Below are 268697 nucleotides of genomic sequence, written 5' to 3' on the forward strand. Positions count from 1 at the left end.
ACCAGAAGGAGATTCGGGTTAAAAGGCGCAGACTCAGTTGCGGGGGCTTTTTCACATAGGGCGCACCGCATTATTGGGCACATGCAAAAAATAAAAATAAAAAATAAACGCAATGCAGTGAGTTCGGTTGTATGAGTTCAGTTGTACTTTATTCTACTATTAAATCATGTACTTTAGTGTACTCACATTATTGTTGATGGATATTTATTTGCAAATCCACCAAAGTCCTCATCTTGTGTATCAGATGTAAACAGTTGGGGAGTTTGCAATTAATCATGCCAAGTTCCCTCTCGTCATTGTCTCGTCGTTGTCACGTTGCTCTTCGGCAATGATTCGGACTTTCCAGAAAGCCTTGGAAGCGTGTTTCTTTGTCGATGCCATTTAAGAGCGTCCTCATGCTGTTTGCTTTGCACAAACAATTAGTATTAATTTATCAATGGCGGCGGAGGGGCGTACTCTATATTACTCCAGTCCTCTGATTGGTTTACGTAAGACGCATTGTGCTCTGATTGGTTCATCGCGACTACATATTACGTCTTCTATTTTTGAGAAAATTAAAGGCTTTTAATTGCACTAATGATGCGGAAATACGGCGATATTCGTTAGAATTATGTGCAAGCACATTGGATGACTGTGTTTGGAAACTTTGGATCATAACACAATTTATTGTAACAGGGATTGATCATGTGACCCGGCATAATCACATGTCAAACGGCGAATTAAAAAAAACGACAAAAATCTGGATCATCCGTAAGAAGTATTTTATTCACAGATACTGTAAAAGTAAAACACAAGCTGCCATATCATACATTTTTACACAGGGTTTGAAAATCCTATACAAAAACAAAGATATTCGAAAATATGGGTTTCGATATGAAATATGACCTTACATAAAATAATTTCTTGGAAAAAGGTCTTGGTTTGGTATTATAGGTTTTTCATTCACAAGCCTAAACCCACATTAGTGAAAAGTGAAGTTACTGTAAAAAATTTGAATGGTAAAAATGGAGTAGAAATCATTACTTAAAAAAATGATTAAAAAATATCATGCAGCATCTTCAGAGAGGGCCTGAGAGAGAACATCTTTGTCAAAGAAAGTAAACAAAGTCCTATTATTACAGATATTAAAAAAAATGCAACAAAATACCCCAAAAAGTTGTTCGCAATCATTTCCAGTGATCATCTCCAATGACATACAGATTGCTAACTAATACCATCGTAATTTGTATTAAGATGCATAATATCACTGGAAACCATAAAAAACGTGGAGCCGTTTTATGTCGTTTTTTTCAAACTTGCCAGAATAAAACAAATAAATAAAATAATCCAGAACAAAGAGTCCAATGTGCTGTTGCACTTAAAGTCAGTACTGTCAGTAAAAAGTGGAATGCATAGAGCTGAGGCTCAGCTGTAACAAATTCAAAACAATAAAACTAAAACACAGGCTTACTTGTGCTTTCTCCTCTGTGCCACTTTTTTTTTTTTTTTACATTGTAAAGATCCCCATTTGCTGTCAGTGTAACTATTCATCATCCTTTTCTTATTGTAGGCTTGTATAGAAAACCATTCCATGGGCATGTGTGGAGGCACCAACGAGCACCTAACGCTAACTGTCCATCACAGTGGCTCTCTGATTGATATGTTTTGGCTTACGACCTCCTTTCGGACACACATCGATGAACTGTACATAACTGCTGCTCGACCTTTGCGCATCCACTGAGACTCATTGCGATCAAGGCAACTGGAGGGACCAAAAAAAAAACATTCACTCAACCTTGCGGAGGTTGATGGGAGATGAGATCATTCATCAGAAAACACAGTCCAACTTGAAGATCTAGAAAACTACAAAAGTGAACATAAGGCGCAAGAGGCTGAATGAAAATGCCGAAAATGCTGACTGAGGTTTCAAACAAGACAAAAGGCAAAATCTGGGAGCGCAATAACATTAGCTTATTGCTTTTTTTCTTTTTTTTACCCCCTTTTTTTATTTCTACCCTTCCGATGAGATTTTTTTTACACACCACATAATCATAAATACACTTTACAATGCAATATAAAATATTTGTTCTTAAAAGCAATATGTTCAGGGTTTGCTTAGGTATGCCGGCGGCACCAAATGAAAAAGAATGACATGAAACAATTTTTAAAAAAGGCACTTCCAGGTGTTCATTGACTCCTCTAATGGCCACTGTTATGCATTTGTGCTCACGTTTCGTTTCACTGCCTTCAAACATGTCCCCGGACAACGAGGCACTCTCGCAAAGTGGTTTACGATTTCCTGTTCTCATGCAAAGACGCCTTCTTGCCTTCTTCAATGCAGTGGCTACTACATTTCACCATCCTTTCACTTCCTCACTACTCCTTTCCTAATCGACTTCCATCTGGCTTCACACTTCAACTTCCCGTGGTTCCTCGTGAGCGCCGGCTGGCTGTGTGCTGATATCAAAGCAGGTCACCATCATAACACGCGACTTGCACAAGTTGACGCAAAACTCCAGCTCGTCTGTGACTCGCTCCAAGATGTCCAGGTACTCCGGAGACTCTTTATCCAAATTCGGGTCCACTTCAACTGTTCACACAAAAACAAGATTGGTCATTCAGATGATGATATAGCAATAAAAGACAAAAATAAATAAAATAAATACTGACACTCTCCGGTCCACTTGCTGGGATCCATCATGAGCCGAGCCTTGGTGTCCTCTAGCTCCTCCATCAAAACCTCATGCTTGGATTTCAATTCTCTTACTTGCTGTTGCCTTCTCTCCAACATCTTCAACTTATTATTAAAATACAACAGGCCCTGGGGGATCATGAGAACTGTTAAAACACCCGTATTGACATAAAATCTCAATTTAAAGTGGATATTTGTGGACAGCCAAAGGTTTCCTCACCTTGTCAACATCATGAAATGGTTGCTGAAAATGACAAGAAAAAAAAGTTACAATGTGGAACATGATTAATCCGAATATATTTAGCTAAAGTGTGCTAATCATTTTTTTTTACTATCGAAATGTGTCCTCCAATTAAAAGCAAATCAAACGTAAGAAGTTAAGCATGGCTGTGCTAAAGCTATGCGAGCAGTCAATGAGCCACAGAAGAGGAGCTATAAAAGGCAATCAACGATGAGCGCTGAGCAGATTGAGCCTCGTCTTCATTTCAAATTCTTTCGCCGTTCCTCACAATTTCATTATCCTCACTCTTGCCCTCAAGAACAGTCCATATATCATTTAAAGCCTGTCGGTAATTGCCTCCAGAACTGTTAACATTCCCGAGAAGTCAAAATTCTCAGCAAGTAGGCTCTCTACGCTGACATTTCCAATCGGGGATTTGCCACTCAGCTGACTGAAGGTCAGACGTCTGAGTCATGTTATTCTTGTCATGGTCTTTAAAAAGAAACTGGGAAGAAGTGAGCTAAGACATTCCCACAACTTGTTGTAGATGCAAACTCCTGCTAAGGCTTAGCAAGTGAGAGCCAGACGTTACATGATCCATGACAAGGTCAGCAAGATGTCGGGAAAGTTCCGCCACGCACCTCTGAAACTTGTTCCTGACGTCCTCTCTGAAGGCGTTCCACATCGTCAATCTCATAGACCTTGATTTCAAAAGGTTCTTTCAACGTTGGGGGCAAGTCCACCCACTGGCCTGCTGTGCTTACTTTCTTCCCCAGGGAAGAGGTATCTGGCAGGGCCGCTGGAATTAGCCGTCTTCTCTGGAAACCTGCAAAACGTGCATTTAGTATTTACTGGAGTCTGGGGGTAAATATGTATGAGTCGCAAATGATGCAAAGCTGGGCTAGTGCTGCTGGATGCATATTTATAAGATTTTCCCGAGTTACCATGCTGCAGGTTCACATACAGGAAAATATCTTAGAGGGTTTTGCTTAAGTCCTGTTTAGGCCCTGAATTCCAATTTTATATTTATAAAAAAGAAATAGAGCTAGGTCCTCTGCTCTCATGTTCAATTCATCTAACTTAATCATAACACAGTTTGAGACGTCTTCTTGTGATACATTTATCACCGATTTCCCGTACATGCATGAATAATTCATGGAATTCTAGCAAAGGGAAAGAAAATACGATGAAATACCAATTTGCTAAGAAAGGATAATGGAAAAGAAAGCCTTTCTTGATAATGGAGCAAGACTGCCAGGCGGCATTGCTAAATTAAAATGTTGCAAGTGGACTTTTCTGAAAATGAGTAAAACTGTCATTCATTCAATCTTACCAGTTGCTCTCTTTTTGGGATATTTGGAGCTCCTGGTTCTGCCCGAAGATGACATCCCACTCTCGCTCATTGAGTCATGGGCAGAGGAAGCGCTCCCCGTCGCTTCGCTGTCACGGATCATACTCTCGTATCCGCTGCTGCCACCGCTATGATAGAAGAGAGCTGTGCGGCCCATAGCGGGAGGCAACTCGCCACTCAGCACGCTGCTGTTGTCACTACCATGTCCGCTGCTATAGCGCTGAGGTCGTCTAGGTGCTGTGATTTTGCTATACGGAGAAGGTAGCATAGCTGTCGGGGATTTGTCATCCCCCACGTTCAGGCCACTGTCGTTACCGCTGTCGGAATCTCCGGAAACTCTCACGTGTTTGCCGGATATTCCACCTGTTGCCAGTTCGCTCACACGGCTATTGGCGGCTCGTACGGCCTGCTTTGTCCCCATGATAGTCCCTCTCCCTGGTTTGCTGCTGACAGCAGCGGTGGTCCGAGGAGCTGATGTTCTGCCTGATGGCGGAAGGTTGGCATTGGTAGTTCTAGTCACAGCAGTGGCCAAAGATTTGGTGGAGGAACTTAAGCCTTTGGAATTGTTGGCGGACAATGAGCGTGCCTTACTGTTATTAAGTGATCCTAATGTTCGAGGGTTTCCTGATGCTTTGACCTGGCCCGTTTTGCTTATGGTTCCTGGAGATGACGGGCAGGTAGCGATCGGAGAACTTGATGAATTAGGAATGCCAAATCTTGGGATGGATTTACCAACTTTGCCACTGCCGCTACCGAGACTTGCTCCACTATTTTCCCGACTAAGCCCGGCTCGGGGGCTGGACAGAGACAAACTGTCACACCTCTCTAAGGATATCTGACTCCCATAGTGATGCCCGGCTTCACCTCTCGTTCCTCTTGCCTTCAGGCTAGAAGTAACTTTGACATGGTCAGATCTTAGGCTGGAGGTTTTGAAATGAATGGAGTCCGCTCTGTGACGAACCTCAAGCTCATCCTCTGACACGCCTGCCCTTGCCCCAATGCTCCTTCCTGCCTCCCCATATGCTGACTTTAAGGCACTTTGGGGTAGAAGAATCTTGGTCTTTTGGTCCAGGCTGGACTTTCTTACCGGTGGTGGAGGAGGGGATATGCAACCAGGTCTGGGTAGATAACTTGACTTCTGTGAGTTAGCCTTGTTGTTTTTCCCGAGAGAGGAGAATTTAAGGCTTGTTGCTGCTGCAGCATCTTGGGTTCCCTTGTAGTCCATTGAGGAATGGATGACGGGCACTGTTCCTAGAGTGGTGGCACCTCTTCTTAGTTGAGGCATTCTGCTGGGGGGTTCGGATTTCTTACAGGCAGACTTCTCGCACCCATCAACCACCCTTTGGGATGAGGTAGACCCCTGTACCTTGGATGGTCGAGATGTACTGTTACAGTTGTTGGATACTTTGCTCGTGGAGATACCACTGGGAGGGGTTCTGACAAACCTGCTGGCGGAGACAATGGGTTGCGCTTGTGAGAGGTTGTCTGTGCGCTGCCAGGGATTTTCCTGCCTCAGTGGATCTCTGCTGCTACTGCTACTACTACTACTGGGGATGGATGAGGTAGGTTTGACCTTCCTTGGAAGACTGGAGTGAACCATAGAGGAGCTCTGTGCGGAGCTAAGTGAGTGAGCTTTTGTTATTTTAGAAGGTAATCTATGGAGTGCTTTGGTTGGATCTGGAGATGGGGGGCACTTGGTCAAGGACAGCTTGCTTGAGGCGACACTGTCACTGTCCTGTTCTGAAAAACTAAACCCACTGTCATTCAAGGAATTCTTGGCTTCTCTAGTTGATGGTCCAGGATGGAACATGTCAAGGGATTCAAAATGAAAAGTGGCTTCTGGTCCAATACTCTTGTCTGGAGGAAGAAAGACATCAGAAGATTGTGCCCCTTCACTCTCCAGGGTGCAGACACTCACTTCACTAAGCCAAGAGCTGACAGATGAACCTCTACTATGTACACACTCCATTATTCCTTCCTGCAGCGGTGTGACCATTTCAACATTTACCTCAGCTCCACCAACAGATGATGTGTAGGCATCAAATTCATCGTTGATGCTGCTAATAATGCTAACAGGTCTGGAACCGGAGGCAAGAGCCTGCAGAGAACAATCACTGTTAAAGCTGATGATGCTGGATGGCCGGCCCTTATCTCCAAAACCGCCAATAGACAGTTCTTCAACCACAGTGAATACCAGCTCATCTTCTCCATTCAGCTCCACAGGCTGCTGCAAGGTGACGGTAGCTCTGAGGATGTCCCGATCAAAACATCTTTCCTGCAAGGCGGAGCTGATCTGGCAAACCTCCATCGGAGACCGATGACTTGGAGAAGCACAAGGATCCCTCCGTTTGACTGCTTGGTGGCTCATTCCAACCGGGGGCATTCTGGTGGTAGATCGTTCTGTTTTTTCTGAATTTTCCTTGTGAGATGCTTTCTTGTTGAAGTAGATCTTCTCCCTTACAACTGGTTCAGGATGAACCGTTGCAGCGATTGGCAATTGATCAGTATCGACACTGTTTTCTGAAACCAAGTTCCTCTCACCATCAGCGCTGGTTCTGCATACATTGGGAACACATTCCGGTTGTTTGCTTTCTGAAATGTCCACTTTCGTTTTAGTGCCAGGACTGCAAAATGGCTGTACAGCAACAGATTTAGGAGATTGTTTGGGTGACGTGCCATCTTGGTTGCAAGTCATACTTGCAACAGTCTTTGGTGAAACAGAGCTTCCGCTCTCCTTGGATTTATCCATCTTGGGGCTCGCTTGGTTTCGCTTACCCTCACCAACAAATGCTGTAGGTTCTTCACTACCGTCTATACAATCCAGCCTCTCTTGAAGCTCAGCAAACGTGTTGCATTTAAAGAATTGGTCTCTGTCTAAGGGACCTTCCTTGACTGCCCTCTTCTTGTTCAGGGAAGGGATGATGGGAACAAAAGCAGGTGGACCTTCATTGTCACTCAGCTCTCTGTCTGAGATCGCAGCTCCACCCGGGCCCACGTAAATGACAGTATCGCACGAGTGCTCACTACTGGAGGAGTAGTCTGGGTCACTGAGCAGAGAGGGTAGATCCGGGTCTAGGGCTACTGTCCGAGGATGGAAAGGCCTGAGGTGGGGTGGTCGACGGATCCTCCCTTCCTCACAGGAACTTTCCCCTCCAGATGAACTGGATGCATACTGGAAAAAAACACAAGTGAATTAAACTGACTTTTGAAGGATCTACGAAAACTTTTAATATTAATATTAAGTCAGCAATATGATCTATACAACCAGTTTATACCTACTGCATATTAATTGCCACAATTCAATCTTAAAGCAAGATTGAGGCAAAATTAATTCCTGGGAAATTATCCGTCAATTTTTATACCAAGGTTAAAAGTGCACATCAATAGTCACGCAGAAATTAATGTCAATAAAATAAATTGCCATGTCTGGACTACATTGTAATCATGCTTGGAACCGTAACGGAATAAATGTATGCTGTCATTGCGCCTAATTATCTGGAGCATATATTTCCCTAATACAAAGAAATGCATTACACAATGCCTTAGGGAGTGGTATTGATTACACGATAATATGTTGAGGAGCTGAGAAATACTAGTTACTGCACTGATAATCTTTCATTTGCAGGGGTAATTACACATTAATTTGCTTTATCACTCCAGAATTACAGGTTGAAGACCTGTTTAAAGGATCAAGTCGTGGCATGGAACATGGAAGATATAATTTCAATATGCTGTATGTCAAATGCTGTATGTCAGCAACACTCATATAATATTTGATAATTAATCTGCACTGCTTAGTTAATAGTGATTTGTTAAATAATGTAAATGGTTTCAAAACGCTCTTGAAAAATGCACCATGGTAATAAAATGATCTTGGTACCTTTGATTTCTTTTTCCTCATTCGATGAATCCGGGATGCCAACTGGATGGTGGTGAGTGAGTCGGCGTAGTTAACCGGGGAATCAGAAATGTGGGCAATCATGGTGGTTCGGCAGTTGATGTTGCCAAGGGACTCTCTCAGCAACATGGTCAATTTGCTGTCCCTAACGGGGATCATTATTATCAGTAAATCCTGTCATAAATATGGTCATAGAAATAAAGTGAGCTTATTTTAAAACTCTGTCCAAGAGGACAAATCATTTGAACTTGCTGCAGCAGCAGTGAAGACAAACTAAGCTCAACTTGCAAGGACTTGCTCGATACAATGACAGATGGACTAAACGGTGAGTAATAGGCGAGCCTTACCTGTAAGGTACGTGCTTCGCTCCATTCGCCAAAGCCATGATGACGGTTCCCAATGCATTCAGTGAAAGACATGCACCTCCTCCTCCGTCTCGACTTTTACTCAAGACTTTTTCACAGCTCCCCAGGTCAATGAGGTGTAGCCTGCTCCGCCCACCTGACACTAAAGGGAAAATGGCCGAGGGAGAAAAGCGGTGAGTAAAACACACATAAAGTTTCTCACACAATGTTAATTGATTTGAAAAGTTACACAGACCTGACTAGACTGGTTGACTAAAATTGTGAAGTGATTCAAGCTTATTCCAGATGTGCAAATCATTTAAAAAAAAATTGTGTAACACAGTGATTGCACACACAGACAAACAGATGTGAATAAAAAGAATTCAAGGAGTTGTTTAAATTATTTAAAAAATTAAGTGACTGGATAGAAATTGCTGCTAAAGTTTGACAAATTGTAAACGAAGAGTTTTCATATTTAAGGTATTTTCTTTTTCAATCAGACATAACATTAGTTGCCTTAGGGCTTTTTTTTTTAACATAAATGTATGCAACTATATATATGTTATGATCATTTTTGTATGACATTTTTATTGATGTTTACACTTAAAATAATTGGAACCTCTGTGCCAGTGAATTGTAGCATAGCCCCAATTAAAATGACACTAACTTCCTCCCTTGCTGCTCTTCTCCATACGATACTGGTAGATGTGTAGCGTGAACAGCATATGCGAGTTGCGTCGCTCCTCCTCATCCGCATCGGGCCGGCTGGTGCTGCGGGCCGACATGGCAGCATCCAGAAAGAAGGCTGCCTTCTCAGCTGTCGGGGCATGAAGCTCGCTCTGATTCTGAAGCTGTAAATGGGTTTGATGTGGGGGGGGGGGGGGGGGGGTGAGGGTTTTGTAGAAAAGGCAATGGTGAGCAAAAGAATCCACATGGTGCTTTGAGAAGAAGACCAGATCTGGAAAGGAAGGCTTAATTGGACACCAGCACATATTTCTGCCCATAAGATTGGGTCTTGGGGGCAATTAAAACAGCAGATATGTGCACAGAGGGAGAAAGATTAGCAGATGTAATATAGTAGGAAGCAGGTCTTCAAAGTCTGGTCTGAAGTTGGACAAGACAGAAAAAGAAATCTGAAAGCAACCTCCATGTGGCTGCGAAGCAGAAGAAGAGCCGACTTTGAAGTGAGGGCAGATCCACATTCACCAAACATCTGACAGCAACACCTGTGAGTGGCTTTTCAAAGCGACACCATCCCCCAATAATACCTCCATTGTGCTTAGAAGTGCTCACACACACACATAATAGACGCTGATGGATGCTGACAAGAGAGTCAATGCAACGGTAAGGTGAAAGCCATCAATAGTACTGATGGCAAGAGAGTACAACTGGCAGCAATAGCTGGGAGGAAAAACAATTAGATACGCCATTTTTTTAATATTGTTAGCATTTCCCGACAGAGATGCTGTAAAAAAAATGTTGGCTGGTTCTTACTTGAGTGCCGCAAATGGGATCCTCTCTGAGATGGATGCCTGGCGACTGGCCCTCCTGCTGGCTACCCGTCGATATGTCAGACAGCAGGTCCTTAAGTTCCTCATCTTGGCCAAAGATTTCTACCGCAGACACCCGGACGGAGAAGCGTGCACCCGTCTTCTCCTTGCGTTCATTGATGAGCTTGAAGAGCCAGGAGATGGCGCAGGGCACAACACCTAAGGTCTGAGTGGAGCCGTCGTTTCCAATCATCGTGTACGTCTTGCCTGAGGGAAAATTTGATCAATTAGAATCTTTGATTGACATATTGAGAGGAGAAAACGAAACATTTCAAAATCATTCAGCCTTACCAAGCTTAACCTGTCCGAAGCAGAAGATGCATCCATCGGCGCCATTCGCCACTGACTGGATGACCTCTGCCACCGTACCTGAGCACACCTCCACCTGTGGGTAATCATCAGGCACTCAAATCATTTCACACCCACAATACATTTTTAAATAAACATTTACTTGGCATCGCCAAATCTTGCTCAATATTTTTCATTGCTCTGTCGTGTATGCATGCGTTAATGCCTTCCTCATTTTTTCAATTTGTTTTAGTATAGGCCCTCTGGGGTCGGGTAGCAGAATCCCCCCGCCCCTCGCCCCTCCCATACATCATACAGCAAACAAGGCTTCTAACAGCACAGCAGCTTGCTGATACAGTTAGCCACAAGCAGTGCAGTCCCAGCGGCACAATCGAAGCATGTTGGCCTCAGCTCTGCAGTAAAAAACCTTTTAGGGTTAAACTATCAGCAGCTTACTTAGGCAAACACTTATTCCAAGTAGCGTAAATTATGAAGGAGATGATGACTTGCATTTATTAAACGTTCCCTGAGACACAGCAAATTTTAAGAGCGTAGAGTATTTTGTAAACATGTACCCGACCTTTTGTCTTTCATGTCAGTGGACTGCTTCCCGAGGGCTGAGATTATATTCTAGCAGTGAGGTTAGCTATAACTGGAGTGGATTCAAATCATTCCCCAGAGGGCTTAAAAGGCCCAGCTGTTAGGCCCACCCTGCTAAGGGTGCCCCCTGACCCGAGAGCGGCACTTTTTTTAAGCCCCTGGCCACTCCCTATCAGCTTTAAGACGTTCCTTTACCCTTGAAAGAATGAAGCACCATATGCAACCTATAAAAACATTTCAAACACACAATGTCTGTGTACTTACTTGTGAGGCGTCTTGGGTAAATACAGCATCAAAAGCAAATATCTTTGGGACAGCAACAGTGGCGGAGCGTCTGTGTCCTGAACTTGAGTGTGGCGGGCTGGATGCGGGATCGTAAAGGGTGACCTGCTTTTTCCTGCTGTCCACTTTCAGGAAGGATTGAGACTCGGACGAGTCTGTCGCTTCCAAAGACGGGCAAATACGCATCATTACTTTGACCTGCAGACCAGAGTGAAATAAAGAGAAGAGACAAAAAGACATGTTCAATTATAAAGCAAATAATAAAGCATGAAAAATGGCCAGACACGACAGAAGGACATTTTCGGATTTGCCACAAAGGGATAAAAATTACAGGCCTGTTTTTTTTTGCTTCGAGTACTGACAAAAGAGAATAAATTACATAGGCATTCTGAATATAGCTCAGCCTCCCAAAGGAAAGCTCAGTGCCACATTGTGCATTAACATCACGTCATCTGTATCAGAGTTGATGGACACCAAAGGTTTCCATGGAAACGCACAATCCAACATTGACTGGCAAACTCGGCAGGTCATCCTAATGCCTAATGGTGTCAGCGAGAGGCGGCAAGGTGTGCATTGAAAGTCAAGGCGGAGAGTGGTGCAGATGAATGTGTGAAGCAAGTGTCATGCGAGAGGATTAGCGCTCTGCCGGGGTGTTTTTCTGCACGGAGGGAAGCTCGCCCGCATGGGAGTGCACAAGCATAACCCCCCCCCCATAGCACCTACTCACTCTTCCTACTTCTCACCTCTATGATTGGAAAATGGAAAATCAGGTGCCGAACAACAAATGTAACATTTGCGCAGTCCGTAGGTCACCGTCATGCCTGACCATATTACGACGAGGGATGTTGTCCATCTAATCGCCATGGTAACCGAGTATGAGGGAGTGCCACTTTAGTCTAACATGCAGTCAGTCAGTGCTGCACGATTGAAGAGTTTATCGTGTCTATGGGTGTGGTCCCCATTTGTGCAAAGGAAAAAAAAAACTGCATTTATCATAAGGAACTGCAAGATCTACACTCGCAAGATGATTTGCTACCAGGGCTCCAAAAACATTGTGGCTGGAAAGCCATTTCTTGCAAAGTGCATGCTTTCCACTCAACAGGAGAGCTTTTGCCATGACTGACATGTGCATATAATATTACATTTGCTGTGACATTTAGAGGGCTTCCACATAACTGCAGCTTCTCACACAGAGGCTACCAGCCAAGCAAATGCCTTAGTTATATTTATGTTGGCAAAGAAGCCATACTTGAGCCCACAGAGAATTGACTCCAGTACTTTCACACCTCAGACTGCTGTGCTAATGGATCCTGGTTCGCTGCCCCGAGATGCCTCAACAAGTCCATTAGTGTGATTTGGGCCCTCCCCAAATCAGTCAAAAGTAGACGCGACCCACTTTTGCCATGACACATCGTGGAACAATTTAAGAGTATTACGACATAGTCACTCAACAATTTCAAGACAGATGGGCACAAAGACAGAAAAGAAACAAATGCAATGGCTTTAGAATTATAACCGAGCTTTACACACTCGTAACAATGCCATAAATGTTAATCACCTCTTTGGAAACAAGCCCTTTGGGTGCACAGATGCACAGTTTACCTCAGTTTTGGGCTTGTTTACAACGCAGACTTAGTGTGTCTCACTGGGAAGTTCACAATAAATGGCCTGACTGTCTGGATACCTGGCACAAAAAAAGCAAGCGCTTCCTACCCAGGTGGGACCGAATCTTGTTCAGGGACTTCTGTTTTATAAATACAGGACACCAGCTCAGACAAACAATAGTCAATAAACCACAGAGGAAGAGTGATGTGTTTACAGGGATTTTTTTAATGACTGCCCCATCGCTACCAGTTTGGCTTACGTCGGTGCGCAGTGCGGCAATCATGGAAATCCGAAACCTGTTGTTGATAGAAGAAGAGATTTGCAATTTGTGATTGTCTCTTGCCACCCTCTCAGCCTATTCAGTGAGAGGAATACCGGTCTCACAAATAAGAGAATTCATGACATTCCTGCAGGCTTATCAGAATGAGACTGTTTGAGCCACAGCAAACTGCCTTCAGTATGTTGTCCAGTGTGTCTCCACCCAGCTTTCACCCTCTCTTGTGTCTTGTGTATATTTACCTCTGTCAAAGTGCAGCGATGAGGTCATGTTTTTACAACTGTGGATTTGGTTTCACTGCCATGCTACTTCCTTGTGTGTTTGCACACAGGATTACAAGTCATAATTTTGCTGTATACATACAATGGAAAATAAAGTAATTTAATTTAATTTAATTTAATTTAATTTTATTAGTTGGGTGCACGTGATCGTGGTGGTAGTGTCTCACCTTTCCCATCCCTGGATTCTCTTTGACTTTGGAGCTGGCACGGAGCAGGCATGGTGGGGCAGGAGGGGGCGACACCTGCAGGATACCACTGAAGTTGGTGGGGTAGATGGAAGGCTCATGTGGGTGAAGCAGGGAAGGCTGCTGCTTCTTCCGTTTGGAGGACAGGTTGAGCTTCTGAGCTGCCCTGCAATGAAACGACACCAAACATATTGCGTAAGAACCAGAAGGCCACCACCAGTTATTTCATCTTCCCATGAGAACAAATTCTCAAGAATCCATTCCAATGAAAGATGCTGTCATGCATCTTCTTCACAGCCATTTTGCCTCCCCCAGGGGACTATCTTTTTGTACTATTGACATAGCTGTGAAGAGCATTGATTTTATCTGCATCAAACAAACACAGAGCTCCTAGATGTGGAACAATAACAACAATCGGGAGTTTCTCCTCTAGGGCAATTACAACACACGATATTCTCCTGTTTTAGAATTCAAAGCGAAACATGCAGTGCTTTTTTTTTTTTTTTTTTACCAAACCAAGTAGGCTATATGCTGCTGAGCGCTTAAAACTGATGTAACAAAAGCCACACTTTGGAAAGTCCTTCAAATTGTTATCCACCATATGGAGAAAATCAGACAGGGTCAGCTGAGTCTGGCCCATCGACTTCTTTTTGTCTTGCTATATCTCTGCAGGGTCTGCAGGGAATTTGCTGGGATCAACTAATACCCAATCTGACAATGCAAGGTCGCAGAAAGTGCAATACTTCCACAACTCGCTGAAATTGTCTAGTTGTTGCTGGGATGTCACATGGGAGAAGCAACAGAAGTGAACAAGCAACCCCCATTAGTCCATTTCAGGGCTCTTCCGGACAGGACTGCCAAAAACACACACCTCCCTCCCTTTGTCCTGGAGTGACAACTCCCCCCCCCCCACCCCACCCAGCTAGCACTCCCCTCATCCCTCACCTCTCCACTGTACGCCCCCCCCTGCAGCGACAACCCTCGAGCATAATCAGAGAACACGCTGCCGGCTGATGGAATAATTATTGCATCCAAGAGGGCTACAGGAGAAGGTTGTCCCAGGGGAGTGGCTGATGTGTGAGAGCATGCCGGCTGGATTGTGCGGATGAAAAAATGATGATGGTGGAGGTGAATGGGAGGTGAAGCTACATTGGAGAGAGGTACTGTTTTTGCAGCTCATTGATTCAAGACACCTCATCTTACGCTCTTTATTCTGCATCAAGAAGCAACAGGAAATACAAAAATATGGTTATTGATTCCCAACTGTTGTGACCACTGTGGTCAAAATTTGCCTCGCGCATCAAAACTGCTGCCCTTGTAGTTGTAAGGAAGAAGAAAAAAAAAAATTGGATTTATGGCTAGTTTTTTCTTCCTAAAAATAACAAATACGCAGGAAATGCAAAAGGAAATGAATGACTGGTCGCTTCCTCTCTCGCTAACACTCCCCTCATCTCTCCTACTTGGCCGCAATCAGTCAATGGAAATAAGCTTTGAGGAGAGGCTCAGGCAGCTTGTCCACCTGTTCACTGCCAGCAGTGACGCTGGTTCATGTGCAGTTTAGAATAAATGAAGTCAAGAAGAAGTGACAGACTGAAATCTGCTCGCATCCACTGCAAATAAAATAAAGTTAGAGCGATTGCTGTGATGGATACTTACAGCTCTTTCCAATCCATTATCTAGCTGATAGTCAGCAAACAGACAACTGATAGAGTCCAACTTTGCAGTCCATGTTTGACTTGTCAGCATTCTCCATTACTTGAACATTTGATATGCCGCCACAATCTGGCGAGAACGGAGCAAGGCGGGGCCACTCGCCAGCCAGGGCGCCGGGGTCCTTTTTACTCCGATGGCAATCATAGAGGGTCCACCTGATTTCACAGAGCGAAGATGATGCAGAGTAGGAGGAGGAGGTGTGGGCGACGTCGGAACTGAATGGGGGGGCAGGAAAAGAGTACCCAATGTGCGAGGGGGGGCAGGTAGTCCGCAGGGCTTCTTGGAAAGAGGAAATGAGGGGTCAGGAGGAGACCGAGCATCCCCTCATTTCACGCGCCACTAAAGCACTTCTAAAGCTTTCCATCCTTCTGCTCTCGAAAAACTTCATCCGCCGTCCAAAGATTCAGCAATCCAGCAAGAGTCCACACAGTTTTGCTCTCCGCCCCTTCATTCACATTCATTCTGCATTCACATCACAGGCTGCATGCTTAATCCCCCTGTGGTGGTGGCTGCTCATTCTGAGGATCACGTCCTTCCCACTGCTCACATGCAGGAATCAGCATGCCGGACTAGGATGCACTCCACTGGCTGGCTGAGAAGGGAGAGAATTCCTAGTCTGCCTCTCGCTCCTTCTACTCGCAGAGAAATTCTGGCAGCTGTCCTGCTATGCCTCCTCTCTCTCTCTTGCTTTCTCTCTCTCTCTCTTGCTTTCTCTCTCTCTCTCTCTCTCTCTCTCTCTCTCTCTCTCTCTCTCTCTCTCTCTCTCTCTCTCTCTCTCTCTCTCTCTCTCTCTCTCTCTCTCTCTCTCTCTTTTTTTTCCCCCAGCCCATCCCCTTTTCCTTTCGACAGCCCAACGGAGTGTCAGCTCACTCGATTGCTGGCTGCTTGCGGCGCAATTTGGGAGTACTGTTTTTCCCTACATGCACATACGGGCACGCACACACACACACAGGCTCTTCTAACCCCAACTCGTGCACATGCATGCAGTGCACCCCACTGCACGTCAGATGAATACTTAATGCCCACAGGAGCCCTCTCTTCTTTTAGGGTCCCACACTTCAAACAGATTTGGTTAGTATGCCTCCATGTGAGCATGTTGGTGTGGTTACTCATGACATTATATGCACATTTGTATTTTGTCTTTGTTGCAGGATGTAATTAACTAGGTGCTATTAATCCAAAATGATGTACAGATAAGGAAGGATAGCATAAATAAGCAATGTTGCAACTAAATCAGCAAGGTGGCAAAGACATTGGAGTGACAGATTGATGCTGGACGGTGAGATTGAGTGCAGTCAGTCAACGGTCAAGGGTAGAAAGAGGAGAATGAAAGCCTGCGCGTGGGCGAGCATCAGGGCAAGAGCGCTCCGTATTCCCCGGGCTGCCAATTTAGCACGGAGCTCCCTGGGCCGCCGACCAACCCGGTCTTGTTGGATAGCGTCCGACAGAGCGAGTGCGAGCGCTGCCAGATGAAAGAACATTCAGCGCAAATATACACACGCTCTCTGTGCACTTCTCCGCTTCTGACACAGTGCCCCTTTTATGAACTTGGATGGATTGACTATGGAAGCAGAGAAAGAAAAAAAAAAATCCAGACCCCTTGCCTACCTATTTGCCGAGCACAGAATTGTAATGAAGCGGTTTGATGTATCACGTAACCTTTAGCTTCCTCCGAGCCTCGGCGCGCTTCCCCGTGCTGTTTTGTAGCGTGTCCAACTTAATTTGCCTCAGGAGCTTATTTCAAAGCGCAGGAGGCGTTGCTCCAAGCTTTGCCACATGCTTCCAATTCCGCTGCTGGGTCCTGATTGCCAAGCATCCACATGGAAGACAATGTGAACATTGGTCACACTGACAGGCTAACTAGTCATTATTGGACTAATGCGTCTCCCCTTTCGTGAGTGTTATATGTCAAGATGACGTCATAATTGTAAACGGTCACCATTGGAAGTGCCCTGATAGCGTTTCAGCTTCATCACTGTCTTCTACTGAACAGACCTGGAGGACAGATAATGATTGCTGCATATTGAAATGACCCAAAAGAAAATCTCTTTGTTCAGTATCAGAGAGAGAGCGAGAGAGAAATTCCTCATTTCCGAAAAATCATTTGTTGCTTGCACCTTGTTTGTGCAAATTTGTCATGCCAGCTGCAGAGATCTTTAGGTAGGCCTTTTCTGAAGCTAATTACCCCGCTGGCCACATTTACTATCCTTGACATTTCCTTTCAGTGAGTTTCTTTTTTATTTTTGTCCCTTTGTAGACATGCAGGGATCAGATGAGTGAGAGCGATATCAGACTGTGCACAACAAACGCTCACAGCGCAGCTGATTAGCTGTCCAGAATGGCTCTTCATGAATGGAGACGGGAATGTTGAGCTGCAGCCAAGCTCACCACCAGGCAGCGATAATGACTACAGCACAATGCTTCAGACTGGCTCACATTTGGAGAAGCTCCGAATTTGTCTTGGATTTATGAAAGGAACGCTCACAAAACCATGTTGTTAGCTGGATAGGCTGCCAGAAATCCCGTATCAGCACGTGCTCGGGATTGACTGACAAGGAAGTCGTTCAGGTGAGGTGCTGGCTTTTGGAGAATCAATAAGAGGAAACCACCCTGGGCTAGAATCACTAGACACCGTCTTATTGATGGGCTGCCCTGGACACCATCAAACACCCTTTTGACCCAGAGATGAGCAAGGGGGAATAAAATAAATGTATTACCAACAAAAAGGTGAGCCACACTCAAACAATGCAGCCCATATGGCTCTTCTCCAAATATATGCCAAATCTGCATATCCGTGCAAGCCGACAAATGTCCATGATGCCAAAACACGAGTGGACCGATGCTACGCTTCGGTGGTGATTGAGCAATCATGACCTCATGTTCCCAAATGCATAAAGTATATACAGCCAAAAATGTGTAAAAGCAAGAAAGGTCAAGCAGAAATAGTCAGATGGAGCAAATAATTGAGGTTAATCACACAAGTTGATATATATATATATTATTTTCTCACTTCCTCTTCCTTTTCTTAATTCACTAAAAACAATCAAGAGTACCCAGTCTGAAATTCTGGCTGCTGTCCCGCTTTGCCCCCCCCCCATCATAAACAGTGATTCATCCTTGGAGTGTTGAGCAAAGCGGCAAGAGTCCATTATTTCACATTCACAATCCAATGTTTCACAAATCAAGAAACCATTTTGAAATCCTGAAACTAACACTCTTATCTTGCTGAGTGAATCTTATCACTCGCAAGTATTGAAGATTCTAACTGACTGGCTGGCTGTTTTCCTCCAGCCTGTGCATAGTCTACCATCTCTCAGTATATGCAAGAAAAAAAAGCCCAACCCCTCCAGGCTAAGATTTATTGGATATAGATAAATGAATCCTAGTTAAAGTGGACAGTGAATGATGTGACTTTCAATTGGCTGGGCAATATCCTGCACAGCACGTGCCAAACATGTTGCACCAAGACCTTTAAAATATGTTTGTTCCATAAACTGCTGTTTTGTTTCTGTCTCACCTCGGACGTCAAATACCAAATGGGGAATCGTATGCATGAAAGTGAAAGGATTAATAAATCAGAGATTATGATGATGGAATGGGAGAAACAGTTCAAAGACACTGACATTTCCAGTAAGATGAAGAAGAAAAGAGCAGCTGAGTCTTCTCATGTAATGGCTCAGTGCTACTGAGGCTCCACCAATGCGGCACCAAATAATTTTATGCCTGAGAAGGAAAAATTGATCATTGAGGCTTTGACACAGACACCTTGGAATCTTATTTTCCCCCTCAAAAATGGTATTCCCCAGTTGGCCAAGAATAAATTGAACAGTTGGTGCAAAACCTCATCAATATTCAGGAAAACCTGGTTTGGTGTTTAATGGCAGATAAGGAATGTGTAACCAGTCGGATTAACACAAGCTTTTTTTTTTTTTTGCATTAAGAATTGAATAATTACACAAAGACAAAAGGACACAAAAGTGGGGGATGATTTGAGTACTTGAATGCACCATGTGTCCTTGCTGTAACTTTTTGGCTTTTGTAGGTGTTTGCTCCTCTCCTCGTAAAGCCACAAAGCTCTCTTGACTAGACAAGCATCTTAACGAGGGCTTAAGACCTATAAATGAGGGACATTTGAGGGCAAAAGTCAGAGGCTATAGTTCTATTTACAGTTCATTTTATTGTTTTTGGCTAATATGGCTTTAAATGGGATGAACATTAGGTCATGGAGGAGGAGGAGACAAAGAAAAGGGCACCGTTGGACCCAATTGTCAGTCGATGAGATGGAGGAGCCAATTAGAAGCCCCGGAGGAAAGAATTGGAAATGAGAGTCAAAGCTAAATCCTTAGCTTTTGACCTCCTTTTGTTTGAGAGTGGCTAAATTGTAGCTATATGTTGTTCTATGGCAAACCTGATTCAACATGCAAGGCGAAGGGGGTGGGGGGGAAACCTCAGCACAAAAATTCACTTTTTCATCTGATAGGTGACAGATGAAGACATATTCTCCTTGGGTTGTGCAGACTGCCGTTTATCCCACCCACCTCACCCCCTAGCCGCCCTGGCACCACTGACAAAGATTAACAGCCGCTTTCATCCCTTCCTGTGTATTCACACCCTGCACAGTCTGCAACAGCGACGTATTTGGGCTGTGCTGATGTGTGCGGCTGCAGAGAATCAACTGGAATGACATCACACGCTCGCTACACATGTTGAACTCGGATTCAACCGCCGTTCCCACCCACACCTTCCCCTTGAAACTCTCAGGATGTGCTGCACTGCTCACCATAACATTTACCGTCTAGGGACAAAAAGAAAAAGCATTTTTTGGACATATATATGTTTATCTTGGGACATGATGACTGAGGAAGTGACAGCTTCTGCCCCACTTTGCTTTTTCATTAATCACTTGCAACCAAGGAGAGACACCCAGCGGTTATTTATTTGAACGTCCACTTAAAGGCTATCACAACAAAGTGGCCTGTGGGCTGCTAAACATCATTTCGGTGCTTAATCACCCATTCCCGAAGGCTACAAAGCAGCAAGGGCAGGGGAGTTTGAACATGTGTTTACTCATCTTTTATGTATATCTGAGTTAATAGGTAACTTAATAAACGCCGCAGGCGTTCGAGTCTGCTACGTGGTCGCAGATTAGAAAGGTGAAAAAAGTGGACTGTAGCATAGCATGCAGATAAAACATTCAACCAATGGAAGAATAGCCGTGCTACAAGGATATTATTAAGTCAAGATGATCCTGTATCACTCACGCAGTAGCACAGGCCACGCCGCATAATGTAGATGAGGATAATAGGATTTTTTTTTTTTGCATCTGCAGCCAACTCTCACGTATCCGGTCGTGAGCAGATTACAGAATAATCCTGCGTTCGGTAAAGGAGAGAGGATAAAAGCTTTACTGCAACTTTTGGCTTGACACTGCACATATCAAAAAAGCTTTGAAATATCTGAATGTTAGAATCAGAGTCTTTTTCCTAAAAGTACTATGAAGATGGTGACGAGTTTCTCTTCTGAATCTAGAAAATCTGTCATGAGTCATGGTGCGATTTGGGTATCAGAGGCCACTGGGAGCTATTTTGCATGTGCACATAATAGGTCATACAAATCCTCAAACACATATCCCCTTGCATCAGCTAAAGCACTTAAGCGCAACCTTATCCTGAAACACTCTTGCATTGTATGATAACAGTGTGCATTTGCATGACACCTGTCACTGACTGAGACGAAAACAGTGCGGATTGTAACCCCGAGCCCACAAGGCGTGAGATTGGCTCGCCATTCAGAGTAACAACTCAACCTAAACAGGGAGCTAACGATTTTTTTTTTTTAGAGAGGAGTGCATTTTTTTATTATCAGGGAAAAAAAGGCTTGACATCCACTGACATTATTTATTGTACATTCCTGTTCAATTGAGTTCTATGTGGGCTGACAACGGAATGGTATGAAAGCTTTGACCTTTTCTTCCAACGTCCATATTTTTATCACCTCTACCAATAGAATGAAACAAAGGCAGCCCTATGTAAGGTGACAAGTAACAACAGAAGTCTTCTCATGACTCTACATGAGAAAGGAATCTCTCAGAAGCGCCGTGCTTCTTCCACTCCCCGCGGGGTTTAGTCCACACGGACCAGGGGTGAGCACATAGCCTCACGTCAGCATTTCAGCTCTTTTGTTTGTCAGACATCCACCCTCTGCAGGCTATGTGAGTGGGCCAGACAGACTTACTGACTCAGAGCTTTATCTGGGGGAACAAGGGAGAGGGAGAGAGCAGAAGCTGCACCAAACACTCCGTTTTGGTTCTCACTAGCAGGTTGGTGATGACAAGCGCAAGTGATACTGCTGGCTGTCATAATGGCGTGCATCAGCCTACTTCTGCAGGGCATGATACTATCACTTGTTCCAAGCAAGAAGGTAGACTCGTAGAAAGTAGACACCGTAGAAATGAAATCGGAATTAAGCATGCAATGAACGGTCTATTGCTCCCATAGCAACTGTTCGGTGAGAAATACGAAGAGCTGCGGGCAGATTCGCAAACCACATGAGGGTGGTTGGAGGATTTGTCCTTGACACAACAAGGCTGGATCTCCGTCAACACGTCAGCCTTGGTGGAGCTCAGCCGGGCTTGGATGGAATCACACCAAGGTGTATTTGGATGAGCCGCAACAGCCTCAGTTAGTGCAGCCGTTTGTGTTTGGCACTGCACGTTTCGCAGCCATTAATTCCACTATGTTGATTTTAGTGGTAAAATAGCAATCAGTGTTTGAGCCTACGGTTAAAAAAAAAAAAAGATAAATAAAGCAAACCATCTCAAATTCCACCCACTCCATACTTGTGATTGCACCATTTGCTGCCCTGGGAATACGTGCTTTCCTTCGACAGATTGATATGAATCATTTCTCGTTTATCAGAAGGTGTTAACATTACACTGGCGCCTCAAAAGAGAGCCAGCATTTCAGCGGTGTCTTTTTCTGCTATGCTATACATTCTGCTCACACTCCTGCCCCAGTGGAGGAATCCATCTTGCGGTGGCTTGACAACACAACCATTACCCTCTCACCTCCAGGGAGCAGACAGTCTAGTCTCAACTATGCAAAAACTGCACAGGAGAAAAGGACAGAACAGATAGAAACATACTTTGGAAAGATCAAACGAGTGGCCTGCAGAAACGAAGAACCCGCAAACATAACAGAGGCATTAAACATAGAAAGAATCTGGATATCGTGTGGGAACAGATCTTACGTGACTCCCATTGTGGTCAATCTAATATTCTTCCCCACAGTTGCACATCTCCGGTTCCTGATGCAGTTAGAATCGAACCCGAGCTGGCTTTCCGAAAGCCATCATTTACAAGCACATTTGGTCTTGTCCTGCTATTCCTGCCATGTGGCTCCACACTCACTCAGTGGACCTCTGTACTCCACATATTAAGCCCCGCCCACTTATCAGGCATCATGATCTCTACTGTCATACCCACTGCAACCAACCAAACGGCACCGTTCGAAGCGTGAGTCTGCGGGAATTGTCTATTCATCCAGATGAGTGTTTATAAGGTCAAAGGTCGCCGATACTGAACTCAATTTCTGCAGTGTACTCAAAGCAGTTCAAAGGGAAGCGGCACGAGAGCACAAACGTGAGCGAGCACGAGAACGACGGCTGCCAACAATTACGGGAAGATTCCTTGTGTGAAATCATAGTCTTTAGCAAACAAGGCTCACCTGGGCAGCAGCTGCAGTGCAGGTACAATAAACCCGGGCCACTTCCTCCTGACACTCCTCCGAGGCTCACATTCCAGTAAACAGCTGTCCCAACCGTGCCCCCGCAACACTGATGTCACCTCTGCAGTCAGCACAGCCCATCAATATTTGCGCAATATTTGTAGAACTCTCTTGCGCTAAGGTACAGGTGTCAAACTCAAGGCCCGGGGACTAGATACGTCGTTTTATGTGGCCCACAAAGACAAATTGTGCATCAAATTCGTGTCATTACTTAAATTGCAAATTGTCTTCACTTTTAATAATATCTTCTTTTTTTTTAAATATTTGACCAGTTTTTACTCGTCTGATTTGAAAACGAGTTATATGTCAGTTTGTTTTGTAGCTTTTACTGTATATAATATGAGGTGCTCATACATTTAATTGGGTCATAATGGCCCTCTGAAAGAAGCTATGACTACAATGCGGCCCGTGAAAAAAATGAGTTTGAAACCCCTGCGCTAAGGTACACTAATTAAACAATGCGTATTTTTTTTCCACACATTTTCACACTCTTTATTGAAAATTAGCAGACCAAGCTGAATATATTGAAAATTGCGCAATCTGTAGCTTCCCCACGGAGAAATCCTGCGGGCCTTCTGGGTAATAATAACCCCACCTTTACAATCAGCAGGTGTTAATGGAAGAGGAATATTGGAATAGAGGAAGCAGTTCTTTCCAGTTTTGCTCCTGCTGTGAGCTCCACCTGCTTTCATTACGCAGCATTGTGTCAATATACTAATCATATGCTCCGTCACAAGGCAATCAGTGCTCGTCGGCTAAACACGAGGTTCTAAATTCATGAGCGCAAATACACGTACACACTCACATACACACGCACACAAACAATATGCGCAGCAGCCAGTCAGTGTTTGACCCCTGACTCTTCTTGTCTCCATGCAACTGTCGAGTCAGTCTAATTGGTCATTACTGACCCTGTCTTCTTGGCTTTCCATCCTCATTTCAAGCATTTTATCTCTCTAAAATATAATTCAACCAACATCAATGTTAAATAAGGACATAAATGATGATTGCCCCCTTGATGGTGATCACATTCCGAGTAAATACTACTTTAAAATATTTCATCATGAAGAGTTAAATTGTTTATATAAAGAGCAAAAGCAAGAATGTTAATTGTTTGTTCCTCACGATATATACAAAAGCAAGAGATGCCCAACAGAAGCAAATTGTTTTCTGATTAAAAATTCATTTGCAAGTGAAATGTTGTCGGTGAATGTCAAACAAATGTCTAAGGAGCCAGCAACTATTTGATTATTCCGCTTTCACCATCCCAGCGCTGCGGATTTACGCACAAATCCCACTAATTGTATCCTTCCAGAACAAACCAGAATACTAATCAGATGTGGGTTTTTCAATCAAGTCTCAAACCGAAAGGACACGGATTTCTTCTAATGTTTTTTTTTCTCATCATGAAAACACAGAAAAGTACAATTTTAATCAGCGTTTAGGATGTTGCGACAATTCGGAGGAGATAATGATTACAATAATATTTTGCTAGGTAGCAACAGCTGCAGCAGTTCCAGGAAGTCTCAAATCAGCCACAATGCATCTCCAACACCCTTTTCTACACGTGTGGAATGTTGTTCGTAGCATCGTCACACTTCTCCGCGCCAAGATAAACATTAGATTCCTGCCAAGCAAATTATCTTTAGAATCAAATGAAAGGTGGGACTTCCATCGCTACCTCCTGTAACCCACCAGGACCTGCTGCAGCGGAAAAAACAGATTCACCTCACCCTCTTTTTTTCCCCCCCCCTGTCTGGCCGGTACTTGATCATAATCTTTTCGTGGTCCGCTCTAACGAAAACATGACAACATATAAATCAGTGTCAGGAATCGTCACACCTCGCTATTGTCTCGGCCGTAGAACAGAAAGCAGAGGAAGTTGGTGGTGCTGGAATTCCCCTGCAAATTGAAATCCTCATAATCCCCTCTGGAGAAAAAGGTAATCCCCCCTCGGTGATGTCCCAAGGGCTTCTTGTCACAGTTTCTTCCTTGCTTTCCTCTCCCTCATGCCGTGCAGACCTTCAATAGTCCCCATGCATCATTCCCAGCAGGTTTGGACATTTCCAACATACTTTGAGACTTGATTAAAAAGCTTCAGTGAGCAGCTAAAACTCCAATTCTAATAGCAAGCTGGCAAATGTTTGTCTCTTTTCAAAATACAAATTAAACATGAAATACTTCAGGACAATAAACAGCTTAACCTAAGCCCCTTCGTGAGACTCTCCCTACTTATATTAAATGATGTAATTCTATTATGCATTCATAGGCACTGGCGCCTGTAAAGTGAAGGTTCATTTAAATTTGTGATGGAGCGTATCCTATCGCATGCCGTCATTCAACCATGGCCACAACATCACCCTGCAAATCGTGCACCTACGTTTAAGTGAACGCCATGAACCGCCAAGGGCGAGTCTCCTCACACACCGGCCGTTTGCATGCATGTGTGTCCTTCATGCACATTTTCCTTCAACAACTGCTTAATCTAGTCAGTCAACCTTTGGATGACAGCCTGGGGGAGGTGCTCACCTGATAAAGAAAGAGGCTGCTGTAGATGAGGAGGGTGTGATGGAGCTGGATGCACTGGTGATGGGGGTAGGGAGGCCCGTTTGCATGGGGCCTCGGAGGCGACAGGGCGTCAAGGTGCTGCTTTTGGTCGAGCCGCTGCTGGTTATGGTGGCGAGCGGGGATGCGGAGGTCGTGACATCTCTGCCGGCGTCAACCATCAAGCTCTGGATCTGTTGGCACATAGACACTGAGCAAAGACCACAATCTGCACCTCCTTCCACTCCATTTATTCCCCCCCTCCGCTACAGATGGACGGACAGATGCTGCAGCCAGTGTCGCTTAGCTGGAGTCAGCAGCCTTGACTGGTGCAAGCCAACGGCAACGTTGGTGCCATTCATCGTTCCTGGCCACTCTATCGAGTTGGTTGTGGCTAGTCGAGTGTCATTAAGTAATGACACACATTTATTCTTGATGACAGCAACAATAATTAACTTCACTAAGCTTCCCTACCTGGTATTGTACTCATCAGCATTGATTAAGTGTAAACCAATCCTGTCCTTTAGAGGTTATTAGCAACATGGTTTTGGAGGTGAGAAATTTTTCAAATTTAAACTTCAGTCTGCAAGAAGGCAGAAACAAATTAAATGAGCCATCTCCTCACTACCGCCATGCTGGTTAGTACCTGGGCCCACGCCAGGGAAGTAGGCCCATCATACATTGGCATGAAAGGCCGCAGCACTTCAAATTCAGCCGTGCAGGAAGCGGACCTGTATGGCTCATCAAATCGTTCACAGATTGAGCCTATTAGATATCAGTTTTACAAATCATCAGGCCAAAATTTCACAAGCACACAGGGACAGCTGGTTACAAGTGGAGTGCATCAGAGTATTCCCCCTGGTGTTGAGAATGAGGACTTAAGCCCCTCAACCCAAGCTGCTCGTTGCAGCCTTGGACCCGGAATGGCTCCTTATTCCTGATGAAAAGTCCAATTTATCCCCTTGTCAGGTAATTAGGCTGTGTCAGTGTAGCTTTTTCGAGTCAGTAATGAGCTGGCCTTCCACCCTTTAGCCCATGTCTGATGTCCTTCCAATGAATAGCTCAAGACATTGAGCAAGGTGGGAGACACATTTTCCACTGATGGAGAGTGTGAAGTAAGCAAGGCTGCTGTTCTGCTGTCGGGATTGTGGCAGAAGTCTCCTGTGACCGAAGATCTGACTGGTTAACAGATCTAGTGGCCAAGTGAAAGAGGTCCACTTAATCTGGGTGGTCACACTCCCATGATTCCATGGCTAATGGAAACGAATGGAGGTGAGACTTTAAAATTGCGATAAGAAAGGCTTGCTTGCACGGAGGTGAGGTTGAACTAAAACAGAAAATCTTTAAAGGGGAACCAAACCCATCAAAACCATCCAATGATAAAATGAGTCAACATTTTTTCATGAGTGAGTGAGATGCAGGCAATTATGACAGCAATTCAATTTCTGAATCATCAAGTTATTTTTTATAATTATAAGAAAAAATGGGGGGCGTTTTTTTCTTTCTGGCTTGAAAGTAAAAATAATAAACAAATTCTAAGAAATCAATGCCAGGAATGTCAATTCAAGAGACGCCCAGATAATTCCAATTCCAAGCACTACAATAATTATTCCAGGTACAAGGAGCGCTTTTTCCCAACAGGGAATGGCAATAGATCCAAGAAGCACTAAAATGGGACTGCTCTGGCCTCCCTGGCTTACACACACTCAAGAATTTTTCTACACGCACAATTCAAACACTGCGACTCTATACTTCTTTGTCTCCACAACAGTGCATGCCCTCCTCACCAAAGGAGCCAAGTGGGGATCATGAATTCAAGCTCTTGCCTTCAGGCGCAGTGGACCACGAGAGCTTCTGTGGCTTTCTGAAATATCTGGTTTTAATGAATCGCAGCCACCAGAGCAAAGAACAGAAATGTCCTTGCCCAATTGAATTCATAAAAAATCAATTTATGTTTACAAATATGATTAAAATATATAACCTGATTAACTAAGTTAGACTATTGGAATGAAGCCATCAGCTCTGGTTTGACTGTGAAATTGATGAGATGACAATGATGGGGTTGTTCTTCAACTTGACATTAGCAGCCAGCAAAATTCTGGCTTATTTTGATCGAAAAACGTTCAGTTGAATTATTCTCACTCATAAAGGAAGTACAACGTGAGGGGAGTCTGACCACCCTGACGTCAAAGATCCATCCAGCACTTATTCAATGTGACATTTGAAATGGCCTTGAGTCATAAGACAAGCGTGACGGCCTCTAACGTAGAAAAACGTTGTCTCTGAATACTGAGGAATGAGAGGTAATTATTCCTGGAGGCAATTAAATTCTTATTTATTTAACACTCATGTTCTCAAGAGGGAAAAAAAAACTGATGCCTCAGAAATTTATGGTTAAGGTTTATGCCCTTCAAGACTGCTGGAAAATTCCCCTAGTGTGGCTTTACTCTCTACGTGTGATGAGCTTGTGACCCAAAAGCACAAAGGAACCTATAAGTGCTCAGACTTACATTAGCAGATTTTATATTAACTGCCACTGAGGAATTAAACCTTCTTTAAAAAGTCATTAAGTCATCAAAAAAAAATGCTGTGGTATTTAGAAAGACACCTAAATGACATACCGGTTTAGTTTGAGGGAGGAAGTTGTTGACCCTGGAGATGCTCCAAACCCCCTCGAGGTACTGCTGTGCTTGGATGGTGACAGAGCTCAGAGATCCGCTAAATTGCCCTCCTGCCACTGTCACCTGGACACTGGACTTTGGACCTGACAGGTTCCCCTTCTCCGAGATGGAATGTGGAGCAGTTTGGCCTTTGGACAGTTGATTCGCATGAACATTGGATGCAAATCTGGAAGGCTGCGGGAGAAAGGAAGAGGCGGGCAAGGCCGGCATGTCGGAGCCAAGGGCGAGGACGGGAGCATTGAGAGTCTGGAAAGCCTCCTGCTTCAGTTGATGGAGAGGCGTGAAGCACACCTGACAGCAGGTGACGGCACCTTCCTTGCTGCCGGATGTGTGGAGTTGCTCGAACAGAAATGATGCATAGCCCGTGTCCTGCAGCGAGAAGAAAAGACACATTAAAATCTTTGTTGTAACTCTTTGCACACAAATGTTTTCTGGGAACGTCAGCTGTTTTATTCCGTCTGGGAGCAGACGTTCATTATGTATTCTGAGGAGACGATCAAGATCAAAACAATCAAAAAACAAAGAAGATAAGACTCGAGTGGATTAGCACAACATCCCACAGACAATCCTCATTAAAATTCCGCAGTATCTTAATGCATTTTGCTTTGTTTGAAATTGAAAGTGTCGCATCCTTCTCCATCTTCTCCAGGCAGTGTCCAGTGAAGTTTTGTCCTTATAACTTCAACCGCAAAAAGGCTTCCCTAGGGTGTTCCTCTCAGCTTGGGAGGAATGCTGAAGGAAAACAACAGCTGAAGAGAAGCTGCCACCAAAAGCTATACAATTTACATATGATAAGTGCCTCTGCGTGAAAAACAGATGAGAAACCAGCAAATGTGAAAATAAGCACCTTCTGAAGCTGGAGGCAGCCAACTATTCAAATTCGACCAGAGACTACAGAATACATTTTAATACAAACAAACACACACACAGTCTCTTAAGAGGCATAAAGGGGCATCGAGCTCTAGCCCAGTGGAGTCACGGCCTAAGACAGAAGCCCACAGACCAAACATCAATGTTTATGAGGCCTTTGCTCTGCGGACCCTCGGAGGTGATCACGAGGAGTGAGAGGGGAAACAATAATCCAGTGCCCTAATGCAATGCTACTTAATACATCAAACCCAGTAGACACCTAATCCATCGGACCCAAAAGATGTCTAAAAATGAGTACAAACTCCAAATTAAATCAGCTGTCACTTTCTGCAATCCAAACGTGGTCTCGGGAGACGTGAGTGAAAGTCCCATCACAACTGCCTCGTTGCTTCCCAGACAGGAAATTGAAGCCACGTCAAAACCGGTTAACTCCGTCCATCCATCCTCGCTCACCCTTTACCCTTCGGCAAACCCACCTCGGGGCACGGGTAGATGGAAGAAATCAATTCCCCTGCCGCTCTGCGTGCATTGTTAAGTGTTGATTTAAGGGAGCTAATAAAAAGACACACAAAGCTGAGCCCATCTGCTATTCAGTGAGGTTTTGGGAGGTTAGAGAGCAGGCTCGTCCTGTAAAACTGTCTGCAAGCTTTATGCCGAGCCCAGTGAACGGAGGGTCACGGCCACAAGTGTGTTTGGGATGATGACACAGATGATGTGCGAATGATAAAAGTGAAGGATGTACCGACGAAGAGCGGAGAAGGCAATCCCAGCACTCAAAAGCGAGAATCTGAATCTTCAAAAGTGGGAGATGGTTTTTAAGCCAGTGTGTAGATAAGAGGACAGACAGACAGGAAGGGCGGATGGAGGAGGTAGACCAGGGTTGTGGCCATTTGCTTGGAGGCTTGTGGGTGGTTATGTTGCTTTACTGTCTGTCAGCACTGATCTTTATCAAACTCTGGGGACAAACGTAGTCAGATGCCGCCGCCTTATTATGGAGGAGCTTGGTTGACCGCTGTGGGGGGACAAAGCAAACCTGCTTCTGCAGAGCTCTCCTAAGTTTGTCAGTGTCTTTGATGAAAACCAGGGCAGAGCATCTAACTGGATGTATCTCTGCGGGATTGATGGCGTGTCATTATACACGCTGATGATAACAAGCTCAACCTTTTGTGAATGATTGGACAGGCAGATAGACTTTTAACAAAATCACATCATAAGCAATTACCGCATCTTTTCTTGAAGAAGAAATCAAGTGAAAATGCATCTATTCATTTGAAAGGTGGTATTTAACGTCAGTCCGATGTGGAGTTGACTTAAATCACCAGAAGGTCACGACGATTTTAAATGCATGAGTTCCCTCACTCAGTGAAGGGCACGCTTCGTTGAGGCTAAAAGCGCTCTGTGAGAAAAAAAAAATAAAATCCAGTTGAGGCTATTTCCTTCTATTTCCCATGGTGGCAGAAAGAAAAATGAAGAAAAATTGTACCTATGTGCATTTGTCTTTTCTAAAAAAAAAAAAGAAATGGAAGTCAAACAGCACACCCTGCAGATATTTTTGGAGACTTGCCCTGTGCATGATTTATTTTGTGAGTCTAAATCGCACTTTGGCTCGAATTCCATTTCCAATTTCATTTGACCACGATTGTCCTCCATTGCATGACTCAAGACCACACAGTGCTCCTCAAGTCCTTGTTTTGTTCTTCTTTCTATATTAAAAGAACAAGACTTGAGCCATCTTTATTTACTTAGCTCAAGACTCTGTTGACCAGCACCACACACCAAGTCCATAAGACTCAAAAGGAATTGACCCCCAATAAACATGCGGGGGCCCAATCCGGGTCTTCGGCTGAGGACGAGGGATGATCAGCGTTCCCACAGGTAAGCCGGGTTGCCCCCTGAAAGCCAAGTGGGAGATGGAGGAGCACAGCTGCTGGTCTTGCCCCAGGTGGGCGCAAAGCATTAGGGCAGATTACATCCCCAGGATAAAAGAAACACATCCCTCCTTGCTCCCACCGCTTCCTCAACTCTCTCCGCCACCTGAAAAGAGACGACTGTGCCGAGATCCCCTGGAGGAAAGCAGCGGGTTTGAAGGCCTGCAAGCGCGGACTCTGATTAGATATCAGGTGAAGCTTTTAGTGGCACAGCAGTTGTGTGGGATACACACCATTAAATTTAACCACCGCTTGCTCGGAGGCACGCAACACAATGACTCAGGATGTCACACTCGTGTGTGATTCTGCCAACTGTGGGAACGCCTTGAGTGGAACACAAAGCCGGACAGCTCTGCAAATCACTTCAAACACATGTTGGCGCCTTACTTGTGACTGGATGAGATTACACAAATCAGTCATAAAAACGGATTTAATATGACCACACTTTTTTTTTTCTTTTCATGTTTCATTTCAATCTGAGCTATGTTGTGTAAATTAACATTAAGCATGGAAAAATATTTATCATGCAGTTGCTTATATGCAATCTTGTAATTGTGGAATATTCCATCAAGAATCAACAAAAGAATTCAAGAATATTTTTTAAAAATATGTTTTATTATTAATATCCTAAATTGTAGTTCAGCACTGGTGACAGATGTTTGACCTTAAGTAACCTCCTATTCTTTGTTGCTCTCCTCACAAAATCTAATAGTTTTTGGTGAGATTCTGTCAAATATTGATGAGGCTGCAACACACATTTTGTCAAATTATCTGTTTCAGCATTTGTGACACATAAGGCTGCGGAATCGATTCAGTGCGTGACTGCATGCTAACGTGCAAAAAAAAAAAAAACATCCATCCAAACAGAAATGACAACATGCAGGCATAGCAGTTTGAACACAAACAACCTAATACTCACAGCTTGCAGTCAGCAAAATTTTCCGAGACAAAGCAGAAGAAGTTTGGAGGAGAGCGCCAGATATCTGCGTGAGTATTCCCTTAAATGAGCAACCCCATCTGAGAGCTTCTGGCATCTGTTCCCTCGCGAGGAACTTACAGAGACAGATGTCAGACTGCGTGCCTGCGTGATTTAGGCCTCTCCTCCCTTTGACCGTCGAGAAACTGCTGACTAAAAATGCAAATCGGCTTTCCCCTTTTGTGACACTTTCAACACGTGATACAACCACCTGTCCGGCAATGGTATGCTGTCAAGGCCTTCAAAGCTTCTTCTCTCTTTAAAACCGTGCATAGTTATATCACAGTTTTGACCTTTTCTTAAGTATCTTCAGTAATTAGCCTTTTAATTGCAACATCAAAAATAAAGCTCTCACTTGCGTTGATTAAACCATGATAGCGTTCGAATGCGACAATCAAGAACTTCATTGTGTGGCCAGCGTGTCCATCTGCAGTGGGCGAGGGGGGCACTTGTAGCTGACCTTACTGTTGAAACGTACATAAAAAAATGACAGGACAAAGCTTTAGTGCGCGTGAGTGTGTTGTTGTCCCCCCCCCCATGTGCTTTCTGCACCGCTCCAATCCATCACTCCAACCTTTCGCCACTTGGCCAGTTAATTACGCTTTCCTGTTCACTCACGCACATAAAGAAAACAAGCCCCTTCCACATTGTTTGGACAGACTTCCATTCTCCCTCGCTCCCCCTTGCCCGACCTCTTTCGCTGCCCTCGGCAGAGCTGAAGCAGGATTTACTGTCTCTTTCATCGACTTTAAAAAGGGTAATCGTACTCTGAGGACTGGCCACTCAAATGGCATCTGCTTAGTCGTGCAACTCATTGATGGCTTAGAAAAAATATCAACTGTTTGTTTTGGTTAAAAAAGTCATTGTGTGTACATCACTTTTACCAAAACACACGCTGGTCCATTTGGAATGGCTGCTTCTTGCCTTGATGTCTCTCGAGGTAAATTATTCTACCCCACCAGTGAGCTCCCAAAAACAAATCAAGATGGTAAATTATAACAAATAAAATATTCAACAGGCAAGCTGGAGAGACGGACACCAGGGGGCCTATTTTCATGCTCAAGGCAAGTCCAGCACAAAGTGTAGTCTTTCTTTCGGGTGTTTGCGCCGATGTGGAAGTGAACCTGGCCGACTTTATTCCCAGCCAATTGAAGTGGCCTCTCTCAAAACCTTTAAATTCAGCACTGGTGAGCGGACTGGAGTCCATGCAATAGGTCTGCATGCCTAAACTATTTTTATAAGGAACTGCAATGTCCACAATGACATCCACCGCACATCTGCGCCACAACGTAGACCTGCTTTTAGTTGCTCTAAGGTCGAGTCTACTTTCTGCCCAGCCTGGTGTAGTGCAGTCTGACAAATTGCCCAACACAGTAAACTGTCTGCAGAAATAAATCCTAAATGTTGCTGTAAATTGCAGGTAAAAGCAAGAACTTTAAAAAAATCTCATAACACACACATGATGAACGACAGGCGTTCACATGAATGTCTTTCACACTGACAATCAAACACACACTATACTTTCCAAGCATTTGGAAAGCCCTCCGAGGCAGTTTCCAAAGTAAACCGGGATTCTGTATTCTAAACCATCCACTGGAGCTTGTTGAAAGGCCTGTTTGAATTGAAGAGCCCACTTTAAAACACTCACCACAAAAGTACAGAAACCAGCCTCAAGAGTTTCCTCCAAACCAGTGAACCCCCCTTCTGTGATGACAGCCACCTGCCTCTCCTCTGTCTCAACTGTCACACCAGAGGGTGAGAGAGAGATGGAGTTTGTTTTGAAGGGGGTTGTTCCGACTCAGACGGAGCACTCACACTTTTCTACAACTTATTTAGAGAGAAAACAAACTGCTACTAGTGCAATGAATCTCCACTGGAGGCTCTCTCCCCCATATAGAAGCGAAACGGAACCCAGACCAAAAACATTTACCGTGCTAATGTAATGATACATGATTAATGTTTCATTTAGATCACAGGTGTCCAACTCAAGGCCCGGGGGCCAGATACGGCCCGCCACATCATTTTATGTGGCCCGCGAAGACAAATTGTGCATCAGATTCGTGTGTCATGACTAGAATTGCAAATTGTCTTCACTTTTAATTATATCTTCTTTTTTTTTTATATATATATATTTGGCCAATTTGTACTCGTCTGATTTGAAAATGAGTTATTTGTTTTGTAGCTTCGACTGTATATAATATGAGGTGCTCATACATTTATTTATTTTTGGTTGACAGTCATAATGGTCCTCCGAAAGAAGCTATGACTACAAAATGAGTTTGACACCCCTGATTTAGATTGATTGAAAGAGGAAAGGCCAAATATTTTAATAAATTTGGTCCAACATTTGATAATTCTGACACAAAATACGCAAAAAAATTGGTTAACTCGGTTCATTCTATACCAAGGTGAGCTGTGCAAGCACGTTTCTAGAAGTCATTATCTCACTAAGTGACATTCTTTGTGCGTGACAAAGCCGCTTGCCTGTCCACAAGGACAATGGAACAGCAGAGTTGCAAAAGACTGAATCAATCTGGTGCACCAGCCAACTGCTGGAGGTTCAAGGAATATTCATTCAGAATGAAAGATGTCCATGTTCGAGATTACCATGACATTGATCTCTCAGTCAACACAATTTTCACTAATAATAGGGATTTCGGATTCAGTCCGAGTCTTTAAGCCAGGGGGGTGCGGAAGAGTAATGCAAAAGTGTTTTCTCTTTATAAAAAGTACACCCTGGTGAGAATTGAAGAGATAGAAAACAACACAAAGCGATAACGCTAACCAGCTCTTATTTCTTGCTAATTGAGATGTCTAGACACATTCAATTGAGACTCGGGAGATAAGGAAGTGGGTGGAACTATCATGATGGAGAATAATGTGCACTAATCCACTTAGCGAATGGGAATTTTCATTCTGCATCAAAATGCATTGCTTATCAATCTTGTTCCACATGCACATTTTGTTACTTTTGTCGAATGGGAACAATAGCATCCTGCTAAAATCTTTTATTCGAAATATTTCCCCAAGGTTACTAAACCTTTTCTCTCACACCGCAATTGCTATTCTATGATTAAAATATTAATTCTATAACATTAAAAATAAATGAAAATCTTGGTTTTGTGTCAGCTCTGGCTTTCTTGTATCAGAAGACAAGTGTAGTTCAAGAAAATTCATGAAAACAAGTTTGAATTGTGCACTTAAAAGTGGACAAATAAATATTAAATATTTTTACATAACATGAATTGAAAGTGCAATTGACATTCTGTGTGTGGATGACAATGTTTAAGTAAGCTAAGATGAAAATGGGGCTGCATATCTTGACCCCTCCCTCTTTGTTTTGTTCTTTTCAGGGCTGATGTCACATTTTGGACGTGTATACACACACACACACACACACACACACACACACACACACACACACACACACACACACGCATCTGTATGTAAAGCAAGTTTGGGGATGCGCAAGCATGCCTCCGTCCGTGCTTGTTGCTTGATTGTCACACTGAGAGGTCAAAGGGTAACTAATAGTGCAACTCATAGAGGTCAGCGTCAGTGCGGCCTCCTGCCAGAGCGCTGGAACATCACCAAAACGACTGCCAAGAAAAGACAAATGAACCATCCCCTCCCGTATCTTGAGCTTTTCAGTTTCCTAACATATTGCCTCACTCAATTCCACAGACATTATTGTGTAAAACGCAAACGCTCTGGTCAATCGAACAATAACATTCTTGTGTAAGCAGCAGGCTCTTTTTTGGAAACTTCGTAAAAGAGCTAAAAGTAGCACGGCTGTCTGCCTCTCGGAATTCCACAGTCGAATCGAGTGAATTGTGACTCGAGGCAGAATGCGAGATGGTTTTTATTTTCACCTGTCAATAATTAGCCAACTCGCTAATGAGCCAGCTACACACTGTGTTAGCGAATTCTCTTTTCGCCACATCACAGCAGACGTTTAGCCTTTTACCTGCTCCACCATCAGCCCTTAATACACTGCCTGAGGTGCAATGATAGCAGACTGGAATGTTCTCCAAATTCTCTCCGGGTGTGTTTTTCATAAATGTGAATGACGAAAAGCACAAGACAGACGAAGTCCAACGAAGGACTGCTTGGAGGTCCATCCAGAGAAAAGCAACGTCTCATTTTCATGATTATCAAAAAGTCAAAAAGGATGTCCTTTTTTAAACAGAGACCTCAATCATACGAGGTCAGGTTGGAGATCTCCGTCACTCCTGTAGTATTTTAGTAGATAAAAATGACCCAGACTTTTGTCAGCAGTTGGGGAAAAGCAATGAAGCATCCCTCGTGAGGCTTTCTGAAAGTGCTCCAAAATAACACCATGGCTACGGGTTACACCCCGGACCTGAACTGTTTTTCCCCATCAGGAGGGTCACTATCAGGCGGGGCCTGAGCTCAAGCCAGCACAGATGAAGGGCAGCACTTTCCTAGGCTCCATTTTCACCCCTGACGTTTCCTGTTTTGACAGGAAGCAGGCAATGATAACACAGCCGCACAAACAAGCAGTGATTGCCTGCAAACATGCTGCATGGGGCATCTATTTTCTTTAAAGGGCCTGAAGCAGGAAGAAAACCGGCAAGATGACGGAATTCTAATTTGGATCAGCACCAGAACCGCTCCCATTTATACTGACCGATATCCTGCATGTTGGCATTTTGCTGCTTTTGAAGTTCCACATTTCTGTATGTGCAAAACGGTTTGTAAAAGTTGAAGCATATTGATTGAAAACAAAAACACAACATAGAAGTGGAACCGTCTAGAATTGAAGTGGACTGACGATGACCTCAAATCCAAACAAATGTCACGAGTGTGGTTTTTAACAAAGGCATCATAAGAACCAACTTGGAAGAGTACATACCAATTTTTTTTTTTTAAATTGTGAGTAAGCAACAATTGGAGCCAGAAAATTAAAAACAAAACAAGTCTCGGGACAAACCTATAATAAAGAAAACTTTACCTCTTTTTGGTTGAGGTAATAACAAATACGGGGCACTGAGCTACTGTGGCTCATAGACACACGCTGGCTCGGTCTTGTGCCAGTCAAAAACGGTGACGCACAAAGGAAGTCAATAAAAACAGACCACCAAAGTCACAAAAACATGAAAGCTAGCACAGCCACCACAGGGAACCAAATATTCAGCGGTGCAGACGTGGGCCGAGAAGCGATGTCACTATCCAGCAGCAAGAGGAAGGGGGCCCGTGCTTTGAAGGCCAAGGGAGGTGTGTATGTTGACAGTCTTCTGTCCGAGGCCCTTTTTTTGGAATTTGGGCCTTTTATCTAAGGCAGGAAGAGCACTGTAGTGAAACACAACAAGGATGGAGGAACAGGGCTATTAGAGAAGCTTTGTTGATGGCCAGAGCACCTCAAACGAACAAACCACTTTGATTGCCCTCTCTGATCCCCCCGCTCGCTTTTGTTTATGAGCTAATTAAGCATTGAGCAGGGACTGCGGGAGTCTCCATCTACTATTGTACCATCGTGACTTTCAATAGCTACTGTAGGGCTTTTACAGCACCTTCCATAACTTAACGACTATCAAGATCTAGCAAGGGATCGCTAAATTGGCTTTGGATGTGTGAAAGGCTGATTGTGTGTGAGGAAACAGCGTGGTCCAGAAGGTCAAATCCAGTTCAAACGTAGTCTCCGGCGTCCATTTCTGGGGGAGTTCAAGTGTGCCTTGTATTCACCTCTCCAATGAACTCACAAAGAGTCCAAGACAAAATGCCCAGCGTGGGACGAATAGAGGCTGAGGGGGTCAGCGGATGGTCAGAAAGTAGGAGGGGGCGAGGTCTCGCTAGACGCATGTGACAATGACCGTGTGAAAGTAGTGAACACTGTGGAATGCAGACGAGGGAGGAAAATTTCGGATAAAATTGACTCTTTGAGCAATCATACAATTTGAAGTTCAGGCCAAAGCTCAGAGGTTTGTTGTGGAACTTGCCCTGGAAACTAAGGCGCTGCTTCAAAGTCACACGAAAGTGCAAGTCGTAAAACGCTGCGTGCAAATAAAACCACACATTCAAGTTTGTCCACATAATATACTTTTACACCCCTTGGCTGTCTGAACTTGCAGTGAGAATGCCCTTTTGCAGCTTTGGCCTCTGAAGTTGCATCTGTAGAGGTCATGGAGGGAGGTGACCTGGGTCAAAATGGCTCCAAACAGTGTAGCCATGACACATTTACCACATGCACAGGTAAGCTCACCGTGCTTTGCTCTTCTTCATGGATCGTTTGATTCTTGAAAGCATTTCCGTGTTGCAAAAACATGTTCAAAGACATACCAGCCATGATTCTGCGGGATGGGTTCATTTGGAGCAGTAAATAGCTCAACTTATTTAGATGTTTCCCAGCTAAGCATCAGCACTGAACTCGTTCCAAATAGCCCGAGGTGTGGGGGCTGGCCAAAAACTGCACTCAAGTAAGATTACTGTTACTTTAGATCAGTGCTTTAAATATGTCCCGGAACTCCCCTTATTTAAGGTGGCGGGTAAAAGCAGCTCATTAAGTTAATAAATAAATAAATAAATTCGTTTATTTTATTTATTTTTTCAAACATGTGAAAAAAATAAGATTACTGTACACAAATGAAAAGACAAAAAATATATATATATATATATATATATATATAAACTAAAAGAGTAGCAAGCAAGATATAACCGGAAAAGAATAAATAAATAAATAATAGATTTTAGATGAGAAATAAAATAATAATAACAATAATATAATAAATACAGAGCTACACATTTACGCAAATATATTGCCGCGTTCGTCGGACATCGCTCGGTTTATGCCGTACGCCGCAAGTTTCCACAACAAGTGCTTTTATAGGCGATGCTGTAGTCATGGTAAGCCACAAATGGTGAGGATGGAGCAGCAGATTGGGGCTCATAAACAGAGAGGTTTAAGTTTAAGTGCCTGACACACACCAAGGAGATAAAGTGGCCCAGAGCTCTCCGGTAGCGGAGAGTGACATCATAAAATAGAGCAGCAGCAACAAGATGGGAAACATAAAGGATAGATATATTAATAGGAGGCAGTTCATGGAAGGTTTATTGGGTGAGGTTCCGCCGAGAGTGTCGACTAGTTTTGGGTGGCAGCAATTCTCAAGGATTATCATTTGTTTAATGCTAAATGAATCACATTAGTTTGTTCACTGTAGTATCAAACATGGTTTTTGCTGTCTGATAATGTCCAAGACAAATTCAAAGTCAAAATCAGCAGGATCATGTCATAGACACACCATCCAGGTTTTGCAAGCCAATTGACTTTTTTTTTTTTGAGAAATAAATCGTTTGTGAAAATCCATACAGATGAGGGTGACCTTTTCAGCAAAGGAGAAATTCACTGTTTTTGCAGCAGAATAAAAATGACTTTGCTGTCATTTTGTGGAATGCATTGCTATGCTATTTCCTCTCAAATGTCAGCATGCAAATTGCAAAGCAATAGAAATCAAATCACACGAGTAGTGAAACAAAACAGCAGAGTGGGGCACGTTCTTCCTGCACTCTATATGTAGAAGCTTACAAATAAGGCCTTCATAAATATTTTCTTCCACCAAATAGGTTACAGGTTCATAATGGATTTGACCCTTAAACATTCTGGATACATTCAACTTGTCTTGTTTGTATGTAGATGGATTGGTATTCCTTAACGGTTGTTCTGGTTGTCCCAAAAAAAATGTAAATATAAAATGTATTCAATATTCATGGTCAGAAGCATTAAGGTCAATCCAGACCAGATACAAACAGCATATAATAATAATAATAATAATAATAATAATAATAAATAACCTCAGATTTATTTAGACATTTTTAGAAAGCATTTTAAAACTCTACATTTTAGCCTGTAAATGATGACCCAGCTCTGTGTCTCCTTATTCTTTCATGATACTTGTGAAAGCTTGGTCTTACAACAGATAATGATATAAATGAGTCACTCTAAACAGTTCATGCAATGTCTAATGTCAATTTTCCCCTGAAGCTATAAGCACACTACGGTATCAGAGAGCAAATGATTCCCATTCCCATTAAGCAGACCCCCGTAAGCCCCATGTGCTGGGGATGAGGATATAACAATGACTGCAATAATGCAATCATAAATTGGTTGGCAGTTAAGCTGAGAAAGATGGATGACATCTTAGGCAGACTGGAAAGGATGATGGGAAAATGTGCTTGGTCTCTTTCTCTTTCCTCAGGTACTTACACGTACGTTCGCACGCCATCAATACGCACACTCATCTTCACTCACAGAGGAGGACAGTCAAGCATGAAATGAACATGAGCGGCGTGAACTTTGACTGGCATTTTCACACCATGCCAGGATTTATGGAGCCCTGTTTATGTCGCTGAAAAGAATATCTAGACTAATTTTGCTCAAAAATATATTATATTCCCAATTATCTACTGTAGTACATCAAAAGTGAAACAATGTCCTCCACCATAATTCACACGTGTCATGTCATCATCATTGACCACAAATGCTTTGGATGTGATTAAAGAATGACATCAGTAAGTTGGAAATGAATTCCGGATCCCAGTCAACCAGAGCAAAAGAGGCCCTCAATACGGAACCAGAACATGCCAACTCATGTGTCCTGGATGACGGAACCAGCTATTCCCCACCAGAACATCCCCTCATTATAAAAACTAAAAAAATATATATAAATTAATTTATTTGTGTATTTATTTATTCTTTTATGTATTTATTTATGTATTTATTTATTTGTTATTATTGTTATTAATTTTTTTCTTTATCACTTCGTGAACAAATGATGAGCAAATATAGAACATGCATCCTTTTGCAGCTCCAAAGCAAAATAAAAAAAAAAAGGAATTCCTTCTGTATTTTGTTGGGTCTAAAAGGACTTGGTTTTTTTTCTTTGTCGCTCATTTTGTTTATTGCCCTATTTGTGCTGCAGGGTGGCATTGGCACAGAAAGTGCCCATTGTGGTGTACACTAGCAAGCTCCTTAAACGACTTTGGATGTGTGATGTGCAAGCAATTCAAAACAATTGACAGAATAAATTAGCTTTTACCAATCCCTAGTGTGTGTTAAATTTGCTACTGGATTAATTCTGTTCTGCCATTGGAATATATCTGCATTCTTCTGCTTTCAGATTTATTGATTTAAAAAAAAGAACCGTTGCTACTGTCTCTAAAACGCCAGAGGACACCAAACAATGCATGGCAACCCTCCGAAGTGGTGAGCAAGAGCTCCCATTCACATCTGCCAAAGACAAAAACAAACATCGCAATTTCAAGGGCACGTTAGGCATCATACGCCCGATCGACTATTTGCCTTGAGCGAGGGAACCACGCCCGGAAAGCCCAGTTTGCCGTCTGCATATCCATCTTGTCAGGCGTAAACAAAACTGGCGTTCTCTTTCAACGCTTCACTATTCGCCGGGTGATTTGTCAGCTACCACAAGGCCTGCTTTCAATGCAGTACGTTTTATGGAGCCAGCAAGAGATTACCTCCTGCACCGTGCTCCTTCAGTGTATATGAAGCACCATGAAAATTTATCACAACGATGTTTCTTCAATACCCAGAATCAGACTAAATAATGGACTGTCCTCCTTCATTGTACACATCCCACTTGACTTATGGAGCTGAGCTGAAAAAGCAAACAAATCGGCAAACAAATCGTTGCATTCACCCAATATGTAAAAGTCATCCTGATGAATTCACTTGTTGCACTTCTTGTCGTGTTTGTGCACTTTCCTCGCTTTGGGCTTTTGTTGTATTCACGCATCGACACTGTAACGTATCACCTTGTCAGCCCAGACCGCCATTGGCGCCATTGTTTGGGTCCAGTCTGGCTCTTTTGTTACGCATGATCCTGCACCCAACACCAGCAAACACAAGCGTTATTATGCAGGGCTTGCCTTCCCCTAGCACGTAAGCAATGACAAAAAGGTCAAATATACACTGCAATGTCCATGTTAGTTGGTGTTTATATAAAACCACTGTTGTCAAACAACACATGCAGGCTATTTTTTTTACAGATTTAATGACTTTCCAGAGGATGGACTATCTATTTTCTAAGATAACAGAGACACCAGATCGAGTAGATGGCGCTGTAATGTGTAAGATCTGTCGTCTTGTTTATTAAGATTTTTTTCTTTCATCACAAAATCTTTTTTTAGGTTAATATTTAAAAATTTGCATATTCCCACTCAAGCATGAAGTTGCACGGCGTGACGGTTGCTTGGCGCCTTCCCAGCTCATTACAGGTAATGATACAGTTGCCCGATCCCAAGTCACACACCTTGATTGAACGGCTTGCTGAATAGCTGTAAGGATAATAGAACGGCTTAACATGTTTGTTGTCAATGAATAAATAAGGCAAGACAGCCTTGACAATTACAGGAATGCAGCAGAGCAAAATGGTAAGAATAGCTCAGCTTACCTGCACAGGTACCACCATTTCAATTACAAAGGATTCTAATGCCGAGAAATGTGGAATATTTAAGCATCCCCCCCCCGGAGAACCTCAACCACCTGCTTTACTCAATAAAACGGGTGTTCACTCCAGTGAGCCTTTAATTTCATGCTACTCTACCACTGCAGAGCACAGTTAGTGAAGCCAACCATTTGACATTTTTAATGCTACATTACCTTAGGTTTGCCACCATTACCAACAAGACCTTTAAGAAAGGCCTATTCTTATGCACACTATAAAAAACAAACATTTTAACTGACAAAAATAAAAAAATATATACACATACACTAAAGCATCCAAAAAAATGGACCGCGTGAAAATGTGGCGGGCAGCTGCAGAAAGAGTAAACAATCGAATTTGAGTGGAGAGGTAAATTGGCAGTGAGCAGCTGCGGGAGTTCACAAATACAACACGGCAGAGCAGTGGAGAGCCATGAGTGATGTCTGAGGTCTGCGCTCCACTTGACACCACATTATCACTCCACGCTCCCGCAAAGACACATGCCGTAAAACACAAGTCACACACGAAGGGATTCGACTCATCTCTCATCTTCTCGCACACACGTCGACCCACATTCAGAACCACGGGGGCAGACCATATTCTGTTATAAATCTGCTCAAGTTTTATCACCGGAGGTGTTTTGAAAACTTTTTCTGACCCCCTACTCTTCCATCGAGCTGCCAATCACTTGGTCCTTTTGTTTGCCAACCTGGCAGCCTACACCTGTTCCAGGCAATGAAAGTCGAAGGCAATCAAAATCTGAGGTTGCTGGACTAAGGAGAGTTGTATAACTCGCCCTCCTCCTCCTGAGAGGTGGAGAAGTCGTTTCTTTGCAACACTGCTTGTAAACACTTGTGCATGAACAACAATATAACGTCCTTGTTGGATTCTCAACCATGGCAACCAGACAGTGTTGAGTGACAGCTATTGAAATCTGTGTATGGGAAGCGAGGCATTGATTGGGTAATTACACTCGTGAAATTACACTCGTACATTCAGGGAAGTGAAATTACAATTGTCACATGTGAAAATGAGACTCGGGTCATTTTTCTTTTAGCCCGTGATGAATTTGGACACATTGTGCACACATCGGCTTCTCTCTACAATTGTTACGCGCTTTCTTTGCTTGTACCCAACTCACATTCTGATTCAAATGAGTTTCCTGTGGATCAGCTCCACCTAATTCACATTTGAAAGACCTAAAGGAATTCTGCAGGAAGGTCTCTATTAATGAATTAGTGCGCTGGTTCAACTCGCAAGATTCAACACTGCATTTATATTCATGAAGCTCAGTTTATGAGAGGGTGTTAAACACTGCTGACTCCATCATTGACCTGCAGTGTCTGCAACCACCAAATGTTCACGAGGCTAAAACCCTTACACAAGCACATTTTCACAAAGCAATCACTCAACATTTTGGGAAATAAACACTTGCCTTGGGGCTAATATACAAAAAACTTTTAAATATAAGTTCCTGATGTTTCTAGAGTGCTTTGTGAAAGGCATCGATAATGCCTGAGAATGATCATAATTGCCTATAATAATAACTTAAATTATAATTATCCCACAAATGATAATTACATAACACTTAAAAAATCAATTCAGTTCATTCTCCTCTGACTTTGCACTTCAATTAATTAATTGGCTTACAGAGTATTGGATTTTTAAAAAATACACCAGAAGTGCATTAATTGAGTGCAATGATTGTGAATTTTTGTACAAGTGAAGCCCTTTGAGACTTGTCTGTGATTTAGGGCTATATAAATTAAATAAACTTGACTTGACTTGAATTGACTTGACTGTGGCCGAGGAGTTTATGCCGTTCAAGCCTGGCCATGGGCATCGAATTAGTCCACGCTACAAAAAACCCTAATCATCTTTGGTGGTCACGGACACTCTCCTGAGTTTATTTTATGGGCTAGCTGAGGACAGACACACAAAAACAGGAATGAAAGCCAGAATTGGCATGTGAGGATTTTATCCGTCCAACCACAAGGTCCTCTCTGCAGAGTCTGTGATTACTGCAAGGCGCTAATTTGCTACTTTGAAGTTGGAGTTTTACAGTATATGTCCCTGTTTTGTTTTTTTTCCCGTAATTCCTGGTGACCGTGTCCTGCCACATTAAGCTTAGGCCACATTTAGCGAATGCGCTTCTCTCTATTGAAATTTTACCCGTAGGTTTTAATTATGCAAATACAAGAGGATGAATTTCCGTTTGATCGGGTTGGGCGGGGGGGGTGGAGGTGTCCTCAACAATTTCTGCACATTTTCAATCATCTGGTGGTGGGTTCAGTCTCAAAACAAAGATATAAAAACAATTGTAAAAACGCTCAAATTTGCATAACATTAAATGAACTCAAAGGCCCCAGTGGTTGTATTAACTGGGTCGCTCCCTGCAGGTACCCATCGAGTGGAAGCCAATAAATAATTGGGGACACAGGCTCACAACAAAGAAGATACGTTAGTGTGGTTTTCCCCTCTGGGTCAAACTAAATTGTTTTTGCATTTAGCGCATCTACATCAGAGCTGTGTTCCAACACAGAGGAAACCTCATACTCAAATGGTCTGGAGGCCATACAATTTGCTATTCAACACGAAAGTTAAATCAGCATCTAAGGTATCAACGCCACAATAATTTAATGGAATATAACAAAGTAATATACACGTCTTTGCTCGATGTGGCTAAAACAAACTGCTTTGGTTTTAAAGAGATTCACCAGCGCATTCAGCAATCCGCCCAAGTTTGTTATGACTTGTCATGAATTATTATTTTTACATTAATTTGCCTTTATAACATACTAAAAAAAACACTCTTCCCTGAATGTTCTGCGACACGGCACTACTTCTATATTCAAACAATAAGGCTACAACTGGGGGGGGGCGGTTTGTCTGGGGACCAAGCCGACTTCCTCTTCACAATAACGGGTCAGCCAGCGGATGAAGAGGAAGGGGGGAGGCATGACTTTGGAAAACAGTCTCCATTCTAGTTTAGTCGTGACAACCGCAGACACAACACTGGCAAATCCAGCAGGTAAAAACCTTGCAAATGTCGTCCCCCAAGTTCCCCTCGTGACCTTATTTCTGCCACGTTGGAAGCAATTTGGAGTAACCATCCAGAACTGTGTCCTCACTGTGAGGGTCAACAGGTGAGCAGCTTAAACTCACATAGACAATGGCTTCATTATACATTAAGGATCCTATGAGCGTACTCAACTTTAAGCACCCTGCCATCACCATTGACCACCCCCGGAATTAAGGTCCAATTTAGCTATCAACAAGAGTAAATGGGGATCTTCCAGTGGTGAAGGCCACAAAGTGCTGTTGAAGGGGGCTGCACTAAAAGGGGGGGGTCAGTTCCCATGGGAGAATAGCACTCAAATGTGTCGTACCTGATACCCAAATATAGATCTGATATGCACCTTACAGGGACCACACATGTAGATGTCTGGAACTTAAGTCCAGGTGCCCCTTGTATACCTGCCCCTTTATGAACATCAGCTGCTATGAGGGAGAACCTTGGAGGGCTGTAACCCAATCTAACTTTTGAGACTGCCTCCCAAAAATGGGACAACAAAAGACGGACCGTGCCGAGGGGCAATAGCAGCCCGTCACAACAACAGTGGTCTCGGAGCCTATATTTAACAGTGGTGGGAACTCTGCTAGCAGCCGCACAGGAACACTTTCAATGCACAGTGAAGGTCGACTGGGACATAACTTCCTCCTCGGTCTACAAAGTAAGTGGCTGGTTTAGTTCAAACCCCCCTTCTGCCCCCTTCCTTGGACCCAACAGCAAAATGAAAAGATAAGCATTGTTTGGCACAAACAATGGCTCACTTTCAAAATCTACAATCTTTTCTGGCACCCGTGGCCCGTTTTGAAGTTAAGCGTGGCAATAAACAACTCAATAAACAAAGGTATGATTTTTATACATTTGACTTTTACAACGTGGGAGCATAGAGAACACTGCTCGCAAAAAGTTGGGAATTTAGGCAGAAATTTCAGGATGATGCAAAAACTTGAACTTTTACAGGTGCTTAATATCTTTGAATTTGCATGTTTCGCTGCTTTTTGCACAATTTGCTGTTCTGTAAAGAGGAGCTGGATGGATAATTCAAGAATCCTATTCAAAACACCTGTTGTGAATTTTGCCATTCAGCTTTTTGTGAGAGAGCAGTTGTGCAAAAAGTCCTGCATTCAAAGGTTTAGAGAAGGTCGAATTAAATTCACCTATATAGGGCATTATTTTTATGAATCATGGATGACCTACCTTGAATGAGGTTTGATCAGCCAGGGCTAACGCTAGTTTCCTCAACTCGGACACTTTCTTCTGACAAGTGTCACAAAAGCCTCCCTTCTCCTCCGTCTCGGGTAGAGAAACAGAGCCGGCGCCCTCTGGGGCAGGCCGGAGGCTGCAGCGCGTGTCCTCCGCAGAGAGGAGCCTCTTCCTGGGGGTGGCTGGAGACTCTCCAGTCGGACATCCCTCCAACTTCAGCGCGGAGAAAAAGTTTTGTTAGTTTCACCTGTCTTTGAAAGTGACACAACTTTTGCATGGATAATAAATGAGCAGGTGTTTGAAAGGAAGCGTGATTTAGAATGAATGCAATGGAACCCCGTATTTGAACACTTACTTTTGGATGCTCCCCTCCGTCAAGCGCAAGTTGACCGTCCCCATAAGCATTCATTATAAAATATTAAGCAATACACCTTAACGACTTAAAATAAGCCGATTCAAAGGTTGTGATCAAGACGTGGTCCAATCATATTGGTGACCTGTCATCTGTTGGTGTCTACTTGAAGGTGTCCCGAGGAGTTTGGAAGCAATGCGCTGCAGGGGCCAGGAGCGTGCGTGCGTGCGTGCGTGCTCGGTGGTGCGCGAGAGGCGGTATTATTGTCTCGGAATGGGAGGGCTAAAAGTAGCCTACAATATCAATGTAAACTCAGGGCACGAAAATGGCATTAAACATGTCATTTATCTTTCAATGAAATTAAATGCGTGGTATTGGAAATCTTTTGAATAAATTGCATGTATTTTCCCCTAATTTGGTTCTAAAACCAAGATCTCCAAAATACAAAAAAATAAAACGATACCACATTAATCAATTGAATGTAATACATTTGTCGTGATATAGTTCCACGTTTATTGTTGCAAAAGTTATCCAATGACGCCCAAAATGCGCACTTGAGTGTTGCCCTGCAAGCATCCGTGCGCCTAAATGCATTACTCTGGCGCCACCATCTGGCAACGGGCAGTAACATCTCTTTAGCCGGAGAGCAGCGGCGATGAAGTGAGGTCTGAGCTGTTTAAATATTTTATTAGTAAACTTTGAATATTTCATGGTGGGATGACGTTAGGAAAGACGGCCTCATGAAACATCGAAGAACTCCACGGTGCCCTCGAATGGCTCCCGTAAAGTGGCGACATTATTTTATTATTTTTTTGCCCTTTTTATATAATGTTTATCAAAAATTTGATTTGCAGTGATTGGTTGCGTTCTTTAAAATAACCGAATTTTTCGGTACTGTGTAATAATATGCAATCATCCGAATTGAACGCGTCCAATGCACTTGTTTCTAATTGGTCCAATATTCCGCACGTCTTACTAATATAGTTTATACATGCATAAGTTTAAAAGACAAATATTTTATACGTGAAATAATGCTAATTACACAACGAAACCCCAAAAGTTAAGTTTGCTATCTTGAAAACAAGAAAAGTGAAGTAAATCAGTGATAGGCGTTCGGATTTTCAAGTATTGAGCACCACTTGCTGAGCGCAACACGGCGACGCCTAGTCTGAGTGACTCGGGGCGTTCTTACCTTCTTTTTTCTTTTCAGCAAGTGACTGGTAAATCCAAAGATGATGTCAGAGTCAACGAAGATGGTACCCAGGTCGATGACGCTGGGCTCGGGTTTGCCCCCTCCGGAGGATCCCGGTGAGTTCGGTAAAGCCATGCCGGGGTTGCAAATGTCACCTACAATTATATCCCACTCGTCCTATCGAATCCCTAGCGCCATCTAACCCATATGTTTGGATCACGCCAAAAAGAAGAAAAAAACTCCACATGCTATTTTTAATCCGGGAATCCACACGTGATAATCTCTCAGGATTCCATGAAGTGACGCCATACAATCCAAATGAGACGCTCCCCATCCACTGGGATACTTCTAGGACATCATCTGAGGAGGACCCTCTGCTCCTCTCTGCTCTCTTGCCTCCCCATCACCCTCCCCTTTAACTCTCTCTCTCTCTTGCTCTCGCTCTCTCTCTCTCTCTCTCTCCCCCCTTCTCTTTCTCCTCCCCTCTTCACTATACATGCAGGACTCCCAGTGCCAAGATGTATAACCATGACATTCCAAGCAATAATCACTAACGACACATCCCATAACATTCTGTGGAAAACCCGCAGTGAATCTATGTGCAACCAAATGATCTCATCTGGACTTATTTCATGGTGCCATTTCTCTTTTAATAGTCCTACAAGATGCACTGTACATATATATCCTGCCTGGCTAGCATCGATGACTTTTCTTCATGATGCATATAAACTGTCGTGATAAACTCAAAGTGATTGGATTCAGATTGATTTGGATCTTGAGCTGTGCAATGTATTCAACCTCATCAGCGTTACTGACTCCGAGTGTCCGCTTTCAGTCATAAAACTTCAGTGCGACCTCTGTTCATCTTTAATATCGTCACTGAGAAGCCGATAAGACTTCATGATTGTGGATCAATATTCAATGAACAGCCTTCACTTCTGCATTTCCAGCTGAGTCTTGTTTTCAGATTGAACGGTTGAGGCTGCTGGGGAGTGTGGAAATATTAGTCCTTGTCCATTTTCGTTAGGTCGACCTGTGTGAATTCAAAAATATCAGGGTAAGAAACAAACAGCATTTGTCAAAAGTGTTGTTTTTGGAGAAATTCTTTGCCGTAAAGACTTTTGAGGGACTAAACGTGAATTAAATCTCCCCAATTTTTGCATAAACATTAGGCGCACTCGTTTATATTACAGTAGAGGATGCTTTAATGTTCTCCCTCAGGGGGAATTTAATTCACTTTATAGTTTTTTACGTGACAATATTTCATCACGTGCACACAAATTTACACTCCAAGCAATTGCCAGGTCACCTCAGACAGTGAATGGGAAGCATAAATGAAATAACTCCATCAACCAGTCTCATTTTCATCTCAATTCCGTTTTCACTTTGGTCCCCAGCAGGATTGTTGTTTTAATTTCTCGCCTATCTCAAACGTTCCTACTCCTCGGTTCCTCAAGGCAAGTCCTTATGAATTGAATTACTCATTATGCATTTTCCATTTTCCAGCAAATAACAAAGCATAGGTAAAAAAAAAAAGCAAATTTGGGAATGCCAAACTGCAATTATGCAGGGATTCACTGAAGTACCAATCACCATGTTTTGTTCTGTGTCGAGTCTCAAATATGGAACCCCAGGCCGAACCACTTATTCTCGCATAAGCAATTTGAAAGTAAATTACTCACCAAAGTTTGTACTCCATTGTCATAGTAAAAGATGATTACATGAAGATTCATATTCTCACGCAACGTCGACAAGGAGGTTGAATAATTGACATTTTAGGGTGGAATCAATTAGCGCAGCAACAAACAACATGTTTATGTGTGTCAGCCAGAAAGTACACACTTATTTGTGTGGGAGTGGAGGCGGGGCTTGTCACAAGGCAGATAATTACAATCCATAGTAAAGATGATTTACCACGTCCGTCACTCAGCTCCACACCCCTCAGTGGAGGAGGTCTGGGTTGGGTCTTGGCTGATGAAATTCCATGGATGGAACCCCACGGGATTTGAGCTGCTACATCTGCTGCATTGTGCACACACGGGGAAATGGCTCAGGGCATCTCATTAAGGCCTCTCTTATGTCTTCGACATGCTTGTGAGACCTGCGGCTTTGGCACGGCGGCGTATGCATGGACAAGGCTTTGTGAGAACCGTTTAGCAAATATTGATAGTCCTGCCGCATGGAGGGCATCAAAGGGAGAAGAGACAAGGAGGGATCATCGGTTCACGGTGCATTCATGAATGATTTATGTCGTAGTCTTTGGGAAAAGGGCGTTTGGATTTTGTGGCAAGATTGTCTGATTTGGGTTTTCCCATCACAGAGGTAAGGATGTCAAGAGCCACATGCGGCTTGAAGTGTCTTTTAATAAAGAGGGCCTTTGCACTTTTTTTTTTCCTGCAATATAAATCCTGTCATCATTTTAACTAAATTTTGCTCAAGATGAGAAGATAGCAGTTCATAAAACTTTATTAGACCCCCAATTCTGTTTAATACAGCTTTATTGCTCGGAAAGTGATTCTGAATTTATATGCACATTTTAAATGAAGCAAACGGTGATAAAACTACTTGTGGATTAGCAGGTGGCCAGATGAGGGTGCTGTTTTTAAAATAAAATAAAAAAAACTGCAAACTCCACGCAAGAAGTGCAGAGATTTGAAACTGAAATGGTTTTGTGTAATGAAAAACGAATTTCTTCTGCAGAGCCATCAATGAAGAACAAAAGCGATTTGGATCCAGATTTGAATTTGAATTGAATTTGTTAGTGACTCTCATAGGATAAAATTAGATGATTTGAATAAAAACTCTTTTAGAGGTTCCATCCTCAGTGGTTTTCACTGAGAATGGACACCATGTTATGTTTCCGCAGTAATGATTGGCCACACGGGTTGACCTCCACAGTGACTCAACAGAGACCCATTATTTTGAATGACTTGTTTTAATCAGGACCTTTAATCACAGCAACAATAAACAGAGACAATACGAGCAAAGCCAGGAGAGTGATCATACTGAACCTGGTGCTGTGTTGTTTTTTTTAGGAGCCATCTGAGTTCTCTTTGAGGCACAAAACAAATGAAGGCAAAAAAAAATAATGTAATCAAGAAATGTGACCCTTGAGACTTCTTGTCTTGCCCTGCGGTTCCAACGAAAAGGCAGACGGATGAAAGCTGCAAATGTCTGACTGGTCAAGTGGTCCTAAACATTTCACAATTTTTACAAAGAACTGTTGAACTGTCGAGAACCACTCAATCAGGGAGACCACATTCATGTTCAAAATCCTGGATTCGCTTTCTGAAAACGATTCACTACAAGAAGAAATTTGACGTACCGCCAAAAGTCATTACCTTGTAGAAGATGAGTTCCTTCCATGAATTGTTCTTCCTTACCTTGCTGTCACCTGCGCTCACAATGTCTCAACTGAAGTCCCGCTCAGCTTTATATGTGATGATTTGGGGCTCGGTTTAAACAAGTTGTATTCAGGCAGGAATGAGGCCCATGCTGGTCCGACCGGATGAGCTGGGTTCCAAGACGTAGGCACGACTACCGGGCAGACGCCCTAACAAAGTAAATCAGATTGATGACAGACTATTCATCTTCATCTTCATCATCATCATCATCGGTTTAAAGTCCGCTTTCCAGGCGCCGCTGGGTTGGACTGGGTTCTCGATATGGCTTTCTTCCACCGGGAACGGTCCATGGCCATCTCGTGGTTGATGCCGAGTGCCAACTATTAACGTTGTTTAGTTCGTTTAATTGTTCTTTTAAGGAACAATGTTTGTGCACTTAACCGCCGAGAGGCAAACACATGTCAATCATGGGATCCCTTCCATGCATTCCCCTTTTTGGGGATTTATCACAAGGAAAAATCATTATTTTAAAAATATATGTGGTTATGATTTTACTAAATCCCAAAGCCGCCTTTTTGAAAGATTGTTTTTTTTTAAGGGTCCAGTAAACGTCACATTAATCGACAATATTGCAAAAATAAAACAATAAAATTAATCATAGCTCCAAAATTAATTATTATATCATGGTACTGTAAAATTTTAAAAGAAAGGAAGACTAGAAAATAATATATTCTGTATTTATTTTGAAAAATAAAATGTATTTGAACAAGCACTGCCCTGTGTACACATTTCTGGGACAACATGGAAATTAATACATTAATTTGTTCAGCATCAAACCCAAAGTGATTCATTCTTGTGACAAGGTTTGAGTTCAAGTACATTTTTATTGGCTGGCAATGTGGCAAAAATAAGTTTTATTGGACTTTATTCCGTTTCATGTCGTGTATTGCTCTTATGAGTTCCCTTTAGCTTTTTACATTATGATGGCATTTATGTGGACAGCAAAGAATTTTATGACAGAGATGGGAGCTTTTGGTAAAGATTTCCCACCCATCTATACAAATGTAAATAAGCATTTTTCCTCTTTAAAATAATTATGTTTTGTTTAAAATTAGTCCCAAAAAATCATTACTTTCTACTTTCTTTCAAGATACTATTTCATCAAATAAAAATTCATTTAAACTTTGAGGTTATATGTGTGTGTGTGTGTGTGTGTGTGTGTGTGGTGGGTTAATAACAGAATGATTTTTGATTGATCACATTTATTGGTTTCGCTTTTTCAAACAGAGACTATCACAAAACAACAGCCATGTCAAAAAGACATTCATTGGTGAAACAGTAGGACAATTTTTTTTTCATTACAATCCCGACACAAAAAAAACAAACAGCAGAAGTGAAAGGAAAACACTCTAAACATGAACAAACTCTCTTAAAAAGATTGCATGCAGAAACCATCCACGTTGTAACCGAAATTGCCAGTTCCGTTTCAGCGAGAGAGCTATGCCACTCTTCCGGCTTGACGACTTCCGGCTGAGAAACAGGCTGGATGGGTGTGCAGAGTCACTTCACAGTTTTGTAACACGTGTTCCAGCAGCAGGACACTCATGGAGGTATTTGACCAAAGCCGACGATGCAAATCTCCTTTTCTTAAGTGTCTTTGTTACTATCTTACTAGAAAAATAAAGTATAAAAATAAAAAGCCCTGAACTTGATTGTATTGTGTCACAGTAATTACACTGTATCAGCCTGGCAGTTTTTAAGTTACAGCAGCATTTGGTTTACCCTCAAAAATAAAATCATGGATACCCTCATATAGATTAATACCAACATCAAATACTTATAAGCAATTTGTGCTAACATTCCAACGTGCATTTAAACTTGTGCTTAGAACGTGATTGGACGGGAAGGTTGTAATTTTTGGTGGCTGCAAACAAGCTTTAGTGCTTTAGTGTGTACTTGGGGACGGAGCGGGAGGAAGTGAAAGCAACTTGTAGACTGGACCAAGTGGCCGAAGCTCACATTCCAGCAGGAGAAGCTGTGAACTCAATCACGCCGTTCTGGATGCAAGAAGATACAAAAATAAAATTAGGATCAACAAGACTAAACACACATCATTTGAAACCCCATTTTAAAAATCTTACAAATTCCAATTCTTCTCCCACTTACTTAAAAACCCTTCTAGTGAATTTTAGTGTGCAATGTTCTTGATTACTCAACACTTTGTGTACCTCCACCTGATGGATCATTTGGGAGAACAGAATACCGACTAAAGGATCTACACACAGATGCCAAACAGGCATGGGGTGATGTTTAGAAAGTAAAATTCAAATCAAAAGTCATGCTTAATGGGATTGCATGCTGAAAGGATGAGGAATATTCACACGGGGGATTCACACAATTTCTTTTACCTCCTCCTCATCATCATCATCATCATATTCATTCAATTCTGCAAATGCTGTCTGGAATTAGGCAGACAAAAGAGTTGGATAATAGACATGTATTGGATGGTCAACAGTAGATTTGAGTTTTTAAAACAGTGTTTACCTTCATTGTTTTGTTTAGGAGGCTTATTATGAAGGTTGCCATTTCTGGTTTACCAGCAGCGTTGGCCTGGACAAAAGAAAAATGCATACCAAGTCAAAAAGTATTATTTCAGTGCTATATAATATATTCAAAGCACCCACCAGTTCAATTGCTGTCTGCCCATCATAGCCTGGTTTACTCAGATCAGCTCCAGCGAGACTCCATATTTCCAGGCCCTCCAGATCGCCGCTGACAACCAGGCTGACAAATGCCAACAAAAAAAACACTAATGAGAACAATTGTTTCCAAAACTTGTCTTGTAGCGTTTTAGTAAATGAGGTCAGCATATTTGAGATGCTTAATCAGCACCTGCAATGTGTGTGGGTTGTTGTTTTTTTAAACCACCCATGCTCCGAGCTCACAAGATGTGTATGTAAAAGTTGAGCATGCAAACATCTACGACAACAGGGGCTCCAGATATGGGGGTGATCCAACGCTATGCAGTCAGGGAGCATTCCTCTTGTATATGTAAGTGCCAGCAAACTGGTTGGGCTTGTGTTAGCTATGCTACTGTAGGATAGGTTAGTGTGTGTGCGTTTATGGGGGTGTGTGAGACCTGCACAGCTCCGATCCCGCCTCATCCAACTCGTCTCGGGAAAAGTGGGCTCCCGTCTTCCTCAGGAGCTTGACGACATCCTTGTGCCTAGGTCAAATGATGTCAGCATTGTACGCTAAAAATAGTGTCGCCATTACAAAACTGACAAGTAGGGACACGAGCCCTGTCACCTGCATACACTCCAACCGTTCAAAGTGCAACGGTGCCATTCAGAAAATCAACAACCCAAACAAAAAGATTTCATCACAGGTAAATGCTAGCACATTGATAGTTAATCTTTCAGACTATGTATGTACAATCAGTGAAACTGACATCAAGCTGCAGGACAGGTTCCGAGGCCACACCCGCATTTCCACACCCGTCTCTTTCAAAGACTTTGACATTTTAATTTAAAAGGACTCAGCTAACTGAGTATTGACAAACGTGCTGTCACAATTAGTAGCAGTAGAGGAAGGCATGGAATGTGCAGCAAAGGAAGTGAAGGCATGCTTGCGAGGCCTCCCTCAACCAACGAAGCAAACGTGTCGCTGCTTGCCGTGCCAACCGTTAAAATACGACAACGGTCATTTGGCACAGCTCCAACATACGTTTTCTCCCTCAGGCCGATATGAATTAAAGAAAACACATAGCTGAATATTTAGGGCAATGTCACGGAATGACGATATTAATAAGCAATGGACAAACCAATTAGCCTCAATAGCTTGAATCGTGTATTAACCTCTGTTATTCCCCTAGCTTCTTTATTCCCATCCTGTCACCCATCCCTCGTACGAACTCCTTCAGTGACAACAAAAGGAAGCATTTAAATGACAGCTTGGCTTACCTGAAGCGTACAGCATTGCACAGGGGTGTGTCACCATAGCGATCTCTTGCATAAACGGTGGCGCCAACTGTCAGCAGGTACTGCACCACTTTCAGGTTTCCTTCGCAGGCAGCAATATGCAGAGGGGTCCGTCCATCATAGTCGCTCAGACATAAATTACTGCCCTGAGATGGGGGAAAAAAAGGACATCACAGCAATCAATTGACTGTGGAAGAACGCCAACGGGTAATGGCGCTTGACAACGTGAACGCGTGACTTGCCATTTCTTTTAGAGTTTCTAAGGCCTCAATGTCACCGATTTTTGTGGCTGCACAGGCCAGCGAGGGTGTCAGAGCATCACGGATGGCTTCCAGCTCCTGTGGACAGCATAAACTTAAACTGCCGCATGGACCGCATAGGCATAGAAAGAGTCTTTTTTTTTTTTTTTTTTTTTTTATATCGCTGTTTAAAGTTTAGGAATCTATTTTAGTGGTATCAGCTCAAACAGTATCAATCCCTTTTGCTCGTCCAGCAGGCGTAATGGCCATCTTGTTATTTTGACAGCACACTTAATGCTCCTTTTGTTGTCTTAGTGTGTGATAAGAGTTTTTTCCTCACTCTACCTTTGATTCAAGAATTACACAAGAGACAGTTTGGCCATTTTATGCTTGCAAGTGGGTAGAGCCAGCATCATTTTGTGAAAAACTTGGCAGAAACTCCAAACTCCCGCAGCAATTGTATTTATTCTCAACAAGGAAGGTCGGGTGTGCAGAACATGTCTTTATCTTATGAAAGCTTCTGCTGGGGTCGTCTCTGCAAACTGATTCCAGCAAGTTGCAGAGGTGGTCTTATCTCTTTGTTTTCACAATGGTCAGCTAACAAATGTTTACACTCCCGGGTGGAGCACAACTCAAGTTTACAGCAAGCACAGACAGAATTCACAGTTCGAAGTCAGCAGTTCAAAATAATCATAAGAACAAAATAATTTGTCAACCCTATCAGTGTATCTACACTAAATGTGTCTACATTAGATCTCAAATGCAAACACATTCAAAATCAACTCCCAATTAAGACAAGCAGTGTTAGGCATCTGAGCAGTACTGATTTCTTAAAATTCTATTATTGAGCATGTTAGGGACATTAAGACCAATGGGCATTATTTACCTCTTTGCAGCTAATGCTCAAAGCCTTAGCGATGACCTGGATGAATCGACTATCACTCAGACTAAACTTGGCTCCTGCCAAATCAGCCGTCATCTCACCACGCAAGTTCTGGCCCATCATCTATGTGCAAACACACGCATATTTGCAAGCAGTTTTTATTTTAGCGTGACCTCCCGTTGATGTACACACTAACCTTTTTCTTAGCGTCAAGACTTAGGTCTGTCTTTGCCAAGACATAAGACAGCTTTGATAAGGCGGCCTCTGGAGTCATGTCAAAACCAGTTATCAGCCCGGCGTCAGTCAATACCTAAATTGCATTTAAGTTTTAATGAATGCCCAAAATATGAAATAAATATTTAGTAAGTCATAATAATAGGGGGACAACCTTGCCAGTGGCATAGGACGTAGACACCGTACCCCTCAAACACTGCGTGCAGTTTATAATGATGACGCCAAAGTCAGTGGCCTTCTTCAACTCCTCCAACAAGTCAGGGCGGTTATCTGGCCCGTTGCCACTGCCATACGTCTCCAGTACCACTCCCTCCATAGGAGGCTGCAGAAAAGCCCTCACCTAAGAATAAAGTGCATTATAAATACTCAGAATGTATGGAAGATTAGTAGAAAGCAGGTTATTTTTTGTATCTCTCTCATGTCCAAACCCATCCATGCTCCTAAAAGCCCATCTGCTGGAGACCAGGTGCCACGTCATTAGCCATGGCATATGACTAGAACAGCAGATGATGGCGGTGTCCGCAAGGACAGCAATTAATCTGAAGGTGTTAGCAAGCGTAAAGTCATTTGGCAACTGTGGGGAAGTTAGCACAAAATATGAGATTGAGGCTGGGCAGTAAAACGGTCTATTTTTTGATGCCATAAGCACTTTGACAAGAAATGCTTGACGCGGATTAGCAATGACGCTCTCATAGCGCCGACACGCACGCATGAGTCTGGTGCCCCATCAAAACGGCGCCTCATAAAAACAGTTAAGCGCTATAAGAAAGCCTTGATGGTCGTACTGGGCTGCCGGAGCAGATTGAGATAGTAAAGTCACCGTCCTGGTGGTCTCGGAAACGCGAGCTGCAACTAAACGCTTCGCTGTCAATGCCAAGCCTTCCTCTTTACTAGGCGATTGGTCATGGCCCATAACGTCAACCTATCTGTTTCTGAGCTGAGCTCTGGTTGGAGTTACACGAGCGGGAAAGTAAGAAGTGGGATAATTGCACAATTAAACCGAAGTTAACATTATTTTATCACAGTTAGCGCAAACAAGAGTGTCTGGACAGTTTGTCCACAACATTTTTGATCTGGAAATTCTTCTAGGAATAAACCGTTCATTCAAAATGCTTTAGTTAGTAGCATTCCTCATGATAAAATAAATGTAAAAAATAGTTTCAGAGGACCACATACAGTAGCAGCAGTTATTCCCGGGAAGAGCCTTAGCAGGCCGACATTCCTGTTGAGCTCAGTGGAGACCTGAAACTTAACTGTCGTGTTTGCCCTCCACACTGTGTCCCAGTTTACTGCAGGGAAAGATGACAGACAAATAAATAGACTAGGACAAAAAATTTTTTTGACACACGACACCAATCCATTGTGCTTACAAACTTACTTGCAATATCAACCTCTGCAGTGGCAAGCGGAGCCAAATTAGGTGACGTGAATGCATTAAAACTCCCGGCATCCACTTTGGTCACACGATTTCCTCGATAGAGCTTGTTGTAGAAGTACAAGCACACCTGAGGAGAAACAAGTGACGTTTTAATCGATGCACTACTTTTTTCCGTAGCAAGCAAGCAAACAACAAATAATCATTTATGATGCAAACTATAGTTTTGTTTTGTTAGTGGTTGTGGACAAATGATGGCATTTGTTGCATTTGAATCGTGCACTTGAAGAGAAGCTTCAGCGTTTATCCTGTTCCTGATCATTGCTGTTAAATGTTGCAAAACACAAAGAAGCAGTCTCATTAGCAGTCCTCTGAATGCCGCCAAAGATCACACCTAATGCAATATCTCACCGTAGTCATAAAGTAGTTGATGTAATTACGGTAAGTGAGATTATGGAATTATTCTTTCATCTGGTTTAACTTTGACTATTTTATTTCCGCACTTATCACACCATAGCTCACCTCAGGAATGACAAACTGGCCGGCAATCAACAGTGCCCCCAACAGGTTGTCTCTGCCATCATTCCTCATCTCATAAATAGGCACCTGGAGGTCAAAGAGTAAGTGAGGCAGGTATTTGGACTCAAAATGTTTCTATTTCTTTTTTTTTTTTTTTTTGCTTTTACTTGTGAGCCGGTGAGGACGATGGGCTTGCCCAAATGTTCACACATGAAGGAGAGCGCTGAGGCCGTGTAAGCCATGGTGTCTGTGCCATGAAGGATCACGAAGCCATCGTAGTTTTCATAATTTTTCTGGAAAAATAAAATACTTTCAGATTGCCTTGTTTTAAAAATATGTAAATAGGTGGTGATTTTCAGGTACCTCAATGTCCTTTCCTATTCTAACCCAGTCGTCTGTGGTCATATTGGCCGAGTCCAATAAAGGATTGTACTCTATAATGGTGTATATTATCCTCTTTTTGTTTTTACTCATACTGAAACAGAAAAAAAAAACATGATTACACGACCATCATTAATCAACATCCATCAAAAACAACAAAATTCCAGATAAACATTGTTAGTGTCACCAAAAGTGCAGAAGTTCACTCCAAGCCACATAAAACATGTTAATAAAAGTTGATTGGCTTCACTGTGAAAATGATTATTCTTTGTCACGCACGTTGGATTAAGCGCTTGTTACATTTTTTTTCTTCTGCAGTAGCTTTATGAAGCGGGAGAAACTATTTAGCAGAACCCGTGCGGTGGGGAAGTGAAACTTAAATTAAGGAGTGTAAAAAGGAGGATCACATTGTGAGGCAATGGCATCAAATTAGCCATTTTTCTCTTCAGTGAAAGCTTAACACCCTGTGAGACTAGCGCAACATAAAGTAGATGATTGGCTATGTCGTGTGGGTTATTTGGCGAATCATTTGAGTTGCATTGCTGGGGGGTGAGAGGTGGATGTACAGTACGCATATTAATGTTGCCTTTTTCAAGTCGAGTTAACTCCAGCAGCGGGTGGTCCCCACCTGTGACGCAGAATTTAAACTCTGCATGTTAGGCTCATTTTCCGTATAATCTCCCTTTTTAAGAAACAGGGCAGGCACACACAGCGGATTAGCATGGGCCAGCCTATTATGGGACATGAAGATGATCTGAATGGAACAGCAGGGGGATGAAGAAGCGAGTCCCAGTCGACCAAAGCAAGGTTCTTCTAATCAGTCTCAAACGTACACCACCCTAGAACATATGTCGCTGATAATCTTTGCCATGAGAAGAACGCCCTTTATGACATGACACATTGACTGTACCTGCTAAAGCGTGGCCTGAGGTGCAGCCCCATTGAATCAGAATAATCAATCCTGATTATTACGACAACAACACATGTGCCTTTTTTTCTTTTGTTGTTGTTGGACGCCACCATTAGGACCGTTAAATTGTCACTTGTGTGAAGGTATCAGTAGCATCAGCGCCAAACATCAGCTGACACAATGAAATCAGTTTATAAAAAAACAATCACATTATTTTTCTTACCTAGAGGTAAGAGTTCCAAGGCACTTGCATTAGACTTGCATATGAGCTAACAGTTAGTGCAAACACTATTAATGCCTGGATATTCATGTCAATGTTTACTAAAATGTTACTAGGTGCAAGAGCATGCAAGATATAAGAAAATCGGATTGCTACAAGTTATCACCTCTGAAAAGTTTGAAGAGGTTTTGTTGACTGTACTGGACAGCAACAAATCATGCAAAATAATAAGTGTAAACAGGAATATATGGTTGTACTTTGACTGCAAGTCATCTTGGGAAAATGCGGACAAGTGGAGATTCATATAACTGTGTGTCAGGCAAGCAGGTGATGTTTGGATGTTTGACATAGAGCATAGCCACCCACCCAACCACTCGCAAGGGCAGTGCAGGCAAAACACAAGGCTACCAGATATACTCCACCTGTGGATTAAATGGTCAGAATGAGCGCTCGGCATCCTGCAAAAGTCATTATTCACGTTAAAACCCGACCCAGTCACAAAATATACACATCACTGTGATCATAAACAACTTGGAGAAATTGTTAGACAACAGACAAAATGCAGATATTAGGATATTTACTGATCAAATTTCCATTGCTGTTAAAATTCATTTAGTTCTTATAAATGTACCTAATATAATGTTTGCACATTTTTAACATTTTGGTTGTAATTGCTTGTTGTAGGATTGTAACAATGTTAGTTTTCGTGGAGTTGGATCTTGTGACTTTAGAACCTCATGTGAGTTGAATCAACTGAGTGATTGACTCAGCGTGATCTGAGTACACGTAAAATTATTTTTGTCTGCCACTACTATGACTAAGTACCACAAACGTTCCAGAGAACGACATACAGCAATGATGGTTGTCTTTAAGGATTTTAACATACGATTGTGCCATCCCTGGTTGGATTACAATGGAAACTGCACTTTGTCCTCCTGTATGGAATAGTGGGTCCACTTACGGCAGGACTAAGGTGCGTTCGGATCCATAGTACTCATACATGCAGGTCTGCTGTGCATACATCTCATCGTGGAGGATGGGTAGCTTGCGCAAAATCTGCACAAATGCATTTGCCTTTGGTGAAAGAACTGTGAGGGAGAAACACAATTACTGCATGTTATTTCACAATAGAGGCTTTTGGGCTTTTCTGCAATTGCACTCCTATTTACAGTACATACAAGTGTCATACTGCACTCTAGTGGTTCACGTGACATTACAATCAGACCATATTTAATTCCATCATCCGTCCATGATGTAATGAAGAACAAATACCTTTTATTTGTATTATACTATTTACATTTCCAAGTGTCATTTGTTTTTAGAATATTACAATCTAAAATCAACAATTACTATTCAGATACAACTTCCTGTGTGAGTGGAGTAAATTTGTTATGCTGTCTGTCATGTCAGAGCATAATAGTGTTGTGCTTTCTTGATTTTGATCTGTCCTTTCTTGTGTCCGTCCACTTACAAAATTCATTCTGCAAATTACATTTCTAATAAATATGGAAATAAGATGAAGTCCTGAATATCAAGATCACCTGTTCCGTTATAAGCATGACCTGCATTTGGTGAGGCTGTCTCGTATTCGGCATGACATGAATAAAAATGGCTATCAAATAGCTAGCAGCTTGACCTTGGCCGCACAGACGCAAACAGTTGCAATCAATAGTTGTGTAATCAGTATACGATAGCTACCGTTATCGGTAAGCGTCATTCCGATGGTTCCTCCTGTGTTGATGACCAGGACGCGCGCTTCGGCCACGCTGGGAGATCTGGCAAGTTCATTTCCATCGAACGATCCGCAGCTTGTTAACTGCCTCCTTCGGCACGGATGGACCTGGGAAGTTCGAGGCGAGACCACCTCGTTTGAAGCGACCGCGTCCAGATTATGGTGGGACAGAGCCCTGGCAAGTGGCGTCAAGGTGTCCGGAGGAGTCTGCGCCATAACTAGTGAAGTCAATGCTGCTTCTTCAAATGTGTAAACCCACGGTGGTCTTTAAACGTCACCCCCAAAAACTGAAATGAAACCTCTATTATAATAGCGACAGGTCTAAAGGCGATGTTAGTAGTGCAATCGACGTACCTTATGATTATTGATCTGCTTCCTCTGCCCCAATGTGTCAGTTTTTTATATGTTTACTTTGTGGGGGGATTAGTTCCTGTGACATCATTCATAGGGGCGTGTCTACCTTCGGACCGAAGCGACTCTATGGCAAGCCATAAAGACCTTTTTACTTATTAACTAATAAAGAGAATAATTGTGTTGCTCAAACTCTTTCTGTGATACAGATTTGTCGAGTAAAACACGTTTAAGATATTCGTAAATTTGTAACTATATTATTTCTTCCGAGGCATAAAGTACATTTCAGAACATCAACGTCATTTTCCCCATCTTTGTGACAAGAGATGTTTCTTAGGAGTTACTTGTAAGCATAATATTAAGAACTCCGTGTAAATTCGATGGATTTTTGTACTACATTGGTTTATTTTCAATAATAAAAAAGGTTTGTCTCAACAGATTTCTAAAATTCATTTGCAGATATCTGCTATATGAATTACAAATATCTATAATGAAATCATTATCTAACTCCAGTGCGTTAACCCATATTTGACTCACAAGTATGTATCTTTCTTTATATACATACAGTTTGTCATGATGAATAAAACCCTTGATCATTGCGGTTCATCCGCAAATAATCACATTTTGGGGTGGAGTTGAATATTGCAGCAGTGGCAGTAAAATTCCCCTCGTGTGATTAATAATCTATTTAAATTCTTTCCATTTCAGTCGTTTCATTTGCTACAAAGGCACATCAACTGAGTATTCATAACTCATGTAGTTACGTCTGTGCACCACAGGGTGGCAATGTTGCTCTTTCTGTTGAAGTAATAACGTTGTTGTAATTAATCGAACATAAGGTTTAAGTTTTCCAAAGTGTTTTTTTCTGCCAGAATATCCAGAACCACCGATTAAATACATTTTTGGAAATATTAATATATCTGTAACAGCCCTTTGATGTCTCAGGTCTTGGAGTGAGTTTGAAGTACTCTTTGGTCGAAAAATGTTTGCCTGTTTGCTTTGATGTCTTTGAAATGCAGAAGTCTTGCGGTGAAGAAGTCTTGGAAAGTTTTATTTGCATCACTTTGTCGTCCTGATCGCCAGAAAGCTCCATCCGCAAGTGAATGAAGAAGTCAAGGGCAGGAAGTGGCAGCGAAGGCAGCTCCACACCTTTCCGGTATATCGGCGCCGCGACCAGCTCGGCTTAAAGGAGAAAGGCTACTACCGGGGGAAATTAATCGAAAGTTGGGGGAAGAACTGAGGTAAATTGCTTATATTCCACAAAATATCTTTGGCTAGAGTCTCTTGATGTTCGTATTGTTATATTGTGCCGCTTATTTTGCAACAATATCCGGGTGGTTTCTTACCGCTAACTGTTAGCGAGCTAGCCTGCTAGGCTAGTTAGTTAGCTAGCCGTCATTAGCGGACATGGGCTAATTTGGGTTGCCTGACACTCCTATGTAATCTTCACAGGGGGGCGAGACGTGAACTTTCCTGGTTGATTGCACATGTCGCTGAGTCACCGAGGACTTGCTTGTCGAGGACCTCCGCAACCTGGAAGGTGAAGTTAAGCTTTGGCTGGATTTGCGTTAGCCGCAGAAAGCTGCTTTTCTTAGCCGGTAGTGGTGACAGAGAGCCGGGGTGCAACCGGTCAAGAGGCGCGTCAGACGTTGCCCGAAGGGACTTCACCGCGGCGTTTAGTGATCCAATTTCCCCGTTTAATACATCGTAGCCTGGAAACTCTCCTGTTGGCTGATTTCGTGTTCAAGAATGCCCATTGCGAAACAGCTGCTACCAAGTTTGTAGAGGAAACGAGGCATGGTGTGAAAAGGCCCCACTCGCACACTGTCCTACTTTGAATGTACACGTCCATGCGCCTCACTGCATAGTTTGACTCACCATGAGAGTGTATTTGTAAAATCGTTCTTGGGAGTCATGCTTTCACCAGTAAGCCTGTAATTGAACCAAAGCTCCTCTAGAATAAGCAAGAGTGCTCCTGCCTGATTTTCTCATTACCAGCAAGGTATTTATGCATAAGAGTTGAAAATGGGGAAGATGCTCTCAAAGATATTTGGGAACAAGGAGATGAGAATATTAATGCTTGGACTTGATGCCGCCGGAAAGACAACAATCCTCTACAAACTGAAACTGGGACAGTCCGTCACCACGATCCCCACCGTGGGCTTCAACGTGGAGACGGTCACCTACAAAAACGTCAAGTTCAACGTGTGGGATGTCGGCGGCCAGGATAAGATTCGCCCCCTGTGGCGACACTACTACACAGGCACCCAGGGGCTCATTTTTGTGGTGGATTGCGCTGACCGGGATCGCATCGACGAGGCGCGGCAGGAACTCCACCGTATCATCAATGACAGGGAGATGAGGGATGCCATCATCTTGATATTCGCCAATAAGCAAGACCTTCCCGACGCCATGAAGCCGCACGAAATCCAAGAGAAGCTCGGATTGACACGCATCCGAGATAGAAATTGGTATGTTCAACCCTCGTGCGCGACCACAGGTGATGGACTCTATGAAGGCCTGACTTGGCTAACCTCTAATTACAAATCTTAATGATTGAGTGCTGACTGTTTTAGGTCAAAACTATCATAAAGTTGCAAAGAACCTCTCCAATGAGTATGGTTAAGTATAAATTGATTAGCCTCATTTATTTTTTAATACTGCAATTACCCCATTACTAATTGCTTTGGGATGTTGGTTTAAAAGAAATGCTTGTCCTGTGTAGCAGACATTTATCACGACGTTTTAGGGCTTGCTTATTGATTATTCAACAAATTGGTTCTTTTGTAGAAGCAACAAACACTTCACCATCTTTGCCTGTCTTTTTTTTTTTTTTTCCTGTTTTATATAATTTTTCCAATGATGCTCAATTTCTCTGCATTCTTAGGCTGGGCTTTAATTTTTGCTTGTTTTCAGTTAAAGGGGATCTTAAACGTTTGATGGACTTTGACCCAGTACTATGTTGAATAGTACTTGTTGGAAAGATATTAATTGCTGCAAAATGAGAGATTAACGCCATTGCCATCTGTCTTGACTTGAGAGAAGAAATACTTCACATTTCATTAGCCCTCGCGCTCAATTTCCCTTATATGGGCTGTATAGTAAACCGAAGTGTCATGTCTTGATACCTACATGTGCTATTCAACAAATGGGCCTCCAATAACATGCTTGTTTGGAACTTGGGATGCATTTTCTTTCCCCAATTTTGAGGGAGGAATCGTACGCTCTCCAAAGGAATGTCCTTCAACTCCCAAGTTCTCGCAATCTGATATTGATTAGTCCCAGTATTGGGACATGATCATGAAAGCCTGTATCTGTAGCATGAAGTGCAGCAAACCTCCACCAGGGACCTTCTGTCATTCGGTCAAAAGTGTTGCAGCTCCTGTTTTGATCAGGGTGGGGTGCGGGATCTATGTACAGACCTTGTCATTGTAATGTCTTATTAAAAAAGTGATTTGAAATCTATGGCTTTGTTTGTAATTTTATTTTATATATACCAAGACAGATTTAGCCAAAGCATGTTGGTGAAAGCTCTTTGAATCAAATCCACAGGATGTCTTTGTGCAGGCTGCAAATACTAACTTCCCTGCCCAGAGAGACTTCATAGAAACCTCAAATTGAATGTTTCTACCCACCATGCCCTTGCCCGTCAATGGGAGAATGTGCAAAACAGGAAGTTAAACCGTTGGTCTCTCTGGAGGAACAGCATAGCCTCATGATTGTTTGCGTGAGAATGGGCTGCTGCATTGCGTACATTAATGTTGGGTGTGGAATAAAGATCACTTGACTGAAACAAAGTGGTTTTATTTTAGCATGTGCCCTTTGGCACAACGATGGTTGCATAAATTACTGATTTAGGAAGTTGCACATTTTAGTTCACTTTTCTATTCTGAAAATTGCAATCAACTAGATTAAAAAAAGTCTACACACCCCTCTTCAGGTGTCAGTTAGAAATATATATAAAGTAAAAAAAAATTCTATTCATTTAAAGGGAAGTGAAACATTTGAAAGAGCAAATAAAAATACCCAAGATAATGTAAAACTGAGATCTTGTGTGAATTCACCATGAAACTTTTTTTTTTTTTTCCCTTGTTCAGAAATGAACCAAAATCACATAGTTTGTCTCAATTTTTTACTAAAAGTGTGTTGTGTAAACAGCTCATGCTTCAGAGCGAATCTCACTGAACGCCTGGTCCAGGCCGATGGCACTTTAATTGGACTGTAATGGCCACTTCTGGTCACACAACTTAATTACAACTGTATGATTTTTGCTACTTCATTGGGCAACACCACCATGTGTCCCCCTGCGACGACCACATCTCTGTAAAAACTAGTCCTGGCATTTTTGCTTTCCACATCCCAAGAGAACTGGTTAGCCATTATTAAATAAGTTGAATACATTTTATGCCAGCAAAATATGCTATGTTCTAAATGTGATCTGTTTTCATAATTGATACTCCATCCACCCAATTTAACTGCTCTAATGTTTTCAATTTTCAATCCGGGTTTGGCCTAACCACAATGCATGGGTATCGGTTTGAATTGCTATGACGATGACCTTTCACTGCCACCAAAAAGTTTCCAGTGAGTTCCTCAATACTACTTAAAGGAAAGAGGAAGCGCTGATGACGGCCACCTCCCGTCTCCTGAGTAAGATTCTGTACTTATTGAGTACATTCACGTACAAGAAAACTCCTCAATTATACTCAAAATAGCATGCTATGTAATCCCCAAAATAAATTGAGCAAAGCAAAATACTTTCGAATTTTTCTCTGTAATTGCGAGTGTTACAACTGACCAGTCTTACAACTGTCCAATGTCTCCCCAACAGTTATTTCTAACGATGTACAACTGTAATGATCAAGCGCAGAGGCAAAGCATATTATTACAGTGGAGCATTTATGTCAAGATGTCAACGGGGAACGCCCACCCTCCTACAATTTACGAAGGCAATTCAGCCAGAGCTTCTCTTCAAGGACAGTAAAAGTAGTTCTTTGATTTGGTTAGCAAACGTGAGCATTTACCATCTAACAACATCTGGCAGCTCCAGAAGCAGCTGAAAGTTGTTTCAGGTGTCCTGGTGTGGTTTCGTTGTTCAATGTCATGGTTAAATTATAGACATGGTCCAGTTTTTCTCTCTATTTGCTGAACATGCAATTTGATTGGTTTATTTGACTTTTTAACCAGTGTGACAGGATGCACCTTGGGCAATGGACCTAAATGCATTCTTGTCATATTTGTTTAAAATTGTAGACTTTTTTTTTTTCTCATCAAAAGCAGTCATGTTGCATTACAGATTGTATTTATGTAAAAAAAACAAAAAAAAAAACATTTGTAAACATTCGTTCAAATAGTTTCAAACTGTTTGGTCCCTAAACTGTTTATTCAGCTGTAAAACACACACATACTGAGTCAAGGACGTCACAAAACGGCAGCATTGTCAGTCTTGCTTTGAAAGAAAAGCCACACCACAGTACAGTCAATTCAGTGGATTAAAAAAAAAAAAAAAAAAAAGCACGTCTATCTCTAAAAAGAAGTGATTTTTTTGTTTGTTCGGTATATTTGAGCGAGAGGTTACGCAAACAGAACAAAGTGCAAATAGAATCTGCTTAGAGAATCTCTTTTTAGCTTCCTAAAATGCTTCGCTTATGGATGAGAAAAGATTTTCTTCCCAAACTATATAATAGTATGTATGTAAAACTGTCCAAAATGTCTTGCAGGATAAATAATATTTTCTAATATTCGTGGCAACTAAGAGACTTAGTGCAATCCAAATTCCCAATTGATTATACAAGCAGTGTTTTGTCAATACTTCTAAGAGAGCACAAATGTGCATGTTTGTGTTACAGTGTGCTTCTTTGTACCCACTCGGCTGCAGTGCAGCTGTCTTTGCAGCCCCTCTCCCCTCCTTTGGGTCCACAATGTGTGTGTGTGTGGTGGGGGGGTATAACCATTATGTTTGGTCTGTCAGGCTTGCTTGCACCATACATCGCTCGAAGCCAAGAAATGATACATGTCATTATGTAATCTATGAGAGCACTAATCAAATGAGTTCCGGCTCGCCTCTGACTGTGTCTATGAGGCATTGATGAGAGCATTTATTTGAGTTGAGTCATTGTTGGCAAGTGAAAATGGATGACCCATGATGCTGCAGGACAGCCTTTTCTGTCTTTAACCCTCCCAGTTAGATTTGGAAGGCACACCTTAATATGGAGAAAATGAGTCTTCTTTCTCTTGGCACCAGTGAACATGATGATAATGATGACACAATGGCTGCTTCCTCTGTGTCACTTGACTGTGATGTAGCGGATTGAGCACGTGTGTGGTTTTCTCTGTAAAATCATCAGAGGAAGGTGTGTGTGTTGTGCACAGGAACGGTTCCATTGTTTTCTTTTTCGTCTCCCGAGGCTGACCCATACAAAGAAGTGTCGGAGGGAATAATTCATAAATACATGGAAGACTTTGTTGTACAGATTTGTTCGTTTTTGCGGCACGGTATAACAATAATCATATAAGGGTTAGTTTCATTTCATTTGTTCAGTAACAGTTGTCATCAAAAACTGTGGTCGACCATTGGCTGCCTTGGCCGTTGCACCAGAATGCTGAAGTGCAAACAGCGGAGCATGAAAAGCTGCAAAGAGGCCCCCGCATGCCTGTGGGAGACTTGAGTTGGGTGTACTTCATGGTTTCTTTTTCTTGTAAAAGAGCCACCCACAATCTTGCGCTTCATCTGGGCCTTTGGCTGGAATTCCCCTCACATAGACACAAAACATACTAGATGGATACTTGTAGTACATATTTTAGTTTATGACTGTAGCCTGTGCATGATGTCAGTCATGTGACTGATTAAAATGAAATTAAGGGGAAAAAATAACCACCATCCTTAGATTCAGAATGAAACTGCAGCTTTATTTCAGATTCCAACTGAACCACATTTTCTCTATGGCAACTATTGCCCCCTGGTGTTACAACAAGGCAATGCTTTTGCTCCACTGCAAACTCATGACATTTACACATGGATTCGTGTCAGACATATACTGTAAATGCATAAACACAGTACCCAAATATAGGCAACTTTTGTGTTTTTTGAGTGTTCCACCATCTTAAAGTTAAAATTTTGTTTATTAATCATTATTTCAATATCTATCAAAATAATCATGATTATTATTTTTCCATGGTTACCCAGCCCAAGTGTAAACAATTCTTTGTCTCTGTGTCCAGGAATGTATTCCACCAAAGAAATCATTTATTAACACAAATAATATCTAACAAGATTAAACTTTTTTCCTAACATGCAGGATGTGAATGTCTGGACTCCTAAACTCGCTATCGTGTTTGCTCAGAGGGATTTCTTCACAGTTGAAGCTCTCTTGCAGCAACTAAAGGATGAAATATTAAAGGACATGACATGACCCATTAAGTGGCAAGACCAAATTCTGCATTACTTACATGTTCATGCATTTACATTTCCAACTAGAAGAGATGGCTCTTACCTTAAAAAACTGCTTCTCCACTTTTGGGTTGATGCCCTCAGTGCGTTGCTCATAGCAACAAATGATGCAGGTCTCTGGTCCACTGAGCAGCTTCAAGGTCTCCACCAGCGGGGTAATTGACTGTGCACAAGTAAATGGAAGCATTTAAGGGAAAATGTATTAGAATGTCATTAATGGAAATGAAGAAAACATGCAAAATTGCCTCTGACTTAAATACCTGCTCGTAATAAATGCAATCCGCCATAAGTACATAGTGTGGAGGTGGAAGGAAACCAGATACATCTTCACCCCTGAACAAAAACATAGCTCAAACTATAAATGTGACTACCCATCCAGGGGACAATCAACAACAATCAAGCATATTACATAACAAATAGTACAAACCATTTCAGTACCTTGGCAGTTATGGATCCGGTACTGATGAGAGTCTGATTGTCTTGAATGTTCACTTTCAGGAGGGTCTGTAGATCTTCCAAGTCTGTCACACTAACATCAGCACTATGGGAACCAACACAAGGAAACATAATTTAATGCATATAATACTAAGATGAATGAATGAATAAATAACCGACAATAGCTGTGTTTATGATAGTATATGGGTGTTCCATTCGTAGGGCAAATGTACCCGATTTGTACATAAATGAAACATTTGTATGGAAAACACAAATTTGAACTCACCCTATGGTCGCTGCCATCATACCAACGACCCCAGTCCCAGCTCCTAACTCCACCACTCTTCGGCCAGCCCATAAATTCACTCCCGAGGTCGGATCGTAAAATTGTTGGGTTTCTAAATATTTGGCAAGAACGATGGCTGCATCCCACACCACGCAACCCACGTCCCCCATGTAACATTGACTCACTGTTAAGACAGAACCGTCGTTTTTCTCAATTTCTCTCACGAAATAATTGTTGTGCTCTCCCTGCGCCGCCATGTTGGCTAAGCCAAAGCGGAAACGGAAGTTAGCCCGTTGGTATTTCCCGCCACCAAAAATATAAAATAAAAAATTCCTTTCATATTATTAAAGTTTGCTGTTATGAAGGAATGTTGTTTTCAATAAGGTATTTGATAGTAAATCGATCCACGCTCATTTAAAACCAAATTGGGACGCCATTTCACCCCCCCCCCCCCCTCCCGTCCCCCAAATGGCTTCTGTTAGCTTCGATAACTTATTCTCGATACCATTGTTGGTTTATTAACCCTTTCAGTTTATGTAATACTGAAGCGGCACCACTGAATCAGGAAAGTCTTTATAAACTGTCCATTTTATAGCGTTTGGCAATGTTTCGTAGTAGTACAGAAGAGATTGCAACTAGTGATACCTCTGACAGTGGAAATACTTCTGAGGTATCTCCATTAGAAAGAAGCCTTGGCAATGGAACTACCTCTCGTAATCCAGTATCAGCTTCCCCTGCTTCGTCCTCTCAAAGTTTGGAAGAAGGAAGTTCTCACTCTAGCACCGGTCCATCACCTCCTCGCCCCTCCATAGGTAACTGTAGGCATACCTTTTCAGTTTAAGCTCAGACACCATGTTAGGTTGCATTCTATCTGATATTTCTACTATAATGTATTATATTTTGCTCAAAAGGTCGATTCCCCTCGAGTCTTCAGTTAGGAAGAACCATTTCACCCCACATTGCTCATACCTCGGACAGCTCCTCCCTTGGAGGAACACCGAGCCTCAGGAAGACCCCGGGTTCTGCTCGGGTCACACACCCTGCACGGACGCCGTTGACGGATACTGGTACTCTGGTCCAAAGCAGTACTTTGACTTTGTGTACTTGATGTTATATATTTCTCTTTTATTGCAGCTGCAAGTTGCTCCTCTTCTACCACAGCTTCTGGTGCAACTGTGATTGTAGCCCTGGTTGAAGGGCGCGGTTTGGCCAGGGGGGAGATTGGAATGGCCAGTCTTAACGTGAAATATCCAGAACTTGTACTCTCTCAGTTTGCGGACACTGGAACATATGCTAAGGTAACCTAAGCACGTTATGGTTGTGATTGCTAACCGACCTTTTACATTTCTCAAGGTCATAACCAAGGTTCATATCTTGTTACCGATGGAAATACTGATGCCAGACACTGCTTGTGATAAGGGAAAAGGGACAAAACTCTTTAACCTTATCACAGAGAACTTCCAGGTATCAATGCAAGAATACACGCAGTATAACAACAGTCAAATATTGATGCAAATATTTTGTGTATCAGGGTGCTGCTTTCACCGCAATCCAAAGGAAATATTTCAATGAAAAGAAAGGACTGGAGTACATCCAGCAGCTCTGTGCTCCAGAATTTAGCACTGTCCTGATGGAAGTTCAAGCTAAGTATGCCATTGAGTACCATTAGGTGAAAAAAAATAGACCTAAACTATGTCAACCATTTTATTACCGACTGTCCCCATTTGTGCAGATATTATTGCCTAGCGGCTGCGGCTGCTTTACTGAAATACTTGGAGTTCATTCAGAACTCTGTGTATGCTGCCAAGTCACTCAAAGTGAGCTTTAAAGGAAGCGAACAGACAGCTATGATCGACTCGGCGTCTGCCAGTAACATGGAGCTTGTAATCAACAACAGAAACCACAGGTACAGCAAATTGACCAAATTTGTATGGTCCCATGTTTACTGTACATTCCACACAGGAGCGACCATACCCTTCTAGGCGTCCTCAACTACACAAAAACTCCCGGCGGCGCCAGAAGGTTACGCTCCAATATTCTGGAGCCTCTGATAGATGTGGATACCATCGACATACGCTTGGACGCCATACAAGAAATGCTACAGAATGAGGAGCTGTTCTTTGGATTGAAGAATGGTACCATAGAAATTATTTTGAATCCATCTTGAGTCTTGTACAAATATGCCTGTATATTTTTCCTCAGCTATAGGTCACTTCCTTGACATTGACCAGCTGCTCTCTGTCCTGGTCCAGGTCCCAAAACAGCAGACAGTATGTGAAGTACTTTTATTAGTTATTATGCACTCCTACTGTTTCTAAATTATCATCAGTGTGTGCATCCTGAAACAGCATGTCTGCCTCACAGTTTAGAGGTGCAGGGTTTGATCCCGGCTCCGTCTTTCCTGTGTGGGATATTCATATTCTCCCGGTGAGAATTTAATCGGTCATATTATGTAATTTTTGTAGGTTCAGGTTGCTGAAGCGAAGATTACACATGTCATTCAGCTGAAACACACTTTGGATTTGGTGCCACAGTTGAGGGTTGGTGTCACACACAATATTTTCAAAGTTAGAAATTAAATGGTTCCTAAAAAAAAAGGTCATTTTCTAAACAGGTGGTGTTAAAGAACTGCAACACATCTCTTCTTAAAGCATACAGCATTTCACTAGAGGACGACAGGTTTGTAAATCTTGTGACGGCTGTCATTTTGTTTTTCGGCATTTTTTACTTTTACTGTGGTTTGTGTACACCTTCAGATTTGACATGATCTCGAAGCAGATCCTCACCGTCATTAATGACGAAATCACCTACCTGAAGGGGAACTTTAACATGCGCACGCAGAAGTGCTATGCCGTGCGACCCAACATCAACGAGTTCCTGGACATTGCCCGACGAGCTTATACAGAAATAGTGGACGACATTTCAGGTAGAGACATCAGTTATTTGTTCGCTATTTCTAGTCTAGAGTTTTTGATGAGTCTTTTTTTAATTTATTTTAATATATTCTTTCTTTCTCAATACAGGTATATATAATGTTGATGTTGTTTATAATACCAGATTCTTTTTAGGGCTGGAAAAATAGATAAACATTTTTAGTGGTACAACTAACCGTACTTTCCCATAATTCTTTTTCTTCTTGGAGAAAATGTATCTTATTTTGGAAGTGTTCATAGTATGTCATTTGTGTTTTTTCAGTACTAGTAAACCAGATGGCGGAAAAATATGCCTTTCCCATGCGCACAAGCTTCAGCACCGCTCGAGGGTTCTTCATCCAGATGAAACTGAACGGAATATTGCTACCTGAGGGAAAGCTTCCTCCCGAGTTCATCAAGGTCTCTTCAGTGGGAATGACAATACAAATTCCAGTTTTATCTTTATTGAAGTAAAAAAATGTTTCTTAGTGAAAACAAATTCCTGGGATCACATTTAAGTGTCATTTGCTTTGTTTGTACTTTGTACTGTTGACATCATGCACATTATTTGTGATTTCACAGTTTGTTTACTAGCTGCAATTTGCTGCCTTTAACAATGCCATTAATTTCAGACAACATAAACACAATTGATTGTCCAAGCATAATTGTTGGTGTTCGGCATTTGTCCCTTTAGGTCGTCAAACACAAGAACAACGTTGGCTTTACCACCGCAGATCTGGTGAAGTTGAACGACCGCTGCGATGAAGCCCTGAGGGAGATCGTTCACATGTCCTACGTGTGAGTAGAGCATCACGCTCATCCTCAGAACAAGCACACGTCCGTATTGCGGGTTCTGTATATATTGACAATATCTGACAAAATTTGTTTCCTTCCAAGGGTGGTATGTCAACTGCTCAGCACTATCCGTGAACACATTCATTGCCTCTACAAACTCTCTGATGCTGTATCAATGCTGGATATGCTGCTGTCCCTGGCAAACGCATGCACCCTCTCCGACTATGGTGAGTGGGATGCGCTATTCGTGTCTTGTCAAAGTGTCACACTTGATCTAATTTCAAGTCGGCACCAAAAGCAACACCCGTCAGTGAGCGGTCACTTCTACTGACATCTTTGCAGGACAGATCACCCCCACTGGAGGGCGCTGTCTCTGTTGCCACTGCTCAACTGTTGAAAGTTTATTTTATGGATGTGACCTCTCACTTAGTGTCTCAGTCACTGCAATGGAACAACCATGAGTCTCTTTTTAACCCCAAATAATTTTTCAATTCTTGGCAACTGGTCTCAAATGCCCCCTTGTGGCTATTTGAAGTATGGGCCATATCTCCATTCCCCTCAATGTGAGAATTAGGTGTAATAAAAACTGCTCATTATTGTGATTATCTAAATGCTTAAAAAAGGATTGTGCTTCTGTAAAGTGATCACTTGAGCATATTAACCCTTGATTTGTTATGCTGCGTCCATACGATGTCATAACGGAACAGTAATATCCTTAGCTGGAATATTTGGGGATCACTTTCGGACACTGTAGTAGCGATATTAATCCACATTATCTATTTATGATTTGCAATTGTAACATATTGTGATATTGTTTTGCTGTCTGCAAGTGCGACCAGAGTTCACGGACACGTTAGCCATCAAACAGGGTCGTCATCCCATCCTGGAGCGAATGCCCGGACAGCAGCTTGTGTCCAACAACTGTTACATCGCCGAGGGCAGCAACTTTGTCATCATCACAGGGCCCAACATGAGCGGGAAATCCACATATCTCAAACAGGTGGCACTGTGTCAGATCATGGCTCAAATAGGTCAGTATGACTCATATTTGAAGCAACACACTGCTGTGATATCAAGTTTGAGTGATTGAACTTTTTTTTTAAGGTTCTTTCGTCCCCGCTGAGTATGCTTCTTTCCGTGTAGCTGATCAGATTTTCACCAGAATTGGCATCGATGATGATTTCGAAACAAACTCTTCCACATTTATGATGGAAATGAAGGAGGTCCTGTACATTCTATCAGTGTTGTGGAAAAGAAACTTGATCATTCACTTTCCTCTCCCCTTAAGGTGTCATACATAATCCACAATGTCAGCGAGCGGTCCCTCATCATCATCGATGAGCTGGGACGGGGCACCAGTGCTGAAGAAGGCATTGGACTATGTCACTCCGTTTGTGAGTTTCTCCTCGGCATCAAGGTAAAGCACACGGACATTTCTTTGTTCCTTAAGCAGCTAAATGAGCTCTAACGCCGTCTCGATTACACACACTTACTTGCTTACAGTGGAAAATCTATTTTGTTTTGTCATGTTCATAGGCCTTCACGCTATTTGCCACGCACTACCTTGAGCTTTGCCAACTAGCATCTCTGTATCCCTGTGTGGACAATCAGCACATGAAGGTTCAACACACACGCACTCATGATACTGGCACTGAGACAATAGTGTACACACACCTACTGAGTCAAGGATTCTCTGAAGAAAAACATTACGGTAAACATCCTGCTGAATCACCTTGATGAAATATTTGTCAGAAGGGTGCCAATAAATCGTACTATTGCTCTCTTAGGCCTCAGAGCGGCAGAATTGACCTCACTTCCTTCGAGCATAATCCAGGAAGCAAAGACAATCGCTTCTAAAGTCACCAAGCAGCTTTTGGTAGGCTTCATTCAATGTGTGCAAAAGTTAAACCGTGCAATATGTCCCTAGTGACCTTAATTAACAACGTCACACATTTCTTTCAAATGTTTCTGAAGAAGTAAAATGTGTTTTGGACATTCATCCCAAGGCCAAGCGTAAGCGTGATCCAGAAACAGAGAGGCAGCGCGCTTTACACTGTTTGGGCACCCGCCTGCTGCAGGCTGCCAGAAACTCCAGACTTGACCCGAACAGCCTACGCATGTATCTGAAATGGCTAAGGACGCAGTACGAGACAGAGCTGGAGGCTACAAGGCTGCCGGCAACCTCTGACACCTAAAAGAGGAATCCAATCTTAAAGAGGAATGGCTGTCCCAGATGCACATTAAGTGACAAAGTAAATTAATTTAGACAATAATTTGCATTTTATGTTCCACAAATGCATTAAAAAATCCAAAGCACAGAGAAATTTCCAAATTCTGAAATATTGTTACACAGAAAGACAAGAAGAAAGAAAATCAAATGTAAGTATTCTTTTATATATCTATTTGGATCTATTACATGTACTATTGTTGTTGCAGTTTATATAATTTGGTACACTTTATTTGTATTTTTTTTCATCGTCCACATTTGTCATTGCATAAAAAAGAATTTGATGGTCGTATTTTTTTTGTTTTACAAAAACTTACAAAGTAGTCACAAAACGGCCAAGACAATAGAAGAGGCTGTCTCAAACATTTTGGCATTAGTTCATATTTAAAGAAAATGGTATAGCTAAATAAATTAACTGAATTAAATGTGTTCTTTCTTACTAATCACACTACTCACAAAAAGTATACATTTTAAAGGTGAACCTAAATTGATCATGTCTAAATTTTTGAATGCACATTTATATGTTCACTGTTTAAGTATTATTAAACTCCACTTGAATAAAATAATGTATTTTATAGTTGACATGACGCATGTAGGTATCCAAAATATAATTTTTGATTTGGCAAAATTAGTTAGATAATCTGTAACGGGTTTGGACATTACATAGGGTGGTGAGGAAAGAATATATACTTTTTTGTCAAATTAAATGGGATCTTAACAGGAGCGACACCGATTTCTGACGAGACTATAGCCTGGTCACCGAATCAGTCACGCTGTCATCAACAGGTTGCTGGTTGTTTCTCGTTTGAATAGATTATCAGGGACCTTTATTGTTTGTTTTTAACCCTGGCGTAGACGTCATAAGGATGCCGCGGTGCCTGGTGACATCATGTAACCCCTTCTCGGACTTTGATAGTCGGACGATCGATTGAAACGACGAGGAGACTTATCGTTCCTGTCATGTATACGCAGCAGTGCGGTTCGGTGTGTCTCGGGATGAAAAACAAGCGTACCCTCAATAGTTTGACCTGCCCAGTGAACGGAAGACGGTCGTGTGGTGAGGGCATCTAAAGCCAGGCTGAGCTAGGAAGTGAAGAGGAGGAGGGTACCCGAATCCACCAAGAAAAACACCGTTTGTCAAATAAAGAAACAGTCCGTTGAAACCACAGGTAAGTTTCGACGAATTCGTTTATATTCGTGCTTTTATTTTGTTGTCTGTGAGCCGCGTGTAAGTGGAAGGATTTGGCTGCAGCAAAGCTTAGGCCTCGGCACGGCCCTCAGTACCGAAGCGGCAGAAGGGAACAGCACCGGGTTAGAAATTTCAGGACAGGCGGACGAGGCAGGGTCACTGGCCGAGACGAGCCTGATGTCCACGCCTCCAGCCCGGCGAAACTCTTCGTCTTTGTCAACGCCACTTTGATAGCCCAAGACCTAACTCGAGTTATGAATAAGCCGGGTAGTGCGCGTGGCTAGCATGTTAGCCTCTACCGCTATCTGAGCTTTAACACTGCGGTCTTTGCGTATGGGCTTTAAAAAGTGTGAAAGTGGGCGTCGAACTATTTGGTCTCTGGTTGAGGTGAGGGCCTTCATGGCTCGTTTGGTCACGGCATACCTGTCAAACGTGCTTGGCAAAAATTAGCTCGCGAGATTGCATCAGTTCGGATCTAAAAACGGCCCTAGTCTGTGGTGGAACAGCTGCGATTCACTTGTCTTATCTCTTAAGGTAAAATCAAAGTCGTGGGTGCAATCCTCGGGTCACAACTTGCCATTTCCTATGGCTGACATGTTGGACGTCATTCTTATAAACACATGAGATGTTGTAAGACAGTTTGTGATAAGAACTAAATCAGGGCCAACCCTGACCAAATGATTAGGGCCCCATGTTAAATTTGATTTGGACTCCCCACCCGGCATGTCCCATCAAAGATGTGTCATAAAACTTTTAGTAACAGTTAACAACTGTAATAAAAAATGTGAATTTTCTTAAAATTAAATAAAGATAACAAAACTGATTTAACTCACGTTTATTAATTTTTATTTAATTGTGTCATGGTTTGTTCAAGGTAGCAAATAATCATTTATCAGATGTTCGCCAACACTTTTATGAAGCTCTTATGTCTGCCTTTTCCCCCATTTTTATGTAGAATGGCGCTGGATATCTACGACTCTCAGTACCTACTCATCCTGGTCCCATTACTGGTTGTTGCCCTCCTCTTCCTCTTCTTCATACTCTTCACAAAGGAAACCTCCTATGATGAGGTGCTGGCCCGGCAGAAACGTGACCTCAAGTTACCACCATCCAAGCCAGATGTCCGCAAGAAGACAGAGAAAAAGAAGAGTAAGAAGAAGGAGAGTGCAACTGCGGCAGGTGGAGGAGGCGGCGGAGGTGAGTCTGAGGAGGACCAGGGGGACTTTGAGGCAGCTGCTGTTGCCCACAGCTACACGCTGGAGTTGGTTGAGGAGCCAGTGCCAGTGGCTAGAGCAGATCCTGCTCCACCACCACCTTCAATGCCAGTTCCAGCTTCAACAGAGGCTTCTGCTGGTTTGAGGGAAAGAAAGAAGAAGGAGAAAAAAGCTGCAAAGGCTGCCGCTGTAGCGACAGCAGCTGCAGCAGCAGCAACAGCAGCCGCAGCAGCTGCAGCAACATCTCCTCCACTCGAGGAGCTAGAAGTGAATAGCTCCAAACTGATGGGGTACAAAGCAGAGCCGCTTCTAGTTTCCAGCAAAAAACCCAGACCACCTTCTCCAAAGCTTGAGGTCCAGGTTCAAGTTACCCAGACATCTGCTGTGGGTCAGACTCCCCCACAGGCATCTAAGAAGAAGGAGAAGAAGAAGCAAAAGATTGAGGCAGGTTGGTGAAAAAAAAAAAATGTAGAAACGGTTCCAAAGCTGTTGAAACGACCTGGATTTCCAATCATGTGCTTTTACTCAAACATTTTACATCTGAATGTCTTCAAGTCCATTCTCTCACTTTTCAGTGAATGACCAACAGCCAGCACCCATTAAAGATGAGCAGGCACCAGTTAAGCAGGAAGCTCCTCTTGTGGCCGAAACCAAAGTTCTCTCTAATGCAGCTCCGAGTGCTCCCAGTGGAAAGAAGGGCGGCAAGAAACAGAAGACTGAGCCGGGTATTGATGATACACCTCTAATGCACACAGTTGTCATGTGGGTAAATTCTAAAATGTATTGTCAATGTCTTTCCCTCAGTCAATCCAGTTGAGGAGTCCCACGTTCTGACTGACTCGGCAGCTTCTGTCAACCACCAGACGGCCCAAAACAATGACGTACCTTCTAAAGGAAAGAAACAGAAGAATGAGACAGACAAAGGTTGGAGCTGACAAAACAAACTTGACAAGCTTGTTTGTACAAATATTTAAATTTGATGGATTTGCAGAGAACAAGGAGGTGAAGCTCAAGGAGCTGCTCTCAGGTCTGTCCTCCATCACCCTGTCTGAAGCTGAGGCTGTCCGATTGATTACTGTCCTCCGGGAGAAGAGCCCAAGCGCTGCCGATGCCTGGCAGAAAGTGAGAGAATAAACAAGTGCTGGTTTTGAAGTATGAAAATGGGAGGGAAATTTTACACTTGGTTCTTTTCATGCCATCTTCCACAACCAGTCTGCTGCTAAATCTGATCCGGCTGCTCAGGAACAAGGGCGGCTCCTAACCACGCTTCAAGAGGAGGCATCCATTGCCAAGGATAAAGTCAAACAACTCAGCCAGGTTCACTTGCTCTGTCTCATTGATGATAGTTGATAGCTGTGCGCAAGACCCGTGATGTACCAATAACAAAGCGAATTTTAGCTGGCAAAAATGAGCTGGTGTACGTAAAAATGGGCAACAAATTTTTCGCTGCCTTGCTTCAGGAGCTCCAAGTTTCGAAGCAGAAGACAGGCCGGGTGGAGGCCATGATGCGAGAGCAATGTTCAGCAATGCAGAAAGAGCTGGGCAACATGCAGGCCAAAGCACAAGGAAGCTACCAGGAGCTCCAGACCATGCAGCTCAAGGTTGGTTGTTATTTAAAAAAAATTCAAACATCTATAAACTGTCTAATTATTGAGTGGTTTTGTGCATTCATTGAGATGATTTTAGAAAATTCATTTAGAGTATCAGACATAGGTTTTAAGACATTTGAACCTACTTGTCTTTTTGTCACTGTGTGCAGTTCCAGCAGGTGAGGGAGCAACTGGAGAGTCAGATCACTCGGCTGCAGCAGGAGAATGGCATCCTGCGAGATGCAGTCAGCACAGCCACCAACCAGATGGAGAGCAAGTGAGTGCTGCAGCAGTCATTCAGCTCTTCATCCATAGCATTGCCACTACAACATCCCTCCATACCACAACTATATTTACTAATTTATTATTTGCTCGACAGGAATACCACCGAGATGAACAAACTGCGTTCTGATTACGCAGCGCTGATGATCGAGTTGGCGGACAAAAACGCCAAGCTGCAGCAGGAGGAACACCAGAGGAAGTCGCTGGAAGTCAACTACAAGCAGAACGTGTCTCAGCTGGAGGTAAGCTGAACCCGTTTTGCGCCTTGTTTATGTATATTTATTTAGGATTTTTTCTCATCCGTCTCACAAAAGCACAAAGCTCCTGAGCATAGCGCCAAGCTTTGTGTGTCTTTTATGGGCGTGGCATGATTGCCAGGGGAATGGGAGGAGGCGGTAGTGGAATTCCAGAGCTGGGGTGTGGGAACCGGAACACATTTAGGGAGAGTCGTGTTGCCTTTGGACGCTGGGATGTAGAAGGCTTTTGTCCATGTAATAACACCAGCATCCTGTTTGACACTTAAATTAGTCTTTCCTGTGCTTTTATTAACGCAATCAAAGATTGTGCTACCTATGTCTCGGCTAAGAAACTTGACGTCATTGTCTGTTTGAACTATGGAGCATTTATGTTTGTTTAATCACCAGGCTCAACTACAAGATGCTAAGCGACGCTGGGAGGAACTGCAAAACTTCCTTCATAGTGTCAATGCTGACCGAGAAAAACTTCAGGCCTCTAAGCAAGGTGATAAGTCATCTTCACGTCCATAATCTGTGCTTCCAAAAAGTTTAGGCACATTGAATAATAACCAATATGGTTTGTGTGTGTGGGCACAGAACTCCACAGTAAGCTGCTGACAGCAGAGAATGAGATGAACAATAAGAATAAAGAGCTTCAGACCCTCCATAGCAGCCTGACTGAAGCCATGGTCTCGAAGGAGAGACTGGAGCAAAGGGTGAGGGAGCTTCTGGAAGTGTCCCAGCACAGTATGCCGGATGACTCCATGCAAGCTCGTGCGCAGGTGAGGCACCCCAAGTCAAGCTATGAAAGAATAAAACCGAGCCCGGTGAAGGCGATTGATTCCCTTTATACTCAAGGTACAGATGAATTCTGCTGTCTTGATGACATGATGTCGTGCACAACCGCTTTTTGCCTTTTCATAGCAGTGTCTTTAACAGGAGCTCATGAATGAAAACAAAGGTCTTCAGGCCCAAAAGGAAACACTGCAAGCACAAAATGAGAACCTGCATGCCCAGATCTCAACACAGGTATTGGTTCTTCTGGTGCTTTACAAACCGGCTCCTGTGGTAGAGAGTGTAATTAGGCTAATAAGATTTTTGTCTTTTCCTTATTTAGGTCAGCCACGTCTCCCACATTGAGGAGCTACAGAAGCTGTGAGACCATTTTGCAGATGTATATTCAGTGCTTCGCCTCAGCGCAGGCTCATATATTCACGGTACTTATCCGTTTGCATCTAGACTGGCTGACAAGGAGTTGCAGCGAAAGAGCCTGGAGGATTCTTTGAATGCCGAACGGAGCAGCGGCGCCAGTCGAGAAACTAACATGCAGGTCATAGCTGCATCCGCAGAAACGTTGCAGTCGTGTTTGTCATCAGTCAACCGATTTTGTACCGTTTCATTGAAATTCCACAGGCCTTGCACAACGACAACATGTCGATGAAGGCAGAGATTCAGAGTCTGCGGGCACAGATTGCTGATCAGGTGCGTACCTAAATTATCTTTGCTGATTGGATGCGTGCCTAAATTATCTTTATGAATGTTCCTGTTTGACACGCCCTATCTTTGTTTTTAACGTTCCACCCCTGCAGACTGCCTCCCTGCTGGCATTCGACCAGATCCAGAGGAGGTGTGTACAAATCAAAACCTGCCCACGGAAAAACAATCTCCTTGTGAAAAGTTAGCCGTGCTTCGTAACCTGATCAGTTCATAGATATCCTTTCAAAACACCTCTCTTCTCTCCTACCAGTGCACAAGAAAAAGAGGAGAACATGAAAACTGTCGAGAGCCTACTGGAGAAGGGCCTAATCGAAGTGGCCAACAAAGAGGAGGAACTAAAGGTGCCATTTTATTCCCCCCCTCACAAAATCACATTCCTCTGACATCAGCATTTTTGGCTCTGTCAATGAGAACTGCTTTTATTTCTTTTTCCTAATTCAGACTGTGAGAAAGGAGAATGAAGCACTAAAGCAAAAGTTGGTGGCCCTTGAAGGAAAAGTGGCTGATCAGGTTAGTCTTAAATCTGTAACTAATTAAGTATCAAAGGGCAAGCAGTAGTCAGGACATATTATATTATAGGGGGTGCATGAAATTAGGAGACAAGGCGGGGGAGTGACATGAACAAGTCCAAATCATTCCAATGATACATTAATTTCTAGTATGTCTGTAAAAAGTACAACACAATAAACATTTTTATTTGCCTTGTTAGTCTCTTCCTTCCACTTTATTCTAATCTTGTAATGTTCATCTCTCTTAATTGCAGGTATCATCAGAGTCGATTGTGCAAGAACTGCATAGCAAGTAAGACTTTTTTTGTTTGTGTTGTACTTTGTAATGTTTTATTTCACATGGCATATTAAATATAGCGATTACATAGAGGGCAAAGGGTGGGTAGAATGTTTTTGATGGTGAAACAGGCAGCGGGTCACAATGACCCATGTTGTACCAAAGGAACAAATGTCAAGTGTGAGGTTAATTATGCTTCATAGGATCCAAGAGAGAGATTTGAAGCTGAAGTCAATGGAGGACAATCTGGAGGCAGCACAAGAAGGCTACTCAGCCAAAGCACAGGCTGCCGAGGTGTGAATTTTTTTGTCTGCTCTAGATGATAAATGCAATAATTGTTTTGGAGACAATCTAGGCCTGGGGAATAAAAATCTGCAAACTCGTCCAAAAAGTTTCAACCTCGAAACTGTAATAATATTTAAACCAAAATTGCAAAGCTGAACGAGAGACGGAAAAATGATCAGAATAATTAATTCTAAAATGGATTGCTAATGAGAGACCTAATATTTTCCCAGGTAGAGCTCTGTTCTGAAGCCATTTTTGTCTCACAGGCTCTGGAGCAGCAGTTTGCTGTCCTGCAGGTAGCAATGGAGCAGCTAAGACAGAAGGAGCCATCAGAAGAGCTCAGCAGATTATATAACCAGCTCCAAGTACTCCAAGCTCAGTAAGCAAACCTTTCCACACACAGTGACCTTCACATTTGTAGAGCCTCCAAACATGGTCAACATCTTGTCCACAGACTCACTATGAAAGACCACGAGATCCAGCACCTACAGACCGAGATGAGAGAGAAGTTAGAGCAGGCACATCAACAGGTGAGTGTGTCAAGTGTTGATTCCCAGAAAACACAAGTTTGGTATTTCAACTCACCTCTTCTTTCAGCGGATGGTTAGTGCAGTACCAAGCCCCGAACTACTAACAGCGTGAGTTAGATTTTGTGCTCAATCACATTTTTTTTTTTAAAGAAAAATTAAGAAATGCAGTTAAATGCTCATCATCCATGGTCGGTTGCTGTCTCACAGGTTGTCCGAGAAAGAGAAGCAAGTTGCACAACTGGAGAGTGAACTGCGTGAGCTGAAGGAAGCTCTGGAGCTTCACAGAAAGAAGAACAATGTAGGTTTCCCTGCTAAGAGAACTACAAACACCTCATCTGAGGCGTCTGTCCACTGTGGCGTTAGGCACTGCATATATCTGTCGCCCCCTGCTGTCCACCGTCCCTTGGCGTCATTTTGCTTGCTTGTTGTTTTTTCCGTCCACCCCTTCCTTAAACTGGCATCCTTTGGTTGTCTTTACTGGTACGATGGCACACATCAGTGAAGATTGCTTAAACTGCAGATTGCATAACATGGCTTCTAGCCTTCTCTTGTTATGCACACCATAGACCAGGACTGTACTCCCGTGAGCTGATTAAGAGATTGAGGAGGGCCCATAGCTGAAATAATTAAATATCAGAAATGCATCCAGTTTGCCCTTGTATCCACGGTTTGTTTAAAGCTCACGTAATGGCTTTTCCCTGAGGCTGAACTGAACGTAGTATCTCTTTGGAACCGACCAAAACAGGAGCTCCGGCAGAAAAACTGGAGCGCAATGGAAGCTCTGTCAGCCACCGAGTCCATGCTTCAAGGAAAACTCAGCAAAGCTGTCAAGGTTCGACATCCGATCTCAGTCGACTTCACTCTGTAGCGCCAATCTGATGCATTCCCCCAAATTGCTTTTTTTTTTTTTCTTGCCATGAATGATCCAGTGAGATGTTTTCCACCAACCATAACAAAGCTGCATACTCATTCAGCTTGCCTTTTTGCTCTCATTTCATGCTTGGCCTCCAGTCTCCAAATCCTGCTTAATTGAGTTAATTGTCAGATTTTGCTTGTGGGTAGCCCTTTTAACCTACAAAAAAAACCTTAAAATCTATCTTGGTGCTTGCTCATGTCTTTGTCTCATTTCTAGCATGTTCTTGTTCCATCTATCCTGTCCGCATATTCATTGTGATTACCATGCAGTTTTTCTCCCATGGTAGGTTTGAGAGTATTCAATGATCCATTTTGGTGCATGGCAGCTGCTCCACACTTTTGCTTGTATGGTGGTGCAAGGGCCGAGAGTAGTGCATGATGCTGGTTTATGGTTGGATTTCTATTTCTAGTTCAAATGTCCATTTAATAAGAGGTTATCAAAGAATGGTCTTAATCTGACAGTGTAGGTGGGATGAAAGCTCGCCTTGGCTCTGACTCATAATTTTGGTTAGTAGATCACAGCTGGAAATTGTGGTGAATGTGACAATCAGGTTATCAGAAGCTTGATTGGACTATTTGAGGAAATAAACCATGGATTGTTTTCTTTTCATGATGTTGCTTTCAGTGAGCCGAAAGTGAAAAATCCCAATACTTATACTAAATATTTCATTTTATCCAATTCCAATGGCGTAAGTACACTGAGTAGATTCATAAACTTTTTGTGAGTCACAAGATAAGCCATGCTCAAAAACGATTCTACTTTTCTGTCCTATAATCATTTTGTAGGACAACCAGGCGACACTGGCACTGTCTGAGGCGGAGTGCCGCAATTATCTGCACCGACTTTTGCCCCACGTGCCTCTGCCCAACGATCAAGTATGGACCTTAAAGACAGCACACATCTATTCTCCTACTTCTTTTGTGACTGACAGTTCTTTCTCGTTCTAGAATCATCAGGAGTGGCTCTGCAGTTTTGCGAATAATCTCATGGAGAGTTCGCCTCCACAATCCACACATGTTTCAGGGTATTCCGAGGTAGAAGTCTAACAGAATGGTTTGGCGTTACAAAAACATGCACCGGTGTAACAATATTATTTTTTTCTTCTGCCAGGAAATGTCTGAGAAGCTGAAAGAAGCCGAGGAAGCCCAAAGGATTCTACAGGTCGACTGTGAGACATACAAGAAAGTTTTGGCAGAAACGGTAAAACCATATTTTCGCGTTTTACTCAAGTCAGTGCTGCAAAGCTCAAGTGTTGTTCCTGCTATGTCCACAGGAGGGCATCCTACAGCGCCTCCAGAGCAGTGTGGAACAGGAAGAGTCCAGATGGAAGGTGAAGGTGGAGCAATCGCAGGTGGAGCTTAGAGAGGTGTGCATTGACTTGATTCGCTGATTTATCCGGTTTATTTTATTGTGAGCTTTTCTTCCATAACACCACCAATTTTGTCAGCATGTTAAAAACGATTTCTTTCGTTTCCCTTTAGATGAGCCAGAAAGTTACAACTCTGGAGCAGGAGATTGAAAGACTAAGTGATGGAGCCGAGTTGGAAAATGTTAGTCTTTTTGAAGCACTATTAAGACTTTATACTTTTGATGACATCCTCTTGTTAAATCGTTTGCTAATTTCTAGTTGAGAAGAGAAAAGCAGCACTTGGAGTCCGAGTTGGAGAGGGCAGAGCGTGAGAGTGCCATATATGTAACAGAGGTCCGAGAGGTAAGTAATAGCGCCGACCCATTTGGTTGCTAGAGGATGAGCGATGTTATTTCATGTTGATGGGGGGGGGGGGGGGTTCATTTTTCCCTGGCTGTTATTTGAAACCTAGTACAAACTCCTCGTGTCTAAGTATTTTTGAACTGCAAGTCCGGCCAGACTAAGTTTAGAGACCCATTTGACAGTTTCACACCGACTGTGATCCAGTGCACCTTAATGAGTTAGAGGTGCCGTTTTAGGCAGACCTCACCACAACAACTGTCTGGACTGTTTTTAGGGACCAGTAAACGCATCCTCTCAAACTTAATTTCAGCTCAAAGATCTGTTGACTGAATTGCAGACCAGACTTGATGGCTCATATACAGAAGCCATCAGGCAGAATGAGGAGCTGAATTTGGTAAGAGTTACTTGACCGTCTAGCTAGAGATCCTTTTTAAACCTTTCCCTCTCGCATTCGGGATGGGTTTTTCCGGTGATCGTCATTCATAACCTCACTATCTTGCGTACTCTCCACGGTGCTGTTCATTGGGTCAGCATACTGGGGTCTGTTGAAAAGACGTGAACGTTGCTACGCTTCAAAAGAGGGGCTATGAATGGTGACCCACCCTAAAAACTAACTCTTCAAAGCAATCAAGGTGTCTCAGCTTCTACTGGTCTGGTGCCTAATGGATTACTCATGCTCCTTTCACAATTCTTGTTAAGTTGCATACTATCATTCCATCCTCATTTCTCTCATTGGCTTCATTCATTCTGGGTTGCTGTGAACAAACCAAGACACCGTTTACAAATAACTAGCACACGAGAACCTCATTTGGTTTCAGTAGTAGTCATAACAATGGCTTGTTGGTGAATACTATAATCATAATGTCACTCTAGTTTTGGAGACTAGTGAGCATTTTAACATGGAATTGAATGTACGATACACATCATTGTCAGTGCATTTAATTAACTACAAACACAGCATGGTAATGATGTTTTCACCAACACAGCCAGTTGGGGGAAAAAATGTGACCTAGATGGACGTGACATTAAAAGTGCTCCTCCTTGTTGTTCAAGGGAACCATTACATTGGTAACGAGATATGTTTTCTTTTTTACCTACAGCTGAAAATGCAGCTCACAGAGACGCTAACCAAACTGGAGGCAGAAGTGAAGGAGCGGCAGCAGGTTGCACGTGATCTCTATAAGGTAGGAATGATACAACTGTCTTGAAATGAACTGTTAGCTTTTTCGTTGACCTTAGGGCCCTTTTGTTTTGTAAAATAGGCCCAGCAGTCTTTGGACCTGATCCAAGGGGAGCTCTCCAAAGTGACAGACAACTCTGAGGGCCTGATAGAGAACAGCAGTTTGTCCTCACAGAGAGTAAGTTGCTGCTTTCTGTGGGCACTCTGAAACGAGTGTTTTTGTATTCATTTTAATTGTCGCTCAGTGCCTCAATTAACTAACTACTAAAAAAAAATGTCATCGTCTCAAAATAAGTTAACCAATGGTAATAAGTATAAAATATGTTTAAGTATAGACAAATCCATCTACATAGATAGAATACTACTATTACTCATCATTTCTTTGGGAATTGCAATTTCGAATCTAAACTAGCAATTTTGTATTCCTCAGGAAGAGCTTGACAAAAATGAAAAGATGACTGCAGGACTTAACCAAACAGTCTTTGAATTGCAGCAGCAGCTACAAAGTATCAGCCGACAACTCACCAAGGATGCGGTAAGACCCGTTTTGCTTGTATGGATTTGTATTTATGTGTTTACACGGCACATATAAACACTTGCAGTATTCTTAGGTTGCCGACTTGTACGTGAAATTTATATTTGGGCTTTTTTCCAGGAGGCTGACAGAGATGTGTTGAAGGTATAGCACGCATAAAAAAAAAAAAGACGGGCATGGAGCCATCCGGACCGCACGACTACTCAGACGTCACATCCGCTGTCAAACAAGGGAACAGGCAGAGGTTTACTGTTGACACCAAACACCACAACTCCACTCCCACCACATTCCTCTACTACAGCAAAATCACAGCTTTATTTCTTCACTTCATCATAATCTTGTTCCATCGCACATTATCCACTCCCATCTGCATTGTTTAAATTCAGTCTTTTTGAAAAACCGCGTTAGCTAGCTACATGTCACACACAGGAAAACAAGGCACTGATAGCAGAAATCCGAAGGCAACTATACAGGTCTTTATACAGTCTTCTTTTTCTTAAATTAAAAAAAAAAACTTATTGTTTTAATGTACTGAGTTTTGTCACGTTGCCCTGTTTTCTTCCCCGCCGGTTGTGTATCATTAGACCCTTGGGAATACATAAATGCACTTCGATGTGAGTCTTTACTCATTTGGAGGGAAATTGTTGAATATATCAGTCGCTGCAGGGGCATTATGAGAGATGGACGGGCTAATGCGTGAAAAGGTCAACGGTGTTTTAATTCTACTGTCAGGACTCGAAAAGAGAGTATCCCATAGCGTTAATCAACACTTGCTATAATTGTTGGCTAAGTTCATTAACATTGAAAAGTTTGTTCTTTTTGTAACAGGTTATGTTAATAAAAGGAATACTTGATAAATATACTTAGTTATGGTGTCTTTTTCTCATTGTACATCATTTTCCCTGCCACAAGAGGTCAGCACAGTTATAAATGCATTTAAGGGTTAGAAAAAAAAAAAGATTTTTGAGGTCCGTGTCATTCTGAGTGTGAGCTCAGATTCAAACATGGGACCTCTTGACCAAGACTTACTAACCAACCATTAATCCACCCACCCAAATATAAGAACAAAGGATGTTTGGGTGTGGAGGGCAGGAATTCTTACTCAGTACAAATGAGTCACAAGTATGTGCAGTAAATTGACAAGTTTTTTTATATAGAGGCCTTAATCACAGAAATGTCTCAACATGTCCACAGTCGACAAATATTCTTGACACCTTTGAGCCAGCGTTATTTGTTTATTCATTTCTCTTCTGCACTTTATCTTTTCTTTTGAAAAAAATCAAGCCCTTTAAAAAATATTGTTCTAACAACAGTACTGTTGTGTTGACTAGCCCGGGTGGGCAGCCAGGGGCACATGCAACATGGGATCAGCACATTCCTTACATTCTCCCACACTGTCATGCTGCAGTCAGCTGATTGCAGATCTGTCTTTTGCTTTTATGGAAACCTCTCGAAGGAACTGGTACCTCTGGATCTTCACGGAGGGCATTTGAACATCCCACATCCTCACCAAATGAGTTGTTTTCATTACATGTAGTCACAAAAGAGCCATTTAGGTGAGATAATTCTAATTCGATCATATTCTCACAGTTGCGCTACTTAACTCACCCCGACTGGGAGGGAATTTTGCCTGAGGTGTCACTTACTGACTCATGACCTTTGAAAAATCTGACAAGTGATGCCTTCTGAACAGCTTGTTATTGTTACCATGTCATCATTGCTCACACTCACTTACGCAATGTAGCTGGTCATGTTGGGCCTATAGCGGCCATGAGTGCCTGGTAACATTTGGCTGCGCCTCCCTCCTCCTGACTGAGCTCGATTTTTGCACAAGCACTACACCAGCGCAAATTCAGCAAAGCGAGTCCCCTCCCTGCATCTGCTCTCCATCAGTGTGGTATGTGCAAGAGCTTTGATCACCACACACACACACAAGCTATGCCTGTGTGTATGTGGGAGGCCAAGTAGGCAGACAGAAAGAGTCTATAGAACGCTCTCTCACAGACAATGCCCGGTGGATGAAAGAAACAAAAGAGCTGTAAATACTCATTGTAGCCACAGCTTTGTGGTCAGCCCTAAGGTCTAAAAAGCACATTCATCCTTGTACAAGGCACAGAAGCCCCCTTCTTGGTACCATCAATAAACAACTGGACCTAATCTGGATACTACAATGTCAAATGGTTACATTTTGAACATAGAAGTGGATTGACACGGGGAACCTGTGAAAGCCCTTCTATATTTGTAACTGAAAACCAGTTCAAAGGAGAGGCAATAATTGGGGGAAGGGGCTTAGGGGGTTTGAAAGAGCAATGGCACCTCCAGCCATGCGGATTCTTGTGAAAACAAGGTGGGCCCCATAAAGTGTAGATGAGATTTCCAGACAAAGACTTAAGTGGGACATTCATCAGACAGGCGTGACAAAACAAGTCATGAGAGATATTAAAGGGGCCAACGGTGGAGGTCACTCAGAGCGTTTTGTGACGTCATTTTGAATTGTTCAATAAATTCTAATGCGTCTCCCTGACGCTAGGAGGCCCTGACACCCCCTTGCAACTATATAATACAATGAAAAAGACTAAAAAACTTAACAGGTTGCTAAATATGGAAGTAATTACCAAAATGTGCATATCAGTGGACTATGCTGGAAAAGGAACACACTTTTAAGATTTTAAAAACCATTCTGAATATTGAAGATATGACGAGGAAAGTGCGCATATATAAATAAAATGTGGATATTAGATCCTTTCAAGAATCCCCAGATTGTACTCTTTGTTTACATAACAAACTGTGATCCACGTATCATGTGAGGGTGTTTGGAATAGCTACGTGCTTAATATATAATGACAAATTCCCTATAAATTGTTTGATTCGTCTTCATTTCTTAATATCACAATTATTTAAAAATATCAAAAGCAATTTGTTACACATTTTAGTCCAAACAACCGATTAGAAAAAGAATCGATAAGATCTCCAACCCCCCGTGCAAAGTGAAGAACAAGCGAATGGTACATTCCGGCCCAGCTCCTAGCTGTTTTTGTATCCGCTTCAGAGCGCGTTCAACAGCCAACTAAGTTACGCTTTGCCATGTCACCAAAAAGAAGTTAGAGGCTTGCGTTCATTTAAAGAAAAGCGGATGTTCGCTGGCATTTAAACACCCACCGTTGGATTTATGATATGATCTAAGTGTGTGTTCGGGCTTTTCGAAGGTAGAGCCTATTTGCGCTGTTGTTTCTTTCGTGTACACAGTGAGTGAACGCCACACAGCGAAGCTACAAGCCTCATGTTTTCGTCCAGCCAAGAGGAGCACTGCGCCCCATCCAAAGACCCAGTTAAATACGGCGAGCTGGTCGTTTTGGGGTAAGTTCTGCTTTAAATCAAATGAAATAAAATACAATTGTTTTATTACTCGATAGACACCGCGACCTCTTTACACAGAGGAAGTTTCACAAGAGTAGTCATGGCGCTGCTAACGAGAGTAGCTCGACGACTTAACTAAAATTCAAATTTTTAGGAAATAAAACACTCCATTTTTATGGCAGTATTGCTTTTGACACTCCAGAGCACCGTAGAGTCACGTTTCTATTCAACGTGACCCGTGTATATTTCAGGTGTGCACGTTTAAGGTTGTCTTCCGAAATGACGTTTCATTATGTTTTGTGGGTTTCTGGTGTTTTGTGATTGAATAACAAACTGACTACATGTGTTCGGGCCGTTAATAGCACGATTTATTCGGCCTGCATAACTTTGGTTACCCCCTGTAGATGGAATGCCACACTTCCCACCTAGAAGTTGGATTCATGGGCTTTCAGGAATTCGGAAGTGGAGATACCTCCCTCCCCCAATCCTCTTACTTCCCCATTTTAACCCACTTCTCTTCAACTTGCTCGGCCTTTCAGTCTTGTGATGTCTCTGTCTGACCACTAGGGGCAGTATTTAAAAGGAGTACGTACATAGATCAGAGATGAAGAAAAATGAGCCATCCAATCTAGCGTCTGGTCTATAAGTAAATATACAAATGCCACACTGTGTGCTAACTCAAAATAAAATGAGTCAAAATAAATGCACTGCTTCTCGGAAGTTAGAAAAGCTGATTGGACAACTGAAGAGAGTTCATAATCCAGTTTGCAGCGCGTGCTTTGCAAGCGGTTTATAAAGTGTTTTCATCCGTGTTTACATTGAATTGAAACTATCACCACACGGTTGACATAGCTCCTTCTCCACAGAAAGGATATGAGGCTGGTAAAGTAGTATCAGTATGTAGTATCGGATTTTCTAAGCGGGTGGTGTCACTTTCACATGACTGATAGATTTTTGAACAACTGAATCAACAGTGTGTTCTATTGTTCTCAGTTAGACGCGATCAAAAGAAAACTTTGCATCATTTAAGAGATTATTGTGCCCTGAATTCGGACATCCACCTCAACATCAAACCCTGGTGGGGTTAATCAATACTATGTCACAAAAAAGTTATATAACTGTCTGTTGGGACCCAAGTGTAACATGAGTACAAACTCCGTCCTTTTATTTATCTGAGAACTTTTTTTACACCTGCCTACCTCTTTTCTGTATTTGTCAAGGGTTACATGAAATAAGCAAGCAAGTTATTTTTGTAAGTTGCCAAGGGCCACGCAGCACAAAAAGAGGTTGCATCATCACAGATTTGTCTGACCACCAACGTGTCATATTCTTTGTGCTTTGGGCTTGTACAACATTTATATTTAAATGGACTGATATGAAGTTGTGACAGGGTGGCTTTGTCCCTCGCCCTTCCTCCTACACAGCCCCGTCAGACTGCTTCTTGTGCGAGACAAAAAGTACTGTCCCTGGAGGAACGTGGCGTGTTTGGAGTCGACACTGTTTCATCTTTACGGAGACACAAAGACACACATTTGAAGGGTGTATAATCACCTCATGTGACACCTCCTTCCGTCTCATTGATAGCAAAACTGGGGGCAGACAAGCGAGCTGACAACTTGGAACAAAGAACAGCGATTCCCGCGGTGGTTTGTCGCCATGAGTGCCATCCGTGACTAGGTTTGCTTGGCCTCGTCACTTGACTGCACGGAGGACTCAACCGGTGCTGGTCGGCGAGGGCGTGCGGCGGGGTGTGGGGGGGTTGCGTGGGCATCCTGGAAATGAAAGGATGGCTTGATCAGGGCTTAGCTTTTGCTTTGACTCAGCTTCCTCTGTCCATTGTGGCATAGAGACTGGGCCCATTGATTGAACTTAGTACGTTTCTCCCATTAAGAGCTACTCAGTCAAGGAAATGTACAAATCAACTTGGGGACATCTCTGGCACGCGCTAACACGTAATTGTTGAGAATGTCAACTACTTTCGGAGAATATTCAGACTCAATGGTGCATCTCTTGTACAAGGTTATACCGTAGCAGTCAAAGCAGTCAAAGGGTTCTTGAGGTCACAGTAGCTTGAGTTAGTTGATTGTTGTTTATTTCACTTATTTTGCCCCGAGGCTGGATGTGGCTCCTATAAAGCAATGTTATGCCAGCCAGGGAATTTATTTATCTACCACACATTTCATTTTAGCCCTTAATGTTATAGCAATACTTTGCAATTAATCCTGAATTGCCATTTCATTAAAATAAATGTCAAGTAAAAAAATATTTGCAATATGTTCTGTAGGCCTTTACTAGCCTAAACACTGTATTCTGATATTACATTATGCAATATGAATTAAGCAGAACAAAAATGTTAATCACATGGGGCTGCCATTTTGCCCTGTGACCAAACACAGAAAACGCGAGCCGTGACGTTTGCAAGCTTAGCCCATGTGACATCAGTTTAATCAGGGAGAATACACATTTGTTCAATGCGTGGCTTCACCATCGCTACAATATTATTGCAAAGAAAATGTTCGACTTGATTTCCGCTATAAGTGATTGAAAACAATTTGTTGTCATGTTAAATGTACCCTTAGGAGTTTCGACTACTTGCCTAGTGCAAGTCTGGATGGGTGATGGGCAACATTGCAATGTCATTTCTAATCCCCACCGCTAAGTATTGGAAGGTAAATCCTTTGTCTGTCTGGCAGAGGTGAAAAAAAGAAAACAATCGGATAAAGTGAGAAAAGATCTTGGTGTCATTGTTGTTCTCAGTTAAAATAATTAACCCTAGCACTTCCTAGTCATGGTCAAAATGCTCTGTTCGATGGAGAAACAAAAATGAAATCTGCAATTCTCTGTTTTGCTATTCATTGTTAATGAGGCATAAAATGAAATTTGAGTCACAAACTGTGACGTGAAACCGCCGTGAGCCTTGCAATGCGTTAAATAATAAATTCTTTGGAGAGTCGTCTATTGTATCATCCAGTGCCACGCGACCTCAGTGGGTGCCTTGTTCAACAGGCCAGCTTTGTGCTCTTGGCTGACTTGGACTTTGTTGCCCAACCTAACCAGCCATTATTAATTCTCATCTAAGTTCATTATCTATTTGAAGTTGTTGAGATGTGTAGCATGTAATGTATTTATATGTATGTCCCGTACCCTGTAGTCAAATATGTATTGTCCCAATCGAAGGAACCAGCTGGTAAATAGTGGATGGGGGTTGGTAGGCACAGGACGGGTACAGACAAGGGCACGGGAATGTCTAGATATCTCACCCAGCAAAGCTGACGTGCATCCCAAAAGCTGCTCCTATGCGGGCGGGACACAGAGCCAAACACAGCTGCACTTTGCACTGTGCACACCGACTCAAATCACAGAGTGCATTATGTAATAAGCGACAGCATCCAAGCTAATGCTCAGTGTGCTAATGGAATGTGCTACATTTCCAAAGCTCCTTCTGAAACACACTTGTTATATGAGAATTATGCAGAAGTATGCAGGTCTTTATTGTTTCAATGTTTGTGTATTTACTGTCCTTCCCTTTACCCCGCCCGCTTTTCTATGACAGGTACAATGGCTCCCTCCCCAATGGCGATCGCGGTAGACGGAAAAGCAGATTTGCGCTATACAAGAGGACCAAAGCCAACGGTGTTCGGCCGAGTGCTGTGCACATCCTCAACACACCCCAAGACAGCAAGGTACGCGTTTGATGAGTAGAAGAGCGCAATAACATTTTTTTTTTTTTTTATTTAGACAAATGTGTCTGCCTGACATTTGGTGAAATTTTCAGTAGAATAACGCTCATTTTGTTAAGACCTCACGTGTGTTGACTTGTCCTTCACCGAAGAGGCTGCCACAAACCGCCTGGTCCAGTAGAACACGTCTTGCATCCCTGTGTTTGGTCTGTGAGCAATACTGATTAAAACGCCAGAGGAGTTGCTTACCTTTGCATCCCCCAAGGGCCAATCCCCTCACAGTTTCGCGTCCTGGCCATAGGCCCATTGGCTCATGTTACTCTCACCGTGTGGAACCCGACTCTTGATGCCTGTCTGTTTTACTGCAGCTCTTGCTCAATGCAAAGAAAAAGTATTTTTGTGGAGTTAATCTTTTTAAACACCCACTGAGATTTGGTGTTACAAGGGTTAATCTTGCACAAACTGCTTTTGCAACAAAAGGAACAATGTCTGTTAGATTCTGTGTCTTTTGCCTCCCTGCCACACATGGCGTTAACCACCAAGACCAGGATCAGGAGGGCAAACAGTGGATGAAGTTGTCACAGTTGACTGACCCTCGACTCCCAGCTGTGGACACATGGGTCAAAAATAGTCTGAAGCAAAAGAGAAGCGTGCTAAACTTAATTTGAGGGGAGCAGAAAAACGGTCAGAGAAGTAGTCTTTCCTTTTTTAACTTTGCCACTGCATCCCCCCTAGTGACAGTCACACTGATACAGTATATAAAGCAACTCTGGTGGTGCCAACCTAGCAACTCTGTCCTGTCCTCACTGTCCCATGACCTCAAGAAAAAATTCACCCCCTTGGCGTGTTTACCCCTGGAACAGCCAGACATTGTTTCCATAGCTTCTTCTTCCACATGAGCAATGTGTGCTGAAAAGTTGTTCAAAATCCCGCCGAACCTCTCTTAAAAAGCTGCACATGCAGTCACGGAAGACAATCAGTAATGGTGGATGGAATTATTTTATTCAAGGTTGACAGTAGTGTTTGAATTGTTGCAGTTGAGCAGGTGGCGCACCATTTGTTTGTGAGGAAAACCCACGTGCGGTGACAGTTGTCCCAAACCCGAACGCGGCGGCGCCGTTGACCCACTTTCTCCCTCCTTTTCTCTCGCACGTGACAAAGGGAGGAGGTGGCGGGGGTGGGTTTGTTTTGGGGGAGCGGAATTTGCAGATTAGAGAGGCATGTGGTAAAGCGTCTGTGGGAGTTGAGCGGCTCTAACTCGCATTGAGCCAGTCCGGTGAGTCGGCGAGTCGGAGCTAACTCAGGACAATTTCTGGTCACTGCCATGGGAGCGTTATCTTGAACTGTATTTCTACCACAGACGTTGAGATTTCATGAACAGACCTAGATGTGAAGACACATTAGTGCTCCTCGTTCCTAAAGTCTGTAATGATACTGCTGAGACAATACAATGGTTGCAAAAAGGCCATTGTTCTTCTTTGCAAAAGGCCATTGTTCTTCTTTGCACACTTCTAGTACAGCATGCATGGTTATTTCCTGACTTTACATTGAACACACCTCCTTGGTTTTAGTATGTCTCTGTGTTAGCATTTAATGCACATACACACTTGCTTTTTTTTTAATTATTACATTAAACAATTGACTTCTATTTTAGGCTGTCAACTCCAAAGGCCAGCACAGCATCTCGTACACGCTGTCCCGCAACCAGACAGTGGTGGTGGAGTATAGCTATGATAAAGACACCGACATGTTTCAGGTAAAATGCTGTTTGTCTGGAACATTTGTATAGTATGAGCCTCTTTTGCTAATCGTGCGTATTCAGTTTATAGTGACCAAATGTTTGAAAACTGTTTTATGTTTTTTACACTCTTCATTCACTCTATTTGTGTTTTGACAAAATATTTCATTTAAAACAATTCTTATCAGCTTCTACCACAAGTGAGTTTAAATGTTTGCACAGTTGCATGGCTTTTTTTGCTCACCACACAGCCGCATTAATGTGTCTTGGGTTGAAAAGTTCAGAGCACTTCTACTTCTGCTAAAAAAAAAAAAAAAAGATATTGCATTAGCTTAGTGATTTGTTCCATGTCTGAACAACATCTCCCCCCCTCGCACCCGCAAATAGATCGGCCGTTCCACTGAGAGTCCCATTGACTTTGTGGTGACAGACACTATAGCAGGGGGCCACGAGGGCGAGGAGACTCCCATCACACAGAGCACCATCTCACGTTTCGCCTGCCGGGTCGTATGTGAGCGCAACCCTCCCTACACCGCTCGTATCTACGCAGCCGGCTTTGACTCGTCCAAGAATATCTTCCTGGGGGTAATTACTACTTACTGCATATCTTTTGAATAGTACTGCATCTGCTCTTATAGTTAATGCTTAGCAGTCGGTGTGTTCTCTTGAGGATTTAGCGGGACATTTGATGAAAAGTCACTTGACAACACTGATTTTATGCCTTGTTAGTACACTATTTTGACATAATGTAAAAATTGTTCTGTTTCTTAAAATTCCTTTAAAAAAAACAAAGCTTTAGTATCACATAAGTATTAAAAGCATTAAATAAAATATAAAGTTTTAATAAAGGCCAATCTGTCAGCAAACATCATCATCCATGCCTCGGTTTGTCCCAGGAAAAAGCTGCAAAGTGGAAGAACCCAGATGGTCACATGGATGGTCTAACAACCAACGGGGTGCTGGTGATGCACCCCAAAGGTGGATTTACGGAGGAATCCAAGCCCGGCGTATGGCGGGAGATTTCTGTGTGCGGGGATGTATACACCCTGAGAGAGACGCGCTCGGCACAAACTCCAGGCAAACTGGTCAGTGCCTGCTAAACACGCATGCAGTCTTGGTGACTGGCATTCAAGCAAAGCTCACCAATATACTGTTTTCCCTGCAATATATGTGCTGTAATACATAAATATGATACCAATAGCTTTTTTCATCTTCAGGTGGAAAGCGAAAGCAACGTACTCCTCGATGGCTCGCTGGTGGACTTGTGCGGCGCGACCTTGCTGTGGCGCACCGCTGAGGGTCTCTTTCACACTCCCACCCAGAAACATCTGGAGGCCCTTCGGCAGGAGATCAACGCGGCCCGGCCCCAGTGCCCCGTGGGCCTGAACACGCTGGCCTTCCCCAGCATGCAACGCAGCCGCGCCCTCTCCTGTCTGGAGGACAAGCAGCCTTGGGTGTACTTGGCGTGCGGCCACGTGCACGGTTACCACAACTGGGGCCATCGCTCGGAGCAGGAGCCCAACACCCAGCGAGAGTGCCCCATGTGCCGGATGGTGGGCCCCTACGTTCCGCTCTGGCTGGGCTGCGAGCCCGCCTTCTACGTGGACACGGGCGCCCCCACTCACGCCTTTGTGCCGTGCGGACACGTGTGCTCGGAGAAATCTGTTAAGTACTGGTCGGAAATCCCCCTGCCCCATGGCACCCATGCCTTCCATGCCGCGTGCCCCTTCTGTGCCACCCAGCTCAACCTCGCTCAGGGCTGCTCCAAGCTCATTTTCCAGGGCCCCGTGGATTGAGCTGAAAGGGTGAAGGAGGGTGGGGGGGGGGGCGTTCTGCTCTTGGACAAGAGTGACAACATGCTGTGAAACTGTTGAGATTATTTTGTTTCCTTTTCCTCACGTTAGACCCTCTGTGGGAAGCTCAGGTGGTGATAGTTTGGATTCTAAAGGTCTCTCTGGATGCTCTGTGAAGGGCAGATGCCCAGCCCGGCCCTTCCCTTCCTTTCCCGAACCAAATACTGTTTCAGCTATCCTGCCAAGCAACTGCTTTAAAGAAGATAGGCTCCAGCACTGGTGGGCTACACATGATTTACAGTAGCTAGTGGGTTTTATGCTTTAGGTAGAAAGAATTTGTTATTTTTACTCTTTGTACACTTGATAACAATGAACATGTGCGGGCAAGCCCGAAGCAGGAAGAGAGAGGTTTCCAAGAGCCAGACAGCTGGACTGTTGGCTTGGAGAACCTGGAGGGGTTTGGCGCACCTCATGTGCTTTTCATTTGGACCTTAACCCCCTTCGCGGCATCTCCTAACCCTGCGGAGGTGGTGGCTTTCAGATGCGTCATATACACAGTCAGAATTCAGTGCCTCTAATCCCACGTAGCCGTGGGAATATATTTCACAGAAGAGAGAAGAATGTTTAGTTGAAGGCAAGCGGGGAGCTGGCTTTGCATACTGGTGTAAGGAAATGACTGCCCACATCGATCCATCGCCGCATTTCTATCCGACAGAAGAACTATTTTACTACACTGAGGCCCTCGCACTGTTTTCTAAAGCAAATGTTAATATATTTTCCTGCATAAATAATCTATGTGAGAATGTTTTGTGTGCGTGCGTGCGTGCGTGCGTGCGTGCTGGACGCCGTGGGTGCTCTTGGGCTTTATTGTACAGGAAGGCCCTGCATCATTTCACCCCAAAATCCCCCCTTCTGATCTTTCCGCCCACCAGCCAAACGCTCTACGAGAACCTTGCAGGACTTGACAATGATTGTACCGGATTACAGCCTCTTGATAGACTATAAAGATAAAGACCTGAGAGACTATAGCGAGCATACGCATCGCTGATAAGCGTTTCTCAGTCCCACACGTGTACTGTACACCGTCTGCACTGTCGTTTGGCTTCGTCCTGCGCTGGCTTCACTCCAGCGACTGGAGCGCCAAGAAACCTGGGCATCGCCTCAGCAGCGTGCAGAGATTATACCAAATATAAGGCGGAGCTATTTTCTCTCCACACGCAAGAAGCAAAAGTGGTTCTGTAAACAATCCCTAAACCCGGACCGCTGCTGCGGCGGCGCAATGTTGACAGCTTTGGATTCCAGTCGCATGCACCGTCTCCATGGGAATAATGATATTATCTCACATGATGCCAAATTTGTTCTTTTGTGTGCGCGGATGACTCAAAAACAAACTAGCGGATGAAGTGAAACTAAAAAATCGGGGACAAATCTGTGTATTCTTTTTGTGATGTTAGCTTAACAGACTGTGTCCATATGTGGAGAATATTGGCAACGGGCGTCGATTCTGCCTCCTTCGCAAACAATAACTGTGACTTGCTTCCAGTAGCTGCATTCAAGTTGTCTTCCAGAACTATGGATGACTGAGGGGCAAAGCCACCTTGAATTCACCCAAAATGTACTCCTCTCCCTACAAAAAACTTTCTTAAAAAGTTGAAGCAGCTGAGTTTCGAGAAGATGCCATGTTGTCACATTTGACATTAAAGGCGTTGCTGGGTCAACAACTACGCCACGTACCACCGGGCAGTAGCATTCCTCAATGCACTTTGCTTGAAGATGAGCGTCTTCTCAAACAGCTGCCTCAAACATTCCTCCTTGGTAAACATGGGTGGGGCCCTCAAGGGCTTGTTCACGATTTGATCTTCTACAGGAAGTGTGTACACAAGCCATAGGACGCACTGATATAGTACTTCTCCCAATGCAAAGAAAAATAAAATCTATTTTAAAAGTAAAATGCTGCAATGTCTTTATTTTCTTTTATTCCTGACAGCTCAAATTTCACACTGGATGGGAATTTTTGTTTAAAGAATTTTAAAAACGGAGTATTTGTGTACCACATGGTTGCGCACACTTGCATACATGTTTCATCATTTTCCTCTTGTGTATTTCCTTGGGATCTTCATTGCCAAAATGCATTTTGGGAGATAAGAGGCAGCATTTTCTTGAAGGCTGTTTTAGTCACATTCCGTGTCGTATCAGCTCTTTTTATCTTGTATCAAGCGCATCTTAAAATTTACCGTAGAGAATAATTGGATGAGCTGCATTACTTGGTGTACCCGGTTTGGGCCACAAGGGGGCACTGTTTTCTCAACAATGAAGAACATGGGCATCGCTGCAAGGTGCTGTCGCTATATCACAGCTGAGAAATACATTTTGGGTGTTTTGATTACAAACGGAGCAGTATTTAATTTAAGAAAGCTGAGTCGGCTCAATTAGCATGGAGTGTAGTTGTTTATGGCTGTTTTATCAAGCATATTGCTTTATTTTATCTCTATTTTACTAAATGTTATTCATCCTTAGGGTTATGTCTGCCTCACAGTTGTGAGAAGTGCTGGCTTGAGTCTTGAGGGGCCCAAAGTTTGGTTTGGTCTAGTATTCTGTGGTTGTCTTTGTTTTGCAGTGCTTGGAGTTTTTTTTCTTTTTTTGTTCTTTTTTTTATTGTGCGTGAAGCTGGGAACCCTCTTGTACCAAATTACATTGCGGTAATGGGGTTCAAATAGAGTTTAGAGATGGATATGGTTCAATGCTGACATAGGCCCGTCAGTCACGTGATTTCATCTGTTCTCCATAATAAGGGAACGTGAGAACTTGAAATGAAATACACCCTATGTCAGTGGGAATCCTGGCTTCCTAATTAACGCTCCTGCGTTTATACGTTTTTTTCCCCCTCCAAGGTTTTTTTTTTTTTTTATGACAGAAGGTGACAGCATGCTAATTTCTATCTCTCCGACGGTAGCTCCCTTAAGCGGGCCACTGTTATGCAAATAAACTGGATTGATGCAACACTTCTTTCTTGATGATAAAAGCAAGGTTCACGTGCTTTAGTGACGCTGCTTTGGATGATATAGCACGAGCAGCATCACCTTCATGATCCCAATTAACCTGTCTTATGCTGCGCGACTTTATACTGCTCTTAATTTGCAGCACTGCTATTACAGTAATTCACAAAGGGTGCTCAGGTTTCTGGCTGTCAACCTTTTGCACTCATCCTGCTGCAGCAAAGTATCAGAGGGGAAGTCAACCAGACTTAAAATAAATTATGTTGTTAGTGCTATTGCATTTGCTGTTATTTCTCCTTTCTAAAATGAACAAAAGTCCTTTTGCAGACAAACACGCTATGCATTTCTAAAAAAAAAAATATTCCAACATGTTAAAATGAAGCCTCACATGAAGTTACGCACAATAACGCGTTTCACTGTAAACAAATTGTGACTGGTGAGCCTCATTGTGATTGTCTGTGTTGTACGGGCGCCCACTAGCGGTACGTAAAAGAATACCTTCCCAACTACACTGGCAGCGGTACCTTAAAATGGAGTTTATTATTTATTCTGTGAGCATACTCGTATCTCAAGTGATAGTGAGCCTATTGAAATTTATTGAAATGCAATCAATCCAATACTGAGCAACAATCGATTTTGCAATGTTTTTCATAAGAAAAATGTCACTCATAAATATTTTACTCATAAATACTGTAAGAACAGACAATAATATAATTTAAAAAAATATTTGAACCGTTTTATCCCCACACTTTGTAGCAATCAATCACTCTCGCCTTTCTGATTTAATGCATGGTGAAGGTATGACAATAAATTAATAAATAAAAAGTTGGAATTATGTTTATTGTACAATTACTCATATGGCCTTCATCCAAACATTTTGCTTTAATTATGGAGTTGGTGCTAATTAAATCTTGATCAGTTCAAAAGTAAATGTATTGCTCCCGCATGGTTTTCCTCCCTCCTGTTTGTCTCCCACTGAAATTATTGTGCTAATCATAATTGGGGAAGGGGGTTGTTTTACACACCCTGTCAATAACCAGCTGGTTCTTCCAAATAATATATCAAACACCATGCTCGGCGTGAGGGACTGTCCTCTGCTGGGAAACGAGATATCCGATTTATCTGAGATTCCTGTTGCTTGACCAAATTGAATCCTCTCATTTTAATTGCTCTCTAGTAGGTGTGCTGCTTGGGGCCATGAGAGCATGAGCGCTCTATGTTGTCCCTCTTTGGACCATTATGTTCCATTGTGCGAGATGCCGATTACGGCTGGCTTGATCCTCGTCATCTATCTGACTCGGGATCATTTAGGTAGCCGCATGTTACAAAGGAACAGCAGTCCGCCCTGTTATTAGATGTGTTTGAGTCCCCTGCTTGTTGTAATGAGAAATAGATCACAGAGGAGAAGTAATCTCTCTGAAGACACGTGGACTCATTCAAGACCTTGTGACACTTCATTAGGGCATGCAGCAAAATACGATTCACAATTTGTTTAGGTATGTTATGCATATTTGCCTATTTCACGATTCTCTATTCTGGTAATTGCCACAAATGTGTCACATTCCATTCCCATTAGACATTGCATTGGGGTCTACTACATCTTTGACACCAATTACTACTTTCCTATAAGCTTTGACGCCACCTTGTGTCATCCAAAGTCAGATAAATGTGTTTTAGTGCAAAGATCTTAGAGAAAATTCATCATTAGGTGAATTTGAGCATAGCAAATGGTGTATATGCCGGAAATCCATGTCTAACACTGGGTCAATGATGAGGTTGACTTTTGTTGCCATGACGACCGGAGGCACAGCCTAAACCCAAAACCCAGGGTGAAGGGGAGGGAAAGGTGAGCACCCAAAAATATTTTAACTCGCGCTAAACTGTGTGTATGAGGTGCGTGGACCACCATAATATTTTAGGTCCCCTTTAAATAACATATGAGCCAATATACGTATATATGAAATTCTATGTTCTATGTGTCTTGCAGGGGTATGAATGTTTGTGGGGTTATGAATGGCTGCAATGTGGCTGTGAAGCACATTCAAAAAAGGGCTTAAGTGGATTACACCTCATTTCAAGGATGCTTATGGTAAGATTAAAACAGATATGAGGTAACTGAGGAAAATGCTAAATCTGATAGATTGAATTTCACTCATCCTTTCTCCGCCGCCCTTTAAGCCACTTGCCTGTGTATGCGTGTGTGTCTGTGTGTTATTTTGTGTGTTGTACAGTAGACATCAGTGGCCAACATGGAGGTGTTTCTTTGTTACAGAGATCAAAATACTACACATGTATCTTCATGGTTGTGTGAAGCCATTTTAACTCAGGCGCTTGTCTGGGGTAACATGTCAGCGTGAGGCCGAGATGAGAAATGATTGACACCTCCCACGTCAATCAGGCCCGCTGTCTCTGATTGGTTGTTTTCCCTTAGGCGCGATGGCACAATCAGGCAGGCTGATTTTTTTTCATAGATTTTATTCATATACTCCTCTCAGGTCACGATAGTCGTGGTTAGCACATCTGCCGCAAAATTCTCAGCTGAAAGGTCAACCGGCATCCCAAAATGGATTATGTATGGAACATGTGTACACATAATCTCATTTAATCTGAAACTATAATGAATTCCATAGCTATTACAGTCAACTAATGTGTATTAATAACTTAGTGCCATATGGATGGAGGCACTTTAGGTAATTCCTCTTTTTGGACAAGCTGCCAATAAAAAGGCCACATTAGGAGGAGAGTAGGTTTAATCCACCAGACGCTCTAATAATGAGACTATATCATGCTTTTATAGTTTTAGATTCTATTCCCATCCTAAATAATGTGTACATATTAACACGCAATGTCCGCATGTGTTTTGGGGCTTGAATGTCGTTTTATGCATGGTGTACCAGAAGTGTGCATGGAAAGAAGACTTTATGACGTGCCTGATTAGACCCCCACTCACCCCCAAATTCCTCCCCACATCCCTTTGCCAGCCAGCACTGCAGCCCAGCGGATAACCACGCATGGATTAGCTGTGACATCACACTGAAGAGATGGCTGAGTGCGAGGAAGGCCAAGCATACGCGGGTGTGTGTGTGTTGGAGGCTGATTAGACAGTGAGGGTGGCAGCGAGCGAGAAGCGAGGATTAGGCTGCCATTGGAGAGTTGGCTATAGGTGCTGACACCACTCCACCTCACCAAGGGCTCAATTTACTGACGGATCAGACTCATTTATAGTGGGCGGGGATTATTATCAGTTCAATGGGGCCATATCTTTATTGCAGTAACCCTTCAACCTGCGAAATACGGTCACAATATGGAGACATTTAAGGATGGCTATCCAATACCAGTGGTGGGCCCCGAATTTGCTATCTGGGCCTTCACCGCCTTAATCTCCCTATTAATACCACAGCAAATATATAGCAGTTATAGAAACGATCAATACTTTGCAAAAACGTAAAATATATTCTGCCATGTACACCACTCAGAGCAGTTCAGAATTAATATTTATCAATTAAAAGTTTGTTTAAAAGTTAACCCCTTTGTGATGCTTGTTTCAGGGCGCACCAAAAATATGGGTCACTGGGACCAAATTTAACCATCAGAAAATGTGAAGTTTCTACACCCTTTTAGCCTCCTAGTGTCACTGTGGGCCAAAACAATATATGTATTTAATTAATTTGCAAATAATCTAAAACTATATAATAAAAAGTTTTCTTTTGGCGTTATTTTTAAAGTACAGTGCTTAATTTGTCCTACAACGTATCAGGAGGGATAAAATGTATTTATAATTCCAAATATAAAAGTGCTTCTATAATTGTTTTTTAATTGCAATACTATTTTGAACTTGTTTTGTATTATGATTTATTTTGCATAGACTTTAAAAGATTTAAAACAACGAGTATAAAATCAAACTTGCGGTAGTCTCGCGAGACTTTATTCTCTGGCGCGGTTACGTACCAGGAAATGAACAGATTCAATTTAAGGACGCGTTAAGTCTTCAGTCCTTCACATTGTATTTGCATTTTGTATTAAATGCATTAAACTCGTTAAGAGTTATAGATTTCAAATAAATGGAGTCGCACTGCTGCATTCCTGCGTGTAAGTACAGCATGGATCGCTAATTGTTTCGCGTTATTTTCCGAGGGAAAAGAGTCTGCGTAAATTCATGCAAACCAAACAAGAATGGCTGCGGAGCAGAAGACGAGCTGGATATTAACTGGTGCAACCATCGCCTGTGTGCTTGCACTCTACGTGCCGTGTGTGCAGAGGACAGTCCCCGGCGGAGATTCAGGTTGGTGCTAATGCTAGTCTGCAAGCTTCCTTGTTTTGAGTCACGTGGGTTTGTTTTGTTTTTGGGGAGTCGCTCACATGGCACGTTTTTGAGCTGCACATGGGATCTGTCAGGGAAACACGCAATTTGAATTTAATTATTGAATAGGTGGATTTTCTTATACATTTTTTTAGAGTGACTTTGCAATCTGTGCGTTTTGTCCTCAATGAAACACGTTTGTTGTTATGGATATGTGAACATACTATATCAGGGGTGTCAAACTTATTTTTGTCGCGGGCTGCATCATAGTCATGGTTTCCTTCGAAGGGCCATTGAAATTACCAACCCAAATAAATGTCTGAATGTCTCAAATTATATATAGTGTACGGTACTCAACAAACTAGTGAATGACTAGATGAATAACTAGTTTTCAAAACAGAGACTAAGAAAAACTGTTAACATATTTAAAAAATATGAATGGTAATAAAAATTGCTCGCGATAGATCGATTTTTTTTTAAGTCAAAACAATTTTAATATTGACATATGAATTTGATGCACAATTTGTCTTCGCGGGCCACATCAAATGATGTGGCGGGCCGTATCTGGCCCCCGGGCCTTGAGTTTGACACGTGTACTATCTGTTCTGTATGGACTATATACAACTCCCCTAGATTTTACATGATGCAGGCCAATGTTTCTTCCAACATTCTCTGTAATGCAGTTTGTGAAAGAATAGCTTGTACATTTGCAGAGAGTGTTTAGTGGAGATAGTCAACTTACAGACTTTTAAATTGGCCAAAAGAATGCTTCTGCTGCTTGTTCGCTTAGCAGCGGTCTGGCGCACAAGTTGCGAGAAGAAACGCACGTTTGCATATCGCAAGCGCATGAAAAGCTGAGCCAGATATGAATGCGGAACGACGAGGAGAGAGCGCCGAGTAGCCTGGCTGCTCTCATGAATGAGGATGGTTAAACGGTGTTGTGGGTAAGGGGGGGTGCTTTGGAAAAAAATGGCCAGCCCCTTCTCCACAGTGTTTAGGGACGGTGCAGGATGCCCGCTCTGATAGTGCCAGCTGAATTCCCCAGGTCTCCGTCTCCGTGTCCTAATCTCTTTAGGTGTGATGTGCCCTGGAGAAGTTTGAGCACAGCCCCGCGGGCACACTGTTGTCTAGGAATGTGGAGTGTGGAAATGATGGGGATTACGGGAAGACCGGTGTGGGTGCCCATGCTCCACTATCACAAAGACTCTTGGCAACCTCGCTGCTCCCCCGTTGAGTCAATATCTTCCATTTTTGGAGGGAGACTGGCTGCAGAACTGCCTCACCGTGAGATGCTTTTGCTCACTCGGTTTGATTTATGTTGAAGGGAAGGCGGCGCTCGGGGAAAATGAGAAGCTGACGAAGGACAAGAAAATGTGGAAACGGTGGCAAGTAGCTGGCTGCTCGTGCCAAGTGAAACGGAGCTGGAAAGTGTTTAAGCTGTGCAGGTGGAGTTCTGACTTCATGCTCCATTAGACTGATAAGAGTTAGGGATCCTCGTGTGGCACCGATTGTAGGCTTTAAATCACTGTAACAGTAAGCTTGCAAAAATATGAGCGTCATTCAGTGTGCCATCAACCTTTTTGACTGCTTATATGTCGATATGTTCATGTTCGGATAATGCAGTGCATTAGTACATCCCAATATTGAGGTCAATTGAGGTCAGCAAGTAAATATGAACATTTGTGATTAACAATTTTCTTCTCTTTGTTTTTTTTATTTTGTGAAGCCCTCACAACAGCCACAAACACAACTACAGTATATTAGTCCAGCTGCTTACACAAACTCATCAAATAAAATGAAATAATGCTCTTTTTGTGGATAATAAAGGGATGGAAATTTGGAAATACTTTTTTACGTAAATTTGATGAATCAGTTAATAAAGAGGCAGCTTGATTGATTATTAAATTAATCATTAGTCACATGTGTAAGCTAATGGAATCAGTATTACGCAATATCCCTTATGGATGATTTGGATCAGAATCTGCTGCATAAAATCCTGATCGGAACCCCTCCACAACTAAAAAAAGCCAAGTGATGGCGACAATTTGCTCCAGGAACAATTTTTCATTCATTTCCGTTCTGTATAATGCAAAATTGGTTTTGAGGACATTCTTGAATTTAATGGCACTTTCTCTCTCGTGCCGGTAGAGGGTGCTGTCTTGAACCCCAACCTTTATCAGTGTCAGTTAATCTGAACCAAATTTCAATTTTCATGAGTGGGAGATGTAAACACTGGGTGAGAAATCAGCATAATTTGAAACGCTCTGGGTGTATTCTGGCACAAATGGGTTTGTGCCCAGCTACATTAAAGCTTGCTCAAATAGCTTTTAGGAGTGAGGGGGGGTCTCCTTTCATTCTGTGTTGTGCCTCACACAGAGCTTGTCAAGAAATTGTGCAGCCGACTCTCCTTTTTGCAGCTTACCTCATTCTGTGACTGTCAGCGGCGTCGCCTTTTTTTTTCTCTTCTCTGTTTGTGCCCAACGGACTGAAGGCGACACTGAGACACTGGCAGAGAGTGGCAGAAGAAAGACCCCGACGCACGGGGAGGATGGGACCGGAAGCATTCTTCTCAGATCAGCATATGTGTGACAGTGCATCGGAGAGGGTGTCTAATGGCTTGTGTGTACGTGCGTGCCAAGGAAGGGAGGGGGAGGCGTCAGGGGAGAGGCAAGCGCTGAAGAGAATGAGCGTGCCGCTTAGGAAATGTCACACTGGGAAGATTTGCAGGTTTTGATCCTAGCAAATTAATGCAAAACCCCAGTGCAAGTATTTGATTTGGGAAAACTTTGGGAGCAGACTTGTCTCTTAATAATAATTATTGGGTTTACATTAATTTCCTCCCCCATTCTCTTCCACAGGAGAGCTGATCACCACTGCCTGTGAGCTGGGGGTAAGTATTAGCGCTATTGTTTAATCAATTCACTCATTAACTCTTAGAAGCATTAAGCAAGTTTAATTAAGCATGGGCAGAAAGCAGATTAATTCAGTTTCAGTCCACAGGTTTCCCCCCCTCCCCCTTCTTCTCTTTACACTTATTTTACCAAGTTGCAAGTAGAGAATGCTATAATTTGCAACCCGTTTTTCAAATCCAATTAAAGTCAATAGTAAGGCGATGGCTTTTGTAGGCTTTGCCTTATGTACGGTATAAGGCTTATTATATCCACCCCTCTTTTTTGTATGTGTGTAAGCCGCAAAGAATGAACTAAATCGGGTTAACAGTTATAATAAGTTTTATTATTTAATAAACTTTATTACGCCGCTGTGATCCTTTTAGGGAGGCTGTGTCGGTGTCACTATGCCAGTAATCCTGCCGTTAGGGCTGCAGTCCGTGTGGCCTGCCCGGCTGCTTCGTGGGCCTCCCAAAGGCCTCGTAGGCCACCCCTGTGTCCCAGGCTGCCCGTTTTCATCCCAAGAGCTTCTTCCATTTCGGCACCCTGACTTTTTTTTTTTTTTCCTCTCTCAGCTATCCTAAAATTGAATCTGTGCTCTCATGTCATTCTTTGAGACTCACGTTCTCTGACCTTGATAGTTTTCAAGTACGCCATGTTCTTCCAACATTGACCGACAAAGTAGTCAAACTCACCTTTCCGCAATGTCTTCAGATGAAGCGCTGCCCCCTTCTCTTCTGCTAGTGTGACTCATGTTATCAGTGCCAGGAAATGAATCTGTCTTTAATGACTGAGCCCTTATCTGGGCAAAGGAGACTTAGCGGCTAATTGCTGTGATTGCTGAGATCCCCCCAGACGAGAAGGACTGCGGCTCGGAGGTGGTTTTGGGGGGGGGCTGGGGCGGGCGGAGATCACGTGTTGTGCGGCGTGCTCTCGGGAGCCGCACTGTCCTTGGGAAGAGGCCAAGGAAAGACAAGTGAAGAGTGCAAGGAGGGAGTTTTCTTTGGTGTCGTTCAGTTTGGATTCCACCTAACCCGTTCACAAATGTATGAAACAATATGAAAGTGAACCACTAACTTTGTTACAATTTTGTCTAGGTGGCCCATCCGCCCGGATACCCGATCTTCACGCTGCTATCTCACCTGGCTATGCGTCTCCTGCCGACACTTTCACCAGCTCACAGCGTCAACCTCATGAGCAGCGTGCTGGGGGCAGTGGCATGTGGCACCCTCTGCATGACTGTATGCAGGTAGGCAGACCCTTGGAGCTGCACAGAAAAACAGTTTAAGCGTGTCCGTGCATCTCAAATCAAGATCTGTTGAAAGTTCATTCATTTTAGTATAGTTGAGATTCATTAAATAAAATCCCCTTCTTAAAAAACATTTTATTTCTTACCATATTTCTTGAAATTATTATTTCATATATTTTTTCAAAATAATTATTTGATATCATTTCACTCCCTGTGTGGTGACTATCTGACACATTTTGGGTTGAACTCCTCCCACATCTGAAAAGGCCAATGCGTAATAACATCACTGGACAAATATGCACACAGGAAATTGATTGAAGGGTGAGTGTTGACATTCTTGCACTACTTTTTTTTTTCTTCTTACATCTGGATGCAGTGTGAGGCACAGAGTGGCATTTTGGGGTCCTGACAGCCTGGTGCTGATGTCCCTAATCCTCTGATCAGCATTCAGGAGCAGAGCTGGTGCTGCCCTCCCCCTGCCACAACCCTGCCCAGCCTGTTTACCCATCAGCCACCCGTTGCGAGTTAGCGCTAGCTGGTGTGTGTGTATGTATATCACAATTATCATGCCCTCCAACCCCCCCACACCATCACATCGCTGTATTCCTGCGACCCCCCGCGTTGCCCAGCGTGCGCCCAATCCTGACATGGCACGATTTCTAATCTGCCGCTTCTTGCCTCCTGGGTCGAAAAAGGAACACCATCACAAACTCTGTCCTGCCCTCTCTTATAACTTGCCTCACTCTCCTGCACATGATGACACTTTTTGGTCCTGTCTGTACAATTTAGATTGGTCAATAATTTGTAAAAAATAAATAAATAGCAGAATAATATGGGCTTCATGATTTTAGTTACTACTTTATAAACAAGCCAGCAGTTTTATTATTATTATTTTTTTTAGTAGTCAATTAAACTATCATTATTTTTTTAAATTGTAGTTTATTAAATTACAAAGCCCCATATGTGCTGGCAATTTTTTTTTAAAACACTACACTTGAAAATACAGTAAATTGTGTTATGTCCAATTAGAAAGTAAATCTATCCTAATATTACAATAGGTACAAAATAAGCATAACGAGTTAAATTACAATTTAGTTGTCTATGCTCAGGCAGAAGACGTCGTTGCAGTTTGTTAATATCCAAAGTACATTATTTGATTCCCCTTTGATGGGAAGTAACATGCAATTATTTACTTTTTTATTTTTTTTTTTATTTACTTATTTATTTTTTTACTTTACATAGTACTATTTATGGGTCATGCTGAAATACCAGGTTCTTAAAAGCCCTCCCCCCCAAAAAAAAGCACCAAACTACATTAACAATCTGCATTTTTGCAGTCGGGACATGGTTGTAATATATAACAAACCAAAATATATAATAAAAATAAATAAATAATTGAGCACACTGCATATTCCAGTTGAGCTGTTTTAAATCCATTCGTTGTTTTTTTTTTTGGATGACCCCACAGCTTTAATGCCATTCATGAGTTTCTATTCAGTTGGAGGACTGGAAGTTGCTTTTGGCCAGACGTTGAGAGGCGGTTACTTCCAGGCCAGAAATATCCATGCTGTCTGGGAGCATTTTGGCTCACAGCGCGCATGTTAACTATAGCCCTGTTTGTAATCTCTGGGGATTTAGATTGAATTTTGGATTATGGCAAAGTGAAAAGTCATTATGAAAACATCCCGTACCACTCTACCTCAACTAGAGCTTGATGGGTAGCAAGGACCTCAGCCAAAGCAAACACTCACATAGCATAAGCTGTTAAGTGTGAACGTAACGTAATCTATAAACTCAATGTGGAAAAAAAAAAAAAAAATTTAAAAAGCATAAAAGGTTTTTGTCTGTTCAGGACCTCGATTGAGTTTGTAGATCAGTATGTGTCGTCGTGTCGTAGCGTTAATTAGATAAGTTGCTCAATTCATTCCCTCACAAACAAATAATAATTTTACGCCCTCAAATGAAAATTGTATTTGAAGGCATTTTGTCTCCGTTCAAATAGCACATTTATCTGAAATCTAGCCAAACCTTTGAAGTATCAATTTAAACGAGTCGACTGGATCGTGGCGTTTATCGTGGCGGGGGTTTGTGCATTCATAGCTTTGGAACTGGAAGGCACTTTGCTTGGGCAAATGTAGAAATGTAACACTTCCCTTTGATTTGTCAATTCCAATTGCCTCTCTTGCCTTGATCATGCGGTTTGATGGTCAAATTGCACGTCTTGATATGTTTTCACACTGTGGCCTGACAAGCCTTTGAGGATGGCGCACATAATGATAATTGCTATCGATTGCACTGGGAGGCTCACCGAGGAAAAACACTCGGCCCGCGGAATGCGACGGGCCTCAGACTCCAGAGGAATGCACCCTTCATAACGGGATAATCCAGACGGCTCTGTATTCTGCGCTCGCTCTCGTTTCACACTTTATCTGCTAAAGCTGCACTGTATCTCCCCCTACCTTAGAGGGATCTCTCCCCATTCCTGAGCTTATCCCGAGAAACCAGGAGCAGACACGTTAGCATGCTGACAGCCTTCAGAGGAGAAAAACAACCCTGGAACACTCGAACATCAGCATTTTTTAGCTTGATCGCGATTACATAATAAGCACAGCAAACATGTCGGTCCTTCTTCTATCCCTTGGATGAGAGGCTCTGTTGATAACTCAGGTAGCAGGAGGGTGAGTGTGGTTGAGATGGTTCCCTGGCCTTGCTTGACTCCGTGTCAGAGCCAAAATCTGGATGTTGTTTTATTTCCACTCTATCTCGTGTATTATATTGCGTTCTAAAACCCCCCCAACATCAGCATGACCAATAGTTCCCCCAGGACTCCTTCTCTAATACAGTTAAACAGATGCCTAATGAAGATGTTATTTCCTCATTACTGGCTAAGGAATGGGGATAGAGAGGAGGAGGGCCAGATAGACAGCAGAATACAGCGCCAGTTTAATAGTCCTTTTCACCCTTAGGCCTGAGATTGTGTCTGTCTCGGACGTCAATATTACATTTCCTCAACCACCACAGGCAGTCTTAATAAGGCACCCGGCATGGAGATGGATCAGACTCGGCAATTACAGTTCAGCCACAATGAGTTCATGCCGTCTATACGGCAACATTTATATATCACTGCTGTGTGCTTAATGACGGGTGGAAAAAGCAGCAAGAAAAATGGCTGTCTCAGTGAATTGCAGAAACATGATTTTTTTTTTTTGCATGTGTGTGTAAATTGCTTCCCCCCCTTTGCTCCTGTAATTTTTGTGTGTTGGGTTGAGATTATGATTGCATTGCGGGAGAAATTGTCATGTCAGTGGCTGCATTGTTTGAGCAGAATTGTGTTGATTAATTTTATACGCACTATGAGCACTGGAGCGCTTCCTGGAGGAGAGGTGTCTGAGTGGCAATCGGCATCCCTTCATTTATTCTCCTCGCTTGTGGAGAAAACTGCATCCTCGGGATGAGAGTATGTTTTGGTAATTGCTCTAAAATTGGGTCGTGGCATCCCACATTCGGCTGTGCTTTATTTGAAAAAGGTTATAGTGACGCATAACGCACGGACAATATTGTTTTCGTCAATTGTTAAATTATTATTAGTGATGACTTGGACAGGGATGTCAAACTCATTTTTTTTCGCGGGCCGCATTGTAGTCATAGCTTCTTTCGGAGGACCATTATGACTGTCAACCCAAATAAATGTATGAGGATCTTATATTATATACAGTCAAAGCTACAAAACAAACTGACAAATAACTCGTTTTCAAGTCAGACGAATAAAAACTGGTCAAATATTTAAAAAAAAAAAAAGATATTAAAAGTGAAGACAATTTGCAATTCTAGTAATGACACGAATTTGATGCACAATTTGTCTTCGCGGGCCACGTAAAATGATGTGGCGGGCCGTATTTGGCCCCCGGGCCTTGAGTTCGACACCTGTGACTTAAGATGTTTCACAAACTGTTTAATTGAGAAGTAGATTGTTTTTTTTTTTACTGGCTTTGTAAGAGTCCACATTTTAACAATGCATGATACTGAACTCTCTCTTCTCTTTAGTTTCTTTGAACAATTCTATTACAATAGTAACATATTTGCCACTAGCATTGCATTTTTCATGAAAGGAAAAGAAGACGACAGTATATCAATTGCAATTTGGCTTTAAAGTTCAAAGCATTGAAACGCTCTCTATGATAATAGCTCCTAAGTACCCAGCCTCTTACGCTGGCCAGTGTAGAGCCCCCGAGGGTGTCATCGAGGGCCAGCTGGAAGCGTCCATCGCAGGCCACCTTCTCTACGGGTTGCCTCCCCTCCTCAGGAATGTGTGATTCCTTTCCAGCACTCCCGCAAAAAGCACTGGGTCGAGTACAGCGCGCCGCTGATCTGCGACGGCACATTTGTGGTATTTATTGTCTGGTCCCCGAGGTGGCGTGTATCGCTGGCTGCCCCGACCGAGCTCCATTGTCATGTGCCATTCAGTGCACAGGGCCGCTGTACGCTTTTGTGTGTAGTTATTTAGCACAGACGACTGCCGCTGCTGGCACGTCTCGAGTGCACACTGTGTAGCGAGAGCTTGGCTGGTAAATGAGGCAGGTCCCATTTTGACACTTCAAAGTGGTTTTACTGCGCCTTTGTGGAGTCCTTCAAGGGGACACTGCTTACCAGAGCCTGTTGTACTATTGTCATTTCTTATTTGTGTATTTACCTTTCATCTTTCTCATTTATGGAAAATATTCTTCAAATGGGGGACTATTAAAAACTAGACCACTGCTAATTAACATTGACATTGTCATCATGTCTTGTCAAGAAGGTTAATTGCCCACCAGGTGAGGTTGTTGACATTTTGGCAGCGAGGAATCTTAGCTGGATTATTCTTCTGCCACATTCCAGCCAGGCCTTTGTGTCCGAGCCACAGCATTTCTACACAACAGGCATCCTGTTCTACAGAGAACGGCGATAACAGTAAATGCGACCTCTCTAGTGTCAGTGTGTCCTGTTATATCCGGCAGGGCTGGAGAATAAGCTGTAGAGAGGCAGACGTGGACCCAGGTGGTCCCACGTAGACTGGCGGGTCATTTACAGCTAGGCTCCAACGGACTGTCAAGTTCTAACAGAACGATTTGTCAGCCACCCAGTGAGAATAAAGTAGTAGAAGATGTGTGTCTGAATATGTGACAAGTGCTGCATATCTATCAGGTGGGGCTTAAGAAGCCAGAACTGACTTGTTGTAATAACTGTGTCCGTGGACCCCCCTGACTGTTCTACACCCGTACAAAAAGAACCCGCCCCCCCCCCTGCTAGGAGTGTGAGCTTTGGGTTAATTGTCAAGCAGGGAGGTAAACTTGTGTGTGCAGGGGTCCCCCGTTTGCCCTCGCCACCTTCATCCCGGCTTCAAGTTACAACTAATTCCTGGAGCGGGGCGGCGAGGGAAGACGGCGCTATCTCTTATTAAGACTCGCGCCGAGACGCCCCATCAACACGCCGTGCCCCCCGCCGCACCCGCCCGCCCTTTCGCACACATATTCGCAAGCTCGCCTTACAGCGAACACAAAAAATAGTGAAGGAAAAGAAAGCCCAAGAAAAAAAGGGGGAAGTAGTCAGCAAGCAAGATTTTTTTTTTTCCCCCCCTCTCTTTTTTCCCTTCGATTTAGCGCGCTTTCCTCAGAAAGCACCATTGTTCCCCTCGCCTAAGTCTCATCAGGCCTTTTGTGGCTGACTATCACAGCGGCAGGCAGAGCGCTGGAAATGTATAAATGGTATCATGCCTTCTGATTAATGGCGGTGCTTATGAGTCAGGTCTGATAACAGGCCTGCTCTCTACTCAATTTCAGATACCGTTAATGGAATCTGTCTTCTGCGATTGTAATGTGAGAGCGCCTAATTTGCTATGGAGCTTGAAGCTGTCACCGGCAAGGGATTGTGGGGTCATAAGGGACCTGGCAGCCGTTTGGCCTGCAGCTTGTATCTGCCGCGCTGAATAGAGCAGCTCTCTGCCTGTCAGTTAGCTGATAGGCTGATGAGGACTCTAAGCCACTCCACACAATGGTGGAAAGGGCCATACTGCCTGACTTCCCTAATTGTCGAGCCCGCTCATATTTCCGAGCCAGCGTGCAGGGGACCGGGCTGCTCCTTTTGCCTCCTCTCTCGCTCTCTTTTTTTCCTCTGTTTGAACTTTTTTTTCTGCTTTAGTTCCTCCTTCATCCGGCGCAACCCTTTAACACACATTTGACTGCACTATTTTGCCCCCCCCCTCCCTCCTCCTCTTCTCCCCCTCCATCATTTGTCACCTCTCTCTCTTCCCTCTCTGTCTCTCATTTTAGTAAGTGGTGGGTCTTAGCGTATGACAGATTAGGCCAAGTTTGCTTCAATTACAGCAAAGGGGATGGAGACATTACAGGAGAGGAGGAAGGGGAAAACTTTTGTGCACACATTATATTTAAGAAGCTGAGGATAAAGTGCTATCACCACCACAGCGTTTTTCAGGACGGTCTGTTTGAGATCAACTAACTTCTCTGAGAAGGCGTGCTGGTGGGTTATATTTCTCATTTGGGCCAATTCACAAAATGTTTTTCTGGGTCTTGTTTGTGATGAATAAATTGGAATGCAAAAAGTCTGGGTAAGTTGTTGGGTTTTTGACTGCATAGGTTTAATGTGAAACTGAGAAAAAGGGGCAAAAACCTAGGCCAGTGTATATAAAGCCAGAAAAAAGTCTCGTTAACATGTGTATGATGTGTGTCCACACGAAAATGCTGAATATATCCCAGACATGCCATGTAAACAAAAAAAAAATGCAATGTCGGAAAATTGGGAAAAGGGAGAATTTATAAACAGTTCCAAATAAGTCAGCAAAATCTTCAGGCTTCTGCTAGAATGCAAAAACAAAAATGTCAGAAAAAGCCAACTTGAACATCTGAACTTCATTTGGAGTTAATTATAGGCACTTTAAACCGTGGCAATGTGAATTTGACAGAAAATGGTTCCAAAGAGGTTAGTTTTTATTTTATTTTATGTAAGAAAACAAAAAAACAAAAACAATAGTGATTTGATATTTTATGGTCATTGCTTTCTTTATGTGATCAAGGTCTTCCACCCCAAACAGGTTGGTCGGTCCTGGTCCTGGAGCAGCCCTGGCTGGAGGCGTCTTTGCCATTTCCAGGCTGACTTGGCAGTGGTCAATGGTTGCGGAGGTTTTCACCCTCAACAATCTTTTCACTGGGCTGCTCTTCTTCTCTACCGCCAGCTTTCACTCGGCCAAGAATGCATCCGAGAGGCGAAAGGTAACTAAATGTTCAAATTTCTTGTTGAAATGTCTTCCCAATGTCATACTGGACTTTTTGCATGCTAGCATTCACAGTGGGGGGCGCTTTGTTGCGGGCTGGGACTGTGCAACCAGCATACCCTGGTGCTCTATGTACTTGCAGTCATCCCGTGGGTCTTCTACAGACTTCACTCACGCAGGGTAAGCCGGAAGTTCTTCATTCTTTCCCAATACCATCCTTGATTGCAAATCTGTCTTGACAGGAACTGTCCCTACGTAGCCTCATGTCGATGGGAACGTGCTTCCTGCTGGGTTTTCTGCCCTACATCTTCCTGCCTATCTCCTGCTACGTGAACTCAGCCCGTTGGAGCTGGGGGGACCAGACCACCATATCAGGCCTGCTAACCCACCTACTCAGGGCTGAATATGGTACCTTCAGTCTGGTGAGAGTTGCTTGCTCTATTTGACCTTTTGTTGTTCTCTGGTGTGCCGAGTTTGACTTGGTTGTGTTTGCAGGCAAAGACGCAGAGCTCTGTAAACCTGACGTCATTACTTAGGTAATTTTTTTTTCTTCTTTTTGTACAGCTACGGTTTAGTCAGACGTTAGACAACCCCGCTACCCTTTGAACCGGTTCTAGTCCGACCGCACCAACTTGTTCACGGATCTCCATCATTTCCACATCCCATCCCTGTCTCTTTCACGAGCTTTTGTTCTTTTACTCTCTCCCATCCAAGCACAACTGAACCTTCTTAGAGGGCCAAATCACTGTTTTGTTTCACCAGCAGTTTGAAACGATCACTCAGCACTGCTGTTTAAAGCGTGACGAGCTGTGATGACAGACGCTGCAACAACCCTGGAAAAAAAAAAAATTCCATTCCACTCTTCATATCTTTCTCCAGCTGATGGAATGGGGGTGCCTGTGTATCTTAAGGCCCCCCACTGCCACTGCCCCCCTTCCAGCCTCCCTCTGCCAGGCACCCTCCACTACTCCTCACCCCCGTCGCTTGATGGACAAGCGCACCTTCAAAATGGGGAAGAGAGGCGAACATGACAGGCATGTCGCACTGGAGACGTAAACCCACTGGAGAAGCTGACACAACCACTCGCAAGCACACACTCACACATAGTGTACATTGGGAGATATAGAGACTCAATAAGCTGTCAAATCGAGATGGGTATTAAGCAAGAGGCAGGAAACTATCAGCGTGCTCGGAGAAAAACGCTCAGTGACTGACAAGAGCTGAGAAGAGAGGACGGGGCAGCGCGGAGGGGGGTGCGTGACACTGTCATTCGAATCTGTCAATCAGTTTGAAAGGAGGACCGCACAGTCCAAGGAGTTTGTTTTGATAGGGGGACGGCGAGGATTTGGTAATTGGTGTCCTTGAGTTCTGTCACAGGATGAGCAGACCGCATGCTCATCGTGTTTGCTTGCTTGTGTATTTGTAGGGCCCAGTTGGACCACTGCCTGGTAGACCTTTCTCTTCCTGTCGTAGCTCTGGCGGGATTAGGCCTCCTTCTGTCCTCCATGAATAGGTAGGATGAAGGTGCAAATCGCACAACTCGAAGGGAAAACATGAACTGCTTTCAGGTTAAGAAAAAAAACCCAGCAGTTTTTAAATTTGCATCCCCAAGTAAATGATTTTATGCAATTTTATGGAGTTGACGTTCACTAGAAGAAGTGCAAGATCATGCAAAGGGATGCAAAATTAAGATCATGCTAATCCGAGTTGAGCTAATAATGGATGTGATTGAATGGAATTTCAATTGCTGTATTATACATTGTGTGACCAGTTTGTGAAACCCAACTGACTAAAATCGGGGTTACCGCTTTTTACAGCGAAGCTGTAATGAGTAAATGATTCAGAGTTTGGCGCCAGATCCTAATGACTCAGGCCACTCGAAGAAAATGTCCCGCTTAGCAAGCGACTCACTCATATTTCAATAGAAAATCCGTTTTTCTCCTGCAGTGTTTCTTTTTTTGTTTTCTAGAAAATATTGCTCCGTGTGCTGGCTGTTGATTTCCATGCTGCTCATCTACTCGCTGTTTTTTGCTTGGAGGGCAAATTTGGACATCAGTAGACCTTTATTGTTTGGAGTGGTAAGAAAAAAAAACATCTGCAATGATCCAGGAAACTTTACATTTCGTCTAACTGCAGGCATCACTCTGTGTGCTGCAGGTGGAACGTTTTTGGATTCAGGGTGATGCTGTCGTGTGTGTTCTGGCTGGCCTCGGCTCCAGTCTGACCCTCACGAGGCTCGAGAGGTGGCTCGGCCATGGCGGCTTTTGGAAAACCACGGCCTGGCTCCTCACCATGGCACTACTTGGACACATGATGCACACTAATCATAGGTGAGTTCTACATTTCCCAGCAGCCCAAGTTACCTCAGCACAGAAAAGTTAAAGCGAAAAGAAAAGGGGGAAAAATAAAAAGTCCTCTCTCATGCCTGTTAAAATCCCCGCGCAGAAGTTTTTCCTTGAGTCAACCCGATTTGTTTCTACTCCGTGCTTCAGACCCGCGGTATGAACATGTCAGGTTTCTCTCCGCTCACCTCGTGGTAAGGGCTAAAGAGAGGCACGGTTAGCACATAGATTCCACTCGCTGAGCTCAGCCTGAGATGTTAGCTGTCCGAGGCGGCAGATTACACCGGCGAGGTGCAGAGGCGTGCCAGACAGCCATCACTGAGCGGCTTTGATCAAGAGGAGAGCATGGCCTGCGCTGTCACACCCATCATACCTGTCTGCTCACGATTAGATAGGCAGCTGTACACAGGCGAAGGGGCGGGGCGGGGCGGGGTGGCGGGTAGGGGGGCACTGACAACCTACCCTCAGAGCACCTTGTAAGCGCGCTCCCAAGCAAACATGCCGACTTTCTTTTCTACAGTATCACATACGGAACGGAGGTGAAGGTGCACCCTTAGTCCTTCTTTGATGCAAGTAAACAAAGCTGCTATTTTCATGTGTTAGGGAGTGTGATCAGAGCAGCAACGGCGTGGTGGAACGCTTCGGCAGGGAGCTCTTAGCGTCCTTCCCAACAAACTCCATCGTCCTGACCAGAGGAGATCTGCCGGGGAACTCCCTCCGCTACCTGCATTATTGTCTTGATGTACGGCCTGATGTGCGCCTGGTAGACCAGGAGGTCAGAGCCTCACTATATTTGATCAAGTTTCCACCATTGACCGTTAAAAAGCTCCCCATCCTATTTTCATCATTATAAACAAACAAAAATTGTCTCTTTCTTTTCTCAAGATGATGACGTACAGTTGGTATGTAAGAAAACTGGGACCGCACCTCCCTGGGGTGCATTTTCCCGGCGGCCAGTGGGACTCAACGCACTCCGAGGAGAAAGACATCTTCAATCTGGAGCAATTTCTAATCCACAACTCCCAGTGAGTCACAAATGAATGCTAAAACGGTCCAAGCGTTAGAGCAGTAGGTGATCTCATTAGGCAGCGGAATTGTTGACCCAGCGCTAAACGCCGGGTGAAGATAAGCACATAGGTATGTTGAGTCTTTAAAAGGACTTTGATGAATCTAGTCGCTAATCTGCTTGATTTTGTTAAACAGTCTCTTGGCTCTGTTCTGAAACTGAGATGAGACTGGTTAATACCAAGTCCACCAGGGGGCAGTATTTGCTAGGCAAAAAAGGATAACCTCTCTGTAGGGCAACAGCGCACAGGGGTTTTAACCCCCAGGGGCCGGAGCACCTGGTCTAAGATGGAAGTCTCTAAGTCTAACCTACTTGTATTATCTCAGATGAGGGCAAAAGGGGTTAATTGCACTCTATTTCATTTTCTGCAGGAGGGACGTGTTTGCCTGTATCGGGCTGCCCACCGGAGACCCGAGCTGGGCTCGTAGTTTCTCCCGCTGGCCCTTTGGTGTGTGTGACTTCTTGGTGCCTGCTCAGAGACGGTTTCACCCTAAAGAGTGGGCCAATCACACACACAATCTTTACAACTGGAGCGAGCCACACAACCAGTAAGCAACAAAAAAATAATGCGTCCCTTTGGAAAGACATCCCAATGAATTTGTTATGAAGAACAAGTGCAATTTCCATTTCTTGGGTTTTATTTCTCATTTTCACATTCGGCATTCAGACAGATAAGTAAACACGGCGCATTGAATCCAAGGATGCAGATCTGTTTGCTTCTCGGTCATCCTCGTGGAGCTTGGCTGTGCTCTGTTCTCCATGCTGTGATCTGCTTTCTTTGTGAATTCAAGCAGAGCATAGACATTAGGCTCTCAGCCATTTGAAATGAAAGTGAAGATGGAAAATAATGAGTTTCAAATTGCGTTTTGTCAATAACTGTGTCAAAAGTGGAATTAGTCAGAGCTACATATTCGCTCTCGCTTGCCAGCAGCCCCTCATTCACTCGGATATCCACGGCTGAATACTGTGACATTATTTCCCGCACTCTCACGACAAGCGTGATGCCCACCAGCTAAATAAATATCAGGACCGGGACCTTGCTAAAATATTCTTTTGAAGAAGAGGTCAAGTGCTTACAATCTTCAAGTGGAAAAAGGCAAATGTGGTTTTACTCCATGTCGAATGTGCAAGCTACCATTGTTGCTCAGTCATTTAAAGTTGATGCGCTAAACATTTGTTCAGCGCTCCAGACCATGCACAACAATATATTCACATTTGGATTCATTAAGTGTTACTGCCTGAAGCTTTTTAGATAAATATTTGTTTTTGTTCCCACTCCAAGTTTCCACTCTGCATCCTGGGAGCGTGTGGCTAATGAGGAGATGTGGCAAGCCAGGTACACTCAAACTGTCTTACTTAAAATATTCACTTTGGATGGTGTACTTGCTAGAACATCTCCAGAAACCAGTCATGTGTGGTCGAGCATCTTCAGTATATGTGCATTCTATTTTGCATCTCCATAAATCACTCTATCGAAGTGATGTCATCCATCCGTTCACCCATCCATCCATCCAGCCAGCACTTAGCCCTGATCCTAAGCGCTTTGTTTCAGGATGAAGACAGCTTTCTTTCTCTTTGACCTGGCTGAGAGGATGCAGGGAGAGGGCAAATCTGACCTCTTTGAGCTCTCTTACACTGTGAGTATAACATTAACAGTGCTTCTACATTAATAATGCTTTTTTTTTTAATATTATTATAATAGCAGACAGATTTAAATGCCTCTTCCTGGAAATACTGCATAATGGTAAAAACATCTGCTTTTATAATAGTCCCACTATGTCTGCTTGCAGCTGTATAAGGCGCTTGTGGAGTCCTACTCCAACTACCCTTCAAATTGGGACAAGAACCTGGCACTGGCCTGTGAGAGGCTCCTCCGCTCAGGTCACCAAGGCTACGGTCTAGACGGCCTGCTGACCTGCAGCATCCAGCACTTTAGTCTCTACTTGGACAAAGAGCCCGCAGATCCGCAGGCGCCCGCCATACGCTCAGCCGTTGCCCACCTGTCGAAAGAAAGAGATCGGCACCGGCAGAGCCTCAAGCAAACCACCTGACAGGTTTTGACCTGACGCCCAGAAGGTATGAAGGTAAAAGTGGGTTTTTTGTACCACGTTGGATGAACTAAACCGTAATAGCTGGACTACAAGAAGCCTCGTATGACCCCAATCAAGTTTGTCCCCCATTGACCCTCCCACTTGATTGCTTTATCGTTACATCTTGATCGCCCCACCCCCCCTCCTGCTCACGCAGCTTTTAATGTACTGATTATTTTTGCCTTGGCCGACGCTCCACTTCAGTTTTTTTTTTCCCCCTTGCACATTAGGATGACAAGATTGAGGGAAACCCAATTTGGGGGCCGAAATGGGGGATTAGAGCAGCTGTTTAATCTAGGACAGACTTGCACTGTGCCACCCAGTCCCGGCACTCGCCACCCATCCCCCTGTCCATCCATCAGTCTATCTTAGATGGTCTTTTAAATGTTTAAAACTAATGGATTCGATTAGGTACCCCCCCCCCCCCCTCCCCTCCTTTACTCTTCTGTCCTAACGGGAGGCCTGTAATCCTTCATGGATTTAAATGAAATGTCACAATGCCAGAGACCCTTTTAAAGTGCGTGTACGCACACGTGTCTGTTCGTTTTTAAAATTTTTCTGCATGTGTGCGGACATGCGTAGATCTCAACCAGAGTTCTTCTCATGCCCCATACATCCAGAAATGGCTTCCTGAGAAGAACCCAAATGTTGATGTCCCACTGGAGACCCCAGTGCACTTTGCTCTAAATAATCTTGACATTGTTATGGAAACAATGGTAGTTGGTGATTTTCTACAATGTAGGTTGTGGTTGTTTGACTATATTTTTTTACCTTTTGTGTCCAAAGTTGTTTCTATAGGTTTAATAAAGAAATGGGGACCACAGAAGACTTTGTGTCATTGTTGCCCACCACATTTGTGACATCACAAGTTGTGCGATTCAGGGTTTTGTTGTCTTCTGCCCACTTTCTGTTTTTACTTTACTTGTCTCTCTTCCGCCCTCACCCCGTCCTCTCTTCTTCTCCCCTCTCGCTGCTGCTTTCTCTGAGAGTCAGTTGCCCACCCTAAATCAGCAAGCTGCCGAGGATTGCGGGAACCCGTGGAATCGCCGTGACCGAGGATGCAGGCAGGGAGCCACGACAACGCTGGAATGTGGGGCGTCTGAGGAGATAAGAGCTCCGTGAGCCCAGCCAGGGAGAGTCGAGTGATGGGGCAAGGATGGGGGGGGAGGGAATGTGAGGGTAAGACAGGAACAGGGCGAGCAGCGGGTCTATGAATGGGGAGACAGAAAGACAACAGCGAGGCAGCACGAGAGGGGCGGGGGACTTAGGCGGGCACACTCCGGAAGATGGGAAGCCAGCCTTATTCCTCTTTGCATTTCATTTACATCCCTGGCCGTATCGACCAATCGGATTGGGAGCAAAGCCCAGGGCTTAGAAGGGGAATAAAAAGACAAAATGTCTTTGCTGCTCTCATCCCTCCCTGATAATACCCTCTCTGTTTTTCTTTTCTCTTTTTCCTCCCGTCTATAAGTAGATACTGTCCGAAATGCCAGCAGAAAAGCGACACCTCCGCTTGCTGTGTATCTCAGATAGACGGAGTGGTGAGCAGGGGCTGAAAAGACAGCTTTAGCAACTGGGCCTATCTCCTCTCCTCTCTGGCTGCATGGAAGCTGCAGCGGAGGGAGGCGGCAACTCTGGATGTGTCTCTTAGTGTTTGGGAAGAGAATAGAGGGTGTGAGCGCCATGATATACAGAGCTGGCCGCAGTTTCCCCAGAATCTTACACTCTGGAAAAACTTTGCCTGCAGATCCCATTTTTAAGCATGAGAAACCTGTTTCAAGGCTGCTTACCAGGCACCACCCAATTCTGTGCAGGTTGCCAACTTCTGCCTCCAAACTTTCGCACACATTCTTTGTTGATGTCATGGGTGTTAAAACTCGAGCTATTCAGGAAGACAGTAACTTCATATTCGAAAGGGACAAAAGTAAGGTGACACCTACAGAATAGAAGTTTATGCTTTTGGGGAAACTGAACTGAAAGTTTTGAGTTTTTTGCCGATTTTGCATAAAATGTCAAATATCTGGTGATCTGATCCAGCCGATTGGTTCTGTGCAAAATAGAAATAAAAAGTATTCCATTCTACATGGATAAAGTCAAAATGTAATGCAAAAAAAGTACAAATGATTCCAATCTTTCATATATATGTAAATTAAATGTAAACATACCTAAAGTTGTTTCTATTGGTTTAACTAAGACAACAAACGGTTCTCAAAGATTAAATGCCACTACCACTTAAATGACAATACTCGTACCGCACTTTGACAACCACCAACCGAGATCATTAATAAACATTTTTATTGATCCTAACCATTTCCCATACGGATCTGTCCATGCGTATTGAGTAGAATTATGCCCATTAGCGTCAGTGTTGACATGCCATGATTTGTTTATCAGGAGTTTGTTTACAATCACCCTTAACATGTGTGCTTCTCACTGTGAGGTTGTTTCTGTCTGTCAGCAGTGCAGGTACAGAATGTTTGCAAGCTTAATGAGTTTATTTGTACAGGTGTTCCTAGCATGCTCCATTTTGTTTGTTTTTGGGTGGTGCCCATTGTGTCAAGCGCTTTTTGCTATTTTATCTGGGATCCACCCAAACCGAGCCTTAGACTTGTCATTTTTTGCTGAAATGCAAATCTCACCCTCACGGAAACACCTTGAAATTAAACGAAGCAAATTGTTGATGTAAGGTGGATTTTCGGTCTGAGGAACGCGACAGCTCCCATTTTTAGTATCAATCGTCACACTTGAGGCCCAAAACGCAGCGTCGAGCGCATAACATTTGACTGTACTGATGTTAAATTGATGAGGTGGGGCTTTAGTGTCAACAGAGGACACGTGTGCTTGCTTTTCATATCCAAACCTGACTGTAATCCTCAGCAATAGCCGCGTGAATGTTTTTATTTGCCCGTGTGATAGCACTTCACAAGCAATGTTTGTCCGTCTACTTTGTGCACATTTTCATAGAGTTCTAATCTGTCCACGCGGGATAACTTTTGAGTTCTTGCGAGAATATTATCCCCAAGTTGCTGCTGTTATCTTGTGTACACACATTTGTTTATTTGATGCGGTGCCTCTCCACTACACCACGTGTGTATATCAAAGACAGCAGAGCGGCGCATAATTGAAAATGGTTACCGTGGCGAAAGGTCTCTTTATGCTTGACTGCGAAGAGGCAGAAAAAAAAAAAAAAGCCCTATTCGACGCTGCCGTCTTAGATCTATTTAAATAATTGAGGAGTAAACTGACAAATTAGGTACCTTTATAGATGCCCCTGGGCTCTCTCTGAGGTCCTTCACTTTTTGCCAATTCAAGACACAGCCACTAGGCACAGGATAATATCTGTACGCCTGGAAAGGCGTGTGTGTGTGCGTGTGTGTGTGTGTGTGTGAGTGAGTGAGAACTACAGTGGGCCAGGAGGTGTTTCGCCAATCAAGCAGGCCACACTTCCTCCCCCAGGTTCTAATTTTGTGCCACATTAAAGAGCTCGGCCTCCATTTAGGACATAGAGAAGCATTTTCATAATTTGCCGGGTCTCTCGACTCGCTCGGGGTGCCTTCTTCTCCCCGCCGACCCCCTCGCGTGCTCTCACTCTACGTCTGAATGGAAGGCCCGAGGAGAAAGACGGGTAAATGATTCCCCTCCTTTCAAGCAACCCGCTCGTCTTCTGCATAATGTTGCTCCTAGGTGTGTACAGTGGCTCATATTTATCTCTTTAATGGCACTCTATTAGGCTTGAATATGATATCCTGTATAAAAAGCTAACATTGCTTTATTTTAAGTGTGAATTGTATCCTTTTGCCTGCACGTGTGATCTGCGCTCCGCAATTGTTTTGCTCACGCTGATACAAATCTAAGAGGTAATATAAATTTACGACACAAACTAGGTTAAATTTCAAGCAGGCTCTCCGGTATGCAGACGCACCGATTCCTATGTGATTGGTCACATAATTCACAGTCTCATGGGGCCATTTCATTGCTGACGGACAAGCTAATCTAAAATCCCTCAATTTACAAATGAAAATCCCACCATCCAATTGAGCTAATAGAGGGACTTGAATGGGATAATAAGATGTGCTGTAATACTGTGTAAAAAGCTTTTAACGTTGTGTTGGTGTTAGAGCCCGTGCGTGTTTGACTGTTTGCTGTGATTAGCGGGGCCCGCGGGCCTGGCGGCGCCGCCGTCCCTGGGATGGACCGCTTCTCCCTGGGCAAGGAGATACCGCCCGTGTGCCCCTGCCGCTGGAGCTTCAGACAGACCCATTCTCACTCTGTCTGTCTCTCCGTCTCGTGTACGGCGGGCGGCTTGGCGACGGATGTGCCGTGCCGTGGCGCTGCTTGCAGATGTGCACAAACAAGGGGGGGATTAAAGCAAAACGAATCTAAACAGACAAATGGAATTAGAGTGATGGGTGTCACTGGGCTGGTTCACAGTGATAAACAATATGATGCCCTGTGTGAGTGTGTGTCTGGGGGATTAGCATTGGTTGTGTGTGGCGTGCGCCTCCTTCTGTGTTTGCCTAGCCGTCTATATTTTTGTAATTATGTGTGTGTATTTTTATTTGATCACGTGTGTGCTCGTTAATGTGTTGTTCCGTATGGACACTGCATGTTTGTGTTGCGCTTTTCTTCCTATTTCTTGTGTTTACATTTTGCCTCCACCTGCAAGGTTATGCTTTTATTGCCATTTGTTTGTTTGTGAGCAAGATTAAACTATAACAAATGATATATACAAAACATTGCGGCAAGGTAGGCAGGTCTCATTGGTGCAGATTAATTTTTTTTAAGTTTTATTATTTAATTTTTGTTGTTTTAACTTTTTAAGGTCTTCTCTGCTCAATTGCTCAGTGAATAATACTTGGACCTTGATAACAACATATTGACACATATTTAAGGTGAGTATCCAAACATATTTTTTGTTGTTATTGTTAATGTAATTTTCTCAAATACCTTATTTGGGAATACTGTTTGTAAAATGTTTTAATTTGTATTTGCCCCCAAACACGGTAAAAACATAGAAACAGATCATTTACAGTAGTCTCCGTGTAGCCTTCAATGCACAGTAAGCTCAATGTTCTGTATTAAAAAAAAAAAAAAAAGATCGGCATGAACTCCATCCTGTAAGTGTCAGGGCACAAGTCAAAGGTTCACGTGTGAACATATTTTCTCGTGACAGGCGTTTGTGCGTTTATGTGCAGAGGAGGTCAAGTGATTGGAGGAGCCAGCAGGGGGGCTAGTGATCAACGGTCTGTGGAACCCCTGCAGGGGGGCCTCCGAGCTTAGTGATAAGCCTTCGGCCGCCAGATGGGCACAGCACATCCCCAACATCAGCACCAGCACCCTTTGGACCGCACTCACCCTGCACTGCCCTCAGCTCCCTCTTAGGAAATGAGGTGACTGTAATCCTCAATTCCTCGACTGACTCAGAGGTCACTTGGTGACACTAAAATCCTTTCTGAGGTCTAACCAGTACAGGCATTTTGATTAAAACCCACATTTCGAATGTTACATCTTGACAGGAACGGGAAGAAAGAAGGGTGGAGAGGGTGAGATGAGGAACTCTTCAAAGTGTCAGTGAGTGGACAGTTTGGCCAGTCAGCATGTTGCGGTGTCGCAACTAAAATGTTCAGGCTGTTTTGATGTGCTGTTATTTCAGAGCCATGGGCAACGCTGAGAATGTGTGTGTGTGTGTGTGTGCGCACGTGTGTGTGTTACTGCATTCAGAGGACACATCTGTTCTCACATGTCTACTGGAGACCAAATTCATCATATTAGTTTAATAGCATAATAAAGTATTTTGTTATTGCAAAAATGTATTGTTTCTTAATATTAATGTAGATAATCTGCAGAGGTCCAATCAACTTAACGTACTTGTTTAAATATTTTTTCTTGTTTCACAAAAATGTGCAATAATTATCTATATGTTATTAAGCTTAAAATCTCTTAACTGCATTTCAGAGACTGGAATCGTGCCCATTTTAAACTGATTACAATGACCAATCAATGAACCGTTTAAAAAGTACCACAATCCAACTCAAATTTAATGTTCAACTTTCTCAGTGACGACCGACTACATTTTTGTGCGTTCCCGTTGAATTATTAGATGTAACTGAATGGGCAGCTCAACCCTCAGCATCCAATATTCCTTGCCTCCCTATTTTTCTACCAACCAGTCATGACTCCATGTGCTAGTAGTCCCACCTGAATGAGCTATTCCAAGGATCTTGACTCAGGAAAGTGTGTCATACAGATTACACGAGACAAGTGCACAAACAAATAAAAGATTACATGTCTCAGTGTAATGCCCTTTCAACAATGCTCTTTTTTTCCCCCCAAGCTGTGCTGTGAAGGCCTGTTGGCTAGCGACTGTATGTCATCACGCTAGCCTCATTCCTCCGCCGCTATTAGGTAGACTTTGGAGTTCAAGTGACTACAGGCCATTTTTTAAGAGGGGAAGAGAGACTCTGCTGTTGTTCTTGAAAAGCTGTGTTTATCCAGGATTAGAGACACCAGCATGTTAATAATTGTTTCTCACAGAACTGCAAAGAAGCACTTTCCTGTAATCCCCTAATCAGGCATTACACCTCTGAGCGAAGCCACAACGCAGGCGCGTGGTGTGTGTGACGCAGCACGCCCACAGTGTGTAATGCACCCGCGTCTCCCACTACGACGTCCCCACGTGGCTCGCCCATCACCTGCTCGCTTCATTTTCTCACTGACCAAAACCGGAGGCTGTGACTCGATTACAAACTTCTTTAAACAGTGGAATAACTTTTAACATGGAGGCAGGCGGCTGTTCAGGTCGTTGAGTTGATAAAATATTGTGGAAGAAAGTCGCCTTAGATCAAATCAATGATTTCTCCCAATTATTAGGAAACAGATAAATATCATATGGAACACTTTGTGATTATGTGTTTACCGTATTTTCCGCACTATAAGGCGCACCTAAAAACCTCCAATTTTTGTAATCCGGTGCGTCTTATATATGGACCAATATTGAGCCACTACAGCAGGTGTGTCCACATATATGGATTTATATATGGACAAAGTTTTAAAATGGGCCATTCATTGAAGGTGCGCCTTATAATCCGGTGCGCCTTATATATGGACAAAGTTTTAAAATGGGCCATTCATTGAAGGTGCGCCTTATAGTGCGGAAAATACGGTATATATTTATATATGATTTCTTTCAATATACAAAAGTGCACTTGTGTTTTTTGGGGTATTTGACATTGAGTGCAGTCTTTTGTGTCTTAAATAGTTCGATTGTCATTTTGGCAAGGTGTGAGCATGAATAACGTGTTCCTGTTGCATGTTCACATTTCCCCTCTCTCGCCTCCGAACCAAAATGATTGTTTGTCCTCATGTTGTTTAATCCACAGCCGTGCAACACTTCCACTCCTTGCATTTTCACACCGGGCCTCCTTTTGCAAGCTGGAAATTGTTTTTCTGGGCTGTGTTAGTGCTGAGTGTTTGTTTATAGTTTCTGACCCCCCCACACCTCTCTTTCTCCTCACAGGGCCCACTTGGAGAGTGCAATGAGGAGATCGGCAGGGATTAACCTAAGGAATTTAATTAGTGCTCCTTTTCCATAACATTTCAATCTCCCTGGGCTTGGCTGTAGTCGAAGCGGACCTGTTGTGGCCAGCAGCTGGGGGAGCGAGGGTGGAGTGTGCAGAGGTAAGACACGCGTTTGACAAACGGATTAGTCCGACGCCCTGTGGAGGTGAGGAGTTGGAGACGGACCACACTTCAGCCCATTCATAATTAGGTCTGTTTTAATAACACCACAGTCCATCATCGCCACTAAAAAAAAAGTTTTGGGCTGTTACAAAATTTAGTAATTCATTAAAGGAAACCAAGATATTACTGATTACAATAACAATCATTGTGTATTGAGCTTCTCAGGAAACAAACACGAATAAAAAAAAAAACTAATAAAAAGCCACCCTTTAGCTCTGAGACACAAAAATGATTTAATTTTACTTTATAATTGCATTTATTTGTTTATTCATGTTATTGTGTGAAATGGTAGTGTTTTGGTTGTGTTCATCCAGGCGTGTTGTTGGCCCGTTAGGGGTGGCAGGGGGTTGCCAGCGAGCTTGGGGTAATCACGACTAAATCTGAAGCCACACTGTTGCATTGTAATCCTGATGCTAAACTCCCCATTAACCCATCTGGGACCCTACAACAGACGAGAATGCCCCCCCCCAACCCCCCCGAACCAAATATGCACCCACCCGCCCATCACCAGCTGCCACACAAACACACTTAAAGCCATTCTGCCTGCCCGTAGAAGTGCTGTCTCTCCCGTTAGTGCCTGCTCGTAGGGGGGGGGGGGGGGTTCTGGAAGTGGTTCACGTCCAGCAAATTAAAAACGCTGCCGTAGGAATGTAGCAATGAAGTCCCGCAGGCGCAACTGGCACCCGCGTGCTGACCCAGTGGTCACCGGTGAATCCTGTGTTTGTATTCCACACACACACACGGACCCTTTACTGTGGGGGTGGGTGGCATCAGACACCTCCTGTGGGACTGCTGATAATTTAAGTCAAACATGATGTCCACGCTTGTTTGACACCCATTTAAAGCGATTCAATCACGTGTTTGATACAGTCCGGCCTTCATGTCCATTCAAAGAAACAAATCAATTTAGTTTGCTCGCAGTCCTCATGTCAAAGCAATACATCTAGTACATGTGTTCTATTTGACCTTTTTATGATTATATTTTGTAATATAACATAAAAGCCAATGGAGCCTTGTGGACTAGTGGACACCCCCTCCCCTTGGATTCCACCCTCCTCGTGCAGAGCGGTGTGCCACTAATTAAGGACTCTTAGTAAGTGCCATGGAGCATACTCGTTAATGAACTGTAGCATCTCTACTGTCTCTGGATGGGAGAATAAGGGCGGGGTGGGGTGTGGGGGTCAAGGACCGGTTAGGTGGTCTGCTGCCCTCAAACGCAGGAAGGAATGGAGAGTTTAATTGGTTTGTCACAATTGATTGAAGGCCACAAACACTGTTGCTGTTTGATGGATGTCAGATTTTTGTTTACCTTTTCTAGGAATATTGTCATTGTGTGTTTAAGTTTGTCCAATCACCAATTCTCTGCAAAAACAAAGCAAACTTTGCAATTGCAACATTTGATGCCCCCCGCCCCCACATACACACACACAGGCCATTTGTTTATTCTATTTTAATGGAAATGTACCACAAAACAATTGGTTGTTTGTCTTTATGAAAGTAGGCCAAACAAGAGCTGACAAACAAGCGGGGAGGGGCCGGGGGGGGGGCTGTTGTTAGTTGTAGGTCAGGGCGCCACAAGCTGTGTGTAACCGTGCCTGTCGATCGAGCGTGACACGCCGTCGTTGCCTACAATAGGCACAATAACGCACGAGCCAGCCCTGCCAGTATGATGCAACGTCGTCTAGACTCCACCAGAGTAAACAAATTAACAGAAAGTTTCAATTAGAGATTCGTAACGTCACTTGTAAATCAACACTTATTGATTGTCACAATAATAGACAAAACCAGTCTGCTTAATGGCACACAAATCATTTTTTGTTTATTTTATTTCATATTTTCACAGTACAGGGTGAAAAATGTTAGCCCTACGAAAACGATAATTTTTCAAGAGCCATTCAGAAGCAGGTAGCTAACCAAGCATGACATCCACGGGAAATAATCCAAGTCAAATTTCATACTGTACAATTTTTAGCTACCGCCACCTCATATTTTCAGTTCAGCTTTTAGGTCGGCATGTTATGTTAGTTCATTTTACTGGGCGACTCAGGGGTCAACTTCCTCACAGACTGCTCAGGCTCAACTTGACCCGACCTTGGTAACCTCGGCGACCTGAGACCGACACCCCCCCGCTGCGTCAATGCTCAGCTCGCTGCTGGAGTTCATAAATCACTCAGCAGTACTGCCAGCACGTGTGATGAGAGCAGCTAATCAACAGCTCATCTGAACTGGAAGATTGCATCGATTTATGAAGTTGCCCAAGCGAGCATAAATGCATGATAAGATGTACGTGTTTAGCGACAATACATGCATATAGTCCAAATTGCACACTCAGCACTTTGTATGCAAGTAAAGCTGACTCTACCTTCCATGGCACAACAGTTTTTATAGCGTCTCAAAAAACAAAAAATTCACAAGGAGTTTTATTGTTGTTATGGGGAAAAAGTCAGCTGACAGAAAATATTAAATACTTTCCATTGAAGTACTAATGCCATTAGCTGCTTAAACAAAATCTTTTTTTCACTCATTCCAAATAATAATAATAATAATATTTTGGTAATATTTATGAATTTATGGTTAGGTTCAGAAACAGGTGGAATTTCTTTCTCAAATGTCAAAGCTCTAAATCACTAGGCATGGTAAAATCTGTATTGCGCAAGCTTTTATAGGTCAAACTTAAAAACAAAAAATAAAAATATCTGATCTGCCAGAAGTAAAGGCGACATGTTTGAATCAAAATACATCTCTCGACACAAAGACGTCTCTGATTAAAATATGCTGTTGACCAGTGTTATAATACACGTGATTGTTTTTAAAGACCCCCTCTCTACCCCCACCTTGCATAAACCAAGCGCGCATACTGTATTATTGGACCCCCTTGTTTGGCATAATACCTTAGGTTACACACACACGCACACGCACGCACCAGATGCCCCCTGACGCTTATTCAGATCAAGCGGGCACGTGATGGACTGCCCCGAGGCCCTGCCAGCCTCGCGTCATTGTGTTCCCCCTCAGGCCAGGCGGCCGGCCTCCCTAATAAATCCTCTTTTGTCTCGGTGGCCAAGCGGCTGGTGTGGCACGCGCACCGCCACTCGTCCCACTGGTGTGTGTGACCCAAAACAGGTGGATAGGATGGGTGAAGCGGGTGGGCGCATGTATGGGCTTAGGAGAAGGGAGGGGGGGGGGGTGCGGGACCAGTGCATCTGTCCCCACACTCAACGACTCCCCGGGTCAGCCACAAGCTCCATATGCTCGGGAGAGGGAAGCAAGCAGGGATGCACAGCCAAACTTAACTGGGCTGTGGGGGGTTGATTAGGAGTCGTGTTATTGATCAGTCAATGGACTGATTGGTTTTTAGTAGTGATTGGACTGGTTAGTTTGTTTCAGGAAACATAACAGCTCTGAAGACAATAGAGCAGGTGTGTCAAACTTGTTTCGCAAGACTGCTTAGCTTTTGGGAACAGAGTCATTGACATTTAAAATGTACGAGCAATGCCTTGAATCTTTAATAACATAGCCCACTTGACAGAAGCTGAGCATCATTGTGCAAAATCTTCTCTTCTTGACCTAGCAGCGGTTTCTTTGGTGGTTGGTGTTGGATCTATACTTTCCATACATCATACACTTGCTGTTTGGTTGATTTCAGTCAAAAATATGGAGCATTTTTCTCTCCCACGTGGCCCAGTTAGGATAGGCCTCATGGCAGTGATAATAAGATACTACTTGAAATCAGATCTACCAATGTGACTGCAGGGTAATTGAATATACACGCACTAGTACAGAGATTCACAATCACTATGCCACAGAACATTAATGTGCCTTAAGGGATCATCAGGTGTGCTGCCGAAAAGTAACGTAATTGTTGCGGAAATTAGTACGGATCGTGTTGCCTACAGAGCAATTAAATCCTCTACCACTAGGTGGCAGAAGGTACTATTAACCTGTGTATCCAACAGTTGCCATTCATACAACAGAATAAGATTTGTGATCATCATGACCTTCATAAGTTGCTGTCAGACGGAATCCATCTATGTCCAAAGACACGACACCTTAAAAGCATTTACAAACACAACAGCTAGCTAACCATATTCGGAAGCAGAGCAGAGAAAACAAAAGTAGCCACCAAATTTACGAAAAGAGCGCACATTGACAACATTTCAACGTATTAAAAGAATACTTAAAAAAAACATTTCAAAGTGAAAAAAGAAAACATTTTTTAACCACCTTTTTATTTTGATTATAGCTTTCACTTTGACTATATTATAAAATGATTATGGAATTTGAATGTATGTTTCTCGTTTGTTAATTGTCCCAGTTTCTTAAATTACACTTTGACAAACAGGCTGTCGTTTTAAGAAATCGTTATTAAATCTTAATTGGGCCAATGAAAATCAGGATCCCAAATGACCAGTATTATAATTACAAACGGAATGGCAGTGCTGCTACATTAGCAGCAGCCACATCAGGGAATGTTAAGATGTATCATAATATTGTCTTGGGAAATATTTGTAGAATTGGAAAGTAGATATTGCTCTTCAAGAGATTTGAAATAATTATGTTTTTTTTAATAAATGTACTTTCTTAGTAACTAGTAAAACGAATTCCATTTATTGCACCCTAAAAATGTGAAGTCTCATGTTAAAAAAATACAAAGCAAACACAGTAAGACACAGTCAGACTTAATACTGAAAGGACACACTGTTGTTTTGCAAAAGTTTATTACCCTAAAATGTTTGTTCTGAATTTCCAATTGCATTTAAGAGTTTCTGCTGTATTGAAATAAATTGCTGGCTCTGCTGGGCCTTTGACTCCCTCTCGTAAGTGCCCATATTGTCCCGTTGGTTGTAATTGTGTTGTAGGAAGGTCACACGCACTATGTGTGTTTAGTGATTTTCAAAATGTGTAAATCAATGTCTTTTAATTGTTCTCAAATGGAACCGTAGAAGTGGTGGCCCCAAGTAAAATTTGATTTTGGGGCCCCTCCATTTTTGTCAATAATATTGAATAGTGATAATCTATTGTTGAATACCAGTAGAAAATAAACAAAATTAAAGGGGATACTGAATATAATCTAGGACAGGGATGGGCCACAGGAGGCCACACTGAGCTTTTCACAAAAAAACGGGGTCAAAAATCCGAGAAAACCCAGAAAAATCCAAAATCTGAAAATAGATTGAAAAAAAAATAAAAGGTCTGCAAATATGCAAACTGCGAATATACAGCTGTCAACTAGTTTTGAGTTGTACTATCACCAGTCACCACTAGATGACAGATATGTCTTAGTTGCATTTACACTGGATCTTAAACTGTCCTTCATTACCACGTGAGTAGGCCGAATAATTATTGGGAATATTTAAAATAGTGTTTTTGTCATACATCTAGTTCGAAAGTGCGTGGTCCTATGTGGGTCCTACTCTGATCCAGGCCTTAAAAAAATGCAACAAGATCCACTAAAATCACTTAGAAATACAACTTCAAATATATTAAAGCAAATAAAATGTCAAGTGGGTACTTATTGATATATTTGAACAAAAATACTGCTGCAGGTTCTGTTGACTTGAGGGCCCCTCGTGGTCATGGGGTCTGAACAGGTCCTCGTTGGTCTCTGCCTTGGGCCGGCTCTGGAAATAATTTTATCTACAACTAAATATTCAAGCACCCTTTGCTTGTGTTTCGATGGTGAATTGGGTGAATTACTTCCGGAATAGTTTGCCTCTTCTGGCTGAATTAGTTCCTGACTGGATGTGGCTGTAGGGATTAATTCCATAGGACAGCCTTCCATTGTGCCGCTGCTCTCTACTCTTTTGAGACGCACTGGTGACGTACTGTGCAGCCTGTGGTGCCAACGGAGCCGCGTTGGCGCCATTCACCATGAACTCATTAAATCTCCAAGCTATTTGTGATCAAAGTGTGTTTGAGGCAATTAAGTGTGGCGTTTGATCGTGGCGCCCATACGAAATGTCAAATGTCAGCTGTTCCCGCCATTTCCTCATGTTTCGCTTGCGCGTCAAAGTATTGCTTTTACTGTAAAGCAGGGGTCACCAACATGGGAGACACATGAGTAGCCCGAGGGGGTGTTAAAAAAAAAAAAAAAAGCAGAAATCCAGAAATGAACTGCTGCATGTTGTTATGTATCTGCTTCACCTTCTTCAAACCATTGTTGATATTTATTGTGAGAAATCATTTGAATTGCATCCATTATTAATCACAATTATTGGACTTTGTTGTTCAAATACAATTAATGAATGGACTTAAGTGTGACAAAAAATTGCTTTCAATTGAAATCAACATTGCTAAAAATCGTTTTATATAACTCTGGCTACATTTTCCTGTGTGGGATGAGTCAAGTAATAAAAAGTGTTGTTTGCCAAATGGGGCTTTTCTTGAAATAGAAAATTGGAATTACTACGTCTGTTTTAATATACTTCAGGACAATTATTAAACATCTGTGACAATGTATAATCCACTTAAAAACATTCCCATGTGGCCATTAGAAGATTTTTATTACAGTTGCATGATCCAAACACTTTAAAATGTAAGGAATGTTTACGAATATGCTGACATTCTTCCAAAGCATAATATGTCACCTATTTCATATAGGTGAGCTTGGACAAACTATTTTGACTGCCGACATTGTGTGTGCGTTTTGTGTGTGTGCATGTGTGTGTTTTTAACATATGCTGATATCTGATAATCTTCTTATGTGTTTGAGTATTTTTTCCCTGAATAGCTTAACAAAAAAAAAAATGCTTCAGTGATGGAAGGTTGTAACCTCCTCCATCGCCTCCACAATTTCAATAGGCCATCAAGTGGCTAATGAACTGATAAACTCATGAAAGCTTATGGCCCCATTTTGGGGTGTATTAAGTGAGAATAAAACAAAATCAAAAGTAACACATAACCCAAAATGAACCTTTATGAGATAGAAAAAAAACAATTGCACATTGTTTCTTTTTGGTCTACGTGTGTTTTTAGTTGTGTGGCCCTCGATCAGACCTGCGGCTAAAGCTGTGAGTATCATTGTCACTTGAATATCTGTGTAAATCCGTGGATTTGTGTGAGCGGTCCGAGAAATTAAAATAACATGCTTTTTACTGAGCTTACTTTAAAGCTCTTTAGACTTCATTTAGTCATGTATATATTTAAAAATAAACATCTAAATGTGTTATTCTGTAGGCCCTACAAAACCCATTTAATGGAATCTGACAAGATTATCAAATCATTGATGATGTCACCAACTTAAATAATTGGAGAAAATGTCGACTAAGCCTGGATAAGCACTTCTAAAGGGGATACCGCTGGATTATCGTTTGTACATTTATTGTTGTTTCGTTTTTATTTGTTATTTGTTGTATCACTTAAATGGCAATAAGAAAGGTGCACACACGATTATCATAGTTACTGCATTTTTCCTAAGTCTTTTTTCTATTCTATTTTATTCTTTTAATTTACATTTTCATAAAAAGAGTACCCCATGTTTTTTTTCTTCGTTTTTTCAATAGTCCTTTTCTCACGCCAATATGCAGCGGTCCTCTGGTGTCTTATTGACCCAGGCAGCAGCATCCAGAGCGGGGGTGGTCGAGCGAGTGGCGGAGGGGTCGTCCGCCTCTTTCTCCAATGCAGGGGTGCGGGTGGGGGTAGGGGAAGATTACTCCAGCGTCTGTTGGGCCCATATGCCGCCAAAGTCTTGATTAAAACTCTTTGTATTTATATGACGCGTTGAGAGGCCATCTTTAATCTCGCCTGCTCTGACTTGTGCACTTTGCAGGCTCCAAGGTTACAATAACAAGACTGGGGAAGCTTTATTATATCGCAAGTGTCAAGGTCGGACGTGGCCACTTTTTGGCTTTAATCGCCTTTTAACCGGGTGAAAAAAAAAATCCCGAAACTAGTTCTGTTTTACAATTCACACTTATGTGAATTCAAATCATATGCAAAGTGTTTAACAGAAAACTTTTTTTCTTTTCAAGAAGTTGTTCCCACAACAGTGCAGACTCTTCTCATGAATATTCACGCATCTGTCAACCGAGCTATTGTCTCCTCATTCAATTGTTTTATTGTTCATCATCATAATGAAGCATGCATGCGCCCGTTTCCAAACGAGTGCAGCAAATTCCGCACGCACATTTACCCTTGAATGCAATTTCGGCACTGTTAGACCTTCAAAATATAATCTCAGCCATCCCCATTTTGGAGTTTTGAAATAAATGACGCGCAAGCGCACTAACGAGCATCCAGGAGTGGAATCAAAGTGGCTCTTGTCTTTTTTAACGCTTCGATTATTTCAAGCAAGCTTTTAATTAGTGCGCTCCTCCAGCGGAGGCTGCAATGAAAGAGAGATTATTGGCAATGTCAAGGATACTAATTGAATGTTGGACTTCTAACAATTAGCCCGCTGCAGAGCCATGTCGGCTCATTACACATCCCGTAATAGTCTGTGACTTTGTTGGTGAGTTTTAAGTAGCAGGTAGAGAAACACAAGCGCCCGCTTCTTCAGCCAACATCTTGACTCCTCCTCGTGGTTAGACAAGAATAGAATCAAGCGGAAAGTTCGCATCTTGATGGAGACACGTTTCACTGTTGTATAGTCCATTATAAATGATGTAATAAAAATAACAATATAAAGAGTATAAAAAAATGTGTATAATTTGGAATGAATAACCTAGAGGCTTTTTCCAGAGAATAAAGCCCATTTTAAGATTAAAGCCATTGTGTCTTTTAAACACGCTTGGGCCACTTGTTTGGGCCTTGAATGGGACCCACTGTTGCTAGGTGAAAATATTGGGATTAAAATCTTTTGTGGGATTAAACCGCTGGACATTCTCTATTTGTAAAGACTTTCTAAAATTGGAGTTCCGGAAGTGTGTGTGTGTGTGGGGGGGGGGCGTCCTAAACTTTATCTGATTTTTAAAATGTTATTCATGATATATTTTTAATTACAGTCGAACAGGTTTAAGCAAATTAACAATTTGATTTTAAAAGTTTTTGGGGGTAAACATGAATTCAGTCGTGCTGAAAATTGCGTGCATGCACACACAAACACACAAACACAAACAAAGATCGTCTGAGTGAAAGCTCACGGGACCTTCTGCCTTTTATTCTTCTTTTTGTGTATTTTCAGCGGGGAGGCCAAAGCGTCTTTGGAGCCAGTACCGGACCCACAATCATGTCGAGATCCAGTGGACAGGAGCCTTTGTGCGTGTGTGAGTGCGTGAGTGTGTATGTGCGCGTCTAACCCTTCATATTATTACTACCACTTGGAAAGTCTCATTTAATCATTAGCGTTTGCTCTCCCCCCTCCAGAAAAATAAACAGGTTCGAAGAGTGTGTGTTGCGAGGAGGGGCTCACAATTTGCATACAATACAACAGATCACAGTTTCGAAGGCTAGCACAGATAAAAATAATAATAATAATAATAATAATAATAAAAAAACACATGTACCATTTATATAAGACACACACTGATTGTCTCTTAGAAACTACATATTGATTCTTTATAAACACTTTTTTTCTTAAATAAAGTAGTGCATCCATGTCCACGCAGTATCGTTGCGGAACAAAGAAGCTTAATTAAAGGAGGTTCAAAGTTCAGGGTTCTCGTTCCGTGGCCTTGCGAGTGTAAATGTGCTGAGCTTGTCCTCAACAGGTGCACGAGTGGCGGGCGCACTGACAGACATGGATGGGGGGGCTACAGGTGAGTGGAAAAAGTAAAGAAAATCTCTTTGCCAGTGCTAAAATAAATTAGACCTCTCCTCTAAGAGAGGGTGATGCCAAAAACGTTTGAGCCCCAAGCAGAGGAGTCTTTTGTTTGTTTTCATCGTGGTCCCGCGCAGTGGAAGTGTTCACAGGACCTGGAATTTCCACGAGGAGGTCTGATCCTTATAATCCAAGCAATCGGCATTGAAGTTCAGCTTCCACGACGCCGCTTGGTCCTTATAATCCAGGCAGTCCGCCGTGGAATTGAAGCCCAGGCCGGACGTGCCGTAGCCCTGCGCGGAGAGCGACGCCGGGGACTGGTTGAGGTGTCCCGCCACCGCGTTCGTGCTCATCGGACTCAGGGTCGAGCCCGGGCCAGACAGCTGATGGTGCATGGGGGTGAGGTAAGAGCCGCAGTCCATGCCGCCGAAGTAAGACGTAGAGCCGGCGTAGCCCTGGCCGTAGCCTGAGGCCTGCGTGTAGGTCATTGGGTATGACCTCTGCATGCACGACGACGAGGTAGACAGCGGGTCCGAAAGCGGGGAGATGGAGGCCGGGCTCCAGATGGAGGCCGGCGCCGTGCTGCTGGAGATGGCCGGGACGGCTGTGGCGGTGCTGCTGGGGGGAGTGAACTGGCCGCTGGCACCGCTCTCGGAGCTCACTTCTCGGCTGGGGGAGCTTTTCTTCTTGGCGGGTCGCGCCTTGTTCTGACCCCCGTTCTGCTGCTGCTGTTGTTGCTGACGACACTTGGCCCGCCGGTTCTTGAACCACACCTGCAACGAGGCCACAAACGTGAGTGTCAAGGTTTGACAAGTTATCTGCATAAATCCTTCAAGTTATTTCCTCCACTAAAATGTTTCATTTCATAATTTACGCAATGGTTTACATATATATACCCGCGCGCGCACCCACGCGCGCTCGCACTGGCGCACGCACGCACGCACACACAATATTATTATTATTTTCGATTGAGTCATATTAATTAAAACTATTATTTTTCAGTGAACGTGATTATTGCCAAAAATCGCATTAGCACGCAATGACAACAGGACATCTTTGTTAGAAATGTTAAATTGCCTCTTGAAAAAAATAAAACATTCGTTCATGGTCATCCTATGCTGAAGTCATTAGTTGATATCTTTCAAATGTTTTCTGATTGGTCGAGCAGGAAGGTAAAAATATTTATTTTTTTGCCACTATAATTCTATCTAAAAAGCCAACAACAACCAGACAGTCTGTTTAACGAACATCACGAATAATTACTGAACGTTAAGGTTCAGATGATTTACATTTTAATGTGATTATCAAATAAGTTTTCATTCGTTTTTTTCACTTGCATGGCTCGATAATTATTTTCTCCAAATTTAGTTATGCACGAAAAAACGTTTGGGGTTCTTGTTCTCGTTTTTTAAAATGAAATTATGAATTTGTGACACAAGCACGGAAAGCAGCATTCGCACCATGCAAAGACGTCCTCGACTTCAAAGTCCTCATATTTTTTCATTTGTTAATTGTCTCTTAATTTTGTTTCTTTATGACTGTCACCCGACAGAAATATTCTGAATGAAACAAGAAATTCCCGATTTGATTTTTTATTTTATTTGCTTTGTTCACTCCAAATAAATAGTTCCATATGGGACTTTCCAATAAAGCAGATGATCAATGACTCACCTGGACACGCGACTCGGGTAGATTGATTTTGAGAGCCACTTCTTCGCGCATGAATATGTCCGGATACCTCGTTTTAGCGAACAACGCCTCCAAGACGTCGAGCTGCGCGCGCGTAAAAGTAGTCCGCTCTCTTCTCTGCTTCCTTGGCGTCGCTACATCAGCCGGAGTAAAATGCACATCATGAAAATATATATTTATACGAACACATTAAATGCCAAGTCAAAATAAGACGACAAAAGCGAATGTGTGCAACTAGAATTTGCTGTGCGTCTGGTTTGCGTAATTACGCACGAATTAATGCTGACATTTCTGGTTGAATGTTTGCGACCAAAACATTAATTTAGCTGTTGCGATTGTGCAAAGAAATGGAAATCTGAAGTTATCAAACTTCAACTATCAAACTTTAAAAAAACAACATTAAAGGGAAGTATTGGACAGCCATTCCAAAAGGTGACACTTACCTGGATAGCCCACGGACGGATGTAAAAGGTCCATTCCGGAAGTGGTTAAGCTGAGGCCATTGACTGTGTAAGGTGGTTGCTTTAGATACGACATCATGCTAATGTTTGTCTCGTGTCTCAAGTTGGAGAAAATGGTGGAAATGGATGGAGTTCCCAATGAGCACCTGCTGTCCTTTCCCGTGTCCACACGCTCCTGTCTGTATAGACACCTGACCACAAAGAAAAGCACAACGAATACATTTTACTTGGGGGGGAAACACGCACACCCACACAAACACACAGACGCGCACACACTGCTCCAAGTACATGCAATTTATTGGGGGACAATTTCCTACTAGAAATAAACATAAATAAGAGAAACGCGAGAAAAGATAGTTTATAAAAAAATATCAGTCGAGTTTAGACAGAGTAAAATATTCGAGAGGATTCAATGAATTGTTACAATCTGTGTTTTTTTTTTAAATGACGAACTGCATGTTTTCGTGTAAATGACTGTCCCTCATCCATTAATGTGCGTCTTGATTATTTTTCTTCGTCTGCTTATTTCCAACGGTTTGAACCCCCTCGTCTCAATCTGTCACGCTTAAAGCCATGGACCAGTTGCACATTCCCGTTCAATAATCACCATCGTCATCATCTTCATCATCCCTGACTGAGTTTAATTATCGTAGGTCTTTTTTTTAATTTATTGATTAATTAACGAGGTAATTCATGTGACAAGTGAGTGGAGATGATTACAGGCCAATGTCCTATGCAAAGAGCGTTACTCAGATGAATCATTTGGAAGATGTTTGAATTCATGTATTTATCGTTTATTGCGCTCTGATAATATATTATAATCTAATAATCTAATAATAAGAATATAGGCAAGCAAAATAGAGCACATAATTTATTCGTTTCCTACCCCCATAAAATTTTCACCTACTAGTTTTTTTAAGGTGATTTGTTGGATTACTGTCCACTCAATTAAATAATATAGGAGACCCAAAATTAATTTCTGCTAAAAATATTAGACAATATTTTGATTTACCTTTTTTTTAAAGAAGATTTTAAATAAATATAGTAAACTATGAGTCCCCCTAAAAAGTTCACTTTTTTTCTCAAGAAACATTAATTCTGTGTCCCCATCACGCTTTAAGTTAAATTCTTCCGATATGAGGAAAACTCGTTTACAAAATAGCGTTATTTCTTTTGTTTCGTCCAGTGCCTATTAATTTATTTTTAATGATTTTATTCACTACCCAAAAACAACAACCTTGTTTTCTAAATTTTTTATGTCTTTATGTTTTTGTATTGCAGGGGAAATTGAAGACGAGTCCTACTTGGAATTTCAACGAGCGGTCGCGCTAAAACGTGAGTGGGGGAAAAAGTAAACCCACCTTGCTCTTGGAGAGTGCAAACGCTTTTTTGCGTGTCCTCCCGAACGAGTGAGGAAAGTCAAGTGAGAGCAACGACGTCCTGCTCAATATCGACAAAGATGCCCCAGAACGAAAAGAAGGCAAAAAAAGGAAGAAGAATCCGCAGTGTCAGAAGACAAAGTTCAACGTGGTGCGTCTGCGTTGGGTTTTGAAGCAGTGCTGCAGCAGTGAAATGATGATGACGATGATGAGGATGAGGATGATGATGATGGAGGAGGAGGAGGAAGAAGAGGAGGAGGAGGCAGCATAGGATTTGTTGGTGTGTTGGGAGTGAAGTGCTTGGAGTTGGAATTTGTACAAAGAGGCAGCCAATAGGAGCTCAGCTCCCACACACACTGGTGGTGGTGGTGCTGGTAGTGGGTGGGGTGGGGAGGGGGGGGGGGGAGATCTTCCCCCTCCCCCCCTTAGATACTTTTTGGACCCACTGTCCTCATCCAATGGCCCTGCGCGAGTCTTCCACGTTTATGCTGTAACAAGTGGAGTTTAAAACTATTTCCACCTCAATTTGTGGAATTAATGCCCAAATTAGAAAATGCAAAAAAGCACTTAGAAAATGTTACACCGAGTCATTCTGACTTTATTTTTCAATTTCTATACAGATCGCGCTAACCAATCACGCAATTCCAAAAATAAATAAACACAGACAGTGAGTGTGCTTCCATGGAGAGAAAGAGTTAAAAAAAAATCGAGAGACGCCTTTCTCTCACGTTCCGCGACATCTAGCATGCAGGCAAAAAAAAAGAGGATTTAGAGACTTATTTCTAAAAAAAAAAAAAAAAAAAGTGTCCTCTCATCCGCAGAGCAGCTAGTGTGTCACAATTCTGCAGGCCTGCGCCCACATACACGCACGAACTGGAGCTCCGTGAAGAAGATGAGGAGGAGGATGTTCAAATGGCAAGACGAGCAGCAAGGTAAAATACCTTCCCATTATTTGCAATCATTCCGAGTTTCAAATGTGACATTTTCTGCATTTGAAATATTGATATGACATTTAGACAAATTGCAAAAAATAAAAAAACGGGATTTTCATGGCTTTGTGGAAGACGCGCACCCTCACATGCACATGCAGGCACGCAAGATAATTTAAATATTGATTATTGAAGAGTTTTGAACACACATTGGACACTTTTCTCTCGGTGCTCAAGCAAGGCCTGCGCCAACGTGTCATCATCCACTCGCTTCCCCCGCAGATTTCCACGCAGGAAGAAGAGCTGTTATTGGATCGCTAAAGTTGGATTTCTCTCAGCGGTCAGCGCTCACCTGAGCAGCGGGGATTTCTTTCTTTATTCTTCTTCAAGACGCAGTGGCATGTACAGGTAGTTCCATTTTTATTGGAAGCATTTAATCAATTGATAATCATTTTTGCTTATATAAAAACGTATCTTGTTATTCTTGTTGACAATTTACGCCAACATAATTTTGTTGATTTTGAAAAAATCTATGGTGCACGACCATTATTAATTTCAACGTTTTGGGAAATTAAAATCCATCATTTCAAAAGACTAATGCACAGCAGAACCGTTATTTTTTTTAAATTTAATTACTTATGGAAATATTGTTTTTTCAGGAAAAAAAAAACAGTAAATCAACATTTTTATTTAAATTTTACATTTATTTTAAATTTTGTGGAATAAATGTGCAACAGAACCGGTGCCATACACTCATCCTTAAAACGCACATTTGACCTTCTTTTCATCTTCAACACAATCCGTTTATTTTTCCATCCACACCGGCTTGATTTCTTAGTAAAGATCTCCTGGCATGTTCTATTAATAAGCGTTGAAGTGAATCTGAAATGCTGCGCGTAAAATGAGCAAATGGGCGCCAAATGTGGCAGTTATCTCGCGGTCGAAGTGTATAGCTCAATAATTGATGGGCTGCTAAAAGCGGGGCGTCCGCGGGGAGTGTGCGTGTTAAAAGGACGTTTAAAGGCACAAGGAGTTAAGCGCCCCTGGCGGGCTGCATGCGCTCCCACCGACTCCCGCCTTTTATCTCCGCCTCTGCTCCACTCCACCTGAGGCTGTGCATTAAAGCAGTCAGGGCCTCCTCCAACCTGTGATTCCCACTTTGCCTCACTCACTGCACCTACTTTGATAGCCATGAGGGGCGAGGAAGGGGCTCAGGGGTGGCAGTTTGAAGATTTGGATGAATTAATAAATCATTCGCACTGCCTCTGCATATTAGACAGTGTACAAAATAGACATGATAGAATAAACATGTGTATCATAAATAATTGAGGAGAGCAAATAGAAGAATTTAAATACTGGCACAGCCCCCCCCCCCCCCCCCCCCTGCATATTTACCACTTACACATCTTTGCTCCTTGTTTCATATATGCATGGTTGAAAAGGAGGAATGTGTTGGAGGAATTTATTCTAAACTAAAAAAGAATGGGGGTATGTAATTTTCTTTCTGTTTTGGCAGTGTATTTTTTTATGCTTTTTTAAAAAATATTTTTGGTCGATTTTAAAAAATACGCTATATTAAGGAAAAGTAACACAATTTGTTCATGACTGAAATTTTTTTCCCACTGACGGGTGCAGGTAAGTGAAACCTTTATTATACACAGCAGCAGCTGTGTGTGTTGTGTGTGTGTGTGCGTGTGTGCGTGTGCACGCTTGGAAGAGGGGATTTGAGCGAATGAGGATCATCACAAGCTGTATTTTAATTAGGCCGTGGGGCTCAATTCAATGCCACCTTTGCAATGGCGGTGCACTAAATGCAGTCGGCACACATTAGCCTTAATTCTAAAAGAGTCAAGAGAAAAATCAACCAGGTTGAGGAATCAAACTTCATTTGTGCTCTGCAATTGTCACATTCAGACATTATTCCGTGCGGAAAACTGAGCTATACAGAAATACAAATATGTTGTTGACATGTTTCCAGTTGTCACACACATTTGGGATTCTTAGTGTTGCTGTTTTGCTGTAAACATTCATAAAACCCGGCATCACCAAGCAAATGTGGCCCCACAAGGCCTGCATGACTTTGTATGTGTTCGCCAAGTTCACGCCTTTTAATGAGAGCTGTAATTGTTGTGTTGTGTTTACGCAGGAGTTCTCTGACAAACAAACGGATGCAATTAAATTCACTGTCATCACACATCATCACTGAGGAAACAAGAAAGGAGAAGGATGCACACAGGGCCAAGGACTGAAGGAGAAGAGGTCCACTCCCAAGGACACTAAAGTGAACTCTAACATGACAGTCTTACTCATTGCATGAAGTGAGATGTGTATTATGGGATGCACTAATACAAGACTTCAGGTACCTATAGAATATTTGATATCGAGTGCACATATACATGTTTGGAATTTCGATGAAATGCATTCTTCTTGTGAAAGTATTGTTAAAAATCACATTTGATAGAAGATAGCATTATTATTATTATTATTATTATTATGGTTGAAAGTGCCTATGCTTTTGAAAATGAATTCATTTTACTGATATGAGTATTTGAATTATTAACAGTTGTTATCATTCAAACAGTAATAATTGTAACAATTCTCAATCTTTTAATGCCAAAAAATGGGTTTACCTATAACAAATACAAAGACCATAAGAGAGAAGTGATTGGGCTTCACTATCACAACTTTTTTTTGCATATTAATAAAAACATTTATAATAAAATATTAATATGTTGATGTATAATATTTCTGTATAAGTTACTGCGCAATTTGTGTGCATATATGTGTTATTTAAGTTGTATGTTGCAACAATGTGTTTGCGATGTCTTAGCATTAAGCTAGCTAAGATGGAACGTGATTGCCTGAATGCAGCATATTTATTTAGTTCTCTTTATTGTTTGCTTAATTTTACAGCAAGCATCAACGATAAATGCCTTGAAGCAAGCAAATGTCAACTCTTTTTGAAAAATTAGCTTCTTGCCAAACTGCACACTTATGGAAGACAGAATAGTATTGTACGGACATATATGCAGGCTGGTATTGGACGTCAGAGAATCGGAGAGTTGAATTTCAGATGTGGAGTATCGGTGCATCCCAAGTGTGTTACGCAGTGAGTGGAAATGTGTTTGCAAACACAGGCTTGAATTGCACCTTGCCTCTGTAGGCGTCCTGCGTGCACGTAGAGGTGTGTGCACGGCGTGCGAAAAGCTGCCCTGCAGACCGGACCTGTGGAGTCTTCAAAGGAAGAGGAAGTCAATGTAGGGTGGGGGGTGGATTTGTTCTGGCTTATTTGGAAACCTGGGATTTGAATTGGATTCTGGGAGGCATTCATAACACATTTGAAAACGTTACATTGTGAGATTTCATGTTTAATCCCCATCATAATGTATTTTGGGGGGGAATGGTCACAGCGCTTGATTCATCAAATGTTTTTTTTTTTTTTATGAGTGGTGGGGGCCTGTGAGCTTTTGCAGAGCTCCTGAAGATCAGACTCTTCCCACTTTAACCTTCCTCTCCACTGTGTTTTGTTGATCTGACCTGGATGTATGATGGGGTCAGTGTAAAAAAAATAATGACCATGAATAGCAATACTTTTTTTTTTCGTAAAAAAGATCATGTGTAGTAAGGCTTTTATTCGTAAAAAACAATGACATGCAAAAAGTTCTTGATAGAAATCAGGATTCAACACTCTTGTCGCTCAATGAGGTCGTCAAATTATTAGAGACAGATTGCAGTATAAATATTTATTTGCTCAAAGTACAAGTAAAAAAAAAAACTTAATGAAGTACCCAATTTTGATGGTTTCAGTACTTTTAAATCAGTCATGCACAAAATCTGGGTGTGTTTATGTGCATGTGTGTTATGGTTCCCCATCCAAAGCCCACTTTGCTTTGAATGACACTTTGGCGATGCCCCCAGCATCCCTCTTGGACATCTCAAGTGTACCCCCTGTTAGTGGCAACAGTGCCAATTCCTCCCCACTCTTTAATATCTCTCTTTGGGTCCTCTCTGGCTTTCACCAGTGAAGGCTCCTCCGTGACAGTTGGACATCGTCGTCGCTTCTCGGGAGACAGCGGCGGGTGCGTTCCCAGCCTCGGGCCCGCGGGGAATCTGCGATGGCTCGCCTGTCAGTCGGCCCCTCCCCTGCAATTAGGAGAGTAAACACAGCGCTGGGAGACAAGAGGAGGGAACGGCGGAGGGCGGGGAGGGGGGCCTTGACGCTCCTGTCCTACTGCTGCTTGAGTTGTCCATCAGCAGCTTTGGATAGAGAGAAATATTCATCAGATGATGTTGAACGAGACATTTAGGAACTGGCTAATGAACGTGAATCCGTTGATGGAGTTGAATGCTCAAGTCAAAAGAAATGTGGAGTGTAAATGGTTAAAGGTGTAATCATTTCAAATATCCTGAACAACGAGCAAAAAAAGAGGCAACATGAGAACAATGCTATTGTATTGACATATGAGCGTGTTTGTTTTCTATCAGACAATCACAATACAAAGCAGCCTCACCTCCAACCCCCCCCTCCCACCCCTCCCTTCTCTTCTTCTTCACCTCTCTCCTGGTTGCTGGGGGAACTGGCCAGTGGCTTCTGGAATTTGGTGTGGGCCGGACTTGTAAAGCACAGAGCTCAGGACCAGCTTAGTGGTGGTGGGCCACCCCAACTGTCCTGAAGCCCCTCCACTCTCCCCGGGCAAGGAGGCCGGCTAGGGAATGACACGTCGGAGAGGGGAGGAATGTTTGTGGGAAGACCTGCCAGCAAAGTGCCATGCGGCGAGCGACTGACATCCTACACTGACAAGAAGAGATCTTGGCCAATGGAAGCTCATCCCGTCAGTGTCATTGAGCTTACGGAAGATGCTGCTTGTCACACACGCAGACACAGTGGCACCACATCTGACTGCTGAGACCTTTGTGACTTAAAATGTGCCCCTCTCCAACAGAATGGACCAAATATTGTGCATGGTTAGTTTCAATGGAGCTCACTCAAGTGTACATCAACCACCATCTGTCTCCATTACGCGAGCATGATCACATGCGCTAGTTTCTGTGTAAGTACATTTTAAATCAGATGGTGTGCATCAGTGTGTACATGTGGTGGACAGGGAGAGCGCAAACGGAGGGGTCCCGGTGCCATCGCCAAATTTTTTTTTTTTTTTTACGTGGACCAGAGAGCCATGCTGCAGCATCATGGTCCACAGCATGCAAAGACAAGGGGGCAGATGGGTGCAGTGTAGCAGCACAACCCCCCCCTTCTCCTCCCAAATGTGAGGCAGCAGTGGTGGGAATGGCACCGAATGAGAGGGAGCGCGGATCCATGGCTGAGAGGGGGAAAAAAAACTGTTGGAGCGCTATTCGGGTTCGCTTTGAAATCCAACTACGGGGGCACGAGCCCAGGGAGGAGAGGCAGCCTGCTTAGACAGGCAGTCACCGTGCTGGGCCAGCGTCCAGCCCGGGCCCCCTCCCAGCCCAGACAAGCCCGTCTGGCCCGAGCTTACGGGAGTCAGGCGGCTGACCCCCGGTGGACCGGCCGGAGCCCAATATTACCGGGGACCCTCTCAGAGACTTTCCATTTCCAAACAGCAGCACGGCACCTTGGAGTGGGGGTGAAAGGGGGAATCGGGGGGGCTCCTCCAGCACGCAGGTCTCTGGATGGGCGCCCGGTGTAGTCTGTCGCTGATGATAACCCCCACCTCGCTACCAGGCCATTCAGCCTTCAGGGCCTGTGCAGGTCCACACGTCACCATGGCAACAGTGGCATGGCAATGTGAGTGGGCAGGAAGCCAGGTGGTGCCAAATTGGGATGAAGGAGGACATTTTGGGGCGACTTCGTAATCCTTAAACCTTCATATGTTAGCTAATAACTTCACCAGACCATTTAAAAAACATCTTACCAAATGGAAAATAATGGAAATGAAACCAATATTACCAAACTTTATAACTACAGTATGTAAACAATCATTTTCTGCGTGACATCCTGCACAATGAAACTTTGACCTGAGTATTTTTGCTCTACTTTTAAAAAACTTATTTGTGACCAAATATTATGGTGAGATTCCAAAGTGTCTAAACTCTTTAGTAGCTTGATGGGATTTGGTGACACTCTGCATTACTTTGTAACCTCCCACTTCTTTTTACAGGCACTAAAAACCATCCTACAGTTTGTTTTGCATGTTTAAAATGAAAACCTTGCGGAAAGAATTGACCTGATACATTGCTCGTGTGTTTAAAGAGACTTTGTCACTGCAACATTAAGCTTGCGTAAACACAAGTAAGTTCAACGACATTCACAGCAGCCACCTAAAGTTGACTCCACGCCCACTCTAAGCCACTGGGAAGACTCTGTAAGTGGCGGGGCCGCTGTTTACTGAAAGTGGATATCTGCTGTTTGTTTTCTTGTTCTGCTCCCCGACTGTAAACAGCGCCTGGATTTTCTTGAGTGCTGTCTTAAAACGTGCATGTTGGTGCGTGTGCGCCATGTGTTATATTTGCTGATAACAGGATTTACTCCAATTGCGACTCACCAGTTGAGAAAGGTTAATTGTCGGCGCAATCGGTAGAATGGCGACATGCAATAATTATTAGCCCGAGTTGCTTTATTATTTAGGGATGCTAATTAGGCATTAACAATGCTCTCCTTTTTGGATCACAACTTCAATTGAGTGTCGATTTGCGTGAAGTTTACTTTGACATCCATTCATCAAACTAAAGGAATGTTGTTTTGTAGATGTCCTTACTGTGCTTATGATTATAAAACTGAAGAGTTATTGATCCCAAAATTAGCAGAGGGATTTGGAAAGATTGCTCCGTGGAGTGCTTCTTCGTTTTAGTCCGTATAAGAACAATGCATTTTCATGATTTTTTTTTTGCTGGTTTTAATGGTTTGGTAATTCTAGTGCACATCAAAGAGTGTTTAATACAATAATGCAAAAGTGGAGGGGGAAAAAAAGCACTTGAGCAGAGATTTGAAGTCTATTCTCAGTTATTGCTCCGCTCAGAGAGCGAGAGTGTGTATTTTGTGCGCCACCCATGTGGATGAGTGTGGCAGCAAGACGAGGTGGAAAGTGACATGGAACGAAAGCAAGAGATCAAGGCATGGCTGCCAGTGCATGTCATTGGCCTACACTCTCATCAAATAGCCCCGTGCTGCTTGTGTTGCTGCCCAGACGCAAATTAATTTGGACGCATGGAAAGACTGCAGAGTTGGAGACTCATCTCTGCCCTTTAAAAAGAAAAGACACCAGCGGAGCGCACTCCTCCAGCAAAGGGGGTGTGTGACGATGGCTTTCAGTGGACTGTCTGGAATAAGATGGGAGGGAACAGAGGACATGCTTGAATGTGCTTGTCCTGCTATGATGACAAGATGGCTCAGGCACCGCTGTGCCACCGGCCAACCGGGCCCTCCCCCCTTGTGTTCCCCCTCAGGACAGCAGTGAGGTGGAAGGGAGAGGCGAGGGAGTGGACGATTTATGGTTAGCCGCCGTTTAATCTCTTCTTTGGCTCACAGCAGATTCTTTCACGACATACCCGACTCCCTCTTTAGTCCAAATCTGGACCGACTCATCTCGAGGTGGGCTTCATATGACGGCAAGGGGGCTCACTTGACCAACTCTGAAATTGAACATGACTCTTTTCACACAGGCCAAAGTGAATGCCTTGTGAGTAAAGATGTGCATTTGCCGTAGTACTAAGGTCAGTTTGTTTAAAGACCACTAAAGAAGTAAAACAGTTCATTCAGGTGGACAAAGAAGTCCACCACTATAAATTTGGATTACAGGCAATGACACAATTAAAGTTGACCATAGCTGCTTTATGGCTCTACTCTACTGTGCTGTAGTTTTTGTCCTATAATCCAGAGATGTCAATTTTTGGTGAATGCAAAAAGGCATCAGGGAGGCCTAACCTGAACCCCTAACCTTAAAACTAACCCTAATCCATAACCCAAACCCCTAATTCCCTAAACCTACCCCCAACCCAAACCCGAATTCTAACACTAATCCAACCTCAACTTCATTTCCTGTTGACCTCTTCCCTGATAGTAAAAAAACAACAACAAAGGGTTAGTAGTAGGATTAGGATTAACCAACCCGATGCAAAATCTTGTGCTGAGAGGATGCAATCAAAGAATTTTAATTTATAAGAAATTCAAAACAATTTCACTTTCTTTTTCCACATTCAAATTTGATGGCAAGAATGATGATTTGTTGAATGTTAGTGTTCAGTGTTGACATTGGATATTTACTAATCTGGCTATTTATGCTTTCGTGTCATTGTAGTTTACCTCAACCAGTCGTTGATACTTTGTTGAAGAGGAGCAGTTGAAAGCGAGAGGATGATCATTTTTTTCATGAAGGAATAAGACAACTTTTATGTACCTTTACTTTGAACAGCAGTTGATTTACGGGCTGGCTGGAGTTTAAGAGTTGGCCAAGGAAGGGGCTTGGGGGGGCATCTTTCGCTTCAGCGGACCCTCGTCAGCATGTCGTTAACCTCCCAGGGCTAAGGGGGGAAAGAAAATCAGGCCTGTGTGTATGCTTAAAAGTCAGGGTTTGTTTGTAAGGTGCCTGGGGAGGTCTGGACCCCCCTGCTGGAGGACAAGGTAACAAAACAGCAGCATGCTAACTGAGGGGGTGGGACTCACCGGGGGCTTAAGCAGCCCCCTGCATGCTATCTTAAGTCGCTTCAGTGAAGTCTTACACAATTGTTTGGAAACAACAACAAAAAAGAAAACTTTCATGACTTTAGTATAAGTTTTTTTGTAATGATTATGGATTGCTCATAAGATATTATATGTTTGTTAATGTGTTTGTTCAGTGAGTTTGTTAAATTACCTAAATTTGATTTCATTTTAGTTAACAGATACTCCATTGTCGGGCTCAATTGTTTTTTGGTATTTAATGTTAAGAAATAATAACTACTTAGTTTTCAGTCAGGCACATTTTTTAAACTGAAAATATTTGGAGTGTTTTTATTTGGTGTTTTCTGTATGAGCTTAGCTTGTCACGTGTTCTTCCAAATTTATAAATTCAGTAAAGGCACAACTGTATGTTATTCTTGCATTATTTGTTTGGCAGGCTTAGGTGACAATAATATTTTTTTTTGACATAACCAAGGTACCTCAAGTTGTCATGTGTAAAACTTTATATGAGAACGTACATCTGCCATGATCCAATATCAAAAGTGAAATGGAAAAAAAAAAAAAAATCCAATACTTGTTTCTATTTCCCAAGCTTGCCATTGTGAGCGCCACTCAGGGTGAGTTAATGAGATGGGGGTTTGGGGGATAGGGTGGGCTGTTTGCGGTGCGGCGGGAGCAGAACAAGAGCTTGGTAACTTTTGTAGTCTTGTGATCAAACACCAGTGGTGACTCTGCAAACTTCTGTCCTCTCTTTTCAGCATTTCTTCTTTCTGTCCACCCAGCCCCCCTACTTCTCCTCTACAGTAGTCATGCCCCTCACCATTTTTCTACATCTTATCCCTTTTAATTAGAAAGCAAATTCTGCAGCCCGCAGAGACTTAATCCCCTACAAGGCAACAATGCACAGAGTGGCTTTGAACAGCCCGACCTGCTACCCTCAACCCCCCCAACACTGCTGGACTTTCATGGGGAGATGGCAAAGGAGGGGTGGGGGTGTTTTCTTCCCAGAACATTATTACTTAAAGATACACTGTGCTGCTACTCTATTTGGGCAAGCGTATATTTGCATTTTCAGAACGTTAACAGTAATTAACAACTAAGTGACACACAAGTGTGTGTACGTGTGCCAACTGAGTCTATCTCGCCTCGGCTGATTTGCATATATATTAATGTCCCATATTGTATAGATTAGATCCCATTAGTTGTGGCGAGTGCGCGAGAAGGTGCAGCGAGGATGGCAAAAGTCGTGTTATTATGTTTAAAATCATGTTTAGATAGTTGGAATGTAAAGAAAAAGAGGTTGGGCTTCGGGAGCAAGGTTAACGGTGATTAGAAACTCGGACTACACTGACAAAAGACTCAGATTAGATTTCTTTAATCCCAAAAGGGCAAAGTCTTTTCTAAAATAGAACTCCATTAAGGCCGCCTGTATCAGCCATTACCAGCATTCATTTCTTAATAAATGTCTATCTGGATGGGGCACAGTGTGCTGGAATTAAAGTCGTCCGGTTGTTTCTGGAGTCAATTTACCGTCAGTTTAAATGCTAGGAACAAATTTGAAGACAACATAATTGTTATCTGTGTTATTAGGCTCACCATTGAATGCTTATTGGAATAGACATTTTTGTTTTCAACCAGCGACAAATTTTTGTCATAAAAAAATTCTTCTTTTCAGTATTCGTTTTTCTGTCTTTTTTGGGGCGGAGGTCAAAATTCCTCAGTTTAAAACCCTGTCGATTTATTTAAGAAAATAATTCTTAAGAAAACAATTCATAAGAAAATTCAAGATAAGAAAATAATTCTTTATACAATATTATTGTACTTAATATTTTTATATGGTGCATGTAAACACATCACACCAGATTGAAGCCAAATACTAATTTCCATCTGAGTTTGTAATACCATATATGTGAGAAATGCAAAACCATCCTAGCTGCCTTAAGTGTCATAGATGCTCAAATATATCTAAAACTGTGAAGCTTCAATTTGTGCAAGCAATTTTATTAACGTTACTTTTGAAACCTATTGCAGAACCAACCGCAATCTGCCTACACAAGCAACTCATTTACAGTCAGCATCCTTCAATTGAATTCTTTCAGCTCAGTCACCTTTCCCCTCTCACTGTACCAATGTTTTCTTAAAGAGGATCAAACATACTCATATTGACAGTGATGATCTTCCGCAGGAACCCAAAATCCATTACGTGAAATAACTTCATTTAGCTCCCACATTAATCATTACTTGCCTAATTAGCATTGATAGAGATGCCTTGAGCGGGGATTCATTTACTCAAGGCCCAATTAGTTCCCCACACTGTCGATCTGTCTGTCACATGTTGGCGTGTGCATGTGTGACAATGAGACAAATGTGGAGTGGGCTGCCTGGATGAGCAGACTACAGTGTGGGTCTCATTCTTTGCCTGAGGCCATTTTATTCCTCTCTTACTCAAGTGTTACATATTGCAAAATACTACTAACTACTAACCCAACTAATATTTCTTAACTCAGCTTTTACCTTTACAGTCTTGTGTACTCAATTCTGACTCAGGTCATCTTGCCATGGTTCAGAAAGCTTATTAATAAAACATCATCCCTTAATGGGCTGTAACAACAGATTGACATGACAAAACAAATGACTGATTTGATATGTACGCATTTCTATGAGCATATTTGTCATTTCCCAGGCCTACATTGGCTTTGAGGATTTTTTATATATGCGGTGTGGGGGGCAATACAGGTCACAGTGAGTACTGCTGGGACTTGGAGGGACGAGCGCCTCAATGGGATGTTCTTTTTTTTTTGTCTTGTATAGTTTTGTTGTCTAAATGTTTTACAAACTTAATTGGCAATCCCCGAGGAGTTCTGCCAGCTGTCGGCCCGATGGAGGGGGTTCCTAATTTGATGCCGGGGTATAGCTAGCAGAGCGTGCAACACCCCGCTCACTGCGCACGGCCCGATCGAGCCTGGGGTTTGTTTGTTTTCACCTCGTTTGTTCGGCAACTGGAAGACTTTAACAGCTGCCATCTAACAAGCAGAATGTAGATCAAATGAAATACACGGTGATGCTCCACTGAGGCATTGGAGAGATGGTCCAACCATTGTGGAAGCTGGCATCGGAGCTGTTGTACTTCATGAGATAGTACGTGATCACAGCTTAACTTGCAGACACTGGAAACTGTTTTCTTCCATCAAAAATGAAAAAAAGATTCATCAAGCTCTCGCTTTTTCGCCGTAAGTTCTTTCTCTTCTTCTGACCTAGAGCTCAAACCAATTAAGTCACCGCATCACCCTTTCATTTGGACAATCTGATGCCACAGGAGGATTTTAGAGGTCGAAAGAATTATTAAAAAAAGTTCACTTGGTTTTTGTAGGAAGAGCTATTTCAGATAACAGAGGGAAGCAAAGCACTTGAGAGCATTAAAGGTTTATTTAAGAAATGATAAGAAACTGATCTGGGCAAAGTATGGCCCGTGGGCCACATCCGACCAGTCCATGGTCTCTGACAGGCCTTTGTAGGATTTATAAAATCAAAACAAATAGTGGAAAATATTCTACAATAAAGACAAAATGGGGATGCATTGAAAAATCGGATTGGAAAAAGTAATATTACTGTGTCAACATACTTTGATTTCATTACAGCTGTTGTCAATGAAGTCCCACCACAAAGCATTGTCAACCAATTTGTAAGTATAAATGGGCGGAGGAAAAAAAAGTTCACACGCGCGTTGCCTCATGTTAACAGCGATGACATACAGGGTTGTCTTAGGTCAACTCAAGCCAGCATGGTGCGTCTGAAAGGCGTGTTGACTCTGTGCACATTATCACCAAGGCGTGGCACTGCATAGTCACGCAGGATAATCGGGCCGCCATGACGGTGCCACAGCAGGAAATGTAAAACTTGCTGGTTTTTCAAGGGTAAACAGGACTCATCTTGTGGCGACGACCCCGTGATTTGAGAAGCACGTTTGAATCCGTTTGATATTTGACGTGCTTTCCGCATCATGTTCGGAATAGTAGATGTACAACAGCAGGGGTTGGACTTTTCTCGTTTCACATTTTTGTCGAAATTGAACTTCTCCAGTGACATTTGACTTGCCGCTCCACAATACAGTACGTTTTCAGCTATCTCTAGTACAGTACAGAACCACTACACCGATCTGGGCAAAGCTCATCAGCTCCCTTTCTTTCTTTTTCCCAGCTTTTTTTTTTTTCTTAAACAAGAGGCCGGTTGTGGAGGATGTAGTGGGGGATCAAGGGATCTAAAGCTTAGTAAGGAGCGCTGCATTCATGCCGCATGTGGCTGGTGAACATATGCTTGGGGTCTTTACTGGCATTCTAGAAGAGAGCCAATCAATTAGAGCTGCGTTTCCCCAGGGGCTCTTTGGGTAATGCCAAATGACTTTGCGGCCCGTCCATACACTCATCAACCTGCTGACTTAAGTGGACTTGACTTCAATTGACCATTGGGCGAATCTCCCGTCTTAAAGGTACTCTCAGAGTGCTATCAGGGGAACTTGTTGGCTGTTCCGGGAGAAGCATTCAGGTTAGCCTTTCAGATGGGACCTGCACGTTGTTAAGTACAAGTCGTGAAGTTTTGTCCAACAGCCTGACTGTGGCAAGGAGCACATGGGGGTACAGCTGATTATTCAACACGTTTCTCTAATCCAGCCCTTGTGGTAGGAACCTGTGAAAGAGTCTGGTCTTTGTGCCGCAGAGGCTAATCGTGTTTTGGAAACGCCGATCGAGGCTAATCTTCTGGCCTTCCTCTAATGTGGAGCCGCTGATATCCTCCGCTGCGATAAATTAAGCTACTTATTAATCTAATTATGGTACGTTCATCCCTGCAAACTTTCATGTGACTTGGAAAGCCCCATTCATCGCAAAATTCCTGGCCCACTCCGCTCCCCCTGCTTCCATACAAAATCTCGAGACTGACTCTCTGCTCATTGACTCCCTCTGTCCTGGCCGGTCCAATTAGGAGTCTTGGGGATCTTGGTGTTAACCCGTTTCCAGGCTCCAGTCGGCCTCTCCACTTAGACTGGAGCTCAGTCCCCTGACAGCCCCCCATCAAAATCTCCACCTGCTTTAATCATTTTATTTCTGCCTGTGTTTGAACTCAAGTATTTACAGTGGGCTACTACAGCCAGAATTTTTATTACATAATTGATTGTCCGCCATCCAACCATTTTGATTTGCTGCCATATTCTGCATCTCCAAAATGAACTCCTTATTGACCTGAGGTAAATGAAAGCATTTCTTTCTTTCTTCGCTTTCTATTGTGTGTTACCGAGCTTTGAGCTGATGTTGCTCCTGCTGTGTTATTTCGACTTGCCTCGGTCTCCTCGAGGTGAAGAGCTTGGAAGTGAGAGCAGGATGACAGGACCCTTGCCTCCGTGGACAGTGACCCCGAAGAGAGATGAAAGGAGTTCTCGTTTGCACTTTAGCAGCTCAAACTGGGATGCAGTCAACCGTGAAGGCTCACTTATGGATCCACCTTTCTTCTACCCCTCTCCCCTTCCCTGTGTTCTTTCATTCCAGTCAGAGGGGAATGTCAGTGAACCCTCGTGTTTGGACCTTCTTCTGCCCCTCCTTAAGTCTTTCTGAAGGCTCTCATGCCTTTCCGTAAGGCCTGTGAGGAATGTAACCCTTAAGGGCCGTTTACACGACACTCTTTCTGACAAACTGCGGATGTAAACAGAGTTGTTTTGATACTTTGTTTACATGTTAATTGCATTTTTGGAGCCCCAAAACAGGTTGGCTTTACACCTGAGGTCCATGTGCCCAATTCTGATTTAATGACATCACTATCCTTTTTTTTTTTTTACTGTTCCTTTACAGACATTTCAAGTAAGAACGAAAATGTACTAGAATGATCCTCATGATATTTACACATTCATAATAAAGGATAAAAATAAATACCGTATTTTCCAGACTATGAGATGCACCTAAAAACCTCAAATTTTCTCAAAAGCCGACAGTGCGCCTTATAGTCCGGTGCGCCTTATATATAGACCAAATTCCTAAATTTAAACTGGCCCGAAGCATTGTGTCATGAAATCAATCATAAGTGGCCCGCTGAAGACCATGAATCATGAATAAAAAAGACTATGGATCATTATTTTGTGATTATAAAGTAATTTGTTGTGTTTGAAGTTGAAATAAAAAAGATAAAATGGAGAATGATTTGATTTGGATTAAAAATCTGACATAATACATTAATGGTGCGCCTTATAGTCTGGTGCGCCTTATATAAGGACAAAGTTTTAAAATGGGCCATTCATTGACGGTGCGCCTTATAGTCCGGAAAATACTGTAAATGATCATTAATAATAAGAAAAAAACGAATAGGTTATTCCTTCATTACAACAAACACTAAGCAAAAACTAGTACCAGTTTCATGATCACTTAAATAGCTGACATGACTTCAAGTAGCACATCGTATCCAGGTATAATCAGTGTATTTATGCCTGCTGTATTTAGGTGGCTTTCATGTTGTTCCATCTCCAAAAATCAAATGGAGCTCATGGCGAGGTGCCTGTTGTCCATTTGTTGTTACAAATAAAGATTGTGCGCCGCTATCAAACTCCCATTCGATATGGAAAATTGAGTGAGCGGATGGCACCGCGTTCCAAAATGGAGGCGATAACACACCGCTGAGGCGGGCCAGGACGCTAATTGCATGCCGAATATTTATAGTCCAGACAATTAGCTGTTGCCTTTTATATGCTAAGTAACAACAGCAGCAGAGAGGGGGCGTGCAAGCGTGTGTGTGTGCGCGTGTGTGTGTGTGCGTAGTGAAGTAATTAAGATGCTCTAAACAGGACAGGGACATGCAGTCTGTTGTGTTGTGATTTGTTGCTAACAAACACAATAATTACCCTGTTATTGTGGGATAATGAAGTTGCCAGTGTCCTTTTCTCTCCCTGCCAAGTGGCGCCTTAAACAATGACACTCCCACCGGCCTCCGCTGCTACTGACGATGCGTCCTGAGGGCAGGCGTTTTGACAAGTTCAAAGTTCACAGAGGAAAGTGGAGACAAAGTCATACAGTTATGTAGTTAGCTCAACATAATTGTGTCAGCCGTCACCTGTGTATGGAAGCAACTTTTATTATTACTACCGTATTTTTCGCACTATAAGGCGCACCTAAAAACAGTGCGCCTTATAATCCGGTGCGCCTTATATATGGACCAATATGGATTCGTGGATGAGGACTAATTTATTAAAGTAAGCTTTACGTGTTTATTTTGTGTGTTGTGTGATATTAACGTTTGAGCAAAGTTGAGTTATTGATATATTGTTTTCACTATTTCGAGTGTCACTATATTGTGATTGTTTGAGCAACGTTGAGTTATTTATTCTATGCGCTTTATAATCCGGTGCACCTTATATATGGACAAAGTTTTAAAATGGGCCTTTCATTGAAGGTGCGCCTTATAATCCGGTGCGCCTTATAGTGCGGAAAATACGGAAACGTTTTTTTAAGAGGCAGAGAAGGTCCCCAATAATTTCCAGTTATAGTCATCGAGTCAGAAAATATATATGCATCATCACACCAGTGGAACTGCAAAGGAAGCAGGAATGGTGGCGTCATATTTGTAGATTGAACTGGAAACCGACATGAAGGAATGTGTGCAATGAAAAGGTGAGAGCAGAGCACAGGTCAATATTGAACAAGTGGAAACAAATATCTAACAAGTGGCCATGACAAGAAAAGTGGACACAGAGAAAATATAAGGAAACAAATCTAATCAAAATAACGAAGACACAGATCATGACACATGTCTCCTTCGCCCGCCTGGCCATGCACATGCGATCGCAGGTTCATATAGCACTAACAATGCTGTCTAACAGGATTAGGTGCAGCCAGAGCTGATTTGATATTTGTAGCAGATAGTGCTTGTAAGTACGCCTTTGTTGGTACCTTCTATTGTGGACCAGATTAAGGCGGACCTCCTCTTCATCATGCTGCCTCAGCGTGGTAATAACCTCGATAAGGTTGCTCTTTGATAGAATCAATGCTGGACGTTCACCGTCACTCACTCTTTGCGTCTATTTCTTCCATCACTGTCATGTTGTGTATCTCTAATTCCCGTCAGTCACGTAACAAGACACTTGTGAAAACGTTTGGATGTTGATTTTTACTAATGACGAACTTCTATTTTGTTTGCAACTTTATATGAATAGTTGAGTCATTGAGGTCTTTGATTTAAATACCAGGCATCATATTTGGAGGCTCTTTGGCCAAATGTCACCTGACTCTTGTATGCACTTAAATTTGACTAATGAGGTCACAAAGTAGTGACTGAGGTTTCTAAGACCTGTTGACACCATTCCTGATTACAGACACACCCTTCTGTTTGCTTCCTGGTTTTGTGGTTGCCACATTTACCATAGTCACCCCCCCCCCCCCTTTCTGATACACACACACACACACACAAAACGTTAATCTCTACAGGTATTTCTCCTCAGCTGCTGTTATTAAAATGCAGCCCATTCTCTCTATTGATGCATGTCAGAGGCTCATTCTTTCATCTCCAACATTTAATTTACCGTCCTGTTGTGCCACTAATCCTGTGTCGTGCCATTTCCTCCGCTCCTCAGATTGCGCTCTCAAAGCCGCCTCTCCGCCAGATAAAGAGGAAGGTAATCGCTATTGTCTGGCTACAGATACACCAGTGAGCGAGCGAACCCCCCTTTCCTCTTTTTCTCTGCAGCCCCAAATTAAAGGGCCGTCCTGCCCTCGCGCCCCCTTAATCACTGGCCTCGTCTCTCTGTGCGAGTGGACCCCGGGGCGGCCGCACTTTCATCCACAAATAAGCTTTTTCACTGAGAACCACCTTGGGCTGGCCTCCTCGGAGGAGACCCTCGCAGATTCGTCTGCTCTATCGCTCCCTCCTTTCTCACCTCCTGCCTCCGCTTCTCTTTTGGCCTCCTTTTTCCGATTGGACACAAGAGTTTTCTACTTTCACTTTGTGTTGCACCCTGATAAATTCACTCTCTCTCCTCAGGAGGTCTGACCCACAAGTCTGCTGAGGAACTTCAAAGTGGGAGCCAGTATGAGTCATTTCGGCTGATTCGACTGCGAGCGGAGCCAATTTCAGTGTTCCCTGAGATAGAGGCTATAATGCTTTAATATAGAAAATGTTAGGGTTCTAAGAGCTACTCTTCCATTTACCCAATTTCAAACAGACTTAAAGTGAGAAAGTACCGTCATTGTGTTTAAAAAAAAAAAAAATCTTCAAAAGGATTATGATGTGTTTTGGTGAGCACTCACATTAGACAGTTCATTTGGTGCTTGGGTACTCTTGACTCTTGTGAGCGTTCTGTGCTGGAACTTAAGCATGGTGCGCTTCACTTGTCCAGCACAGATGTGGGGCCAGGCACATTTGCACCCCAATAGGATGTGTCGTATAATCAATACGATGGTTTCTTGCACAGGTTATAAATATGTTCAATACATTTTCACCATTGCTTTAATTGATTCAGCAACACTTTTTTAAAAGCTTGAGCTTTTAACAACTTTTAACAACTTTTTAAATTTTATTTTTGGACCTATTTTCCATATTTGATCTTATCAATATTTAGAACCAAAATAAGAGTTATCTGTAACAAACTGACAATATTTAAAGCAATGAGATATGTTCACAAATTGAACTTTGACACGAAGCTGAAGGTACAGCAAACCATTTGTGCTTCTGAAATTTACAGGATGTTATAAAGACGGAATTTCTTTCTTTAAATACGCAAAAGCATCCACCCACAAAACATTATTGACTAAATTATCCTGCTAGCGTAATTGATTGTCAACGCAGCGTGGGGCTGCGCAGGTCGCCGCCCTGTTCTCAAACACTGAGTACCGCTCAATAGCATTTAGCTAATTTCTGCTAATTGTGGCTCTCACTTCCCTAGGCAGAATTGACATAACGCCGGAGGGCTCAGCCAAATCATCACCATTATGACATTAGTGAGGGCTTATCCAGCGCTAAGAGCTTGAGCTGATACTAACACTAAGGAGTTTAGGATGCTAAGATGAGACCAAGCAGTGGCTGCTGTAAGGCTGATGGACAACAATGAAAGTTTACAATACGGATCAAAGGGTTAAGGGAACGATCCAATTAAGACAGCGTGCTTTTCAGCGCATTCACACCAAGTTGGCTTCACATATTAGAGCTCCTCCCCATCGACTAATAACATCGCCAGAGAGGAACAAACGCTCTTTGCTCCACGGTTAGACTCGTTCCCCCGGCCTTATTAAGGCTTCTGGAAGAGGGATTCTCCTCTTCAACTTGGCTGAAGAGGCTTTTAAATACACACGCAACAAATTAGTGCGGAATAGCATTGCGCCTTTCATGGATCAGGGACGTGGGGGCAGCGGCCAAAGGCTTTTGGGGTGCTGTGGGGAAAGATGATTGCCTGTGATGTATCCCAGGTTGTAATCCTCGGACATGAGATTGAGGGTTCCCTTTCAGGGCTGTGGATGTGGGAAGGCGCTGGGTTTAATTAGACTTGTCTGGGGAAGAGTTGGGCTTGAGGTGTAGCTAATTAAGATCATAGCTCGGGCTCAAATGGCTTAAAGTGCGCCGCAAAAGCAGACAGGTCCCAGAGGAGGCTAACAATGCCAGCGAGACACCATGTTTCTCTAGTCTGAATGCACTTATTGGCCATTAGGGCAAGGACACTAGAAGGGGAGGGGGAGAGCTTGATTACATATATTTTCATTACATTTATGTAAGTTAACGAAGCATGAAGTGTACAGGACGATCGTTCGGTACCAGATTGCAAAACTGATTATGATTCAGACAGATTGCAATATTTTTTTTTTGCTTTGAGGAAGGTCTAATTAGATTTGAGCATATACGTTAATAGGTCGATGGCCAATTTTATGCCAGACTACTGCAGCTTGTTAGTGCCAGAAACACTCAACAATGAGAGCGCAGCTGAATCAAACTGGAGCCCTCTTGTGTCTTGTGACGGGCAAAATGGTTGCAGGCCAAACAGCCGCTGGTATAATCCTCGCTATTGACATGCTCGCCTCTGTTCTCCGCTTGTGTCAAGTTAAGGGAGCCCCTCTGGTGCTTGTGGGAACCCAATCTATAAACAAACCCTCAAATGATCTCAACTGAGCCTTCCGATGCATTGTCCATGTCGAGTCATTGTGACTGCTCCTTTCATTGGGAAACATTATTCAGTGGCAGCCAACAACAAAATTCAACCTTTTTTTTTTCTGGTATCCATTAATACTTCTGCTACGGTTTCTTTCCCTTCCAGTGCTTTGTTCATTTTTTCTTGTGACCTTTCTAGCCCAAGAAAGCCCTCCGTATGTATAATACGTCACATAGCTGCGATAACCTATATCCTTTGCCCTCTGACAAGCCACCACCTTTAAATCTGCCTTTTCATATTCGTTGCAAAGCGTCTGCTCCATAGAAAAGACGCCTGCGGGCACATCGAATCTTTTGACAAATAAGAGCTGCACGGAAAGTAAAGAAAGGAAGCTTATTAATGGAAAGACGTTTTTTTTGTGTGTGCAAACCTCACTCTTTTCCATTTTGTTACTCACAGTTGAACATTCTCATGTTGTTGTAGTATTTTTATAGAAATGTACTAGAAAACAATAACCGTTAACGTTGTCTGGGATTTACAAATTTAGGCTTGAAATAAATATAGAAATATAAAATATTTGTCTTAAAAATATCCTTAACTCATTTCATATGATGACATGCTGAATTTTAAGAGAATAAAAACACCTTTTGGTTAACTATGCTAACATAAATTTCCGCTTTTGCAGATCACAAGACTTCATATCAAGCAGATGTTTGAAAAGTTACCAATATTTGGATTAAAAAAAGAGCTCTAAATCCACCTACATGGGTTTCCCGTAACGGACCGTGAGAGAAAAGCATCCCGAGACAGCGAGACTGAGTCGGGGGGCCGACAAAGCGTCTCCTGATCCCGATCCATGAGCAGCTTGGGGCCCAGCAGTGCTGCATCTGCCATCACTTGTCCAAGAAGGAAACATTCAAATGGTAATCGGAAGGCCGTGAATCATAAGCCCAAGGTAAGCTATGTAATGCTGCTAAGACAGTGAGTCGTGCTTTATTGGTGAAGAGGCAAATCCCTTTTCACCATTCACAAGACGGTTAATGCCATTAACTTGTGCTCGGGATCAGCAAATGCCATTTAATTGCCAGTAGCAGCCTATTGTTTGGAGTGGCTGAATTTGGGCTTTGCTGCTTGCTGCACTCTTACCTAAAAGAGGGGGCAAAGAAGGAAGAGTTTATGTTGCAGGGGGTCATAAGATGTGTGAAGAATGATGGCCCCCTCACACAAGCAAGCGACGCCCAAGTAAAGCTACGCGGTAACTAGCTTAACTAAAGTCTTTAGGGAAAGTAAATTCGGACAAACTGCTCTCTCCCTAATACCTGATTTGTTCAACAACATGATTTGGGGCGCGTCTATTCAAGGCCTTTTTGGGCCAAGCCGAGGTCTTAAGGCTCAAGGCTTGTACCTCGTGGTTATTATAGGCTGTTTAGGGTTTGTCTCAAATCTCCTTGTGCGGCTGTGTGGACGCTCCTAATGCTGGCTAATGGGCTTCGGCGGTAGTAACAGTCTTGCGGCTCCCATTGAGGACCCCATGGAAAGCAGCATAAGCTTTGGGGAATAAAGCCTCCAGCCAGACCTTTCTTTTGGGATTTTTTAAATTTATTGTTGGGGAGAGGCCACCCTCCATCACCCCCATTTTCACCCCAAATCTGCTGTCCATTCCCCTTGGATCATCTATCCCAGCCGACCTCCCTCCAACCCGAACCAACATCAGCGCCCCTTTTTGGACGACAAGCTCAAACCCATCAGCATTGTCATTATTCCCCCTCCTCCCCTTTAGAACCTGCCACAGTCCAAGACTTTGGCCACCACCCCCAACCCTGTCTAATACCACTGTTGCTGACCCTGACAGCCATGTCCCGGGGAGGGCGAAATTGAATGTGAAATGCGTGGTGGGTCTTCGCAGACGCCATTGTGCGGAGGGGGAGTCTAGGAGGCGAGTAGCGTCACTGCTCGTCACCGCTGATCGAGTTTGACAGCACAACGGGAGGAGGCAAGGAAAACGTTCCCTTGCTCTCATTCAAAAGTGAAAGAGGGCCTTTTTCAGTCGACCCTAACTCACTCTTCCATCCGCTCAGCACTCTACAGATGCTCTCTATGGACCACAACTTTTCTGATCTGTCCTCTGACCATCACTCTGCTTCCAACCAAGTTAGAGAATATTCAATTAATTATTCTCAATCTGATTGAGATTAACTCTCTGACAGTCACCCAGACAATTCGTTTGAAAATTTAACGTCTCTTGCATGGATCACTCAATTGATCGATGCATTGAAGCCAAGGTAGCCCTAAATGAATGGAAATAGACATTAGAGAAAATTCAAAACTGATTGATATAACCACTTATTTGTGATTTAACATACAACATGCATGCAGGCTCTATGTCTCATGTGCAGCTTGTCTGTCATGACAGCCAACACCTCTCCCTCGGATGCAGCAAACCACTCATTTCATGCAAATGACTGGTCCGGAATCCAATGCATGTCTCATCGCTGCACATTGCCTAATCAATGTGAAGTGCTGTGTAAAATAGAAATGCATTGCCCCTCTGTAATAGTGGTTTTGACCGAGTCAAGTACAGCTCCTAGAATTAATCCCGACCTGAGATTCAATTATGGGCGCCTGGCTAAGCAGAAGAGGGATAGAACTGGGGGTGAGGGAACTGTGATCACGGCAGAGCTTCTCTCTAGCTTTGTGTATGTGTGTGAAGTGCGTGCTTGCTTGAACATTCTTGATCTCTGCCTCTCATATACGGGGGGGCTTCAAATTTGATGCTGATCTTGACTTCCACTGGGAATTCCTGTGTTGTCCTCCGTCGGGAGTCTCAGCATCATTCCGAGGCGGTTCACGTCGCCGGCCTCGCTCTGGGTAGCCAAGTGAAGGGAGATGTGCAAAAATTGTTGCGAAACCTCATTGTCACCTTTTTCTAATGAGTTCCCTGATCATCAGATGTGTTCTCAGTTCTGACATTGCCTCGTGAGAGAGGAGGCAAATACTTCCTCGATTGAACAAATGAATGAAGGCAGCACTGTGACTTCATCAATGTGCATGAAAATCAGGCTTCCGGAAATTCATTTTGGTTCGCCGTGCTGGATAAGCATGTTTCGGGTCAGGCTTTGTTGTGTGTGTTGTTGTTGAGATGCCGTGTTCATTATAAGGTGTTAGAGTGCATTTGTTTACTTTGTTTTGGGATCCATCAACACTTTATTTGTGTATAAGGAGCAATTTAAAGATATTAGATATGCCCTCACACAAGAGTCAAGTGTTGATTTAATTTAAGATTAACTTTATTTTACGGGGCCAACAAGAGCTTGTATTAGGGTTGGCGAAATATGAACTCAGGAAAATTCGCAGTACCCTCACTTTACGCAGAAAATTGATCTTCCATCCTTCCCAATGACATTGCGGCTCTCTCTCTTATGCCCCCTCCTCTACCCTTCCAAAGAGTGGGCCAATGACAACATAAACACAGAAAAGGCAATTTAGCTCCCTCTTTTAGGGCTACTTTGAAAATAAAGGAATTTTAATTATGGACACAATGAAAAAGAAATAAAAAAAAGACTAAAAACGGAGAAAACATTCACGCACAGTAAACAAAGCTGAAACAATTATCTTCTGGTGACCAGTCGGTGTTTTTAGAACACTCATTTTAATCTTTTATTTACTGCAAAGAGAGAGAGGGAGCGAGAGAAAGAGACAGAAGAGCGAGAGAAGGGGGGGAGTGAGCGTGAGGAAGGGTGTGAGATAGGCTGGGGTGAAAGAGGGAAAGATAATATGCATATATTTAAACTATCCCCACCCTCGCAATCAAAAGATGTTTTTTTTCTAATTATTATTATTATTAGAGAGACAATTTTCCCATGGAGGAGGGGGATGTTTGTCATTTGTTGTGTTGCTGTCAATTCCCAAAGACAATATTGCATTTTTTTATTCAAACTCTTTGAAAGAGTACACGGTTGACATTGGGAATTTCTTCTGGTGTGTTGACGTTAAACAATAACATAACTCAGTTAGTTAACTTAGAAAAAGCCACAATGACCTCTAAGGCACAGGTGTCAAACTCAAGGCCTCAAGACCACCACATCATTTTAAGTGGCCTAAGAGAACAAATCCTGTGTCCACTTTTAACGATCCTTGCTAAACTTTGTATGAAATTATTATCAGCAATGATAGTAACGTTGAGATTATTTTTTTTTTTTACCCTTTTTACAGGAACTTTTAACCAACTTCTTTGGCTTCTGATTTCAATACTATAGGGGCCCTTTATACTGTAGAGAGACTGTGCATTTATTGTGCGATTTTTATTAATCTATAAACTATTTGTGCCCTGTGATTGCGTTCTCTTAGGCAGCCAAGATGGTTTTATATGGGTATCAAACAATATGTAGCGCTGTAGAGATTAGAGCAGCAGAAAAGCAACAAAGGTTTACAAGGTTGATTTTGTCACACCTTGCTATCGCCGCTATCTTCTCGATTGCCCGGCCATTCGCCCTGCTATCAATTTGAAGCTTGTTAAGATCATTTCAGCAGGTCACCTCCCCCTTGGTGCAGAGCACTGGAGTGAAATAGAAGTGACTATAGCATGGGCCTTTGCAAAGAAGCTGCGCAGGACGAAATGAAGTGTAATAAGTGTGTCATGTACACTGTGTTAGAAAAGAAGACTGACACCTTGTCTGGTGTAGTGCAAGCTGTACAGAACCACCAGCTGGGTTTGCCACATACAAACACCACCGGATGCTCCTTTCCTGTGTTGGTGCTTGATGTGGGATTGACCAATATTGCAAAGCAAAAGGTACAAAGCTCCATTTGCAATGAGGAGAAAATTCCATAGGATTAATTTTGTGTATAAGACGCCGGACCAGCTAAAGCCACCCCACCATACCCGGCACAGCCCCCACCCCGGGCACAACTTCAGCTGTGCAGCCTGGTGTTAAAAGACCCAGAGGAATACTGTCTTTGTCATCCTGTCATTTGGGGCTGAAGAATAAGAGAAGTTTTAATCCCCATTGTCCGCCCTTCTTGGGAGGGGGGGGTCGCTGGCTGTAAGATGATCCAGCCGACCACACTAATCCCTCCATACCACTTTCGCCTTCACATCAAAAACAGCCCCCCACCATCCCACAAAGCAGTGGACTTGTGTGCCGGACCCCGATGTGCAAATTCTAAAGGGGAAAATGGAGCAAAGAAGGAAAAAAAAAAGTTGCAACAACAGAGCAGAATAGACTTAAAGACACCCGCACACAAGATAGGGCGAGCTTTGGCGTTAGGGCGGGGCCTCAATGGGCTCCTTCGCTTCAAGAACACACGCTCCTTCTGCCCTGCCGCTATTGCGGTTGCTCTTTTCTAAGTCTCCCCAGCAACTGAAATGTTCCGCAAATACTTTTTGCTTTGGCCATTGCTCGTTAGGGGGAAGGGGGCAGTTCGATACCAATACGCCATTTTGTTTTCCCTCCAAAGCCTGCAGGATTAGTCAAGAATTGTTGTTCGGGTGCCGCTAGAGAATTTTGAGTCCATGTTATGTATAGTAGAGTATATTTATTTTTCGTGTTGACGATTAACGAATGACTATCGAATTGAGTCAAATTTGTCCGATTAAAGGCCTCATAGTTCAGCAAATAAACAGTTTCACACGACACATTTGCACACCATTTTACGTTATTACATTACTAACAAAATTCAATACGTCCATCACAGTGGCTCACTATTGAAATGTACTTTTATTTTCTTCCCATTTGTCAAATATGCGATTGCCTATCTTTGGAATACATCTCATTCATTTCTATCTTTATTCCAAGGTTCCTGGTCCTGATCTTGATCTGTGGATCGTTAATTGTGATGACTACATGGAATCCCACCCGATGACAATGAAATGAGACACATCGATGAAGCAGTGTTTCATGTCTGCATTTTGATGGAGCCACCAAGGTAAGAAAGAGGATGAGGGCCAAAGTCCATCCAGGCCTTTGGACACACTCACATACACACTCACACACACTGTAGAGCTGATGAAGTTGACTGTAATGGAGAGTGTTCCGAGTCAGGGTGGGGGCAGGGAGAAAACACACTGGGGGGTGCTGTGTGTCTGTGTGAGGGAGGCTGGAGACAGCCGTTTAAAATTCTGTTTCCTGCAAGTGAGGAGGCTAATCCTGCCCCCATAATTCCCTGCAGCCAACGCTCCCCTCCTTCCTCAACATCACCACTCCTATTCCCCTCTATCTTGCTCGTTCACTCTCTTTCTCTCTCTCTCTCTTGCTCTCTCTTTCTCGGTGAGTGACAGCACAATGCCCGGGCCCTCGCACGCTTATCTAACAGTAGCAGATGGTCGACTTGGATCAATGCGCACACGCCATGATCAATGGTGGCGATAACGAGCGGCAGGAACGGCACCTTCTCCCTCGCTTGCTCTCACTCTCTATCCATTTCCCCTCATGGCCGGGCTCCGCTGCCCCGTTGCCCGATTGTTTCTCCCCGACTCTCTTCATCTGCATGTGTACTGGCATCCGTTCGGCGGCGGGCACTCAGCTGGAGTCGCTGATGGCAATGTGTTGTGTGTTGCCTTCACGCAACTCGAACTCTAAGCCCAGCTTTCTCAGGCTTATCACAAGATCACTGCTCGGTCCCCCCCCCCTCCCTATTGCACACTTATCTCACCCGCTTTCTTTTCTACACTGGCTGTGAATGTATCACACGTGTTTATCTCTCACGGCTCTACTCATTATTTCAAAACGAAAGGCCCACTTGCCACCTCTGACCTTCCGCGCTGCCTATGAAGCACCGTTTACACTCACCGTCCTCTGATGATGCAACATTCCCGCTTCTAGTTTTACTCCAATCTGATATCATGATCAAAGTGGGTCAATGGAAATGGAGCAGGAGTCTGACTGAGTGTATCAGGAACTGTGAGGAGAAGTGGGCCAAGGTGCACGCTGCTAAACAAATTTTCACACCGTATGCAAAGATTGCATTCACAAACACAGCTAATCAGATTTTCTAACAAGATTCCAAATGCTATCTGTCTCTCCATTTGCTGCACCACTTATCCTCTGCATGGTTGCAAGGAGCCGGCGCTCATAATTCATACTAGGTTGCAACTTGAAAAATCTATTATTACAGCGCTCACATATGCAAACTGTTTCTATTCAAAATCACAAGAGCAAGTTGTGTTCAAAACTGCATGCTCAGAAAAAGTAGATCAGAAACGAAAAATTGCACAAGTTGCTCTGTCATTGCCTACCACTTGATTTTTGCAGTTTCCTTTTAAGGCCTGGAAAGGTACAAACACGCGTTCAAATATTTTATTAATCTTAATTATTGAGATTATTAGATTGAAAAAAAATCCCTAATCTATCACTACGACTAAAGTAACAAACCAGCTTCTCAGAAGTTCATTTTGTAACTCTACTAGCTTTGTCTGCCCTTTAAAGAAGCCATCTGTACATTTATTCGGCGATTACAATGAAGTAAACAAACCGGTCAATAGAATATGCAACCTACAAGTCCAAAGCATGTGACAGGAAAAGTGCTCCCTTTCCTTGCGGAGTTTGTAATTGGCCGTTGGTGATGTAATACGCTTCATAATAAGCCCATTAAAGCCCTTTCTGTGCTGATGGAGGAGGCAGTGGCAATATGGACACCTCCGCTATTTATACCTCTCAAATCCTCATGCATATTCACAGAGTGCAGAGCAGGCAGGCAGGCAGGCAGACACCCTGACAAATAAGTGCCTGGATCTCATTTCTTTTGGAGCTATTTCGGCACACTGAGGCCTCACACTATGGACACAGCTTCATCCATTCTTTGGTCTGGATGCTTTCATTTGCTCTTGGTCAACATGAGCCAAGACATCTGTGACTAAGGCAGTAGAAAGAGAGATGAAGAAGCAAAAAAATAAAAATCCTGCATAAAGGTTTTCAAACATCGATGAAGAAGATTTCTCAATTTAGGCCGATTTCAATTTAGGCTTCATTCAGTCATCGTGTGAGGTGACGGCAAGGCAAGCACGCTGACAAAATGAAAGGCGAGCGGCTTTGATCACCAAATCAATGGCGGAACACGTCTACCTCACCACTATTTAACCCACTTCCACGAAATGAGAGAGCGAGAGAAAAAACAAATCTTTTTTTCCTCTTATGTGAACATCAAAGCAGTTTAACTAGAACATGACATGTTCTTCCAACAGTGTTCACCACAAAGAGCTAAAATACCTTTCAGTGTGTGTCATTTTGGAACTTTATATATTAGATGTCCTGACAAATCAGACAAAGAGACGAAAAAAAAAAGACTTAGAAAAAGGGAACGCACAAATATGCAATATTTCTGAAGATTTTATACACATTAAGCTAAAAGGTAAGGAAAAATCCTACGCTGACAATGGCCCTATCTTATTGTTTGTGATGCTGAATGTAATGTCTCAGATCTCATTGGCATCTTCCCCTGGCAGCCTCGCTGGCGTCCCGTTTTGTATTTTCATTGTGGATTGTTGTTTACTGGCTTCGCCGCGCTATATCAGTGCCGCTCTTTCCTCAAAACACCTACTCATTTGAGAGTTGATTCATTCCAGGCTAATTCATATTCCGGAGGGATTAGAGACATCTAATTTGGTGATATTTCTGTCACGCACACTTTGGATGGAGTCTTCAAGCATTCTTCCCCCCCCTTTGCCACCAGCACAAAAAATACAAAAAACAAATGAACGCGCCATGTTGTTGCCAAGCTAAGTATCCTCTTGTGTCTTCTTGTCCATCTAGCTTGTGGTGTCATGGGCAAGAAGAAGGTTCAAATCAGTGAAGTACAGGAACTAAGAGTATCATGGGAAAAAAAAAAATTGGGTTTTCAGCTTTAGTGCATCCAGACAATGACTTCTGGAGTTTTTAAGCCACCAATCTTGACGAGGATAGCGTGACAGTGATGAATAGCCACAAACCTCCAAGTGGTCCCTTGGAGACCCTCTCAAAATGAAATCCCCTTGATTCTGCCCCGTGTGCCCCCCACAACCATTCTTGACCATTGCCTCCTGCCAGCTAGCCTCATTTTTATTCCTATAAAAGCAAGTTTGCCCTCTTGATTAATTCAACAAAATGTAATTAAACCGCCAAGTTAAGGAGAAACAGGGTGCAAGAACATTCAGTGCCAAATGACTCAAAACAATATGAGCGCCTGATGGAAGTCATGGTGGGTAATAAAGATTAACAAGGGGAGAGGTAGTGCACATTGTATTGTAGTGCTGGAAGTTGCATGCTGTTGGTGTTCCACAATTTGCTGGGTAATGTGAGTCCCCTGTTGTTTTTCTGCAAGGGGTAATAATTATTTAGTTGGCAGCTTTTCCACCCCCCAGTAATATTTATAGAAAGTTTAATTTTTTTTTTTTATGGTGATCTTAAGAGCTACACTCATTAGACAGATTTTTGTGGGCGTCATGGGAAATTATGCAATCTTTCACAAAATCGACACAAGCACAAAAATATAGATATTGTAACTAAAATATTTTTCTACCACCACTCCCCAACATGGCGAGTTGCTCCAGATCCACTCCATGCATACGTCCTTTAATCCTCTCCACACATTACCCCAGTTTAAATGGTCACATGATCCATCAAGCGTTGACTTGCACCCTCAGCATTTCAGCACCAACAAGCGCAAGTCAATGTCATTCTTCGAAGGACTGTTTGAAGACAAAAACATCCCAGTGAAGCTACTAATAATTATTTGTCAGTGGGAAAGCTTATAAATTTTTCATGGGCTTGCCTGGGTGTGGTCTGCGGATATCTTCGCGGTTTGTCAAGGAAAAGCGAAAGACGGTTAAACCCATGTGATGTCGGGTCAGACGAACTAAGGCAGATATTTGCCCAGCAAATATTTTAATCCCCAACTAATCACTTGGTGAGTCCAGTTGCTGGGTGGAGTTCCAGGCTTGGAGGGGCGCTTTAGGCCTACGTGGTGGCTTGGCACATTCTTTCTGTCACGGAAATGTCTCTCTTGTTTTTTTTTCCCATAAGGATTGTGCGAGAGGTAAAAACCTGTACGATTTAATGATAATTCTATATAATAAACAAAGAGAGTATTGGTGTCACGTGAAGGATAAATGAACATTGTGTGCAGCGCTTTCATGTTGAGCATAAAGCTTGTGTCCTCTTGAACCCTCTGCCTCTGCACTTTGGATTACATTTCCTTTGAGTGGAAGTGCTGTGCATGTGCACGCTCTAAAACATATTTTTTTTTTCTTCCCCACTGATACAGAGAGTCTCACTCGCATGCTATGGCAATGCGCATCCCTCAGCTACGCAGCCAAGCACTCTTGGCATTTGCTTATTATCGGAGTATTCTTAATCATAGCGGAGACAGTGCCAGTGGAGAAGAGTGAACCGAGAGAGACGCGTCAAAACATCTTCAACCGTAAAGGACCCGACAGCAAGCGTGATGGGCAAATTAGTCAGAGGCCCTGCCTAAACGGATGCGGTGAGGGCACAGGCAGAGAGATAGTCACCATCAGTGTGTGTGTGTGTGTGTGTGTGTGTATACGCTCAAATCAGCACAAGACAGAGAGAGAGCGAAACCTTCTGTAGTTGACTTGGCCAGATCACAAGCCACTAACTGATAGAGAAATAAATGAAGGAGAGGCTGCTCCAATAGATACGATTCTGACAGAGATTTAAGGAGTGGAACTGATTGTGCATGTCTGATTGCTGCGCTTCAGAGTCCTTACCCGGGGGGGGCTTGGCTTTCAAAGCTGAGTGACTTGCGCAGAGAAGCACTCCATTAACAAAGTTCAGCTCTCCGCTGGCCCCCTCCTCCTTTGCCACTCTCCCACTATAGAAGACCTCTCGCAGGCATTATGAGCACATTAATGATGTCCTAATAATGTGTGATGTACATAAGAGGGCAAAGACGTGAAAGACCTCCAAGGCATGACGGATATAATATTTATACATATCATTTTTATTGCTGTGTTATGATGACATAATGATCGCAGGTAACGTTTTGCTTGAGTGGAAAGGTGGTTGAACCCAAATTCAACCACACAACTATGAGGCTAAAACTCTGCTGTTAAATATTTCTTTGGAGTAGGAGCAGTAGCCTAGCGTGGGGATCCGGGATTAAAGTCATGGGACTGGCCACAGGCAGAAATAAGTATTACCTAGAGAGGCGCAAACCCAATGACTCCCGCCGCCCCTCCTTAAAGGCAGAAAAGGTGCAAGGCCGCATCCAAGGAGAAGATTGCCTGAAGCAATTAGTGGGATGGTGAACATTTTGTGTGTTTTATATTCCAAAATGGAAGTCGTGATGTCTAAAAGAGTAATCTTTCCAGAGTGGATGCTGTACACTGGATAATTGTGATAATGGCAGTCATTTTTTTCTTGATCCCAGACCCCTTGAAAATTGGCTCTTAAATCACTTTTTTATTCTAGTGGTGGCTGTTGGCATTTGAATGTGTGCAACTTTATCACATTCCCAAGCTCTTGCTAGCTGGTTTACATCCAGTTTGCTCTGCTCTCATCATTTCTCCCCGATTAACGAAAATCCATTCCAATGTAAAATTGTATTAAATATTTTGTGGACCCTCGTTTTACAAATAATTTCATTTATTAACCACATTTTTAAACAAAGCTAAAGCTCTGATGAAGACTTTACCTTCATACTGTGGCTGGAACAGATTAATTGCTTTTAATTTATTTCAATGGGAAACATTACCTTGGTTTGTAAATATTTTCGTTCACAAACCAAAAATTAGATTCCCTGAACCAATTCTGAAGATGAAGGAATGTAAAAGGTTCCACTGTACAGGCAGTTAAATTGTAACATGATTAATTGTCATGCAAATGTAAAAATAAGTTGCTTTAATAATTCCAAAATTTTACAAGCTCACTGTACTTCCTCTATGCAGTGATACAAGTGGCAGTGGCTATAGGTGAGCGTGGATAATTGAAGAGCGTGCAAGCGAGGAGTCCAGAGATAAGCTAAAGAGTGCGAGAGAAGAGAGAAACAGCGCAGGGCCCCTTTCGAAAAAGAAGAGGAGAGGACGTCTCTGAGGAGGAGCGATAGACGACGACCACGAGTGACGAAGTCCGAGGAAGCGATACGGTTGGCAAGCGGCAATTACTGAGACTTAGGCTGCATGTGAACACAGTCGAGTGCGAGTGTGACAGTATGTGAGGAAAGATGGTGGGAGGGAGGTAAGGGGAGGGGGGGGGGGGGGATTGAGATCTCTGGCTGGCTGGGCCCCTGCTGACTCTCATACAGACAGATCACAGGCTCATCATGTCAGCTCTGTTTGTGGAAATCCTCGCTCATCAAATGACAAATTTGCTCCACGTTTACCTTTATCAGATCTGGGAAGAGAGGCACAGTAGATGAGAGGGGTGCGCGTGTCTCGCTCTCTGTCGCCTCTGCCGTCAAGGGGCCAATTACTTGCTCCTCAGAGAGCAACTCTGCCATCTCTGGCTTTTTTTTTTTCATCCTTCCTCCTCGCCCGTGCAGCAGCAGCAACATCTGTGTGAGAATATGCAATGAGAGTGTCAAAGAGAAAACGCCCACGTCCAGCAAAAGCTAATATTTGTTAACATCAAACCGGTGTGTTGTGCTTCTAGTGTCAGCGCAGGATGTCTCTAACGCCTCCCCCCCCACCCCCCCCCCCCCTCCCGCTGAAAGATTAGCGGCCTTGTCACTGAAACCATGCTTTGGTGCCCTCCTCCTACCTCCTCTCTCCTCCCCCCTTGGCCATGTCGCCTGTCATCATACAGCCCTCGGCCTTTTTCTTCAAACTTGTCCCGCTTCCGTAAAGAGCCTAATTGAAGCAATATCAGCCTTTTGCAGACTGCTCGAGTAAGCATCCATATTGACCATGTTTTTGATGTCGGATTAGCACATTTAACCTTGAATATTAATATTCAGCATCTTATGACAGCTCATTGGTTTAGCTGTCGTGCACTACTAATAGTCTAGAGAATATTTGGATGCCACTTGACCAATCGTACCAGGGTCATAATTTGGGCAAACAGGGATTGCAATTACATCGTCCCACTTCCCCATTATATTTTGGTGTGAAACTATAAAGTATAGACTATTGAGTGCCACACTCCATGCATGAGGAGCAAAGAGAAAAGTGAGCTGCAGCAAACAGGAGAAATTGTCTCTTCAGTGTCTGCTGGCTGATGAAGATTAAAGAGAGACAGAGAGAAAGATTATAGAAGGGCAGAGATTGACTGTGAGAGAGACAGAGAGACAGAGAGAGAAAGAGAGAGAGAGAATTTACATAATGTCCTCCACCACAGTAAGTCCCTGAGGCATCCATGCTGGATAACAGAGGACCAATACTCTTAATTCAATCTCTTTATTTTTCTAATACTTTCCCAAATTAATAATTTGTTCCCATTCCGCCCCCAGAAACCCCCATCGTCGTCCACAAACCGCCGTGAGTGTGCAGCTGAGCTGCCTTAAGTTTGTAACTTTAACCCAAGAAATTGATGTGAGCGGGCCTTCAGGCAGACCTGCTAATGAACGCATCGAGAAAGTTAAAAGATGGTCTTTTATAAAGTAATTTCAGAAAATCCTGTTAGCTGGATCAAGTACAAGAGTATAATTTCTCAATATGGGAGAATGGGGAGCCGCTTTGCGCCTCTGCTGCACTAATAGCAAAATTAAGGAGGTAAAAAAGATAACGAGAAGCAATCAATTAGGCCAGGCTTGGTAAACATTGCTAATTGTGGAGCAGGTGGGACGGTCATTGGAGATGGAAGGATAGTGAGGAGGAGGGTGATGATGACGTGAGATTGCTCAAACCCTCGGGGTCCGTCAACTTGTCACCTCGCATGCTTAACTGACACAGGAGGGATGGACGGGTGGACGGATGGACGGATGGATGGTAGTTAAATTGCCTCTGGCACCCTACATTAAATAGATTAGCTGTACTTGTTTTTACAAATTGTTATTAGAGGATTTTACAGTGGTGAATGTAAACAAAATTTGCAAACAGACCACAGTTTGCTATTCGCCATCTTGATAAATGATGAGGATTTTTAGCCTCTTAACAGACTGTATTTCAGACCAATCAGAAAGGGCAAAAACTATTATTTTTGAATAGATAATGCAAATGAAATTCATTTTCTCAGCAAAGAAATTCACATTTGCATCATTTGACAATAATGAAGCTTTCATTTTATTTTTATAGGTCAATTAATTGTTGATAATCATGAGTAAAATATTTTTAATTAAATAATTATTCAACTAAAATACATTTAGCAAAACAAATATCTCGATTAATAATGCATTGCGTAGCTCTATTCAAATATTTGCATTCGTTGTAATCACTATTTTATTTGATCAGAGGAAAATATAAATACAATTGAACACTCTTTTGACCTTTTCAACAGTGTTTTTGTTTATTCTCAAAGTGAGGATGAATGTCTCCGTGGACAATCCAAACACTGAGCATTATTTGATTCCCACTCCCATGGGTCTTTTGCCTGGGAAATAATTGGAAGTATTTCTATTTGTTTCTTTCTTTTTTTTCCTGTGGTGTACACTGGGTAATTCTTAATACCTTCCAGAGATTATACGGTAACTCCCAAACTCCCATGATTATAATTAAGCCTGACTTGGTTGTAGAATGAGCAAATAGCAATTTGGTTTTGCATCGTGTGAGGGAGCATCTCTGTGTGTTCCTGCATGTTCCTTCATCTGGGTCTCTTCTCTGAATGCTTCAAAACGCATTGTTTGAGAGGTAAAAAGTGTTGGAGAGGAACATGTGACGCTTTGGTGAGAAAGTGGAGACTGCTATCATCCTGCTCCTGGCAAAAAAAGAAAAAACACAAACATTCCTCATCCGTTCTCTTTCTCCTCCTTAGTCTCTATCTTGCTCTCACTATTTCTCTCAGCTTTCTGTCTCTTCCTTTCTGTATCACTTACAAAGGCAGAGGTTTTTTCCTCCAAAACGAGGCCACGTACGCAAGGTATGCAAATGAAATCACTGCTCGTGGATTAGAACGGGACACCATATACCCTAAATCATGATTGTCAATCATGGCTGGGGATTAAGGGATATGGGCTCACTGCAGACCTAAAAAAGCAACATTTCCACCCGGAGGCACATCCCCATTGTGAGGAAGAGGAGGCCTCACAGGGGAGGAGAGTAACGCTGGAGCACTAGTGCCCCCTCCTGTCTGCTGTCAGCTGCACTATTTCATCATCAAACACAAACCATGAACAGAAATAGCGGTTGGCACACTCCAGCATGTTCATTTACATTCAATGTAGCCTCGGGCAAATGCTTGATTAGACAAATGCGTATGCTTTTGGTGTTTCATCTCTAGCGGAGTTGGGGGAGGGGGGGGGGGTCTTGTTTGTGTGGCATGGCATGGCATGGCATGTGTGCGGCCTCGGTTTGACATCAGTGCTTAGGAGGCCATAGGCCTTACAAATGTGACAGATGTTGCTCGGCCCTGTAATTGAATGTGCTTAGTAAGAGTAAAGCATCAAGCATCACAATCGATTCATTCTCGTAACTTAAATGCCATTTTAACATGCAGGCACAGTCAGGAGTTATCGATTGTAATATTTGTAAACAACAACAATTCCCTAAGTATGGGTCATAATCAATATATTGGAAGAAACATTTCCTTGCACATCAAGCATACAGCATGGTTTTAAAGCACAATCTGTGTTTTAACATGCACATTTTAGGGGGCATGCAGTATGGAATAACTAAATTGTGTTTTTTTTGTAGCGGAGGATAGGTTAAAAATGCTTCTTAATATCTGACATTTTTTTATTGTTAATTATATTTTACACTTTGCACATAATCACAATATCAAAAGTTACCCCGTGGGAATATTTACCAATAATAGACAAAAGCACAAAATGTATTAGGAGTGAAAAAGGCTTGAGATGAAACGAGCAGTGAAGCTCCACACACAGAGAGACATGTCTGGTGGATTGTGTGTGTGTGTGCGAACCCTGGAGCCCTCAGCTAGAGTGCCAGTCTGTTCCTGTGGAGCAGTCAAGCACACAAACCCAGCCAAGAGAGAGCAAGGCACAGGCAGCGGGCCAACAAATCACACTGGAAAACTCCACTACGGCAGAGAATTAATAGTGATTTTGTTGAGGAAAGGCATGGGGGGGAAAGTGGGCGGGGTTAAGTTGAGCTGAGCAGCCGAGTCATCATCACAATGTACACATGAACAGAGAGCTTTCTTCAAGCCTCATCACAAGTGCGAAAAGGACGGTTGGCATCATCCACATCCTGCTCAGCACACCTCCTGGTTGTCTGAGAGTGAAGGTGGGGCAGCACCTGTGCCATTTTGGCCCTGGCATCTTTTGGCCAGGAGGTCAAAGGCCGGGCATCATCTGCATCACATCAGAGTGCCTGGCACTCTGCCTCCACCCCTGACATCAGTCTGTCAGGAGAAGCTTTGAAAATAAGAATTCCTTGTTTGCATTGCATTAGTAAAGAATGTGGAGATCACATGACTAATTTGAACAAGGCCATCTTGATATCATGCAGAAATAGCAACATAAAGCCTGTGAATGGATGCAGGCCGCAGGCACGCTAAAGAGCAGTCATTACGCATCATTAGGTGAAGATTTAGTTGAAACGTGTTTAGCGGGAATTAAGCAAAGCTGTTGTTGACATGGATTGACTGCTGTAATGCGTTATTGTCAGTGCTCCAGGAGGCTGAGGGAGGGCCGGCCTAGTTGGGGCGGTGATGTACTGCTGCTGAAAGCGAGGATTTACGGGATGTTGGAGGACTAGTTGGAAGGGGTGCACAAAGACTGGACTAATATTGGAGAGTGTGGCCAGGGAGGTGGAGAAGAGTGTGAGAGGCGTGAGGGGAATAAGCAAATGAGGGCAAGAAGAGTGGAAATGAGAATTTGGAGTCTTTTTAGCAGGATGTTCGGGCCACTTTGGCTTTCTTCATCTTTATTTGCTCAACTAAAACCAATTTAGCAACATCACAAGTCTCTATTAAAGATTAAGAAGTTATCAAGTTTGAGCCTGTTCTGAGCAGCATTGTCACATTCAGAGCCCAAACAAGATCAATATGTAGTGAGCTGTTTCTTTATTTGAGGATCTTTAGTGGGATGCGGTTTACAAATCAGACAGAGCAGAAGGTGGAGCAAACAATCATGTTTCAAACTATTTGCAGCCGTAACTTAAGTCTTTATTCGTCAGGACATTGGAAACAGAAGCTGTATTTTACTTGTTCTTTGCATCTTTGCAAAACTATATAAAACCAATTATTTCGACGAGATTAATCATGTCTTTGTAGTAGATTCTTTTGTTTAGACAATTTTTTTATATTATTTTATTGATAGGTCTCCCGAGCCAGCCAATGGCTGAATGACACATCAGCAGCATATCGGATGACGCCTCTGAAGAAGACTTGAGTCGAAACCGTAAGCAGGTAACATCTAAGATTTTTATTCTCTGAACAAAAGAATCTGTTTATATTATTATGTAAAACCAAATCAACAACCCTCTTTTATTGTGCTATTGAATGAGAAATTATGTCCAAACTTGAGACTGTGGTACTGCTTTGCATTTTCTACTTCTGTCCCTCGGCCTTGTTAATAAGTCCTGGTGTCTTTTCTGTATGTAAAATTGAATGCAAGAGCTGCTTCAACTGACAAGTCAGAGAGGACAGTCTTATCCAGCTCTCCAGTGTTGACACTATTACTAATCCCCTCCACCTGCTCAAACAAACTCCTCCCCAAAAAACACAACCCTCCCTCTTTTCCACAAGCCCGTGCTGGGCATCCTCGGGGACAAGCCGCGCCTCTGCCTTGCTTGGTCTCCCCGCCGGTTATCATCACCGACCTGGCATCTCGTTCCCATCCCCATCCACACTAATCGTCCCCCAAAAACAAATAGTTTCAAATGTTTGGAAAAGACCCGTTGTTTGCATCAGAGCCTAACAAAATAATTTTTACAAGCTATCTGGTTGTGATTAGGGTAGAGAGAATTGAATTTATGTGGCATTGATAATATTAATATTAGCCTAATTAATGATGTTGTTTGAACACGCTCTGCTCAGTGTGTACCTGCTATACAACGCCAACCAGCCGGAGCTGGAACCGAGCTCTCGGGCGTCTCTATCTCACCCCCCCCATCCATGACTACTGCACACAATTCATCAAGCCAGAGATATCTAATCCCCTCTGGCGCCGCTCCCTTCCCCATGTCGAAGAAAGAACTTTACTCTGGTGGCAAGAATTCCCATGAATACTTGATGACTTCTATAGAAATGGAGAGTGGTTTCATCTCACTTTGAAAGTGACATTCACACATATAATAAAGCGCCCAGGCCAACTTGCGGCTGGTCTCCTTGAGGATAAGGACAATGATGAAATGCATCTTTTTTTTGTTTAATGAGTCTGTGGTTAAGGTAAACAGCAGTACATAGGGAGCAGCTTTGTGGAGAAGACATTTCCAGGCAGCAGGCATCATCTAGCTCCTTCTTGTAGTGCAAAAAGACAGCAATGGCCATTAAAGCCCTGTGTGAAGAGGTCCTCCCTGGTGGGTTTCTTTAAATCAGAAAAGGTCAATATTTCAATCTCCCTTGACCCAGAAACAGTGCACTTCTCACTGGGGATGTCTGAGCAAGTGTTGATCTGTGCAATTACAGTGACACAAACTCAGTGACCCATCGCAGCAGTCATCTGAGCCAACAAAGGACCACCCAAACCTCTGAAGAGGTTCTCAGACCTGCTTCGAGTTTGGATCTCACTTCACAGCAGTGGCCTCTTGACATTTGCTTTGTGCTCAGAGGTCAATGGTCAGTGAGGTGGTCATGTGTCTCTCTTATCCAGACAGAGCTCTATCTCATGCTTCTCAAGCTGACTCAACACATTTTTTTTTTTTGTCTCCCTTTACAGCAGCTTGAGGATTTATTCTGGGTGCTCAAGAGCAGCCAGAGAATTTACATAGTTGGCACAGTCAAAAATAATGTCTTTGTACATGAGCGGATAAATCAATGTCCATTGAAAGGAAACATGTAAATGGGTGATGGATTAGTATTTAAAAACAAATGATACACATTTTAAGCAAGAGGTAAAATGCACATTTTCCCCACATTCAAGGAACAGTAGCCACCATGTCTTTTGATGCCATTCCCACGTGAGTGTCTCAAGGCGGACTGCTACACCTCATCTAAAGCAAAGGTGTCTCTATTCAAAGTGCATCAACTCATTGAAGCATGGCGGCAGACTGCGGTACTGGACGGAGCGCGTTTGTCAAGCGTCGGTCGGCCCAGACATTAGCTAAAGTGGCGACCCAGTCGGGCTGGACGGTAGTCCACTCGTAGCTGGACGAAAGCGTGCAGGAGGTTACGGTCCAGATTGGTGAGCTGCTCGCCTGAACACACCTGCTTCAGGTTGTCAGGGGCGACCACCAAGAGGTTACAAAGGGCGTGCAGAGTGTCGAAGAGCTGGAGCACCAGAGGCACCTGCGCACAAATCAGGATTTCATCGAATTTTTATTAAAACAAAAACAGAAGATGGTCATCTTGATGAGTGACTTCATATTATATCAAGGACTAACTTGATTTTGGAGGTGTCACTATAATCCTAACAGAGAAGTTCCCTGATGCGTAAATTATATTTCAGGAGAACACACAGGCTGAGTGCTTGTACAAAAGGCCATGTTTTGCCGTGGACCTCTGGGCCCGCTCTCACCCTGAAGTCCTTGGCGCAGCGTCGATATTCAGCCACGTCGCAGATGGCCAGCATGCCTCCCATGGAGCTGTAGCTGTACTGCTGCAGGTGCTCGTGAATGAGGCGGTGGAAGCGAACACCCAACTCCGTCAGCACCGTGTCCACATTCTTGCCGTCCATAGACTTCCGCACGTGTTCCACCTGCCGGCTGACGTAGGCACAGACCTTGGCACAGGCCTGCACCATAGAAAGGTTGGAAAGTTATTTATGAGCAAAAAGTAATTTGCTGGTTCTCATCCCTTTGTGCCACACTTACCGTAGTGTACTGGATCATGACGTTGTTCTCGTCCTCTGGCTTGAAATCAGTCTTCTTCTGTTCTGTTGCTAAGATGTGCTTCATTTGGCCCACCATGCAGTTTAGCGTTCTGCAGCGTAAATTAGAATAGCATCCATCAGGGACAAGGCGCTTTTAAAATCCAAAGACAAAGGAGGGTTGTGAGACCTGTCTATTCCCGTGTCCAGTTTCACTTCCATTTGTTCGATCACTTCTTTCTTCTTGTGTAAACATTCAGCCAACTTTGGAGATGAACTGAAAACATAGATTTGAACATTTAGAGGTCATTAAAATAGTCAGGTGGCCAGTGAGTAAAAATATTGTCCTTCAAACTTGTCTGGTGCAAATTAAAAAGCACTTTGCTGTCCTCCTATAGCTAGCGAGGAATCCTCTTAAGAGTAGAATTTTGGATACAGCACCTTTGTGACCACTAAGTGTGCAAACTGTATAAACTTGAACAAACCTTATCAGAGGCATAAGCTGGTCGTTGAACTGCTTGTCAAACAAGTGAAATATTGAGTTTGCCTGTTGGACCACATCCAGAAAGTACAAGTTGGCATTCTTGGCATCTGAGGAGGGAATTGCTGTACGGAAGCGAGAGAGCGAGAATATAATCAGATGATGCACTTGACGATCTGCCCAGTTCAGGTTCTACTCAGTTTATTTATATTGTATTTTAAATTAGCATCATAAATGCACTTGAGTGGAGGCCAAGGTTAAACTGAGCCCATCATCGATCTAAGAGGGGACTCTACCCGAGAGGCCGATCTCCAAAGCATAGTCGATGTGATCCACGCACAAATGCTCGACCAGCAGCAGGAAGATTACGAAGGCATTCTTGGGCAGGTCGGCAGGATCCGAAAGCTGCGTCGTCATGAACAAAAAGCCGCAGCATAAATTTCGCGTTAAGCACGACAGGGATTCAAATGAAATGCAGAAAACACTAGTCTCAATTCAGACTTATGGGCTCTCACCCTGTGACATCTCTCAAAGGCATGCCGTGTTCCCTGCAGCAGGTTGACCACCAATTCCGGAGAGAGAAATGTCTCCCCGTGGGTGTCAATACTCGGGCCCAGTGGTAGATTAGTGCGCTGTCTGATCCTCTCCTTCAGTTCTTGGATACTGCACAGGCACATCATTTCACTTCAGTATGTAATTGTGAATAAGTTTCCAAATGTAAACAGACCTGCCGGTGCCGATGGAACGTTTCTGGTGGTTCTTGGAGTCGTAGTAGCGCTGGAGAATGGTGGCGCCGCGAGTGCGGAGGTAGTCTTTCTCCATGTCAATGTAGCTTTCCAGGTAGGAGGAGAAAATGCTCTTGATGAGCTTGGACAGGAAAGTGTGCTTGTCAGAGCCCAGGTTGAATTCGCTCAGCTTGTTGGCCAATAATGTGGTTCTGGAGGGTTTGGAGACAAATGATTAGGATGAAGACTGAAAATAAAAAGAGGAATGGCTTACCTTGTGTAAAGGTCATAGAGGTTCTTGAGGTACTGTTCCACGTCCGAGTGTCGCGTGTCATCCAGTTTTTCCCTGACGTGGGCCTGCAGACACAAAAGCCGGTCAGAATGCCACAAACGAAAGGCCAATTAGGGAACGGTCGCTTTAATGATCTGACCAGACGAGTACCTGTAATTTGTTTTCAAAGATGTTCTGAATCAGTTTGGCCATGACCGTCTCTGGGCTGCTGAAGACCTCGCCCACCTGTTTGTTGACCCTTTGGCATAGGACTGCTGTGTCTTCAAACACATCATTCCTTATATAAGCACCCTAGGACCAAGACAAGAACTTAATCCAGGTATTTATCTGCGGTAGGTAATAAATATTGCAAACAAAAGAAACCACACTTACATCCTGACACTGTTTGATGTAGACATCTACACAGTGTGCATAGCCCTGCAGAAAAAAACAGAAAGGTTACATTTTTTTAATAAAGGTTACGAAACCTCACTTAAGCCATGCAATGAATTGACAGCCAATGTTTACGAGAATTTTGTCTTTTTAAGGTCACCTTGAAATGTAGGAGAACCGCTGCCACCTCCCGCATTCGTCCAATCTCTCCCCTGCGCTGGGCAGCGGTGAACTCCTGGATTAGCTGTCGCTCCAGGTCATGGTATTTACCTGGAAACAATTCAAAAGATCCCTCAGATAATACCATTTCAGTGGAGAGTTTTGTAAATGTAGAATCATGGGAGTAAACTTACTTGCAATTTTGGCTTTGACATCTGCAAATCTGTTCAGAAAACAAAATTGAACAGAGAGGATGATTCGTGCGGTATGCAACCAACAATTGGTTTAACAATTAACAAATTATTATTGTTTTATTAGCAATAAAACAATTTTTTTTTTTTACATTATTTAAACGTTCAAACATTTACAGAAACACACCACTGGACATTTGATTAGGCACACAAGTACATTTACACCTACACCTTGAAGTATCCTGTGAGTCAGAGCTTTGTTTCTAAAAACCTATTAACATTTAAAACGCTTACATATGTACAAATCGGCTTAGACTTTGATGAACAGTTTACATGCTTAATACAGCACCTTCCCCTTGTTTGCCAATGCCCTTGTCTAAAGCTGCCTCCAGGACGCCTGACTCACCTGTCGAATGGCAGCTCCTGGGCAATGAGATGCAGCTTCTGAATGATATCAGCAGCCTCTTTAATCTGAAGAGGAGAAAGAAAGTCAGTGCGTGGGAGAAATGAGCAAGAGAGAGAGCGAGAAAGAGCCCATCATGACCATGAGAGGTGGACATTTGTGAAATAAAGAAGGAAGGCCGCCGGCAGTGTCTCCACTAGGGGGATCATCATCTTAAAGCAGACCTCCTCCGCCTCATCGTGTTGAACAGCCGGCTGATAACAAACGGGCGGCGCTCACCTGGGCTTCCACACCAGCGGTCCTGATTTAGCGGCATATCCAGCTCTTTATTGCCGTGGCTTTTCTCAATGGCCTGTAATCCTAAATCGCTTTCAATAATCTGTCCGGCCAGGGATATCTGTCTGCAAAAACGGGGGGGGGGGGGGGCCCTCTTCCTCCCTCTCCTCCTGACATACACGCTGACTGTAAAAAGCCCTGGACCCGCGAAAGGCCCGCCGTCTGCAACTCCTCTGTTCACGCAGATGCCTGCCTCAGCTAACATCATTACTCTGCTCCCGTGAGGAGGATCCAGCCTTTCTGCTCAGCGAAGGTTTTCTAAGTATCTGTCCCCCAGCTAAGATTAGCTAAATCCCATGTAAGTAATGTAGCCGTCTCCCTGCAGTCAGGGTTTAGCAGCACTTGTCTCCACGCTTGCGGGCCATCCCTCCCTTTCAGGAGGATTAGCAAAGCCATTCCCCTCCAGCTATTCACTTGCAACTTTTCTCCCCCCCCCCCTCACCTCATCTGGAGGTATGCATGGGAAAAGGAATCTGGACAGATATTTCTACATCCCTTTCTGGAAATTGGACTCCTGACTCTGGGATTGACCCCCGCCCCCCCTCACAGATTCACATCCACGTTGTAGAAGCTAATGTAAAACCAACCAATGTAACGTATACCACCCATGCTAGTCAATCAGCAAACTGTCAAAGAATGACAGTTTATTAATTCTAATTATCTGTGGGAGGGATAAACTTGACAAGTTATTATAGGATAGTTACTTCTTAATTCTCTAGAGTCTCACCTCCAGCTAAAAAACAGCAGAATTCCTCATCAGTGGTCTCACATATAGACTAAGGGGGGTGGGGGTTATATCATACCCACCTTCTCTGGGTTATGGAAAACATCGCTACGCAGATCCCCATCCAAGAACTCGTTGAAGTAGGTCATTAGACGCTGAGCTTCTACGGCACGTTGTCGAGGAGTGTTGACACCTTCAAGCTGATCGCCCAGGTGACACACTTTAGTTGCCACATAACTGATGTGTTCATCGAGCTCCTGAAAGTGCTGGAAGGCCACCTGAGTAGAAAGCGGAGTGCGAGGCATGTGATGTGATGATTCCAAGAACAAGGAGGTCCAAGTGGGAAAAAAAAACCACACCTGGTTGCTTCTCTGCAAGTCCTGGACTTTGTGGGCAAATTCCTTAGCTTCACGATGACACTGATGCTCCAACTTCTCCACCCGCCGCTGTATCTTCTCATCCAGTTGTTTCAGCTCCTCAATGTGGTTCTCAAACTCCTCCAACAACCTGCCATGGAGGAAATGTTAAGTTGCAGAATTCATCTGGTATTATCTACGCTTTGCCTGGAAAAGTAATCAAGTCCCAAACTCGTCCCACTGACCTCACAGTCATACAGTGGTTATTAGGCAGAGAATAGTGTCACATGCTTAATTCTTGTGTCCCCTGCCTTAAGAAGTTCAAGCAGCTTCGTCAGCTGCATTTTCTAACCGCCATCAGAGCTACAGAGCAAATGTTCTAAGTCAGCAGCATATTTCACAGAGCACGAAACATCCCGAAATGATGAGTTTATAATCTTTTGACTAATTCCCTAAGCAACGGCTGCAGCTTAAAGACATCTCCCAGCCTTTCCCAGCAGACACATATTTCCTGGTTGGTGACTCAAATGTGGTAGCCTCCGAAGATACGTTGTCTCTGACTCCTCACTAAGAGCTTCCGAAGAGGTGGCGGCAACAGTTTTGTGCAGGAAGTAGATAAGGCAAGAAGGATAAACACATTCAGCTAAAGTGCTGTGGCATTTTTCCTAATGAAAAATAACTTCTATCACAAGCATAAACAACACTTTACCAAACCTTCATTGGCAAAAAACACAACTAGTGTAGAGAAACTAGACAAAAAAATTAACTCGGTGCAAACACATTTTATTCAAAGCATAAATACCTTGCTTTAAAAAAGTAGTCACTAAATTTATCATCGAGTATAATACAATATAACAGTGTAACACAAGATATGAAATATGACTGATATTCAAGAAAATAAAACGCGATGGCTGAATTTTGTGACACATGCTTGCAGTCATGAGAGAATGCTCATAACGGTGTAGAAATTATGCTAAGCATGAAAAAATGCATTTAAGATTTGTCTGCAAGTAGATCGAGCAAAAAACATGTTTTCAATCAAATGACGCTTTCAGTACCGTTTTGGGTCGAATGCTTCAGCTCCTCCTTTTGAGCCTCCCCCGGGAGTCCTCCAGGCCAATCTCTCAATGTACTCATCTGCATCGAAGGGCTCCTGAAGAGCAGAAATCAAAACAAGAGTGTCGATCATCTCGCAAGAACTACGGAGTGGGGGGGATATATCGGGATAACCGATCCGGTGAAGCTACTTTAAGTGACGTAATTGCGAAACGCCTCGCGGGATATGCAAAGCGCCTCAGTAACATTACGACAATCAGATCGATCATATTAAACGCAGCAGATGAAGAAGAAGCGCGAGCGTTCGGGATGGTTAGCCAGCTAGCAAGTGATCGCTAAAAAAAACTCCGGACAGCAACAATCATCTACCTCGAAAAGCTGAGCAGTCGTCGCCATCTGTAAAGATCAGCTGGCGATGTGAAGAAATAAAATGTGTTTGGAGGAGCGGAAGATCGGCAATGACGCCGACCTCGACATGGATTTTCTAATTTTCTCCAATTTTATCCTTTGTTGACAGCTAGCTGGTTAGCGAGTCCTGTTTCCTGTATGAGACACACAAGGGTGGAGGCGGCTTGCTACTGCGCATGCGTGTATGTCAGCTGATGGGTGCTGTATGTCACGTGAAACAAAAGCAGGAAGTTGTGTGCTGTCTTGTCAGTGTTGTCGGAAATGTGTCAATTTGTTGTAGGAAAATGTGAATTTTGTCACTTATAAATTGCATTTTTCCTCTATATGCCGTGACGCGGATCAACTGGATAAATGAGTTTTCGTGCTTTGTGGATTATTACACACAATGAAGGTGAAAATGCTTCAGTTCGCTTTTCAAGGTACCTATGTTGTATTATTGATTTTTTTTTTTTTTTTTTTATGGATATAAACGAGTCGTTGTAAGTCTTGTGCATAACATTTCTAAGGTCAAACGATTTGTGTGAAATCACTGATATTAGACAGATCTTCCAGTGAAGTATCATTTTCTTGTGACAGATATAGAAGCTCTGAAAATGCACAACATTTCTGGCCAATGTGTTCATGCATCACCTTCGAAATTACAACTTGTAACGCCGCACATGTTCACTCGCAGGAGGTGGGCTACAGTGGAGTACCGTGCTAAGAGTCTTGGAGGCACCTTGTATGTCGAGGTTCCGGAAGACACCTCAGTGCTCAGACTCCTGCTCACCGAACTGGGCCTGTCAGACCCGCACAAGCCATTTGTCCTCCTTCGAGATGATTGCCGCCGCTGTCCGAAGACGCCTGTTCATGAGCTCCGCGTTGGTCCTGGCCAGGAAACCCTCTGGCCAGTGGTGGCTGTCACTCATGGACCTCTCATTCTAGCTTGCCTAGGTCTAGTGGACGTCCCCCTAGAGCCCCGTCCACCTCTAATCAACCTGCTGTGTGTCTCACAGGCCATCACATTTCTGCTCGGATTACAGAATTTTCTCCTGGGCTCAGGGGATAAACTCGATAATGAGGTTATGGCCTCTCGCCTGGCAACCCTTCCCTCCGTACTTCTGCAGGTTTGCCCTTTTGGTACGCCTCTAGATGTGCCCTCTGTCGGGGCTACTGCCACATCTTCTGTGCCCCTTCCGGCTGGGAACCAGAAGCAGCCAGCCTGGAAGACGGGCTTTCACCGGGGACGTGCTGTAGTGAATACAGCCCTGACAGAAACTGTGCGCTCCATGCAGTTCGGTGACCCAAGTAAACAGGACACGTGGGACGTGTACGGCACTCTGATGTGCAAAGTAAGTATAAAGCAATAATTTCTGCATCAATGGCCTTCATTTGATTTCATCCTCTTTTCAACAGTGTGAAGTGGAGGGGGTTCTCCCAGACGTGACAGTGACCCTCACTCTGCCGCCCAATGGGTCACCGCTGCAGGACATCGTGGTGCATCATTGCGTCACCTCACTGGATCCCAGTATCTTGACTGCATGCAGCGTCGACAAGTATGACGGCTCATCCTTCTCCGGACCCTACAAATTTCCATTCTCTCCACCTCTGGAGCCCTTCCGACTGTGTGGCTACACATCACAGGTTACAATTAATAGACAACTGCTGTAAGTTTATTATACTTTCGCATCCCACCCACTGCTGATTCTTAATACCTCCGATAGGTACCCGTACCACCCATCCTTGGCTCATATCAACTAAAGGAGGAGGAAAACCATCTGCTTGTGTCAGTGACTCTGAAACTTCATGAAAGTGTGAAGAATAGTTTTGAATTCTGTGAAGCACACCTACCTTTTTTTAACAGGTAAAGAAAACGATCCGTGCTTTTTAGTCTCACACAATTTCATTTTGCTTATCATATATTAAATACAGGTCCTATACATTCAGTATATTCAAAAAGACTAGTTAAAATAGTCAATGATGATGACGTCTGCATTAAATCTTTTTTGTGCAGGCCTCTGATGGGTACTGTTGATGTTAAAGTGAGCTCTGGACATGTGGACGTTTCCAAGGAGAAGAACTTGATGGCATGGATTCTTGGTGGGTTTGAGGTATCGTGAGAGTATTTGTAAAGAAGCTAATGATTTATTTTCCACTCACGAATATTCAGGACAAAAGTTTCCTAAATCTCGTGAAGTCACATTGGAGGGCAGGATCGCCTTTTCAGGGCCGACGGCAGGACCTACTGATCCCATTTGTTTCGACCTTACAGCCTACGTCAAAGTAGGTTCACACACACAAACACTACTGGACAGAATTTTCATTTATTCCTGTATTATTGTCATCCCAGATGTACTTCAAAGTGCCTGACACAACACTCTCTGGATGCTATGTGGACCAACACTCAGTACAGGTGTATTCCTCCGCTAAACCTAAAATAATAACTTGTAAGTTTATGCACGTTTTTTGAAATTTCTTGCTTCTAAGCACACTTGTTGAAATATAAATTCCCTCTTCTTGCTTATAGCTCGGGAACTTCAATCGGAGGACTATTTCATATGGAATTCAACAAGTACTCCTCCCATTGGCCAGTTGTTGCTTTAGGATGGACTCAACTCACAAAACGAAGGAGACATTTAATTTTGTTAGACACGTGCAGATTTCTTTTTCTTTTACTGCAGAGCTTAGTTTGCTGCACGATGTATGCACATATCATTTGTGTGACAATCAAAAGTCATTTGTAGTTTTTGGTGATTAAACTGGACATTTAAAATTTTAACTGGAAGATATGTTTTTTTTTTTTTTTTTATAACTGAAGTACTTCTGACTGCTCTGCCCCCCCCCCCCCCCCCCCCTTACATTTAGCCCATTGCAGACACAAGGGCCACCCCTCGCTCTGACAGGCCCACTTCAGCTACTCTCCATCAGCCAGATAATTAGCAGCTGAGGCCTTGTCATCAGCTGTTGTAGGCCAGGAGGAGTGAAGGGGGGACCGGCGGGGCAGCGAAATGCTTTGCTACCTCGGACACCGCCTCGGCGACAAAAGGCTACTCTTTAGAGCCGGCAGGGGTCCTTACAGCAGCCCCCACCCCTTTTGACCCCCATCCCCGCCCTGTCAACTAGTGAGTAGTTCAAACAAACAACCTCTCCAACCAGGCTGTGATTGAGCGCTGACCCTCTGGCCCTCTGGGACATTGAAGCAGTCGGTCCCATTCAACCAGCGGGACCAGGCTAATTGGTGAAAGAGTCACAAGGATAGATGAGGTTGGGCTGTCTCTTGATGTTCTTTAGGTGCACTTACTCAATTCGAGTTTGATTTGTTTTGTTATTGTTATTGTAGTTCATTCACAAAAAAGATGGAGCGGGTTTCTATGCTGTTGCATAACAAGCTAGCTACTTGCATTAAGTGTCATGCATAAGCAGCCAATGAAGGGTTAAATCAGAAGCAGTTGTGCTCCACTGCTACACAGCATCCAGACTCCTCTGAGTGCCCCCATTGTCTGCTGTTGGCCTCTTGTGCCCCTTGCTGGTCCAACTGCTGCATTCTCACGTGGATTTCCACTCATAAGGCTGACCATGACCAATCCTCTTGTCAATTGGAAGCAATTGCTCACACGGCATCCTTCACCTTCTTTTTAAGTGTCCGCGACGAGCGGCGGGCAAGGAGACCTCTCGGCTCTTCTCCTCCATCGTGATTTGGCTTTGAGGCCCAGTGTGTATGGCCAGCCAGCTGGAAAAGAAGTTTTTTTTTTTTTTTAATCCTCAATATAAGGCCAGACTGACTCTTCTTGTTGGTGAATTTGCATTGTTAGAGGATTGGCTTATTTTAATGTGTTGCTTGCTCCAGTGACTGTCCATACTTTCTGAGACTTCACTTTGCATGTTACCCCATTTAATTCACATAAATGTTCTGCATGCACACTATGAGTGACATGGTAGAAGTCATTGTAATTGTTCCAAAAGCTATTTTATCAAACATGGGGAGTACGTATAGTGCTGTGTTTCAGCACAATAAGGCCATCTAGTGGTATTTTCTAGGTCAACCCAATTAGTTTTATGTACTCAAAATACTGTACTGTACAACCATAGCAGATTGCTCCTACTTTTTATTTGGTTTACTTCGGAGAGCCTATTATGCGATGTGGTCGCATTTCTGAGCCTATTTAAGTTTAATACAAAAAATACTGTAATAATTTCCCAGGTAAATTATAGTTAATAAATATCTGCTCATTTTCAGCTGTACATTTTGTTCGCCTACAGAGGGCGCTATAAACCCAACAATTAAACTGACTAGTGCTATCATAATGACCTTACTTTAGGCTCCAGCCTAATCTTGATTGATTACATGTTGTTGTCATTTTCGTTTTGCAAACACTAAGAACCAAACCCAAGATAATTATTGCATCAATTACCTCATAAGAAGTGTATAATTAATATCAATGTGAGTGCATTAGCCTTAAAAAGTTCGAGAGTGCTATAAATTAGTCCATATCTGTCTCTACTTTGTTTGTGTGTTGTTCATGGTGTGTAGTGCAACTCAAGATCGAAATGGATTATTTGTGTAGTGGATGCATGACAGCAGGCTCACTCATCTGCTAACTGATTCATTTCATTGTGTGCCCCATTTGTGAACCAACATTGTAAAAGGAAGAAGATGAATGCTCTCTTAGCTTTGTCTGGCATCATGTTTGAAAAGAGCACTTGAGTATCATAGCAACAAAAACAAAGAAATCAAAAACAAATAAGTCTGTGTACCGGTCTCAGCCATGCGTTTGTTCTTCACTTTCTTATTGTGATGATGTTTCTATAGAAACTCTCCCCAGAGATTTATTTCACGGTAAACGCTCGAGAGAGCTTGATGTTTTCGGCAGACCTTACTGGGTGGAAAGAGAACTTATTTGACATTATTTTTGGCTTAAAAAAAACAACAACTTTTCAATTCCTTGCTCAATGCAATTACAATCGGATAACATTAGGCCTGTATTATTCCGTCTCGTTGATTTGGAATTGTTTAAATGTCACCTTAGTAAATCCATAGCAGCAATGTAATGTAGACGTGCGTGTGTGCATGCGTGTGACATGCCAATCATTTCTGCTCTGCAGTTTAATACTCCCCCTAGGCTTTTTTTTCTATTTCTCGGTAGCATGCGCTATTGTTTGTGCAAGGTGATAAAATGCAGTGCAGTGCACTCAGCTCTATTTCCACTGTTTGTATTCCAAATAATATTAATAATTAATTTTTCTTACTCTGTACAATGTACATCAATGCTCTGGTCCAGCTCTTTCTTGCCCTATTTAGTCTACATGAATGCAAAATAATTCTCGAAATTATTTCTAAAGCTTCATTCAACAGTCATTACTCGAAATAGCTGGTGTTTTTTAAAAGAAAAAAAAGCAATATATTCAGTCAAAAAAAATATCGGTCTGAATCTTCACTGTCCTCACATCTGAGTTTCTCGGAGAGACATCCTGCTCACTCTGACATGAAGCTTTAGCCTGAGCAAATGAATATTTAAATTAGTTCCAGACTGTTAAAAAATGCATATGGTTTTAAGAATCTTCATGTAATATTTGTAGATTGCGCTCATTTATTTGTCCTGCCCTATTTATACTGGGTTTTCTTTGTAACACAGAAATAATGCATTTATATTCCCAAAAGACACTCAATGGATGATGATTGTCTTAAGACATTTTGGTAAACCGTGGCACTCAGGGTATCAAACTTTCAAATACTTATATATAAGTACTTATAATAATAATACTTATAATAAACAAGTGGCTGATTTGAGGTGTGATTCCGTTATATGACAGTAAATGAGTGTGAGCACTTTTTTATCATTATGAAAAACAACAGAAAATACATGTACATCAAGAATTGGATAATTGCTAGTCCTTTTTTATATATAATGCATGTCAGTAATATTTGAAATAAATAGTATGTGTCATTTCCTTTCTAAATAAATAAATATAAATACATATAGGTCTGGCCAGACTGTCCCTGCCATGATTTATATTCACAGAATATATTCTGCAGAGCAGAGCAGGGCAGAGGTCAGTCAACGGGTGAGGGATTGAGTGTGGCAGGTTTATCGAGAAAGTAAACGCTTTCCACCGTTAGTGAGCCAGGCGTGCCTGATGCACCCTTGACAAAGAAACTTGATATTATATTAAATCCTGCAGACTGTTTTAATCAAATGTCTTCCCTCTTTAGGTGGGCAGTGGAGGAAAGCAGCTCCTGGTGGAGTCTCGCAATATTATGCTAAGGGAAGGGAGACGGCGCCATTAGCTCGACTGCGGCTTCTGGTGTGCATGCTGGACTCTGTGAGTTCCTCGCCGTGATCCTCCGACTTTTTATCTGCAATGGTGGCCAGGAGGCGCAACGTGGCCGAGTCCCACTCTTCAGGAAGCAGCAAGAGCAAGAAGCCCAGGCAGATGATGCACGTGGCCGCGAGGCGGACCATGCTGAAGATCACCGCGTGTTTAAGGATATCTACAGCTGCAGTAAAGAAACAAAAAGGACCAGCAGGGTAAGCAAACAAAAAGAGATTAATTAGAAAAGTGACTGTGGTGGGTTGAATAGGCGGATGAGTGAAGAAAATGCGGATTATCATTAGGAAAAGTGATCCACCTGATCCGCTCGGTATTTGTGCTCTGCAGCCATGGCACTTTACTGTCCTACCAAAATCTAGTCCACTAAATCTAACAACAGGTATTTACTGTTGCCGTAAAACATGAATTATATGGATAATAGAATGTAAACCAAAAGTAATATTTGAACTGCATAAAGAAACTTTACCTGCATTTCCCGGGACACTGAGGAGCGTCCCTATGGAGATGAGAATGGGGTACGTTAGGACAACACCGACGTGAACCAGAATGTTGAATACTGGAAAGGACACAGTAGTATTCATTTGGAAGGTGATTCAATGCTGGGCCAAATATTACCAAAAATAATTGCTTTGGACAGTGAGGACAACTCCATGAAGCTTCAAGCATGGATGTAAACAAAAGCAGTGGTGTGTCATTGTCTCACCTAGCCACAGTCCTGCCAGGCCACACATGTATCCCCAAGGCAGTGAAGAGAGGGAGCCCCATTGCTCTACTTTGGTCAAATAGAGGATGAGGGGCACACAGGAGATGAAGATAAGGTTGAAGAAACCCATGGTAGAAAGGAAATGAGCCACTTCGCCGAGGCTGGCACTTCCCAGGAACATCTTGAATAGCACCTGGATGGTGAGAAGACAACACGGTGGACCAGTTGGACCCATTGCTACCTTAGGTGGTCTCACCTTATAAAGAGCTGAAGTTGAGGCTGAGCCCACAGCTAGCGCCACACCCACGAAGGAGTCGCCATGGAAACCGTCAGCATACGCCATCATGACGATTCCTGTGATGGCCATGATGGCAGCAACAATCTAAACAAAGGGTCCATTAATGAAATGGGAGACCACCTCCTTCTATCTTCATCTCTACTTCAAAATGTACATACCCGGACACCCATGAAGCGATCCTTGAGGACGATCCAGGACAAGAGAAAGACAAAAGCCTTGTGGCAGCAGTAAAGGGCGGAGACATCAGTAGCGGTCAACTTCTTCAAGGCCAAAAGGTACAAGTAGTTTGTCAGCGTCGACAAGATGGAGAAAGGTGCCGTCCTCTTTACAAAAAGCTTCAGAGTCATTCCTTCTTCGCCAAACAGCTTGCTGCACTCTCTAACAAAAGACACCATATATCTTAATATTATCTTCACAGGATATGAAGTATGGATGGATTACCTGAATTTTTGAATGGGTGTCTGCTTCTCCCTTGTGGTCACCACATGTCCAGAGTAATAAATAGGAAAGAAGAGGATATTCCAGTTGCTGCTGAACCAGGATATGAAGAAAGGACAGGAGAATGACTGGAAGGTCAGCTTGACCACCTGAGTGGTACCCACCCAGGAGGAGGAGATGCACAGCACCATCAGTAAGCCACCAAACACCTTCAGCACTGTGCTGGTACATGTCTGGTACGATTGGCTCTCCGCACTTGTCTCACTGCCGGGCGTCTCGGCGTGAGACTCCAAACCATCCTCTCCTAAGGAAAAGATAAAAAAATTTGTTATGTTGTGGTACGTTATAATAATCATAACACTAGTTAGAAATCTGATTAATGTCATTTGTGTCAAAAAAAAAAAAAAATGCAGTCATTAATGTCCACCCCCCCCAAAAAAAAAAAAAGTTCAGGTACATTCTTTAACTTTCAGCATACAGTGATCAATTTTCACCAGAGCAGGAAATCAAAGATGACTCGCCTGCTGCCCAAGCTCTCTCTGCTAGCTCAGCATGTGGCACATGCCTGCAAGTATCTCATTATTGCATCAATGGATTTTTTTTTTTTAAATCGATATAAAGTCAAGGAGTACGGTAAAGCCACCCACGAGCTGAATGAAAATGGATTGCTAGTAAATGATGCTTTGTTTGCTCGTGTCTATAAAGGCAACTCATAATTATGCTATAATAGTAAAAAGGAAATGAACGATTAAATATTTTATTATCCATCACTATCACCAAACCAGATTCACTAAGACTGAAATACAATTAGTAAAAGTCAATTAATATGGACTTTTACAATGGCGTGCTGTCATTCAGCAAGAATACAACAGCTTCCATTCTTGTCTGCTTCATTTCATCCTCCAAACATAATGTGTTTGTCATTACAGAAAAAAAACCTTTTGCTTCTGTCCTAAGGTATAAAAGCCACTACAGGCTGATCTGCGGCCAAAATGCGATGATATTAAAACTCCACTATTCCCTTGTCCCGGAAAGCAGCTCTCATGGCCAACATTGTCTCTCATATGAGGCTGTGTTATTGCTCCTGCTTCCGAGTTGCAACGATGGTGGATGCAGCATGGAAAAGTGAGATTTTAAAATAAGTCAACAAATTGGGGTCAACCATTTTTGCACTGCAGTCCAATGATGGCCAAAAAAATGTCAATCAAACCAAACAGCTCCAAAGTGCCGCATAGAACAGGGTCATTCATTACTGGCTTGTTTTTAATGGAGCTCATCCACCCAGTGTGGCGCACTCTGCTACTCCAACCCAACATTTCAATTTGTTGTGCATTTTATTGCGACATTGATAGATGGACTCCCGCTGGAGCTCATGTCAGAGCACAGTACAGCCTTGATAAGTCGTCTTAAGGAGAAGCGGGATGCTGATGATGCTTACGGAAAGGCGATTAAGGTATCTTATTTCAATCTCTAAAAACAAAGGTAAGCTATACAAATTAGAAAATGGATTTGCAAGATGTTCTTAGGGATCAGCGTGCCTGAAAGGACAAGTGAGCAGAACTTGCTGATGTGTTTTTTTTTTCCCCCTGATTCAAGCTGGCTATCTATCTGCATGCAGCACGTCTCCCTCCGAAGATACAAAGGTGTGTAGTTCTGCTTCCCATGCACAACTTGAACTCATCATCCTGACATGTAGTACATTCTTCACCATGTGCTTAAAGACACAAGATCTTTTTTTTTTTGGCTTGCAATTTACATAGCCTACATGTAAAAGTAGAGTCAACTTGGAGTTACCTTCAGAAATGGGGCAGGTCAGGACCTGAGTGCTGTAGGAGCTGAGAGGAGCTACTCGGGCTGAGTGCTTCTTCATCCTCCACTGGGGGCCTCAACACACTGTCCTTCCCTGGGAAGTACGTGTGTGAACGTGTGTGCACTCTCAGAAGCTCTTCCTCCTGGCTCCGTGCATCCTTAGTCCTCCCTTTTCTTCACCTTCCTCTTCACACTCTTCACTTATCCCCCCCACCCAGCCCCACGACTCTTCCCGGATCTGTCAACTCTTCTCCTCAGCACTCCAGTTTGGCCCAGCTCACTCTCTGCAGACTTCCTCTCCTCCTCTTTCTGTCTGGATTGTAGTGATACAGCTGACTGGCGGAACTATTGTTGCAATGTCATGCCGTGATCCAGCGCTGTCACTGTCTCCGAGGAAGATTGAGCTTCAAGTGTGTGGCATGGCGCAATCACTAGCCTCATTTCACTCCATCCTCGCCACCCCCACTTGGTTTGTCTCTGTTCAACTCGCTTTAGCCCTCCCTCCTCTTTTGCGCCACAAATCAGCAGCTTTGTTTGGATGGTAACCAAGCAGCCCGGGCTGATTATGCTGCGCTTGCTCCTCTCCTCTAGTGGTCCCCCATCCTCTTTCTGAGTGAGGAGACTTCTCGCTGCAGTCTCTCCGTATCTTTTGCTCTAGTCATGTTAGCAGAATATCATCTGAGCTGTACAAATTTGTGGTCACTTTAAATGGTGCCAGTTATGACTACTTTTTAACATTTTTTTTTTTTCCCATCAGTTATGAGAGGATTTTTTAATTATTTCAGCTGTTAATTTTATATTTTGCTATAATTAAAAAAAAAAAAACAATTTCACTATAGGTTTGTTCTTATTTCTAATATTACAAAAAACTGTTTTAATTTCAGGACAACTACAGTTTAGCCCGGGCATCAACATGCTGTTGACATGTCATACAAATCTCAGCCAGCCAAAATTCACATTCTGCACCAGAGTGTGCAGCATTTTTTTTTTGTGTGCTGTGTCTGAGCTTATAAAATAGAACAAGTCACTCTTTTGAATCTTACAGATGAGGGCCATATATCAACACCAAGGTGACTTTTACTTGTTTGAAGCCATATTTCAAAAACGGATGTAATAATTTTATGGAAGGTCAGCACGGTGAACATTTATTGTATCACATAAACCCAACCATAAAATCGACAAAATCGACTCTATACCCGCATCCATTAGATTGAATAAATGTGTCATCCAAGTTCCGCTGAAGCTCTAACATTTGCTCTGGTGTAAGCGGAAGGTAGGAGGATGGATCTCATGAGAGGAGGGTCACTTAAAAATAGACTTGCTGATGAGTGGAGACAAAAGCTAGACAGAGAGGGACGGCAAAAGAAGCATCCAGTCAGCAAAGCCCAGGATGCTAATCGCTATCTGATTAAGAGGGATGTCTCCAGAACAGGCACTGCCACTGTCACTCCAAAGGGACGAGTAAAATACCAGTGATTGCTCCAAAAAATCTCGTTTTGTAGCATGAATATATTTATAGCTGACTAATTAAAATGCATTTAGTGTTTTATATCATGATGGCACGTATTGTCATCATTTAGTGGTGTAGAATGAAGCCTGAAATGCACCCATTGTTGAATTAATAAATCTCCATCTATTGTAACCACCAAAACTACCAAATGGACATACCGCCGATCAAAGCAACACATAATAAAGCATCTCCCCTCTTAGCCCCCCATAGCAACAGCTGCAGCCCCGTCTACTGATGCAAAAAATCCTTTTATTAGGCCCCTTTTGTCATTTAGATTTGCAAACACTTCTCACTCATATGAGGCTTTTTTTTTTAGCCTGTCTGTCTCTAAATATCTCAAGGAGGAAAATGAAGAATGATAAAATGGACTGCTAGTAATTGCTGATTGAACCGTCAAGACGATCCTCTACTGCTAGAGTAGTCTGTCCTCACTTTGCCCTCCAAGTACTTGAGTTGGAAATATGGAGGATGACGGCATCTAGTGGTGAATAGGAAAATAGCAGATTTCAAGTCCATTGACTCCAGTCCATGAAACCATTTTGGCTCCAAAGTGGCAACCCAAATTTTTGGAAAGGAGGTTCAGTTTAGAAACATCCATCCATTTTCTGTACCGCTGTATCCCCACGGGGGTCGCGGGCTTGCTGGAGCCTATCCCAGCTGTCATCGGGCAGTAGGCGGGGGACACCCTGAACCGGTTGCCAGCCAATCGCAGGGCACACAGAGACGAACAACCATCCGCACACGCACTCACACCTAGGGGCAATTTCGAGCGCTCAATCAGCCTACCAAGCATGTGTTTGGGGATGTGGGAGGAAACCGGAAGGCCCGGAGAAAACCCACGCGGACACGGGGAGAACATGCAAACTCCACACAGGGAGGGCCGGAGGTGGAATCAAACCCGCACCCTCCGTACTGTGAGGCGGACGTGCTAGCCAGTGCGCCACCGAGCCGCCCAGTTTAGAAACACAATTGAAAATACTACAAATGTATACATTTTCCATTTAATCAAATATGAAGGAAGATTATTTCTGTTTTTGACATGCTCTCTAAATCTGTGCACAAATCAACTGTCCTTGTGTGAATGAATATTAAAAATTGCTCCTAGCTTTGTACATGCTGCATCAAATAATCCGTAAATATAAACTCTTAATTTTATTAGAAGGCATTGAAGGTCAATTTTTTTTATTGATGCCGTGTACTCATTGAGTCTGCAAGGGCACTTAAAGACAGCTCACAATACTCAGGTCTGCTCGTAACCATGCTAAACTTGCCTCTATTGTACCATAATATAAATCTAATATCAGTACTTTTGTTTCAGTGATGTTCAAGCTGTCCGACTATCCAAAATCCCCTGACGAGAAGTACATCAACATCCAAAGGTGAAACATTGCACCCGTTCCATACGGGATGTTTTTGCAGATCCTCAGGAGACTGTGGAGGCTAACAGCACTCCAGGAGTCATTCAGGCAAGGCTTACATCTCGCTCGACACTCTACTTGATATAAATAGCCTTGCAAGAGAAGGCCTGGGAACGGCTGACTTGAAAATAGCTGCATGAATATGCTCAATGTTGAAAGAAGAATGATTTGGTGTTAACATTGTTTATAGATTTGGATGAGAAAAGTCGCCCGAATGATTAATGCTTCCTTTATGCTACTCAACTGCACTTTAAAACACAATGTTTCTCCTTCTAATTTCCCTCTAAGTGCATTAGATGGTCTTGCTGTGAAAGCAGTGATAGGACAATAACATTTCGGAGAAGTACCTGGCATTTATGCTGCGTTAGACTTGTTCAGCCAGTAGGTAGTGTGCATTGCCCCCCTTTTTAATTTTGCCATTTAAACCCAGATACAAAGCAACTTAATTGAATGGTTTTTCAACAGACGCTGAGGAGGCATGCTATTATCGTGTGGAACGGTAGGAGACAAAAAACTATGCTGGGAATAGCACTTTGCCCCCCCTCCTCTTTTTGGAAAGTCAATTCGATTTCCGTGCCTCTTGTGCATATCATGGAGGTCGGGATATTATCTGCTTTCTTGTTGAAAGCACTATTGACTTTGCCTCAAACCTCCATTACGGTATGATGTATTATAGCCAAGACCTTGTCGCGAAATGTAGTACGTGAGCCTCAAAGGCAAATTCTAGCAATACACAGATGGCAAGAAGCAATCATACCAAAGTGCCAAGAGGATCTTTTTTGAAATGGCATGAATTTTATCTATGTGATATTTGTCTATGGGAAGTGATACTCATTTGCACTCAAGAAAATGACTTTCCAAAAATTCATTTTGTACATGATTAATTAATTCAGACTGCTTCTTACCTTCATAAAAAAAAAATTAAAAAAAGATGAATAGGCGGCGTCTGCACAGATGGCATATCTTATCGGAAAATCGGAAATGTTTTTCAAATCAAATCAACCCCTTTGGCTTGCAGACGTCTTTTTACGGGCTGGCAATGGGTGTTATTATGATGCACACCTGCTCCTCAGGCCTGAAATTACAGCACCGCCGACATCCCATCATTCACCTCCCCCTGTTACACAATGCAAATATTACTGCCTGACTAGGCTGTTATTCATACACAATATACTGTGTGTTACTTAAAAGTGACTCACAGGAGGAAATATTTTGACTGGACTTAGATTAAACAATAACTATTGTGATGAATGCACCTCCTGGTGGATTTGGGGTGTTATAACCATTAGAGGTTTCGTACATTTGAGAATCATTCAGTTCTGCTACTTTTGAAACAAGCATGCTTTAATTGTTTTAAATAGTTTTGGGACCAATTAAGAGAATTTGCATGAGCATTTTATACTTTATGCGCAATACATCTACTCCAATAACAATCATATTTCTATTCCTGCATTGCCACACATGATAACTGTCTCATTATTGGAACTGTTTGGGATCAATTGTTTCCAATTTTAAGTTTGGGTTGCTGCTCATTAATCAGACCACTCCCTTGTGGGATCAACCTGGACAGCTAGATATCTCTCCAAATGAGAGTGCATGATTGCATCCATGATTTATCGACAAGAACAGACAGGACACAGTTAATGAGCACGGGGATCATTTCCTTTTCCTTGCCTGCAATCTGAAAATGTATTGTCGTGTTGAGAAGCATTTTAAGAACCCTTAGCGTGAACATTTTCCTGATTTATTTAGCATTTTTGCATTTACTCTGACAAACGGTGTAAATTCTCAATATTGGGAGTGCATGACTTGTAGATGCCTAAATAATGTGGAGTTGAGCTTTTAGTTAACAGTCAGGGCGAGATGTTTGCGAGCTTGCGTGCCAAGTCAATTCATTTGGGGTGAAGCATTTCAGCTTTGGAATCAAGCCTCCTCATACGTAAAAAAAAGGCTACCAGTGGTGGAAGCTAAAAGGCATTGTGCAGTCCTTGCCTGCATACTTGTGATATACCTTTTTAAAATCTTGTTAACTGTCAAAGTCAAGATTTTAAAGATCATTCCTAGAACAAACTACATCATTATATTCACCCACATCCATTCCTGTAGGCTCTTATGCCTGTATCAGCAAAAATCCCCACCAAACAAAAGCATGTGAACAAATCACAAATATGGAATCTGCGTCTTATGTCAAAGTCAAGAGACAGCTAGGAGCATTGTCATGCATCATGGAGACAGAGCCTAGATTGTTATTTGGACACTGAATCGTTTTCAATAAAACATGCATGTCAAAGGAGCCATCAGGGTGACATTGATGATTGATCTGAGCTGCATATGCTGTAGAGTAGAAAACTATAGTAGTATAAAATAATACATGTACAACACTGTAGAGAAAAGTGAATAGAAGTATGTTTTCCTTTCTAATATACTCGAGTAGAGTATCAACATAGTAATTGACATAGTGTAATGAATGAGTACATATTTTTCCATGTATCTCTATGATAATAATATTCTTTAGTACTATATAGTAATATATGGTAAGGTGTCACCAATCTTTGTAATTGTACAGAAACGTCATTTAATTCAATTTCTTTGTCATAGAGATTGATATAGTAAGGAACATAATTTAAATTCTATTATTTAAATAGTATAGGTAAGTGAATGAGGTAAGTTTATTTTTTCTTTCGTCTACAGATGAGTATGGGAAGGCAAATATTTCAAGGACCTATTAATATATATAGCACTATTTTTGTTAGTTAGTTTATTGTTTTGCGTGGTGGCACTTACTTCTGTGACTGGAGTAGCCCGGGTTGTAGCCGTAGTAGCCGGTGATCCTCAAGATGCGGTCCTCAATGTCATGCACCCCGTTGTCCGTCACTTTGGAGCCGCCGTTCACTAAAGGGCCCGTGCGACCCGTGCCCCCGCTCGGCGTCGATTTGCCCGGTAAATCGAGGGTGTTTTTGCCGTCAAGGGGCTCCAGACCGATGCAAGGCTGCTTGCAGCTTTCCACAACAATCTCGGCGCTGGTCATGATCAGTCGGTTGTGCAGGGTTGTAGCGACAATAAGTCAGATGAAGCATCCGTGTGTGGCCCTGAGTCCAAGCCGCATCAACAATTAGCACATTGACATTCCTCCAGTGACGCGCTGCTACGCTCCTGCACGCGCAGCGAGCCAGTCCAAACATGAGTGCGGCAGACACGCGCCGCAAGGGGGCGTGTCACTACAATCACAGTCTTCAATTTGATAAAAATATCTGAAAAAAAAGCTTAGTGATTTTATATCTGCTAAGGATGTACCTTATTGTATATATAATTTATTTAGTACCGTTTATTTGTATTTAACTATTAAGTACAATACATTTGAATGTAATCTTTTAGATTCATTCTCATTTTTTTTTAGCATTTAATTTTTTTAATTTAAGTAGCAGCGCGGTAGCCTACGGGAGATGACCAGTTAAAATCTACATATATGAATGAAGTGTGTGCAAAAAAAAGTTTTTTTTAATCATGCTATACCATATGTTGTTTTGATTGTAGTGTTTCTGTATATGTGGTGCAATAATTCCATTTCTTGTTCACAATTACATATGAATATGTTGAAGAGAAACAAATGTGGGACTTGTTAGTCTCACACATTGCTTCACACCTTTTGAAAAGTAGCATTTTTATTTTCCGTGCTTGCATTTTTAGATGAGACTACTAAAATGTAAAATCTTTCTAAACACATTTATTATTATTATCAAGTATTTTTGCCATGAATTAAGGTTAAAAAAAATACAGAACAATCTTTTTGCCTCAGTTGCCTGCAGGTTTTGGGGTCTGGCGCTCATCTTGACTGGATCCTCCTGCCTTGTAGTAGATGCTGCTCATAAATGTGGGTTCCAAATTCAATAACGCAAGATGCAGGACTAGAGTGTCTTTCCAAGTGCTGCGCTTTTTGTGTGAAATCGATTCCCAGTGTGTCCCCTTTCTGCATTGTTGTGCAGACAGATGCTGAGGTTTATGATGCCCTTGGATGCCAGCAGTGATTTCCCCCCCCCCCCCCCCCTTTCTTGCTTACTGAACCAATCTCCACCTTATGTTCTTTTGTTTCATTTTGTTTGGGCTCCAAAACACTTATCTCGCATATTCAGTCCAGGAACAGCTTTGTGGCCACAACAATTACTCAGAAAGTCCCCCATCTTTTGAAAATGTATCACCGAACACTTTCTTAAAAGCTTTTTTTTTTTTTTGCTGCTGCAGTCCAAGTGAAGTTTTCCTCTGTTGAGTCCTTTTATTGCGCTCCTTTGAAACTGTCTACTTATCAGTGGCTCACTTTCATGTCTTGAGTTATATTTCCTATCAAATGCACAAACATTGAAGTCTGTGCAGCTTTGGCCCACTTTATGGATTTAAGCTTGAGCACGTTCTAAATGCATATTTACTGCGAGGCGTGGAGACAAAAAGTCTCCTTGTCGACTGAAAGAAATCATTGGAGCAATAGCTTAGAAGCTATCATTAAAAAAAATCCATCCTCACGTCCTCTTTAATATCACCTCTAATTGTCCCCCAGCAATGAGTGCAATAAGGCTGACTTCAATCTCACACAACATGATTAACATTCAGGGCATCTTCATATACAAATCCTCTGTGGGTGATGAAAATTTTTTCCCTCTCACCTACCCATTAGAAAAAATGGATCCCGCATCTTATTCCCTGCAGCTCGCGCTTGGTGAGTGCAAATACCCACATCTATTTTTAGATATCGGCTGACATGTTATATGTTGAGCTGTAATGTGATTTAGTGATCAGTCTTGCAATCATTTGCCTAATTGTTGTACCACCCGTGAATGCTTCATGTATTTGCATTCAAGCATCATCATTTGATTAATAGATGCTACAATGTGTCCCATGTGACTTCTCCCACCAGGACCCCCTAGGTCACCTTTAAGATCAATGACTGACCCCCCCACCTAGCCACCTGCAGTATAAATATTCGATGTGTACTAAAGATAACTTGGATGGTGCATCAGTGAGTAAGAACAACGTCTGTCTGGCTTTTAGAAAAGAAAAGAAAAAAAGCCAATTTGCTCTGTCTCGAGTATTACGTGAGTGCTCAGTATAAATTAGAATGCGGTCCTTTGAGACCTTTCTTTGTTGCCATCTGCAAAGAAACAATGATCTGTTCATGAAATCCTTCCTCCTCCTTCTCCTCCTCTCTCCACAAAAACAAACTTGCGGGCAGTTGAGTCAACAGCCTACATATGAATAAAATATACCATGTCCAAACGGCGCTGTTAAAAATAGACACCTCGATTATGCCGAGTCACACTTTGCCACGTTTTACGCCTGTTTGAGCATATCGTTGGAGGAAGACAATCCAGCACTGTAGACTACTTACAGCAGGTAGTTACCATCTTCACATGTGCCAATTAGCATCATTAACTGCTGGAAGCATGCCTGCGCATCAACATTTTATAAGTGTGTGTCTCCGTGTTACTCTGAAGGGCAACATCTCACCATGTAGCGCGTTGCATGTAAAGCACGTGCACACAATGTCATGTCACGCACAGTAGCCATTAGCAAAATGATTCAAACATGGCCTCTCCATGAAAGCCTTTGACCTTTAGCTATAAGTTGAACGGCAATCAATACTCTGAAGTGAATATAATGTACAGTAACTTTTTTGGAGAGGAGAGACAAAACGCTGAACAAGCAAAAATTCTTAAATGCAAGTGTAACAATAAGTTAACCACTGTGCATTGGTAACTTAAATACTTTGTTGTGAGCATTCCCACATATTTTGATCCATTTGTCAAATTTAGACAAAAGTTAGATGATGGAATAAGTTAGCCTCATCTGAGGAAGATGGAAAGAAATGGCAAGAGATTTATGGCCTCCAGTATGAAGTTAATTCCCTCAGTGAGGGTTTTCCACACACTCGATCGTAGGGTAAGTGCAGTCAGGATGATGGATTAGTTTGCCTCTGTGGAGCAAAGGCTGGTCAAAAGCAAGAAACGGAACATTTAGCCTGATTGACCAGATGAGAATGAGACTAATGCTCATGTCAATGTTCTATTAGAGTCTGTCTTGAAGAAAAAAAAAAGTCTGATTGTGAATGTCGTTGAACGGCACTCATGGGATCAAATGCCGCTTGAGCAATCTTTGACATTTAATTCAAATAATTTCACTATAGACTCCATGACAGGAACATGTTAAATCTTTTTGAGGAGTTTAAGCTTGGTTAACTGAGATTGGATTTTGTTCTAAAGGGTGTAATGATTCAAAGTGAATAAGAAAAAAAAAGTAAATCAATATCCTCCCTTGTGGATGGTACTACATCGACGACACTGCGAGTTCAGTCAGGGTTCATCCTTTGAAATCAAAGTCTTTGTGTCTTCTGGATGAATCCCAGCTTTTTTGAAATTGCATTGTAATTTAAACCAAGTAGTAAATTCAGAATCTAATGTAAATGCTCATTTTTATTACATTGTATCATTTTGGAGATACTAACAATAATTCACACCTATATAAATATTGTTCCTGTGACATAATTTTAATATGCAAAGTTGCGACATAATGGATGAGTTGTTAGCATATCTGCCTCGGACGGATAGATGGAATATTCAAAGTTTGCAGAATCCTGTAGCTGAATTATTCCATCAGAGGAGGTTAACTAAGGAGCTGTCACGCATAACCCCCTTATTCAGATTAATGGCCCCATTAGACTTACAAGATAAGTTATGTTCACCATCCTTCATTAAATTTAATTTAAAATGGAATTGGGTGACTTACCAGGGGTGGTGGAGGAGCTGCAAAAAAGTCAGGAGGTTCTATTCAGCGTTCATTATTCACTGGATGTTCAAGGTCCCTGATTGGTATTGACTGGAAATCTGAATGAAATTCTCCAGGGGAAGAGGAGGTTGATGGTTTTGCTGCACGCAGGAAAAATATATCCATCCATAATATGTACCTACCGCATATCCTCACGAGGGTACACGCTTCTTACATTAATTGTATTTATTAATTTTGCATCTGCTACCACAGTGTCTGGTAAATCTGAGACATTTCGGTTTTGCACCCAGAGTTGTGAAATTTTAATTAGGCAATTTCTGATATTTAAACATAAATGGAACTCATTTGTAAAATCAGTGTTTATAAATACTGCAGTGTGTGCAAATAATGAAAGTGACTGTCCTCAACTGAATCCATTTGCACTAATTATAACAAATGTAAATTATTAAATCTCATTTTAGAGTGATCTTCATGAATATATAAGAATAAATGAAGCTACTGTTTTGCTACTGGGGACGTGATCTGCCACTAGGGGGACAAGAGAGTCATGCCTTTGCCTGTTGGTTCAAGACAATCTATGCTAAGCGCTTTGCTTCAATCTTTTTACAGCCTTTGACATCTTCTCTAGAGAGAATAAATATTTTTCTTTCAACTGTTTTTCAACGGTCACGGTCCTTAAATGAACTTTATCGTTTGGCTTATTCCTGAAGCCAAAATAAGTATTTCCATTAAAAAAAAAATGAAGATGACCTTACTTGGACATGATGACCTTAATGTTCCAGTCACTGTGATCTGGAACATTCAAAAATAAAGCCAAATCTTACAATACAAGAAGCAAATAAACTGTGTGATTTAGGGGCGACGTCAAACTGTTCTTACAATTCCTTTTGAAATTGTGTTTCTTTTGTTTTTCTAGGAAGTGACATGAGGAGGTTGTTGAAGTGATTGCCAGGTATTCCGGTCCTGGGAATAAATTTGTTTCGTCTGGAGAGCATGACACAAAAGAAATCAACTGGTAAGATTTATATTGCTTATGACAGACTGGGATGATTGCCCTTCATCTAAAAGTACGCACCACAGTTTTATCCAAGGTCGTTGCCATGAATTGTACTCAAACACACCCAAAATCAAAAGCTGTAATCAGCTCCACAGTATAGTTTTTCGAATCTTGAGCCTACCAGGCCTAACACAAGAAGACACTTTTGAAGATGCTTCAGTCTAACATCAGTTATAGTGAGACAACAGACATCAGATCTCTCATCTGCTCCCCTCCAACCATTTTCAAAATGTCAATGTGTATTTACCAAGCTGTACGCTATAAAATGAGCATCTGAATAGTGAACTCCGAACAAGTGTTCATATCTGATTGTTCTGTCGTGAAAACATGTTTAGAGGTGTTGAGAGAGCCAATTTGATCATATCGAGCGACACTTTGATGACATTCCAGCTGCTCGCTTTCAAAGAAGTTTTCAATTCCATTTGAGGTCACATGGTTCATTTTGCCCAAAGGGAGTTGCTGGAAATGACAGATTTTGATACTAAATGTAAATAATAAATAAGCCATTTAAGCATTTTCAGAGATTACTTCCAAATAAATACAAATGAATGACTGTTGGGTTCCTGTTTTGCTATGGAACAGATGTTTGAAATCCAACATTCCTGTACAGTTTATACTCTTTTCATTTTTGATTAAATAAAACCATCTCTAATGAGGTGGGAAATATACAAACAAGATTGCTGTTTATAAAAGTGCTCCTTAAAGAAATGAAGCAGTCCATGGGAAAGATCATGACAGATCATGTAATGTTAATTTGGAGTTTTTTCATTTTCCTCAAGAGATGCGTACTTTTTATTTATTTATTTATTTAATTATGTATTTATTTATGTAATTTTATTTACTTATTTATTTATTTATTATTATTTGTTTGTTTATTATGTCATTCCCATCGTACGCATTAGATTAGGAATGGGAATGCTCCGAAACAAAACACATTATTCTCTCAGCAGAAAGAACACTTAACAGTTCCGCTCAGCAGTTTGAATTGGCTCATTAAAGACACAGTAGCGCTCTGTCACACAGTTGACCTTACTGAAAAGTCAGCAGTACGGACAAGTATGTCACGAGCATTTATTTCTCATGCTGTCGATCCTGATGTCTCGCAGCTGTTCGACATCTGCAGATGTGTGGTTTCCTGCCCAGAGAGAAAAAGGCCCGTCGATTCGATTTCCCATGCTTGCGTGCTCCGCCCGACGCTGCTTGCTTGCGTGCGCCGTGCCCTTTTCCTGCAAGGCCTGTAACAAGATCCCGAGCAAAGATCTCAGAGTGCGCCATCCAGAGTACTACAAGGTTAGCAGTTACGAGACATGCCAGCCCCTTTAGCTGCTTGAAATCCCCTGTCGCTGCAGATGGCAGATAAACAGCAGCGTGCAAGCCCCTTCGAGTTAAGTTGGCATTTCCTCCTGCGACTTCTTCACATTGATAAGAGACGTCCCAGAAGGCGGCGAGAGCACTCGAGTGCCATTATAATTGTTGACTCCCACAGCATCATATGAGTAAAAACACTTGACAGAATCCATTTGTCTGATTGTTATCTAGTTTGTGAGAGACAGGAGAGAGCAAGGACACAGGTGGGGGTGGCGGTGGGGGGGGGGGGGATCCCTTGGGGTGGCCAGCGCCTTGCCCCTCTAACCCCACCCCCAGCCGAGCCATAAAGCTGCTCGGGGGGAAAGTGGGTCTTGAGTCTTTCTGGTTACAGTGTGGGAATGTGTCCTTTGAGAAAGGAACAAGAAAAGGCAGAGGGAAACCACAGGGAAGAGAAAAGGGGGGGTAGATGGGAATCCTTGTAACAGCACCATCAAAAGAAGCAGATGGAAGATGGGCCCTTCCCCTCATTTCCCCTTGCTAAGTGGCAGTTGGGGGGAACCCCTTTGGTTTGATGCCTAGCATTGAATTCCAAATAATGGCCCATTAGGTCTCCCGCTGCAGCGTTTAAACTGCAGGTCGTCCCACATGTCATTTCTGTGTGTTATGACCACACTGTCACGTTTTGCAATAAATCACCGGCATTCACCGGCCGTGTGATTAATCTCTCCACTTGCAAGCATGCAGGCGGTGCAGGTGCCTGCTGGCTGCTGTGTCTTTCCAGCCAGGTGTTGCCGTACACCAATGAAAGCCCCAGAGGTGGCACAGTGGAACATTAAAGAGGCCGTGTGGCCATTGTTTGCTTTTTGAAAATATGTCAAGATGATTGATGAATTCAAATCCTAGGATTTACAAAAAAATGATAAGGGTGTGATCAGAAAGCAAGGATATACAGTAATCGGAAAACAATAGCACCTCTCTGTATTTATTTATTTATTTATTTATTTATTTATTGTTATTGTGGTGCCCATTGACAAATTGGGGGCAAATCAATCAATGACCCACTTTTATCATATTTGTTAAAACTGTTAGTATGAACTGACACGGATTCAGGAGCTTTGCTGAAACCATGGCGGAATATCCATCGTTAGATAAAACGCCCATCCTTCATTTGCCAACAAGTGGGCATAAGACTTTAGCTTGCTAATTGTAATGTAATATCACTGCTTTGTTAAAGGTGAATATGTGGTCATTCATGATGATCATGACTAAATACCAACAAATCAAAATTCTATTTAACCCAAACTCAATTTAACTCTTTACCAAAAATTAAATCCAATGCGAAAAGAGTGTCTGAATACCACTCAAGGTAACTTTCAACCCAAACACGTCAACCCCTAATCTGCACTTCTTGTTATCACCATGTGTGTGTGTGTGTGTGTGTGTGTGCGTGCGTGCCATCAAGTCGCCTCTAGGCTCTTTTTAATCCCAGGTCATTGAAGTCTGCTAAAATACGGGGCCACAGAATGTAAACAGAGCCTTATTAAGTCTGCAGCTCCGCTGCATTAATATCACCCAGTCACCTTCAGCCACGACTTCAGCCCTCAGTACGAGCACTGTGCGCTGCTCATTAAATAAAATTATAATCAATGTTCAAGAAGTTTTGATAGATTTGATTTTTAATATACCTCAAATTAGACACTTCACCCTGTGTTTGGACATTTTTGCATAGTTTTAAATGAGATTGAGTGTTGTTTTCATGTCATAGTGTTTTATTGTGTTTTCTGATGAACCCTCAGCTAGTATAAATTAAATGATGCAACTGAGAGTTCATCATCATATTTCTTAAGAAGAGAGCTACAAGGAACCAGAAGTCCAACTTTCTGTAATCCCGTGATCCTCTAGTTGAGGAATCATCTTCCACCCATTAGGCCACCCTGCAATCCCAGTTAGCCAAACAATTGCATACCAACATGCTTATCTCGGATGATAGCATGGCAAGTTCGACATTTTGCAGGCATCCGTATAAGCCTTATATCTCCGCTGTCTCGGGAAAGCCAGTCAGTCTCGTCTCCACTGGTAGCTGCTTTTTCTAATTCTGTTTACAAATTGAAAACGTTGGCCAGCCGTTGTTTTTCTGCTTGAAGGCCAGAGGGACGCTGGTTCGGGTATCGGCGGAGTTGCAGGTGCATGAAGCAAGGAGAGCACATGGATGATGAAAACGGGAATGAGTCAATCTTTTATGTTTGATCCTCCCTTACTTCATTTCACTGCCAAGAGTCAAGGGTCCCACCCTGGACCAATGCTGGGAACCAGGCAGTCCAGCTTGAACTGCTGCGGTCCACCTAAACCAGCTAGCCAGTGCCGGAACATGACATTTCCTACCAAATTGACTTGTTTGCATATTTCCATGAGAAAGTTACATGCATTTGGATCGGTTCCATGTCCTCTCAGCGCTGCACCTAAAGGCAGTAAAAAAAGGCTCGCTCGTCATCTCCTCGGGGACGGCCACCCTTCCCATGGTGCTCATGTTCCGCTCCTGTCCCTGAGGGGATGGAGGTCCAGGTTTGACACAGTGAGGGAGGGTACACAAACGTAGGCGGCGCGACAGCGCGAGACCGAAAAAAAGAGAGACATCTGCTTCTCATATCGATGGGAAAATTCCCTCGATTTCGGAGATTAGGACGGAGTCCCCCGGACGGAGCGTGTTGGCTCCTTGGAGGCTCACCGTGCATGAGCAGAGTTCTTGGAGCTACTTGGCTAAGGTCCAGAGTCAGGCACTTAGTGCGTGACTCCTACATGCAATGACGCAACTATACGCACAAGCACCAGGAAATCGGATGAATGATAATTATCTTCTCACTGATGTGAACTGGATGGACGAACTAGCTGTGTCTCATGAAGGCCTCACTACTGCTGTCTTTAGTCTTCTTACCTTGAGGCCCCGGGACTCTGCTCTGTTTATTTTCCCTTGATTAACGCTGCTTCGCGGCTCGGGGTGTGGGGCGCTAGTGAGTGGTCTGTGTTCATTCAACACTAGTCCTTTCCGCTGCAGTTCAAAGTTTATCACGATACCTTCTAAACCCCCAAACTCTTTAGCCATTTTTAGGTTTTGTTGATTTTACCAATGGTACACACGTTTTTAATCATTTTTTGACCAGTGGAGATTGAAGACATTCACCAAAAAGGTTGGTATGGTCTGAAATCAATCATTCCTGTAATCATGTTTGATATTTTTGGGATGTTACAGAACCACAGAGAAGATAGATGCCCTGTGTTTTGTAACAGATGGCTATTGCGTCATGAATATTTTGGATCTGTTATCGATCTTTGCAGGGATCTCTTCAGAGATAAAATCAAATCAATCAACTATTCCTCATTACATCACTGGATGTTTTTTTTTTTTGCAATTTCTGTAGCAGAGAGTTTTCTACACTACTAAGACCCCAATTTTGTAATTTGAAAATACCATTGTCAGTATCATTATCATTATCATTATGCTGCAGGATCAAGGTTAGTGTTTTATCCACTCTGGTGGTCCTCAATTGTCTGTCCCCTCTGGGCAGAGCGCCATCTGGGATCGGTTGTCTCTACAACCCCCCATTGGCAGCAACACTTCAAGAGCCGACTCTCAATGGCAGCCACATAACATACACATTGTCACGAGTCATGACACAGAGCGTCTGTCCCGCCAAGTGCACAGTAGCCACAAAGCAATGAGCTCAGCCATTTTCCGAGCATCAACTGATGATGATCACAAATGGCACGGCTGCCAAATTCCCATCCGTCGGCTTTATTATTTCAAGTTCCCTCAGAACTCTGACCCGACGCCCTGGTTTTCTCCGCTCTGCTCCCATTTCCCTTGTTCGACAAGCTACAGTACTTGAGTGGATGTATTTCAACACATAAATAAATCTTCACGCGCAATTTGCTTGTCTGCCATTTGTGTAAACAACAGCGCACTGACGAACTTCACTTAACACTTCACCTCCTCTGCTAGCACTTATTTTGTTCCTCCATGTTCTTTACATCACCCCCCCACACAGTATTTTATCGCAAAGGAAATTAATATTTGTGTGATTATTATCATTGCCAAAAATCCTTTTACTCCTGCTCTTTTACGAAAAATGCAACGAATGTCAACAGTTATGCCACAATAAGCAGTCGATTCAGTTAGATTCATATTTAAATCCATATTTGCACTAATAAATATGGACTTATGATTAGTATTACTTGGGTGGCCCTCGAGGGAGAATAAACAAATGTGAGCACCCTGCAAAAAATAAATAGCAGCAACCAAATATCGAATATTGCTGACTAGCTAAAATTCACAGGTACTTAAGAATCTCCCGCCACTTTAACTCGATGGAATCTCAGTACCAGTCGATGTAACTATTAAAAAATGTGTTCCATTAGTTATTACTTGATCGCTTTTAATAACATATCAGGAGGATGAAAATAATCCTTTACAGAAAGCCAACCGTGTAATCCGACGCTTTGCAGCAACACACCTGTTGGACTCCATACATTATATTTACATCATTTAAAATGATGATTATATAACCAGAGATGTTAAAAAGATCTAATTTGTCTGCCAAATCACCACTTATAGCGTCAACCCGGATATTTGCCAATGTGCTCCACATGTGGGACCTCTTAATGGAATTTGGAGGACATGGTCAAAGGGGTGAGTTACAACCTGCTCGCCGACTGCGGGGCGTCCATGACTCAGGCCCAACTGCTCATTTGGAAAGCACACCCTTTTCACCACTTGTACCGACACAGCCGGCGATAACTCACTCTCGGAGCTGTTTTTACAGACCGACATGAGTGACCGCAAGCTTGTGGACGTGATGAAATTTTATCTCAAACAAACACTCTACATATTCCTCCGAGAGTCTTTCTCCTGCTGTGGTCCAGGTGTTATATTAGCTGACAGGACACAGTATTATGATGCACAGGGTGTAGTTATTTTGTGGGCCGATGTTCTGAGAAAACGTTTTGAGCTGATGTATAGCAATGATATAATTAATATATATTTATTAGGTGGGCTTTGTGGTTCAGGAAGCACAATATTTACATTAAAAAAATGCTCATGGAATTTAACCGAGTGGGGTTCTGAGGTCAGCGGACTCGTGGCAATTCTTTTTATTTTATTTTCCAGACTCGTTGCAATTAGTGGAGCCCAGAGATCAATGCAAACATGGTGCATCAGCATTTAGTTTTTATGCTGCACATGAATTAAATAAGCTGCCAGTAAAAATGAAGTAAGCAACAAGTTAAAAAAAAAGGTTAGCTAGCTACTTTTTTTTTCCAACATACCATTGAGAAAGGTCTTTTAGAGCATTTGTAAAAAAAATGTTTTCTAAAATCTTATTCTTCCGCTGTAGATTCTTTAAGGATGTTTAGTAATCTAATTTTTATTTCTGTACTTTGCTCTTAAACTCTTTTGCCTTTAAATGTTGTAGTCACTCCTATAAAACAGTTTTGCTGTCGTTGTTGTCTTTACTACTCTTAATGTTGCATTTTGTCGTTTTGTGCAAGCCAGTTTAAACGGTGACTGTCTGTAGGCAAAACCTTTTAAAAACAGGAAAGAAAAAAAAAACGTTTTACTGTTCCCGTATTTTGTAAGCATTTATGAGTGCAGTCCCTAAATGATATTCCATCCACCTAAAATGATCCCAACAGGAAGAAATAGTCATTTACCCGAAGGTTAGGGATATCTTCAATGACATGCTGCACAGCTGCATCACACTTAATACTATCTGGAAATTCCTTCTCATTGAGTGACTCATAACACCTCCGGACCAAAATACCTCCCGCGCTGAGATGTTGGCTTTCCCACAAAATAAAACAATGCTCACACGTGGAACGGACTTGCCATGAAAACAGGATGACACCTGACAAGCCTGGAACAAAACAAATGTCTGGGATAAAAAATACAGTAATGCAGCATGGCAGCTCAGTTTTTTTTTAGTTTTTTATGAATGAACATGTGCTAATCACCTTAGGCAACAGTAAGCAGCTTTGTACTCATGCATGAATCGCTTCCTATTTACCAGCTTTTCAAAATACAACTTGATCTTTCACAGCCTATCAATGACAGGAAAGACGGAAGTCTGCAATATTGTCATGTCCTGTTCGGGTGTCCAGGTGCTCACATACTGTAAGTCACGTTTGACTTCTTCTCAGTCTGCTGGCTCTTAATCAATTAAATAATTTCAATTAGCCAGTGATACAAAACTAATGACTGACAGTCTTCAGTGGTCTGTCTCCAAGCCCTCAAAGTTAGTTAATGGGATCTTTCAAGGGGGCTCTCCACCTTCCCCCCGAGGGCCCCACAGTGCAGCACAGCAAAGCCTTTCCAACAATGATGAATGGACATCATTAATGATGTTCATCTGCGTACTCTTTACTCGGCAATCTGGGAAAATCAGAGGTCAACAGTAAAAAGGAAATGTGCTTACTTTGGCACGGCTGCTCCAGAGAGCAGCCAATTTGCTCCTCACCACATCAAGAGAACCGCCAAAATATGTCAGACATCGCTTGTGGACTGGCTGACATGCCGGGATTAAGAAATAAAATAATTTTGAATAATGAAGTTTTGCTCTTCATACTCCATGATGGATTAATAAAGTATTTTCTAATTTGAATCAATTTAGCATCTAATATAGTTTAACAAACATTTCCATTCTCAGCAATGGGCAATTTTGAATTTTCAGTTGTCCTGTTGTTCAAAAGTGGGAGGAGTCAGACTTCCTAGTGAAAACCCACAAAAACTCCAAGCAAGAATTAATCTGACATTCAAACCCCAAATTTCAAGTCTGTGAGGCCGATAATAAAAAAGTGAGAAAGAAATCCTGCACCTACTGGACTCTACAACTATCAACACCAAAAAGTAATGTGTTGTTTTTCCATTCCCCACCCTTTAAGGAGTTTCGTGAAAATTGCACAACTTTATCTAAGCGCCTTTCCAAGTACGTGGTTGCTACAAACTAGAAGAAGGGATTAGTGAGCTCTTGTCAGCACAGTGACCCGTTTCTCCTTGTATATGCCATCACTCTATCCAGGTTGTCACTCCATATTTATTGTGCAAACAGTTTGAGTGGTCTTCCTAGACCCTATCAGTGTCTGCACCTTTGAAAACATAGATAGATCACCAAGTAGGAGTCTGTCCGGTGTCCACTGAGCCAACACAGCCTGCAGGGGAAGAGGCGGCAGGGGGAGGATGAACCATTTTTTTTGCACAATTTCTTAATTCCGTGCACAAAGTGAGTAACCATAAAGTCATTGGGTTGAGTTAAAAAAAAAAATCCAATTTCACACTGAATTTTAAGTGCTGAAGAACAGTTAAGGAGAAGATCACTTTTATAGCGTAATTAAAGAAAATGTCTTTCCTCGCTGATTGTTTTGCAGCTCGTGTGGCCGCTTCGACTATGTGAGATGTTTAGAGAGTGTGATCTGTTCAATAACACGTGAAGATGGAGCTATTCGGCCCTGTTGAAGGAATGCCTGGAAGCCCATAAGGCTTCGTTTCGTTCCAAGGTTTGTGCAAACACTGAAGATTAACTCGATGTGTCAACAGTAATGGAATCCCCCCTTTTTTTTGTCTCTGTAGCCCAAAATCACTGAGCATCCCGGAGCCACGGGTCATCAGTGAGGCTTTCTAAATGTTTACCTGCACCCCCCATACATGCCCCTCCCTCTCTTAAATAGGCACTCAGCATAGTCAGCCAGCCAATGTAAATCACCTGCTGTGTAGTCTAGAAATCAGGAATAAAAAGAAATCCTCATTTGCAGCATCGGGTGTGTTTCCATAGCTCATCATGTGGCAGTTTGCATGGAGGGGCTGTGCAAGACCTAGAAGAGGAGGAGGAGAAGGGGGAGGTGGTCAAGGAAGGGGAGGGGATAGAAGTGGTCAGTCGGTGAATAAGGTACTGAGAGCCAATTAGAGCCGTGAGAGTCTTCAGGTTGCAGGACTGCAGCTTCAGCGTTTTGACTGATTTCCCGAACGATTTATTAATCATCATATTATCGCCAATGACTATGATTGGTCAAAACGAATCACTGTGCGGATTTATTCTATAACCACGGCACCTCCGTTTTTACGACCTATATTCAATTTGTGCACCGCATTCTGAGTAACGACGGCGAATTTTACTTGGATGAGTCAGAAGTTTTCCCGTTCAGCGTCTCTTCCGCGTCACACCACTTTTTTGGTTTGTGTTTGTTTTGGATTGATTTATTCTGCTTTTGACGTGGATCCATCATGAACATGAAAGTGTGCTTGGTGGTCGAGGCTGCGGTGGCTCTTTATCTTCTGTTTGCACCTGCACAGGTAAAGCGACTCCTGTTTCGTTACACTTGCAAAGTTGATTGCGAACCATAATGCGTCCATTCATTCTGTTGGTGATATTTGTAAAGAGGAAAAAAAAAAGGGTTTTAATCCAGTGAGTAATGCAAACTTAATTGCACGGTGCTCAGTCACTTGAAGCAGAAGGAAAAAAAAGTGACCCACATTTGAATTTTGCAAGGCTTAACAAATACAAATTAAAATAGTATTTTATAAGATTTAGAGACGTGCGTATTTTATAAGCCACTCTTACTTGGAATTTTTTTTTTCTATGATATGATATGATAATCAGAATTTAAATTCGGTTTCACTTTACATGAGTTTATATTAATAATACATAATTTTCGTTGATGTATTTATCAAATTGTTCTTATTAACATCATTACTATTTTGCTGGACTGGCTGAAAGATAGCAGGAATATATTATCTTTTTGTTGTATGGTGTTTCCACAATGACTTGGGGTGTGTTCAAAGTTTGCACTACTATAGTTCTTCCTTTGCACCATGAAGTGTTAAAGCATTTGCAAACTGACATGAACGTTTTGGTTGAGTTGCACCTGCAGCTGCACCCTTGTCCAGGGAAAATCAGTTGAAATTCGATTTCCTTCTCACTTTTCTTCACGTATTTCAAAACATGAAATGAAAGTTAAGCTTAAGTCATAGTTTTCTTGTCGGCACTTGTCTTTGGTAGAAAAGAAGTGATTGTGGCGTGAAGTGGGAGTGTGAGGTCGTCACAACGTATCCCGAGCTGAAAGGGAGTAGTCTTTCAAGAGGCTCCATCAAGAGACTTAGAGTGCATTGAAGAACAGAGTTAAAATCACCTCTCGAGAAACAGTGCAGCTGTTGCGGGAGTGGGAGTGGAATCAGCACATCGCCTCTAATCCTGATAATCAGCTCACAGCCTGCTTATAGTCAAAACACAAGTGACAAAATCCAGCGGCCTCAGAATGTAGCAGATTAAACGGCCCGCCTACTATGATGATTGACAGCAAATTTAAAGTGGTTCAACATCTCACTCGGATCACACTGAGAGACTGCTTGTTATTTCTTCACTCAAAGCTCTTTTTAATCAGTCATGCTGCTCACTTATGAACCTGACTGCCACAATATCCTCTGGCTGTTTTTGTTGAGAGAGAGAATGTCTGTTCTACAGTGTCAAGATATAAAAGACAAGCATTGAAAGAGGCGGGATGGTCTGATAGGGTCAATAGAGGAGATTTGACATAATTGCTTCAATGATATATCAATATTTTATTCTGATTATTACCATGCAGTTATTGGGTTATCAAAAGAGGCAGAAAGTGGTGAATTTCTGACAGGTGGCAATTTTCACCACATCCAGCAGATGGTGCTGTTGTTGCGTCTTCATAATAAGTGATTTATATTTAATACAGAACGGCCAAATTAATCGCAAGACTTGACCGACATTTCCAATGGCCTGTGAGACCTGTGAACACTGCCTAGCAACAAGAGGCCGAGAAAAATCATCCAGTCGTTCGATCGTTTTATAATGGCTCTTGAATGATTTCTATTGTTTATAAAAAAAATTAAAAAGCACTTTAGACAGGAAGAGGTTCAATATTTAACTATATTAATCATATAAATATGACCAAAATCCAAACTGATCTATTTATTTAATTCTAAATCTTCACTTGAGTTTGAATCTAAATAACAAGCTCCCAAAAAACAGCCGCTTCCTTTCCACAAAACAATACTTGAATTACACACGCGTGTCTGTTTGTGTTGATGTTGTGTTTCCCCTCCGTCTTGTTCATGTCAAGTGTGTGACATCACAGTTGCACAAGTTGTAGTCCAGTCCTTTGGCAGAGGCAGCTTTCTTAAACATCTGCATAAAGAACACATCTCTACAAGTGTCTTGTTTTCCTGCCTGTGATTTCTGCACAGTGACCTACAAGCTGCAAGGAGTGGCAATGTTGTGGTATTTCTCTACAGTTGTAATGTCTCCACCCTGGGGACAGTCGCAATCAGGAAATATGGATTTCTACTTCCTCCGGCAGAGAAGATGGAGCGGTGGCGCTCGGGGCAGCCGTCTACTCAGCAGGCTTTAATCTCCCATCTGGATGTAATTTAGTGTGGTTTACACAGGGAGAGCAGCGTTTACTGTAATGGAGACCACAATTACCACTGCTCAGCCTTATCTGGAGACCTGTCGTGTGTGTTTGTGTGCATGTGTGTTTCAATCGGACAGTGCGGTGCGCTTTGGTCTGTGTTCAACATCTGTACATGAATTAATGGACTTAGGCTGAGGAAATTGTGTTTATAAAAAACATTTATGTGGATTTTACCGCTTTCTGTCGCTTATCCACTGATTGCTTTCAAAGTAATTGAAGGAAAATGATTGTTTTTAAAGCAGTGATGCAGATTGCTTTATTTCAAAATAGGATGTTATAACACTGATTATTTTTAGTGTTACCATTCGTGGCTTGACTTTTTTTTACCAGATGACTAGCGCATTTAGCATTAGCTGCCCCGCATTGCAACCACAAAGCATGGACCGACCCCCCCGAGAGATCCATCTGGTCACTGTCAGACCTGTAATGGTCCTGCTGTCACCATGGGTGCCCCCACCTCGTGTCTACACAACAGAAATCACTGTCCTTTTCCAGTTTGTAGTGAATGGATACAGTCGACGGCCTGCAGCCCCTACGAGAGCCTTTCGAGTTAATGTTATGGTCATGGTGTCGCTCATCTGGCATCTGCTTCTCGAAGAGTGAGGAGGGGCTCGGTTTCTCACTCATCTAACGGCCCCTCTGTTTGTATTCACTTGTTCTGCTTTAGTGCTTCTGCTGCTGTGTGGTCTGATGAGTAAAGACTCAAAAGGGTTTGGTTTTTAAAGCAGTTTGGCGTGGCTATCTTGCTGGTCACCATCTAGAAAATGGAGAAGCTATTACAGGTTAACTATGTGGGAGAGGAGCGTGATGGCCAGAAAGAGTCCAGGGTTGCACCGACGTTATTGCGATGGACAGAACATAGTCCGAGTGATGCAATATGATACCAAGAAATGATGTAACTCCTTAACTAAAAGCCTTCTTTGTCTATTTGTGCTGTAAATTGATGGGTATGCCTGCTCTTGTTATTTGTGATTGACATTTTCTGCAAACCCTTCCTTCCATCTGCTTCACTGGAGCTGACAAACACCAAGTCTGAGAACCACATGTGGTGAGATTGAGTCAGATGGAGTGTTCCGAGGGATCCCAGTTTGTGATTGCTTCACTTTGACAATGTATGTCATTTGTCTGACAGATTTAGTCTCAATAATATGTTATCCAGCCAACTCTCCCTTTTTTAGTGATTTCATTACATACTGTACAAATAACAGAGCGGTAAACACAGGTTGTGAAATTATGGCCGGATAGAGATCTTATTATTTTAATTTAAAAAAGAGCAAGGTCAAATTTGATTTAAAGGTCAGATAATCAAAAATGTTGGACCAATAATAGAAGGTTGCTGTGAGGCAGATCATAGTGGAGTGACGCAAGAAACCAAGAAAGTCAACAAGTGTTTAAAAATGTTTTTTGTACTTCTCACACTTAGTCAAATAAATACAGTAAATGCTGTTAGGAGAAACCGAAACGTCTACGTGACGCTCCTCATGCAACTTTCTTAATCTGCCAGCTTTTTGTGGGCGGCTCCTCTGCTCTTAGCCACGGGAGGTGCCAACGATTCTTCCTCGTCATGTTAACCCATAACCAAGGTCAGAAAATCCTCACCGCATTCGAAACAACCGCTGCGGACTAGAGCCAAAAAGTTCTTGTGATGTGGCGGAGTCTCAACCAAATCTCCTGAAAAGGAGCGAGCACATCATATGCTAATTAACCCTGGAAAAGGATTTTAGACATCAGCTCGAGTGAATCTGACGTTTAACAATAATTGAAGCTGTACTGTGACTGTCAAGATCTTAGTCAGCCTCACTGATGACTTTGCATTTTAGCTGCATGAGCAAGAAGAGAGCAGCTCTGTCAACACAGGCAGGCCTGAGACTAAGTGGTTGCCTGGATCCTCTTGTAGATTCGAACATAACGTCCGTCGCAGATGAGTTGTCGATAAATGGACCTTCCTGGAACTCATCAAGATGATGGCTGTAGTTTAACAAGGGGTCCTGTCAAATCCTGTTCTGTAAAGAACAGTGTTATGGTAGCAGGACATTCTTTTTTTAATCGCATTGTCTAAGGAAAATGCGCTGCACTGACAGATGCTATCCTAATTTTGGTTCATAACAGGAAGAGGAAGCATTTTGGACAGATGGTGTCAAAAGCAGCAGCATCACGGAAATTCATTGTCTGTCTGGTCACTGTTGTATAACTTGCACTGTAGTAATTGTGTTTATGTGCCCTGATAGTCAAGTTCAGCAGAAAAAAAGATAGTGAAAGCAGGTTAGCCAGTCCAGAGAGTCCCATTTTACCCAGAGGGGATTTCTCTTCCCCAAATGGCGTCAGCCAGGGGATCTGTGTTTTCACAAGCAAATGAAAAATGAAATTTGTTTATCGTGTGATGCTGGGAACATAAATGGCTCGGACCATGAATGAGAAGAATAAAAAAAATCTCAGTTTAATCCAGTCAGGAACTTGATCATATTATATGTATATTTGTATATTTATTTATTCATTTATTTTTTGTTAGGCATAGAGGAGAAAGTTGCCTAATTGTTTCATATACATCCAAACAATCTTTTGAATTATAATCTATTCTCTTCCAGAGTCTCCCCGCATTGAGCGTAAACAGCACAACAAACGGTGAGTATTTTTTACTTGTTTTAAATGTACACTCGGTGAAATATTTTTACACCTTAGACGATTGAATAGTCAATAAACAGTAGAATTAAGTGATAATCAATGTGTAAGGATTCATGACTCGATTCATGTGATACTGACTTAAGATTTTGAAGTTCATGCCTCCGTCATCCCCGGATGTATCTCCAGCCTTCCCCCCCATGTCTGCTTTTATAAACAACTGTTGTAGTGTCAGGCTCGGTTCTGTAACCTCGGAGGTCAAAGCAGTCCCAGAGGTGCCTGCGGGGCAGCTCGGCTCCAGCAGGGCTCCCTTCATGGCCATATTTCTCATGTTTATTTTCGCTCCCTTCTCTGTTTGGTCAACTATAGTCGACCCTGTTCCTCTCCCTGTGACTCTACAACTGGGACACTTTTACACACGTTTACCTCATGGGACTGTTTACTGTACGTTATGTAAATATTTGAATACTTGACTTTTCTTAATTTGTAATTAAGCTAAACTGGAAAAGATAAATTGTATGTACTGCTAAGTCTATTGCCGTCAAGCTAGTAAAGTTTAAATACAGTATAATCTGAAATGATGACTGCAATATGTTCGAACAGGGTCTAAGTCAAATTGTCTTAATGTTAGCGTTGTTTGTAATTGTGCAAGCAGCACCCACGGTGTTGCTGTTCCAAGACGTGTGGGCTCGGAGCCTGTGCCGAACCATTGAGAAGCTGGTGGAGGTGGTGCAGGAGTACCCATCAGAGGTGGAGCACATCTACAGTCCTGCTTGTGTGCCTCTGGTGAGGTGTGCAGGCTGCTGCGGGGATGAGAAGCTCGAGTGCCATCCCACCCTCACCACTAATGTTACAATGCAGGTAGGACCGGAGCTCAACAAAGAATGTTGGCTGTCTTCTTTACTCCTTATTCCCATTATTTTCTCCAGCTGCTGAAAATAAGGCCGGCAGAGCTTGGCGAGGAATATGTTGAGATGACCTTTGTGGAGCATCAGACATGTGAATGTAGGTAAGAAAAAAAGGCAACATCATATCTATATATATATTTTTTTTAAATATACTCTCACGGGACAGATCATTACCAGCCAATCACAGGGTGCATATAGACAAATAACTATTCACATTTACAAACGATTTTGAATCTTCATTTTGTATCCAGCTGTTGAAGTGTGGCTAGTGTGTGTGTTAAAACATATACTTTGATGTTTTGCCTTCATACTAATTTTGAATTTTGTTCCTCAGAGTCAGAAAACCTGTTGGGAAGGTCGAAAGGTAAAATAATAAATACTGTTTATAAAAAAAAAAAAAACATTTTCGAAGATTGTCTTTTCCTTTAGGGGGTTAAAATACATTTAAATAAATTTTTCATTGCTGCAGGAAAAGGCAAAGAGGAAAAGGACGGAGGAGAAAGGAGAAGCAAAAAACAAAAGACTGTGACAGGTGAAGGCCCAAAACAATAGAAACAATTCTGATGGCTGATCTCCATAAAAGACTCGCCTTATGTCTTGTCGTTCAGGTGCCAAATCCCTCGAAGGTAACTGCAGCAGCCAGCCAAAGCCCTGCTGCAGTGTTGCTCGCTTTCCAGCCCACTGACGGCATCAAGCGTCTCTTTTCGCTCTTCTTTCAATGCTGAGTGTGCAGCAGGAGACTCCAAACAGTTGGGGCTGTTGTGAAGGCATACCCATTTGGTGATGAGCACAGTGTTTGTGATGACAAAGTTCAACAGAAAATGTGCTTGCATTGCTGGAAAGCATGCTGTTACACACGGTTGACACAAAGGACACACACCTGGGAGCCAAGTGCAATGTTGGAACAAACAGAATGATTACACTTGTTATCACTGTATCAGGTATGATAAATGTTACATTTCTTTGGTATTTAAAAATTGTTACTTGTGTGTTTAATATCTATATTTATTGACTGAAATACCAGAATAAAAATGGACCAAAAATACTGTTTTGTCCAAACCTGCTTTGACTCATAACTGCATTATAAGTCAAATGTTTCCCTCTAGTGTCCGTAAGAACAATTTCAGTGCTGATGAGAGAGATGGACAGAAGACACATCAGCGCACTGAGGGTTAATCTTCTGCGTTGTGGCTTTTTGGGGAACTATGAATAATAATAGTAATAATAATAACAATAATAGTAATTATTATTATTATTAATGATAATAATAATAATAATATTATTCATTATTGTTATTGTTATTATTGTAAAAAAAGTAACCGCTATTTTCCAACATTATTATTAGTTATGGTAAAAAAAAAAAGTAACCGCTATTTTCCAACAGGGGGCAGAAGGGACACAATACTAAAGTTTGGAGCTATGTAGAGCAAAGAAGAAGAACCGGAGCAACTCCGTCGCATGACGTCAATCTACAATAACAAGAAAACGGGAAAAGGCTGAATAACAATACCTCAATAAAAACAACAACAACACACACATACACACGTTGCCTGGGTCTATTTGACGGGTGTCTGCTTTGAATCCCGACTCTTATTGGTAAGGCTTATAATTTGAGGTACATGTTTACATAGATGTTATTGTCTCTCGACGCGCTGGTTGCCACGCCAACTATATACGTGCTAATATTAGCCTACGTGCGTTTCAAATAGTTACAAAAAAGTTCAACTGCAAAACCAATGATGTTCAATACACATATTGTTTAATGCAAGCGATTGCGGTGGCTCTGATCGTTTGCCTGAAGTTTGCGTTGCTCGCTAATGTTAGCAAACGTCGCAACAACGCGCTGGCACACCCTCAATTTGGAATCGTAGCACACGTGACTGTAAAACTGCTTTTTTGTGAATATATGCAAATGAATTATACTGCGTTTGTTTACCAGATTGTGTTTTTCCTCGATATGATGAATGTGCATGTTCTGTTTGTCACTGACGTCACTCATAATTTGCATGATTTAAAATCAGCGTCATTCTAATATTCGACGAATCTGAAAATGAATTCCTGCTTATAAATAATTACCAAGCTAAATTGTTTTGAGTTTTGTTGTTTTGTTTTGCTGATCAATTACTGTTTCTTTATTTACCAAACAAATCATGGGAATGATTCCAGTGATGATTCCTGATGAGACAAGCCAAAAGTCATAACAATGTTTTATGTTCATCAACTTTATTCAATTCAATTTTATTCTCTGCAGGGTGAGACAAACATGAGCACCTTTAGGCAACCCGTTCAACACCGGACATCATCCATCACCAGGGTAACACACCATGCCACATCAAAACAGGATTTGGAACGAGATTCGGGATTCTCAGGTTAGAATTTCGTTGTATTCTTGTTTAGATAACAATTATTAAATACTTTTGCTCAGTGTTATCATACCATCAAAATCTGGAGTAAGAGAATTATGAGACCGCACTTTACTGAAATGCATATTGACAAGCCACAATGGGACAAAGTTCTTGTGACAATCATTGTAGGTTTTGCTTTCATCAACAGAGTGTTAACAATCGTGTCCACTTGTGTACGTTTTTGAAAAGGAAAGAAAAAGGTCAATCACAATCAGAGCGGGAGATCAAGGGCACGTTATGTGTCTTGTGCTAGGTCACTGAGGTCGGTCTTAAATAACGAAAAGCAATCACCTGCACTGGTTGAAACCTGATTGGGTTGATGGTTGTTGTTTTTTCCCATAAAGCCTCAAGATGCGAATCTACATCTGCCGATAGTGGATTAATGTTCTCCCACATAAAGTGGTAACATTAGACGAGTCAAATGTGACGAGCTGACTTGTGTATCATCCCTTCCAGATGCCAGCTCTGAGTACCTGAGTGCAGTTGATGGGACTGACTCCGAGGATGCAGGCAGGAGAAGGTCCACGGTCAGCCAGGACACGGCCGGACTGCAGCTTGCCGTGATGGGAGGCTCCTACGCTGGACTTTCCCCGATGCTCATTATGAATAATTTTGTCCTCAATCAGGTAAAAGCAGCATGAACACAAGTATCTATCTACCTATGGCAGCAGATTTGAATCAAACTGGCATTGTATTGTGAAGACTGATACTCAATTGACCTATTTGATACTTTTATGCTTGTCCATCTGCCACAACTGAGAGATTTAATACGTAGGTCTCAGTTTTTATTGATAATTTTATCTCTATATTTTGTGTCTTTCCGTACTGCCGCTCGGTGACCTAATAATCATTTACAGGAGGGTTCATTTTGTTACGTCAGTATCGATTCTCAATCAAGCAGTTCATGCTTAAATCCTCAAGCGGTGATTTGATTGCTCCAGCAACACTGGACTTCCTGGTGGTGTGCGTTTACCAGCTTGAAATGGATTCTGGTGCGATTTCTCTGACCGTGTGGGTTCTTTGGTATAGTGTGCATGTTACCATCTGGATCCTGGACCACATCAGGAAGCGTGTAATTCAAAAGCGGCAAACTGTGAACACAACCTTCGTTGTTGAAGACATTTGACATCCGATTCCAAAAGTTGATTAAATCTCAAATGTCGTATGATCTTTTCTTCTACTCATATAGTCGATAATCTTTTCATATTGTTTTTAGCCATCGCAAGTGACTCCAGCTGAGAAACAGTGGGGCTTCCCCTCATCTCTTGATGTCATGCCTCAATCTCAAATGCTTCTCCTTCAACCTATGATGTCACCAAAAACAACCCCTGAAAATCTCCCGCAGTCCAAAATGTCCACCCTCAGGACCTACCCCAGAATCGCCCCGATCCCAGCGGACACACCCTCAAAGAGGTCAGGATCTTCTAGAATGAGGGGAAATTCATCTTGGGCTTACAACCAGCGACACAGAAAACATGGCAACAGGCAGCACGCCACCCCCACCCCTGAACCTCGGGTTCCCAGCAAATCCGCCTTGTCCAAGTTTGACGTATCAAACAACCAAAGCCCTGTGCCATCAGAGAGCTCAGAGCTTCTTCATGAGAAGTGTCTTTCCTCAGTGACAGGGACCTCCGTCCCCCCCAGCACATACCACTCTAGGATCGACCTGGACGACAACCAGCTGTGTCCTGACATTAACTCGGACGGCTTCTTGGCAGAGAGCAATAAATCGAAGCGTTTCAGCAATACTTACAACATCTTGAGCAACTCCGGCCTGTTGGGCATCACCTTGCGCACCAAGCAGCTGATCAAGGACAACAAGCGCACCCAAAGTCAACTGCAGCTTCTTCAGGAGCATACGGCGCTCCTGCTGGAAGCGCTGGGAAGTGGAGACCCTCAGTTGTGGACTAAACTCCAGCTCTGTCTGCAGGACTTTAAAAAGTAATGCTACATGGCTAGCATTTGCTAATGTGAGGAGCCAGAATGTCACCAGCCTTTTATGTACGCTTTCAATTGTATTTATTTTGTTACTGCTGTATTTGTGCTATTTTTTTTTTTTTACGCTTGTTTTTTAACGTAATGACATCATCATACTATTATAGCTAAAAAGCATATCAGACTGTGCACTTTAGAATCTTGCTATCTGCTTGCTTTTTTTAATATGTAAAACCGAATGGCTAACTGTGCCTTTCGTATGTGTGTGCTTACGTTAGAGCTTGAATTAGTGTCATAGTTCGTCAAAAAGTAAACATCAAGCCATACGGTACATGGGTGAGTTTTAATGGCAAGTTGTAATATTATACAGTATTTTGTTTATTTAGACAGTCAGTCGTATTAAGATGGTGTCTGTCCTGTTTTTAATAGAAACAAATTGTACCTTTCTTTTTGTGAAGCGTGCCTCTTGTTCGAAAGTCACCTTGACCATTGGTCATAAAACTTGGTTTGAAAAGTCATTTATTCTCTGTCCATTTTGATTCATCTGCGACTCATTTAAATTCAAGATGTAACCTTACATGGTGTATCTCCTGAGTGCTGTTAAATTGAAGACAATATTATAAGCACTTGGGATTTACATATTTACCAACCACACACAAAAACCTTTGTAAGACTTAAAAGTATTTGATGAAATCTTAAACCGTCAAACAGTAGCTGCTTTATACCAATGGAAAGTCCTTAGTATTAGCAATGTACAGCAATTGCTTCATCTGTGGAGCCATTGTGTATGAAGCACATAAGTATGACATGATATTATGGCACATTGTGATTAATACCCTGGATAATATCACTGTGTAGCCAGCCCATCATCAACCAGGCTGCCACATTCTCAAGAGCAGACAACAATGTTGCGTGGATGTTTGAGGATCACTCTTGCCTGCTAGCCCTTGACACCGAATGTAAGAACTGTAAAAATACATTTCCTGAATGTGCTTTGCTCTGTGCGTGGAGGAGCATTCAAGAGAGAAAGAGAAATGCAAAGCAAGGAATGTTTGTGGTCCTTAATAATTTAAATATTGCCTTCTAAAACGCACCTTAAAAGACAAATGGATACTTTTATGCTCACTGTGTATGGCTCCTCTCCTTAAAGGAATGTATGGCAAGAAATACACGCAAATACAATGGAACCTCTGAAGTTGAGTGGAAAAACACCAGCAAATTTGTTTCGCTTATTAAAAGTTGTGATGATAAACATAGAATAGGTAATGAAACCTAATACTGACAATGACAAATGTTTGACTGCTCAGTACAATATCGGCAGTACAATAGATTAAACACTATTAATTAACCTAGCAGTTATTTACATGAAGAGCATGTACCCGTAAGCATAATGGCTAATGAATAGCATGAAAATGTCTAGACAAACTTAAATGGCACATTTTATTTTGTGTACTAACATCCTACCCACCCCCCAAAAAGTCATAATTGCCTATACATGCCAAAAGATGGTGGCAAAGGCTTACTTTTGTCTAAATAAAGCTCCTCAGTCACTTAAAGAAAAAGCAATAGTACAACACTTAGCTTTGACGAATGGATTAAAACAGCTAATTAAATTGTGAGTAGTGTTGATTTATCTTAGCTGGATAATTAATAATTAATCTCTATTGTAAATACTACATTACTTTTTGTTATGATATTAGAAAAGCACAATCCTAGTCTATTTGTTCAGCAAGAAAAGTATTTTTGATCTAGGAAATAGTAAACATTCTGTTCCAGGGTCAATTTGTGACACCAGAGAACCTTTCAAAGTCTGCTTTTGTGCAATTTTACAGGTTTTGCAAAAGTCTGGAGAGGTTCCACTCAATTTTGCATGTATACAATTCGCCTTACATTTATTCCAACATGTTTTTTTTTTTTTTGTGTGATCTATTGGAAGCTGCTGATAAATGAATAATAAGATTTCTGGTCAGTCTTGCTTGAGCGCCTCCTCAGAGCACATCTGGGCTGTGTGCACCGGCAGAATGAGGCCCAGCGCCCAGTTGGAGCCAAACACATCCGTGAGGTTGCTTCTCCAAGGGCTGCGGTTGTCCACGAGCTCCCCCCTCTGCATCTGACACCAGGTTTGGCCCCGGGCCACCAGCAGCACCTGCTGGCAACAAAAGCCCGCGCACACCAGCCCGATGCCCAGCCACACATAAAGCATCAGCACCAGGAACAGCTGCAGGCCGGAGATTGTTCCTGGATGGAAAGGTAGGAATTCCGTCATACGGCATCACAAAGTGGATTTGTTGATGGAAAATAAAAAACTCACCCGTGAAGAAGTAGCCAGTGGAGAGAGGCAGAAGGGTCAAGAAGGTCAGCGGATTTTCAAAAGAGATGGAGTACTCCACTGTGAGGAAGGCCACACCAAGAACCAGCGAGTACAAACACGTGCACGAGGTGTAGATGCAAAACATGATGAAGTAGCGCATGTTTTTGTTCCCGATGCAATTCCCGGTGAAGAAGCAATGGTGATCACGTTTGAGTATAACTTTCTTGCACAGTTTGCAGAAGTGGCGGCCATTCAGGAGGTAGTGCGCGTCCACTTTGTCCGAGCAGTGCGGGGAACACACCGGGACCGCCGTCTCGGTGGCGCTCGCAGAAGGGTAGAGGATAGTCATTGTGTAATTCCCAAGGGCGTTGAACATCAGGAAGAGGAACAGGAAAGTGTGAACAGTTGCAGACCCTCCTGGCGACGTGTCGGCGCCGGGGAAGATGGTTGGCATGAAGAAGCCAAAGTGCAGGATGAAGGTGACCACTGTCGCTGTGAAAAAGTATGCAGGGGCCACGGCGTTGAGGAGCCTCAGTTTGAGCATCCGGGTGAACATGCCTGCGTCGGAGAAAAGTCATTCATCTTAGTTTCTGCGATTTACTGTTTTTCATTAGTGGAACCTCTGATTGCAAAATTTAAAAAAATAAGTCAAAATTTAATTTGACTATAATAATTAGAATTTAAAATCAGTTCGTTTGCTAAAGAAATAAACAAGGGAGGGAGAGTGAGTCAGCGAGTCAAGTCTCCTGCAGGAAAAAAACTAATTTGACCAAATTGGGTTCCCTGAACCCTTAGAGGCCACAAGTGGAGCAAAAATAACTCGCCCTCTGCACGGTGCTCTGCTAACCTACAACTGAATCGTGTTTGCGTGGAAGGTGAGAGCTTTGCTCGTGATTCAGAGACTCGACATGGAAACACGGGGATGACCCACGGCATGCCCTCCTCAAAAAAACACCATACGGCCACACACACTTAACACACTGACAAACATGGTCTTCACACATACATGAATTATTTAAACATCGTAATGACGTCATTAGTGTGATTTTACGTAGAGGACAAAGAGAAGCGCGATGATGGTGGCGATTATGGGATAAGAATGGTCGTTATACCTGCAGCGGTGGGGAGCTGTCCTTTCAGCACCACGGAGCTTCCTAAAGTGCAGCGGAGCCTCGCAGACCTCTTTAACTACTCGCGGCACGCTTGCGCCTGCCTCCATCGCCCTACATCGCCTCCTGCTGGTGGGGATGCCTTAGTTTAATACTTTTCCCCTTTTTTCCTCCATATTTGCAAAGGTGTCTATTTCAAAGATAAAATATATTGGCCTACATATGTTACACACTCATTCATTTTAAGCCTCATTGATGATTAGCTGGCCCGATAACATTAAAAAACACCCACCCACATACAAATAAGGCCCTTTGTCACCAAAGTGTGCCCTCCCCCTATTAATGTTGCACTGAACGTGCAATGTAGACTAATTACCAGCAGATAGCACTGTAGCCTCTCTGAAGTCTTAGAATAACTTGTATGTATATAATTGCCCGTATAGTATATTTTTTGTAATTAAGTACACTTACAAACATTTACAGAGGATTTACATTTTGGCTTTTACTGAAATAAAGGATATAAGTCATTTCGGTACTTCCCACTTATTAGGTGCCTTAATTCGGTGCCACTCCTTTTACACAAGTATCTGTACTTCTACTTTGGTACACAATATGAGTACGTATGCCACCTCCAGCTTGCAATGTTTTATAATTAATTCGCCCATCTTCAAAGAGTCAATTAAAAAAAATAATCCTGGACTCGTCATGTGTTTGCTTCTTGACACTCCCTTAGAGCTACGCGCTGGCAGGTGACGAACTTTCAGACGGTCCCTGGGAAGGTGGGAGTTTCTTGTGTTTCTTGGCTGGAGAAGACAAAAACACTACAGCGGCTTCTCCTTCCTTACAATCACGCCAGCCCACAAGCGTGCGTTTTGAGGTGAGTGAGCTTCATTTGGGTCTTCTCTGTACGCAATCTGACTAAAAAAGCGCATCGGTGGGTTTAATTGCGCCATTTATGTCGCAACCGTTTTTCATCAAGTTGGGGTAGGTGGCTGACGGTTGTGTAGACAGTTGTGATCGTTGCAGCAGGTGAAGGGGCGAGGGGTCGCTTTCAAAGATCGGACACAATCCCGTTTAAAAGACTACTGATGGAATGTATACTTTTGCAACGCGATGACATCATATTCAGTGTTTGGTCTTTGAATGCGTGTGTGGTCATATGGCGAGGGTGTAGAGGTCTCTGGCAACGTGCTACACCCCAAACAGGCTCTTGTTTCTTTATTTCTTTTTCTTTTTTAATACAACCTGCCACCTCCTCGTTGCACTTCATTATTTGCTTTCCATTCACTTCTAATCTGCCTGGTCCCCCTCGGAAGATAAAAGCCTTTTGTGATTTAGTCATTAGACCACGCTGTGCCCTTTATCTGTCTTGTTTGCAGTCACGTACATGCACGCACAAAGACATCATTTGGTGAGTAGCTTGACCTGTTGAATCCAAGCTAATTGCATTGCATTTCATGTCAACACTCTGCTCACATTTGATGATGAAACTATAGGAACCAATTGCAATATACCAAATTTTTTGATGACTTGGGTGTGTGTGTGTGTGGGTGTAAAACCCAAATGCAGCACACCATTAAAAAACTGCACCAGTAACAAATTAGGGAGTTGTCACGCAGTTCAATTTAAAGTCCAGACAGAGAGTGCAGATTTGGGTGGGGTTCAGGGTCCTGGACATATAATGATGATAATATATGATCCATAGATAGGAGGAAAGGGAAACTCACACATACGAAGGAAGAAATATTAGGGGACAAAAAGATAAAGGGATTCCTGGCGGAACCACAAGGATGATTTGGTAAGGTGCAGACAGGGTTGGCAATGAAAGATCAATCAGAAAAAAAAGTGCTGGATTAGTCAACGAGTGTGATGGGCAAAATCGCCCATAATTCAATAGTTGACGTGTTCTCATTTATTGTTATTTGTTCATTTGATGATTTGTTTTGTTCTCGGAAGTGCCTCGTCTGCTGCTCCTGCTGAGGGAAGAATGTCTAATATGTAATGCAAATAATATCTGGATGTGGAAATGTACAGTAAATCTTGAACCAGTAAAACATTTGATTAGCATTCTGTTGTTTAAACAGAGACACAGAGACTTGTTTTTAACCAATGCACTATGTTGTTTTTAGGGTATTGCTTTAATATTTAATCTAAGAATGTAACGCAAGAGTTTCAATATTATGCTGGTCATTTTCAAGCACCATACAAACATGAATATTTCAAGATTCAAACATTGTGCATGGTTATTGACTGGCTGGCTGTGTCTTGCTGTGTTAAACGCTTGTCATCCTTCAGCACCACAAGTATGTGAACAGTTCCAGTTGCACTTCAGCAAGATGAGACAAGTGCAGGAGCCAGAATAGAGATTGGGGTTTATCTGTTAGTCAATAAATATCTCCTATTTCCCATGTCAGTGTTGTAGTGAGCAGAATAATGCGCTGTCACAGTACAGCTAACGTGATGTTGTTTTTCTAGAGGCTGTAAACGAGTTCAAACTGAATTGTAGTCATTTTTTATGGTTTTGAGTCCACAAAATGCGGATAAATATATTGACTAGACTACAATTTGCGGGAGTTAAGTGGCAATTAGTCGTGGCAGTTCAATTCTTAATGCGACATACGTAAGCCGAGTGCTGTTTTTGTTTTTTTGGTCCTGTGACAGCGGCGGTTTGGTTTATATGTTTTTTACACAAAAATTAACATCATCATTACAGGTTGTCTTGCAAATGTTTTGTATGAGTTTTCACCTGAAATGGTTTGAATGGATGAAATCAGCTGTATTAGTGCATTAGTCAGCAGTAGTCAACAGTAAATGATTCAATTAGGCCAGTCTGTTCTTTTTAAGGTCATTTTCCCATCTCGGTGAATAGAGTGGAAATTATCCCAGACAGCTGGAGAATAACAAGCTAAATAAATATGACACTGAATGTTATTTAAATGTGACATTAAGGTTGCCTGGAGGGTTTTTAAAAAAAACATTTGGATTTTGAGTAACGCTGTGATGTGTTGCATAGAAATGGGATGTGTTTTACCTCTGAATAGAAGAGACATCTCAGAGGTGTTGTCTGTTTTAATGAGCAGTGTTAGGGTTTGGCACCAACAATAATGTGACTCATATTTTCTCCAGATATACTCGCGCAGGCTTTGTGAGTTGTCAAGGAATCTACAGCATTTAAGATGTTGTGGTTGCAATTTCAATGCATGCTGGAATCAAGTTGTACCAAGATGCCAGATGGGTTCTAATGAGTGTTGTCCATACAACAGCAGAGCAGATACACACAACTCCCCTGGGGCCCTACTGAGCATGTGCAGCCAGACAGGAAGCAGGTGTTTGGTTTGTTTGCATGGCTCGAGTGAGTAGTCATTGCTCATCGTGGTGCCGAAGCTCGTTCGGCCTGATGCAGTATAATCATTTAACCCCGCCCATTTCACGCAGCCACAGTACAAACTGAGTGATACATGTGTCGTACTTTTGACTCATCTTGTCAAATTGACCTAAAACACAACCACTATTATAAACATTCTGATCTGTGATCTTAATATCTCTCTGGCAGTGTCAATCAAAATTGAGAATTTTTCACCCCGTGCTTTGTATCGACTCGTAATAGGTACATTTGACCGAGTTTATATTGATCTAAAAAAATAATAATAATTACTGCTCAGTTGCTGTAGTGTTAAATAAAGGTTACAGTCGGGGCTGTCACAGAGGGAACAACAGCTTTGAAGCTCTGTAATTTCATGCTAATTGCAAGATGGCCCCGAGGGTAGTCTGCCCTCTCCCTCTGAGTGACTGGCACTTGATTAGGTGCACAGGCTTGAGAGCCCACACGGACGTCCATTTTATTTCTGGTTCATTTCTCTGGCAAAACAAGCTAATATCTCTTCCAGGCAGGTCATGAATCTTGTTTGACAACAGAGTCTGTCTAGATCCGTCCAAGAACGTAATAATCGGTGCTTGCTTTGGGACGTGTTTTTTAATACGATAACTGGATTATTTGTAGTTTGGATGGATGTAAATTCATGCATGACAAAAAGGGATTTTTTTTTTTTTCTTGGAGCCATTTCAGTTCCGACTCTAAGCAACAAATGAATCCAGTAATCATTTAATCAAGCTTCATTTTTTTTGAGAGACTCTTCTGAGGTCTCATGCAAGAGCTTTGACGACAATTCTGCCTTTGCAAGGAAAATGATGGATAAATTGGTGACCTTATTTCACTCCACTAGTCGAGCATCATGCAGTGCTTTTGTGTACATCCACAAGAATGACCGCATACATTTTTTGCCCGCGTGTGACCTTTTTTGCTGACAATGCTAAATTGCTAGTATGAGGAGTGACTTTGTGTTTTCAGTGGTTGTTAATGAGTATAAAGTAACGATGCGCCGAGATAATGTATGCAGCCCGCACTGCTTTACTGGAACACTAAGCTGAAGAGTTGCGGGGTGTCACTGAGTCACGCATTCGTTTTGTCTGTCGCCTAGGAGATGACCTCCTACTATTTGGGGGGGAGCATACCAGTTGGCAGAGCAGTTTGCTCTTGTCAGATACAAACTTACATCCAGCACCTGGGTTGAGCACAACACAGACTCCTCTCACGGCTGCCTTGCGAGATTAATAACATCTGCTGCCTCGGCTTTGGTGAAAATGCACGAGGGAGAGGATTGGATAAACTTCAAGTTCAAAAGGGTGAGAAAGAAATGGATAGGACGGGATGAGAGCGAGCGTGTTGAACCGTTTTGAAGCGTGTGATCTTCACAGCGTGGAAAATGCTGAGTCACCCGGTGGCCAAATGTTGCGTGAATCCACACGGTGGTCAACATCCTGCTTTTTTTTTTTTTGGAGGTGGAGGACTACTAAGCTCTTTCAGATCTTTATCATTTCTACACCATATTTAGTTCCCGAATGGTGTTTCTTTGTTGTGTTTGGTTGTAACAAATATAATTCTCATTCAATGATTGTGCACAGGGGAAATGTGATATCGAAGCAATGCTTTGTCATTACAGCAGTGTTTTTACAGAAAGTCTACACAAACTGAACAACTATGACTATTGATCTTGTGTGTGCCCGTGCATTATTTCTGCTTCGTGTCTGTGGTCACGACAGCGTGAATGATCCTATCCTTTGCATGATTGAAATAAGAAGGTATTAGAAAAAAAAGGCAGGACTCAGCTGTTCAAATATACAGTTGAGTAAACAAACCGTTTTATAGTTCAACTAAGCCGCCTCATTTTCTCAACAACAATACGGCATCTCCCTGCAACAAACAAGGTTTTCAAGACTAGCATATTGACTTGTCTCTTTTTTAATGTGACACCTCAATTGAATTTATCAGACTGCGAAAAAGACAAATCAATGGCTGCTAATAGAATCTAATGATCATTAGGCTGAACCATCCGATCTCAGTTGGAGATGCCCATAACAGGTTTAGAGATCATTATTAGCAAGTACATGCAATTTTTCAATAGCTCCTCATGTTAGGTAATGATATTAATACTTGGTGCCTGAAAATAAAATATTAAATCAAATAAAAATATTTTTCCACTACTTCTTCAGAACACTTTAGAAGTCATTTGTTCATTCCTTGTGTTTTATTTGTCCAGGTATGGTCCAGTGCTGATGGCTGCGCTGTTCATATCCAGAGCGCCCCCTGTAGAAGGGAGGCCTGTGGTGCTGAGTATCCCGGGCCTCCTGGATTTAATTGAAGACGAGAACAGCACAGCTGAGAGATGCTACCGCTCACACTCTCGCAGCAGTGTCCTCCAGGGCCTCCCCTTTGGGGGGATACCCACCGTCTTGGCCGTCAATGTGGTCCTGTGGATGGTGAGCATTGCATACTCATAAAGGAGTCACACTTCCATAAGGTTGCTATGGGTTACCGGTTAGTAATATTTAAATTGTACCAGCATCCACTGTTGTACTGAACGTCAGATTGATGCATTTGATTCTGTGGGGTGTGGAAATCGGAGTATCTAAAAATGTCTCTATTCAGTTTTTGTATTCTCCTCAGAGAAAGCCTCTGAAATCAAATCTGAGCTATAAATTGACTCCTTCGGTAATGGGGGCTCCTCAACTGTGACAAATGTTGCTGCTGTGAATAGATTTGTTTCAAAGTATTTCAGGCTTAATGTAGAAAAGCGTGAACAGGAACAAAAACACATTTCAAAGTGCCACAGTAATTACAGTCACATCTTAAATTGGGTTTTTTTTTCCAGCTGGAATACAAAGTGTTTATAAGTGCACACAAGGCTATTTTCCTCCAGATAATAATAGTCTTCCGTTCTCAGCTGTCAGCTAACTGGTTTCTGCTTTCAGGACTTGTCAGGATCCATTCTGTTCTGATATCACTCTCAATCTGCTACCTCCATGCTTTAATTGGCTCATTTCATCACGGTTGGTTGTCAAGGTGACGACAGAGGCTTGAGCACTGTCTGTTAATGACAAGCATGAGTCAAAGCATGCTCTCCCCTAGGTGGCAGGAGCACGCCTCTGCATCAATTCCATCATCATACAGAATAAATCATCTGAGGTTATTGGAGGAGTGTGTGCCCACACATCAAGACTAAGCCAAATAAAATAACAGATAGTCGATGGATGTGAAGAAACAGCTAATTTTAACATAATCTCTCCTAAATGTCCTCGAGAGTAAATGATTTAAGGCCGTCATTGAAATTGGACTTCCATCAGCATTTTTAGTCCTTTTTCATTCATATTTCTGTTTCATATTCAGACAGAACTATTAAGGATTAATCCACCTGAATGATCTATTTTTAATCCACAATTCTATATAATCCTATTTTAGGAGAGTAAATTTGCTTCTTTTTTTACTCATTTAATGAGCCTTTTCAATTTAGCTATTGACCGTATCGGTTGAGTGCACAGCATGTTACTATATTTGTGTGTGCAAATTGACCTGGCTGTCAGTTTCCACGACAACCGTATAGTACTGAAATGGAGCAAGTCTTGTAATAGTAGTTGGTTATTGTGCTCATATTACATGAATTGCAATTAATGGTTCATTTCAAATGTCATCATGTTTTGTTATATTTTCATTAGCCATTTTTTTTTTCCCCTCAGAGGAATTGATGCTATAGTAGAGTGAACACTCTATTAATAGAAATCACAAAGACGTGAAATGGTTAGTGGTGGCCATTTCATCATTTTTATGGGGGTCAAACAACTTCTAGAGCGTACCATTGGGACAAATTAGACTGCAACATCCTTCAAGGTCTTTTCTAGCGATTTAGCATCATTAGATGATGCAAGTCTAATGACATTTTGTGCTGTTCTTGCAAATATGTCTTTGTGTAATGAATTTTGCATGTGTGGTTGTGTTCTCAGTTGCTTTTACTCATCTTCTCCTGTCTGAGGAAGGCTGCATGGGACTATGGCCGCCTGGCTCTGCTGATGGACAACGACAGGTGAATTCATGTCTCTGTTGAATGTGGGGATATTAGCTGCTCCTTGGTAAGCCTTGGGAAAATGTAACATGGGAGGCATACAAGAAATCCATGAAAGCGCACGTTCCACTAGCGCTCCCTGCTGGTTGGATACAGTACTGCATAAGACGCTCTTCAACGCATGGCCATTTTTTATTTGATTCTAATCATCTAGGCCTGGCAAAAAGAGTGATTTCGATGGAAATGCATTAAATATTAAATTAAATATTGTAGTTTAATTATGTTGCTTAATTTGCCATGGTCCACCCAAGAAATGCTCACAATAGCTGCAAATTGAGATCATTTAAACCTCGCCTGGAGTGACATTTCTGCTTATTGGATTTTTTTTTTTTTCATCATTTTCGTTGTTTTCACATTTCAGCCTGACATCCCTGTTTTATGGAGAACCGAATGAGAAGGAGAAGTCTCCCTCAGAGTCCAGCCCTTCTGACACCGAGACCAAGGACATGGTGAGTTTTGCCTTAGTGGTGATATTTTTAGTAGCTGCTAAGGTGAACATTAGTGTCATTGGCACACTGCATTCAAAACTAATCTTGTGCATGCGTCTGTTGTTCCAGGGGTTTTGTTCATGGCTCACATCTCTTTACCAGATGAAGTAAGTTGACCTTGACTTTGATTTTTTCTTTTTTGACATGGCGCTCTGTCCTCAAAGCTGATGTCATCGTAAATTCTAAAGTCATGTTCTCTCTCATTGATGAGCAAAAACAAACACGTCTGGCCTCATGTAACCACTGGTGCCGAGGCTTCCCACTGAGTATTTGCTCTGACTCTGACTGACATAAAAGATTCAGGGTTGTAAAAAAAAAAACAAAAAAAACAATTTCCATGGTGTCCATTGGTTTTCATAGTATTATGGTAGGGTTTGGCTGCCTGTTTTTAGCTCTCGTGCCAGTGGCTAACTCTGGGATCCCTGGGAAAAGTGTAAAGCCACCCTGTAAGTTTTTCATGTGTGTGGGCTGTTGTGAGACCAGCATCCTTCTTCTTGTTTTTTTTTTGTAATTCTATTTTATATTCTTGGTTTTTCCAAACTTCCTGTTTGGTAACCACCAAACCAGTGGTGCCACAGCTTTACACTGGATGAGTGAAAATAGACAATACCTTAATACATAATGACTGACATTTGTCTATTTTAAAACTCTAATATATTTGGGATTTCCTTCTAATAACCCCCCGCCCCTCTGACAGATTTTATTTATTTTTTTCTGCAGGGATGAGGAGATCCGCAGCAAGTGTGGCATTGACGCCGTAACTTATTTGTCCTTCCAGCGCCACATCATCCTGCTCATGACTGTGGTGTGCCTGCTGTCTTTGGCTGTGATCCTGCCAATCAACTTTTCTGGGAATCTCTTGGGTATTTTGGCTCTCATATGATGGATTTATGGAAATCTTTTGATACCTGGGCCTTCAAAGACAGAAGCACCATTTTAAATTGGCAATTATAAAGCAACATAACTGTTCAAAAATGCAGTAGACATCTCCTGGAGCAGTTCAGATTTTTTTTTTTTTCATCAGTAACAATATGAACCCACCGGGAATGCAAATAAAATTTTGCTTGAGGCCCTAATTAGCAGCCCGATTTTAATGGAACACAATTTTGAGAATTTAAATTGAAGAGCTTTGTTTCCTCTCAACATACACGAGGGCATCAAAGGTTGGGCGGCACACAAACCCGACCGAGTTGCTAAATAGCAGCGAAAACGCCTTTCGGCACTTGTGTGTTTATTTCATTGGAAGTGTTGAGCAAGCCATTCTTATAATAGGATGAAGGCAGGATCCATTTTGGGGTCAAAGCGGAGCTGGGCAGTCCACAGAACCACTTTATTGCCGCTAACTGTCATCTCACAGAGCAACGTGCCACCCATGTCATTAAACAAACAGTCGGTAGTTGACACACTGCCATAGCAACTGCAAACAAAGAGCGACCAAATTAAGCCAGTTGGGCATAAGTGCGAGTAACCAAATGTTGTGAGAATTGTCACTTAGATGATGAGATCTTTCACAAAGTATCTGAAAATAGTAAAGGTCACCTCACCAAAACGAGGAGGTTTCCTTTCGGTGCAATTAAATTGTTTCTCTCTGTCACGTTTCATTATTTTTACAGAAGACAGTCCTGAGAACTTTGGAAGAACAACACTGGCTAATGTTAGCGCAAAGTAAGTTTAACGCAGTGTGCTTGACAGCTCATGTTATGTAAACCGTGAAATGGATAGTTGAGACTGTAACAATGTTTTTTTGGCCGCGCAGGGACAGCTTCCTGTGGCTGCACGCCATATTTGCGTTAGTCTACTTTGTCATCACGTTCCTATGTATGGCTCACCACGCCGTACGGCTGCAGTACAGAGAAGATGAGAAGGTCAGTTTTTTGCCGTATTGGTGATTAGATGTTTATTATTATTATTAACGATTGTTACAGACAAGGGCGTCATGGCCATCGGGAATATCGGGGCAGGACAGATTCGATTGACATGGCAGACTGAAATCTGAATAAAAAAATCAAACATACTCCGTGTTATTTGCATTTCCAGGTTGCAAGAACATTGATGATCACATCCATACCCAGAGAAATTTCCGACCCAGGATTGATTACCAAACACTTACAGTAAGCATATTTTCCTTTTTTTTTTTTATATATCTCAATTCAAAAGTTGAATTTCCCTGCATAACATTAAAGATGATTGTTCTATTGTCTCCTTTTTTTCCTGTAGTGAGGCTTACCCCAGTTGCACTGTCACCGACATACGCTTCTGCTTTGACATCAATAAGCTAATGAGGCTGGATTTAGAGAGGTAAAGTCTCAGTTTCAAATGTATAATCCCACTCCAGAATTTTATGACGTGTTTAATATGGTTTGATTTTACAGGCGCAAGGCCATGAAAGGAAGGCTGTACTTTGCCACAAAATCCCAAAAGGAGGGAAAGGTCATGATGAAGACCCACCCGTGTGCTCCGATATTCTGCTGCGACATTTGTGGCTTTGAAAAGGTACACTACATAAATGTTGCATGATCTAGATTTTACTGCACTGACAGTAGATTTCCACTGGGTGGCGCTGCAGCTCAAATGTAGTGCAACTGCTTCTCTGATGGTCTTGATGGAGCAAGTGTAACTTTGCAGGTGGATGCAGAACAATACTACAGCGAGTTAGAAGAGAAATGCACAGATGAGTTCAATGCTGAGAAGAACCACATCTTTATGAAGCGGCTTGGGATCGCTTTTGTGACCTTTCGAGATGAGAGGATGACCGCTGTGTGAGTTAACTGGAAGCCATCAAAGCAATCCCCCCTTTGGCCTGACAGTGATTGATTGCAGTAGTCGGTGTTTTGTTTTGCAGAATTGTGAAGGACTACAGTCTCGTGCGCTGCCGTAGACGACCTCAGCAGTCCAGCATCACCACCGTGGTTCAGTCTCAGCAGTGGGGCATCAGCTACGCACCGGCTCCCAGTGACATCATCTGGTTGGTGTTTGCGCTGAGTACTGTCAACCCTCGTGTATTTGTTTTTGAGAATCTATCTTCAGTTATTTGCTGAAAAACTCATCAACTTTCTGTTTTATGTTCATTTGAAATATGTTCATTTAAAAAAAAAAAAAAGGCGCTTGTGTGCCATCTTGGTGCAAATGACTGCGTCATTTTAATCTGAGAAACTTTGACAATGTTCCTAATAATTGGGAACTGTGAATTTAAATTAGCAATTTTAAATTCCGACATCTCATTATTGTTGGTTGCGGTTTGTTTCATCGCTCAGCTCTCAGGAAAAGGCAACTCGCATCAGCTGGCTTTTTGCTTGCCTTCTCTTAGGGTTAACATCAAGCTCACTGCTAACTGTTGATGATTGGGTTCGCTTTAATGTTCCTTATCTCCAACAGCAAATGAAGCCGCCCCACGCAAATTATATAACGCCAGAGTGATGCATATGCAATCAAGAAAAGACTGTTTATGCTTCATGTTGATTGGTTGCACTTTATTTTTGCATTTACCAGAGAGATGGACCTTATCTATCTGTATGAGTTTTTTTTTCCTTTTTCGTTTTTTTCATATTGCCTATTTTAGTAAATACAGTCAAGTTGAGCTCATTATCCATCCACCTCCCCACTCAGGGAAAACCTGTCAGTGTGTGGATCCCGCTGGTGGCTCCGCTGCCTCCTCCTCAACATCCTCCTCTTTCTGCTGCTCTTCTTCCTCACCACTCCCGCCATCATCGTCAACACCATGGACAAATTTAATGTCACCAGGCCCGTGGAGAGTCTGCAGGTCAGATTAGGAGGCCAAGTGTGATTAAAGCTGCCGCTTGTCTAAACACATGTGTGTCTCTCTCTGCAGAGTCCTATCATCACTCAGTTCTTCCCAACCCTCCTGCTGTGGGTGTTTTCAGTCCTGCTGCCATTTATTGTCTACTACTCGGCCGTCTTTGAGTCCCACTGGACCAGGTACTTAGCGTCTATTCTGACTTTTGTCATTTTTCCATCCATTTCCTTTTCACCCCGTCGCTCTCGTTACTCTCCTTCCTTCTGCCGCCGCTCGCACTGTTATTCTGGGAAGGTTGTCATAGAGATCTCCATGCGAGGCCAGCGATACGCACAGCAGTCACCGAGGAGCGGCGGGAGGCGGAGCGGAGCAGCCGCATACGGGGAGACAACCTCATGCAACACCTATGAGCACCCTGTCTTTACATAACCACCCCCACAAACGTGTTGTGCAGGCGTGATGTGTGAAGGACTGAATGCAAATCAACTGTTTACTGAAGTGAAAAAAGCCTAGCCCGTGCTAATGAGCCCGCCAGCTCCATAACAAGTCAACTGATACGCCATGGCGTGATTTCTCATTATGTATTAATCATTCTTGATGGCGCTCCAGAGGTATTGATGTATACTCATTGGGCACATGTGGTACAGCTGAACAATTTAATGACATGGGGAGAAAGAAAACATTGTGAAATCTAAATAGAATATATTTATCATTGTGCTTGTTTGTGCTGCATCTTGTCACTTTGCAAGCCCACAACAAACGCGTTCACTTTATTCATTTAAATAGCCGTGATTGGCTGGAAAATAATCTGCAGTGTGCCTCTTATCAAAAGTTAGATGTGATGGACTCCATCATACTCATGACTCTGAGGAATCTGTCTATATTGCACATTAAGGCCCTGATGGATTTTTTTTTTTCTCAGATCCGGGGAGAACCAAGTCACAATGCACAAGTGCTTTTTATTGCTGGTTTTTATGGTCCTCATCCTACCATCGCTTGGTCTGTCCAGGTACGTCCACAGAAACAAATAAGCTTGCACTTTGGACTTTAACCACTTTGTATCATATATTTCCTCTCTAGTCTGGATTTATTCTTCACTTGGCTCTTTGATATCAATTTCCTAGATGAAAAGGACATCAAATTCCAGTAAGATGCAGAACGTGTCCTGCATATGTAATCCATTTTTTTTTCTGGAACATCAGTGACAATCTCATCTTTTCTGTGTCTTTTCCAGGTGTGTTTTTCTCCCCGACAACGGCGCATTCTTTGTAAACTACGTGATCACTTCCGGGCTGATAGGCACCGCTATGGAACTGCTTCGTATCCCGGCGCTGACGGTGTATGGCCTTCGCCTGTGCTTCGCAAAATCTCAGGCTGAGCGGATTCATGTCAAGCGGGTGAGCCGGTTGCCTCTTCTGGAGGCTTTATGGAGTTTTCCAGATTTGGTGCTCAACTTCTCGTGTGCTTATGTGTAATGATACAGAGTCAAACCTATGAGTTCCAATTTGGCCTGGAGTACGCCTGGACCATGTGTATCTTTGCCGTCAGTGTGACCTACAGTATCACTTGTCCGATTATTACACCCTTTGGTAAGTGACACACACTTAGCCTGGTGTTTGTGTCTGTCAATCCCTAAGCCTCACTCTCCGCTTCTGCCTGCCAGTCCAGAGCAGACTGCAAATTTGCTGCCCTCGTCCCAGACACTGAGACGCGCCATATTTTTAAAATGCCAGACACCCACTCGCTCTCCTATCTATGGCGGGAGCCAAACAATTGCCGTCAATTTACTTCTGCAATCAAATGGAGGGCAGGGAGACACCAATTTATAAAGCATTATAATATTTTTTTTATCATTTACAACTACACTACGGTGAATGCATTATAAAATGTTATAATTTTTATTTCTTTGAATCGATCCTCATGATCAAATATGTGCAACTGCTCCCCTTCAGGTCTGCTTTATGTGATGCTGAAACACATGGTTGACCGCTACAACATCTACTATGCATACGTTCCCACCAAGCTCAACCAGCACATCCATCGAGCCGCCATCCATCAGGTCATCTTGGCTCCCATCCTCTGTATCTTCTGGCTGCTCTTCTTCTCCGTTCTCAGATTAGGTATAATCCCCTCTGTTATTATCTGCCATGATTGCACGGTGGTGATATTATGAATTATTACTTCACAGGTGCAGTGCATCCCATCACCCTGTTTACTTTGGTGTCCCTGCTCTCCTCCATTGCCGTTTCCTTTTTCCGCTTGTGCCTTAAAAAGCAACAGGACAAGTCAACAAGCTACCAGGTCAGCCTGATTAAACCTAGTTATTTTTAATCATTGATTTTAACTTTCTAGGTTATGTTTGTGTTGATTTCAGATGTCTAATCAACCAGCAGAGAGAACGCTACCTGATACAGAGAGGACTGCAGTCACTTCGACCACAGCGTCTAATGTAAAGTAACATTTTTATTTACAGTTTGCCATGTTTTAAAGTTGATGAGCAATATGCATGATTAAGTTTTACTTTTAAATTATTTTGATCTTCGACTGAAAGGAGTCCACCGTGTGCACTCATTGTGTCCCCCAAAACAAAATATGCCTCAATTGTCAACCAAAACTTGCACTTCAAACCTTTTCCAGGCATAATTATTTCATCAAGAGAACAATGAACTTCCGACACTGAATTCCACCAATACTTCCCACTAAGTGACAATATTGCTCTGCAAACATTCTCCAGTTCCCTCTTTATTGTAATTGGCTGGGCGTCTTACGAAGTTTGACTTTATTTAGTTATATTCTCTTTTATTATACGGTGATTAACTTTTCCCTACTCGTACCACAGGATGAAGTGTGCACTTACATTTTAAAATATGATCGTTAGGAATGTTGAAATATTGCCTGTACGGGCCACAGAAAGAGTATACATTATACTTTAGTTGATTTGCGAAAAGAGTTTGAATTTGGATCAACTTGGAAGCCAGCAAAGCGTTACGGTAGCGATTTTGTTGCACTTAGGAATTCCCACTCTACTGAAAACCATGACCCCCATGACCCCATCGACTGAGTAACACAGCTCCTGTATATATTGTTGTGCCTTCAGCTGTTTGTGGCATCCGTCCTGCTGGAGCCAGAGCTTGCGTTGACCCCCATGCCCTCCCCGGCCCACCACAGCTATGGCGCTATGGCCAGCTCCCAAGATTCAGCCCATGGCCCAACAGAAGAAGAGGAGGGAGAGGAAGAACACACCCAGACCCGTGAGACTCGGCTCCAAGACCCCCCCGATACCTCCCGCTCCAGCCCGCTCATGGACAGCCCAGTGGGCTACCAGTAATGCCACCTTCCCCTTAGAGCTGGTTCCCACGTGTACTATGTCACCTGAGGTTGCTTCAAAGCCACGTTTGCTCTCGCCGCTTGATCTTGAGACTCCAACTTTGCTCCCTCACAAGAATGGAGATTACTCAAATGATGGGAGTTGGAGTGGACGTGATGAAAATACTGGATCCACCTTATCATATCCAGAATATGTCTCATACACCCAAAGTACCCGCCAGTCGCGGTAAATTCCATCCTCCTCCATGACTCTTTACCCGCAAGCGATTCAAAGCAAACTGTGTTTGGATATCTGTCACAAACGCTACACACGAGTGGAGGTGAAAGATCCCACCAGTGTGGGTAGTGTGAGCAGGCTCGCCCTGCCAGACTGACAGAGCGGTCCGGGCTGGAGTGATATCTGGTTGATGGCGGCCAGAGAACGACGAGGGTGCAGCGAGTTGCAAAGCCATCTGCGGTGAGAGAGCTGACAGACGGAGGGTGCAATGTAACGCAGAGATGTACTGTAAGATATGTACACTCTCCAACCTCTAGCGCAAACGGCGCTTGTCGTATTTACTTAAGCATTTATTTTTACTGCTGTTATTGGCTTTTTGAATTGTTGATTATTCTCTTTTGATTGTGTAGTTCAATGTTTCCCAACCTTCATTAAGCCAAGGCATGTTTTTTCATTAAAAATAAAAGTACCAGTCAAATGTCACGAAACGTCTGCCATCTAGTGGAAGAGCATGTAATTGTTTTTCCTGCCACTACATATCACTGGCATAGATAGATGGATTTTTTTTTTTTTTTATTAAATCAATGGATGAATTAAGTGAAAATGTATAATTTGCTATTCTCTAAATTCATAATAATATTCTATTCACATTTTGTTTGCTTCAATCAGTACTTAGACCTCCATCACATTCTCACTTATGTGGCATGCAGCAAGGGAAGAACAATTCTGACACAGGAAGGCCGGACCTTAGATTGGAACCCCAAATCTCAGAAGTGTAAGGCAGATGTGCAAACCACTCGTAGGCTGCGCAGTGTTGCCGTCCAAAAATTTTGGAGCGAATGTAATATGATTGCAATATGTCCCGCCGCCCCACCCCGCAATCGTCTCATTTTGCAGTGCCTTGAAGAACCACTCCCTTTCTTGTGACAATCTAGCATGGCCTGAAATATGCTGCATGAGCTGAAGACTACAGAGCAGGCAAACTAAGAATAATATAAAATGCTGTTTAGAATTATAAAAAAAAAAAAGTCAGTGGCTTTATGGTTCTTTTAGGCAGCAAACACCAGTCGTTGTGAGCTAATTCAGACAAAATGAAGTTATCCGACCAGATTCCACCTCATTTGTCCTCAACTATTTAAATGCAGCATGTCAACAGATAACTTTGCATCTAAGGCAATACTGGGTTTGATTGGCCTTAGTATGGACAAGAAAGTCCCAAAGCTTTTGGAGTCCGTGTATATTTATGACAAATGAATTGTATCTTTTGATGAAGATCAAGTGAAATAGTCCAACCTCTGCAAAAAGTGACATTGTGTGGACATTTTCCCAGATCAAATGTGTATTGTGTATTTTGATTTGATCAAGTTGATGATCATTCAAATGTACTTGCCCTTATCCAGATGTTTCTTTCTTGTTCATCCTATTTGTATGCGTGGCCATATTCAAAAACAGCATCATTTGAGAGAAGAAGAAAAAAAAAAAATCATCTTTTAGTCTTGTTCCCATTGTCAACGGTCTTAAGTGCTGTAATCTGAAATAAAATTCCATTTGGCTCAGTCCATTCACTTTGTACCAGGCCATTGAATTTTCTACATTGTTCAACTACCTATCAGATGTTACAGATAGATCCAGAAGGTATTTACAAAAAAAGAAGTCTACACACCCCTGCCCAAATACCAGGTTTTTGTGAAGTAAAAAATAATAACTTCAAAACTTTTTCAACCATATACAGTCTTTTTCCTATGTCTGGGATAGTATGCCTAAAATTCTGACCTCACCCGACCCTCTCGCCCCCCAAAACAATACTTGAAATCTCCCGGCGCGTAAACTGCCGATGAAACAAAGTGCCCCTGACCAAGAATACCCATCAGGCTGTTGCCGCCCCATTAATGAATCTACAAGTATGTAAACTAATGGCTGAAGAAGTGCGTCTGCATACGAACTAGCCTCAGCTCATGCTGTGGAATAATTTACTGGCTCCCAGAGCCACATTAGATGAAAGGATGGAGCACTTAATTCCAAAATGCAACACCATGTTGCAGTTTTTCTACACTTAATGTGTGTTTCTTCTTGGGAGTGATATGATTCCCAATTGTGCAAGAATTATTTTTTTATGCTTCTTTCAGATCATTAGTATAGCAAGTATCAGATATGAATTTAACCAAGAAGATCTTGCAGTGCTCTGCACTTGTATGTACTTTGTATTTTTATCTCCATTGCTAAGAGTTCCTAACAAGAACATTGTCAAGTCCCTGACTTTTTTCCTCTGTCACCCGTGGCAACATGCTTTTCCATGAAAGGTGAATTCCTCCGAGTGTGCAACCTGTCACTCTCCTCCTCTCTCTCCTGGCCAGATGCTTAGAATAGAAAAGACCTTTACCTCCTGCAGGAAACTATTGCCACCCCAATCCATATGGTTGTTGCAATGATTTTATTTCCAATTTGCAAATTTCTTACATTAAGTTTAGCGGTTCAGTATTTGAATTGCATTACTTTAGTAATATGATGTGGAATGATTAATAGACGTTTGACACTGATTCTGACATTTGCAATGACTGCATCAAGCCTGCAACCCATAAAATGTTTCACTTCATTTGAAATGCTTTTCCCGACCTTTACTGCAGCCTCTTTCAGTTCTAATTTGTTTCTAGGGCTTTCTCCTTTGAGTCTCCTCTTCAGGAGGTGAATTTCATGATTGGGTTAAGGTCCGGTGATTGACTAGGCCAATCTAAGACCTTGCACTTTTTCTCCTTTGTTGTCTTGGCACTTGACATTGTGTTATTTTGTTGCACCATGAAAGATTCTCTCTATTAGTTAGGATGCATTTTCTGTAAATTGCCAGACAAAATCTATCAGAATTTATTCTGTGCAACTATTATGAGTTTTGTTCATGGAGTGGCCAAGCAAGCCCAAGCCATATTCAATAAGGCACCTTTGAAAGAAAAAAAAAAAACTGCTCCGGTCACTGTCCTCATGGTCTCTGTCATCTTATTTAGGACGATGGAGTTGATCCCTTGCTCTGCTCTTTCATTAGAAACAAACACGAGCGCATCGACAAACACACACACTCTTGCACACAGCACTTAACAGTTGCCATGACAACATTCAATACCCCTTCTTTCCAAAACACATTGCAGACTTTCTAAAAATAATATCTTTTCTCGCAGACGGCAACCTTCAGAGCGAAAACCCTGAGTAGCACTATAGTGACAAATTATAAATTAATTGCCGCTTATTTTCTTCAGGCCTCGTATTCACTGTAGCGGTCACTCTGTATTGTTAGGTGACCTGAGAGATGCTCGGGTCAGCGTCTCATCCGTCTCCATCCCAGTGGCTAGACGAGTGCACGTTGTTGTGAAGCAACATAAATACTGGAGACACTCAGCGAGTGGGGAGAGTTTTGGCAGTGTGCACGGAGACAAATTAAGGCCATGTCAGCCACAGATCCAACAGCGGAACAGACAGCCTGCTCATGGATGATACAATCCTCACTCAGTCACTTATGCGTGCACAAACCGATATTCAAGCTCGCGGGAATAGATTTATCTGCAAGACGTTGGTTGGATTTGTTGATTTTTGGCAAATATTTGTTGCTTCTGATGCTCTTGATGTGATATTGTGATGTTGCATGAGTAAGTGGCCTGATGTGCCTAAAGTCACCCTCGTATTTGCCGCTCAAGGCGATGAGCCATTCATGGCTCTTACGTAACCGGCAATGTAAAAGATATCGTGTGACTGAAATCAAGTGGCCGCCATTGTGTTGGGACAATGTGACAACACACTGACCCGGATTTGCTGTAAAATGTCCACAAGAAATCACTTTATTGAGACACGCATAGACAAATTATGAAACTGTAGCATGGCAAATGAAATGACCAGTGCGAGTATATTCATAGAACATTTATTTTGTAGATTGAACTTCCTGTAAATCCACACAAAGTACTATAGCGACTGTAAAACAATGGCTCTAGGTCATATACATCTATATTTCAGAATATAAAAATAAACTTTTTTAATGTAAACTCAGGATAAAGCGTTAATAACCACATATCAGCAACTTGGATTTACAGTTGTATGGTGTTAGCACACTGTTGTTAAAATACTTGGCATTGAAAGTAATTCAGAACAATTATGCTAAAAACACTGGTCAACACATTTTTACATTTTTTTTTTTAAATCAGAGATGCAAGTAAACTTGTCGAGATATTTTTTTGCACTGACTCCGATTCTGCCTTTGTTTTTTCTCTTTCTGCAACATCAGGTTTTCAGAATAATAACGATAACATTATGTAATTTAGGAATATATTTGGTAATATTTACGAGTTAAGGTTCAGCAACAGGTGGAATTACTTTCTCAAGCATTAAAGATATAAATTACAAAGTAGAGTAAAATCCGTATCGTGCGAACCTTTAGAAGTTAAACTACCAGATAACCAAAAATGAGAAATCTCAGAAACCCAATGTGCCAAAAGAAAAACATCAATATCACAAATATGTTTATAGACATATCTCTGATTAAAATTTGCTGTTGACCAGTATACACATACATGATGCGTACAAACTAACCCTTAGCAACATATTAGGTCATTTTAGTTACAAACGTTTACCATCAATTATTTAATGGTTCGCCTTCACATCCCCATTCCAAGATTTATTGCCACAACAACATTGAAACGACAGTGATTAACACCGAATTTGAGCACAAAGAAAATCCTAAAATATACCCTTTTCCTGAACATAACAGTCTTATTTATTAACAGTCAGATGAAAACTATTGAGATACTTGCTCACGGTCTCACTTACCGTGTACAGTAAGGTGCACGAGGACACCGCAACAGTCGGAGATTACAGTAGAAAGCTATCAGTGTATAACAGTTCTTGTCAGTAGCTGTTGATAGTGCGGCCTATTGAAGAAAAAAAAAAAGCTTAGCCTTTCATAAATACATTTAACATTGGATAAGATACACAAAACAAAAAGTGATTACATTTTGTTTTGGTCACCGTTTGACCCAGAGCTGCCCATTTTGAGTAGCGCGAGCGTAAAATATTCATCGCCGGGCGACGCTGTTACATACGACACGTTTTACTACGGTCAGAAGACAAACTAAAAGGCATTATATACAAGTTAACCTTCATGCTTCGTCTTTGCTTGTGATCGGAGGAGTGTTGCCAGTAGCCACGCCGTATATTCATTCGTCTACGCTTGGCACTCCCCACAAATGTACAGCAGCAAAAAAAAAAAAAAAAAAGCCACAATGCTGCAAGTTACACAACCTCGTTCCATGGCAACCACAATGAGTGAGAGGACAGCAACAGCTCAGCGGCTCACGCGCCGGCACCTCAGTCTGCCTTGTCCTCGCCGTTCCCGGCCCATCCTTGGCTCATAGCGGCCACCACGATGCTGTACATGTTGAGCCAGGCTTGACGCATGGCCGCCGTGTAGGCCTGGCCCAGATTACACTGAAGCATGTAGAGGAGCGACTCCCCTACCACCTGTGAGAAACCCAAACACGAATCAATGTGGATGCTTCAGAATTCTGCTGCTGTCAATTTTTCTTACAGTAAACGACTGTGGTTTGACCCCCACAGCCTGATGCTTCCTCCCGAGGTTGAGAAGAAAATCCCCCAGGGAGTGAAGATCGTCGAGATGGCTGACAGCGGCATCGATCACGAGCATCACCTGGGATCAGCCAGACGAGGGATGATTACGGATACGTTTTTCTCCATCAACTACTCTTCTATATTTTTCTCATGCAATGGGAGACTTTTTGACTCACTTGCTAATCAATCCCATATTCTGACTAATGAGACACTGTGAAGCTCACCTTGGTGACATGCTCCAGGAACTCTGGGCTTGAGAGGCAGTCTTGTGTGTTGCCACAGTTTGTGTTGTAGTGAAAAAGATTGAAAAGAGCTGGGTCTAGCTCAAAAAGCCTAACAGGGATACAAACCATACATTGTTTTTTGCAGTGATACACGGATTGCAATCTTTTAGCTGTTTTGAAAAAAACTAACAAAAAACATTCCGATGGATATACTTTACAGCAGGGGTCACCCGGTCACCCCCAAGGGTCACATGGGTAGCCTGGGGGCCGGTTCGAAAAGTAGCTTATCACCAATGAGACATTGTGATTTACTAGGAATGTTGTAGAAGTAATCATTTGAATAACAAACACTTGCACAGTTATAGAAATAATACCGTATATTGATATCAATCTTAAATCATATTATTCCAATTAATTAGCACAATCAGTGTCTATTAACTATTAGACAAGGCAATAAAGCTCATTTCATACTCAGTGTGCTTCTCAAATTCAAAAGTACATTTAAAAACATTTACAAACAAGAGTTAGAAATAAATGCAAGGTAAAGACAAAAGTAGCTTTCTAAAAGAAGACCTCTGGTAATTTCAGCAAATTTGTTGTTTTGCAAGTTTATATCAGACGGTAGCCCCTCGGATTAATCAGTGAAGTAGCTGTCGGTTTCAAAGAGCTGACCCCTGCTGTAGGGAATACCTTCAATGAATCCCGGAAGATAAAGTAACTCATGCAGCTTGTTCTAACTCCCCTATGTGAGAATGATGCAGACAGACACAGTCAATTAGACAGAGAAACAGCATGAGAGAAAGCACAGCAAGGTTTCCCCCACGTTGTTGTGACATAAAAGAAATCACTCCTCTCATGTTACAATTCACAGCATCGCACATTTTCCGTGACAAACTAACATTTGAGAATCTCGTGCACGTGTCAGATGAAGCGGCTAGTAGATAATAACATTGAAGGCTGTCGCCAAGCAACAAGACAAGCCGCCTCTGGTTTCCGGTGGAAGTGCGGATAGAAAGGTGATGCTGCTTGGACTTGGAAACAAAACGAGATGATGCCTTCGAGACTTACCTGGAGAACATGATGACACCATGAGGAACTTTATTCTTGCCCAGGCTCTCCCAACTGCTCCGGATCAGCTCCTTGTCCTTCCCTGACAGGTTCTCCATCCTCCTGGGGGGGCTTTAAGTTCTTCTGGAGGGGAAAGACACAGCTCCTCTACAGCACAAGATGGCTCGCTTCTGGCAGAGCCATAACACCGGATGGGATCCTCAAGACCAAACTTCTGGACCTGCAAGACAAAGTAGAGCATCAAGTTATGCGGGAAGGAGCTGCGGGGGGTGAAGACATCCGCAAATCCACACGTACCTTCCCAAAAAGGTAAGTCTGAGCTGTGAACTTGTTGTGCGGCAGCCGCGTTGAGGGGGTCTGCTGATGTGAGAGTGCTCGAGCGTGTGTGTGTGTGTGTGTGTGTGTGTGTGTGTGTGGCCGGCAGCTTTGCTTCAAACTCTGATGCACTTGCTCTCTGGTTTCCCCCCCAGCCCACCGTGCAGACAAGATGCCAAGTTGTGCCACGCTCTCATCTGTCACCAAGGCTGCTATCTCCACCGCTCGTCCCCCCCCCCCCCCATTCCTGCTCGCCTCTCTCTTTCGCTCTCTCACCAGTTATTATTCATGCCACAGAAGGAGAGAAAAAAAAAAAGAAGCGGCATCTCTGGCTTGTGTCGCTCAGTCGGGGCTCGGCGGCACAAGCCGCAGCTCCTCCTGCAGGTGAGCTCGGGAATGAAAAGTTATGTTAATATGATGTATGATTGATCATTGAATATGATTCAAGAGTCGATTTATTAGGGAATCAAATATCCGCTTCTATCTACATGAGAATAACACACCAATTTTAGGACCTAAACTTCACCTGTTGGATAAATTCTCCAATCTTTTTTTTTTCAATGGTGCTTTTGTTAAAACTCTGTCGGTGCAACAGGATTGCTTGAATAAATTTCTTGCAAATATTACCTAACAGGTCAGGGAGGCCTGGGTTTGTTTTTAGCCGCGCCCCGTCTAATCAATGGTGCATCCCTGGGATACGCTGTTCCCATGACAACACGGGAGGATGTAGCGGAGGACGTTTGAAATCGCATGGAAGCGCTGTGCATTGATCAGCTGGAAATTCTATAGTTGTTTATCACAGTGGATAATTATCTGCTATTGGTTTTTTTTCCAAAGGGATACATTGTTCAATAAAATGCAAAATAATTTGACATTTCGAGTGGATTTTCGATAATCATATGATCCAAAGTCACGCCAACTTTAGTCGCTGAGGGGGAATGACACACTCGCCCAAAAAGAGGAAGCGCTCGACGAGCTTTTCATTATGATCGAATACATATTGAGACATTCTCATGTGGTTCTTTCAAAAAAAGATCTGAAATTCCAAGCTGTCAGCTGTATAAGCAAAGCCTTCCAAAGGAGGCCAGTGTACATGAGTAGAGTAATTGATGTGGGTCTGTGGGCTCGCAGCAAAAACCACCAAGCTGGTCAGCGTGACTACACGAAGATTTATTTAGGTGGCAGAGCGGCTCCAGTGACTTGCAATGTCAACCACGCTATGGGAGAAAAGGCCTTTGCGTGCATTTGTGTAAAACTGTTTGGTACTTCATACTAAGTTGTAGTACTCGTTTGGATAAAAGAGTGGATAAACAAATGAATGTCACAGATGGAAGGAGCTGGGCACGTTTTGTATTTAGTTTTGAAAATATTCATTTTGATAACCAAGTGTCCACAATTTTTTTTTTTTTGTGGCTCATTTACATGGTTATTTGTACTATTGCATGTTTTCTCACTGGAATTTTAATTTTTGTTTTGGTTCAGATGTTTTGAGATTTCTTAATTCGTACTTGCACATGTTTGGCGGATCCATTGTCGGTGTGGTTGAGTAGACATGAGTCATATTTGAATACAGTGTTGTGTTCTAGCCAAGAGGCCACAAAAACATTGTACCGTCTTATCATGACAATCCCCTTCGGACTCCACCGCTGTTCGCCTCCACGTCTTCAATTTTCTTCACCGTCGTCTACATTTTCCTCCCTAAATCAGACATGCTGGCTTAGAAAATGTCTATATTGTAATTATATTTCATTTTTACTTGGCTACTATATTTTTTGTGTTCCGGGCAGGCCTAGAAAATGATGTAAAACCACATGAAGTCCATGCTATTCATAATACTGGACATTGTGGGATCACATCAACAATTTCTAAAAGCTCTCACTCTGCGTCGCTGCAGTTTTTGTCAGTGTTGTGGACGTTGGGGCATGTGTCATCTTTAGCTGGTGATGAGATGGACGACGAGGTGAACGCGCCTCCCTTTTCTTCAACAAAACGTTCTTCGACGCCAGCTTTCCTCAACTCGTTCTTGTAAACTTGTTCCGCTTGAGCTTTGGCGTATCTCTGATGAAACAAAGATGACATCATGGCGGTATATGCAAGCGGAGGATGATGCGGCCGAACGCGTCCCTCACCTGTTTCACCTGTTCAAACAAAAGGGGGCGCTCTCGAACGCGAGCGTTCATGTCGTGTAGATCCCGCATGTAATCTCTTGTCCTTTGTCGATCCGTCTCCCTGTGTAGATCTTTGTTTACAAAAATGGCTACAAACTGAAGAATGACGGCCTCGCTTGCTCAGCACTCACCGATGGTGCTGCAGTCTTTCGTCGTAGACTTCTTTCAAGCTTTTGTGAGGGTCCATCGACTTGGCGTGGAGGGAAACCGTCTTCCTCAAGGCCTCCGATTTGCTCTGGTATTTCCTTGCCCAGTCTGCACTTTCCTGATTCTTCCCATCCCTCATCTCCATGGATTTCCTATGAATATAAATTAGGTGAGGTACATCATTTATTAAGCTTTCAAATCAATTGTGGGATTCACTTCCATTGAATTCATAAATGATGTAAAAAAACAATTAGACTAGATTCCTTTGAATTGCTTGTTCGCTCACTCACTCATAAGCCTAACAAGATCCAGTTCATGACCTTACCTGATGGCCATGCAACGTTTCCTGGTAGCATCTGTGATGTAAGTCGGAAGTGTGTCTGCAGACAACGACCTTAGGGCACCGCATGACTTACTCCGCCTCATATTATTTTGACTGGGTATCTGTAAAAAAAAAACAAGGGTAGCCTCACATTATAAACACAATTTTACAGCCAAAGCACATTCAAATTATTAATGGTGACTTTGTTACTCAAAATATTACCAAACCTGTTACTAAATTGCAATGTTCCTGAATCCTCAGGAGAACACACTCAAAAATAGAACAGGAGGAAAGCTGAATTATTGGGTGCATTCTTTACATACTATGTGCATAGGGTACAGGAACGACTGGAGAAAACCACCCTTCCCACAAAGAGGACATGCAACGTGGCTTTGCAACAACATATTTTGAGGTTAGTTTTAGAGGTTACGGTACATACATCATGGTTGGGAGGTTTAGAAATATCTTGCGATGAGAAACCAGGCTCACATAACATTGGGTTGTTCTATTTTAACTCCAGCACAAAAAAAAAATGGGAGACACTACAGATATGTATATATTTTCATTCTACAATGCAATACAATGTTTACCTGTGAGATTTCAGGACTCATCCTACTTTGCCTGGCAGGAAGAGCGGATGTCCTCAGGTAGAAGGGTTGACACTTGGTTAGATCTTTACTTAGTGTTGCTTTCAGACCTTCTGCCCGCAGGGCTTTGTGCAACCGGTTGAAATCGGGCACCTGCTGGTTGATCTTAGGCTGAAAGCTCGGCTTCTCGTAAAGGAATCCCAACTTTTCCATTCTGGTGCAATCTGAAATGCGAAGTTTGGGCTTGTCTGGATTCTCCTGTTGTGTAGTGCTGATGTGGCTTTTCCTGCAACTCTCCCGCTCTGCAAAAACATTGCAGAGAAAATTTTGGAATGCACAAAGTATCTGGCACATTATTTTTGATACAGCTTTTGTAATGATTTAATTTGATTGTGGGAGTGTTCATACAAAAATATTAAGTATTATGTCAATTTTTCCAAATATTTTCATTTGTGTAGAAAGAAAGCTCTCACACCTGCTGGCGCTTTAACGTGTTTAGGACACGACTGCTGAACATTCTGTACAGTCGTCTTTTTTGCTTGCAGCTCAACCAGCTTCTCCTGTTTCTTCTTTTCTCTCTCCTGGAAGCTGAAAGGTTTCTGAACAGAAAACAGGAAGGTTTTTCTTTGCTCTAACCCTTGCTTTCTTTCCTTGTCCCGCCGTTCCATCATCTCCTGATAGAGAGGAAGTTTGACTTGAATGGGGACAGGAAGGGCAGTGAACTTTTTCTTGCACTCAGCTTCGGCCTCCTCCTCTTTCTTCTGCTGTGTTGTTTTGAATGAAGGTTCTCGTTCACATTGCTGCGTCTGGGTGGGAGGCCGAGTGGAGTGTTTCTTGCACTCGGATGAAGATTCCAAAACTGGAGCAGACAACCCCAACAGCCTAAAATAGTTTGATAGATTACTGTCAAACCAACTAGCAGATGTCCTCCGTCGAGAATGAATCTTTAAAAAAAATCACATCTCTTATAGTTCAAGTAAAAATAAGCAGACTGAGGAGACTTACTTGGTCCTTGGAGACAGTTCTGCTGAGAGGAGAGTGTTGTGATGAATCCTGCTCTCTAATTGCTCTCTGTGCCTCCTCTCGGTCTCTTGCAGCTGTCGTTGGATTGTCTCGCTCAGGGACCGCAGCCTCTGATGGAGGATTTCTTCTGATTCCGAACCATCTGTAAGCATCATCTCTGGTTCTGACATATTTGCTGGTCAAGATGGTTGTGATGTCATCTGAAATGTTTAGTAAAAGCTTATCAGTCATCCATCTGTATGTTTTCTTTTTCTCCATCTTTCTTGTTTGAAGTTAAAAAAAAAAGAAAAGTTTTGATGAAGCCTGTTCCCTTTCTTAAATGGCCACTAAATCAAACATGACCCACAGGACCAGTCTGCGTATGACGTGTTACCGTGGCAACCAAACAATCCACTCCGTTGAGCGCGTAATGTGGATAAAGAGTGAACTATTAAGAAGTGAGAGAGAAAACTGAATTATATTTATTGTTAGTTTCAACTTCAGTGTGCAAGCCATCGTTGTAATATTTAACAGCGTAAACAGCTCCTAACCTGTTAAAAGGCAAACTGTGCGTGGAGTTTCCCTGCATCAAGGCTTCATCCCTGTACAGAAATCTTCGTCGATAAAGTATACTGTTCTGCATTTGGACTTTTTTGCAATGAAGATAAAATTAACCAAAAATAAATATTAAAAAAAGACAAGTGGCTGCACCACTATTGGGCGAGCTTCGGTTTCTCTTGAGCGTTTTGTGTGGTCAAAAGCGGAAGCGCAAACCACGACAGAGGTCTGCCCTGATTGGCTAAGAAGCCGGAAGTGATTTCCCCTTGCTGTCAACAAAACATGGCTGTAGTGTTGAGGTGACTCGACTGCTCTTTTTAGGACGCGCTCAAGGAGAAACCCGAACTTGCATTGCATATTTCAGCGGTTAGGCTTCGCCGAGGAAATGTGCATCCCTGTTTAATGCAAGGCTCGTTTCGTTTAAATACCGAATAATGCTAAACCTTACAAGGGCTAGCATAGCCCTAAACGAGTTCGGGCGGAGTTTCCTGGCAGAAAAACGCTTTTCTGTTGTAAAAAGTATCCATCGTGCATTAGTGTGTGCACAGCATGGCGACGATCGTGGCAACAGTGAGGTTTATGATGTTATTATATCCGGGGGAGGGATGGTTGGATCTGCAATGGCATGTTCCCTCGGTGAGTGACCACATCCATCTGTCAACATCCAAAAGATTGTGTATGATTAAGTAAACGAGAATACAAATCAGCAGCCACTGTCACACGTAATGTTCTCCTGGCAGGCATGGATCCCAACTTGTCAGAGAAGAAGATCCTTCTCCTAGAAGCAGGAAACAAGAAAGTAATGGAGACTGTTCCTGACAGCTACAGTACCAGAGTCAGCTCCATCAGTCCAGGCTCTGCTACACTCCTCACTGGTGCAGTAGACTACATCACCCTTTTTTGACCCTGTCATAATTTCAACCACTATGTACCGGCTTTGTTAATCTATTTATGCCAGCAACATATAGTGATATGCAGAACAATTAAATGTTCCTCCACTAGATGGCAGAAAGTACAATTAAACAGGTCTACTACACTGGAGAAGTTTTTAAGTAATTAAGGAAGTAAATAAAATAAGATAAAGTTCTGAATTGCACAATTAATCCAATGCATGGAAGCTGATCTAAAATCAAATATCCTAATAATAAAACGCATTGTTAACATTAGAGGCATATTTTTTATTTGTCCCACCATTGTCTAATATTTTTGTTTTCTGCAGGCATTGGTGCATGGGAGCATATCACAAAATTGAGGTACAAGCCTTATAAAAAGATGCAGGTACGATTATCATTCTTTGAATTACAGTAGTTGCTTGTTATCAATCAATGTATCTCTGATGCTTATTCTTTTTTTCATATTTCTTCTTGCAACGTTGCCATTTTTTTTTTTTTATCATTTAACTGAGTCCTGCTGTTTTTAACATGAAAGGTACTGCACACTGATATTCTCCATGTATTTCTGTCATCCAATAATCATAATACTATACAATTTGCGGAGAGCAACTTCTTTGACATTCCGCTTGTACTCCGTCTTACAGCGAAATGAACAAAAAACTCATTTGCGGTGTGTATAATTGTGCACATAGTATGGAGTCCTTTACATTAAATGCCAGGTTCAGTTGACATGTAATTTCGTCATTCCGTTATGCAACGTCTGCCTTTATTAGGAGCCCTATAAAAAAAAAAAAAAAGCATACCTTCATGCGACACAAATGAACGTTGGATGACCTACTTTCTTTTTCTTCTTAAAACCGTATGTTTGATGAGGATGAAGTACTTTTGGCATTTGCAAATTGCTACTCACTCCCCCGTCCGTCCGTGTCTTCTAATTATGAAGATTCATGTGAACAAGTGCAGCAAGATGAAAGGCTGTTTGCCGCTTCATGGCATTGGATGCAAGGCTCGGCCCGGCTTGTAAGATGTGGTCGCTGTGTACCAAAGCCTCGACCGCAGTGTTTCACTCCAGGGCTAAGATGTCATCATGGCGTGCCATTTAGAGTGATTATGGCAGCGTACCTCACCCAAGATACCTTTATTCTACTACTTTTTTGTTTGTTTTGCCTTCTGGATCATAGTCATTCCCATCCTAGCCGTAGAAGGGAAAATATGCGCTCCGTGTCTAAATAACATTTGCACCATGCTTAAAGTCTCCCCCGCCTAAGAGTTTAAATTCAGAGCAAGCTCATTTTCCCTTAAGGTCACAAGCAAGTGCTTAAATGTTGCAAGGAAAGCAGAAGCTGCATCGCGTCACCCTGTGTTAAACAAACCCCAAACAATTTTTGGGTTGGTCTCCTAACCACTTATCACAAGTTGCAAACCCAAAACGCCATTAGTGGGTTTTTTAAAGGGTATATCCCCTTACTTTATGGTAAGCTGGAAAGAAAGAGTCGTAGCAGCATTAGCGTCTTACGGCTGAATGATGGCTTACCTCAGCATATTTACAACCCAGAAGAGGACGAAGCAAACACTTTCACCCCCCTCATGTTTAACTCGAATTCAAATTCGGAATTAGATCAAGTTTAACAATATTAGTGACCATACTGTTTAAAAATGTTTATCTGCGTTACAATAAAATATATCAAATTTATTATACATGAATGATTTGATTGGTTAGGTTTATGCTAACATAAAGACAAATGAACGATGAGTTCATGTGGGTTGAGGGTTTTTTTTTTTTTTTTGCCCAAAGTTGGCTCAAATTGACCCAACTTCCTGGGTCGGTCCAATTTCTAAGGGTGCGGTACTTTGTATAAAAAGTTTGCAAACCACTGTTCTAGATGAATGCTGTGCTGATGTCCTAATCTATTTAGCAGACCGGGCCTATCTTCGACAGCAACTTTGACGCGATCATCTTTGGTTATATTTAGAGACGGGGAGGATTAACTTGAGGCGAGACCGCAGGCGTAATGACTCTCTCATTTAGGTTTGGGATGCCTGCTCCGATGCCCTGATCACATTCGATAAGGATAATCTGGAGGAGGTGATGGCCTACATCGTGGAGAACGACGTGGTCGTGGCTGCACTCACCAAACAGCTGGACAGTCTGTCTGGTGAGCCGAGCATCGCTCAGTCAGTCAGTCGCACGAAAGCCACGCCACCACATTAGTATTTCCAACCACTGGTGTTTTTAGTTATATTCCCGCCATGAGCCGTTGATGATTTTCCGTCAATTTCAATCAAAACTTCACATTTTAAGAACTGGCAAGGCTGGCCGGGGCCTATGAGGACACGTGAAGTGGTCCAGTGACCTATTTAAAGCCTTGCCGCCACCACCCCAGGCTCTAAAGCGCTGACTGCCTTCAGCGCTCGATTGCTGTTGACATTAAACCAAAACGTTGCAAATAAAAAGCAGCCCTGCAATGGTACTTGGCAGTTTCAGTGGCATATTTATAAATGCTTTTAGGCCAAACAAGGGGCGTGTGGTTCCCGCACGTTTTTTGCCCTCATGTGCTTGCCGTTTGTCTTCCTGTCATTGGACTCAAAGATGTAGTACATGAAAAGTCTGCTGCCTGCCAGCTGTTTCCAATGAAATCTCCCTCTCCAATCACCAAAACCCCATATTTAACATCCCTGTTCGGTAACCAGCAGCCAATCTGCGGATGGCTCCCGCTCCAAGCAGGGCTCAGGCCGCTTTCTTGTTCTGGAGGACCAGCTGCCGGTATTTTAGGAAGTGCAGGAGGAGGTTGGATGCAATATCCAAAGAGCCGACCGACAGCATGTGCAAAGCGTGGCGTGGTTAGCTTGTAGATAAACACTATTAGTCCATGGCGTGTGGCAGACCGAGACCATTAAGATCTTCTTGTGCCAGGGAGAAGGCCACGGTGTTTTACAACTAGTCCCTGCGTGTTTGCGTGCGCTCGGGGTGACAAACAGTGAAAGCGTAACATAAAACTTGTTGGAATGCTTTGTTTACACTTTATAAAATGCTTTTTTTTTTGTTCCTTGTTTTGCTCCCTGCTTGTTTGGCAGAGAACGTGAAAGTCAAGTACAGGTCCAAAGTGATCAAGTACACATGGCCGACGCCGCACCAGACGGTACGCTCCATCCCGTGGGTGCAGGTCACGTTGGCCAGCGGGGAAACGCTCCACACCAAGTTGCTTGTAAGTTAAATTCTTTATTCAAATTCCTAATATTACATAGCGTCATTATCTCTTTTTTTTTGTTTCCTCTGTGCGTGTCAGATTGGAGCAGATGGACCCAACTCTATGGTGAGGCGGGAATTAGGCATCCCCACAGTCAAGTGGAATTACGACCAATCGGCTGTGGTTGCTGTGCTGCATCTATCAGAGGTCGAGAATGAGCCGCTTCCTTTCTTCAGACCTACTTTAATGTTATGCTTCCAGTTAATATATTATTTCATCCGTTTCAGCCCACAGAGAACAATGTCGCATGGCAGAGGTTCCTCCCAACAGGACCCATTGCAATGTTACCGGTAATGAAGTCATATTATAGACTCATGTTTTTTTTTAATGCACATTTGTTGTTTGATCAACATCTGTCGCTGCATCCTCTTTATGCTGCAGCTCTCGGACACCGCAAGCTCTCTCGTGTGGTCAACCAGTCATCACCTGGCCGAGGAGCTCCTGTTGCTGGATGACGAGTGCTTTGTCGACGCAATCAACTCTGCCTTTGTGAGTGCCAATTAAAATGATGGCGTGTCCCTCAAGTCATTGTCGCAGCTTGTTTGTGTGGTTTGTGTCTCCTCACGTAATCTTGTTGTAAACACTTTTTTTTTTTTTACCATATGTGAAACAATACCTATAGCGCTTTGGACAAATGACATACCTATCCCTTTCTTGTGTTTAGAGGAACTCCTTTTTCCCAAGCGGCTATTTTTACTGCCTGCTGAAGGATGGGGTCACTACGGTTGAGTCATGTTTGGTTTCAGTTCTGGTTTGGTAATTAAACTTGCGGTCTCCCAGTGTCGACCATTACTGCATGGAATGTTTTTCAAACGGAGCTAATTCAACTGTATTGCCTGGCCTGCATCTTCTTTTAATTAGCCCTACTCCCCAGGCCTCGCCAAACCCTTTAGTTAGGGAGGGCAAATAACGGCCCTTGCCTGGAGTTCAGCTTTGCTCCAATGTCAGCTAATTTCGTTGTCCACTGTAAACGATATCGTCTGTTTTCTCTCTCATACGTTCTTCTTTTTTATTCGCAGTGGAGTAACGAAAACCAGTCGGAGCTGGTCGAGACGGCCGGGTCTCTCTTCCGGAGCGCCCTCGCCACCATCATGCCCTCTGCGGGTTCGCCTCGCCAGCTGCCCCCGAGTGTGGCGAGCATCGGGCCCAAATCTCGCGTCATGTTCCCTCTCGGCATGGGCCACGCATCGGAGTACATTAGGCACAGAGTTGCGCTCATTGGGTAAGAGAAAATGAATGAATGATAGTTTTAGAGGTTCTGAAAATCAGAGTTGGGGATAATTGAATTGAATGAAACATAAATCTCACAAACACACCCTAGAATTTGTGTGATTTGTGCCTTTAAATTGACAGTGACTCAAAAGGCTCTTAATTTGAGCTACTACAAGTCAAGGTACCACTTTATTAACTTTCCCATGGATTTTTTCCCCAAGTACATTTTTTTTTTCTACAGTTGCGTGACAATCTCCTGCTTATTGTGTTCAGGGTCATGCGTGAGCTGGAGTCTCTGCCAGCTGGCTTAGGGTGCGCCACAGGGTCCACCCTTGACGTGTAGCCAGTCAATCACAGGGCGCATAGACACTACGGACAATATAAAGTCTTCAATTAAACATGCATCATTTCGAAATGAACGAAAACCCAAGCAATTACGTGGCAAGTGGGAATATGCCAAGTTCCGGGCCACTGTGGTTTTAGCCGGAATCTCTGTGAGAACAGCGCCGTGTCATCAGTGACAAGCTGATTATTGGAAGACCAATCACCTCACAACGCTCTTCATCGTATGGTGGAACACTTCAGAATCTGAAGTAGGGTTTTGGCAGATTGTGTTGTACTTGTATTTGGAAGAAGATAAAATAGGCCTCTGCATGCATGTGGTGAATTTGTAGAGACAGGCATATGTTTGTCTTTCCAGGGACGCAGCCCATCGTGTCCATCCTCTGGCCGGTCAGGGAGCCAACCTGGGCTTCGGGGATGTGGCTTGCCTCACACAGCTACTGAGCCAGGCCGCCTTTAACGGGAAGGACCTGGGTCAGTCAGAGCTCCAAACAGACATGAGCACTGCAACCAAAGCTCGGTGGTTTCCCCTAAACTATTTTCCAAAAGCCCATCTCACGTGCACGCTGTTGGATTATAAAAAGCATCATGTTTGATTTTTTTTTTTCCCCTTCATTTAGTTTGCCAACAATTCCATGCTCATTGCTTTTCTGGGGATATTGTGTTTTTTTTTCCCCCTCTCAAGTTAAAATTATATTTTGACGCAATGCCACGTCGTCAGATTTTCACTTACAGTGTTTTTTGTTGTGCAGGAGCAATGCAGCACCTGTTAGAATATGAAAGTGAGCGCCAGCGGTACAACCTGCCCATGATGGCCGCCATCGACCTCATGAAGCGCCTCTATTCCACCAATACCGCTCCCGTGGTTCTCCTCCGGACCTTCGGCCTGCAGGCTACCAACATGCTCCCAACACTAAAAGTAAGCTCAACCCGATCGTACCAACCGTCAACCTGTCCAAGCTAAGCTCCGCCTCTTTGCTATTTTGTGATTACACGGAGCTTCACTTTGGCAGTGCCTGTAATTTCCAAGGCTCTGAATGTACTACTAAGTTTAGCCCCAAATTTAGTGTTACCAAAAGTGTGTGGGTGGGGTTCAACGCTGGCACGAGGGCATTGGACAGCGGTGGCGGCTTGTGTTTTCGCACCCTTTTTATTACCGACCACTCATGTGAAACGGCTTTATTCGCTACTAAGTGATTCAGACCAAAACTGTAAATTGTAAGGAGGATGCACACTTACAAAGCCCTAAAGTATTTGCCCTCTTCCCGAGTTCAAATTATTTCTGTTGTTGTTTTTGCAAGCCAATGTTATTTTCTCCCAAAGACAATTTAGTAAATATTAAATGCGATTTATAAATGATGATTATATTCATAATTATTTAACACCCACTATGACAAAAAATGTGACCTTTATTCCATTGTGAAGATGTTTCCTGTTTTGGTTGTGCAGGAGCAGATCATGGCGTTTGCAAGCAAGTGAGCCCGTCAGCCGTCAAAGGATCTGTTACATCTTTGCATTTGCAATTTATTTCCATTTGTGAGTGTGTAAAAATGTTGGATGATAACTAAATTTAATAAAGATATATTTTTTTTCTTCTTCTTTGTGTTTTTATTTTTAATCATGTGTCTAAAAACAGGGTCTTCAATCATAAAGACCTTGAAATTCTTTCTTGTGGAGAAGTGAATTATCTCAGTGCTTTTACTGCAATTGATAAGATCATCAACATTTATTATAGGATGGCTTACATACATACATTTTACATACAAATCATCTAAAAAAGCCTTACTATAAATCAGATAGTTTTTTTCTTAAAATACCTTACTATACATAATCATTAAAAAAAAAAAGCCTTACTATACAATTTGAGATTGTGGGATGATATTCCAGAGGGTAGCAGCTTGCAGAAACCTTTTTATTTTATTAATTGGGGGTAAGAAAAGAACTATGAACTAAGTTCATAAAATTTCAATTAT

At 42.7% G+C, this 268697-nt stretch overlaps 19 protein-coding genes and 2 long non-coding RNA genes across 30 annotated transcripts; 12 read left to right on the plus strand and 9 right to left on the minus strand.

The window, feature by feature from the left end:
• Positions 1–744: 744 nt before the first annotated feature.
• Positions 745–48674, minus strand: kif26ab (kinesin family member 26Ab). Of its 5 annotated transcripts, none has more exons than XM_037241009.1 (16): positions 48326–48674; positions 46776–46994; positions 28215–28643; positions 25579–25787; positions 13535–13718; positions 11187–11402; positions 10326–10419; positions 9979–10241; positions 9152–9335; positions 8488–8647; positions 8123–8285; positions 4225–7414; positions 3533–3717; positions 2892–2915; positions 2650–2800; positions 745–2569 (listed from the first exon to the last, which is right to left on the minus strand). In XM_037241009.1, exons 1-16 carry the CDS (start codon positions 48458–48460, stop codon positions 2388–2390), a joined length of 5988 nt encoding a protein of 1995 aa, XP_037096904.1. In that variant the 5' UTR covers positions 48461–48674; the 3' UTR covers positions 745–2387. The 5 variants fall into 5 exon arrangements, with proteins under 5 accessions (XP_037096904.1, XP_037096905.1, XP_037096906.1 ...); XM_037241010.1 differs by lacking the exon at positions 48326–48674 and adding an exon at positions 47137–47312; XM_037241011.1 differs by lacking the exons at positions 46776–46994; positions 48326–48674 and adding an exon at positions 31992–32065.
• Positions 48675–52914: 4240 nt separating this feature from the next.
• On the minus strand, positions 52915–62624 carry aspg (asparaginase homolog (S. cerevisiae)). Of its 3 annotated transcripts, XM_037241729.1 has the most exons (19): positions 62497–62624; positions 62109–62429; positions 61372–61498; positions 60833–60868; positions 59263–59374; positions 59067–59192; positions 58903–58986; positions 58384–58510; positions 58182–58294; positions 57160–57345; positions 56968–57081; positions 56775–56894; positions 55892–55987; positions 55632–55795; positions 54809–54895; positions 54354–54453; positions 54214–54279; positions 54078–54128; positions 52915–53726 (listed from the first exon to the last, which is right to left on the minus strand). In XM_037241729.1, the coding sequence occupies exons 2-19, from the start codon at positions 62356–62358 to the stop codon at positions 53685–53687; spliced, it is 2001 nt and encodes a 666-aa protein (XP_037097624.1). In that variant the 5' UTR covers positions 62359–62429; positions 62497–62624; the 3' UTR covers positions 52915–53684. The 3 variants fall into 3 exon arrangements, with proteins under 3 accessions (XP_037097624.1, XP_037097625.1, XP_037097626.1); XM_037241730.1 differs by lacking the exon at positions 60833–60868; XM_037241731.1 differs by lacking the exon at positions 54078–54128.
• A 948-nt stretch (positions 62625–63572) lies between these two features.
• On the plus strand, positions 63573–65958 carry arf6b (ADP-ribosylation factor 6b). Its single transcript, XM_037241733.1, has 2 exons — positions 63573–63734; positions 63946–65958. The coding sequence occupies exon 2, from the start codon at positions 64519–64521 to the stop codon at positions 65044–65046; it is 528 nt and encodes a 175-aa protein (XP_037097628.1). The 5' UTR covers positions 63573–63734; positions 63946–64518; the 3' UTR covers positions 65047–65958.
• Positions 65959–69381: 3423 nt separating this feature from the next.
• vcpkmt (valosin containing protein lysine (K) methyltransferase) lies at positions 69382–70938 on the minus strand. The gene is made up of 5 exons (XM_037242096.1): positions 70665–70938; positions 70371–70484; positions 70204–70276; positions 69987–70106; positions 69382–69872 (listed from the first exon to the last, which is right to left on the minus strand). The coding sequence occupies exons 1-5, from the start codon at positions 70919–70921 to the stop codon at positions 69768–69770; spliced, it is 669 nt and encodes a 222-aa protein (XP_037097991.1). The 5' UTR covers positions 70922–70938; the 3' UTR covers positions 69382–69767.
• A 185-nt stretch (positions 70939–71123) lies between these two features.
• On the plus strand, positions 71124–76853 carry msh4 (mutS homolog 4). The gene is made up of 20 exons (XM_037242126.1): positions 71124–71476; positions 71576–71731; positions 71799–71962; positions 72018–72128; positions 72196–72311; positions 72397–72570; positions 72627–72799; positions 72867–72934; positions 73130–73204; positions 73279–73343; positions 73421–73590; positions 73860–73996; positions 74271–74374; positions 74474–74598; positions 75202–75402; positions 75476–75594; positions 75660–75788; positions 75908–76082; positions 76159–76247; positions 76378–76853. Exons 1-20 carry the CDS (start codon positions 71269–71271, stop codon positions 76564–76566), a joined length of 2748 nt encoding a protein of 915 aa, XP_037098021.1. The 5' UTR covers positions 71124–71268; the 3' UTR covers positions 76567–76853.
• A 637-nt stretch (positions 76854–77490) lies between these two features.
• ktn1 (kinectin 1) lies at positions 77491–89410 on the plus strand. 3 transcript variants are annotated; one of them, XM_037241005.1, is made up of 36 exons: positions 77491–77767; positions 78743–79449; positions 79577–79726; positions 79806–79925; positions 79993–80123; positions 80214–80318; positions 80462–80602; positions 80761–80867; positions 80970–81114; positions 81517–81613; positions 81706–81890; positions 82048–82137; positions 82226–82263; positions 82348–82438; positions 82522–82590; positions 82698–82735; positions 82856–82946; positions 83047–83115; positions 83369–83406; positions 83595–83685; positions 83943–84055; positions 84131–84206; positions 84274–84314; positions 84414–84504; positions 84952–85038; positions 85908–85997; positions 86070–86156; positions 86233–86322; positions 86396–86488; positions 86604–86672; positions 86750–86833; positions 87144–87227; positions 87934–88017; positions 88096–88191; positions 88444–88548; positions 88669–89410. In XM_037241005.1, the coding sequence occupies exons 2-36, from the start codon at positions 78744–78746 to the stop codon at positions 88696–88698; spliced, it is 3822 nt and encodes a 1273-aa protein (XP_037096900.1). In that variant the 5' UTR covers positions 77491–77767; position 78743; the 3' UTR covers positions 88699–89410. The 3 variants fall into 3 exon arrangements, with proteins under 3 accessions (XP_037096900.1, XP_037096901.1, XP_037096902.1); XM_037241006.1 differs by lacking the exon at positions 87144–87227; XM_037241007.1 differs by lacking the exon at positions 84952–85038 and having other exon boundaries at positions 77492–77767.
• Positions 89411–91573: 2163 nt separating this feature from the next.
• Positions 91574–101067, plus strand: peli2 (pellino E3 ubiquitin protein ligase family member 2). Its single transcript, XM_037241615.1, has 6 exons — positions 91574–91905; positions 95459–95588; positions 97240–97341; positions 97711–97908; positions 98220–98408; positions 98541–101067. The coding sequence occupies exons 1-6, from the start codon at positions 91829–91831 to the stop codon at positions 99117–99119; spliced, it is 1275 nt and encodes a 424-aa protein (XP_037097510.1). The 5' UTR covers positions 91574–91828; the 3' UTR covers positions 99120–101067.
• A 4997-nt stretch (positions 101068–106064) lies between these two features.
• Positions 106065–124137, plus strand: tmem260 (transmembrane protein 260). The gene is made up of 16 exons (XM_037242017.1): positions 106065–106394; positions 109271–109302; positions 110398–110549; positions 117634–117811; positions 117880–117993; positions 118056–118235; positions 118309–118349; positions 119240–119326; positions 119783–119891; positions 119971–120143; positions 120759–120930; positions 121041–121180; positions 121593–121769; positions 122504–122557; positions 122774–122858; positions 123012–124137. Exons 1-16 carry the CDS (start codon positions 106286–106288, stop codon positions 123270–123272), a joined length of 2064 nt encoding a protein of 687 aa, XP_037097912.1. The 5' UTR covers positions 106065–106285; the 3' UTR covers positions 123273–124137.
• Positions 124138–140113: 15976 nt separating this feature from the next.
• On the minus strand, positions 140114–144349 carry otx2b (orthodenticle homeobox 2b). Its single transcript, XM_037241937.1, has 4 exons — positions 144260–144349; positions 142881–143089; positions 142420–142571; positions 140114–141521 (listed from the first exon to the last, which is right to left on the minus strand). The coding sequence occupies exons 2-4, from the start codon at positions 142975–142977 to the stop codon at positions 140895–140897; spliced, it is 876 nt and encodes a 291-aa protein (XP_037097832.1). The 5' UTR covers positions 142978–143089; positions 144260–144349; the 3' UTR covers positions 140114–140894.
• On the plus strand, positions 141428–144369 carry LOC119116507. Its single transcript, XR_005096284.1, has 2 exons — positions 141428–141540; positions 144180–144369. It is a non-coding gene; the product is annotated as an uncharacterized LOC119116507 (long non-coding RNA).
• Positions 144370–144726: 357 nt separating this feature from the next.
• On the plus strand, positions 144727–154398 carry LOC119116506. The gene is made up of 3 exons (XR_005096283.1): positions 144727–145209; positions 145489–145614; positions 147353–154398. It is a non-coding gene; the product is annotated as an uncharacterized LOC119116506 (long non-coding RNA).
• A 28886-nt stretch (positions 154399–183284) lies between these two features.
• Positions 183285–190566, minus strand: exoc5 (exocyst complex component 5). The gene is made up of 18 exons (XM_037240981.1): positions 190369–190566; positions 190002–190096; positions 188947–189094; positions 188671–188865; positions 187531–187595; positions 187128–187156; positions 186935–187044; positions 186775–186819; positions 186553–186693; positions 186385–186467; positions 186113–186322; positions 185901–186048; positions 185682–185790; positions 185390–185510; positions 185095–185181; positions 184909–185017; positions 184614–184829; positions 183285–184384 (listed from the first exon to the last, which is right to left on the minus strand). Exons 1-18 carry the CDS (start codon positions 190393–190395, stop codon positions 184196–184198), a joined length of 2127 nt encoding a protein of 708 aa, XP_037096876.1. The 5' UTR covers positions 190396–190566; the 3' UTR covers positions 183285–184195.
• A 23-nt stretch (positions 190567–190589) lies between these two features.
• On the plus strand, positions 190590–193165 carry ap5m1 (adaptor related protein complex 5 subunit mu 1). Its single transcript, XM_037240982.1, has 8 exons — positions 190590–190826; positions 191081–191738; positions 191803–192030; positions 192111–192250; positions 192401–192486; positions 192557–192669; positions 192737–192833; positions 192914–193165. Exons 1-8 carry the CDS (start codon positions 190759–190761, stop codon positions 192988–192990), a joined length of 1467 nt encoding a protein of 488 aa, XP_037096877.1. The 5' UTR covers positions 190590–190758; the 3' UTR covers positions 192991–193165.
• A 1887-nt stretch (positions 193166–195052) lies between these two features.
• On the minus strand, positions 195053–206094 carry slc35f4 (solute carrier family 35 member F4). Of its 2 annotated transcripts, none has more exons than XM_037240983.1 (7): positions 205677–206094; positions 198159–198459; positions 197876–198095; positions 197676–197801; positions 197420–197612; positions 197183–197272; positions 195053–196882 (listed from the first exon to the last, which is right to left on the minus strand). In XM_037240983.1, the coding sequence occupies exons 1-7, from the start codon at positions 205918–205920 to the stop codon at positions 196641–196643; spliced, it is 1416 nt and encodes a 471-aa protein (XP_037096878.1). In that variant the 5' UTR covers positions 205921–206094; the 3' UTR covers positions 195053–196640. The 2 variants fall into 2 exon arrangements, with proteins under 2 accessions (XP_037096878.1, XP_037096879.1); XM_037240984.1 differs by lacking the exon at positions 205677–206094 and adding an exon at positions 199950–200458.
• Positions 206095–219954: 13860 nt separating this feature from the next.
• On the plus strand, positions 219955–227082 carry pgfb (placental growth factor b). Its single transcript, XM_037242074.1, has 7 exons — positions 219955–220363; positions 225096–225132; positions 225785–225990; positions 226059–226138; positions 226372–226401; positions 226507–226569; positions 226646–227082. The coding sequence occupies exons 1-7, from the start codon at positions 220295–220297 to the stop codon at positions 226665–226667; spliced, it is 507 nt and encodes a 168-aa protein (XP_037097969.1). The 5' UTR covers positions 219955–220294; the 3' UTR covers positions 226668–227082.
• Positions 227083–227453: 371 nt separating this feature from the next.
• cipca (CLOCK-interacting pacemaker a) lies at positions 227454–230895 on the plus strand. The gene is made up of 4 exons (XM_037241982.1): positions 227454–227633; positions 228289–228406; positions 228899–229068; positions 229659–230895. The coding sequence occupies exons 2-4, from the start codon at positions 228301–228303 to the stop codon at positions 230385–230387; spliced, it is 1005 nt and encodes a 334-aa protein (XP_037097877.1). The 5' UTR covers positions 227454–227633; positions 228289–228300; the 3' UTR covers positions 230388–230895.
• Positions 230702–233887, minus strand: zdhhc22 (zinc finger DHHC-type palmitoyltransferase 22). Its single transcript, XM_037241983.1, has 3 exons — positions 233801–233887; positions 232689–233246; positions 230702–232615 (listed from the first exon to the last, which is right to left on the minus strand). Exons 2-3 carry the CDS (start codon positions 233242–233244, stop codon positions 232344–232346), a joined length of 828 nt encoding a protein of 275 aa, XP_037097878.1. The 5' UTR covers positions 233245–233246; positions 233801–233887; the 3' UTR covers positions 230702–232343.
• Positions 233788–250598, plus strand: tmem63c (transmembrane protein 63C). Its single transcript, XM_037241671.1, has 24 exons — positions 233788–233885; positions 234531–234674; positions 239395–239614; positions 241133–241212; positions 241613–241700; positions 241809–241846; positions 242460–242602; positions 243353–243404; positions 243496–243604; positions 243777–243850; positions 243957–244037; positions 244112–244232; positions 244365–244498; positions 244582–244704; positions 245346–245499; positions 245569–245675; positions 246416–246502; positions 246574–246639; positions 246728–246890; positions 246977–247082; positions 247446–247613; positions 247682–247794; positions 247868–247942; positions 248591–250598. The coding sequence occupies exons 1-24, from the start codon at positions 233788–233790 to the stop codon at positions 248819–248821; spliced, it is 2775 nt and encodes a 924-aa protein (XP_037097566.1). The 3' UTR covers positions 248822–250598.
• A 2324-nt stretch (positions 250599–252922) lies between these two features.
• ngb (neuroglobin) lies at positions 252923–256053 on the minus strand. The gene is made up of 4 exons (XM_037241636.1): positions 255931–256053; positions 254863–254971; positions 254598–254717; positions 252923–254530 (listed from the first exon to the last, which is right to left on the minus strand). Exons 1-4 carry the CDS (start codon positions 256026–256028, stop codon positions 254378–254380), a joined length of 480 nt encoding a protein of 159 aa, XP_037097531.1. The 5' UTR covers positions 256029–256053; the 3' UTR covers positions 252923–254377.
• Positions 256054–257710: 1657 nt separating this feature from the next.
• fam161b (FAM161 centrosomal protein B) lies at positions 257711–261208 on the minus strand. The gene is made up of 9 exons (XM_037241634.1): positions 261023–261208; positions 260475–260692; positions 259945–260351; positions 259473–259771; positions 258886–259004; positions 258545–258712; positions 258375–258474; positions 258125–258303; positions 257711–257943 (listed from the first exon to the last, which is right to left on the minus strand). The coding sequence occupies exons 2-9, from the start codon at positions 260660–260662 to the stop codon at positions 257910–257912; spliced, it is 1494 nt and encodes a 497-aa protein (XP_037097529.1). The 5' UTR covers positions 260663–260692; positions 261023–261208; the 3' UTR covers positions 257711–257909.
• A 56-nt stretch (positions 261209–261264) lies between these two features.
• Positions 261265–268320, plus strand: coq6 (coenzyme Q6 monooxygenase). The gene is made up of 12 exons (XM_037241635.1): positions 261265–261665; positions 261770–261904; positions 262249–262307; positions 263952–264078; positions 264998–265128; positions 265210–265317; positions 265398–265460; positions 265552–265659; positions 266190–266392; positions 267083–267198; positions 267477–267643; positions 268174–268320. Exons 1-12 carry the CDS (start codon positions 261464–261466, stop codon positions 268201–268203), a joined length of 1449 nt encoding a protein of 482 aa, XP_037097530.1. The 5' UTR covers positions 261265–261463; the 3' UTR covers positions 268204–268320.
• Positions 268321–268697: the final 377 nt, after the last annotated feature.

This window comes from Syngnathus acus, chromosome 22 (assembly GCF_901709675.1).
Source record: "Syngnathus acus chromosome 22, fSynAcu1.2, whole genome shotgun sequence".
In the NCBI taxonomy this organism is placed as follows: Eukaryota; Metazoa; Chordata; class Actinopteri; order Syngnathiformes; family Syngnathidae; genus Syngnathus; species Syngnathus acus.

Excerpts from the sequence above, each read along its gene's own strand:
- pgfb (XM_037242074.1), top strand. The coding sequence starts at position 220,295 with ATGAACATGAAAGTGTGCTTGGTGGTCGAGGCTGCGGTGGCTCTTTAT. Across the intron at positions 225,991-226,058 it reads CCACTAATGTTACAATGCAG|CTGCTGAAAATAAGGCCGGC; the intron begins GTAGGACCGGAG and ends TATTTTCTCCAG. Across the intron at positions 226,139-226,371 it reads CATCAGACATGTGAATGTAG|AGTCAGAAAACCTGTTGGGA; the intron begins GTAAGAAAAAAA and ends TTTGTTCCTCAG.
- coq6 (XM_037241635.1), top strand. The coding sequence starts at position 261,464 with ATGCTAAACCTTACAAGGGCTAGCATAGCCCTAAACGAGTTCGGGCGG. Across the intron at positions 261,666-261,769 it reads TGCAATGGCATGTTCCCTCG|GCATGGATCCCAACTTGTCA; the intron begins GTGAGTGACCAC and ends TTCTCCTGGCAG. Across the intron at positions 265,660-266,189 it reads ACGCAATCAACTCTGCCTTT|TGGAGTAACGAAAACCAGTC; the intron begins GTGAGTGCCAAT and ends TTTTATTCGCAG.
- ktn1 (XM_037241005.1), top strand. The coding sequence starts at position 78,744 with ATGGCGCTGGATATCTACGACTCTCAGTACCTACTCATCCTGGTCCCA. Across the intron at positions 80,603-80,760 it reads TCCAGACCATGCAGCTCAAG|TTCCAGCAGGTGAGGGAGCA; the intron begins GTTGGTTGTTAT and ends CACTGTGTGCAG. Across the intron at positions 86,323-86,395 it reads AGAAAGTTTTGGCAGAAACG|GAGGGCATCCTACAGCGCCT; the intron begins GTAAAACCATAT and ends CTATGTCCACAG.
- cipca (XM_037241982.1), top strand. The coding sequence starts at position 228,301 with ATGAGCACCTTTAGGCAACCCGTTCAACACCGGACATCATCCATCACC. Across the intron at positions 228,407-228,898 it reads ACGAGATTCGGGATTCTCAG|ATGCCAGCTCTGAGTACCTG; the intron begins GTTAGAATTTCG and ends CATCCCTTCCAG. Across the intron at positions 229,069-229,658 it reads ATAATTTTGTCCTCAATCAG|CCATCGCAAGTGACTCCAGC; the intron begins GTAAAAGCAGCA and ends TATTGTTTTTAG.
- kif26ab (XM_037241009.1), bottom strand. The coding sequence starts at position 48,460 with ATGGCTTTACCGAACTCACCGGGATCCTCCGGAGGGGGCAAACCCGAG. Across the intron at positions 13,719-25,578 it reads GCAGCCTCTTTCTTTATCAG|GGCAGCTCAGAAGCTCAACC; the intron begins GTGAGCACCTCC and ends GTTTCATTGCAG. Across the intron at positions 8,286-8,487 it reads GCGAAGCACGTACCTTACAG|GGACAGCAAATTGACCATGT; the intron begins GTAAGGCTCGCC and ends GATCCCCGTTAG.
- zdhhc22 (XM_037241983.1), bottom strand. The coding sequence starts at position 233,244 with ATGTTCACCCGGATGCTCAAACTGAGGCTCCTCAACGCCGTGGCCCCT. Across the intron at positions 232,616-232,688 it reads CACTGGCTACTTCTTCACGG|GAACAATCTCCGGCCTGCAG; the intron begins GTGAGTTTTTTA and ends CTTTCCATCCAG.
- ap5m1 (XM_037240982.1), top strand. The coding sequence starts at position 190,759 with ATGAGTTTTCGTGCTTTGTGGATTATTACACACAATGAAGGTGAAAAT. Across the intron at positions 192,031-192,110 it reads TGTGTGGCTACACATCACAG|GTACCCGTACCACCCATCCT; the intron begins GTTACAATTAAT and ends TACCTCCGATAG. Across the intron at positions 192,834-192,913 it reads TAAACCTAAAATAATAACTT|CTCGGGAACTTCAATCGGAG; the intron begins GTAAGTTTATGC and ends TCTTGCTTATAG.
- vcpkmt (XM_037242096.1), bottom strand. The coding sequence starts at position 70,921 with ATGGCGGCGCAGGGAGAGCACAACAATTATTTCGTGAGAGAAATTGAG. Across the intron at positions 70,277-70,370 it reads ACTGCCAAGGTACTGAAATG|GGGTGAAGATGTATCTGGTT; the intron begins GTTTGTACTATT and ends GTTTTTGTTCAG. Across the intron at positions 70,107-70,203 it reads ATTGCATTTATTACGAGCAG|TCAATTACCCCGCTGGTGGA; the intron begins GTATTTAAGTCA and ends ACTTGTGCACAG.
- msh4 (XM_037242126.1), top strand. The coding sequence starts at position 71,269 with ATGTTTCGTAGTAGTACAGAAGAGATTGCAACTAGTGATACCTCTGAC. Across the intron at positions 71,963-72,017 it reads ACACTGGAACATATGCTAAG|GTCATAACCAAGGTTCATAT; the intron begins GTAACCTAAGCA and ends ACATTTCTCAAG. Across the intron at positions 74,375-74,473 it reads ATCGTTCACATGTCCTACGT|GGTGGTATGTCAACTGCTCA; the intron begins GTGAGTAGAGCA and ends TTTCCTTCCAAG.
- tmem63c (XM_037241671.1), top strand. The coding sequence starts at position 233,788 with ATGGTCGTTATACCTGCAGCGGTGGGGAGCTGTCCTTTCAGCACCACG. Across the intron at positions 241,701-241,808 it reads ACACCGAGACCAAGGACATG|GGGTTTTGTTCATGGCTCAC; the intron begins GTGAGTTTTGCC and ends CTGTTGTTCCAG. Across the intron at positions 244,038-244,111 it reads ATGAGGCTGGATTTAGAGAG|GCGCAAGGCCATGAAAGGAA; the intron begins GTAAAGTCTCAG and ends TTGATTTTACAG.
- aspg (XM_037241729.1), bottom strand. The coding sequence starts at position 62,358 with ATGGCGCAGACTCCTCCGGACACCTTGACGCCACTTGCCAGGGCTCTG. Across the intron at positions 59,193-59,262 it reads GAATAGGAAAGGACATTGAG|AAAAATTATGAAAACTACGA; the intron begins GTACCTGAAAAT and ends TTATTTTTCCAG. Across the intron at positions 57,082-57,159 it reads CGTCCTATGCCACTGGCAAG|GTATTGACTGACGCCGGGCT; the intron begins GTTGTCCCCCTA and ends AATGCAATTTAG.
- fam161b (XM_037241634.1), bottom strand. The coding sequence starts at position 260,662 with ATGTCAGAACCAGAGATGATGCTTACAGATGGTTCGGAATCAGAAGAA. Across the intron at positions 258,304-258,374 it reads TGTTTGAACAGGTGAAACAG|AGATACGCCAAAGCTCAAGC; the intron begins GTGAGGGACGCG and ends TTGTTTCATCAG. Across the intron at positions 257,944-258,124 it reads AAAAACTGCAGCGACGCAGA|GGAGGAAAATGTAGACGACG; the intron begins GTGAGAGCTTTT and ends TGTCTGATTTAG.
- otx2b (XM_037241937.1), bottom strand. The coding sequence starts at position 142,977 with ATGATGTCGTATCTAAAGCAACCACCTTACACAGTCAATGGCCTCAGC. Across the intron at positions 142,572-142,880 it reads TCCGTCCGTGGGCTATCCAG|CGACGCCAAGGAAGCAGAGA; the intron begins GTAAGTGTCACC and ends CGGCTGATGTAG. Across the intron at positions 141,522-142,419 it reads TACCCGAGTCGCGTGTCCAG|GTGTGGTTCAAGAACCGGCG; the intron begins GTGAGTCATTGA and ends GCCTCGTTGCAG.
- ngb (XM_037241636.1), bottom strand. The coding sequence starts at position 256,028 with ATGGAGAACCTGTCAGGGAAGGACAAGGAGCTGATCCGGAGCAGTTGG. Across the intron at positions 254,718-254,862 it reads TCCTGGAGCATGTCACCAAG|GTGATGCTCGTGATCGATGC; the intron begins GTGAGCTTCACA and ends GGCTGATCCCAG. Across the intron at positions 254,531-254,597 it reads TCAAACCACAGTCGTTTACT|GTGGTAGGGGAGTCGCTCCT; the intron begins GTAAGAAAAATT and ends GGTTTCTCACAG.
- exoc5 (XM_037240981.1), bottom strand. The coding sequence starts at position 190,395 with ATGGCGACGACTGCTCAGCTTTTCGAG. Across the intron at positions 189,095-190,001 it reads GAAGCATTCGACCCAAAACG|GTTGTTGGAGGAGTTTGAGA; the intron begins GTACTGAAAGCG and ends CCTCCATGGCAG. Across the intron at positions 184,385-184,613 it reads GCTGCGCCAAGGACTTCAGG|GTGCCTCTGGTGCTCCAGCT; the intron begins GTGAGAGCGGGC and ends ATTTGTGCGCAG.
- slc35f4 (XM_037240983.1), bottom strand. The coding sequence starts at position 205,920 with ATGACCAGCGCCGAGATTGTTGTGGAAAGCTGCAAGCAGCCTTGCATC. Across the intron at positions 198,460-205,676 it reads GGGCTACTCCAGTCACAGAA|GAGAGGATGGTTTGGAGTCT; the intron begins GTAAGTGCCACC and ends TCTTTTCCTTAG. Across the intron at positions 198,096-198,158 it reads ACACCCATTCAAAAATTCAG|AGAGTGCAGCAAGCTGTTTG; the intron begins GTAATCCATCCA and ends GTCTTTTGTTAG.
- tmem260 (XM_037242017.1), top strand. The coding sequence starts at position 106,286 with ATGGCTGCGGAGCAGAAGACGAGCTGGATATTAACTGGTGCAACCATC. Across the intron at positions 109,303-110,397 it reads CCACTGCCTGTGAGCTGGGG|GTGGCCCATCCGCCCGGATA; the intron begins GTAAGTATTAGC and ends AATTTTGTCTAG. Across the intron at positions 117,994-118,055 it reads ACAGACTTCACTCACGCAGG|GAACTGTCCCTACGTAGCCT; the intron begins GTAAGCCGGAAG and ends CTGTCTTGACAG.
- peli2 (XM_037241615.1), top strand. The coding sequence starts at position 91,829 with ATGTTTTCGTCCAGCCAAGAGGAGCACTGCGCCCCATCCAAAGACCCA. Across the intron at positions 95,589-97,239 it reads ACACACCCCAAGACAGCAAG|GCTGTCAACTCCAAAGGCCA; the intron begins GTACGCGTTTGA and ends CTTCTATTTTAG. Across the intron at positions 97,342-97,710 it reads AAGACACCGACATGTTTCAG|ATCGGCCGTTCCACTGAGAG; the intron begins GTAAAATGCTGT and ends ACCCGCAAATAG.
- arf6b (XM_037241733.1), top strand. The coding sequence starts at position 64,519 with ATGGGGAAGATGCTCTCAAAGATATTTGGGAACAAGGAGATGAGAATA.